This window comes from Phasianus colchicus, chromosome 3, assembly GCF_987193195.1.
Source record: "Phasianus colchicus chromosome 3, bPhaCol1.hap1.1, whole genome shotgun sequence".
NCBI classification, from domain to species: domain Eukaryota; kingdom Metazoa; phylum Chordata; class Aves; order Galliformes; family Phasianidae; genus Phasianus; species Phasianus colchicus.
The window spans coordinates 53,060,880-53,304,672 of record NC_143438.1 but is presented as its reverse complement, the minus strand read 5'-3'; the positions used below and the strand labels follow the sequence as shown (position 1 = coordinate 53,304,672).

The window sequence follows — 243,793 nt, the reverse complement described above, 5'->3', positions numbered from 1 at the left end:
GGAGCTGGGCTTGTTCAGCTTGGAGAAAAGGCAGCTTTGGGATGACCTCATTGCAATCTTCTAGTATTTAAAACTGGATTATAAACAGGAGGGGAATCAACTTTTTACAAGGGTAGACAGTGATAGTACAAGGGAGAATGGTTTCAAGCTCAAGGAGGTAAGGTTTAGGTTGGATGTCAGGGGAAACTTCTTTACAGAGAGAGTGGTGAGGTGCTGGAACAGGCTGCCCAGGGAGGTTGTGGATGCTCCGTCCCTGGAGGTGTTCAAGGCCAAGTTGGATGGGGCCCTGGGCAACTTGGTCTAGCACCATACGTGGAGGTTGATAGCTTTTGCTGTGGCAGGGAGTTGGAACTTGGTGATCCTTGTGATCCCAAGCCATTCTGTGATTCTGTGATTCTATGAAGTGGCTGAGCATTAGCAAGGCCAGACTGTAGCCTGGCAGTGATCTGCCATACTGTCCTGAGTGGAAGTTCTTTTCCCACTAACTGAAGAATTCTTGGTGAGTTTAGCTGGAACCTCCAGACCATGCCGTGATGTAGAACATACTTCCTTAGAATTGCTTCGGAATGGCATTTTGCTTAATTATGAACTAGGCAAGGGGGTGTAAAGCAAACAAAGGCAAAACAGATGCTGCAGGGAGGGATGTCGAGGGGGAGTGAGCCAAGGAATGGAGCCTTATCTCTCTCTTGTGCCAGGCACTTGTGCTCACACGTTTGTTCAGACTGTGACTTAGGAATTCCACTACAACCTGCAAGTCACGATAACTCAGCAACTGGGGTGGAGAATATGATGATAGCTTCTTGGAACCAATTGTAATATCTCCTTCTATTCTAATCGTAATATCAGAACGATCTATGCCTAGTTTCTTGGAATCAATAGTAATATTCTTTCCTATTCTTTCATATGTATAACTTGCCTCTATAAATATCCTTAAACTGTCACTTTGCAGTGTGCAAACTAGGAGAGGCCACCCCCTTTGCACCCAGCGTGTGTGCGCAGCGCTGTAATAAAAATGTATACCTGCTTTATAACTACTTTGTGGTTATAGAGTTTGATTTCCACAAGTCAGCTGCTCTGTGAGTCTTTCTGGAGGGTGTTTCCTTGCTGTCAGCTAAATTTCTGCCTAAATATTTGGTGGTTGCTACCAAGAAGAGTAAGCTGGAGAAATAATGTACAAGACCAAAGCAAGTCTACCCAGGAAGTCATGTCAAAGGCAGCAACTGCCCCAATAGCATACTACCCAGGAATCACTCCATCCCCACCTAATTAGCACCCTATTTCAAGTAGGAGAGGTTCTGAGTGCTTTTTTATTATTTCAAAGTTGTCGTTACCTGTTAAATTGCACCACAGATAGCAGCAATTTTCCCTCCTTCTCCCTTATCCCCCCAAAATCTCTAATGCTTTCCAGCATATTCCCATTTACTGCTCATTTTGCCACATGCATGGAGCCAGCTCACTAATCTCTGCTGTTAATGCACAGAAGCATTAGTCAGACCTCTTAGCATCTGAATCACCCTTACCCTGTGCTCTGTGTGTCTCATTCAGGTGTTTAACACACTCAGCCCAGAGTAGCTCTAGATTAGAGTCATTTTGTAAATGAGTGATTTGTTTTAGTCTTCAGAAAGGAAGGTGAGAGAGGGGAATATTTTTGTTACAGTGTTGCTGCCACGCAGTTTCATGCAGAATTGTGATACCCAGTGTATGAACTCTTTTCTTTCACTTCTTTTTTTTATTATAACTGAAGATTTTTTTAAATAAATGTCTCCTTTATATTTTGATATGAACTTAAGAAAAATGATTATGAGTTGATCTTTCTTCAGAAATAGATGGCACGTGATTAGAACAGATAGAATTTAGGTCTATGTGTGTGCATGTATCTATAAAAATCATAGAATCACAGAATCATGAAGGTTGGAAAAGACCACTGAGATCACGAAGACCAACTGTCAGCCCATCCCCACCGTGCCCACTGGCCACATCCCTCAGTGCCACGTCCTCATGGTTTGTGAACACCTCCAGGGATAGTGACTCCACCTGGGCAGCCTGCCACTGCCTGACCAAATAAGCATGTACCATCTCTTTCTGAATGAAAATCAACACATAATTATTTGATTATGGATAAAAATCACTTGATCACCCTCAGCAAATTTGCAGACGACACCAAGCTGAGTGTTGCAGTTGACATGCTATTGGGAAGCTATCTGGAGTGATCTGGACAGGCTTAAAAGGTGGCCTCATGTCAATCTCATGAAGTTCAACATTACCAAGAGCAAGGTCCTGCATCTGGGTCAGAGCAATTCCAAGAGAGATAGAGGTTAAGTTGAGAATGGCTTGAGAGCAGCCCTGAGGAGAAGGTTTTGGGAGTGTCAGTTGATAAAAGTCTTAGTGTGAGCCAGCAATGTGTGCTTGCAGCCCAGAAGGCCAACCATATCCTGGTTTGCATCAAGAGAAGCATGACCAGCAGGTTGAAGGAGGTGATCCTGCCCCTCTACTTTGCGCTGGTGAGACCCCACCTGGAGTACTGCATCCAGTTCTAGGGCCACCAACACAAGAAGGACATGGAGCTGTTGGAGTGGATCCAGAGGAGGGACACGAAGATGATCAGAGGGCTGGAGCACCTCCACTATGAGGACAGGCTGAGGGAGCTGAGGCTCCTCAACCTAGAGAGGAGAAGGCTGTGGGGAGATCTCACAGTGACCTTCCAGTACGTGAGTGGGGCCTACAGGAAAGCTGGGGAGGGACTTTTTATAAGGGCGGGTAGCAACAGGATAGGGGAACCAATTTTAAACTGGAAAAAGGCAGATTTAGACTAGATGTTAGGAAGAAATTCTTTGTGAGGGGTGAATCCACTGTGAGGGTGGTGAGACACTGGAGCAGATTGCCCAGTGAGGCTGTGGATGTCTCCTCCCTGGAAGCATTCAAGGCCAGGCTGGATGGGGCTGTGAGGTCTGGAGGGAGGTGTCCCTGCCTATAGCAGGGGGTTGGAACTCAGTGATCTTAAAGGGCCCTTCCAACCCAAACTATTCTTTGATTTCATGATTCTATGATCATAGATTAAAAAAAAAATAAATAAAAAAATAAGGGGATATCTTTGGTGAAGTGAGTAACTGGGATGAGTAGTTCAAATCTGTGGATTCTTTTAATTATTTTTTTACTGCTACTTCTACAACATTTGAAATTCACACCAAATGTGAAAGGAGAGGACTATTTTTATAAAACATAATTCTATTTCATTCTATTAAAAAAATATGAAAACCAGCAAGAATGTCTATTTTTTTTTTTTTCTACCTTTGCTTTAAAATGCATATTTTACTGTGTACGATCATTACTTTCATTTTACTTCTTGGCTCAGGTGTGTTGTGCTGTATGTAAAATGAGGTCTGCCAACAACACTGTGTGCAGGAAGAGCATCAGCCTTGTAGCCATGGCAGTTCAAAGACGTGAGAGACAGTTTGCAGGAAAAAGTAACTCACCTCCTTGATTAGAGCAATCGCTTTATTCATTTTTTCCAGCTGTAATAAAACACTCCCTCCCCTACCTTGACTATTTTATATAGGTAAGTGTATCATAATGGCTTCATAAGAGTTAAGCATAACTGCCTGCAGCTATACTTTTAAGTGTTGCAGTTCTCTGCCTCGTTGGTCTCCATGACTTACCACCAGGATATTGAAAGGGTTCTTTTCCTTGTGGGCTGTAATTTTCTAGGTCAAGCAGTGTTTGCAATGAGCACTGGATTCCTCAGACACAGACACGCTCCTGGATTTGGATGGTGCTGCTGAGTGCAATGGCTGGGAAGGCCTGGGACAAGTTTTGAAACAGAAGATTCTCTGCCACCAATTTGTAGTAAATTTGTGCTTCTTATTTCATGCAGCTAAATGTAAGCTGATCAGGAATACAGAAGTCACGGTCAAATAGGTCCGGTGATGCCTTATTTCACATTTAGTTTTGCATAACAGAATCCATGATGAGCTACTAACTGAACTGCTGGATGTTTTCATTATGGCCAATGCTGCATCTTTTTGACTCATCCAGTGGCGTTCACTGGAACCCAAGTCAAGGCAGCTGGTGTCTTTAGCAGTGCTGGGACCTGCATCCTTGCACTTGGTGTGCAAGTCCCAGAGGAGTCTGAAAAAATCCAGGGTTCAAACACCACTGAGATGGCCACGAGAGGGGTATCCAGCTCCCTCTTGTATGCCCAAAGCAAACTGCAGCCACACTCCCACTACTGGACAGGGCATCTGTCAACTGGACGTCAGCTCCTCAGGCAGTGTGGGAACTATGGGGGTAATGCTGTGCTCTGTGCTGGACATATGCAGGTTAAATGGTGGCTAGGTGTTCTACAGCCTTTGAATCCATCTGCCAGACAGAATATCCCACACAGACAATGAACACATAATTTATGCTGTAGTCTTTTACTGTACTTTTCTCAAACAAATGTAAATAAAGGGGAAAATGTTTGAGTCCTACTTACTAGTTGAATATAAGACACAGGCAGCTATGCTTCAGCTATTTGGCGTAGATGTATGGATCATAAAGCAGGAAAGACTATTTCTATCATCTATTTTTTACTTGTATTAAACAGGTTATGGGATTTTCTTGGATTATCTCCTGTATGAACTGGAACATTTCTCTGAGAAAATAAATCAATTTCAACTTCAGAATGTCTAGCAATGAGGAATCCATTACAATCCTCAGTAAGTTGTTCTAATAATTAATTACCTTCTATGTTAAAATGTGTCTGGTTTCAAATTTCACTGGTTCTTGTCAGACTGTTTTCCACTTGAGTGAAGTGACATATATTATCAAATTCCTAGTCCTCTATTCTGTTTCCACAGGAGAGGGAAATTGTGAGTTATAACCAATTCTCCCTTTAACCTTGTCTTTGTTAAGTGAAATAGATTGATCTAGTCAATTTTTCTATAAAACAAACAACCCTGAGTTGTTTCTTTGGATGCATCTGCTTTCCCTTTTTGGGGATGGCACCTACCACAGCCAGGACACCCAGCCATATCAGAGAAATACAGACAGAGGTATATCTGGAAAGGCTTTTTCCCTATAGTTATTCTCTAGGATATATTTCAAGCTCACTTTTTGAAGTGGGAGATAAGGGAAGTTCTCACACAGGATCTGTGCTTTGAGATTTTGAGAGCAGAAAAGAAGTGATGTACTTTGTCTTCAGCACACCACAATTATTTCCTGCAGATTGTCTGTCAACTTGTTCTTTGTCTTCTAGGGTTCTTGCATCTATTGGTAGATTTATAGTATTCATTCTCAAAGGCCTATAGCAAGCAATGCACTAAGAGACCACCTCCTTCATGAATCCAGATTCATTGATAAAAATGATGGCAAAAAGCAAAGTGAAAAATTGGGCCAGACAACATGAACTAACTGTGTGATGGACAAATGTTGGGTCTGGCATATGTTCTTTACAGAGAGAGTGGTGAGGTACTGGAACAGGCTGCCCAGAGAGGTTGTGGATGCCCTGTCCCTGGAGGTGTTCAAGGCCAGATTGGATGGGGCCCTGGGCAGCCTGGTCTAGTATTAAATGGGGGGGTTGGAGGCCTTGCGTGTGGCAGGGGGGTTGGAGATTTGTGATCCTTGATGTCTCTTCCAACCCTGGCCATTCTGTGATTCTGTGATTCTTTTTGTGTTTCCTTTAGTTGATAAACAAGTGAATACATGAAATAGGAAGTCACTAATCTAATGGCAGGTTTCGTTCTGCCAGTGTCAAATACAATGACAGAGTGAGTGGTTAAAGAGCTGGGAATCTCACAGGTTGAAAAGCAAAGCCCAAAATGGCATTTTCCTTCCCAATAGGGACTGGGAATACCATGGCAGTACTTGATTTTTTGGAAGGAGTAAACGCATTTTTTTCCTTTTCTTCTATATTTTTTATTTTCTCCCTTTCCCCTTGAGAAGCACTAAAAGCATTAGAATGGCTTTCTAAGCTCTCCCGTCTATGGCCATTCTCATCTCTAACTCTGATCTCTGGCACGAGCAAGAGTGGTGAAGTTTTGCTTCTGAAGTTTAGCGCATAAAATGATGAGTAAAATTCCCCCACTGAATCATCGTTTCTCTAGCATGTAGTATCTGTATAACAAGTTGGCCAGAATTTCAACACTGCATATGGCTTTTTCACACATGAGCACATTTTTTATTGCATATTTGTTTGAAAGGGGATATCAATTTCAGAAAACAAAGTACACCTCTGGTTTGAAAAATGGCTGTGTGAAGTACAAAGAGCTCCAATTTTACTTTCTTCCATAAAAAACATTATGCAAACTTCAATACGAAAAGCGTGAAAATATACAGAGCTTAACACTGCAAAGTTCAGTATGTGTTCAACAGAGTGTGGACTTTGCTAAGGCAGCATTGTTCTCTACAGGCTAGTGGTGATAAATACAAATATTCACGTGATCCTTCAAATTTCAGGCACGCTGCTGTCATTGTTGAGTTTTTCCACTAGGAAATTGCAGAGCCTTGAAGCATTATCCAGTGAGCTCCTATTCTTTCAACTGGTCTCTCCTTCAGGGAGAGGGAAATCAAACTGATAAGAGAGAATGTCCTGGTTCAGGTGAATCACTCAGTCTTTGGCAACCAGGAAACTTGCCTCAGATCAGCATCCAAGAGATAAGGCATCAGGATCACTTTTGTAAAACCACTTTTGCATTTCTTCTATATCAGAGAGTGACCAGTAAGTGGTTGCAGATAGCAAGTGGAGAAATCTCACTGCTTAGAAAAAGTCTTTCATGATACAACACATGGTTGCAGCTTGTGCTCCTCCTCTCTTTGCTTCTCTTTCCATATACCAGCTCAGAGAGGGGCTGCATCAAAGGGGTCCCCATGGACAGAGAGGTCATGGTGATGCCTGGCTCCTCCATGCCTTAAACCCCACTATCAGATGACTGATTTTGGCCTTTGCTCTATGTACTATGAATAGGGGATTCAGGCAACACACTGGCACGGAGGCCTAAATATACCCGCTTCTTATAACAAATATCTTTTGAGATCTTGGTATAGACAAATGCAGTGATTCTGGCAGATTTGCAGAGATGGTGCACCGAGAAGTGGTGCTGGGCTCAGAACTTGTGTAATTCCTGAGTGCTGATGTCTTTCATACACAGTGCCTCCTCTGCAGTTGGTTGGAAATCAAAGCCACAGCCATTTCCCTGTTGTTGCAAACTATTGCAGATTTTTGTCTCTTGCTGCAGAATTACAGTTTGATGTAGAGTGTTGGGAGAGTCCTGAAATGATGGGGAAATGTGGAGGAGTTTTGTAGCCAGCCCTTGTCTAAATGTTACAGTAGATAGGGCCTGTGAGGAGGTCTCCTCCAGCACTCTGCTCCTGAGCTGAGAGATGTGCACAATGACAGTACCTCCAGCTCCCCATCCTGGGCATCTTCCACAAATATCACCACAAAATCCTCAATCTCCTTAGATTTGTGGCACTGTCCTTCTCCCTGCAGGTGGCAGGGACTTCTCTCGATCAGAGGTCCTCTGGAATGACCCAGGAAGCAGCACCAGAGAGCCTTTACTCCTCCACAACCAGTGTTACATGGGGAGTGCTGGCCACATGTGTGTGGGTTGTGCCTCAGGCTGTAGTACAAGAATACAATGCAATCACTGAGGAGTTTGAGGATGTCATGTTAGGAGGAAGTTAAAATATCTGAGCTTTGGTAGCAGTCACACTCTTACAGCAATCCAGGGCTACTCGGTGTATTCATACCTCTAGTTTTGATGCTGTTTACTATCATTAAACCTGTGCTTTTGTTGGAATTCTCTGTTCCAGGTGTTCTCTTCCCTGAATAACTGCAAGCAGAAGCATAGTTCGTTGGTGCAATGGCTTCTAACAGCTGCTTTGGTCAGCATAGATATGTCAGAGCACACACATGGCAGCAGGCAAACCAACAGGCAAACCAATAACAACAGCTGGGACAACCTTCCAACCCAAATCAAAATCCAAAGAAAACCAATTTTTCTCTCCACAAATTGAGATCTGCACCCCACTTTAATGTTTAATTCCCCAGTTATTGTGAGAATACTCCACAGCAGGGAGTTGGAACTAATGATCCTCAAGGTCTTTTCCAACCTAAGCCATTCCATGGTTCTATTTAAATAATTGCATTGCTTGTGTTTCCTTTTAAAAAAGAAAATTATATATATACATATATATATATATTATAATGATCTTTCTTTTGCTGCTATTGTTCAGATTGGGGTTATATTGAATAAGAGGTACTTGGTATTTTAACAGGAACAAGGGGATCAGCATAAGAAGCATGCAGTAGATAAACAGAGATAAGTCATGTGAGGATAGTCACTACTTACACTCTTCTGTTGTTTAAAGTTGATATTAACAGCATTTGCTTGGTGTATCAGTGATAGTTTTATTTGGGACATTAACATGGCACAAACATGTTACTGTGTCAGAGCTGCCTGTAAGGTTTGTTTCTGAAAGGCTGCATTTTTACAACCATTCTGTGACCCTACACATAGAGCAGAAGATAAGCACAGTGTTTTCATGTAAAGAACATGGGTACCTTGTGTTAGAACCACAGCAGCACAACTTTGGGAAGTACTTTGTGCAGATTTCATCCATGAAGAAACATCAGTTGGGTGAAGGAGCTGAAAACCACAAAGCAGTGAAGGAAGAAGTGACTCTCATTCCTCCTGCTTTGGTCTCCAGCTGATGGTCTCCCTGACATTACGAAGCGGTGTGAGGACCCTGCGCTGCTCACACCGTCATCCATTTCAGAAGCAGAAGTGCAATTTGGATGTTTTATACCAGGGAGGGATTAAAGTTATGTTCTGTCAAATATTTCGGACGGAATAATTCTCTTCATTTTCCTTCCTCTGCAGTTTCCTCCCACTGTAGGAGCAATGTGCCAGCTGGGCAACCACATGTGTTGTGCCTGAACAGCCACTGTTCAACCCGAGAGGGAACTTTAGGGCCAAATTCCCATTATCACATCTTCTTCCACAGCAATAAAGCCAAGAACGCTAACAGAGAGAGGCTGCTGGCATTTTCAGCACCTTCCTATTGGTCCTGGCTTGGTTTTGCCATCATACTGGGTGATATTCCAGGAGCTGATTTACATCAGTGTTGCTCTAGCTGAGTAACATACATCATCTATGGAAGGAAGAGAAAATCCTGAGCAATAAAAAAAGTTCTCAATTCTGTGAGCACACTTTCTCCTTCTGGATGAAAGCAAGCAAAGCTGAACGTGGGGCATCATTATAACATTTCAGAACCTTTGGGTCCCACATAGAAAGTTCAACATCTTTTTTTTTTTCTTTCATTTTTCTCGTATGTGTCATATCTGCTCAGTTTTCCTCTGTTTATCCTTTATTACTAAGGAAATGAGAACATTTGCATGAAAATAAGGGCTCAGATTCTTGTAAGGATGCCTATTGCTGCCCATATTTTCATCCTCTGAAGGGATCAGAGCCTTCTGTGGTGGGAGCCATAATTGCTTCCAACCCAATGAGCTGTGAGGAATAGGAAGCAGGAACTTTTAAACGAAGGCCCTGTTTTCATACAAATATTCATACTAATAAAGTATGTGAAATATGTGAAGTTATGTTTTGCAGAACCACTACTGAAAGCAAAGAAGCTTTGTAGAATAAAGTCAAGTCAGAATTTTTCTAGCAGCAATAAAGGGAAAGGGAGTTTGTATGTTTTCCATAACAGACCCCAAATGTCTCTAAATGAGGCTGTTAAAATGTAAATACGGAATCTATCTCAATATTGTTGTCATCAGCATCATCAGCACCGCTCTATGTGAAAAGATCCCAACCAGAATTACAACATCATTTTTTTGGTATCTTAAAAGAATACAGGAACACATTGTCTCTCTCAACCAAAGATTCAGCAGTCTAGTGTGTTCCTTCAGAACCACAGAATCACAGAATCTAGAGGTTGGAAAAGACCACTGGCATCACCTATTCCATCTGTCAGCCCATCTCCACCATGCCCATTAACCATGTCCCTTGGTGCCAAATCTGCACATTTCTTGAGCACCTCCTGAAACAGTGATTCCCCCACCTCCTTGGTCAGCCTGTGCCACTGCCTCACCACTCTTTCTAAGAAGAAACTTTCCTAATATCCAACTGGAACCTCCTCTGGCAACTTAGGTCCTTACCTTACATTACCTTCCAATCCACCTCCAAGCCATTGCTTTGGTCTACCTCCTCTTAATTTTTCCAAATTTGGGAATCACAGAATGGTTTGTTTTGTAAGAGACCTTTAAACCCACCCATTCTCAGCCCCCTGCCATGAGCAGGGCTGACTCCCACCAGCTCAGCTGCCCAGGGCCCCATCCAGCCTGGCCTTGAGTGCCTTCAGGGATGGGGCACCCACAGCTTCTCCAGGCAGCTGTGCCAGCACCTCACTGCCCTTATGGTAAAGAATTTCTGCCTAACATCTAACCTGAATCTACTATCCTTTCATTTAAAGCCATTACCCCTTGTCCTCTTGCTAACTGCACATGTAAGATGTCGGTCTCCCTCGTGTTTATACGCTCCCTTTAAGGACTGGTAGGCCACAATGAGGTCTGCTTGAAGCCTTTTCTTTTCGCAGCTGAGAAAGCCCAGCTCCCTCAGCCTTTCTGCATGGGGGATGTGCTCCAGCTTCTGAAATAACCAGATAACCAAACAAAACCTACTGAAAAAAAAAAAAAATAGAGATGGACATCAGAATTGGGAATCATACAGAATTAGTAGGAAATGTCTACGTGCAACAACAATGCTTTAATACTTCGGGCTCGGCTTCACCATAGCCGACAGCTCAGACACCTGGAGGCACCCCCTTGCTTGCAGTTTTCACACATCAATACCACCACGTGTCCGCCTCTCTCCTTTCCCATCTTCAGCAGCCGATGCTTCGCATCCGTATCATAAACATGCACAGCCTGCCATGGGGGAGCACTTCCTTTGTTACCGCTACGGAGCCACCCCGCTCCGGGCCGGCGGCGCTGCGCATCCCGGCTTGCGGCGGACACCGGGGCCCGGGATGCGCAGCGCCGCCGGCCCGGAGCGCCGCGACCGGGGTTGGGCTCCGCCGCTCCGCCCGCTCGGCTCCCGGTAGCGGCCGCGCTCCGCCGCCATCCCGGCACGGGACAGCGCCGCCCGTCCCCGCTCCGCCGTCGCCGTCGCCACAGAAACTTTTGTCCCTGCGTCCAATCAGGGAGCGGGGGGGGGAGCGGAGCCCGGTGAGGAGCGGAGCCGCGGAGCGGAGCGGAGCCCGGCGCTGGATGGAGGAGGCGGAGAAATGCGGGAGGAAGAGGAGGGGGGGGTCCTGCTCGGAGCGGCGTGAGCTGAAGCGGTGGCAAAAGGAGTAGGAAAAAAATCACTGCTTTTCATCATCATCATTATTATTATTATTATTATTATTATTATCACCATTATCATCATTTCCTCTTCATTCCCTAAAAAAAAAAAAAAAAAAAAAGAGGGGGGGGTTCTGCTCAACATCCGCATGCAAACTTACTTGCACGCCTGGCAGCCGACTCAGCCCGAAGGGTCCCCCAAAGGCTCTCCTGCACCCGAGGAGTCCTGCGTGCGACAGCCGGCATCACCCCGGCACAGCGCCCGAGAGCCGCCTCCTTCCCTCGCAGCCCTCCTGGGACCGAGCTCGCTCTCCTCTGGTCCAGCGGCCGAGCCCATCTCCCATCTCCTACATCTTTTCGCTTTTTTTTTTTTTTCCTTTTCTTTTTCTTTTTTTTCCCCCTCTCCATCTGCTGCGAGTGAATCAATGGATGAAAAACCTTAAAAGGGCATCGCCAAATTCAATGGGACGGAATATGAAGAAGTGAAATGCTTACGGAGCATTACAATTTTTTTTTTAATTATTATTATGATTTTTTTTTCCATAACAAAAATCTGTACTAAACCCGCGGATCGGATGTAATTAAGCTTAGAAAATAGCAGGTAAGAACTTTCTTTCCTTCCAGCACCTCCATGCCCGGAGCGGGGACAGCAGCGCGCCCAGCCCTGGAATAAAGGGGAGCGAGGAGAGCAGTTTGCCCTTCAGTGCTCCCTCCCTCCTGCGCTGCTCGGGAGGCACAGCCCGGACGGACACAGCCCGCCACAGCCTGCAGGAGGGAGCAGGAGGGAGGGCTTTTTTTTTTTTTTTTTTCTGTTGTTGTTGTGGTTTTTTTTTTTTTCCTTCTTCTTTCCATTTTTCCCCTTCACCTGCGCTATCCAGGATGAACGCGGGCGCAGCGCGGGGCCGAGCGGAGATTTGCTAAGGATGGGATTTTAATTCTTTCTCTCCGGCCGAAGCTCTCTCCGCCGCCGCAGCCGCCGGGATATCCTGCCTCGCTCCGCCGCTGCGCAGCGCGGAGCCCTCCACCCGCCCCGCTCCCCACCGCGCAGAGCCCCCCCCGCCCAGCCCCCGGCCGGCCCCCGCCCCCCCGCCCGGAGCGGCACCACCACAACAAAAAAACCCCGCCGGGGGCCGCCTGCCTGCGCCGGGGCTGTGCCGGCGCCCCATGAGCGCCGGGCGAACAGGTGCCGAGTGACCCGGGCGGCCCCGGCCCGGCTCGGCCCGGCCCGGCTCGGCTCGGGGGTGCCGCGTGCGCGCGGTGCCGGGGGGACGATGGAGAGCGGCGACCGGGACATGTACCGGCAGTTCCAGGACTGGTGCCTCCGGACTTACGGGGACTCGGGCAAAACCAAGACGGTGACCCGTAAAAAATACGAGCGGATCGTCCAGCTGCTGAACGGCTCCGAGTCGAGCTCCACGGATAACGCCAAATTCAAATTCTGGGTCAAATCTAAAGGCTTCCAGCTCGGCGACTCGGACGAGGTCAGTGGTGGTGCTGGAGGAGGGAAGCAAGTGCTGTACGTGCCAGTCAAAACCACGGTTAGTAGAGAATCGTCTTCTTGTTCTATGTCGGCCGCCGCAGCCCGCTCCGGGAGCGGGGGGAGCCGCAGCCACAGTTGGCTCCTTCCTCCCTCTCCCCCGAGTCATCATCACCATGTCGCGCCCGCCTGTCACATCCCCACCGCCGCGCTCTTTGTGGGCCCGAGCGAGCGATCACGCGCGGAACACACCCGCCGGTCCCCGCCGCCGCTCTCGTCGCCGCCGTCGCCCTCCGTCCCCCCCGGCCGCTGCGGAGCGGAGCGGCGGTGGTTCGGGGAGGGCCATTGTCCCGTCGCCCGCCCGGCCATTGTGCCCGGCCTCGGGCACCACCGATGCGCGGGGCAGGCGCCGTGCACGGCTCGGCCGGGGCTTTCCCCGGGATGTCTGTAGCGGCGGGGGGGAGGGAAGGGAAGAGGAGGGGGGGTCGTCGTGTTTTTTTTTTTTTTTTTTTTTAATTTATTGTTAGACCGCAGCCCTCGGAACGGCGAGCAGCGGGAGCGTGCGCCTGGCTGCTTACGGTGCTAGGAGCGGCGGCGGGGAGAGGATGCTCAACAAAGGGAGATGGGGTTCCGCATGACCAAATGGTGTCTCTCGGTGCTCTGGTCGGGATTGCGCGATGCTCGCAGCCACACAGCCTGCGCTCGGCCGCTGCCAGCCCCCGGCGGGATGCGGGGCCGCAGAGCGGGGCGCGGGGCTGACAGCGGGAGAGCTATTATGTTGGCTGGTGGCAGCAGCTACAGATTTTCCTATGTAAGAAGATGGGAACGGTTGGCTACAAGTAGGTTTTGCCTATTGAACTCTCTTAACGTCTCGTTATTCTGACTTCTTACGTTCCGGGTCACGCAAGCTAAGCTTCTTTTGTCTATGTGCGGGGCGGAGGGCGGAGGGGGGGGGCGGCTGCGAAAGGAAACCCGGCAATTAAAAATATCCCTGCCCGGGCACCGGCGTAGCCGAGCACCGTTCGTTCGCCGGTTCGGTGGGAACCCGGCGGCGGTGGGCGGCGCGGCCAACGGGGCTCCGTGGAAGCGTTTTGGGTCTGGCCGTGACGTAGCTGCCGGGGAGGGAAGGAGCCCGGGCATCCCTTGGCAGCATCGCCCGCTGGCTGCGGGGAGGCCGAGGTGGGAGATTCGTCGTCGGGAGTTCATAAATACGAAGATTGAAAGAAAACGGGAAGCACCGGAGGGAGTCTGATCCCTCTCGGTGGCTTCTGTGCGCTGCCGCGTTCTAGGCGTGCCTATGGAGCCGGGCGCTGGGCCATCCCCTTTGGTCTGCCGGGGGATTGGCTGCTAACCTCACCCCCCAGCAGGTGCCACAGACAAAATGTAATTTGCAATGAAATTTGACAACAAGCAGAACGAAAAGTTGTCCACAACCAAAGTCTCAATTTAGGTTGCTATTTTTTAATCTCTTCTGCTTAACAGTAATAACGATTTTGGAGAGTCAGCAAGCAAGATCTTTTATTCCTAAGACCATTCTTTACCACGGAGAGTTAAAGATATAAGCAGTCATATTTTTTAGAGTAAAATTGCACTGACTGCTCTACTAAACAAAAAGGCTATCCTACATTCTACAACACAGAGATAAAAATGAAGGGCTTACCTGGGCTTCTGACACACAAGATTCAGCGATGATCAGCTTGTATATTTTCTCTCACTTTTGCCTGTCCATGGGAGCTTGGAGGTCCCACCTCGCATCCCTTCTTCTATTTTATTTTCAAGTCAAATTCTCATTTTTTTTTCTTCCTTCAGCTATCTTAGTAAGACATTGAGCACCTTGCTGGGCTTACCTTTGTTCATTTGGAGGATCACACCCTCAACACTGAATATTGGTGCATATCCCTATAAATGCATATATGTGTACTGATGTTTGTATGGAAATAACTACCTCAGAATCACAGAATCTTCTGAGTTGGAAGGGGCCCTGAAAGGTCATGTAGCCCAACTCCCCTGCAATGAACAGGAACACATACAGTTTGATTGGTTGCTCAGTGTTTCAGCCTGACTTTGGCTGTCCTCAGGAATGGGGTATCCACAACCTCTCTGGGCAACCTATTCCAGTGCCTCATTATCCTTATTGTAAAAAGCTTCTTCTTTATATCCAATCTAAATCTCTCCTGTTTTAGTTTGAAACCACTTCCCCCTTGTCCTATCACCACAGCTCTTGCTAAAGACTCTGTCCCCTTCCTTCTTATTGCCTCCCTTTAGATACTGAAAGGCTGCTCTCAGGTCTCCCCGGAGCCTTCTCTTCTCCAGGCTGAACAGCCCCAGCCTGTCCTCGTAGGGGAGGTTTTCCATTCCTTGGATTATTTGTGTGGCCCTCCTCTGGATGAGCTCCAACAGATCCTCCTGTACTGCAGACTCCATATCTGAATGCAGTATTCCAGAAGAGGCCTTAGCAGCACAGAGTAGACGGGCAGGATCATCTCCCTCACCCTGCTGGCCATGCTTCCTTTTATAGACATTGATCAGATACCCTCTCGGTCTTCTTTTCTCAAAGCTGACCAGACCCACGTCACTCAGCCTTTCCTTTTTGATGTGGCCCAGGATACAGTTAGCTTTCTGGGCTGTGAGGGCACACTGCTGGGTCATGTCCAGCTTCCCACCTACCAGTACTCCAAGTCCTTTTTGGCAGGGCTGTGCTCCATCCTTACATCCCCCAGCTTGTACGGATACTGGGGGTTGCTACAACCCAGGTGCAAGACTTCACACTTGGATTTGTTGAGCCTGATGATATTCACTTGGGCCCACATCTCAAGCTTGTCTCTGGATGGCATCCCATCCCATAGGCATGCTGAACACACTGCACGGTTGGCATCATCTCCAAACTTGTTGAGGGTGCACTCGATCCCACTGTCAATATAACTGATGAAGATATTAAAGAGTATGGGACCCAGTACTGAGAGACATTTGTCCCCAGTCCCCATTTGGACATGGAGCCATTGACCACCACTCTATGGGTATGATCTCACAACCAGTTCCTCATTCATCAAACAGTCCACATATCATATCCATATCTTTCCAATTCAGAGAGAAAGATGTTAAAGAGGACTGTGTCAAAGGCCTTTCTGAAGTCCAGATAGATGACATCAGTGGCTTTTTCTTTCTCCATTGATGCAGTTACACCATCATAAAAAGCAACAAGGTTGGTCAGACAGTGCCTGCCCTTGGTGAAGCCATGCTGGTTATCCCGTATCACCTCCCTCTCTTCTATGTGCCTTAGCAGAGCTTCTAGGAGGATCTGGTCCATGATCTTCCATAGCACTGAGGTGAGGCTGACAGGTCGGTAGTTCCCAGGCTCATCCTTTCTACACTTCTTAAAAATGAAATTGACATTGCTTTTTTTCCAGGCACCAGGGACTCCATCTGGCTGCCATGACTTTTCAAATATATTTGCAATAGTTAAGTAACCAAGCAGGCATCATAATAAAAGCAAGGAAGGAAAGTTAGCATGACATATCTGTTAGGAATTTCAGAATATTTGCATGTTAATTAAACAAGGACATACAAACCCTTATAGAAAAGAACTTGCATTTAGAAAAAAATCCTCCTTTCTTCTGCTATCCAGGACTAATCCATTGTCCAACATAAGAGACCGCACTCAGCACTCTTATAGAACAGACAGCTCTGAGAAATAAATGTCCTCCTAAAACCATGGAACCAGCGTTAGTGTCCACCCACACAAGGCAGAGGAGGTGTTTATGCAGACCTGTGGTGTAGCAGCTCTTTGTGTGAGGTATGGGCAGTTCAGGGGCAGTGTGTGCCTGGTGCTGGGTGTGCCCAGAGCAGGGCTGCAGCCCCTGTCCCACTGGTACATCTTCCATTGGTGTGCACATGGTGGGAATTTCACGCAGCCAGAAATGACATGTACAGGAGGAAATACGGAATTTTCACTGGACAGTAATTGTTGGTAAGCCTTTAAAGCCCATTCGCTCTTTCCTTTGACTCTTATGAATTATTTAAGAGTTTATCAATTTACGATAATTTAGAGACATCCCTATTGTTATTTTTTTCATACCTATTTTATTGTGTACAGTTGAGTTTGTTCAGAGAGAGCCGCAAACAGAAACAGATCTCCTAACTGTGACTCCCTCCCTCTTCTGTGCATCACTTCATCTCACCATAGGTAAAAGCAATTTCAATTTAATATTAATCACTACTGGCAGCACGAGCATTCCCTCTGCAATAACAGGATGGATGAAATTATGAGTTGGACTCTAAAGTCACAAGATGGTCAAAAACAAGAAAATAATACTGAAATACTTTGCTAGGAATTATTCTCTCCTTGAAGCTTTAAGATTTGCTGCTCAGCTTTGCTGTCAGCCAGAGAGATTTGCTCCTGATGGTGCTGTAATCCACTGCTGCTGGTAATTAGACATCATTACTGCTGCGTTAAAGGGAAAGAGAGAAGGAGAGAGGACAGGCTGGGGCTAATTAACTACTTGATTCTAATGAAAGAAAGAGAGACTGATAGCAACTGGGAGGTTGCACCGGAACAGGCTGGATGTACAACACAGGCTTAATTGAAGCAAGGGTATCTTGTAGCCTCACAGTAGCTGGGGCTTGGTGTACTTGCATATTCAGAGGACATGAGCAGGCTAGGATTTATTCTGCTGTTTCCTCCTCTGGTTGGGAAGGAGCTCAAAATCACAGGCCTGCCTTAAATACCAAGTTTAAGCACGCCAGCAAAGAGAATGGATGACTGATTACGTGTTGGCTTCATCTATTTTCACATTTGGACTCCTCAAAAGCAACAGGAACAAATCAATTTTTGAATGTTCACATCCCTCTGTGGCCTAGGAGATGCACTGTTGGTCACCAAGCAACAACAGCCCCTGCAAAACAGCCATTTTAGGTCTAGAGTGGGACAGCACACAGAGCAGCATTTGTATCTGCAACTTGGCGAACATCTTGCTTTGCTACTTTTCTGATTGCTGCTATTATCATCCTGTATTTTCTTTCATTAGGCCCAGGTTGTGCTTTATGAGAACAGTGAGATGATGCCTGGCCCAGGCACACTGCACACACGTGCTGAGCCAACAAATATGCCAAATGCCTGACAGCTATTGCTATCAGATTTTAATGGGTGGTTCTCCCAACCATAAGGATGTGTGGAATTAATACTACTAGTGTAGCATCTTACCAAACTGTATACATGATTTTTTTGGTTGATTTTTTTTGCGTGTTTTCTGCGTAGGTCTCTACCTAGAATTATACATTGATCTGCAACTGGGAAAAAAAAAAAAAAAAGTAACTTCTCTGTCTCTTGTTTTGCATCTTCCATAGACATAAATATGACTCCTAAGGTTGGTCAGTATTGATGCACAGATAAGTTACAAAATAATGGCCCAACCAGGTTCTAAGCAGAACTTACCTTCAAAATAGAATGGCCTGAAATGATTGAGATACGATTCTGACACAGAACGCAGTGTATTAGCAAACTAGTAGAATATAACCTCAAATGCCAGGTTCAGATTGTTTTTATGTCATTTTTACATTGGAATAACAGGCTTTAACAAAATCCCATGCTTAATGTACAAATTTTGCTGTGTCTTCTTTTATTATTTTCTAGTAATAGGCCATATAGAATGGCCTTTCATTCAGAAACCACATTTTGTTCAGCGGGACCTGGCACCTCTTGGGCTGCCATGAGCAGAACAGTGAGGCCCAACACACACAGGGCTGTGCTACTGAATCTGATTACAGGATTTAGGACTTACAAATTATAGGCCACTCAGGTCTGTGGAACAGGGTGTATCCCAGCCCACCTCATGCTCTGTTAGCGATGAGGGACAGTGATAGGCACATGAGTTTACGGTTCATTTGATTTTACATAAATTAGTTTTCTTATGAACAATATTGTATCAGAAACAGATCACAGTATAAAATAGCTATATGTCAAAATATGGTGCTTTAAATTATCTTCTGTTTTAAAATGTGCTTAGTATTTGGGGGAATTTTATAGCAATCTGAAAATACATAGATTTGCTTTGCTGCATTTCTCTCTGGTATTTTAGCCATCAGTATCAAAAAGAAAGAAAAGGGCTCGTCAAACATACATTGGTAGCTCTGCAGTCTACTTAACTGCTAACACATAACGGACTTAGTGCCACAGAAAGGTGACGCTGAGAGTGAGTTGTGATTTATCCCAAGGTACGTTTCCACGGTAGTTTACAGTCCTATTAAATGCACTTTCTGGGCTCAGCAGCTGTATTCAAGCCCTGCCGCATCCGTCTCATTTTCCTGACAGCCACACTTTCCCTGTTCAGATCTCCAGAGCTCCTCAGTTACCCATGCCTTCCATCCTGCCATTCTCAGGCCTCCCTACGGGCTCTGTGAGGAGAGAGGCTGGTGAATCAGACGGGTAGTGCTGGAAAATGGTCCTAGCAGATGGAACAAAACCGGTTTAGACTTGGCAACTCTTGTTGTAAGCTTTCAGCTCAGTGTTCCCGAATTAAGAGAATAACTCTGTCCTGAAAGTGAAAAACGTTAGAGGCCATATGTAAGATGCTGTCTCCACATGTGTGTGACAGAGAGGCAATGGAAGAGGAGGATTTGAGATTTTGTAGTAACAACGTTGAGCTAGAATTTTCCAAAGAAATATAAGCCAAAGAGAGTCAATTTTTAAAGGAGGAATCTCTTAAAGTGCTCCTTCTGTAATACTAGTAAATACTAGGTAGCAAGTATTGTTTCTGTAGCTACACAGCTATGAGATCAGTAAGAAATGTAAGAAGGCATTCGCTAGTAAGTCACATCTAGGATGAGCAGATATGCACCAGTACAACCAACTGGTAATTTGTCTAATTTTTAAATGGTGATAGTTTGAAAACAAACTATCTAATTTCTGGGGCGTTCACCACTGTTCTTGTTCAATGCTCTAGACAGGAAGGAGATGCAGTTCACGTAGAGAGAGCATTTCCATGAGCAGGGAAGAAGGCCCATGCTGGATAGTGCCTGAGTTAATGATTCAAATTTGATTTTACACTACAGAAATAAATAAAAATTTGCTGTAGTCAAACCCTAAGTTTTGATCTGCTGTTCAAAGGAGGCAACTATCAGCTCTTGGTTTTGGTCTGAACGAAGCTATTTGGATCCTGGTATTTCCCAGCACACATGACACAGCTCTTGAGAGCTTGCTGGTAACAAAGGAACAAAGCAAGCAGGGCAAATGTTGAACAGAGATATAAATGAGCTTGGTGTGGAGAAAGATCATGAGACAGCATGCCAGGAAATGTGGATCCCATTAGATTCTGCAACTTTCCATGTACCACAGAGCACCACAGGAATCATTTATTCTTTGTTGTGTAGGTGACATTGATCAACAAGGTTCCAGAATGAACTTCACAGAACATAAAAGATGCTTTGATCTTGAATATGTCATTTTAGATCTGTCAGAGGCCTCCTTGGCTTTAAAAAACTCAAGGGATGATACTAGCTGGTGCATGGAAGTTGCTGCCCTACAGCAGCAATGAATGGGATTCCTGAAACTTTCTTAAATTACCTTTTTGTTCTGCTTAAGCAGATGAACCTCACAGCCTCACATTTCCAGTAGCAAGGTATTTTTAATGTCTTATGAACATAAAATACCTAGGTAGACAAGAAAGACTTGCTACAAGTTATAGCATTGGACATTTTTCTGGATGCAATGGACTTCCTCAGAGATTATCACTTTAAGCAGTGATAGTTTAGGCAGTTGTCCAGGTTTCTAACTGCTTATTCAATAACTGCAAGCCTCAAAGCCTGACAGTTACTATGTGCATGTGCAGGGATTAAAGCTAGTTGCTGACACTGAATGGTAGGATCTGGACCACTTACTTGCAGTTGTGGATACTCCTCAATTGAAAAGGTTATTGGTAGTGAACTTTTTACATAATAAATCTAATCTATGGAAGCCTTGACCTCAAATAAAGATTTTTTTTTTTTTTTTCCAGAAATATGTATTCTGTAACAGCTTGGAAGGACAGTTTTTACTAAACAATCCACTGGAGCTCAAGACAAAAATCATTCAGCTTTTTTGACTTGAGAAGTAATTAGGTTCCACTAGGAAATGAGAGGTTATATGTCTTTATATTGCCAGTAAGGTCTGCGTGTCTGAAATTTCTGTAAATTTTGTTACTCCTACATTTTTAATACAATGACAGATGGATACTTTAATATTTTGACTGTACTTAAAAAAAAAAAAAAAAGCAACGAGGCCACTTGTACTTAAATAACATATAGCTCTAGCTCACCATACAAGTTTTAAATGAATAAGTGTTGGAATTGTTCTCATTGTTGCCTATGGACTTACACATGGACTACTAGCAATATGCCAAGTGGATTTTGTAGAGAACTTCTGTTTATGGCTGATCCAGAGCTGATGTAGCTGCCATTAAATCATGACCTATCTGTAGGATAAAGCAGAACTGTATTGATACATGAGAAATCAGACTTTTGAATGATGAGTAACCTGAGCTAACAGAAGATGAATAATTATACAACTATTTGGTACATCAAGAGAAGAACAGCTGAAGTATGGCCAGAGGTTTCAGCAGACAGGGAAGACAATCAAACAGGATAAAAAGGTTTCACAAAACTTAATTTTTCTGTGCATATTTTCTCTGTTATGGGTAATGACGAAGTACGTTTTCTGGGCTTACATTTTTCAGATGATGAAACCGAAGAATTACCATAAACAGAGGAATATAGAAAAAGGTGATGGTGAACTGAGATATTAAATTGCAGTAAATCACCAGGACTAATACGAATCATAGAACACTGAAGAACTCAAGAATGAAGTAACCAAAATATTATTAAAATATATTACTTGCCACTAGATGCAGTGATGATAGTGGAGGATAGTCAAAATGTATTGGAAAGAGAAAAAGAGGTGGTGGAAATAACAGACCACTGAACCAATTTTCAACACTAGAAAAACAATCAATAAGAAAATCATTAATACTAGAGCTGTTATGTGTCAATATGAACTGTACCTGGTTGATGCAACTAGTTTAGATTTTGTAAGGTTAATTACATTCCTCTTACCTGTCATATTGAGAGGTAATTTTCAGGTGAAAATTTGGTTCTGTCTTCCTTCTGAAATGAAAACAGTTTGATACTGGCTTTACTAAAGTTAGGTCGAAAATTTGTGACGACAATTTAAAGCCGTTGAAAAGCTGGAAAACCACAGAAAGTAACAGAGCTATACAAATGTAGTTCGATGTGTACACATGCACATACATATATACTAAGAGTGCAGATAAAACCCAGACAAATAAAGAGGTTTCAACACCAAATGGAGATACAAATTAATTAGACTAAGAAAGTTAAGGAAGAGTCAGGAAAGAGAATAGAAATACCGTAACAAAGGACAAAAGAAGAAATTATGGCAGGCAGTTCCCTCCAGACCACTGCCAGGTAATTTACATCTCATGCCACTGTGGTATTGCTTTTTGAAAGCAATGGAAGATTTCACGCTTTTCAATCACATTTAAAATGTACAGATTTATCATAACATCTCAAGGGAAATATTTAGGAATAATTTTGAACAAATCAATGTATGCATATCATAAATAAGTATACTATTAGGAAAAATATAGAGAATCATATGGAAAACTTCTTCTCATTAATTAAATGATATGCCCTTGCCTTTAATAACACACTTAGTGAATCTACCTCAACACTAAAAGGCCAAGACATATGAAAGTTCCAGAGAAGGTAGCTAAGATAATTAAACAAAAGGGGTACTTCCAAATGAAACACATTTGAATTGGCCATACCACAGATGAGCTCTAAGAGAAAATGCACAGTAGAAAACAGATCTGTAAAATGGTAGAGAAAAGTTGAGAGAAATGCTGCAGTGTAAATACTGATGAACAGCAGAAAGAAAATTCAGCAGATGCCCTTTTTAATCCTATTCCATCCTCTGAGACTCATGTGACAAATATGTTAATAGGTAAATTCAAAGTTAGGCCATCATTTCATAACCTTAGTGTTCGGGATGGAAAGTCTGCATTGCATCCCTAGGAGAAACTTTAACTGATGCGGCAAAAGCCTCTTCCAAGGACTTTACAAGAGAGTGATAGTTCTGTGGCTCTTGTAAGGATTCTTTATATCAGTTCAGCTATTCTGGCTGGAGCAGAACAGGACAAGGTGACGTTCCAGCCCTTCCTCCTCTGTTTCCTTGGGAGTGCTGACATGCTGATGGCACTCCACCTGTGTTACCTGGGGGCAGGCAGCAGCTCTCCGTGTGTTTTCCCATAGAGCAATCCAGTCTATTTAGTCAACATGAGGAAAGACTCATAGAATGCGGTGGAAACCCAGCATCTTCCCATGTCCTTCTCCTTTGTGCTGAAATTTTGTATTGCTGGCAGTCTCAAACATCATGCTCTGGCTTCACATTCCATAAATGGATTAGTAAGCTTTTGGTATGTTTTCTTATGTTGGTTGAGGCTAACAGAGGAAAATAATTTGGTCATCAGTGCACAATGCAGTGGGATGTGTTGTATTTTGTTTAAGGATTTATTTGTTTACTTGTTAATTGCTGAGCTCTGAAACATCTTTTACAGAATCCCTTGGAGACTGAGACTAGATGGTTTGTTGGTCAGCTTGACAGTGGCAGTTTCTGTGGCTTGCTGATGTAGGGCTATTAGTAGTCTGGAAAAGGAAGGAGACTGACAAATGTCTGAGCTCCAGTACAGACCTATGTGGATCAGTGTACGAGATTACAGTGATTTATACAGAAAGTTTTCAATTAACCATCTCCATTTTCCAATTTACTTGTGATGAAAAGAAGCATGCTGGTTTCACCTTCACATTTTTGTCCACTTGTGCAAGCATTTTTTGCTGGCTCTTTTTACAACTATTACCAAACTCTTACTAAGGCAGAAAGGAAAAAACAAGAACACACAGGGTTATTAAAGAATTACTTATAAGTATGAGAGAAAAATCATTCATTCAAAGAAATGTAATTTCTGGATGACTTTGCTTTTGACCAGTCTGACCAGCACAAATGGCATATATCTATTTAGAGGAGTCGTCCCACTGCACTTCTCAATAAATGACCTTGGAAAGAAATAAAGAATGTAGCCTATTCTCTTTTCCCTTAATCTACAAGTATTCCCTTTTAAATTTTTTAATGACATCTTTCAATATCATTTATTCTGAGAATTCAGTGAAGCTCCACAGCCATGGTTGCCATAATACTAAAGAATTTAGTTCAGAGTGAGCAAACAGCTCAGCCCTATTTTAATGAATACGTTATTCCAATGCAAGGCATCCATCTAAAGCCTGTAGTTCAGACAGACTCCATTCCAGTTTACTCCTTTTAGTCTGAATCTGGGACTATTCTGCAAGGAGACAGAATAGTTCTGCAGGGATGCATCTGCAAAGAACAGGATTTCTCAAAAAAAAATGTATATTGTAAACTCATTGGACAATAGCATCACTTTTTAAAAAAATCTACACAAATCCTCCACTTAGTTTTACCAGTGTAAAAGGCCTTGTTACTATTGTTTTGGAGTTACTGAGAGATAAGTTTGGCATATGGTAAGCTTTTGGTGAGTTACATTTCTACTGAAGCACATAATAAGTCAATGGAAATTAAGCTAGCTCTAGAAACTAAATAAAGCTGTTTCAAATGAAACTACTCCCTTCCTTTTCAGTTGTCCTTCTAGATAACAAGTTGTAATATTATTTTATTCAAATCAGTTCAGTTTTGGTGAGATACATGGGATACTGAGGAAGCTGTAGAGGTGAAACTATTCTTAAAAGGATATTCCTATTGCATCCTACATTTTCAATTCAAACCAAAAGGGCTGTTTTCAAAACCTGAGCTAAAAAAAGAAAGAAAAAAGCATTTTTAAATAGGAGAAAGCAGGTCAGATTTCTTTAATAATAACACTGTCTTCTCTGCTATTTACATTTGAACATTAATAAGTTCACAGGTTATCGCCTGAATTTTATTTTTTTTAATTTGTTCCTTAATCAATGTTGTCAGAAAAATTTTCAGATATACAAACTTCAAACATTTTTACAGATTTGCATTATTGTGTTTGCTGCTATTTGAAAGCAGGCAGAGGAACAATGCTTGGTATGAAATGTTCTGTGAAAATACTCAAAATGAAACAGTAACTGGCCTGGTAGTAAACTAACAGATCTACAAAAGAGATGAAAAATTGTAGCTTTAGATTGTTAGGAAGAATTAAACTGTTTAAATCTGAGAGCTCCAGTACCAGTTCTGTCATTCTAGCTACAGTGTCCCTGTTCAATGCAGGGGAGTTGGACTAGACGGCCCTCAGAGGTCCCTTCCAACTCTAAGGATTCTATGGTTCTATGATTCTAAATGGTACTGGATAAAATCCCCTTGAGGGACAGGACAAGCAGGAAGCCTGTGGGTTTTTTTGGCACAAAGATGACGCCCCTGCTTTAAAGACACTGTGCAGTTCTTCAGCGATAGCCACTCAGAAAGCACCCACTCGAAGCACTCAGTGCTCTGCGCAGTCCACATCACTTGGCTGGGGCAATGGCTGGGATCTCAGTACAGTACCTTTGAACAAAGTTCTTCCATTTGTAAAGAATAATTTACCTGTAACTGCTAGCCCTCTTTGCCATAAGATACTACAATGCTATAGAACAGTGCTTAACAAATATATAAATATGTTTATGAAACACATAAAATCCCACACAAAGGCTAAATTCCATCAAGGCCAACACCAGTTGTAAAACACTCCTGGAAGCAAACAGCCTCCACTCCTTGGTAAAGTATAAGCTTCTGCAATGCCAGAGCACTGTATGAACAGCTCCCTGCTGCAGAAATCAGCTTGACCTCTGTCCTTTAAACTCCCCATATCCAGTACATAAAAGGCATATATCTCATCCTCTCCTCTTTCCTACTAAACACGCACAACGCATACGCTTATCCTCACTCACAATGTTGAAGTAGTTTGTTTGCTTAGTTTTAAATATTCTCCCATTTCTACAGATTTTTCATTAAAACATGCACTATGGGGAGAATTCAGATCTCTTTCCCTTTTCCATGTTCTTTGAACTATATTTACATTAGAGAAGCTCTACTTCTAATAATACTGAAAGAAAAGCCAGACAAGAGAACAAATGGGGTAAAGTGTTAAAGCAAATAGAGGATAAACAAACTTTCACTTAATAGCTCCCTGTGAGCTCATACTAAGGAAAGTAAGTCAGCTTTGGGAGGGGTGGAGGCTGGGGAAAGTCAGCTCAGCCTGGAAATGCATACTACAAACTTCAAAACAACAATAATAAAGCTAATGAAATAAACCAAGCAAAATAAGGACGGTGCTTCCTGTTGGTTTGGTAATAAGACAACTATTGATTTTCAAAATGAGTATTTATGCAGCTAAGCATACCTGTCGGCCACCAATAAACACAGAATGACTGTAAGATATTAATCATCTAACAATTCAAACTACCTGGAAAATGTGAGGAAGATAAAGCATGATTACTTTTTTATTGTATTTTTCACTGAAATTTCATTTCAGAGGTATTTTGAACAAGTTCTACGTATCTTCCCCAGTATTTATTTCAAATCAGAGCTTATTAGTCAACATTTTGTTTAATGAGTATCACAGCATGATATAGCAGAAAGAAGCTATGCAGAATATTGCTAGACACCAAAAGCTTGTCTTTATACATATATGCAAATCCTGAATATAGGTGCTGGCCATACCTCACAATCTGAATGTGAATATGTTCCCTGCTGTACAACAGCCCCAAAATCTATTTGATGGCTGCAGGACTACACATTTTCTCCGATCCTCATCACTTGCCTTTGCTGTTGCAGATTATTATTTACTAATAGACAGAGATTAGCTTTTTTCCTTATGTTGCCTTTATTTCCAGACCTCGAGGCCTGCAGCTTCTCATTTTGAATTCCAACCCAACGACAGGTGCCAAGCTTCAAATGTATATTATCTATGGGCAGTAGGCTCAGCACATTTGTGTCACATCAGCTGAACTGAGTAGCTCACTGTGCTGGCTGCATTTTAATATTTTTAATCTTTCTTTGGAAGGCAAGCTATTTTGGTGAGCAACCAAATGCAGTCGAAACTGCACACAAGAGGAGATCTACAAATGGGTTTCTAAATGTAGACTTCTGTAAAATTAAAAAACCACCACCAACAACAAAAACAGCCAACAAAAACACAACAAAAACCAAACCTCAAAAACATGTAACTGGAGAACTTATTAGGCCCAATCCGCCCACAGCCATCTGGAGCAATAAGTTATCTATCTTATTTATCTAAACAAAACTTTGGACATGACATGAGCAGAAATGCAGTGAATGAGTTGAGCTGAAATAATTTGTACTGTAATCTTCTCAAATGTGCAAGGCCAAGAGAGCTGATTTTAAGAATTAGTAAATGACATTACCATAATAATGTGAAATAGACCATTTTAGTGGCAAAAACTGTTCCCGCTGAAGTCAATATCAAAATCCCACTGACTGCAGTAGTAGTGGGATCGGTCTGCTAAGTAGCAAACCATGCTTTTAAAAAATCAATACTTCAATTTTACAAGGTAATGTGGATAGCAGTACAGTTGCCTATTCAGAGACACTGTTGCCTCTGGATTTTATCTCTCTGATAATCCGGAGGTGCAGCTCCTCTCATGTGAATCACGGTGAGAAAAGCCGTTCTGAGGCACATCACTGACCCTGGACAGGAGATGCCACTCTCTGTGGCCTTTGGTGGCAGAAACGTCCCATCACAGCCCTTCTTACACATCCGCAATGCACAGAGGCGCCTTGAGATGGACCGGCTTTTCATCTCAAACCAAACCATGAAAAATACTGGCAGCATTTGAATATTTTTTGGCACATCACGTATGGCTGTGAGCTACACGCCACACATCGCAAAACAAAAGACACGCACAGGTTTTAACGGAGACAGACTAGGGAGAAGCCCCGCAGAAAACATCGATGCTCAAAATGGAGGCTCCGGAGCCTCAGGGCAGGCCGTGCCCTGTCATCTTCTGTCTAGTGGTGGCAGAGAGGAGGAGAAACCACGCGCTCCCACCGCGGCCGAGGTGCTGGGGGAAATTCAGGGGAAAGCCTTGAGATTTGGCGCCGGCCAAACGAGGCGCAGCAGGGCTGACTCTGACTCCATCGGACATAATGAGTGCACCGGTTCAGCAACCGGCAGACATTTCCCCCACCCCTCCCCCTGCAGCCATATGGTACAGTAAACAACCACCATTGAGCCCTTTTTTTTTTTTTTTTTTTTTAATTGTTGTAGGGTTTTTTTTTTTTATTACTATTTTTTAAATGATTTTTTCCTCTTCCCCCGTGCGGATGCGCATAGCCGCGGGCGCAGCCGGGCTCCCCGTCAGGCACGGAGGGTCCGGGCGAGGCGGCTTCCCGCTCCACGCTCCACCGGCCGATGGCTGCGCGGCTCCTCCGCCGCCCCGTGACTGGATGCGAGGTCCGGGCTGGCATTGAGGGCACGGGGAGGGGGAGAGGGAGAGGGTGCGGCCGCGCCGCCACCGCCTCCCCCCGCCGGTTCCTATAGTAACAGCGCAATACCTCCGGGACACGCACACACACACACGCGCACACCCGCCCCTCACGCCCACTCGCGGCAAGGGGGGAGCGGGCACGGCCGTTCCCCCCCCCCCCGCCGTTCCCATGGCGACGGGCTGCGGCAGCACCTGTGCGGCCGCCGCAGAGCGGCTCCCGGCCGGCCGCTCCCCCCGCCGGGTCCGCAGCGGGGCCTCCCGCCTTGGCTGGGCGCTGCGCCTCTGGCGGTCGTCGTGCACGGGCGGGAGCGGAGTGACTGAAATTGGAAGGCGAGGGGAAACATTAGTGTGAATATATATTCTCGGAGAGCGGCCCTGCCTGCGCAGGAGGTTATCCCTCCTAGTGCACCCATAGTAACGGGATGTTGGTGGGGATGTGCTGCAACAGCACGCTCTCTGATTCATCAGGGTGCCCACAGCAGGCTTCGGCTGTATTCGTGTGGTGCGTGGGCATCACAGGCAGCCAGAGCCAGCAGTTTGGCCTCAGGAAACCCTTGTTTCTGGAAATAAGCCCCATGTTTCCCAGGCAAATTCTCCACACTGTGACATGCAGCCCCATGTCAGTAGGTGCGGGGCTGCCCAGCATGCAGTTACCAAAGCTTGCTGATGTGCCACGGTTGGTGTGAGTTGAGGTACAGGGAGTGACAAGACATTGTGCTGCTGCTTTTGCCAGAACCCACTGCTCAGGACTGCTCCTGCCCTGTGTGTTCATAGCTAAATTCTAAACATAGCGTTTAGAATTACAGAATATCCTGAGTTGGAAGGGACCCACAAACATCATCGAGTTCGACTCATGGCTCTACGCAGTATCACCCAAATCCGAACCCTATGTCTGTGAACATTGTCCTTCAACTCTGACAGCTCAGGGCCATGCCCACTGCCCTGGGCAGCCTACTCCATGCCCACCGCCCTCTGTCCCTAACCCCCAGTTGCCCCTCCCGTGGCACAGCTCCATGCTGCTCTCTCAGATTCTGTCGCTGTCACAGAGAGCAGAGCTCAGCACTGTACCTGCACTCCCTGTGAGAAGCTGCAGCCGCCATGAGGCCTCTCTTCAGCTTCTTTGCTTTGTGCTCAGCAAACCCAGGGACCTCATACATCCTCCGTTCTAGACTCTTCACGATCTTCATAGTCCTCCTTTGGACATAGCATACTACACAGTTCCACCTATCATTGAGGAGCAATGCTGCTCAACTTATGGCCCTCAAGGTGCTGGATGGGCTGTTCTGGGCAATAAAAATCATCGAGCATTGTTGTGATGGGAAAATGTGATGGCAGCTCTCTGACACACAAATACTCACTTGCTACAGGGGGTTGGAGCTCGATGATCTTTAAGGTCCCTTTCAACCCAAGCCATTCTGTGAATTCTAAGATTCCATAAAGTCAGATCTGCCCTTCTGAAAAAGACTTGTGAGTCTCTTCCTTCATGCAGCTAGGTGAGGCAGCCCTGGTCAGGATGGATGTGCATAGCCCTGGGCACCAGAACTTGTTTATCTTCTAGGGGTAATATACAAAATATATTTTTGATTGGCCTCAATAAATGCTGGATTGTGTGTCTTGGAATACGTCATCAAATCCCCATCAACTGGGGAACTCCCATTGTCTTCAACAGTACACAGATGACACCTAATAGGATAGTAACGCACCTGACCAATAATAGCATCACTGGTGAAAATAACATTGAATTCCTTTGTGAAAAGCTAACCACAAAGCCGTATTTGTATCCTGAAGATGATAGTGTACAAAAGAGCAGGAAGCTCTCTCTTCCTGCGTAGATGCTAAAATAGCTTAAAATTGGGCGTTATCAACAGTTACAATTTCTTTGTGAGTCCCATTTTTTTTTTTTCTTGAAAAATCTCATCTACAATCAAATGCTTGTGTGAATATTCTACTTTTGTATTAAAAAATCAGACAAAAATAATTTAGTAATCCTCCCATCTCTATAGAAGAGACTGTCAGTTGTAGCAATAACTCCCTGTCTATTCCCAACGTCTCTCAAGGACCCCAGGTATTTTATTATCAACTTTTGACTGTTGAGCGTATAACATGCCAGTGGCTACTGTGGTTACAGAGACCAATACTGTTGATTTGTAAGCTGTAAATGGTCAGCAATTGCTGTTTGGGAACTTCCACTTAAAAGTCTGCAGAAGACCCAAGTGGAGTTGATGCCCTGCAGACTTTCAAGGCAGGGCTGAATAAGGCCCTGTGCAACCTGATCTAGCTGTGGTGTTCCTTTTCATTGCAGAGGAATTGGACTCAATGGTCCTCAGAGATCCCTTCCAACTCCAAGGATTTTATGATTCTTTGTCTTGTGTATTTAGAAAATAGGGAACTAAACAACTGTTATTTTTTAATTTATTAAATCACAATATTTTTCAGACCAGTTTCATTAATTTTTAATGGTCCAAATCCAGGTTAAATAATTATTCTTAAAGAAAGACCATCAGTGTGAAAGATAAAAAAATGAAAGATATAAATTCAGTCAAATCCTTTCCACATAATGCCTAGTAAGCTCTTTGAAAAAAATAATAATCAGAAGGTGCTGAAAATAAGAACAACAAAACAAAAGGCTAAAATTTAATTAAATAGAAGGAATGCTGAATGTATCTCAAACTATATAAATCTTAGCTTTGTAGTAGGAGAGTCTCAAAGTTTCAAGTTCTGAGGTTTACAAATCAAATTGTAAAAGCATTATATGGAAAAAGTTGCGTGACTATGCTGCTGCATACTAAAGGCTCTGGAAAATGAGAGCCCTGTGGTAAATAGCTTGTTGAAGGCTGTACTCATGAGGTGCTGTCTTATTGAAAATGAGGGAATTCCTTCTGCTGCAACCCTGGGAGCACAGAAGGATCCAATGTGAAAGCATCATGAATATTTCACTTCTTGGGCTGCATAATTCTAATAGCTTGACTTGTGTAGGACCAAATAAATTGCTGTAGTATCTAGATCATCAGTGGTGCACAAGGATTAATTCACATAATGTTTCAGGTTAAGTTATACATAGTGTAACTTCATCTGAGATGAGATGAACAAAATGGTTCCTTACTCTTTAATAACTCACAAAACCCAATATAGCTGAGGTCACAAAACCAATATCACTGAGGTCTGGAAAGGATGAAGGCAAACAATAGGATGCTAGGCTGGATGCTGTGCCATCTTAATAGTTTTCTTTATTTCAGTGAATATGCAGAGCAGAGGCAGATACATTGAATAGAGAATGCATGGCCGTGACATAGAAGCGGAAACACAGGGAGACAACAAACAAACAAACAAACAAAACAAAAAGAGGAAAAGGAACATCTGAGCAGAAAATTTATCAGGAGAAAATGAAATGAAGTAACACTTTTTGCTTCAGCAGCCAAAATGTGGGGGAATTTCAGGAAGATATTTTTTTAATACCAGAAATCATAATGTATGTTTGTCAAAAAGCCTGATGAGAAAGTGTGTTCCTGACCCTGGGAGAAAGAGTGCAGTGATAGCATTGTGTTGTGAAGTACCTGCAGATGGGAGGTTACTGTAAAAAGTGAGCGAACAAGATTGGAAATGGTAGTAAATAGATAGATGGAATAAAACCCCAGATAGAGAATGAAACCCCATCCCAAACACATTGTACCAGCTGCTGACAGCTACCTCAAGGGTCTGTTTGTTTTTCTCAGGCAATGGCTAGCCAGCCTGCCATGCCAGTAACATATTATTGAATCAAATTGAATTTAATTTCACACACACGCATACATAAAAACAAACATACATATTTACCAGACGTGCAGCTGTGCCTGATGTCTCCCCAGAAAACAAATGCCAGGATACATGCAGAATACCCCCAATGAAAAGTTATGCTGGAAATGATTTGATTTGATGGGAAATTACTGTGTCATTTCCTTTCTAAGACTGTAGCACTCAGAATGTAGTACTGTAATAGGCTATTTGCAAGAACAGAGCATGGATTGTCTACACAGTCTTTTAACATCTTGTAGGTGCCTCATGCTTCTTTGCCCATTGTAGATGCAGGATTTTGAATCTATGGTTTCTCTTGTGGGGGAGAACCAGCCATATCTGTGGTTTGGGTAGCAGGTGTGATTCATCAGGGATGTAACGGCACATTTCTTAGAGCAGATAGGGCTTAAGTGATGTGGATACAGTATATATTCAGTCCACACAGCTGACTCCATCTGTTGGTACAAGTGCTGCAAAACCTTTTAGAATATTTGAAGTTAGTGATTGCTATAAAGGGCAAGGAAATGAGTGCGTACAATGTATTTACAAAGAGAGAGATGTGATGCAAAAATTCATGCTACATTAATGTCCTTGATTTTACTAAAAGATTCATGATACACAAGATCTCCTTTTGCAGTGTGTCTTGGGAAATGTAGTCCAGGAAGAATCAAGCCTGATGGAAGGAGAAGATGAAGCTCTAAGACAAGCGCTTTGCCACTTCGTGTAGGCACAGCAGCATCTCAGAGGATGCATTTTAATATTGAATTACTGCAGAAAGAAACAAAATGTTTCTCTTTCAAATTGCATTCTTGATAGCATTTTGTTTTACAGATTAAAAAATGTTATCATTGATGTTGTCAGCAAGATGAAAATCTTGGCTTTCCTTGTAACATAGACTTGAAGCCAGAAACCCTCAGCTATCTCTAAGGTGGTTGTGAAACTATGATCAGCTTTGTAGAAGCTTTGTATTATCTTTGCTAAGAGGCTAAAACTGATGACAGTGTATCCCTCGTCTCTGCAGACAGAGCAAGATTGTAGAAAGAACTGAACAACCTGGGAGCTTGAGTCATAGTTTATTGAAATCAATAAGATTCTTCAATAGGATTCTGAATTATGTTATTAATCCAAAAGAAAAAAAAAAATCTGGACTCTAACAAGAGAAGCTGTATTTTAGCGGCTACAGGAGCAGAGCAGGGACTGGAAGCTGTAGCAGAGCCCTGAGGAGATCACCTGTTTTTCACTACCACAGAGATGTCCTTGCTGACTCTCTTTATCTGCAGACGTGATCTCATGTGGCAGAGGGACTCTCTCCCTGCGGTGTGTCCTGGGGAGTGTTAGTTTACTGCCTACCTTCCAAGTGAGCATAACTAAGGAGCAGTGGCACAGGAGTCTGCAAACATACTGTAGTGGGCTGTTCCCAGAGATTCATCCAAAGATTCCGTGCTTACCTCTGCTAGTCTGTAAAACAATCTCTCAGAAAAGTCATTTAAAACTTGACTGCACAGACTAGATCATAAGCAATATAAAAAAATTCCTATAAAATCAGGGGTAAGTGACCAGATGATTTTTCTTTCATCTGCATCATCCCCAATGTTGTAGAGTACTACTCATCTCAAGAGATCTCATGGCACATTGCAAGCTAAGCCATGAATTACGACTGGCTCTGGGGTGGATGGTCATATCAATCAGTCAAGCTGTACACAGCGTGTGTACATAATGAGAGGAAGAGAAACATTATTATCATTATTATTATTGAACACATCCGAGTGCTGTATCCCATTATCTTAATACACACAATATTCACAGAGGAGTGAGAAAATGGGCAAGTCACTTAATACCGATGAATTATGGTTTTGCTTCAGTTCGAACGGACTAGTTTAAAGTAAGATTAAGACATAGAGCACCAAATTCTCATGAACCTGATGAATAATATAGCCATTATACTGTATTTAACACGTAATTGAATTCTAATTCTATGTTTCAACTTTTTCTTCCTGTTCTGGTAAACAGCTGAGAAATTTGAAACTTTGGTCTTTTTGTATAAAGAAAGTGCAGCTAAGGATACATTCTTAAAGAAAAAAAAAATGTTAATGTACTGCTGGGTTTGCGTTTTGTTTCACGGAGTGGTACTAATAATTGTGAAGATCCTTATAGTTTGCATATTAACTGCTGCAGATATGAAGGAATAATCAGAGAATTTAATTATACAGAGCAGACTATTTCATCTTTTCTTTCATCAACTGTGCTTTACGTATGCTAACATTAGCATGCAGAGCAATACTGTATGGTAGTAAATTCACAGGCATGTGTAGATTAGGGCAGAGACTTGCAAGCATTTGATTAATAGGTAGTCCTTAACTTGCAAATATTCTGATTTCCTGTCTTTTATCATGCACCACATGTTGGGTAAATCAGGTTGCCTACTTATTCAAAGCACCTATTTTTGAAGTGCTGTTGAGGAAGTAAAGTTTTCCTTCATTATTTGTATGTTTGTTTAATTCTACTAAAAATAGGAAAGGGATGGCTCTCAACATCATCACTGATCAGAACTGGAGTGTACCTACTGTCTTCACTAAAAAATTATGAGGAAAAACCCTACCCTTTCCACACTAATACAGCACTTACAAATCTGAGGTTTTCATTTGCAATTACTGTCATTTTGAATTGCTTGCTGTTCAGGACGTGTTCTAGATAGGAATAAAATTCTTGTAACTGAAGGTCCAACCCCTTTCTACCTTGAATCTGTAGTTCAGACATCTCTGTCATATTCATATGCATATTCAAAGCAAATAAGGGAAATAGTTTAAGCCAACTCTCCCGCTTCTACAGTCAATGATACGAGTGCATATTAGATAAGACTGCAAGACACAAAATTCATGTAGAGGCATATTGTTCAAGTGTAGACTTTCGAAGAAGGGGACTGCTATGAAGTGAAGGCCTGAAGGAAGGGCACAGCAAGCATGAACCCACTGAATTTCATTGCCAGTGGCAGAACAGACACAGCTTTTATTCCCAGCCCTCCAATGAGTGGTGCCTGAGCATGCCTGAGAGAACATGCACACAGTCTCTGTGGAAATTGCTAACCATAAATCTGTTTAAGCCCTGAAAAAAAAAGGGTTTGGAGCACATGAAGAGCTGCAGATAGACTGAAAGAAGAGCAGTGGAGAGAAAAAGAAAAACAGTGGGAAAAACGTGTTTTATCTTACTGCTACCATAGGAAAAACCTCCCATGAACACTGAGTATTCTCACTGTTTTCAGAAGGGCATTAAGTAAGGTGAGAAAGACTTATATTCTTATCCTCATTAAAAACGTGTTGATGAGAGTTTATTTGGAGAAAGTTTCAGTCTACCGGGTCTTCAAATAACTTAAGGATACCCTTTAAGATGGTTGTATCCTCTTAATGCATAATGCTATAGGCCAAAGAGTTTGGTAGGCTTTCATGAAGGTTCATCATTAGCAAGTGCTTTCTATCACACAGTTTCAGTATAGTACTTGATACAGAAGAATGTTCATTAGAAAAAGGATTACTAGAAGGGTTTTTAAAGGATCCCTTTTTCAGTTATCACCACCAATTTTTTCCTTAAATTCTTTTTAGATATCAGTGTAGTAGAAAATTAATTGGCAAGGTGAAATTGCAGGCCAGTGCTGAAAATTTATCCTAAGCAAAGCCTGGCTAATATTGACTTCAGTGTGCAGTAGCAGCACGTTTCTGCTGAATGGTGATATGAACTCTCCATCTGCAGATGTCAGCCTCCTAACGATCCTGCTGGTCAGGGCTGAACATATGGCTGAGTAGTGTTTTTCAAAACTTGCTTCTGCTGGCAGGGATTGGCCTCTTCATGCTGTGGACTTTGTTTACAGATGGGGAAGAGAGGAGGAAGAAGAGGAGAAAAATTGGTGTAAATGATCTGACTGCAGTGGTGCTGCCTTGCAGAAACATCGGGCTTTGCATCTGGTACCTGTTCTTGCCTAGGTAACCCAGGAGAGAAAAGTGCTGTTGTAGGAGTGAAAAAAAATACAGAATTAGGCAAATGTAATTTAATTGAAGATTAAGCCTACAAATGAGTTGTTAAAGAGCCCCATACGAGTCTGTTGAGGTCATTTCATTTTGTAAAATGTGATCTGCACACACATTAACAAATTATTATAGAAAAGGCAATATTCTTTATTTACCAACTAATTTAGTTCAGTGTGCCCTATTGAACACACAAGCCCTCCCTCAGGTCTGACATAAGAGCAGCATATTTTTGGAGTGAAAACTTTTGCAGTTCTTTTAGTGAATTTTCCTGAAGATCTCTGATAGGTACTTGGTTCGTGACATTTGCTGGCTACACTGGCTACACTGAGAATTTACTGTCAGCATCTGACATGCCATTTTCTACTTCTGTTTCAGACCTGATGGAAACATTCTGTATCTGATGTTTTGCCAGAGTTTTCTAGATCCTGTGTCCCTTCATTTGGGAACAGATCCTAATTCTCTCTACAGTTCATATTTCACTTATAGCCTTAGTTCATCAGGGTTGTGATGTGAAGACTGGCTGAGGGAGCTGGGATTGTTCATTCTGGAGAAGAGGAGGCTCAGGGGAGACCCTGTTGCTCTCTAAAACTCCCTGAAAGGAGGTTGTGTTAAGGTGGGAGTTAGCCTCCCTTTCCACATAACTAGCAATAGGACAAGAGGTAATGGCCTCGAGTTGCATCATGGGAGATTCAGGTTGGATATCAGGAAAAATTTCTTCTCTGAAAGAGTGGTGAGGCACTGGAACAGGCTGCCTAAGGAAGTGGTTGAGTCACTGTCCCTGGAGATGGTCAAGAAATGATTAGATATTGTACTAAGGGACGTGGTTTAGTGGGGAAACAGGTGGTAGATAAATGTTTGTACTGAATGATCTTTGAGGTGTTTTTCAACCTTGGTGATTCTATGATTCGATCACTGTGTGTGCAAACAGAAATCTGTGCCATGCACTCAGACCTTTGGATGCAATTTTGTGCTAACCTTACAGATGCGTGACCAAAGGCCTGTAAGCCTGACCAGGTAACATTGCTTGTGAATTACAGCAAGCCCCTTCCTAATCCCTATTCACTACTGCTTGCAGAAATCTAGAGGGACTTCCATTTCAGTTTATCCTCCAGGAAATTCCTGTCTCAGAGATATCACTTTGCTCCCACTCAAGCAGGCAGCTTTCTCCCGGAGTAGGCAGTATACTGGCAACTGAAACAGAGAACCAGCCCCTGGTTAGAGCATGCTTTGTTGCTTTAGAGGCTGCTGCTGTCCCTTTTGGCACTGGGGCTGTGAACAGCTCTCTTTCCTCTGTAGTACCTTGGTTGTGTCAGAACCAAGGCTCCCTGTGTGTGATGTAAAGCCACTAATGATTTCTCATCCATTCCTACCGTAACCTGCCTGTACAGCACCAGTGCAGCTGAAAAGCTGATCCCTGGTGCCTTTACTGATGTTGCTAATGAGGTTACCAATTAATGGCACCTAATGGTCTGTTGTAGCAATGGTTTTGGTGATGGAGACAGCTGTCCTCCGGGAACTGTGCTGAGACCATGAACTCATTTTGTGTAAGCAAGTGAACAGCTGTTGCAGAAACATAGATGGGAGAGATTAGGTCACACACTTCATCCCTTCCACCCCAGGGTTATTCCTTGCAGCTCACAGCAGGTGGAAGCAACTCGAAGGGACAGAAGCCCTTGCTGGAGCTGAGCCCGGAGATCTAGACAGACTAACACCATAACCTACTAACAGTCTTCTGATCCAACCCGTTACCCCGACTTTTCGGAGTATTTCACAAATTACGCAGGCTTTTAAAGTAATTTATTATATGTATGTTTTTGAGCGTTGTCACTGAACAGTGTTGATCTGTGGTGTTGTAACCTGATTACAGTATGTAACTCTTGGCACATGCATAATCACATTATTTATTAAAAAACCTTCCTCTGGGAACACCCTTATATCAGACAATTTAGAGTATGTGGAAGATAATTCAAAAATACACATTTAATTTCACGGGCAGCACTTTGGAGCAATGAGTTCTCACTGTTTATACTTTAGGTTTCTTTGGGCATACAGTAGTTGCATTTCATCAGTCTGAAAAAAGGTGGCATTATAGATCTACATTGCATTCCCCTACAGCTTGAATACCTGTAAAGTATAGCACACTTTAAAATGTAAATGGGCAAGTTTTGAGACATCAAAGGACTGTGAAGAGTTAATATTATTAGTAGATTTACCACTGCTGTTTCCTGAGCTGATGACAATACCAAATACAATAATTAAAAAAAAAAAAAGCAGCAGAAAGAAACACCAAAACATATCAAACAGGACCACTTTAGTATCTGCAGTCATCAATTTTATTATCCTCTGCAGTCAAAACTAATAGAAGAGAATTAGTTGTTTTATTCTGGTAACCTTGTTTGGGACAAACAATTATTGTCATTCTCACAAAAGAGAGATTTATTGTATGTATTTATGTATATTGCTATCCTAATACTTATCTTCACATTCAGTTTTACTTATAATAAAAGAGTAACACGTTATTTTAATGGGATGAATTTTCACACATTTTCATCATGTTTCATGGTGGAACTGAAGTCTTGGCAGTTTTTCTAAGCTTAAAAAATGCCATTTCTTAGGATTCACACAATTATAGAAAATTTTTTTCAAAGTTCCTCATACTTAGATGAATCCTCTAATGAGCCATCAAGAAGAAGTAAATGCATTAAAACTTTGATAATGAATGTGAGACGAAGCAAAAACTTTAGATAAAATTTATCTGTGTTGCACTCCTCGTCTTTGGTTATCCTTAATGTCCTAGCTTAGTGTCCTACCTTGTAGCTTACAAAACAGTGGGTTTGAAATGAGCAAGTGAAATGTACTGAATATTTTCAGAACTTCAGTGAATTAAAAAAAAACAACAAACAAACATTTAAAAGACAAAACTTAGTTATTTCTAATAGAAAACCACCCCACTAGAAAACAGACAGCATCCTTCAGAGAACAGGAATTGAAAGTCTGGTTAACGTTTTCAAAGGAGGAAATAGTTGTCACTTTTCTGTATTAAATAAGGACTTCTGGACATACTATTTGAAAATAAACTAAGATCAGGAATTATTTTCTAGATGCCTTTTTTAAAAAATGAATTCATTGCTGAATTACAGTCTATTCAAATTTATCACACAAAAGTGCAAATTGCAGTCTTCCTTGAGGTGTTGTACGAGCTCTTCCTTTCCATCCAGTTCTAGCTACTTTTTACTAAATATGACACACTTAATGTCTGGGTTCATTGTTTCTGTATTGAATGTATCGACTGCAGATAGTTTTGTTCAAAAAAGCAATCATTTTCTTTCTCTGTGAAATAAAAACAAACCCCAAATCAGTCAAACAAACAAACCTCTTACGCACACAAACAAACAAACAAAAAAAGTGTGAAAGGCACAGTCGCAGTAGGACTGTGCATCTAATGATGAAAACATCACCTGCCATTTCAGCAGGCTAAGCAGGCAGGAATTTGCTGACATAGGAGGGATGTAGAGGGAGGAATATGGCAGTATGGTTTCCGTGTCAGAATATATGATTGTTCAGCATCTTCCTTCCTCCTGCCCTCCTAGTCAAACCAGGGCAGTGTGTGTCCCTGAGCTAGACACATAAGCATCTTCCTCACCAATCTGGGTAATGCTCTTCTCAGTGTGCACATGTGAAAAATGCGACTTGCAATGAAGATGCTATGGCTGCATCTGTATTGGTGTTTTGGTTTGGAAAAGGAAAATGTTCTTCAAACAAAGCTCCTGTCCGCATTCACTTAACTGTGTCCAGTGCCAGGGATCAGTCTAGAGCCAGACTGAAATACGTGTACTGTGAAAGCAGCTCCTGGTTATCAACAGCTTTAGCTCTGCAGCTCTGCTCTTCTTGTGCTGCTCTGCTTGCTCACCTACATATCACCTATAGTGTTTGGTTAGACTAGATCAACAGACTTAACAAATAGTAAAATGTGGCCTGCCTTGTGACCTATTATTCAGAATGGTTATGTGAATGTTTAAAAGTCTAAGAAGAAATAATGAACAAAAAAGTAGAAATAAATTAAAAAAAAAAAAAAGCATCAGCATGCTTAGGAAAAAACAGCATTCAGACCTTAGTTAAGAAGTAGCTCTTGATTAAGGAATGTAACCTGCAGGCTCTGTCTGCTTTGAATTCTCACTGGGGTTTTGCCTGTCCTCCCTCCAGGTTCAGTATGGATTCAACTCAAGGTATCTGTTTGAAAATGCTTCTTGCTTCCCACATCTGTACTTATTTTAATGGGAGATACAAGAGACAGTAGACAGGCCTCATGTTTCATTTCTAAGCCCTTCTCCTGCACTAGCCCTCGTGATGGTAGGTTTGCCTATCCATCCATAACTCTCCTACGACAGATGAAAAATAAAAGTTTCTGCCCTTCTCCAATATGGAAAAGCTTTAAATATTTATCTCAGAGACACTGACCAGTTGTTGTCCTCTTTGTGCCAGAAGACCAAACAGGTTTCTGATGATATCTCTGAAGGTGTCTTATCAGTCTTGAAATCATTCTCAGGATCATACTACTACATTTCATGGAAATAAACCTTTCTTTTGCACCTTGGCAAGCTAGCTTTCACAGTCTATTATCTGTAATTGCTAGAGCTTGATTTAATGGAACTAGTGATTTACACCAGAGGATGACCTCACCTCAAATTACTCAGTAGGACAGTCCTTTTAGGTGGGATCTTTTAGATTTAATTGGCACTCATCACTCATTCTCTTATGGTTTGTTGAAAGATTTTGCTTTGGTGCTTTCCCATCACCTGAACTCGTCCAAGAGACAAAGGGAAAAAGAACTCAGTGTTTATGTGGTCTCTCTTGCTGTTTATTAGGTCTCTGAAAATCTCCCATCAGGGCAATCAGAATCATAGAATCACTCAGGTTGGAAAAGACCTTGAAGATCATCGAATCCAACAGTGACCTAACCATACTACCCTAACTTTTATTCCTACAGCTTTCATAAATCTCTGCTCAGAAGAAAATCCTAAACTCTGTATTGTTTATTTTTAGTTTCTTATCTCAAATTTGCTATTTTACTTCAGTTAATTCTATTTTCAAAGTTAATTCTTTCTATTTTCAAAATTTATTTCCACAGTGAAGTTTGACTTGGTAATGGCACAGCCAAGCTTATTGAGTTACTCCTTGTAAGGTTAGTGCTCTAAAAGTTCCAGAGAAAGAACTTGCCCTGTGAAAATGGTGTATTCTTGCCTTCATGAATCTTTGATTTTTCCTGTCTCCATCTGCTGGCAGAAGATGAGATTAACTGTTCAGATGGTTCATGCAATGGGTATCAGAAACAATACATTTCAAATAATAGATGTCCCTTTTGCTCTTATAGGGAACTTCCATTAGGAACTGGATAGAAATGATCTTTTTATTTTTATGCCACTTAATAATATGTGCCAAACAATAATTGTTTTTGATCTGTTGTAGATTTCTGTGATGCAGACAGTAGAGATTTAGGTATTCAAATGAATGTACTAACAACTTGAGAATTCAAATCAATGTGCCCGTGAAAGTAGATTTGTTCATTTCTACAGTAGCAAGAGATGTTCTTAAATAGTAATCAATCTTCTTAAATTTTCATATTTTTACAGCTACATCTGAGCAAGCAGATAAAGGCAGTAAAAAATAATGGCGTTTTCAATCTGATGATTTACTGTAAAACATTTTAGCAGGCAGGTATATAAGGATTATGTTACACATAAACTATTGGTTCATCCTAACACACCACAAATGTTGCTGGTGTTTGCTACAAAGAAAATGAAACACCAGCATACCATCATGTCAGGAGTTTCTTATGTATAAGCTATCAAGGTGGCTGGGTTACATGCAAAAAATTTTGTAAGGTCATAGAAGGCATTCAGGGTTCAGGGCTTCAGTCAGCAAAAGACTGCTTTCAGTCCAATGAAAATGCGAAAGAGCAAAAAAACGTGATAGTCAGCTGAGATATGATGGCACAAATGTGCTTTATGTTCTCTGTAACCCAAACTGGTATATTCCAGAAAATTGTTATACAAATATTGCAGCAATCAAAGTGGTCTTGTATTTGCATGTGATTTATGTAATGTGACAAAATATTTAGGTTGATTGTTATTTCCATCTTCCCCTAAAGTTTTGTAGATGCTTCTGGCATTGATGTTTTTACAGCAGTGGTTTTTATAGATTTGAGCATTTTTTATAGAACTACCAACCAAGCCTATTCTTTTATTTGCTATTTCCTTCTATCACATTTTTATAGGAATATTTTTCAAACATTGTAAAGATGCTGATAGTTATATTCATGAAGCAAGAGGATGTTTTTGAGTCCTATTTCCCCCAAGAAACTTCAACATGAGATGTAGCAGGTGTTCTCAAGCAAGAAACAGCAAGAACCTTTTTTGGTCAGCTTTAATTTTAAAGACTTGTTTTATTCAGCTAACTGCTAAAATGACTGCTTTCTGGGTTTTATTTATTTATTTGTTTGTTTATTTGTTTATTTATTTGTTTAATAGATCTTTTTTATCTCCTTGCTAGGAGTTTTTTGCATCATTGGCATCTTTTTTTCTCTTTACCCATGCTAGCCCTGCAGGTCCCATCTCAGTGTAGGAGACTGACTTTCTCCTCAGGCATCACTGTTCAAAGGGATGCCCAGCAGTTTTTGAGAGGTGCATAACTGTCAGTAAAATCAGTACCATCCAGAAGTATATTAGAGTATTCTTCGTGTAGATATCTAAACAAAATTGAAAAACTTTAATCTCAGATTGCAAATTCAATTTGTAGGGCTGAAAATGAAAAGAAGCATTTATTTATTTGTATCCTAAGCACATAGGAATAAACATAAATGAGATCTGCAGTGCAAAGAGTAAAATTAAGTAACTTTGCTGTGGTAGAGATTGAAACTGTTCCAGCTTCTGTAAGGATGAATCGTGCTTTGTAGTGATTGTCACACTGTTGACCAGAGAGGAATCTGAGGCAACTGATTTAAAGTAAGGACATACTTCTGTGATAGCTGAAACAAATGGGATGACAGACAACCTAAAAAATTTAAGAATCTAAGTCCAGTTTTTGGAAAGAAACATGCAGTGAAACTTCTATCCCTAAGTCAACACCAAGAGTGGGACTTAGGTTCTTGCCTTGATGAAAAAGATGCCTAAAAATACCCCAGTGATTTATAAATATCTTTCCTGCTCTCCTAGAGCTGTTAGTCTCCTTATAACTTTGAAAATGATCTTTGAACTTCTCAGTTATTGAGTTATCAAGAAGGGCCTCAATTAATATCTGGTCTATCCAAGAGAGGATTTACTCAAACTGTTCCTGACAGATACTTTCCTAACCTGGTCTCAAAATCCTCCTGCGACAGAGATCCCCAAACCTCCCCAGGCAAACTATTACTGTACTTGACTATCCACATCAATAGTGAGCTTTTCCTAATGCGTAATGTAAATCTCCCTTGCTGTGGTTTAAGCCTATTACTTGTCCTGTCCCTTGTGGACATTTCATAGCCTTTCAGACATCTGAATAGCATTATCATGTATTCCCCCATTCGTCTCTTTTTAGACTTAGTTGAGGCTAAAAAATTTCCCCTTAGGCACTGTGAAAATTTTACCCAAAGCCAGCTTATAAAGAAGACCTGCTTTGTTAATGTCTTTATCAAATAGCAATTTCAGGATAAAAGTGTAATGTAATGGCATGTGATAGGAAAGTCTGATACAACTGTGTCCACTTCAGAGACATCATGGTTTAAATGGAGGTCTGGGGTTGTAACATTTGCCCAGATTTTTGCTTGCTGAAATGTCAGTGCTGGGATATCTAAAGTCTTAGTAAATAGCTATCTCATTCTCATTCAGGTTACTTATCTGGTGTATTGCTGTTAGAGCTTATGTCTCTGCAGAGCACTGCCAGATGTACTTAACAGCCTACTCACGGCAATTCAGCACCTTTTTTAACACTGCAGGCTTTCTGAAACAAGGTCTGCCTTATCACCTTATGCAGCACTATGCAGAATGAATCCTGACCAATTCATTGCCCAGGTCCAACCAGATTCATTTACGATGAAATACAAGTATAATTGCTAAGTGATAGTGTTATCTCTCCTGAAGAAGTTTCCACTCCATGTACACCATTTTTTTTTCCTATCACTTCTGACTGACAAGATTTTCAAAGTTTGTATTCATTTTCTGGCATTTCAATTAAAGGGCATGACAAAGAGTTTGTGCAGATTTTACTACCTTGTATTTTTAAAAGTTGCAGTGATACTTACTGCTATAGTCAGCTGAATGAAATGTAACCAGAAAAACACACTCATACCATGCTTACCTCTCTTTGGGTCTCAGAGACCAAAGAAGGAGGGGCAGGGGGACTGACAAAAAAGAACACCGTACACTTATGGCCACCAATGGCAGCAGAAAGAATTTCCATCTTGAGGTTCTTTTTTGAATACTTTCCTAATGTTTGTACGTGTCAGCTTTGCTGATGTGGCATCTCAGGTTTTAAATTAATATTGTTGTAATGGATTTTTCTTTAATTAAAAAAGAGAGCTCCCCCACAGGAAGTTTCCTAAAACAAAACTCATTAGTAATAAGCAGATAAAGTCTTTATCAGTTAATCAACACTATAAACTTCTGACAGTTCTGAGAGTGGCATGAGATAACACTGTCGTCATAATAAGAGCATTTGAAATCATTAGGAATCCCACTGAGCCATTTGGGTGGTGTGAAAATAATGATAGAGGATGGGCCCCCTGCAGAACTCACATGTGAATTCCCCTAAAGATTAAAGCAGCAAAAATCTTGATTTTGTCTTGGCCCCATCGCTAAAACTTTTTTTTTTTTTTTTTTTTTTTTTAAATAATACACAGCAATGAAGAGCAATAAGAAGAAAATTCTTAATGCTGCTCATACCAGAACCTGGCATGATGCCACAAAATTTTTGAGCAGGTGGTTAGTGAAATTTTAAGGACTTTTCAGGGGATGGGAGCATCTCTGCTGTCTCTGAGCTCTTCTTCCCAGCTGATCTCTCTGAGGATTTAATCTTTGGTGGAGACTGTAAATTCCTCACCTTTCCTCCATCCTCAACACAGTCACATCTGCCACTCTTCTTCTTTGCAGGACTATGGAAATCCTCTTAACGCGCATAGGGAGTTCTGCTCCATTCCAGCTTTCTTGAGACAGGGAGCACAGACTGCTGAATGGATGGTAGAAAGCATCTAGCTTTGGGCAGGGGACTTCTTTGAAGAAGGCTCCTGGGAAGAGCAGGGGCATGATGGAAGAGGACAGCACAAGCTTGCATGGCTAGTAGAGTATTAACACCACCTAATCTGATACCATCAGGCACTTGTAGAAAGCTAGCTGTAGAGATACTGATATTTTCTCTGTCATTGCTAGTGATGTGTCAGTGCCCCGTTGCCACCCTGGGGATCCTTTGAAGCCATTGGGATTATTTAGGTTCTTTCTATGAACTTTGTGAAAAATAAAAGTGTGTGGGCTGGAATAAAATGGTGAGGAAAAAAAATAGTAGCTGTCCACATCCAGCAAACTTACTGGAATGGATTACTGGGAAGTTATTAGTGTGGGGGCAGCAACTTGGAATCGTGTGCAATTGTTGTATTTTAATTTCTCATCTTTTGTCTGTATTTGGTCACAATAGCAGTTGCTGTCGTTACATTTGCTTTGTTACAAAAGGTTTTTTTTTTGTTTTTTTTTTTTGTTTTTTTTTTTTTAGTGGCATGACTTACAGCAGCAGTAATGACATTATCAAATGTGTTAGGTTTTGAAGGTTAAGTGACATTGTTGCCTTCTGAGATCTAACTTTAAAAATTGTGATGGATTGCAAGTGAATGGGCCATTCTCATTTTATTTCTCACATACTTACCTTGTATTACAAAACATAGCCTGCTTGATAGCTGCCTGCCCTGGAAAAACAAGAATGCCAGTTCCTGCCTCTTCATTAGAACTGAATCCATAGACAGCTGTGAAAAAAATAACCAACCTCTTATGGATGATCCTATTTAAAGGCATGAATTGAATGGTAGTGATTAATTTCAGAGCCACTGGGGCTTCTCTCTGTTTAGAAGTCTCCAGCTTAGAAACTGTGATAGTGTCTTCACTTTTCTGTCCCTCATTCCAATCTGTCCTCTGAGTAAAAAAAAAACAAACCAAAACAAAAAACAAAAAAAGTCCCTTTCTTTTCCTCATATTGTGGTATGTCTTCCTGTAGTGTATTTTCAAGTAGATTTTCTGGCAGTAAATTGTTTGTAACAACTTCCTTTGTATTCATAATTACAGTCAGCTCTGTCACCTGCAAATTAGAACCCTTTATTAAATACCTTTATGAGATGCTAGGTACAGATTTACTGGGAGGGGAATGAGATGATAAAAGCTCTTGGATTCTTATTAACAGCCACATAATGCCTTTCTGTACCACGTGGTGGGAACTGCTTCTGCTTTTGCATGTTGTTTGTGCATTTGGAGAAACAAGCATGGGTACTTTTTGTATCATTTTTAAAATATTGGAGTGAAAGGTCGCTGTCAAGAGTCTAAATGTCCTGGTCTGGTAAAATGAGCTGATTGCGGGGAATGGTGTCATATAATCTGATCCTTCTGATAATATAGCTTTTTTACATTACTCTTCCTGTCATACACTGAGTGGGTGACCTTCAGTTCCCAATGGCAGGGTTTTTAACTTGCTGTCACAAGAGGAGAATGTGTCCCATGATGATCACCATTTACCTATTTATCCTCTCCTTATTTTTTTTTTTCTTCTCTCTTTTTACTTTCCAGGATGGAGTAGGTGTAGATGAGAAGCTGTCTTTACGGCGGGTAGCCGTAGTAGAAGACTTCTTTGACATTATCTATTCCATGCATGTTGAAACTGGGCCTAATGGAGAACAAATCAGAAAACATGCTGGACAGAAGAGAACATATAAAGCAGTAAGTACAAAAAAACCCAACAAACATCCAACTGAAAGTAAACATTAGTCTCTAAATGCATGAATTGTTTGGATTTAGTCATGTGACATGCAATTTGTGTTTTTGGTTTTTTTTCCCACTTAGATTAGTATTGCAAACTTCAACCTTAAACTTATTTCAGAGGCACTTCAGTAATGCATGCCAAAATGCAATCTGGAAATCAGGAAGGCCAAACTTCCTACTCATTGGATCCATTGACTTCAGTAGTGATGCTCATACTGGTAGAAGAATAGAATTTGTTATTTCTATAATAGCTTGACACTTTCTCTAATAACTATTATTAATTAACAAGTTGTTATTGAACGAAAGAAGTCTGAAAGAAGACTTAAAAGGTATTTAGACAACTTTGCTAAATGGGGTGTTGTATTTCCACATATGAAGTTTCCTTATAATTTATTGCTGCTGACTAAATATTCTTAATGGAGGTTTAGTTTAGATATTGGGAAAAACTTATTTACAGAATGGGTGGTTAAGCACTGGAATAGGCTCCTCAGGGAAGTGGTTGAGTCACCATCCCTGAATGTGTTTAAAAACCATTTGGATGTGGTGCTCAGGGACATGATTTAGCAGAGGGTTGTTAGAGTTAGGGTAGTATGATTAGGTTGTGACTGGACTTGATGATCTTTAAGGTCTTTTCCAACCTGAGGAATTCTAATGATTCTAATGATTCTAACCATTTCTTAATGAAAAGCCAGAAAATGTGTGGGCACTCTAGGTTTCCGACATCTCAAGCTTTAGTTGTAAGAAATACCTGTTTTTCCATTACTATTTTTTCGGGTACATAACAATCTTTACTATGTCTCTCTGAATCCCTTCACATATATTTTATTTATTGGTCATTTCAGACAGTTTGTTGCGGGATAAGCTCTTGGCAATGTTTCTCATAATTTGTTCCTAGCTGTATTGACCTCAACATAGATGTATGAAGGAAGACACCAGTCATCTTGGGTGTGCTTTGTATGGCTTTGAGTGATATTTCAGGATTAACAAACACAAACTGTCTAAATTAATTTTCATCTGTCACCTCAGCCATTTTGATACTTGGTCTTGTGTTTTAGAAAGCATTAGAAAAGTAATATCTTCATTGACCTTTTTCTCTTCTTTTTGTTTTACTTTGCTAGGCTGTTCAAATGTATAGGTCACAACGTTTGTAGAATAAGATACAGGTGTAAGGAAAAAGAAAGAAAAAAAGACTCCAGAACAAACTAATATCAATTCTTGCTATCTGTCCCAAGATAAGAATTAGACTAAATAAATAGGCTTCAAACTCTTCCAGGCTAACTGGGGAAACACATGCTGCTTTACTGGCCCTGTCAATGAAAATGTTCTCACTAAAAATGATACGCAGTAGTGTCAGTCTGTTCCAGAAAGCCACACAGTATCTCCTTGTGTGATGCAGCAGAAGGAAAGAGGTAGTGTCTTGAGTAATAATCTTGTAAAAACGATACCCTAAAAGCTTTATAAATCACACAGAAGTACTTTGGCAGATCTTAATTTTATTAAGTGAATTGGAAACATGATTAATTTAGTCTTGCTTCTTTATTCACAAGTCAAAAGTGAATCATCCTTGACTTCTGTGAATATATATATTATGCATAAGCATTCAGCAAATAGTTTGAGTGAACAATTTTTACAGAGATGGTGCTTCACCTGCTACAATTGCAGCTGATACACCAGAAGGAAGGGTTGCCATCCAGAAGGACCTTGAAAGATGGGCCCTTGTGAACCTAATGAAGTTCAACAAAGCAAAGTGCAAAGTTTTGCACTGGGGTTGAGGTAATCCCAGATATGTATACAAATTGGGAAAATAAATCCTTGAGAGTAGCCTGTCTGGGAAGGAGTTAGGGATCCTGGTTCATGAAAAACTTAAAATAAGCCAGAAGCGTGTACTTGCAGCCTGGAAAGGTCAATGGTATCAGGGCTTTCATCAGAAGAGGGGTGGCCAGCAGGGTGAGGGAAACGAAAGTAGCCCTCTATTCTGCCCTCATGTGGCCCCATCTGCATCCATGTGTGGGGCCAATACAGGAAAGATGTCAAGCTGCTGGAGAGGGTCCAGAGGAGGGCCACGAAGATGATCAGAGGCTTGAACACCTCTCCTATGAAGATAGGGTAAGGGAGCTGGACTTCAGCCTGGAGAAGAGAAGAATGTGAGAAGACCTCATTGCAGCTGTCCAATATTTAAAGGGAGTTTATAAACAGGAAATAAACTTTTTACATGGGTAAATAGTGATACGACAAGGAAATGGATTCAAACTAAAGGAAGGGAGATTTAGGTTAGATGTCAGGGGCAAATTTTTTACTGAGTGGTAAGGTGCTAGAACGTGTTGCCCAGGGAGACTGTGGATGCCCTTTCTCTCAAGGTTTTTAAGGACAGGTTGGATGGGGCCCTGGGCAACCTGATCTAATACTTAATCTATCAGCTAGCAACTCTGCCTGTAGCAGGTGGGTTTGGAACTTATGATCTTTGGAGTCCCTTCCAACCCAAGCCATTCTGTGATTCTATGGTTCTATGTGCTATTTGTTATTCATAATTCCTGGCATGTGATGATCACATTGCTTTTGCTCTCTGACTGGACAACTAGAATGTCTCAACAGAAAAAATGATGGGAAGAAAGCCACAGTTTTGGTAAAAATTGCTAAACTTCTGTAATACATATATCTTTCATACCCAAGTATTTCTAAAAAAAATACATGACACAGATCTAAGGACTGCCATATAGTAATTTTAGTAATTAATTTGCTTATATATGCATGAGTCACTATTTTCAATTGAGAAACTGCTTTATTCAGGACTTTGAATAGTATTCAAGCATGGTTAGAAAGGTAATTAAATTGTTAGAAGTAATTTAATTAACCACTGTTTGCATCTATATGGAGAAACAAATTTGGAATTGGTAGATCCTTTTTCATTTTTGATAGTGCCCCCCCAGTTGCTGGAGTACTCAAAAATATTAGTATTTCTTTCTAAAAATATGTTCAGAACAGCTTACAGACTCAACTACCAATTCTGTAATCTTAAGTGAGTTGTTAATGTCAACTGTATCAATGGTATTTTTGCAACTGATTTCCGTGAAACTTTCTATGGAGGTGCTGCACAGGAAGGTACATAGGATATGGTGCTAGGTAATTTAAAAGAGCAGCATATTGGAAGGGAACTGTTACATTTTCATGGTACAGCAATGTACCAAACTCAAACTTTAAGTTTCCTTGGCACAGTTCCTACAGATTATTTAAGAAAGCATCTGTGCTTCAATATTCAAGATTAGAATAAGTTCCCATTTTATTCTTCTCCATGCACTAATACGTGAGAAGGGAACTGTACAAATTCTATGTCAATGATTTGGTAGAGTAACCTTGAAAATACATATAAAAGAGCGAACTTCCCATTTAACTAGCAGGTTTCATGCTCATGCTTGACTTGTATACAATATAAGATTGATAGGCTATGTTCTTTGCCAGCAAAGCTGTAGGTAGACTTATACTAGTAAAAAAAGGCTTGACTTAAACACGTGAAATGAAACTAAGAGTTGTCATGCCTTTAAATTATATCCAGAGTGTTGCAGTATTGAAATTCATCAGAGTGAAGGGCTACTTAATACAACATTTATAATTTTGATTAGTTCTACAGTTCCCAAGGAAGTTTACAAACAGGAGGGTCTTGAGGGAGGGAGATAATTCCCGCACAAGGCAGAATATGGGACACAAGGTCAGGCTAAGTCATTGGCTCAGCAGGAGAACAGTTGGCTGGGAATGGGAAAGGAGTGTGTTCCTTGGTGCCAAGGACAGCAGTTGTGCCCAAACAAGAGCTTTTTTCCTCCAGATTCTCTAGGAAACCAAGCTCCACAGATGGAGGAGTGATGTGTGGCCTAGAGGAGTTACCTGAGCAGCCAGGAGGAAGGGCAGAGGATCCTCAGAGGGGTGGCTCTGCTTGCACTTTTGTACAGCTCAGCATCCTAGAGGAACTGCTTTGCTTTGAGATAGTGCATTTTTGTCCATGTCCTAAAGGTCTGTTTGGATGTGTGCAGACACTGGGCCCTGAGATATGAGCTGCTGTACTGAACTGGAGACAGGAACACACAGGACAGAAATGTTCAGAAGAATTGGTACAGCTTAATGTGAAAGACATGCAACAAATGCATGACTGGCTTCTCTGTGCCTCTGTGCCTTTGCTGAGATACATATCTTGATTTAAATCAGCTGTATATGAAATTTAAATTCAAGTGTTGAGGAGTATATAGAAGGTGGGAGCAAATGGGAAAAGTTATTGCTTCAGGAACAGTACATTGCAAAAGTCACAAAAAAATCTTTGTAATTTGGTGCTAACTGGGAGAAAAAAAGTTACCTTATTAAATTTTTCAAGAAATTGATATGGCTCTGATGAGTCTGAGGAAGAAAATCTCTGCCTCCTCTCAGGCCCAGCCCTTTGTACAGTTAGGCCAAATCTAGTGGACAAGCCCTGATTTTCAAAATAGATTTTACTTTCCTTAGTTATTCTTTATCTATATCTATATCTATATATGTATTTATGACATTTAAACAATAAACTATGAAGAATAAATGCCTCACTTCTGTGTATTACATCTGGAGAGTTTCCTGTAATTAAGTGTCTACTTGAGAACAGATTGCATAGGTCTTGCAGCCACCTTAAACTCTTGAAATTCCATGTACTTGAATATTTTTACATGTGAATAATGATCTAATGTCTGCCTGTTGAGCCTACATTGCACAGTGCAATGCCTTGAAACACTGCAGCAATGAACCTGAGTTGTAAGCAAAGGTTTCAGGAGAAATGGGTTGGTTAATAAAATTCCCAGCCCATGAATGAAGAAAGAGCAGCAGAATGATGAGCTGGAAGACAAGTAGGCTTGTAAAACTTGTGGGACATATTGATGTGTCAAGGGAAAGTAGCTAGAGGCAAGACTCACCAGAAACATAGTACATAAATATATAATATCTGAGGAAAAACAGGAGTCTATTAGGTATGGGGAATATCTGGAGTCCTGTTCTTCATCCAGTTCTTGCATTAATGGATGTTGTTCTGTCAAACTAAGAAAAATATTCTTCAAATTGTAAAGCACAAAGTGACTTTTTCCCCCTCTTGAACAAAGAATGTGTTTGCAAGTCTCCTCTAAGCACCACACTGAATGTGTTTTCCTTGGGAAGAATTTTTTGACAGGTCACATTATTTCCTTCCACATCATTTCCTTCCAGTACAACTTCCTCTATCAAGTAGAATTAAGAAAGTTTGCAGTCTAGCTGGTCTCCATCCAGGGCAAAACTGTGCTTGGGAAAGAAGAATATGAGGTTTATGCAGGGTCTTAACACACTAACATACTTGTATCTGCACCAGTCCTTTGTGCAAGGTGAAACATCCAAGCCCTGTGCACTTTTATCCTTCTGTCTTGTCTCTGCTTTTTTTTTCTTCCTTTTTTTTTTCTTTTTTTTTTTTTTCAAAGGGCAAGTTTTGAGTGCCCTGGCAGAGAACCAGCTAGCAGATGCTCTGCATTCCCTCCCTCTCAGAAAGATAGTCCTGTTATGTAGGGAGGAAGTGGAGTTGTGAAGGTAAAGTTGTGTATGAGAGAGAAAAACATTTTCCCCAATATATCAGGGTAGAGAGCTCTTGATAAAACTCTCGGCAATAATATATATGCTTTCCTACATCAGCCTTCTATCCTGACCTCTTGCTGAAGTGAGGAAAGGACTTTCCTTGTCTGGCTTGCACTCCTGTCATCAAGAAACCAATTTCTGCCACCTGGTTTGATGGCTGTTGGCCCAGGACAGATTGTCATTCTCCCTACATGTCTCTCTCTCCTCTTTCAATTTTTCTTTGGATCATCTTTCCTTTCCTCATCATCCTTAATTAAAAGCATATACATGCACAACAAAAATTCTCTCATTTCTGACACATCATGTCTTCCAGACTACACATACATTCTCTGTGTTAATTCTTTAGGGGTTAATAGGTTCACTTGCAATATTTCACTCTCTCTCCTCACACTTGTCTTTCCTACTCTGCCATATGTGTCCTAAAATCTGCCTTCAATTTAGTGCTTGTTAATTTTCCAAATAAAAATGGAGCTCTGAAAACTATATCATCACAACACCATGCACTTAAATCATCTGAACACTGGGGAACATGAAGTTCACTTTGCCCATTTTCTCTGCCTGCAGTGATGCAATGGGAAGGTGATCTTGTTCTCATGGATAGTTAGGGCATACTTCACTTAGCTCCAATATGAATCAAATTACATGCTTAGTTAATGGATTAATTCCCTCTTGTAATTCTGCATGGGATCCAATAGATAGCATGTAGACCAATTCCAGATTTAGAAGAGTTTTGTTGCTGGACCATATTTTGAAAGGCTTGATATACATCCTCTGGGGGATACTATGGTCCCCCCACTTGTAGCAAGGTGGGAGTTGGCCTGTTTTCCCAGGTAACTAGCAATAGGACAAGAGGTAATGGCCTTAAACTGTGCTGAGGAGGTTCAGGTTAGGAAAAAATTCTCAGAAAGAGTGGTGAGGTATTGGAACAGGCTGCCCAGGGAGTGGTGGAATCACCATCCCTGGAGATGTTCACGAACCATGTGGATGTGGCGCTGAGGGATGTGGTTAGTGGGCATGGTGGGGATGGCTGATGGTTGTACTAGGGGATCTTATTGGTTTTCCTAACCTTAATGATTCTATGGTTCTTTGTCAAAATCTACTATACTGTAGACTTTTTATGTGCAGTAGATTAAAATTATAAAAATGTTGACTCGTAAGCCACTGATGTCTGTTTTTATTTCCCTCTGTGTTCAGAGTTATAACAAAAATATATGTCAGTTTTCGTGGACTGTAACTTCTGGGGGTAAACTAAATACAATCTTATAGCACTCCTAGCTTAGTGTCTAGTTTCTTCTTCGTGTATTTTTCCCTTTAGTGTAAAAAGCGTTCAACTGTAGTAGCTATATCTAGCACACAACACCTAAACACTGACCTGCTAGAATGTGCTTATTTTCTGGTTTCTCCATGACAAGGAATACATCCTGATACAAGATAAAGCGTTTCTATGAAAGAACAGAAGACATAATAATAAAATCAGCTGTAAGAATAAGGAATCACATAAAGCTACTTTAATGCATCACATTTGAATTTTTTTTTTTTTTTTAATGAAATCCAAGTTATCCAATCCAATCCACCCTCTTTGGGTGCACTCTGGAATATTTCATCAATATGGTTAATCAGATGAATTCTGATGTTTTATCAGTATGATATATCAACACTATTTGTTCTCTGATTGATAGAGGTGTATACATGACCAGTTTCCTGTAAATCATACAAAAAAATATGCGTCAGAAGTGTGTGGATGTAAATCATGTAATATCTCCCAATTCAATTCACTTTTCTGACCTTTTTTTCTTAAAATTTTAACTTTTTTTTTTTTTTTTTTTTTTTTTTTAATGGAATTGAAGAACAACACTGTTCTTTGATTGCAGGGCATCACTAAATGAGTCTGGCTATAGTTTTTGTTAGCTAATGGCCTTGAGAAGAACATTGCCTCCGAAGGCAGTGAGAATTTACTGCATCAGTGAGGACTGAGCCGCTTTCTTTCAGATAGAATAGAGGATAGAAAAACATTTTTTCCTGATGAAGTCAGACCACTAAGGTATTTCTATATAGTTAGTTACAAAGTCTCATTGGCCTACAGGTTTTATTCTGAAATAAATGCAAGCCAAATCCATGACATACATAAACCGAAACTTGAGCACAGGCATTAAGTTTGACTGAGGAGCAAAATACAGGATTTTGTGCTCAACTTTGTGCTGATTTGGTTAGAGAGCTTTTAGGACGCTAGTGGTTCTAAGCCAGCATGGCCAGAGCTAGCAAGCCATTATCTTCATCTCATGAAGTAGAGATGTTCTTCTTCAATGAGAAAAGCAAAAGGGAGTCTGCATTGCTGAGGTGTGAAGGTTGTTTTTTTAAAATCTTTCTGGCACTGAAAATTGAAAAGAGATCTTTGTATATATTCAAGCTGCAAGAATAAAGAAAGTTGTGAGTCTCTTGTGTTACACCAATTTAAACAAGCTGAAATCTTGGCCTGTAAATGATTAATTCAAATTAAAAAGTAAACAGGGGAGGAAGTTGGTGAAAACTGATGTTATTTATGGAAGGGCATCCTTAAAACTGTGTTACAGTGGGAAGTTGGAGACACAAGCATCTGCCATGTGGATAAATTTAGTTATAAAACCTGGTTCCCTTATAGTCAGTGGAGCATACCTATTGAATCTGGGACTTAGCTCACTTGCTTTCTATGGAGAATTTTTGTCTTGTTTGAGCAGAACTGGAATTTTGACAGAGAAGTTTGATTGGAATAAATGGAGCATTCCTATCAAATGCAGGTAACTAATGAATCCATGGGTAAGCTCCATTAATTTCAATACAGTGCTAAATGTGTTAAACGTTGTAAGAGGTTGTTGCATGTGTGCACTTACCAATTTTCTTAATGATAAGTTCTAGCTGATTTTAAGTTCTATCATTTTATATTCCATAGGAACTGTGAGTGAGCAATACTTCTGAATCTAGGAAGGTAAATGAACATTTGTTCAGTGGTATAAAATACAGGAAAATTACCTGAAATAACTTTTTTGGTAGGATTTCCCATTTAAAAAGAGTTTCAGTTACTACCTTCATTTCCAGATAAATTGTTTCAGCCCAGAGAAAATCTGTACCAATTCTCAACACAGAACAAATTTTGCTTGTATAATAATCCCCTTTTCTGCCCCCCCCAAATAAGATTTATGTTATATACAAAACCTGGAAGCAATAAACAGCTCGAACAACAATAGCATGAACAGGATGGTATAATTCACAATCTTATTTTGCAATGCATGATTTCCCATATATTTATAGACAAAGCTGATATCACAACAAGAAGCACTAATATAAACTTCCCTTATTTACTAAATTCATCAGTGGTAGAGTCTTTTAGTCCATGGAGTTTTAGGAAGCATAACTTTCAACATAGACAAGCAGCCAAGAAGGTATGTCTGTGAGATGGAACAAGGTCATTTGCCCTCATCTTAGCATCCTTTTGAGAAATGACATTGAATGAATTGTACAACATTTCATATTTAAGTCTATTTACATACATTTAAAGAAAGTATTTTGTCCTTTTCATCTGCATATTTTCCTACATCTCAGCTCCACCTTTCTGAACTTCCTGTGTAGACTTTGATCAACATAGCCTCTTAATAGGAAATTGAATCCTGCTGCAAGTTTTTCAGTAAAGGTACATAAGTGCAAATCAGGTAACTTTTCTTGACCTGCCACTCAGTCTTCTCAGATGCCTTCTTGAGCTGTGGAGGGGCAAACCAGGCACGGGATTCCAGCTGCTACCTTACTAGCACTGAGAGTTATATTAACTTTTCTTGATCTGTTGGCCATATGTTTAATGTAGTCGATTTTATTTTATCTGTGATCAGAGTATGCTATTGGCTCATTTTCAACTTGGCACCATCTCCTCCAAGTTCTTTTCAGCAAGGCAAAAATGTCTACAAAGATATATATATCCCTGTTGAGGAAGCAGGAAAAATGCAGTCTTTAAAAACAAATACATTCTTCCTCTTCTCTTGTTTATTTATTAATTTATTTTTTAAAAGGAATAATAATAATACATACATAAAATGTTGAGTATGTGGTTAGAAAGAGTGATTATAGCGAAAGAAGGAAACAACCAGAATCTGTTGTTGCAACGTATCTCCAGATGAAGCAGAATCTCTAAATTTGAGTGAATCCTAAATTCTATCACTGGCAATAATTCATTTATCCTGAAATACAAAATCAGAAGCTTTTTGAGAATATCTTCACAAAAAATTGAAATACGAAGTTAGAACTGCAAAGAGAGTGTCATCATCACTCATACACAGGCTTCTATATCTGTCTACATATTGTCACAATTGATAATAATAGAGCACACAAGATAAGCTTTTTTTAATTTATTAGTTATAAACAAAAGGTTACGTTTTTGATTTTTTTGTAAATAGTCCTCCATGGGATGCCATTTATGCATGAATCTTTTTGCTGAAAAGAAATTGTAAAAAAACCTATAAGCAGAAAATGAGGTTCTAGTGATATAAGTGAAATTTTGTCATTAGCCATTAGATGATAAGTAGGCAGATTGGATAGACATTTCTTGAAATCCTACATAGTATGCAGAACATGCTTTCATTGTGCTTCCTGGCAGTATATGAAAATATGCCTTATTTGGAAGCATAATGATCAGTTCTGTTAAATCATGTTCAATCAGCTTATATAATAACACCTATATTTTGTTATTCATTTCAGATTTCAGAGACCTATGCCTTCCTACCGAGAGAAGCGGTGACACGATTTCTAATGAGTTGCTCAGAGTGCCAGAAAAGAATGCATTTAAACCCAGATGGAGCAGATCATAAAGGTAGCTTTAGTGTCAAACAGTGAGATGTAAAGTAATTTTATTTCTAATACCATTTATATTTTCCTAGCTTAAGTGAAGGTTCATAAAAATTTGGTAGACTGGAACAGTTCAGTAAGTCAGATCATCTCATTTACTTAAGCTGGAAAGTGGTGAATCTTCTGCTTTTGCTTAAGGATGGAATGTAATACCATATGCACCCCTGATAGAAAAAATGATTTTATCTGGAGGAAATCGTTTATTTTACTATGGAAATGTTTATATGAAGGCTTAAACATAAGGAATAGATAGGATGTATGTGCTGTAGTCATTTAGGATAGAAGAACTCATCACTTCTCAGGTTTTGAATTTGATTTTCATTTTTCTTTAGGAGATTTCCATCTGCACAGCCTACAAGCAATTGAAAATGCCAAAGTTAGAACTGAATGATATAACTGTCTGACTTTGACTGCAAAGTAGGCTGAAGAAGCCTCCACAACTAACATATAATGCATAATAAATATTTTTGTTACAGATAATGGGAAACCACCAACACTGGTGACCAGTATGATTGATTACAATATGCCAATTACTATGGCCTATATGAAACACATGAAGCTACAGCTACTAAATTCACAGCAAGATGAGGTACAAACTGAAATCTTTTAAGTTTGTTTTTCTTTTCTCATGTATCTTTGATGCTTGTCTTTGTGGTAGCCAAGAAACAGAACTGAAAGTTGATGTTGATGTCATCTTTATAATTTCATTGCTACAATAGTGACGGAAATCAAACCAAGGGTGTGTGGAAGTAATCAGCTTGAGAGAAAATGTCATGACTTAATGCCCTTCCATGGTAATATGCTGTACTGCTTCAAAGAACCTGAAGGTGCCCTTTCACTGACCAGAAAGGATGAGGGGGGCCACTGAGTATAGCCTTAGTGTTATGTTCAGCAGTGACTTTCATTGTCTACTTCTAGAAAGCAATACCATTTACAGTTGAAATGAGTGCCGTGATGCTCTCCAGGTTAGTAGCCAGGATACAATACATTTTGGTGGGAAGCCCCAGCCACATCAGTTCCAATCTTTAAGGCAAAAAGCTTGCCTTATTGATAAAGAAGTGTAGGGTTTTCTCATGAAACTTCAAATAAAATAGAAGGGAAAAAGAAGAAAGTAGGCTGAGAATTTTGTTTCTTTAGGGAGAACTTAAGTCAAATTGCAGTTATTTTATTTCAAAAATAATTTCTGTGATTTATTCCGATTTTTCTCGAATCTTAAGAAGTACTTCGATTGGAAGTCATCCACCAAGTTATTTGTAATAAACTCATTTTGCTACAAATGTGTTCATTTACCATTTGAGCTGCCAAATATTTAGAAGCCCAGCTACGTGCCAGCCAAAAAGCAATCCTACATGCTGTGTCCTTCTGCCTGACTACAAGATTGTTTTTAGTAAAGAAAGTCATCAAAAACAACCTTAGCAGCTGGATTATGTCAGAGACACTGACTGACTCTTTACTTCTGTGGAGTCAGCGAGGTTTTGTAGATATTGGCCACTGGTGGAGATGTATGAATTATTCAACGTCCCATAGACTGGAATCTTTGTTTCACTTTTGCCTATTTTATTTATTTATTTTTATTTTTTAATTTTATTGGGAAGGATGTGGGTAGAGATCCCTTACTGAGTTCTTCACTCACAAATATAGCCTGGTCTTCTTTCCCTCCCATGGAGTCTCCCTTCTGTGTGCTGCCCCTTTATAGGAATCTGACAGCAGGATTCCAAGCAGCAGGAGGTAAGAGGCTTTATCCTTGTAGTAGCCTTAGGGGTTAAAGGACACTTTGGTTTCCCCACTTCCCTTCTTTGACAGTTACTCATCCCACAGTAGGGTCAGGCACTCATGATGGATCAGGGCCATCTGCCACAGTGCCTCTGTAGCCCAAATGTTTTGGTATAGTCCTTCTGGCCCGATGACTGATATTTAAACTGTTTTTTCATCTAGATGAACCAATGACAACGATACAGGATTAGCAGGAAGCAGCATTGCTTGGTATCTCCCTGCTTGACTCAGTTTTGTAGCTCTGATCTCACTGTGTACTGTTTTAATGAAGAGAAAAGTAGTTTTTAATACATTTTAGTCATTTTCCTGGGCACAAAGGAAGTCCTCATGATAATCCTTTATGTCCTTTCTCAAAGCAGTTTTTCTAAGAATTTATTTTTTGCTCCGGACTGTACATTTGTTACACTGAGAAAGAAGTGGCAGTGAAAATATTATGGTGCAAAGCAGAAAGATTTCATGCACTTGAAATTGTGCTTGGGTTTGTAGGAAGGCTCTGTTTCCAAGGTTTCATCAGTCACATCTCTGTTCTTATGGAGGGGGCGGAATTGAGACTAGAGTGAACTTGGATACCACAACGAGCCAGCACAGCAATTAAAAGTCTCCAAATTCCCTCATTCTCAATTCATCATTTTTCATCTGAGGCCATCAACAAAAGGGAAACAGGCTTAATCTAAAAGGAGAATTCATCTATGTGTGGGAATTTACAGAGGTGCTGCAACTGGTACAAAGAGGCCAGTGGCCACCAGTTCTGCTCCCCATGCCTGCCTGTACAAAAAGTTCTACACAGTTCATAGAGTGAGGTGGAGATATTCTACAAACTGCCATAGGCAAACAGGCTGCCTATGTGTGGTGTTGTTTGCAAGTATCAGTTGCCTGACTGGCAGCCCACATATAGAGCCCAACCTCAGAATTAGAAAATGAAAGCCACTGCATGCTGACTCCTGCAGGGACAAATGAGAAATACCACTGTGCTTCAGCAGAGTCACAGTGTTACAGAAGGTCTGGAGAAATTTGTGTCCTGATCTTGCTCTTTGAGAAAGCAGCACACATTTCTGCTAAATCCCAGCACCAGATCACTGTGTATCTTGACCCTGTCTGTCTGGAGCACGAGCCTGGTGGCCACCAGCTTTGCACAGCTCTCATGCTGTTATGTTCCTGGTATTTACTGTGCTGTAGCTGAGGTGTTTCCTTCCCCATCCAGGCAAGGTAAAAAAGTGCCCACAAGAGAAACCCTCACTCTTCCATTCTTTTTTTAAATTAGAAATTTAGAAACAAACTATGCTTGTTTCAATATTTGACATTGTCCTGGAGTGATGGTGCAGAGTAGTATCACCTTGCATATTGTCCCAGTGCCATCCTCTTTCAACAAGAGATGCAGCTGCAGGAAACTTTGCTTCCAAAAATGAGAGAAATGCCCACACAAGCTGGAACCAACACTAAGATCCACAAGATGAACTGATTTAAGGGCCAAGTGCTTAGACAGAAGAAAGCAACTATATTAGCATCTGCAGAAACCAGTTCACAGTAAATGCACAGTAAAAAAAGTTGTTGTAAATGTTGCTATTTTTTTAGGTCACTTCTGATAAGCAACCCAAATAAAAATAGTCAGAGTTCTGCCAGATAGTTTTGTTTTAATTAAACAACAACAACCAAGCAAATAAAAAAACCCCATATAAATTGGAAAAGTATTTTAATCCTCAGGGATTTTTTCTATATGTTCTTTAAATGGCTTTTATTCACAATAGGAGCAATTATTTCAGAAAAGTTGTTACTGAAAATACATTGCCATAGGTTTCTGAATTGCCACTGCAGCTTGCAGAACAAGACTCATGAGAGCTAAATTTTTAATCCGTGAATGGATGCAGTGGGATCAAAATGAGTGAAGTTAAACATACTATATATGTACTATATACATGTTAACCCTGTATATAAACATATGCTGGACTAGGTCTCAAACAGTTTTGTATCTGGGACTTTTCTGATTGAGACTTTTTGCACTCTAGTATCATTCCTAGTAGAGATTTTGTAATTGGACTTGACAGATAAATCACATATTAAAGATGTGTGAGGTAGAATAAATTTAAAGCGATTCCCATGTGATTGCATTACTTAGGTTTTCCACTGACTTTTGAGTCATTTGAGCATGATAAACAGTCTTCAAAATTTTCACGGATGCTTCCTTAAACATAATAGCAGTGTAGGGGTGAAGTTGTATTGAGGGAACCTGGTTGTGGATTCTTCTTAGATCATTTGGAAATGTTTTATTGTAAGTGAAAATCACGGGGTTACCTGCTTTGCCAGGGAAAAGTAGGGAATTCAGGTACAGACTATGGAGAACACTCCTCAACCACGTTTTGAGTAACAAGGACTTTGTGTGGGGTCTCCAGTTACAACCCTATTTTACAAAATGCTATGGAAACAGTTACGAGTGTGGTAATGGAGTGTCGTCATAGTTGATCAAATTGCATTTGTCAGACTAACATATCACATAAGTGCTGCATGTTCTTTGCTCTTATTTATGTGCTCTGCTTGTTTGCTTATGTACACAAGCATTAGCATGAATATATTCCGTGCCAGGGACAAATGAAATGGAGTAAGTGAGCCTCACATACAATTTAAACAGCATCCAGCGTTTTCTGACATGTCTCTGAAACTTTCAAATTGTAGGATGAAAGCTCTATAGAAAGTGATGAGTTTGATATGAGTGACTCTACGAGGATGTCAGCTGTGAACTCTGACCTCAGCTCAAATCTTGAAGAAAGAATGCAAAGTCCTCAGAATCTCCAGGGCCAGCAGGATGGTAAGGCTCTCCTTTCATACAGAAAATGTGCTATTGTCTTGTCTCCTTCCCATTCTGTGCTTTCATTTAGTACCTGCTGTGTCCTTCACTTCATAGTGTGTGTCTCTTAGTTTCATTAGGTAATGTGAACTATATGTTCCCTTTGTCTCAGCATGAAGAGAATTAAGTTGGTTGTTTTTTTCCTTTCCTTTCCTTTTTTTTTCCCCCCAGGTTAATTTATTTGTTGCTTAGGCAACAGGTGAGTGGTTAGACCACTGTATGTTTAGTATTATTTTACTATTTTTATTTACCAAGTGTGATTCTATACAGACATAAAAGGAAATGAAACCGAAACCTTTCCAGGGCAATCCAGAAGGCTGAGAAAGTTGTTTTTGCTGGTTGAAATGGGGAAGAAAGAAGAAGGATATAAGAGAAGTTTGAAAGCTAGGAGCTGGGTGTGTTATTCAGAGAAAAGAATATAAAAGACATGCTCCAACAGGGAAACAGATGTGTAGAAAATAGAACCAACAGCATTATAAATCTGAATATTAATATTTCTAGTTTAGTTGTAACATAAAGCTAATAGTTGGTGAAAGAGACAGAAGTTTTAATTTGTGCAAAAGGTGGATAGAGGTGAGTTTTTTTACTCTTTGATGACTGGGTGGGACTCAAATTTCACTTTGGTTTGGAGTTAACACAGAGCTTGTCCTGTATAGACTGTTACAGTGACTCATCAGTGGCACGGGAGTGAGTAATACCCAAAGTGCAGATCTGTTCTATTGCTATTAAATATAACATACTGATATTCTATACTTGTTATGCCATAATTTCCTAAACATGTACGTCAATTTAGAAGTGCTCACATTTCTCCTGGACAACAAGTATGTGGAATTTGATAGTTAAACTGGATTTTTTCCACTTAAAGCATCATCATCAGTTGTTAGCTTGTAAGTTCTGTAGGTAAGAATGCATGTGTTGCATTGAGGCTGATGGGATCTGGTTATGGGCAGGAACTTCTGCTGTGTCACTTTCTAGACAAAAAAAATATTGAGGAGGATGTTTATGATAATCTCCCGTGCCAGATTTTAACCACAGCCACTTTTTCTCTTGGTGTCTTTAACTTATCACAAAATGTGTGTAAATATATTGACTAAAGGAGCAGTACACTAGGAGTAGGGGAAGATAGTTCACTTTGCTGTTGGAGTCTGACTTAGTACTGCAAAGTTAGAGTTTTCAGAGAGACTTTGGAAACTGTTATGTGTCTGGCTTTGGGTGAAAAACTGTTTTAGAGGTTACTGTTTACATAAATAATGTGTTTCCGTATGAAATATTTCTTAATAGGTAATTGAGTGCGTGTACACATATGTACATGAGGTAGAAATTGTAGTGCAACAACCTATGGAGAAATGCCTGTCACGCATGTCTTAATGCATTCTTCAACAAGAGTCATGAAGTACATCTGATCATAGCAGAACATATGTATGAATGATAAAATGCTGCAAATCTGTCACTTGCCATTTAATACCTGTGGCAAATAAATGCACTGTGATTTGGATCTACAGGTAGCGTGATCGTACAGAATTGCATGAAATCTCTCTGCTTTTTTCCCTTCTTCCCAGATGGCACTTTCTCACCTTCCTAAAGCAATCCTATTTCTTTTGCTGTTTCTTCTGACTAAAACATCTTCTGATAAAGAAATTTGGAATAACATCTCTTCCTGCTATGGTTTTCCTGTCTTAGATGCCACCAAGTTGCAAACCTGAGTGAGGGTAGTTGTAGCAAAACTGTGTTTCAAGATAGGCAAGAAGAAGCTGAAGGAGAAACTGAAAGAAATTGTGGGGAAGGAGAGGAAAAAGGAATGATAGCAGAGGGCAGGAAAAGAAGAAGATTAGAAAAAATCAGTGAATGCTGGAACACAGGGAAGGAAATGGTACTGGAAGGAGGGAAGACAAAGGGGAAAAGTGAATGTCGCATTAGTGTTCTTTTTGCTGTCACAGATTTTACTGTAAAATTTCACAAATGTACACAATTAAGGTGCATGCTCACACAAATTAGGACTTAAGTGCACATGTGTGAGTCTAAAGTGATTCCTCTCCCTTTCCCTCAAGCTATTTTATATCTGTATGAGAGTTTACGTCAGCCACCAGATTCAGTCGGCCTGTAAAGACACCTGGTGTCTGGCTTATCTGAAACATGTTTGCTGCATTCTGGCAGGTGGAAGTTTACTGCTGTGTGTGACTTTCTGTGCATACAAGGCTGGGGATGGTGCCTGTGGAGGAACAGGACAGCACATATCTTTTGCTGCTGCAAGTGTTCTCTCAATGGGGTAATGGTCTGCTAATTGGAATAATATGCAAATAGGAATCACTGCTGCCTGGGTTGGATTAAGGACAGATCATCAGTGGCCAGAGGTTGTGCATGCTGTCACTGTGTGTTTACATGGCCTTTCATCTAAATGGCCTAAGAATATTTTAGGATATCTATCATTCTCTTCCCATAGATTTCAGCTGATTAATGGTATGATATACTCAGATTTGGTGTACTCGAGGGGAATGCATAGTGAGCCTGACCATGCCACTGGGGTTTAAAAGAAGACACCCTCTCCAGTTCAGTTATCAGAGCACAGTAGCACGCTGACGCTATAAACATTAAAGAAAACAAGGTATTTACATACCTTCTTATTGGGGGGCTATACCTGAATCATATTCAATCAGGTATTTGGAAATCTACTGCAGAGCTCATACTAGAAAATTTGATCTCTGATTTTTCAACAATGTTTAGTCCAGTACTCTGTGTTCTCTATTTCTCATGGTTAGGTCATTTTAACCTAAGTAGAATAAAGGCAATTACAAGAGCCACCCACAGTATGGGCTGAAAGTGATAGACTTCTGCATCCAGAAATATCATGGTCAGCAGGAAAACTGCTGAGAAAGAAGATGCAGAAGGGGAAAGCGTGTATTTGCTTGTAACAGATGGGTGTTGCACTAAAAAAGGGTGTAGGTACTGCATAAAAGTCCTAAGCTCTGCAAACATGCCAAAGCTTTGTGAGATTCACTGCATAAAGAATAGTAGATTAAAAGTGAATGAAAAAATTAAAAATAGAGCTAATGTACTTTGCACATAGTAGTGAATCCACAACAATACTATGAAAGAGAATTCCCACTCCAAGTTAGCCTTTGAATGCTTTTAAATAACAAAACCCTGAGTCACACCTGCTAGTGGATGGCTGAAAATAGCATCCTGTGCACCTGCAGGGCTGCTGCAACTGTGGGGGAGGAGTTGGAAAAGAGCTGCTGCTCTTCCCTGGGGAGTTAGAGAAGGAAAGCAGCTCTAATTCGCGATTGGTTTGTTCCCCAGCTGCGAGTAGGGTAGGGCTATCTGGTTACCAGTCCCTGGGATCTGCTTTCCCTAGCAGCCAGCTGGGTAATAGGGCTGAAAATTGCTGAAGTGTGCCTTTCTCTTTTGCACTCACTCCCCTTAGTTGCTCCTATTTTCTTATTCACCTATTCTGGTAGTCTTCTCTTCACTTTGTCTGTTTTCCTATAACACGCTATGTCTCCTTTATCCTAAGTTTTCTTGGGGGTGAGCTCTGCATTCTAGCTGTCTGCAGGCAAAACTCCTGCTTGAGGGATAGCTTTAATTCTGCTTTTTCCTAATAATGCTCTAGAGACTTGGATGCAGCTGGATCAAAACGTTTTTGCTCCTGTTTAAGAGCACAGGCAGCAGACAAGATTTGCCAACTGAATCTGAAATAAAGGAGCTTGTTTTGGTTTTTATTTTTTTATTTTATTAGGAACTCTGTGCTTGAACCTATAAAAATGCTTTTTTGGGTAGAGAACATGTACAACTAGAAGTAATGAGGAGTAGATGTTATGCTTTATGCTATGAGCCATTGAATAGAAATCAGGTATGAGTCTATTTGACTATAACTTAGTGCAAGATGGGGAATCCTCCTATTTGCAATATCTTTCATTCTACCAGGGTGCAGCAAAACATTTTAATGCTTTTGTTTGGATTTGAGTGGAGGGATTCTCTTTAATACAGTTAGTTGAAAATGATACAGTTGTATAAATACATGTAAACATATAGAGCTCCCCCTCACAGACACTGTATGGAGACTGTGCTTGTAGGAGACTGCTATAGTAAAATATGTTATGATTCAGTATTTGACAGGAATTTTACTATAATCTTAGATGTGGAGATTAGTAATAAGCTTTTCCCAGTTGTCAGTGTACAACATATTCCGTAATAGTACTGTAATGTGGTGGACAACTGCATTCAGGTAGTTTGTGGTCATTTGGATCCTGCTGATGCTCTTTCCCCAGCATGTTCACATTGCCAGGCTTTTCACAGTATGTATTTAGGAGATGTTGTTGGTTGGCATTAACCATTTCCTCCACACAAATGGTGTTTGTGACGGATGGAGGTATTTATCATGTAAGTACCTTTTTGTACATCAAAGTTGTAATCTTTAATTAACAGCTTCACCTGAATTAACATTAACTGATTCAGTTGTTAAAACTCTGTGCAGGGTGGAGTTTGCTGGACCCATGCCTACCATTGTTTTCTCTCTGAAATGAGCCCTAGCCAAATTCTGAATTGGCTGTACTGTAGTACTTCTTTCTCTTTTTATTTTTATTCTGCTAAAACCTGGACTCACTGTCTTACAATATTGAGTTTTCTTTTTCCACAATGTGATTTAAGTGAAATGCATGGGATCAAGCATCAAGTGGGTTCAGGCCAAAGTGAAGACAGATTGGTAAAGGAACATACTGAAGTAAATCATCCCTGGTGTTGCCTATGCTTTTGCCACGCTCTTGATGTTGAGTAAAACAAGTAGTAAAAATAAAAACAGCATGCAAGCAGAAGATTCTCAACACTAAACCCATTGCAATATTTTTGCTGCTGATTAAGACATCTCTATGGAAATGCAAATGCTATTTTACATTAAGGAATATTGTCACTAATTTCTGTTGGAGCACTGAAATTCTTTACAAATATGCTTATTGTCTATGAGGACAAATTGCACATGACTTCTGTGATGGCACACAAGATTAACCAAAATGTTTGCAGGATTTAGGTGTCTTTACTTAAAATCTTGACATCTTCAGGCTTCAAAACAAAGCACCTGACACTTCTGTGGTGCCTGGGATGGACTGAAATAACCACACAAAGTCACAAAGCTGTAATAACAATATTGAAAATAAAATAAAGAGCAGCTTACTAGTTCTCCTCCATGCAACTTCCCATACTAATGAAAAGACTTTTAATTTGGAGTTTTTCTGTGGCTTGACTGGCTTTATTTGCAATTTGTAGATCATACTAACACAGCTATAATGCTATAAAAGTTGCCTATTATGCTTGTACTTTATACAAGACATTAGGCTGATTAGCATTTTACCCTAAAGCAAAAGGTAGTTTTTTGCTAAATAGCAGGGGTTTGAGCTGATTAAGAATGGAGGAATTAGCACTGTTATCTTATAAAGAGTATAGAAAAAAGATTTTTTTTTTGCAGACCACTTAAAACTACAATTCAAGTTGGGGCCAGGATAGCTACTGAATTTTGAGTTAAATTCAGACCTTTTGGTTTTGCTCAACCTGGCAAAACTTGCAATGTTTGGGGCAATAACCTCGATATGTACAATTAAGGATGAACCAATAAATACAAGCATACTGAATGAGATCTATGATACCTCACTGTCTCATGGCAGTGGAGAAGAAGAAATGCATACAGTACCATCATGGCAATGCTGGTAATATAGCACTTTCCACACAGTGTTTTGTGATCTTGCTCTAATTTCCCTGGAGAGGAAAGCCCACTGGTACAGACAGGTTTTACCTTTCCCTTACTCTACAAGGCTGAGCAGACACAGCAGAGGCTGAGGGAGGGCAGCAGGTACATCCCACAGATGAGGTCTGAGACACAGTGGCAAGAGGGTATGAGGGAGCTTTTGAACTTAGCAGTCTGTTCTGAGGATAAGCAAAGATCTCTTGTCTCTGCAGCTCTCAATCTGCTACCTCTCCCAAGCACAGGATCTGTTCCTGAATCAACCACGAGATGCAGAGTCACGTATGCATGTTTCTGAATAAATCTTTGGGCTGCACTGAAGTCCTTACCATGCTCTTGACAAAAATACAGATGTTCCTTTAAACAGAGTTAGGTATAATATATTGCTCCATTTTAGAAAATTAATATCATTTTCACCTAAGCAGACTTAAAGTGGACCTGGGAGCTTGGCATACAGTGACACTATTATTTTGCTTCAGTGGAGCTATACCTGGGGTGATCTGGCCCATCAGATTTGCTTTGATGTAATTGGATTTATACTAATACATTTAAGAGAGAAGAAAAAAAAAGAAGTTGAAATGAGAACAGAGAGGCAGGCAATTGTACTGAACGTTTTCCACTAGTGTTTTAAAGGCTTCTTTGGAGATGATACCCTATCAGTGCAAAATGCACAGTGAGTGACACTGTCAGGACTCTCGAGCACTGCTACGATGTCAGGGACATTGTATTATACTGAACCTGTGAAACAGTTTGAAGTGTTGGTGCTTCGGTATTAGAAATTTTAGTTAGGATCATTAAAGATCCTCTGAAGATCCTGCTGGGTGGATTTTTTTTTTCAGCAAATCAAGTATTTTAACATACTAGCTGCTTACTTGGGGCATTTTATGCTTGCACTGTCATCAGAGTACTGATAGAGTAGAATCTTCCTTTGTGTCATTATACAAATCAAATATGTTTTAAGTATTGAGTGACACTGTCTCCATGCAGAACATGCCTTCCTTCCTCTGTGTTACTGTTAAATGAGTGCATGGCTGAGAGCAGAACTCTACTAGGTGGGTGAACAAGCCTAATCAGATTGGGCTCTCAAACTGGGATTTGGGCATGAGCATCTCTCTCACTAATGTGTAGAGCACAGATTACTTTTATAGTTGACTTTTGTTCATTCAAAAAGCTACTGTATATTCATTTTCTGGTTGCAGTGTTGCAGTCATCTTGTGAGTTGTTTGGACTGAATATTTATTTCCTCCTGCATTTCAGTTCTAATTGTGTCTTCTCTTGTGTTTTTATAAGTTGTGTTCTCTCCTTGATGACTTTCTTTTTTCTATCTTATACCGTAATTTGTTTTAGGGACTAAAATATTATTAAGCATGAATTATGCATTTAGCAGACTCTCAGCTACAGTGCGACTGTCGTGTTGCAGTGAACAATCCCATTTCCCGTACCACCCTCCCAGCTGCGCAACTGTCGCTTTCTATTGTGCTTGCCTTGAACAATTGAGTGTGCCTTCTAATGACAATAATTGCCTCAAAATTGTTTGTCATGTTTGGCTTGTTAGCAACAAACTACTAACCGTTGGTTACAATCAAGTTCTCTGCTATTATTCCATAATTACATAAGGGAATACTTTCAGCCAATAATAGCTCAGAAATGAGAATTATCTTTTCAAAAGTAATGCTAAAATGCTTGCAGACCATTCACTCTATTCACAGCCACTCTTTTTACACTAGTCCGGTGTTAAGTGAAGCCTACTCCTGTGTGAAAGGCTAGCCTCACTCCTGTATCCTTTTACATCTTCACAGCAGGTCTACAGGTTGCAGCAGTGGTAGACAGGCCCTCTGTCAATGGAAGTTTCACTTTGACAATATGAGTAACCCACCAGGCTCTCTCTTCCTTATGTGGGTACTGAAGTGGGCCAGTTTGCTGAAGTATACAGCACCTTGTAACTAGGCCTAGCAGGATTTTGGAATATGTTGGTTTGGTTTTGGTTGATTTTCTTTTCTTCTTATCTTACCATTTCTCAGGCTTTTCCCTTCCATTTCTCTGTAACTTCAAAATCAGAGGGGCATTCCAGCATAAGGATTTAATTTAGTTTTCCAGTACAGACATTTTATCCAGTTTATTCTTTTGCATGTACCAGTTGATGTTAGCAGTAGTTATGTTCATAGATGAATTTGATCAGCTTCCTTACAGTATAAATACATATATTTTTTATAATTACATTTAAAATATATTCTAGTCATTTATTTCATTTTTTATTACATTTAATATAGAAAAAATATAATTGAGCTTTTTTTTTTGTTTTAGTAAAAGGAACATACTTTAAGGAAAATTAAATATAGCCATTAATTCCTTACTGTGTTATATTTTAATTAAGCAAGTTCTTAATATATATATTTTTAATCTGAACAGGAAATTCACTGGAGACACCAAGCTGTCTTGCAATTTTTTTTTTAAACGGAAATTTCTTCAAAGTGTTTTTTTTTTTTTTTCCTGATGAAAGTTCAAAATTAGAAGTGATTTGCTAACCAAATGCAAATGCTTCAACTGCAAAAAGAGAGTAATATTTTCTAAGCACTGTAGAGTTTTATAATATTGAACACATAGGAAGTAGTTGTATAAGTTTTCCTGAGATCTGTGGAGCACTGTTTTCAAATAATTGATATAGCATTGCCAAATAGTAACCATTTTCCTTATTCTAAGGTAGGAGGAAATGCTATCTCTGGCACTTCTATACAATAGGATGGAAGAAATACCTAATCTTCCTGAAATCTTTTGGTTAGGCTGAACTTCATTGGTCTTCTCCAAGTATTTATGAACACTAATAGCCTGTGTTTATCATGAAAAAGACAGTGCAGATTGAAATGAGAAAGAAAAATACATGAACAATTAGACAACATCAAGACAGATTAAAATACAAGCAGGCTATTTAACTAGTTCATTTAGCATGTGGTGACTGGCTGACAGCCTGCTGGGAGGCATGTGAGGCTCAGGCTCTCTCTGTGTGCTATCTAGGTCCTGGAGGAACACCCAGAGAGGCAGACAGACATTTTTAGCTACTCAGAGCCACTCAGAGAAGAGCTGTGGAGGAAGACATAATTTATTTACCTTTGTGAATTGTACTCTGAGTGATGTGGAGAAACCAATCTAGAGCCTCAACTTCAAGGATTGGCATTCCCATTAGAATACATTCATATAAAAATAATATAAAGGAAGAATCCAGATTTGTACAGACTTAGCTGCACAGAAAGGAAGATAAATTGATAAATTAGATCAACTCCAAGAAGATTTTCTCCATTTTGCAGAATTGCAGAATTGTAGGGGTTGGAGGAGACGTCTGGAGATGAACTAGTCAGATCCCCTACTGAAGCAGGTCCCCTATGATAGGTTACAGAAGAAAGCATTCAGGCAGATTCTGAATACCTCCAGAGTAGGAGACTCCACAGCCTTTCCAGGCAGCTTGTTTCTGTGCTCTGTCACCCTCTCAATAAAGAAGTTTTTCTTTAGTGTAGCACTCCACACTTGTTCTTGTTGAACCTTATGAGGTTCCTCTCCAGCCTGTCCAGGTCTTGGTGAACAGCAGCACAGCCTTGTGGTGTGGCAGCAACTCCTCCCAGCTTTGTATTATCAGCAAACTTCCCTTCATCCAGGTCACAGATGTAGATGATGAACAAGAACAGAGCCAGTATCAGTCCTTGGGGAACACTGCTAGCTACAGGCAGAAAACAAATAATTGTTCTAGACTTACATCTAGATCATGGTTCTCCAGCAGAAACATTGCCCTGAGATCAGTCTCTATTGCAGATCATAGAGATATTTGCGTCTTTGCATCTTAAATCCTTCCTCAGATCTTTGTTTTCATTTTTTACAAATTTTTACAAGGTCACTTTCTTGTGAAAGGATGGAATCAGTTTAGTGCACATCTAAGAGAGCAAGTGACATCAAACTATGTGTTTTCCTGAATGGGTTTGTTCCCTAAGCAGTAGGTAGAGTTATTTCTGAACTGTCCTGGATCCCTGCTATAAACAAGTGATTAAACTTGTGTAAAAGCAATAATTACTTCTGACTGCAAGGTGGAATTCAAAGCACTATTTTTAGCTTTTCATACTAGCTTTTCACATCACAAGAGACATGGGCATGGATATTTAAGTAAGATTGTAAACAAGGATAAATTATGTGGTTCATTAGCAGCTTTTAAATAAGACAAGAGTAAGGTGTACTTTCGGATAATAATTGATTAGAAAATTTTGTCCTGTGCTTTGAGAAACACTGTGATAAATGATATCAACAGACTAGTTTAAATTCTTAGTAACAATAATTAGTATTACTGGTTTGATGGAAAAAGAAAATGAGAGATACAGAGTGGGAATAGTTCTTTGTTTTTCTTTGCAAAGACTGTAGAGTGATGACATTTCAGTTACACACAGTCACTCTTCCATGAAGAACCAAAATATGAACCATGCTAAAATTTTAATGACTTAATTGGCAAAGACATGCAGTGGTTTGTTATGTTGTAGTGTTTAAGTGTCTCTTGGGTGATGATTCTGAAGGCAGCTGAAGCTGCAGCCTATCAAAGAAAGGGTGAAGAGACAGAACTACAAGATGTCAGAACTCCTGATGTGAATTTCCTGCAGTAGGGAAAATAGGCCCTCTTAAAGAGTAGGTGATGCAAATAGTAAGAGCAGCCAGATGGTCTAGAGAGGCTGAAAGTAAATGTAAACAAGAAAGTGCTATCAAGTTTCTTTTACAACAGACTCCATGTATGTATATAAAGATTAATAAATGTACATGTATGCACATATAGATTTATAAATCTATAAATAATATTTATAGATCTATATCTTCTTCACCAAAAAAAACCCTTTAATTTCTTTCTGTCTTACAGTAACTTGTATTTTTTTCTAAATGCCCCTCCAAGCTAATATGTTCAAGAACCATATTTTCATGAAAAGTTCAAGAGAATTTCAACTTTTACTGATTTGTCTTTAGAAATTGAGTCCTGCATGATCGTGTCCAAAGAATAAGACTTCAGTTAAAGCCTTACTAGTTTGCACAAGTTCTTACTCGACTTTAGTAAGTCGATGTGAGAACTTGCACAAAGGCCAGTGAAGACAAGGTTTCATCTTTTGCGATTTCCTAATAAGTTCCAAGCCTTAAGGAGTTACTGTGGATGCTGAAATTGCCAATGGTTCTTTAATTAAACCATCTGTGTAGTTTATGCAGAGTCGATAAGCTTTAGCTCAGTGAGTTAGCTGGCCTCTATTCGTGCTGCTTTGTCTTCCTTTCTTCTTTTGCTACATTCCTGCAATTCCATACTAGCTGTTATGTGTGCTGTCTAGGAACTGCATCAACTTAAATTCCTGGCTCAGACTATAATACTTGGTACATCTGTAATCACAGACTTGTAGTTGCACATATTGTTGTATCTCCTGCAAATGGGTCCTATTAAAAGCATGAATGTTGTAAAGCCTGATAGCAAGGACAAATATTTTTCTGTACTCTGACTCAGCTGTTCAGCAGTGTGTTTCCATTCATTTCCTGTGAAAAAAAAATTAGAACCTAAGACGATTGCTTACCCAAAGAAATGTGGAAATGGTGGTGGAAAAGGCATATAGTTTGGGTAGTTTTTGAAAAATTAGTTGAAAAGTTCTCCACGCTGATTTAAAAAAGAAAATTCTGTGGTGATTTTTGAACTTAACTCTTTGTTGGCAATCTATCATATTGATTTCAATAGAAGCTTATTTAAATGAAACTTTGCAAAGGAAAGGTTGGACAGTTATTTTTTTCTGAGACATAATTCTTCACCAGCTAGGAAACCATGCATAGTCCTGGCCTTCCAGCCTTTTACAGGCAGTTCAGACACTGCTTTGGCCACACAGAAGAACAATGCTCTATTCAGAGGAGTTCCTGCTGCTTGGATGATTTACTTGGTGGGTAGTGGTAGACCTTTAGTCTCTTCTGTTTCTTGCTTCACCTTCCAGCACTCTACCTGGTTTTGAGTAGTTGGCTTTGATTTCTCTAGGGCTTCTGCTGTTTCTATGATTACCTGTGAGTAAAATAGGATGCTGTGATACGACTTCGGAGGAGAGAACAACAGGGGTTTCCAAATCTTGTCTATGGCCCACCAAACTAGTATTCTGTAATACAAATAAAGCTCATTACTTCTTAGCTGAAGTAGATTGTAGGATCTTGTATACAACATGAGCTGAATAACACCTGAGGTGTATGCCATCTCAGCGAGCTTATGTTTACCTGTTCAACAGAAGTAACAGCAAGCATCTTTAGCTCTTTTCACAATATTCCAGTGGAATTTTGTGGGGAAGAAGCATAAAAAATAAATTTGTATGACTGTCTTATGTTGAAGTAGGTTCCATAGTGAAGCTTGTGTGAAACCTGTATAATTATGTATGAAACCTATTGGGAAACTCTTTCCATCCCTCAAAGTGCTGTCCCAGTACAGGACAGTGCCCATCTAGAGAGCTTCCTCTTGGATCTGTTTCTGGTGGTGCTTTGCACAGCAAGTTAGAAATATCATGGAGAACACAAGGATGATGTGCACTTGAGAAATGGCACTCCTGAGGTTTATCTAGGACAGTTCTTTAGGTTGTTTTGTTCTTAAGTGTGATCATGGGATATTTTGAGTTGAAAGGAACCCACAAGAGATCTGACTCTTGGCTCCACACAGGACCACCCAAAATTCAGACTGTCAGCGTTGGGCCATCCATAACCAGTGCCTTGGAAAGCCTATTTCAGTGCCCAGTGATGATGGTGGTAAAAAAGGCAAAGATTCAAAAATGGTATTTCTGGCTCATTACAAGTGAAAGATTATTTGTTTATTTTTGCTTTTGTGGCTGTCCAAGTGGACAGCTGTTATCATAGCGTTTTGAAAGGTCTTAACATTGAGACTGGGTTAAATAATTTAAAGCTGGTTGTTCTTGTCACAGGGAGATGATTAAGAAATACTTTCTTCCTCCTACCACTTTTCATTTGTCCACCTTCATTTTTGAACACTGTTTTTTTCTGTCATGTAAACATCAAGACAGATAGAGGGAAATGGACTGGGGATTGAAAGGCTTTTTTCAGTAGTGTCAGGATAAAGAACAGGTTTTTTCCATAGCTTTCTGTAGTTATTTGTGAAGAACACCAAGGTTTTTTGTCTCCAAGGTGAGAGTTATGGAGGAAAATAAATAGTTTTCATAACAATCCTTAGCACTCGATCTAGGGAAATTTGAAGTATTTCTCCTCAGTACTGCACTTTTGGCTATTTGCCATCTGTAAGTATGTACTATCAAAATTGTAGTAAAGGATGGGAACTGTTGATTGAAATATCTGTACTTCAGTGAGAACGGATCAATACAGCTAATAAACAGATGAACAACTAATAAAAAAGTAAGCTTTCTTTGTGCTGATTTCTGATTGGGATGCTAAGCATGAGAAGAGAAGGGCATTTTTAGCAGCAAGCAGAAACAATTTTCCATAGAGTTGTATAGAAGACAGAAAGAGAGGTGGTAGTGATTGGGCTGGCAGAGTCATAACTGGTAGTTAGACATCTGACTCCCACAGAGGAAGTGGAAAGAGAGCACTTCTGCAATTTGTGCCTTTGAAAGTGCTGCTCCTGGTGAAGGTTTGCAGATTCTATTCTAGTTATTCCATGAAGGAGCTATTTAAACAAGTATTGCCGGTGTGTGAAAGGAAAATGGCAATACAGGCAAATTTAGATGTCTTTCATCATATTCTCAGTGGGCCTACACTGCTGTAGTGCAAATGAGGTTCTGATCTTGTTTAAAAACAGCTATCATTTTCTGTCTTCAATATTGACTTCTTTGATAGTTGATAGTTGCCATTACATTCTCGTAAGTATGAAAAATGTCTTCTTAACCTCCTTAATTAGTCAGCACATTTTATAAGTCCACTGTGTAGTGTCAGTGAAGAAAACATGCTGAAGTCCACCTGCTATTCCTTCTCATCTTCAAATGGTGGATGTTTGTGATAAATGCTTGCTTGATTTCAGTACAATAAAACCTGTTCTGGAATGCCAGCTAGTCTGTACCATAACAGAAATGGCATGCCATATTATGTTGCCTAAATTCCAAAAGAGATGCTGTCACCTCTTCCACCCACCTTGTACATGTGGAATATCTTTTCAAAGCAATCTGAGGGTGTTTGCCTGTGCATTTAAATTAAAGCTCTGATTCAGTAGTTTTATCGTTCCAGGTAGTAATACTAAAGGAAGTGTTTTCAGCTTGGGAGTGTCTGGGAGAATATTACCATCTTTGTTAAATGTATGCTTCCATAAAACAATTTCCAATAACTCAGAGCATCATTAATCCAGAATGTTTAGAGCTATTAGCAGGGATAGCAAAGCCCAGAAAGGTTCCTTTCCTATCTTCCTGGTTAAATCAGAAGGCCAATGGAGTTGAGGAAATAAAGCAAGGATGGGTCATAGCCAGAAGAATAATGTCCATTGCCTTGAGCTACAGCAAAATCTATCATTTATAACCTGGAGGTGTCAGAAATTGCCAGTTATGTGACTGAAGGTCAGAACATAGCTTGCAGAAATAAAGAACAAAACAAAACTAAAACAAATCTATAGTTAAGAAATAAAAAAAAATAACAAAAACTTTACAACAAAATACTCCGAAGATACAGTTTTATAAATTGAGTTGCCAGTTAGAAGATGCTGGAATTTATTGATGCTTTAAGAAATGTGCTGAGGAACTCTTTTGACTGAGTAAAGAAGAGGATGGACATTACTGTCATATTCCTCCCTTGAGAATGAACAGAGGTGATCAATGTTCTTTGACATCTATAAGCTGTAATGGGAGGGAGCTACAGAGTTTGTGGAAAAAAAATTATACCTTAAGTTAAATCTGCATTACACTTCAGTAATATTTGACTGGCTTTTGGAAGGAGTGGAAGGGTTTTGGCCCTGCAAACTGCAAATAATTTGTATTATTATTATTTTTTCCCTGGATGTTCTCAATAATTCAGCACTAACAATATATATATATTTCCCTTCAACAAATCCACTCTTATGGTACTACTGAAGAGTAGCTTTTAGACTAAGCTAGAAATCTAGATGGTATTTTAAGATCCACCTACATCTTATGAGATAGTCTTTACTACTCTAATTTAGATTCTGTAAACATACAAAATATGAGAATGGGTAGAATATATGGGTTGGCCAAAGGTATCCAAAATAGGAGCCTTTTCTTTCTGCATGCTACAGGTCAGTTCATCCTAAAACATGACAGGCACTTTTAGTGACATGTTCACACAAGAAAGAAGAGGACAGCTGTGAAGATAGGTCAGAAACTTCCTCCGTGGTGAGAGCTCTGCTTGTTGTATGACACGATTACATAAAAGCCATATGGTACCTGTTAGATGCTAGTGTCTTTAAGGAAGGGCTGAGGTCTCACTTTTGCATTTTGGATCATGACCTATTTCTTACATCTATCTAGATCCTGTACCAAAAAAAGAAAAATGTCTATAAGCACAAAACACCAGAGAGTTCCTTTGTTCTTTGCTTGAAGCACAAACACTGATAAACTCTTTGAAGTCCTGGCTAAAAAAAATACCAAATGTTTATGATATTTATGTTTGAACTCAGGTCCCAGGTCTTTATTAGCTTATTTTGGAGTCTCATAGATTGCACATCCACATCTTTCACCCAAATGAGTTCTATATAGTTGAAATGTACCAGTGCACCCTGCAATACAATTAAGAATTTGGTAGCAGAATCAATAGATGGATAGTTTCACTGGTTATTCTGATTCCAGATCTTCAGTCTCTACCAGGTGCTACCTTGGGCTGAAGTCCACTCAGAGTCATTTGAGTACAGAATGCCTTAAACTCGTACCTCTTCACTACTGGCTTTCAAATGTGAGTTGCTGATTCTCTCCCTGTTCTTATTCCATTTCAGGACAAACTCAAAGAAATACATAGCAAAGTTCAAAATTAGTTTCTACTGACTTTGCAACTCTGTTACTAACAGAGATTAAGATGTGATTATCCCACTCAGCGCTTGTCAGACTATACCTGAAGTATTTAATTCTAGGCTCTGCTATTCAAAAAAGACACAGGCATGGTCCAAAGGAAGACCACATAGATGGTCAAAGGGCTGGCAAACCTGCCCTGTGAGAAGGACTGAGGGAGTTGGGTCTTTGCAGCCTGGAAGAAGGCTGAGGAGATATCTCATCACAGTTTTTCAGTACTTGTAGTGTGAAGGAAGCTCTCTTTTCACAAGGAACCACATGGAGAAAACCAGGGGAAAGAGATACAAGCTACACTAAGAGAGGTTTCATTTTGGTATGAAAAAACATTTTTTATAGTGAGAACAATCAGTTACTAGAACAATCTTCCCAGGGATGTGGTGGAGTGCCCATCACTGGAAATTCTCAATATATGATTGAATAGGGGATTAGATAATCGCACCCACACTCCTCCCACCGAAGACTTCAGCTGGTGATCTCTCTTCCAGCCTAAGCTGTTATGTGATTCTATTGGCATTATGCTAAAGTAGATGCACTCTTGTGCTTCGTGCCAATGAGCTCAGTTAAATGTACCACTCCCTTTTGTGCATCTTTCCACTGTTCCGTTTCCAAAGACACAGTAACCTGGAACTTTCAGGATGAGATGAGGGTTGTCCAAGGTTTGGCTCTTTCTAGCTTTTGGCTCTGAAAAAGCTTCAGAGCAGCAGAGTAAGGAACAGGAATTTTAACTGTTTGGATGAAGGTTTATCTTGGAAGGGTGTGTCAAGAATTGTTTGAGCCGCAAGCTCAACTTGCTTAGAGATAGTATTTTTCATGGGTTTGGAAGATCTGGCTAATATACTGACAAAGGAAAATGTTATTTCAATAGAGTTTAAAAATAATAAATGGTGCACTTCCAAGTTATGTTAAGATCCTAAAAAGTGTTCAATATAGGAACAAGGATATTTCTTAAGAGTTCCCAATTTATAGCTGTGTTTACATCTTAGGACTGCAAAGTCTCTTTCTGTTTAAAGTAAAAAATACACATCACTATTTTAGCATGGCTTAATCAGCTTTGCAACGGCAGGTTTTCACTGCTGGCACACAGCATGCGGTTTCTGCAGAGTAAGATTGCTTCCAGTGTTATCCAGGTTGCTCAGCCAAACTTACCATTAACTAGTTTGGCAACACCCTCAGTCAAAGAGTTGATTTGATAATAAACAACCATCATCTTATCTGAACGGAGAACTATTAGACAGTGACTGCCAGTGGATCATATGCTGAACTCTTTGGAAGTATGACTGCCTAGCTGCAAATATTTTAAACACACTCTTTTTGAACTACTCATCCTACAATAATCAGTCAAAAATAGCTTCAATGGATGTGTATTGGAAGTCCTTCCTCAAACCAGAGACTTGACTGTGGCACACACATTTTAGATCATTGTGCTTCCCAGTGTGTGCTCATATCTCTTTGGGCATTTGGACATTTCCACATTTACTTCATTAAAACTATCTGTCTTTGGTCGTGTAGGTCTTAAATTCATTTGTAAAATCCTGTGTTGTGGTTGCACACAAAGATATGTAATGCTTTGTATGGACGTTTTCTATCTACCAATTATGTTGTAAACCTAAATACGTGGTGCAAAATTATGTTTTTCTGATCACTATAGAGTCCATCCAAAGGCATGGATTTCATGCATAGGTAAAACAGATTGTCCTTTAAACAAAAATTTACTTCTTTGATTGTATGTATGATTAACCAGTTATTCACCAGCATATAAAGGAGAACCCACTAAAAATCTGTTGAAACCAATTAACAGTTTTTCCTTAGCAGAATTCTTTTGAATTAGCATTTTTTTAAATATAAACCAACGTTAAGAAAACAAAATTGTATCTATTCTCAATCTGAAATAATCTGGAAGTAGTATGTGGAAACCAACTAAAGCAAAGTCTCTTAAATGGGCACTGAGGTGATGAAAGTTTAAATTTCATACTGCTTTCTGATTAATGCTGCAAGATGCCAAATGTATCTGCTTTGGAAATAAAATCCTTCTGGATTCTCAGAGAGCAGAATATATTTAATGCCATCTAAACAATCAGTAAAGTGCTTGTTAGGCCTAGATATCATCAAAGCCTTTTAACTCATTAGATGACAAGAGCAAGATAGTGAGCTGTCATATAGGCAGACTAAATAAGCAAAATATTAAATTCTGAGTTTTGAGTGTCCCATATTCAGGCACCAAATCACTGAAATTGCATTAAGTTAATGAAGCCTGATTTTTCAAAGGTCATCAAGACCTGTCATTTATTAGTTTCTTTACTAAATCACTGCAAGGAATCCTATGTATTTTACACTTGTTTATAGGCACTGAAGTGTGACAATTATGCCATAAAAAATGAAAGGCAGTTAAAATGGATATTTCACCAAATACCAATTATCTGACTCAACCATCTGTGCTATAGCACATTTTCCTGTCCCACAGTTACTGATCCAGTCTGGGACCTGACCCAAGCCCTCTGAAGACAACTCTGACTTGCCGGTCTGGGTTTCTTCCCACCAGAGAACAAACTGAGGAGGGACAGTGTGTGTGCTGTTAGGACATGTGCCCAGACTGGGGAGAAGGAAAAAATCTTCTGTCTCTTTTGAGACTCTATCTATAAATACCTCTTTCAGAACATTTGGCAAACATTTTTAAGTTAATCTCAGGACATTTTAAAACATCTGCTTCTGACTCAGGTATGAGTTTTGGTGACTAGATTTGAAAAGGTGTTTAGCTGTGTAATTTTAAATTAATTATTAAAGTTAAATTAACTATTAAATTATTAAATTAATCATTAAAACCAGAATTGGGCCTCTAAATATGTATTGAATAACAGTTGTGAATTAAGGTGCTTGTTTTTTTTTTTTCTTCTACTCTAATAAAATTTTACCATGGTTTTGATGGTTAGATTTTTCTGTATTAATTTTTGAAGAAAATATTAAAAAAAAAGTCATGTAATCACCAATTACTGTAATAGCCACTAGAGGTCTACTGATATCAAAATTCTGCCAACATCAATTATTTCTGCAAGTATTAAAAATGCTTCATCCAGAAGAAAATGCTCCTCATTAAGCATTAGTTGTTTGCTTTGTGAGGTGCATAATTTAATTCTCAGAATATTTAACCTCTTTGTATTGTTTTTAGTAGAGCAGCATTTTGCCTAAGTAGGGAAGAGTTGTAATGTAAAATCTACAACTGAAAGGAAAGGTGACTAAAAATCTTCCCAAGTATATTCACCAAGTAAGTATATTATAATCTAATTCACTGGACAGAATACTTCTTAGTGGTTAACCTTACAGCAAACAATGATTTAATGAAATTGCCCTACAATTAATGGCTTTTTATGGCCTTATTGGATTCCATCTGCCTTTGAGGATTTCTATGTCTCTAAAAAAATAAAACAATCTTCAATCCCTCTTTTAAATGGTCTTAGTATGTTACTTTTTAAATTTCTAACAAGAAGTGGGAATTAGATTACTTTATTTCCTGTAGGCCTAGTTATTCATCACAAGAACAGGAAGGCATTTTTTGGAACAAAAAGGCTGATATATTACATTAATGACTTTTCTCCAGAGACTTCCTTGCAGTCAGGTGACAAATACTGCTTCTAAGTCAGAGCAAAACCAAAACAACAAAACAGCAACCAAATGTATTAAGTCATAGTTGTCTGTGATTCATGAGCTCCTTGCCTAGGGTTTGTAGGGAATCGGTCCAGGTTGTGAAATGATACATCTGAGACCTGAATAATGTATAGAATTAAACATGGTTTGTCTGTTCCTGTTCAGCAAAATGATTTTACATCCTCTTTGCTGTGGACTAATCCAGTCACAAAACAGCACCCTGCATGCCTCAACTTGTTAATACACAGATAACATACCTCATTTTTGTCCCTCACTGAAGGATGAGGGATATGACTGTGTGGTGACTTCAATTAACTGTTTAGTGAAAGGCAGGTGGCTGGCAGCTGAAGAAAAGGAAAAGCCTATAAAATCTGCTTTTTCTTAGACTTAATATAATAGAAAAAAATCGGATGGCCACATCTGTCCATCAGTTTTAATGAAGGTATCCACACATTCCTCATACTCTGAATTCTTGATGTAAGAACTGGATGGAGCAAAAGAGATATGGCATGTTAGGACAAAGAAAACACTCTCCAGCCATTATCTGTTCTTATCACTATTGTCCATGCACCACCTCCTGTCTCAGCCAGAAGACATGGTTGAATAAAAGCAATAGATTATTATTTTTACTGCATTATTATTATTATTGCTATTATTATTTCTGTTTCCATAGTCTCTAGGCATTTTTCTGGTGTTAAATTCCCCTTACAGAAATTGTGATGATCAACAGCCCTGAGTATTGTACGAAAGGCCAAATAGCTGGACTGTCTAGTTTTCCCTCCAAGCATCCCATCCCATACTTGAGAGAAATGAATGCTGAAAACTATTAGTGTGAGGGAGAAAAAAAGTACAAGATATGTCACGAGAAGGGACCATTATGTTTTTCATATTTAAGTAACAGAAGATGTAAATTATATGTGTCTAATCGGGCATTGCTTCCAGAGTCTCAATGTAGCAAAACTAATGGAAACAATTTTCTTTTTAACTCTAAAATACAGTGCTTAAATGGACTTATATGGCAGAATTATGGAGCTAGCAAGGCATTCTTTTCCAGATGTTTGAATTCCTGCTCCAGAACTGTTGATTCACCTTTCCAAAGCTTCACGTCTGTTGCTGTTGTTGCTTCTGCAAGTAACAAGTTTGAGGGGAAGAAAGAAAAGGCAAATTATTTTTCCTTCCCTTGGGTAAAATGTGGCAAGTTCCCACTCTCTGCTTTCTTTTCCCTGTGAGGAGGGGATGAGAAATCAAATGACAGTTTATTAGTACTAGCTATGCTCACCCTGTCTCAGGCAGGGACCTCAGCCAGAAATACGTTTCAAGCATTAGGAGTAAATGAGAAGGATATTGTTCACTGCAAGATTGCCATCCATTCCTCAGACTTAAAGACACAGCCAACAGATTTGACTGAATTCACAATGAAAGCATCCTGCGGACTTTAAAAGCTTTTTTCTATTTCATATTTTGTTTCAATTCTCCAGAGAATATGGTTGGCTTTAAGAGAGCATTATGCAGAAATGCTTATTCAAGCAAAACCCAAGGAAACACCTAAATGAAATGCAAAAATTCATTTTGGTAAACAAAGTATTGTTACAAGAATATAAGTATATGTATATATATATGTATAATTTTGTAACAATTTGGAGAATGTGGGACTTCCCATTTGGGCACCTGATACCAGAAGAATGAAAATTATGGATAAATAACAACTTCTGGAGTTCTTTTCACATTTTGTGTGAGAACACAAATGTTGGCAACTTTAAATATTGTATTCATATTAAATGATTTAATTAAATATCATAGACTCAATGAAGTGGATATAGATAACATACTGGAGAAAGCCATCTATGGTGCTGGTTTTATTAACTGAATCATTGTACTGTATATTTTACTTAGGGAAAGGAGGCTATGAATAGAAAGCCCTCAGGCCTGTGACTTAGAGACAGGACCTGGGTTTGTGTGTTGCAAGCTGGGAGAAAGCAAGCCTTGGAAATGGTTTTTCCCCAGGCATTGAGTGCTATACATATAAATATGTATGGCTTTCATACGTTCCATAGATTGAGTGGCTGGAATGCTAAGATGCCTGTATTTGAAGTCTTTAATTCCTATGACAACCTAATGGCAGTAGCTGTCTGCTTGTCCTGAGTGAATGTCCTGCCTGATGTTGTTTGTGTTGTGCTGCAGGATGCTGAAGTGAGGTTGTCTGAGTCTGACTGCCTTCCCCTTGGGAAGCTTAGGAAGAGATGTACTGAATCTCCCATAAGGTTATCCTAATAAACTGTTTTCTACTTAAATAAATGCTGTCTCCTGGGAACTTTTAGAATAATAATCACTGTATGACTGCCATTCTGTTTTCTTACATTGAAAAATCTGAAAACCTTAACTATAGCACCTTTAATACGAAGGCACTGTTAAGATGCATCCCCTTTTGGTGCTTCATAATTTACTGACTGAACAGCATTGGCTTCCTACCTGTTTCTGTCTTTAACTTAAGTTGTATATACCTCATATTTTTTGAGACTGAGCTGTTGTAGGAAGTTTTGTTCTCCTTATAATATGAAAGCTGAGGTCATTTGTGACATGTTTTCTATTTTTTTCTTAGAGGTACGTATTAAAGTGGTGTCCTGGTTTTAGCTGGGCTAAAATTTAATTTCCTTCATAACAGCTGGTGTGATGCTCTGTTTTGGGTTTGGGAGAAAAATAATGTTGATAACACACTGATGTTTTAGCTGTTGATGAGCAGTGCTGCATATATCCAAGGACATTTCAGTTTTTCTTATACTATCCTGACAGTGAGGAGCCAGGGCTGGGAGGGGATAGAACTAACCAAAGGGAAAAGACTAATTGAACTGTCTAGAACCAGGAGATCTGTCCTAAACTGGCCAAAGGGATATTCCACACCATCTGACATCATGTGGAAAAAAAAAACACAGTAAAACTGAGGGAAGCTGGCTGAGGAAGAAGCCACTCCTAGGGGACTAGCTGGGTATCAGTCAGTAGGTGCTGAGCAATTGCACTGTGCATCATTTGTTTTGTATAAACATATATATATATTATTTTAATTACTGTTATTTTTCCCTTCCTTTTCTGTCTTAGTAAACAGTTTTTATCTCAACATGAGTTCTACTTCTTTGTTTCCTTTGATTATCTTCCCCAGTTCACTGGTGTTAAGTGTGTTAAACCATGACAAAAGGGGAGGAAGGAGGTTAAGGCAAGCTACTGTATTCCTGCATGATATATCTTAGCTGGGGAAATATATATGTATCTTAAAAGCCTGTTCTGTGAGTCTAGACCCACTGATGTGAACATTACAGTTTGTATGTGCATAGTAAGTGGGATACATCCTGAATACACCAGATTTATTGTTAATGCACCAAACATTTGCAGTAAGTTCAGTGCACTCTGGAATCACTAAGCTTTTTGCACACTGCTGAAAAACTGATAAATGTATGCATAACAAATTAAGCTAGAAAGCATGAAAGGGATTTTTTTTTTTTTTAAATCTGTGTGCAGAGAGGTCTTCACTACACTCTGTACACATTTTGAATTACTCCTTCTAAGTATGTGGGGTTTGTTATTTGGACGATACTTGGTTTCCAGCAGGCTGGCAATCCAATAAGAAAAATCCAGACAAGTGTCCAAGAATTTTTTGGCTTTGTACAAGCAAAACTGTTCTGGAGAAGTATCTTTATAAAAAGCCCTTGTGTTTGATAGTTTATGGAAGAATAGTGGATTTGAATCTCTTTTGTACATAAACCAATCATACTTTTATGTACTTACGAAAGAATATTAGCTACTAAAACGTAGCAAGGACTTTTAGTAACTCTACTTAGACACTTTAAAAATATTTCATGTAGAATAAAAATTCTTTATCATATTATGTTTCTTGTGCTTCCTTGAACTTTACTGTATTGCTGCACCTTGAAAACTGATGTTAGAGAACAAAAACTGGTACAAGATGCTCTGGACTTAGAGGAGACACAATGAGGAATGACTAGAATGCAAGGCAATGTGGAATGAAGAGACATTAAATAAACTCTTGGACTCTTCTGATCGGAAAAAAGAAAGTCTGAAAAGTGGTATGACAAGGATCTGTACAATTTTAAGTGTTGTATAGAGATATGCATGGTATTCTTCCACACTTTCTCATACTGTCAAAAATTGCAACACTTCATAAGAAGAGGCAGTGAGATAATAAGAATCAAAAGATGTCTTTGGACATAGGATATTAACAAGTTGTGATATTTCTTGTCACAGAATGTTTCAGAAGGCAAAAATATGAACAGTTCGAAAGTGGAGTAAACATGGTCTTTAACCATAGAGCCACTGGTGGTTATTCAATATAGCTTCTGAAAATCTGTACTCAGAGTAGATTCTGAAGTATTGATTGCTGGAAACTTCGAGGATGTACTAGGATAAGGGTTATCATATACTTTACTGTTTATGTGGTTGTTTTCTCGACATCTTCCAGCACTGCATGGAAGATAAGTCTCTAATGCAGGTGATGGAGGAACCAATGAGGAGAGGCGTGCTACTGGAGCTTGTTCGTACAAAAAAGGAAGGACTGAATGGGAATGTGAAGGCTTGGAGAAGCCTTAAATGTAGCAACCATGAGATAGTGGAGTCCAGGATCTTATATGGAAAAAACAAGGAAATAAGAAGGATTGCAACCCTAGACTTCATGAGAGCCAACTTTGACCTCTTCAAGGACCTGCCTGGAAATATCCCGTGGATTAGAGCAGTGGTTGACATTCAAGCACAACTTCTTCTAAATTCAAAATCAGTGTATCACTAAGAATAAGAAATCAGACAAAGGTGCAGTAGACCCATCTGGATGAGCAAGGACTTCATGGATAAACTAAAATGGAAGAAAAAAGTCTACAGAACACGGAAAAGGGGACTGGACATCTGGAAGGAATATAGGAACATTGTTAGGGAGGCAACAAGAAGGCGAAGTCCCACGTGGAATTAAATCTGGTAAGGAGGTCAATTAGAACCAGAAAAGCTTCTTTAAGTATGCCAATAGCAAAAGGAAGACAAGGAAAAATGTGGATTTGCTGTTGAATGAGGTGAGTGCCATGGTAATGGAGAACAGTGAGAAAGGCAAAGTTGCTGAATGTCTTCTTTTTTTCATACTTTGTCATTAACATTGCCCCTTGGGATTCTCAGAACTGGTGAGTAAGAGAGAGACTCTGGGGAAAAGGAAGACACCTCTTCAGTCAAGGAGAATCTGGTCATAAATGATCTTGGCAAACTCAGTGCACACAAATGGGGCCCTATGGAATACACTCACAAGTAGTAAGGAGCTGATGGAAGGGATTGCCAAACCACTCTCCATTGCCTTTGAAGCATCTTGAAGAATGGCAGTAGTGCATGAAGAGTGGAGAAAAGCCAGTGTCACTCCAGTCTTCAAAAAGGAGAGGAAGGATGACCTACAGGGAAACTACAGGCCAGTCACCTTCACCTCTGTCCCTGGGAATGTGATCAAACAACTTACTCTGGATGTCATCTCCAAGCAAGGGGAAGAGAAGGTTAGCCGGAACAGTCAACATGGACTGTTGACTACTACAACCAAGGGTATAGAGTGTTCATGCTTTACTAATCTAGTAGTAGTTTTCACGATGTCATGACTGGCCAGGTAGTTGAGGGGAGAGCAGTGGATGTTGTGTACCTTGACTTCAGTAAGGCTTTTGACACTGTCTTCAAAAACATCTTCATAGGTAAGCTTAAGAAATGCGGGGTTGAAGAGTGGACAGTGGGGTGAATTGAGAACTGGCTGATTGGCAGAACTCAGAGGGTTGTTGATCAGTGGTACAGAGTCTAATTGGAGGCTTTTTAGCTAGCAGTATTTCTCAGATGTCAGTATTGGGACTGATCTTGTTCAACATCTTCAGTGACCTGGATGAAGGGATAGAATACACCTTCAGCAAGTTTGCTGATGATGCGTAGCTGGGAGGAGTGGCTGACACACCAGAAGACTGTGCTGCATTCAGCAAAACCTGGACAGGCCAACGAATTGGACGAAGAGGAGCCTCATGAGGTTCAACAAGAGCAAGAGTTGAGTCCTACACTGGGGGACGAATAACTGCATGCACCAGTACAGGTTAGGGGATGATCTGATGGAGAAGAGATCTGTGGAGAAGGACCTAAGAGTCCTGGTAGACAACAGGTTGGCCATGAGCCAGCAGTGTGCCCTTGTGGCCAGTGGGATCCTGGGATGCGTTTAACACCTTGAAGATCAAGGGAGGTTATCCTCCCTCTCTACTGTGCTCTGGAGAGACTGCTTTTAGAATACTGTGTCCAGTTCTGAGCTCCCCGGTTCAAAGAAGACAGGAATCTCCTAGACGGAGTCCACTGCAGAGTCACAAAGATGGTAAAGTGCTCGGAGCATCTCCTGTATGAAGAAAGACTGAGAGACTTCAGACTGTTCAATTGTAGAAGAGAAAACTGAGAGGGGTTCTGATCAATGTTTGTAAATGTCTAAAGGACAAAAGTCAAGTGGGTGGGGCCAGGCACTTTTCAGTGGTGCCCAGCAATGGGACAAGGGGCAATGCAGGAAGTTCTATCTGAACATAGGGAAAAACTTCTGTACTGTGAGGGTGATGGAGCACTGAACAGGCTGCCTGGAGAGGCTGTAGGGCTTCTCCTCTGGAGATGTTCAAAACTCACCTGGATGCTTTTCTGTATAATCTACTGTAGGGAACCTGGTTTAGCAGGCGGTTCATCTCTGGAGATTCTTTCCAATTCCTACAATTCTGTGATTCTGTGATTCTCTGATCTGCTTTGAATTGGGATACTTAGCAAAATGAATCCTTGCTTGATCCACTGTGATTATTTGTGCTTGCTTTTAGATGTCCAGGTATCACCTGCTTGTCAAACAGTTGATAGGACACACTACATAGCATCATGCAAAGAAAGTCCTGCAGTTAAAAGTGGTAGGAGGATTTACTTCCAGTAACAGAGTAGCAGAGGAGGAATGTGTAGCAAAACAGGAAGACAAGGCAGTGCTCAGTGCATGCTGTATTATGAGCCTGCTGTTTGATTTTCAGCATCCATTATGCTAATTATCATAATAAACCATCATAAAAGTTGATTCTTACCTGAATCTCTGTTTTACCTACCCCTGTTGCCTTATATAGAATTCTTCACCTGATTGTTTTGTAGAAATATGTTCATTTCAACCACCCTCAGTTGTTCAGTTTGTTACTGCTGACAATGTTTTATTTTAAAAAATAGAGGATATAGTATTAGATGCAGAAGTGGTCCCCAAAACAAACAAACAAACAAAAAAACCCAACCAAACCAACTAGATCAGACAGAAATGAAGCACCACTGCAAAATTGCCCTTTCTGGGATGTTAGGAGAAAATGACTAAGCAGCAAAAATATCACACTGGAAGTAACCAGTGTGCACACTGTCCTCTGATGCAGAGGAAGGGATGCAGAAATAGGATCCAGCAGATTTGCATATGTTTCCCAGTCATCTCTGCCTTGGTAAGTCATTTGATTTCCCTTTGTTTCTTTTCCTGTCTGGAGAATGAAGGTGATAATAGTGCTTTAAATCCATCCATTTCCCGTCATGCTTGATTCAGCAGTAGGCTCTGGGCTAGGGACTTCTGACTCTGTACATGTACAAAGCCTGCCTTAGCAATGACCTGACAGCAGTGTGGGCATATAAACGCTAGTGCACTTACATAGGCACTTATATTAAGCAGAAATACTTAAACAAACCAACCAAACAAACAAAAGAAAAGCTACTTGAGCACAGAGAAATACGAAGAGGGAAGTTCTTGGCTCTTCACTTCTGCCCTTTTTTTCTTTATTCCTCTTTTATACTCTGCTGACACACTCTTTCTTCTCCTCAACCTTTCTCAGCTGGCAACAAGGTGGCTTTAAAACAAAAGCTTCATTCTCTTTGATGGTGTGCTTTAAAAGAAAAAGAAAACGCTGAGGGAACCACTGCCTGAACTCAGTGTGCCTTCCAGAATGTGCATGTGTTTTCCCAAGCTGTGTGACGGCTGTTCTGTGGTCCCACTGGCCTGGCCACCTGTGTCACCCTCATGTGCCTCTCCTGTGCTGCAAGGAGTGATGCACTCAGACATGCCTTGGAGGCAGAGCTTGAGGGAGACACGGGTATTCTCAGCAGTTCTGCCAGACGTTTCTACTGCAACCTCAAGCACTTGTGCCAGCTTTGCAAAAGCAAACCAAGAGCACACATCCATCCATCCCACACTGAACCAATACCCTCTAGTACATTCTGTCCCTGAGCATCCACGGCCTTTTAGTGATCTGATTTCAGGAAATGAGGAAAAGAATTGAAAAAAATAAAATAAAAGGGACTTGGTTTTTTCAGTGAAAATCTTTTCCAATTTTAGGACAGGGTAAAATGTTGCCATCCTTATTTTGGTGTATTAAAACCTGAGTGTTGGTGGTTAACAGTCTTTGTGAATCATGTTTCCTGGGGGGAGATGGGGAAGTGATGCACAGATGGGAGCTAATATCCCACACATCTCACCACTTCTCTGTGTGGCTGGGCTAGGCTGCTACCAAGACCAGCCATCAAAGTTAGCCTCACTCATTTTGACTCAGTAAGGGGAATATTAGGCTTGCAATATTTCTGTGTCAGGGCCACCAGCCAATGCACAGAGGACTGGGAAAGAAGTGGCACTTGAATTCCTCAAGATATGGCTATCTCACCCTATTATGCAGTTAGTATAACTTTGCACATTTTTCATTTCTTAAATTAAAAGGTCACAATACTATTAAAGTCACCCATTGGAGCAGAGTTATGCAGAACCCACATAAGCCTCTGCAGACAACTGAGATTCCAGCCCCCTAATCCTGGCCACACACTTCTCATTGAAATCAGTTTTGCACCATGGGAGCCAAGATTTATTTTGTCAGTGCTCAGGTTTTGAGCAGTTGTTTCCTTGTTTGTCCAAATGTCCTATCTTAGGCTGTAAATCTCACTCCACTATCCTTTATAGTGAATGTCATAGCATCTCCTGCTCTGTGCTTTAGATGTGCTCAGAGCCTTGATGCTCCTCTACAATGCTTCTCTTAGATCAGTTTTATGGTTCCATATCCATTCTGTCCCTGTTAGATGTTCCTCAACTTTAATGTCTATTTATGAAAATTAGATTGCAGATGAATAAGCAGCTGAGGTTATGACCCAGGTAATGTTCTCATGTCTGAACTTTTGTTTATTTATTTTTCTTATCTGCAGAACATAAATGATTTACTACAGGATTGGTGTCCTTTGAATAACTTCTTTATTTAATTATTTGAGTCTAATGCCAGGTGAGATACTGAATCATGCTTTTGTGATTCCTGTCTGAGATTTTTACTCTGGAAAATGCTCCTACCAGACCCAAAGAATTGATCTTTATATACCTACCAGTGAAACTGAACAGAGCCTTGGAACCAGATGGAAACTGACAGGATATAAAACTTTCTTCATAATCTTCTGCATGTCCTCTTAATTTGCTCTTGCTTCAGCATCTCATACAAGTCTTCTGTGATGCACCTTGTAAGAAAGTGAAGAACTGGAGCTGGTATTTTGGTACAAATCAGCTATGCTTAAGGGGACTGAGGTCTAACTTTTTGGTTGCTGGATTTATGAAAAATGTCCATCTTACATCTTACACGTTCTTTATCTCCATTTTATTTTCTCTCCCAGTTTTTATTCAAGCAGTCATGGCATTATGGGTAACTTTCTTACAAACATACTTACATATACTGAACCAGAATGAAAATTTGAGTATTCAAGACATTTTCCTTGCTGTAAGGTTCTTGACTATGTTGCTTTGTCAAGCCAGAAAAGGCTGGAACAACTTTCTTGTCAATTTTTATAGCTATGGACTGAAAAGCACATACATTCCTTCACTTTTAATTTTGGTACTCTTGGTCTTACATCAAATATTCATCCATAGATATTAAGAAATAAAGAGCTCAAATGTTGCTGGAACATTAATGTGATATTGCTTTTCTTCTTGTTCCCTCATCTTGATTCCTCTATGTGTCTGTCATAATTAACAGCTTCTGGAGAAATACTGGGAGACAATATGGTATATGTAAAAATTGCTATTTTCTGTGATATTTAAGATAGAAATTCCTTTAAATATTTTCTCCAGGTCTGAATTCATAAAGCTATTCAGAGAGCAGTAAATATAACTTCTAGCCTGGCAAAATAGGGAAATAAGCATTTTTTTTTGGTCTTTCAAAGTTGCTTGTTTATAGAACTTTCAGTCATCTCAATATGTTGTTGGATATTACTTTCAGCTCATTTTTAATGTGGTTTTTTTTTTTTTCCTAAACTGCAACTTAAATTGATAGCTATGAGAAGAAGCTGTAAAATTCCAAAAAGGATCTAATATTATATTAGGAAAAAATCAGACTTCATGCTACATTGAAAGCAGAACTAAATATATTCAAACATTGAAATGCACAGTAGGTCATCCAAAGTCTGTAGTGACATGACTTGGAGTACCAGAAAGGAAATTTGATGCAGCTTCTAAAATTAATTTGGTTTGAAAACATGAGGATTATAAAAAGTATTTATCAATTTATCATACTGACAATAACTACTGCAATTGCATTAAGCTGTAGGAACTTTTTTTTTTTTTTCCTAAGTAATGGAAAAGATGTGCACAGAAGAATGGAGCAGAAGGAAGTTCTAGCGTATTTAGCAGTAATCTTTAAAATGTAGTCAGTATTCTATAATATAATAAATACCATATGAGGCAAAAATTACCTTTATAAAGCTGTGGCCAGTTAGGGTTGTTTTATTTCTTAATTAGTTTTCTATTATTTGATTTTTTTTTTCTTTCAGTTTTTAAACAATAAACACTTGGCCTTTTAATAGCAGAATCACGGAATTGTGAAGGTTGGAAGGAGCCTCTAGCAGTGCTAAAGCTGGTTCCCTCCAGTAGGTTACACAGGTAGGCATCTAGGCAGATGCTAAATGCAACTTTTTAATGATAATACCTAGGTCACATTTGAAATAAACATTTTAAATATCCGTGCCTTGAATTCGCTGTTTGGGAATGTGCAGTTTAATGCTCACACTTATATTTAGGTAGATATAAACAATCTGACCTTCAAAACATCTTGCATTGAGAGGGAAGATAGCAGATGTAAATTTTTTCAGTGTTACAGCCAGTATCCAGGAAACTGCACATGAAAAAATCAGAGGTCTTCACTGGTCACGTTGGTAGAAACAATCTGAAGAACAGATTTATTATGCAGGAGTACATAAAAGTATAATATATAAATACAGTGTACTGAGGAAGAGTTAGGAGCTCAAACGTGTTAAAAGCAAAAGCTATTAGCGTATGAGTCACTGAGCTTGTGGCTGATGTAAGGTACATCTACAATAGAAAGGGGTCAGGGCTGCAAGTTTGAGCACTGGACCCCCTGAAGGCCTTTAACAAGGCTCCTCCTCAAGGCTCTGTAGTTTCCACTAACTGAAAAATCAGACATGGGGAATGTGCATATTTAGCTTTCTCAGTGGGAAGAGATCATCAATGGAAAGTTACTCAGGATCATAAGAAAAATCCTGATTGTAAGGAGTAACTGAAGAATCTCGTGGTACTAGGTAATAGAATGACATAAGAAATCAATCTGTTTTGAATGTAAAGAATAAAGAAGAAATATAACCGTAAGTTCACACTGGCTCTGAACTGGTAGTTACCACCTTGAAATAAAATTGTGGGGGAATAATAAATAGACCTATGAAAACATCAGTTGATTGCTCAGTGATGACTGACAAACAGAATGAGTGGTATGAATTGTTAGCGATAGCTGTAAAGATATGGGTTAAATAGGATCTGTAGATACATATTAGATCAGTTATTGCAGTTGGACAAAAACTTTAAATTACACAAACCTTGATGACGTTGGTGATAGAAGGAAGAGACTGAAGATCTTAATAAAGATGGAGAACAATGGGATCCAACAGCAAAACAATAGAGAAGAAAACAGTGAACAGTAACATCTCCTTTTTCACCACCACCAAAGACAAGCTTTAGGCTACATGAACTTCCTCTGGTCCAACATAGCAATATGTATGTTTCTGTAACATCCTCATGTAAATTTATGTATCTACAGTACCATTCTGCCCTCCTTTTTCAAAAAGAGTGTTGAAGAAAAGGTATAGGGAAAGGTGATTTGGATGGTCAAAAATAAAAAACTGTCTTAATGAGAGAAGGACTATGACACTTTAACCTAGAAAAAGGATAACTTAAGTAGACATAACTGACATGTATAAAGTCTCAAATGGAGAAGATTAAGAAACATCATTAACTTGTCTCTCAGAATACAAAATGTGTGATAGACTTATCAGAGATCATGACCAGAAAAAATAAGATACTTTTTTTGTACATCACAAAAGGAGGTTATATCTGCTAAATGCTTATAGAGTTTCAAAGAATAACTGAAAAAATAATGAAGAGAAAATCCTTGAAAAGCAGTATCTTTAGATTGTTCATTGTATTTCTGCATTTTGCAGATCCAGATCTGATCTGGACACATCATGTCCATGCAGTTTATATTCAGACTTCTCTTGGGAACAAGTCAACCAAGTCCCGCTGAGGATTTGGACATCAGAATGTGATGTCATTACTATGCTTTTACAACTACTCTATGGAGGATTGTAGCATGCCTGTCTCCCCATTTGGTTAATTTGCAGTTGCCATGCAAACGAGGTGGCCTAATTGTGGACAAAGTCTAACCTTTAGCGTCATGGGCACAAGTCAATCTGCTCCAGCTGATCCAAAGGTTAAAGCTCACTACCATGTGTGGTCCACAAAGCTAACAGTGTAGCCAAAATACATTAAGTCATGTTTAGGAAGTATCTGACCTAAAGGTGATGGGAGGATAAACCATGGAGGTATGCTTGCTTCTCACTCTTGGCTCTAGACTCTGGCTGGTATCTGTTCCTATGTCTTTCATGAGGCGATAAGAGCCCCTTGCTGGAAATAATGACTTATATTTTACAGTCAGTGTTATTTTCTATGTGTGTCCTCTTTTTGAATAAGACTATCTATCAGACATAAATATGATGTAATCTTTTATTTTTGGTCTCGCTCATCAAAGTCTGTACTGCCACAAAGTAGCCTGTATAATGGACATTGTTTGAGAATCTTTGAGTTTGGAAGGGGTCTCTGGAGATTGCCTGGTCCAACCCCATGGTCTGTTTAAGAAACATATGAAATTGATTTTTTAGAATACATAGCAATAGGCATTTGAAAGTACATGTTTATCTGTGGTATGCCTCTCTATCACTCCTGATCTGATAAACTAACTTAAAAGACACAGAAAATGAGAACATCCTATTGCATCTTTACTTGTGACCTCGTCTTGCATGTACAATTTCAATGTTGAAATGATTATTTTAATATTAAGTGTTGTCCATGTCTCACAAGGGTAGATTATCCCTTCAGTGACTGCTTTTACATTTGACACTACATTTTCAAAATGCAATGTATTGGCTTAAAAAGACAAAATGATATTATATTTTCTGTAAGTGCAGGCTTTTACTTTTTCTGTATAAATTACCTTGGCTATTTGAATGTAATCACAGTAATTTTTGAATTTTTCAAAATAACCTCTCATGCAATGTGAAATTACTTATAGTAACTTTTGATTCAAACCTGAACCCTGGTTCTGTTAATACCTACTCCTGTTTGTAAACTTTGTGTAATATCAGTGAATTGAGAGGAAACAGAGTAGGAGAAAAACAGTTTAAGTGGTATAGGAAACAGGTCCCAATTGCTCAAATGAACCAGTGTACAGAAGTACAGGAGGAAAATGCTAAATTATATGTTACTTTTCCAAAATAAGATTGTGTTTAAGAACAAATTTGTTACTTTCTCGAAGTACAAAAGCAAAAGTTTTCTTTTTAATTTATGTATTTAAGTGCAATCTGATTATTCGCTTTGCTCATTTAGTTTTGCATTTAGAATATTAGAACTGTTTGCTATCACAAGGTGCTGATACAAATTGCACTGGTGTAAGTTTCTCATCCTTGATTTATCACTGCACTAAAACTGAAAGGCACTCAGTGGTTCATATCAGGAATTCATCAGACAAAGTAACTCAGAATCTGAGTTACCAAGGTGTTTAAAGAGAGAAATGAATATATATGAAATTAGGAGTTTAAAAGTCTCAAATCAAGGATTCTGTAAAGTCATAGGCACTGTAGCTCAGTTTTAGCAAGAGTTACATATCCTTCAACCTTATGCTCAAGGCCAGCATTTAGTTGAATCTCAAATGAATAGTTCTTAAAAAAAAAAAAAAAAAAAAAAAGACTGATGTTCCTTTTCACTCACAGATTCACTCTGTGAATAGCTATGTACAGGAACTATACAATAAAAATTAGAATTAAGTGGTGATTTTACAATTAGGCATAATAATGCAAACTTTCAACTTGTTTTACCAACTTTTGAAGTTGAACCCATTTAGTAGCTTTATTTTCCTTTCTTTTTTTTTGTTTACTTTAAACATGATATCCTCAGACTGCTCATTTATGGCCAAAGATGTGAATTTATGGAGAAACATAGGACAAGATGTATCTTCTGAGTTCCCACATCTTTTCATTAAACTGTGTGTCCTGTTGAGAAGAAAAGTGCTTTCACCACTTATTCCCTCTCAAACAAGAGACTAGATAGAGGACACAAACTTCAGACTCCACCTTCATTAAAAAATGGATTCTGAAAGGTAGAGCAGGAATATGACAGCTGCTGTACCAGCTTACTTCTAGTAAAGACCAAGAGCTACTACCTGTAATTTTGAATGTTGGCAATGTTTTTTTTGCTCCTAGTATGGTACAGGTATGTGTTGTTCCCTAGTCAGAGTAAATTGCTTAAATACATGCCATCACATTTAGTTCTTAATCAAGAACTCGTTACATGAACATTAAGAAATGAATTTTTGCATTCTAAGGGCAATATTTACTGATTTCTACACTTACAGTTTGTGAAACAAAAAAAGAAACAGAACCTCACTTTCATTAACCATAGCAGTAGTTTAGGTATTTTCATTGCATTAATCTTGCTGCTACATGTCCCTTTCACATTGTGAGAAGACAGAATGTGACAGAAAAAATCTGTAACATCATTCAACATCTGATTGCCTGCCCTTTTCCCTCAAAGCCAGTTTGCATGCCTACAAATATCAGTGTTTCCCAGTGGAATTTAAGGGATAAAATATTGTCTATTGAGCTGAAAATTATTTAGCCAAAGATTCTTCAGTATTTGGGAATTCTGGCTGGATGATTTTAAAAGCAAAACCATATGTCGTTTACATGATTTGGAATTTCTCCAGCTGTATAGAACAAGAGGAGAAGAGTGGGAAAAAAAAAAGAAGACAGCTAATACTAATTAGATGATAATAAATACAGGTGCTATAGTGTGTAGTGTAATTCATCTTCATAGCAAGCTGTGGGATGAGTCAGAGACAGCAGATTCTGAGTGATACTATTCTATACATGTGCGTGTATATTCTTGGTACATACTAAGATTCAAATTAACATAAAACTGGAAGGATTGTGTAACACATACTTTTCAGTATTTGAGATGCACAATCTTGTCTAGGTGGGGAAAATAAACTGAATGGTTTTTGTTTGGTTTTGTTTGTGTGTTCCTCACTGCAAATGCAATCAGAGTAGTAGCAGGAAAAGATGGATGATAAGTTCATCTACATTGATCCTGGCCAGAGCTTGTCCATGGGCTCACTTCCAGACTTCCCCATAATTTCCTTTCCTATTCTAGGCAGCAAGGTGCCTTTACAAGAGGGCCCTTCCCTCTCCTACAAAAGCCTTATTCCTGGCTGTACCTGGTCTGCTGAGATCAGATTTAGCTTGGACTGACCTCCCAGCCCTCCTATATGACTTGCTGCACAGGAAAGCTGTTACATGCCTGCCCAGTGTTACCACCCCCACAGCAGGAGACCTGGCTCATATGCAGTCTCTGGTCTTTTTCATGTATTGGAAATCATCATGAGGCTCTGTTTTTTCCACATTTCCAGAGAGAGAAGTGGTTTCAGATGGTGCAGATTTGACTCATCTACAGCTCTTTCAGTGCTGAGTACCAGCAAGCCATTGCTGGTACTGAAGGACTGGTGGTCCTGTTGCCGATGGACGTGTGTGTGATGTGATCCTGCTGTGTGATGGACGTGGCCATGCACATCAGTGTTCAAGAGCGAGAGCACAAAGGGGAAGTGGTTCTGTGCAAAAGGACGATTAAAAGCATGGTTTGAGCCTGGCCTTATGAGCTGCTGCTTCTATAATGGGAAAGCTCCCTAAGACATGCTTGTGTCTGCAATAACAGAAGAAGGCACTGTTGTACTCCTGCCTCCAGGAATTTACCACAATAAGATGTTGTGTGGTGTTGTGAAAAATACGAAGAGAAAACCCCCCTGCATGAAAATTTGATCGAATAATTAAAAATGCATCAATAATTGAAACACAGGGACTACAGAAGCTTTCTGTTGTTGTTCTTGAGAAGAAATGCTTAAAGTGAAGGATCCATACGTGATGCTGGGGCAGCAAATAGCTATTTGCAGGATGGATCACTCAATTTCCTTTGCCTGACAAACAGGACTCCCGGAGCTCATTGTGCTGTGTGTGTGGGAAGCATGGCACTGCAATTTGCTGTTGTCAGCACCCAGCCTTCCCCAGGCTGCAAGCCCTGTGCTCCCAGCACAGCGCTGCGTCGCTTTGTGTGATGGGTGTGCAGAGATGCAGTTATAACATGCTGGGAAACCACTGCTGATGCACGGGGTTTGGCTTACGGCTTCGTTTCTTCATCACAGTGAGACGTTATCATGGACTGAGTGTGGGGTGATGTGTGTGAACAAGCGGTGTTTCACGGCTGCTTATAGAATCAGCGATGTAAAGTAAGCGAGAATGGCAGTTGCATTAAATAACACTCTGATCTCTCAAGCATATTCTTAACTAGTAATCTCCCCGTAGCAAAACACATAGCTAATCAACCTCCTAGCCTGCCAGTGAACTTGCAGGGGAATTAAATCCTGGAGGAAGGAGCCCGTGCCCCCGAGGAAGGCTGAGTGCATGTTTCGCTGTCGTCTCTGCAGCTCATCTCCCTGGTCCCACTGCTAGAACGTGCTCTGTTGCCATGGCAACCCCATCTCCTGCTTCCTACAGGAAAGATTAGCTCGCGCTGTGCACTGGAGAGAATTTAGGGGAAGTCAAGCTAATCCCTGGGTGCACTGCGAGAGAAAGGTTGGACCTCGCCTGAGGGATGCTGTACCCGCACTGATAGAATTGGCCTGCCACAGACACTGGTATTTAAGTTGAAGAGCAGAATTCACAGTAAGTGTCAGATCCTCCAGAGAGGAATATCGGATGAGGTTTTCTAAGTCTCGCTGAAGACTGTCCCATGCCAACAGTGGAATGACAGCAGGAGGCTGTGTGTGGAATACCAACGTGTTCCACCCGGTTAGGTGCTATTTCAAAGACAGATTCAAAGCCTCAATTCCCTGGAACCTAGGTGATAAAATTTTAAAGCATCATGGTGAGACGTGCACATGGAAACCTGGAGCGTGCCTCGTTTGGTGCGCAAAGCTGAGCAAGTGATGATGTGTGTGCCTTACAAATTGCGTGCCTCGGGATTCCGTGTGCCAAAAAATGAGCGGGAAATGTGCTTGGTGTGTGCTGCAATCCCAGCTGCAAACGTGCTGAGCTGCCAGTAGTAAGCGTGAAAATGGACAACTCCTGATTCAGCAGTGTGTTTTCTTCCTATTAAAACCCAAACAGAGAAAACATCAGCTTTTTAAAGATATAGTCACAATCCCAGGTTTTCTTTGAGGAGAGCTCATTTTGCTGTAGCTGAATTGAGGCGTTGTGTGACATGATGCAGCATGTGAAATGTGTGTCTGTTCTATTGCTCGTAGCAGTTAACAGAGGGTGTTGTAGCTGTTTCTGCCAGTTGTTTTAATGCTCTCGTTTTCTTTGCTGTGGTCCTGTATTTCACTTTAACAGATGCTCAGGTCTCCCAGCTTTAAACTAGACAATTTGCAATAAGATTTGAGCTGCTTGTTTTTTTGTTACTGTCAGCTTTTCCTAAAGTTGTTTTTTTTTTTCTTCAGCTCTTTCTATATTCAGCCTATGTATTTTTACAGCATTAGTATGTTTGTTTTCCCTGTTGAGTTTTTAAGTGGAAAAGTAAGTTAAGATTATTTAATATATACAAATACTATCTAATTTAAATTTATTTATGCGTATGTTTTACATGTATAAAGTGTATATGTGTGTGTGTTTCTGCAATACATACCTGCACGCATACATGCAGACAAATGGGTTCTTTGTTTTAACGAGGCCCATTAGTGATTTGTGATAATATAACTAACCTTTTTTCCCTTTAAAGAATAGGTGATTTTTGCATATCTAAAACATTTCTTGTTGCAAAAACCCAATAAACAATGCTTAGTCTACTTAAAGAAACGACACTTTCCATATTTCTCTCTGTTTCTATAGAGTAAAAAGGGAAAGCATCATGGCTGATAGGATGAAAGACCACTGTGTTGTCTTTTCTGAGACCTGGGTCCATGAAAGGGGTTCTGAAGGGATATATATTTTCTCCTATTCCCTCCCAGGGCATCTCAGAACGACTCACACATAAGCCCTAGATTGATTAATATAAGAGCAATCTTCTCTGAAACTTTTTTTTTGTTGTTTATTTTGGCTTGTTTACCAAATAGTAAGAGAACTGTTAATCAAAAAGAATGTCTGTCTTCTGCATAGGTGGTAAAATCAGTAGCCACTGCATCTGTAGAGGACTATAGAAATAAACACAAATGATATGGAAGCTTTATTGCATTTTTCAGGCTAGCCCTTGAATATGTGGTAGACTTATGGGTAGTAGGGAATCTGCACAAGTGCCAAGCAAAGTGGGGATCATGATAAGACAAAATTCATGAAATAAATGTTTTTTATAAGAGAGAACACTGAGAAATTAGCGCTCATTACCCTTCCAGTTAAATTATTGATTAAAAAGTCCCTTCTGCACATGGGGATATTTGCCAGAGAATTCACTGTATGCCTTCACAACTTCTATGAGGCTGTTTTAGTGAGGCCTTTTAACTTAGCTGTTTACGGATCTCTAAAAATTGTATGTGGTTAACTGCAGAAGTTTTTCTACCTTTTGAACAATTTTGTTAAATTAAATTAAGCAAGATGTTGGATATTTTTTATCTCAAAACTGTGCTTTTTTTTTTTTTTTTTTTTTTTTAAATCTAGTGTCTAAATATTGTACGGAATAAGTTGGCTGGTCAAACTTTGTCTCCACTTCTTCTGTCTTCCACAAATCACACAATTTTAGGAAGTTGCTCCAAAGTTTTATTAGGCCTGAATTTTCACTAGGGCTCTTGAATTCCTTTTCTGTATTCTCTAGACAATTTTACTACAAACTGTAAACAGGACTGACTGCATCTGTGAAAGTGCAATAAGGGTCAAAGCCTGCTCTCAGACCCATAACCTGTGCTGCATTCTCTTTCATGAAGAGGATGTGAATACTTCTTGTAACAGTGTGAAGGCAGATCCTTGTAGTAGAGGCAGCTCAGGCTCATGAGTTCAGGCCTCCAAACTTGAGAGAGTTCCTGTATAAACTCTGTGTTTTGATTAAAGAAAATTAATTTTCTATAGTTACAAGAGCAGAGGTAACTCACAATGCTGTACATAAAAAAATAAATCAGAGTTCCTCAACTCCTAAAAATTATAGCAGCAGCATCTTCTACTGAGTTTCTTTAGTTGGATTCTCTTGCTGTGAGGATTCTTGCCCCCCTCATTGCAGGGGTCACTCTGCCCAATCTCTTCTGGGGCCCTGGGCAATCTGATTTAGTACATAACCTAGCAACCGGCAGCCCTGCCTGTGGTGGTGGAGGTTGGACTTCAATGATCCTTGAGGTCCAACCCAAGCCATTCTATGATTCCATTCTATGGTAATTCTTCTTTTTATTCCATTTCTGATCAGTGTTCCTGCTCCCTGCAGGTATTGCTTCTACCTGACCTGCCTCCTCCCTATGCTACAGTGTCATAGCATTCAGGCTGTCTGCTGGCTAGATGTTGGATGGGCAAATGTAATGCTCTCTGATGCATCTTTTCCACTATATAAATAATATGATTTAATGTATACACTGGTTCACCAGATTGATGTTTAGAATTATGACACCAACCTGAAAAATACTGTTAATGATGTATCACTCTCTTTTCTTGAAAGATTTCTCACTATCACCAAAAAGAAAAAAATAATCCAAAAACCTTATTGATAAAGCACAGCCCCTGCCTACAAGCTGAGATCTTCCCCCATTTGGGATTCATGGATAACAATTTGTTCCTCTCTCATTGTGATCCTCATTCAAGGAAAAATAAGCAAGATGTTCATCACTTCTCAGGTGTCACGTTGCACCTTGTAGGAGCTGGCTGTCTGTTAACATCCATAGATAAGATAAAATCACAAACTCTATTCTGTCCCAGCAGGAATCTTGCTGCTGGTATTCTCATTAAATAGTACAGAAATCACAAACTTGTACTATATACAAACTTTTGACTACATTGCATTTTTAAGCACAGTGTATGTGTCTCTCCATCTTGAAGATTTATCCAGCCCATTTTGTTAAGAAAGCAGCAATATATGTATGACAATGTATTTTCTTGGTTGCAAGGCATTTTGTTTCATTATGCTTCTCTGCCTCTTTAATTCCTTCAAAATGTATGTTTCTTGTATTTCCATAAAGGCCATAAATAGCTTGAAGTTATCAGAAGTGTCCCTTAGTTAATGGTGTTCTCAACTGACACAGCAAGTTTAAATCTATTGGGATTTTTTTAACCTTGAAACATAAGCTCAAGTCATATGATTATTGTCCGTGTTTTCCTTTTGGTTAAACAAATCTGCAAGGATCTAAAAATATTCTTTTGAGTTGAGAGTTTGGCTTACTTTGAAACAGTAACAGCCACATGGGAATATTTTGATTAATTTAAACCTCCTTTATCTGTCTTTTCTTTCCAAAGAAAAACTCTGAAGCCAGTAGGTGTGTGTAAATTACATTATTTAATGGACTAAATTATTTCCCAGGCAGTGCACACTGGCTGCTATTGACTTTAGTGAAATTAAGAACATATATATCCAAAGGTAGATTTCAGCCCTCTCTATGGTGTTTTTCTGACTAGTTTTGTACCAGTTAATTAAAAAGTGCTTTCTCAGGGCTGCACTATTGGCTTCATGGTCTGTGTGTAGTGTTTTATATTAGCTGAAGAGCTTGGCAAAACAACGTTAATTTTCAGCAAAGCCACATAGAAAGGGTGAGAAGATTTCCTGGTCAAATTCTGTTTCTACTGTTACATGAGATATTACCTGCTTTATTGACAACAGCCTTTATATTAATGCAGGGGGATTTTTTCTTGTTGTGGCCTTAGTACTGTAGTTACATATGCTACTAATCATGGCAAACTGTACTTTTTAGTCTTCTTCAAAGTTTATTTCATTTGTCAGACTATGACAACAGTGGGCTAAAAGGAGCTTGAGGGACAAACACCACTCTATTGGGCAATACTAAGAGTCATTTTACAATCAAAATATGTAACAGTAGTTTCAATAATATCAAAATTGCAATTGCAGTTGAAATATATACAATGAGAATCCAGGACTTCTCTCATGCTTTGCAACCACCTGGACTTTTGCAAGAGTTACGAGAATCAGTGTGAGCATTACTCATTACACCTTTATTTCTGGCAATATATTAGTTACTGGTGTACTCTGGCATGGACCAATTTCATGGTATGTCTATTGGTGGATAATAAGTCCTTTTGAGTTTGTGTTTCTCCAGTCATTATAGTTGAAATAGTTTTCCGAACCATACTGAGGTGTTTTTTTTAGAAAAATACATCCTCTACTGAGTAAACTAAGATAAGATAGTTGCTTTTGTATTATAGTAAGTTTAGTAAACCATGTTTCATGGCTTATGTGCAATAAAAAAAATGTGTGAGCCAACTCTTTAGGTACAGGTTTGTTTTTCCTGTATTTCAGAAAGTATCCATATATAGTGGGATTTTATCTACACCATAAATTCATTATCATTTGTAGCAGTAGGAATAATTACCATCCCTAATTGGATTAAATTGCTTATTTGCTTCAGGTTTTCATAGCATTATCAAAAATTGCTTTTCTTAAAAATATATTTTGTATGTGTGAGTAGTTGAACTGAATTTAGACATCAGACACCTGAAACACTTGGCTCATGCAAGACTATTTGTGTGGGTTGATGACAACATTAGCAGTAATCTTGTGAGCGTCTGTGATTTGTGAATGCATTCAGCCAGCAGCAAACCAAATGGGATCTGATCAAAATGCTGCTTTGGATATTCAAGTCCAAGTGCAACAATGTCATGCTACTCACTAATGACGTTTTCCATTCTGTTCTTCATTGCCATGTAATCTACTGAAGGTTGTATTTAATGGTTTGTGTTGTGGTTACCACATGATGTAGAAATTGCACTATCAGTACCTGTCCTGTTTGCAAATGTACTGTCAGCGTTACTCTACTTCTTGGTTTTTATCTTAATTTCCTGCAACAGCAGCTGTGTTGTTGAGTTTGACAGCTACATTTAGTATAGGAAACTCCAGACACTGCAGAGTTCATTGCTGAAGTTGGAAAGAAATGCATTTTGTGAAAATAGATTGAAAATCAGATTGTAGCATCTACATAGAAATGACTGCCTTACCTATGATTCTTACCTCATTTCTCAATTGTTTCTTGCTCTTTGTGAGAAATATGTCAAATAACAGCTGTCCCAAGTTTTCTTTAGCAGACTAAGATAATCTCAGCCTGAAAGTTTTTGGACTGAAAGTCAAAAAGCTTCCTCTGGGGCATTTTTCCTACAGTTGACAGATTAAAAACTCTTATCTGAATCAAGCAGTGAAGAAACTGAAAGTTAGGTATTTAGGTATCATTAATAATTACTCCATCCCCATCTATATGGACTTCTCTTTGCTATGATAACAATGTGTACACAACAGTATGTCGTTCCAGGTTCAGCTAATTTTGGGGAAACAGAATCAGAAGTGCTGTGCTTAGCTGTTTGCATGAAGAGGAATGCTAGGAATATCTTTGAAGTATTATAAACTTTTCTGAATAGGAAAATAATAATCTTAGAACGCCTTCTAAATGCTTCTTTGTTGGAGCTACTGTCCAAGGCTCATAAAGAGTGGTGTTCTCTTTTACAGAGGCTGCTCTTTGAGTCTTCCAAAATGTTTTTGTTCTTACTTCAGAGAACCAAAGACGACAACAGTTATTTTTCCTGAAGCTGAAACTTTTTAAAGTGCCTGAATGGACATATACAGTACAATTGGTCATTTTACATCAGTATTTTTCTGTGTGTTGAATTCTGTTATATTCACTCCTTCAGGAGTAATAAACTATGCTTTGACTTGACTGATACGTAATTTTTGGACCAATTTAGCATCTAACTCTGGAGCCTTTTGTTGATTCCAAAATGAGAACAGAACTGGTAACAGTATGAGAAGCTGTCATATCTGGAGGACCTGTAGGTGCCATCAACAACAAACTTGCCAACCCAAATTTGTTTTTCAAGTGCAAGTAATAATTTAGATCAGAGAACTTTTACTATTTACCCTAGATTATATTATTTGATGCATTGGTCATATTATTTCTTCTGATGGCAGTAATTTACAGGTGCAGAAAAGGAAAAAAACAGTTGCTGTTCTGCTAAAGACAACACACTAAGCATTTCATAACGTCCAGTCTCAGTATTATTGTTTGTGTTTTCACTAACACAAAAATAACAGCCCATCCGGATGGTAATAAGTATTGCAAACAGAATTCTATTCATGCTCAAGATTAATACCATGTTTTCCTTTTTACAGCACAAGTAACTTTTCTATTTGATCCAATGATAATAACTCTCCTCCCAGAAATGATAACTTATTCCGTTCTCAAACCCAGCTTCAGATCCATATTGTGCTCCTAAAAATTTATAGCTAAGCTTCAGAATTGGTATATTATTATTATTTAGGAAGGAAAGAAGTTGATTTTGAAGGTGATGATAATAATTGTAAAGCAAAGACCTGGGTTTAGAAGGAACTTCTCAGGAATTCTGTTGTTTTGATGGACATTTATATCTTATTTAAGCAGGAAAAAGTACTGTGGTCAGAATGTTTTATTTGCCAGGAGTACCTTGCCACTCTTCACATACAGATCAGTTGGGCTAGCTCAGCAAACAGTCATTTCTCAAAATTTTATGCTGTTCTTCATCCTTAGATAACCCCTCATTATAATGAGGCCAAGTATTACAGTTGAGTATGGCTTATTGTTTCCCTTTTTAGGGCTTTGAGCTTTAACAACAACCTGTACATAAATAGTTGGAATTGTAGTGAAAAACTTTCTCAAGTTCTGTTTCTACTGGTAATTGTTCCTCGTCAATACTGTAAAGTGCAGAAAAAGCACGTGCCACAAATACTCTGTGGGTGGACTCTCCCATTCCTGAATCTTGCAGTGACATCAGAAATGAATTAGGAGCATGAATCTGCTAGTTCATTCCTTAAGAAGTCTCTCTGGTCTGCAAAGAACTGCAAGACGATTCATGTATTCTCACTGAAGAAAGAGATTCTGTTCGTTCTACTTCCTGGCACTGCTTAGTATTCTATTTTTGAGTCTAGGTCATAGTGATATTTCAGTAAGGACAAACTGACCACCATTAACAAGAAGAAATGTTTTGAAAGTTGCTGAATTAGTATTATGTCCAAGATTTTATAGTAGTGTTTCTGCTGGCATTAGCTGTGAAATGATTGCCTTTATGTAAAGGTTTTCAAGCACAGAAATCTTCAAGTTTTCCCATCTTTCTTTTACACGCATGTTCAAGACATCCTCTCATACTTGTCCTATTCTCTACCAAAGGGCAGTCCACTGTGCTGCAGAGTCCATAGGGAAAAGACATTCAAATTTAGATGCATTGATTAGCGAAGTGGCTTGACAGTTTCAATTTCAAGATCACAACTCTGGTGAGGAATAACTGGATATAGCAGAACTGTCTCTCAGACCCTTTGGGCTTTGTGAACTTTCTGCTCATTGTATCATTGTTATTTGACTTGCTAGAGATCTAGTAAGATCATTCTGTCTTCAGCTACCTGTTATTCTGCTGATTTGTAAATTATGTATGAGGAAATGTTCAGCTGTACTATAAGAACTCTACAAAATGCATTGGCCTGAACACTTTTGCTAAAAATAATTTCTGAAAAATAAAAGAACATGTTTTAATTTTGACAATGAGATTGGAAGTTAATATCTATATGTAGTAGCACGATGCAGTCAGGATTTAAAATTGGAGGCTTTAACAAAGGCAGAAAAAACCTTTCTGTAATATTAACTATATCATGGAAAGTCCACAGTCCTCTGCCTTCTATCATCCAACAGGTGATAAAGATCCCAATAGTAAATGTCACTTTATAGATATTATTTAAAAATCTGCTGTTTTTCAATGGAAATTAAATAATATGATTCAGAATTATACTGTCTTTAGCCATGTTATTTCATAGTTATATTGCAAAAGAAGGCAATAACAGTGCCTTCTAATGAGATTCAATACTACAGAGCAAGAGCAAGTAACAAAGAAGAAAAAATTGGCTCACCCACCTTCTGAAGACCAGTGACACCTCAAGAGAAGTACAATCTCTATCCAGAAAGATAGCACTCCCTGGGATGTTAACCCTTAAATGAGGGGTGAAAAGGGGTAGATCCAGGCTCCACCCCTTCTGGTCACTCTGGTGCATGTCTTGCACCTGAGTTCCCTGGATTAGCCATGCTTTCTCAACTGGTGCTCAACCATGACCTGCTAGTTTCACTGCAGTAGTATAAAAAATATCAGAAATTATAATACTGCATAACTTCTGTACATATCTCAGGGAGTTTTAGCATTCATTACAAGAAAAAGGTTTTTCAGACTGATTAAAGGGATGCCAGGGACTGTTATTTTTTCTTCCTTTTGTTTGGTGCTTATCACTGTAATCAACATGCTGCTGAGACTCCTGATTGACTTTGTCACTTATCTCAATGGCAATATTTTTGCATTCAGGTAAATCTTCCATAACACAGATGAATGTTGTCATCTTTTGCATTACTTGCTGATATTTAGGACAGTGTTTAAACATTATAGATGCTGAATATTTTTAAGTTGTTTTTAACAGATGTAGTGAAAAATAAAATTAAGACAGCATAATTTATATGGAATTCAAAAATGATTGCATTTCAGATGGAGAAAGGCCAATGTTTGTTATCAAGTTTCCTTGCTTGACTGGAATACTGCTTTCACTCAAGCAGTGAGGACACAACTCACTGTGGCTACCCAAGGCATGCTCAGATAGGAAAACAGTAGTGTATGTGGTGTCAGGGACGTCCCTAAACATTTAAAAGTGACAGAATAAAAAGCAAACAATTCAAAAGGAGCATGTAAACTACATCCATCAAATGTGCTTATTTACTCAGGTTTGTAAGAGCAATTTTCCAGTTCAGAATTCTTCATTAAATTTCTAAACTGTAGTTTGTAACCGAATTCTTCACTGCAAAGTTTGGGCCTTAAAGAAGGGTTTGGATTCCGTGCTGCTAAGGCAATATGAAGCTCAAAGCACTCATTTGTGATTGCTTTCTAGGCTACTCTTTCAGCTCTCTCTTGCTTACAAAGAGAGCAATAATGAACCTTAGGTCCTCAACCTTGCTGCCTTTATAGAAGAGCAGGTAAAACTTTGCCTATGGGAACAGAGCAGTCATGCAACCACGTGTCTTGTTTCAACCTTCTTGAATGGAGTCCAGACTGATGACACTGTGAACCCTCTCAAAACACCAAAGCTGGCAAGCTGCATTTTAGACTTTAAAGGGTTTTATTAGAGACACCAGTATTCATGGCATGCAGTCTATAGAGATTTTCCTGACTCCAACTTGATCTTATGTCTTTGCTTTTATCTTCTGGGAGATCCTGATGAAGTAGAAGCTGACACTGCACAAATGCAGTAGATATGAGTGGCAAATGAGATGAGCATAATTCATTTCAGCCTCTTTTAGGTTGCTGCTTAGGAACCAAACTTGACCCTACATTTTACTCCTTTGTCTGTTGCTGGCACCTTGCCACATTCCTTTCGCTGCCAGGCATTGGCTCTAGCAGTTAGCTGGAAAAGCAAAACCCTCTTTCAGGTTGGACAAGAAGGAGGCAAAGGTAAGATCTCTTCGGTTATACAAATACCAAATATTTTGTATTTCTCCTTTACTTAACATGTTTCTGTTTCCCAAATTCCTTTGTTGCAGATATGTTTTGTGCTTGGTTGGAATTTCCCTCAAAAATAAGAGCTGGTCCATCTTGAACCCGATCTGCCTGTGTGCCTCCCAGCCTTCCCTTGTTCCTAGTTTTCTATCAGTAAACAGTTCAAAAGCCTGTAGTCCTGTTTAGGATGGGTGCAAGCCAATACCTTTAGCACAACTCATCCATCTGGCTGAGAACTTTTTCCTGAAATGCTTGTCCAGAAATGGAGATCTATGCCACAGTTGTCAAGGCCAGATGACGTTTCACCTGATAAATAAACAGATTAAAAACTTTTAGAGATTTTCTGGTTTTCTGTATTAAGAACTGCTTGATAGATCTTTTGCCACAAAAGTGACCCAGAGGTTTCTGCAGAGTAAAGAGAAAATAAGGGAATTTTCTCCCTGGATGCAGTGAGGGCTATGTCTTTTGATGTGGAAATGCCAAAGCACAAGTAAAAACTAGATGCATAGTGATAATAAGACAACAGTGGACACAGTTATTTACATGCGCAGTACCCCCCAAATAGCTATTCTGTTCCATCTGCTTGTGCATATTCAGGAATAGTGCTCTGCAGGCAAAGTAAGCCTGCAGTCACCCACAAAACTTATAAATGTGCCCTTCTCAGCACTGCTATGACTGACAGGGCAGCATTACTTTTCTGACAGTTGCTGATGCCGTGGAGTGGCAATTCTTTGTTCTCATTTAATGTTTTAATTGAATACAAGGATCTGCCTGTTTTGTGCCTGCACCAAGAGACATTTATCCATAGACAACCTGTTAATTTCTACTTTTTGTTTGCTTAATAACAAAATAAAATTTACAGGCTGGCTAAAGCTGATACCACTGTGTATGTGCATGTGTATATCAAACCTATGAGTCTTACTGTCCTCTTACTGGCAACAGCCAAAGATTAGTTTTGTAGTTCTCTTTGTTCCTTTTCCTTTATATAAAAAGATGCAGTGCTTGAACACAAAATTTACTCCTGACCATTATTCTACCACTGAAAGCAGCACTGAGGGGTTCAGTGATTGGCATAATGTTGAAACTGATAGAAATTCCAGGTTTTAATTTCAGTGCAGCAAGTTCCATGGCTGAATTCATAGAAGCCAACCACGTCAGGAAACTGATGTGTAGAAGGATTAAAACAATAAATGTTAATGTTATTGATGTTAACTGAGGAGGACAATTAATACATACTTTTGCAAAGAAGCCAGTGCAGTCCCACTGAGAATGGAGGGAATGTTCTTTGCACATCACACTGATGTCCTCTGCAAGGCCTTGCCTGCCTCTTTATACCTGTATGTTGTTTCCTTGCCACAGTACTGACATTTCAGATGAAACACAGTGGTGGTAACTTTTCTGATGAGCACAGAAGTGTGCTTAAGACTTACACAGGTTCAAAGAGTAACTGGATATTTAGAAAAGAAATGTGCTGGGTGTCCGATCACCTCCAGCTCAGAAAGACCTTGAACTGAAATTCACTAAGGGCTGGACAAGCTGGAGGGGGGAGAATTCTCTACATTTGCCTTATTCTCTTCCCCAAACATTTCCTAGTAGCCACTTCTGGAGATAGGATATTGCACAGAATGGATTTTTGATCTAACCAGCTATGTCTATTCTTATGCTTTATGAAATAAGGAATAATAGAGGGTCTGAAATAACCTCTGTACCTCCAGTAATTCTCCTGGTGTTCTTTATCATAATGTGAAAAGAAAAGGAGAAGATGAATAGATTTAGTTGATTTCAACTGGTTTTTAAGTTATGTATTGAACTCATGCTTGAAACATGACTTGTGATACAAATGAAGTATAACCAAATACATAACTGTGACAAATTAATATTAAATGGTCATTGTGAAAAGTGGTGGGAGTGAAATGTGACCTCGCTTTTTTTATTAGTTCTTGGAAAAAAGTCCTTATAATTATTTCATACTACAGAAGATCCTATGAGTCAGCTCTTATACCACCTTTTCTCTGATTCACCATGCTCTTCTCCCCAAATTGCCTGCTACTGGTTGCTATCAGTAGAGGGTTTTTTTTTCAGTAGCTACCATTATGAAAGTTTGTTAGCATGGCTTGGGCTTGTGAAAATACAGAAGGAATGTAATTTACTTACTTTTAAACATTTGCTTATGCAGCATATTATTTTCATCAAAATTGTATTTTAACACAGAAAAAAAATAAAGCATGCATAATGTTGAAGCCAAAGGTTTAAAGGAAGCAGTATGGTAATTCAAAACTGCTTTGGAGTCTGTCACTTTTTGTCTGCAACTGTCTGTTGCAAGTGGTCCTGTTCAAATGAATCAGATTGCTATGGCTGTAAGCTGTTGTTCAGCAAGACCTCAGCTGCTGGTATCCAGCCCAAAGAGATTAAATCAACCTTTGTTATACAGACCTTTGGTAGGCAATCTGTGAAAGTGGGTTTTATGACACTCTGCACTTGCACAGGCAGCAGCTTCAGTCTCACTCTTCCCACTCAACTCATTCATATCCAACCTCCTCCTTTTAGAAAGAACAGTTACCCATCTTACAGTAACTGCAGCTCTCAGAGATGCTCTGTCAACAGGCAGCCCACTCCAAGTGTTCGTTTAACCTGCGTTAAACGAACATGCTACCCTGGAGTCTGCAAGCATCAGTGTATGTCTGGGCTGCATATGTGCCGATATCCCATCTTCATGTCTTACAGCAAAGAAAGCAAAGTGGCTCCAACTATTGCCCTATTCATTTGTTGTGATTAATCAGACTGATTATCATCAGTGATGGTGTTATCTTGTATGATTCTGCTCATATGGTCAAATTTTTCCTAATTTTCCTAAAAGAGCCAAAGTTGCTCTGTTGCAAAGTTCCTATGTTATATCTGCTTTGGCATCTTTGGGTTCTCGCTTGACTTTTTTTGTTAACAAGAAGGACCCTTAGCTTCCTGACCCATCACCACCAAGATATGAGCCTCCAGGTGGCTATGTGGTCATGGGACTCTGTCATGCTACTGCTGTTAGAGCTGAAGGGCAAAACTGTAGATTTCTGACTTGTAAAATATGCAGTAAGTTTCAGGTAATTTTCATACAAATTTCAACTAGAAAAACTAGTTAAGCATGCTCTAAATATTAATTGAATTCTAGCTTGACAAGTAATTTGAGAAAAGGAGACAAATTATTCAGAGATCTACCTTTCTGTGGAAGGGTTTGTTGACTCCCTCCCTGAATTATCTGCAAGGAATATGAGAAGCCTGAGTGATATATAGTATGAAATTGTTTACTAACAATAATGCAAGAGATCCTTTAAGACATCTGGAGAGTTTTTCTCACAAGGAGATAAGCAAGAATCATATTTATATACCTTAGTTCGAGGTTCACAGTAAATCAGTGATACTTTTATCAGTTTTAGATCTAAAATTTGTGCTCTCAGAAAACTAGTGTTTGAGAGACCTGTTATTCAAGTCAAATTTCATGCACACTTCAGCTTGTTTCCCTTTAAGAGAGCCCTTACTGTGAACAGTGTTGAGGATTTGACTTATCTGATCTGAGGACAGTTCTCTCTGAGTGGAAGAACTCCATTTTAACTTGTAAAGAAGAATCTTTACTCCAAGCAAAATGTGCTTTCTGACCCATTCAAAAATACAGATGCTGTTTGTAGGAAAAGGTAATCCTTTAAATTAATACCTGACTTCCTGCTCTAAGTCAGAGTGTCCTTAGACTGTGAACTGTCATGGAAAGCACTTGCATAGTGTGATGTGTAAAATATAGAGGAACTGATTTTTGGCAAAGATTCAGGTCATGTAGTAGATAACTAAAGTGAAGGATGCAACAGTTCTGAGAAACAAAACTATTTAGAATACCTGTTTTTGTGTGTTGGTTGGGCTTTCTTTCCTGCTATTTTTTTCAGTTTGGGCTATGCTCCTTGGTTCAGCAGGATGTCCAATTCAAACAACAAGCTTTTCTTTGGGGGGGGGGGGGGAAGGGGTTATACTCCTTATCTGTGAGGCATATCTGTGTAGGCGTTTCTGAGAAGCAAAATACATACCTATTTTGCAGTCAGATTCTCCCTTTTTAGGCTTATACAACAGAAAATGTAGATATACTTTCATCCTTCCAGCGTGTGGGGTAAGGGTTCAAAGTGACACAGTTCCTAAAGACATGGCTTGCTCTGAGCAAGCAGCATTGTCTGATGAGGCCATCATTCACTATTATGGCTGAAGTCTCTGGACAGCGGTGGCCTGGGGAGAAGATGAAGATGTGAATAACTGGAGGGGAACAGCTGTTTACAAGGGTGAATAGTGATAGGATGAGGGGGAATGGTTTTAAACTAAGACAGGGGAAGTTTAGGTTAGATGTTAGGAAGAAGTTTTTCACACAGAGGGTGGTGACACACTGGAACAGGTTGCCCAAGGAGGTTGTGGATGCCCCATCCCTGGAGGCATTCAAGGCCAGGCTGGATGTGGCTCTGGGCAGCCTGGTCTGGTGGTTGGTGACCCTGCATGTAGAAGGGGGGTTGAAACCAGGTGATCTTTGATGTCCTTTTCAACCCAGGCCATTTATATTCTGTGATTCTATGAACAATTCCCAGTTCCTCTTTTGTGACTGTCCTGGCACACGACATAGGTCAGGAAGCTATCTGCCCCTCTTCTTTCAGCTTGTGGTACACACAGCTGCAGGGTGCTTTCCTGGAGGTCTTCCCATAAACCTCCACAAGTGATGGTTATGGCAAGAGGCATATTGCAAAAACACGCTGTCCTTGCATCAGTGGTGCAACCACTGCCCACACATGAATTAACTGTGGTGAATGCCAGACCCAGGCCAACCCCAGCTGCCGCCATGATGCCAAAGAATCCCTAGGCCTACCATGTTCCTTGCTTACATTTCTCTGCAACCCAGGGGCGTCTGCCTTTGTGGCCCACCTTTAGTGGTGTCCTTCATGAAACAGGAACCTTTTTTTCCTCAAAGCAGTTGCTCACACAGTCTGTGTTTCTGTGCCTCACTGGGTAGCTCTTAAAGTAGCCTTGTTCTTGGCGTGAACAGACCACCCGCCCAGGAATGAGAAATGCATGAAACCTTGTAAATTAGTTACCTTGGTAACATCTGTAAGGAACTACCAGTGCTAAACCAATATTTTTTATTTTTTTATTTTTATCTCTTTTATGGCAATGCGTATTTATTTTTACTTGGCAAAAGTGTGCTTTTTAGTCATTGCAGCCGTTCTCCTGAACATTTTTCCTAACTGACAATCAGGAAAATATTTCTAATGAGCAAGGTTAAATGACTGTAAAAGATGGTATTTGACTTTTTAGTAGAACTGAGATCTACCATCAAGTAACAAAGCATTTGCTCAGCAAAGCCAAAGCCATGCATGTACTGTATTATTGTTTCAAAATAACAAGAATATTTGATGACATTTATTCAGCATAGGTATTTTATAAGAATTTTTTCAATGGTTATCTTTCAGAATAAGCAGGAAAGATCTGTTTAATTTTTTTCTTTCACATTGTTACAGGCACACATGTGCAAGTTTTAGTTGTCTATCATTCATCATACAGGAAAAAAAAACAAACATGAAAGAAAAGGAAGAAAGAATTAAAACCACAGTTAATGATTCCAAGTCCAAAGTAAAAGCCTTACTTTGGACGTTAGCTGTTCCTGGATCTGGCTCTGGACACGCCTCCTTCTTACTCCATCACTCCCATTTAGCCACCTGGCTCCTCTGCACAAGGTTCTCAGCTGCCAGCACACAGTGGCTTCCCAAGAATCAGATTTAGGTGCTGCAGAGGAAGCACTGGCCTCAGCTTTTAGCTGTGCATTTCTGGTAACTGAATTGTTTCTCCCTTTGCTCCCAACCACAGGGAATATCCTGAACTCTTAAAAGGGAGGACCCTCCACCACTTGATGCTGATTGATTTAATTAATTAGAATCTAACTGTCACTTGTTAAACTGATAATCAAGAAGGCAATCATCTAATAACAGTCTAAATACAAATCAGCCCTAGAAAAAGTGTTTCTCTTTTAATTAAACTGGATTTCTTTTTTATATTTCAGAGCTTTTAAAATGAGTAGAAAATATAGCTGTTTTCTTAAAAAAAAAAAAAATCATCTCCCTTTTCAAGTACCATTTTCTAGTTCTGAATTATACAATTGTTTATTTATAAAACTTTATTTAGAATTTTAATCTTTTAAAATTATTATTATTATTAATGTGTTCTTGTTAAGGTCCTGTAAATCATAAATCACATGGAATGGTTAGGGATACATTGTGTTGATCTCAAGATTATGTCATTTCAATCTTCAATTAGCTCCAGGTTTTTAAATAAGAATGTCACAGTGAGATGGTGCCTAGTATGCAAGTTGTATGTATTTAAAAATCTGCTTCTAGAAACAGTGTGTATCTTTTAGTGTATATACATTTATATTTACAAGAGAGGTAATGTAAAAACTGAAACATATCTTGCTTGTTTTTTTTTTTTTTATTGCAGCCATTAAATATAAAGCATTTCGTAAAAGTCAAATCTGCTCCTTAAGTAAAAGCCTTTAAAATGTGATTTTTATTATGTATTTTCATGAAAATAGATTTTTTTTACAGGTTTAGAAACCAAAAAATCTTCATAATGGAAGCCAAGTCTTATATGCTTTGACACAGTGGTGTTGGATGCGCGCAGCAAGCAAAACACTGATGTATGATATCTTGCCTGTGGCTCTTTAAGTACTTAAGTGAATTAGATCATTACCAATTTGTACTGGAATTTTCTTCACTTTTAAAATTCTAATCTGAGGGTCGGAATACTTGTTTTTTACTGTGTTAACTATTGATAGACAACAGTTTGATCAATCGTGTAGCTTGAAGTGTGAATGTTTCTGAGCACATCCTTTAAAGTATGCGTTGTGGTGTCTTTAAGTACCATGTGTATATGAGCATGTTTGTTTCTTTTCAATGGAAAATGATTAGGAGAGCCTGATAGCAGATGTCATATAAAGGTCCATTTCATCTCATGTCTCCAGTTTTGATCTGTGTGAATTCCAGGTGGCTAACTCCTCAGTTTTGATTTCAGCTTCACTGCCTGATAAACATAGACTTGTAGGACCCTGGGCTGGGCTTTGCACCATGAGCTAAATCACATAAATTGCTGTAAGGTTCTTGGTAGAGCAAATAAGCAAATTGAGGTCCAAATTCATCCACTGAAGGAGAAATTGTTTATTAGGTAGCCAAAGGACTGCTTAAGAGTAAACAGTGGCTGAGAAAGTAGAACAGGTGGCAAATCCCAGTGCTGACAAACACAGGATATACAAACAAAGAAGCATGTCAAAATATATTTTAACCAGACTTTTTAGCTGTAAAATATAGGGGCCAACATCACCACATCCCGAGTCCCCAGATGTAACTTCCAGGTTGATAATTTGATCATTTATTAAGTGGTATTTTAAAATGTATTGTAACACAATGAATGAGCAAAATAGATGAGCATGTGAACAAAGCAAAGAGGGGATCTTTTGCTTTAGGAGTCGATTTTCCCAATGTAATCTCTATTGCCAGCAGTGAATGCATCGGATATATTTACATTGTATCTGTGTAAGAGGATGTTTATGAATAAGACATATGCTGCTCTGCACCCTTAAAACCTGAGAATTACATTCTCTCAATACCATGTGCATCTCTGTTAACTTCAGGAATATGCAAGACTGCAGCAATGAACACGATATAAGAATAAATAGATCCATAGACATATGGACAGACAGATGGTTTAAGACAGATTTTGTCACTTTGTCCCTAAAAATCCAGTGTGATGGTTAGCTTTTGTGTACACAGTGACACTAAGGTGTCAGTCCAGATCATTTCCCTTAACTTAGCAATATTTTGTTGATTTACACAAAGTTTTTATATGAATAAGTAGAGGGATGTGCACGCACATTTTGCAGAAATGTACTGGGATTAAGTAACATAAACTTTTTGAACTCTATTTTGAAAAACATTGTGAAAATATAAATTATGTTTGAACTGGACAAAAATGATGATGTGGCATATGACTGAAAATATATATTTTTTAATAGATGATTCAGCCGCAGAGAGTTTTAATGGCAATGAGACCGTGGGACACAGTTCCAATGCTTCAGGGGGAACACACTGCAGGGAGATGGCAGAAACCAACAGTAATGGCAAAACAAATCTGGAGCAGGATGAGCAGCCTCTGAACCTGAGTGACAGTCCCCTCTCTGCTCAGCTGACTTCAGAATACAGACTAGATGATCACAGCAGTAATGGAAAGAACAAATACAAGACTCTCCTAATTTCTGATCTCAAGATGGAACGGGAGGCAAGAGAAAATGGAAGCAAGGTAAGATGCTTCCACGTGCTCCAGATATGAAGTGTGTAGATTAGAAAAGGAAATACTTTGAGAGGCCAAACCAAAGGTTATTCCCAGATAAGTACTTATGCAATGTGCCTAATGTTTGTCACATCATTACTCAAATGCTATATATGGATTTGTATGCTCTGTTACACATATATGATGCATACGTACATTAAGTGTATGCAAGTGTATATGGGTGTACACGTATATATATAGGCATACATAGTGTGTTCACACTTCAACAAAAATCTGTGCAGTTCTCCATCAGACATGAATTTTATCAGTTCGTTTATTGAGAACTGCCTACATTATCTTTTTGAGAGATATAAAAGTATGTTATTTAATAAATAAACATATATATATATACTGGGATACACATCTATATGTATATTTATAGATGACCATCTCATTACATGTATTATGTGTCTATAGAACGAATCCATATAAATGTTAAGTGTGTATGCCCAAACAAATTACTATGTGTGAACCATCAGCATCTGAAAGGAACTGATTGGGTTCCTTCCTGATTGTTTGTGTTATGTGAGCACCTAACCTGAATTGAAACTGACAAATTTGCTTTAAGAAGCTGTAATACCCTAAGGGCTTTTCTTTGTAGCTGCCATTATGTGGGTAAAGAGGAGCAAGAGTGCTTGTATTGTGAATAAAGGCAGATCCTATAGACTAGATAGATGGCTTGATAGATATTCGTCATGAGGGCATGACAAATGTAGGGAGGGTGAAGAAATGGCTTGTATCATAGAAATTATCTGTTGTTCTGCTCTGCTCTTATTGGCAAAAAGTTCTTGATTTTTTAATCTAATAATTCCCAACTGGATTACCTCTTTTACAGCGGCAATAATAAGATGTGAGTACTGGATCCAAATACTATTAATGCTGGTCACTAGCTCTCAGTAGCACACTACAAAATAACCTGACAACATAGGTGTACTTTGAACTCCCTTGTTTTTTGCAGTGCTTTGAAATATGAGTGATGTGAAAAATCACTTTTTTTTAGGCAATCCATGATGGGATTGTACATGACTGATGCCTGGAGAAGAGCAGTTATTTTCATGAAAGTTTTAACTCCTGTCATCATTGCCTGTGGTGTAAAAATAAAAACTTGAAATGTTAATTCAAGTGTCTGGTTTTGATGGGTAAAAAAAAGGGAGACAAAAAAGGAGACTGTTAGTAGTTCTCCTTCTTGGCCAGTCCCATTTAGCAAATCATGTATACCCAAACTTTCTCCATCAAATCTTCATGAAAACTTATTTATCAGCATGGAATGCATTTGTTTCTACAAATTCTAATTTATTGAAAATGTTCTGAATAACTCAAGTCTGGAAGTGGGTATGCACTCCAGTGCTGGATTTATTCAGTACTTTGTCTACTGCACAGTGAGTTCCAAATTGGCATTTATGAATGGTATTTTCATTTGCTCCAGGGCACGTTGTTCCAATGAACCTTCTCTAAGCCAGTCACCCAAGCACTGATAGACACACAGGCTCTTTTGCCTGAGGTGTATTACTGCTTTTGCCATTACTCTTGTACACAAATAAGCTTGGTGAAGGAAGGGAGAAATCTTAATGTGGATCTCATTCACAGCTAAGACAAGAATATAACCTAATATTATTTTCTTTTCAATTTTATTCTGTTTCAATGCAGATACAAAGAAAAAAAAAAGTTATCAGAAAATGTTAAAAATCTCTGTGTAATGAGTTGAGATGACAACCAAAGACAACTCATTCTTTGTTACTCTACAAATTTTAAGAGGTCTGAATCATCCCCCACATTGATATACTCTTTCATCACTCACTGTCATCCTACCCACTCCATACTGCTAACAATATGCAAATTTGCCTCCCCTTTTTGTCCTAGCAAAACTCATGTTGATGGTTATAGTTCATTTAAATATATGATTGATTAAGTACACAGTAAAAATTATTAAATATGGAGTGAAGACTTCAGGAACAGCATACTCCTGGAAAGAAAAAAAAAGTCAGAGGTTTGTAAATTCTAATTGTAGAATAAAATTGTTTTCGTGGCCACATTCTTATTTTACAGATGAATTCTATTCACAACTTTTAAATTTAAAAGTAGTTACAGAACGGTTTTAGAAGTAACAAGAATAATCAGTATGTTAGAACAAAATGGGCTATACAACACCTCAGTGTTTCATCCACATACACATTCACTTATATAAATCATTACTATTCTTTTACCTAGAATGCTAAAGAGTCAGAGAATGTCTTATAAACCTTACACCTGATCAAGAGAAAAGTTACATGAGACATTAGTGATAAAAAGATCTGGTTTCTTAATAGAGGGAAATATATTTTAAATCATTGGGCTAGCATTGCAGGAAGTAATAATTCATGCTTCATCCGTTTTCTACAATGGGCCATTCAGCCTCCAGAAGATGTTACTTGCTGGAGATGGCCAAATCTCTGTGAAACCCACAGGTGAAAGAATGGAGCTGAGAAGATCTGATGGCTGATGTGTTTCTTACCTGCTCTACCTGAATCACCTTTTGGATACTTCATCATAGGTTTTAACTAACTCAAAGTCGCAGTTTCTCTGGTCATCTTGCATTCATTTGGATCTGTCTCTAGGTTTAAATATAACTTATACTGTCACGTCAAAGCTGAATATAGCCAGAATAAAAACCAAAAGGTTACTTGTCTTTAGTTGAAAGTTATCAACACATTATATCTCCTTCACCAAATCACAGACTTTTAACGTGAATTTATTTTCTTATTGGAAACCAGTAGTTTTCTTAAACTATATTGGAGGTATTTGGTTGTACAATGCTATTTTAGAGAAAATTTTCTTCACATGTAATGGTGAGCTCCACCACTTGACAACAGAATTCTGATTGATAATCGTGTACATGCTGTGGATGTATGATCACAGAAAGCATTTGGAGAGAAAATGATAGTGTTTCCATCATATTTTCTTCACGTATCTGGTAGGTAATAGGCAAATGTTTAATGAAAATGCTCACTTTTTTGTTAGATTCCAATTTTTAGAATATCCACCCATTTTAAGCAGTTATATACTTACAGTATGTAGTAAGTTTGCTAGACAGAGGCCTCATTCTGAAAGAGTGAGAGAGTTCTGGATGCCAAAACAGGGACAATTGGCATTTTCTTAAAATCCATGCTCATAGACAAAATAATGAGTGATTATTAAGAAATGTGGATTTTCTGGGAATCAAGTTCGTTTGAAAGGACCGATGCATAATTGGAGATCAGAAAACCACATGAACAAATTTCAACTGAAATTTGCAAACTAGCAGGGCACATTATTGAAAGAACACTCTAATTCTATTTAGTCTTTAAAAATTGATGTTGACAACGCTCCCTAAACAAGAATTACATTTTAGAGGACAGTCTAAAATTTCTCAATGGATCCTCAGTTTCAAGCAGCAAGCATGTGTGGTAACTTTTATGTGGACAGAGCACATTCTGTTTGCCATGGAGAGTTTTGCCAAATTGCAACTTAACCTTAAAATGTGGTCCAAAATTTTTACCATTCACTGAAATTTTTTTAATAAAAGAAACGTGCTTCAGTAGCATTAGATATATACATGTAAGTATGCATGCATGCTTTTATGTATATATATACATGTATGCTTCATATATATAGTTTTATTAAGCTAATATTAGGAAAGTGATCCTCCAGTAAGAACCAGATGTTCTTTCAGATCAGTAGAACTTCCTACAGCCATTTAAGGTCCTACTGAAATCAGTGGAACTTTGTCTAGATCCAAAAATATATACACATGTCTCAACAAAAATGAATCTGTATTATGGAAAACTTATAAAAGTACTCATCTTTAAGTATTCTGCAAATGCAGTTATTTGAATTTAAACAGTTAAGTGAATTTATAAATTATTTCAGATCATTATGGCAGAGTCTCCATAGCAATAAGATTTTTGATTTCTGATTCTTGTGTTAATGCTTTTTCCTACAGTGTACACTGTATTTTGAAAACTCATTATATAACATTATCTCTTACATGGATTATAACAAATAGCTCATCATGTGTATACTGCAAAGGCACCCACCATGTGAAAAACCTTTGTTCTGGGATTTCCCAGATAGAAATACACGCTACTGATCATGAATGCCTAGGAGATACATTAAAGTGAAGTAACAACACACACCATGTGTCCCCTTTGTCCAGATACCTACTAATTGCAGACAGTTGACTCTTCTCTTTTTTTATGCCAGACAAAATTTGTGACAGAAAAATTGGACACCTCCAGACTCTCTGCATGTATGGCAGGCCAAATTAATATGATCTATAATTAGCTTGAGTGTGTAACTGGCTGCATGCAGAAGCACAGAAGATTATTAATTTTTCTCTAAGTCTGAAAAGAAAAGCAATTTTAAAGGAGAGAACAATAAATAACAATTGCTGCACACAGTGACCTTTAGTTATAATACTGCATTCTAATGTAGCCAGTATTATAGTTACAGTGGTCACAACACTTCACAGCTTTCATATAGTTTCTAAAAGGAAGTCCTTTGTTTCTACAACTCCTTTAATGCTAGACTTTTCAAGTGATTTGTAGGCTATTTTTTCCAACTTGATATAAAGAATTGTTATCACAGACTACCACCGGGGGCTGTTTGTCCCCAGGTACTGCAACTTCAAACTGGTATTGTAGTGGATGCACTTACACCGTTGCAGGCTACCTAGTTTTAGGAAAGATCCCAGTCTAAGGAGGTAAGCTTGCAGAAGTTCTGAAAGCCAAAGCATACGTGAGATGTGAAGAGTCATTAGAACTTTCTGCATGCTTCTGTAGGTAAAACTTCTGTCATCTTCAGTAAGCAGTCCACTTGCAGCTTCTTGTAATATCTGTTTTGTTGGGGTTAAGCATTATTGAAGGAAACATACAGAATCAAAGTAATCTGACCTAAAAAAAAAACAAACAACCCAACACAAATATACAGATAGAACTGATGTAATCTGTCAGTACATGATTCCAGCTGGTTTCCAGAAGTGCATGTGAATGTAGTCACAGTTAGATTCCATTTCTGAAGAATAAGGTAGAGTTTCAATGTGTTTCTTACTCATTCCCTCTCTTTTTTTTAAAGTAGCTACATCAGTATAATATGAATTGTCATTTCTAATGTCCTGTAAATGGCATCAAATGTGATGTTGCGTATTTGAGGCACATGGAGTCACTGATTTCCCTGCCTGTATGTTTTCAGGTTTGCCTTAAGAAATGCTCAGAATTTAAGGGATCACACAACTTTTTTTTTCAAAGCAAGTCATGTCCTCAGGAGTTACAGTGCACTTTTGTACAGATCACTAGTGGTTTATTGAGTTTCTTAAGATTTTTATTTTAAAAATCTTTTATTTATTTTAAAAAGTCATGATGAGATGTGAAACAAGTGTGCATGTACCTGAAGAGAGGGGTAAAATGAAAACTGTAAGAGTTTGGCATGTTGAAGAATAGTGTCGGATACACTATTTACCTTTTTCCTCTTTTCCTTCCTCCCTCCTTTCTTCCCTATCCTTTCTTTCTCTCTCCCTCCCTCCCTCCTTCCCTTCCTTTAAGTTTGTGCTGCCAAATGCTCAGATTACAGATTATGAATATGGATTACGAGTTAGTTGAGGTTTGAGAAAAAACTGACAACAACTCATGGTCTTCACAAAACATCTTGCTCGTTTCTCTTGCCTGAAGTTGAATCTCACTGTGTCTGTAAGAAGAGGAAACTGGATTCCTGTTGTATTGTTTTCAGTTATTATATTTTTCTTCAATTCCATAGTCAGATAGAAAGTGTTAAAGCAGTGGCATATTTTACTGATTGCTGTTTTGTTAATGTGTCTTAAGAGTCTGCATACCAGGTGTTTGACAGCTTTGTTTTATGGATTAAGCATCAAGTCCATGGAAGACTCAGAGTGAAATTCTGTTTTCTATTGTAATGACTACCCTATGAGGAGGGAAACAAAGTCTAATGAAAGGTGTAGGCAGGACTTGCTACAATACTAGGTGCTATAACAGATTTTGAGCAGACAACAACAAAAGAGTGGGACAGAATGCAAAGCCATCATGATACACATCCTATGAAGCAGCAAGACATCAGCCCACATTTGCCTGTACCCCTACAAGATTCCAGCCTACTTTCACCATTCCTGACGTAGCACCAAGAAGAGGGGGGTCACTTCTTCCAGCTGGACCTTAATTGTTACCTGATTGTTGCTTTTCATCAAGTCTCAGGAAGTAGTTTGTACTGAAACTCAAATGAAGAAATGAAAACAAAAGTGAACTGAATGTGAAATCCACCTTCCTGCCATCGTGTATAGGTGGTACAAGGCTACAACATCTTTCGGCTTGCATCATGGTGTGTGAAGGCAGGCAAAAATATTCTGCTGAACAATGCACCTTGTTATTTCTCTTGTACTCTTAAGTCTGTGCAAATGTAGCAGACACCAGTGTTTTCCACAGCTGCTTTGGAGGTGCACTGCAATAGAAAGAGACAGATTCCTTTTCATCCATACATGGAGAACAAAAGCTGAATGCAAGGAGTTCTATGGTCTCCTCCTTTTTTCCTACCCACTCATTTACACAAGAATAAGACAGAGTAATCTGTTTTCTCTTTCTCTATCAATTTCTACTTCATACATAGGATCTATGTAGGTTAATCTCATTGTAAAGACACATACCTTTACATTTTGTTTAGAAGAAGTCACTTTATTTATTGTAGGCAGAAGGCATTTTATTTATTGTTAGGAGAAAGGTACAAGGAAGAAAAAAGTTGTGGTTTTTTTTTTTTTTTCCCTCTGCTCTTTGATAGGATAATTGTTATGGGCCACTGAGAAGCTTTCTGGCACTGAAAATTTGATACTATGTTAAGGATCCTTTTCCTTAAAAAATAAGTTAAATTTATAAGACTTTGTCTCTACCAGACTTGAATCTTCTGAATTTGGGGGTTACTCGGAATAAACGGCAGAAGAGAATGATGTTGTAATGAGAAACAACTACAGGTGCATGCAAAAATTAGTGCATTATTTGTCAGGAAATATGAATGCTCTTGGATTCTGTAGCAGTTGCATCCATCAAAGCCCTTTGTTTATACTAACATCAGTTCCATGTCTAATTCCTCCTACTGGAAATACATTTAGTAGCTGGTTTTCACTTTCTGTGAAAACCCTTGAAAATGAAATTGGTTCCCTGCAGGGAATTCATTACATTGATGCAAATCCAGAACAGTCAAGCTGAAGTTGATGATGTTACTTCAGATTTACATATTTGTAACAGAGAATACAATCTGGCTCTGTATGCATATGAAATCGCAGCTAATGTGTAACTGGCATGGAAGAGAATATTTTTTAATGTGATCTGTTGTAAATCTTCTCAGATTTTTTTTTAAAGAAACAAATGCACACTGGTCAAGTAGCAAACAGTTGTGCTGTTGATTCCAGATTGCATGTGTGTTACTCATAGATCCAGCTGTCTGTCTTCATTCACACCCACCTTTGGAGCCACTTGTTCTTCATACTGGAACAGAAGCAGTTATGCCTGGAGGGGATGCAGGATTTTGTCCACCTTGTTTTTAGTGACTGGACATCTGTTCAGCCAAGTGAAAAAGCTATCAAGTGCAGCAGCAATCAATGAGGTAAGGTGTATGAAATTACTACGTTTGTCCCTATGTACAGCCAAGAACTTTTTGTAACTCAATAGCCTGGCAACAACTGTCTGTATCTTTCAGGAAGATTCCTGTTGACTTCAACCTGGGTTTGTTCCTGATAGATATACCTTTAGGACTGGATCTTGTTACAGTGAATAATACCTTCAGTCCCTAACCCTTGCTTTTGTGAGTGTGCTTTTTTTCGTTAGGAAGGAAATTTAATTTATGTTGAAGTCCTACTGGGTCAAATGTTCATAGCAGCTTTTTCCTCTCCTTCCATTATCACAGCTCCTCCACCAACTAGAGGAAGATAGAGAGCAAATCTTCCTCTTGGAAGATTAAATACTATTTGATGGGAAATTGAGTAAGATATAATGAGGCAGCAATAATTGCTACTTGCTGCAACTACATTTATTCTTAATATTATTTAGAGCTGATGAGCTGTCATTTTTTTATTTTTCAGATGACAGAGGTTGAAGAGTTAATCCTCAAAATGGATCTGTGATGAATGGCTTGATAATTGGCCACATTCTACACATATTATTCCTCCATAACTATATTGTTATTTAAGAAATTGATAATCCTGAAACTTTATGCTATCTTTTCTCTTATGATATTGAATTATTTTCTATATACCAACTCTGCTGCTGAGGAAAGAAGTTAAAGGGCTTTTTTGTTCTTCTTTTTTTTTTTTTTTCCTTTAATGACTTTTAAACCAATGTGTTGCTGAGGTTTTAAAATAAATATATTTTTAATTAGTTCTTACAGGATCCCCTTTTCTAATCTTGTTTTTTGTTGAATGAATGCCAGTAGTCAAATGTCTCGCTGCATATGTTTGATACACCTGCAAACATACTGTGCTTTTGTGTGTTTTCCATTTTTCCTCTACAGCTGGGAATAATCAGGCACAATAGAACACTGAATGCTTATTTCAGATCCTCACTTATTCAGGTGACTGGATTTTCAAGGTGATATGAGGGAAGCGAATAGGTTAATTTTTAAGAGAGGAAGGAAGGAGGGACAAGTAAAATTCACCTTTAAAACTATTTAATTATTCTGCTCTCTTTTATCTTTATCTTTGTTGCTTGCCTTTTAACCATCTTCTTGCTGCTTTGGCTTTTTCTGTTAATTATCTTCTATTCTACTCTATTTGCTTCCAAAGACTCCTCAGAAGACCTAGCTGAAATTTTTTGTTTACAAGTAAAATAACAGATGTAAATAATAATATCAATTACCAAAAAAGGGCATTGCAAGGAGTCACCTGAGTTACTGTCTCCCTTTCTCTTGAAATGGCAACCCATCTCATAGAGAGAGGGTCCAGGACAGTGCAGCTCACCAAAGGCAAAATATCCATGAAGTTCTGGTTAATAACCTTCAGCCTTATAAGAAACAGTTGTGTGGCTGAACTGTGACACAGGAAAAATGTGAGGTATACTAGAGATATCGCTGATGCCTCAATCTGTGCAATAACAAATAATTTGCTAGATGAATTACCCAAATGGTTCCTTTCCTTCCCTACAGAAGAGGGAAACAAAACCAACACCTCCAGTAATCCCTAACAGTCTGCTTCAAGTTTTGTTTTTGCTCTGTGTTTCATCAAAAGAATTGCCTTATACTCTAGCTCTAACAGTGACCAATTATGTATGCTTCAAAGATGTACAGAAAAATGCAGTATCTAAAATCATTATTGTGACAGAGAGGGAATGGTAATGTAGGGAAGCAGTAGAAGCTGTGAAATATGTGCTATGTTAATTAAACAAACTCAAAAGTCATTGATCAAATAATCTTTCAAAACACTTGGTAACAAATAAGCCACTGGTTGTTATGAACATTACAGAACAGTGTTCTTGTGTAAGCAGAGAAAAATCCTGGGAACTGGCCTTGAGTTTTGTGTAAAGAAATGTTTATTTTTCCTTGGGTACTGATGACAAAGTATGGAAATGTGAAGTATGAAAATATGCTGCCAAAGATAGAGGTATATAACTTGTATTGAGTTTTCATTCCAACCATAGAAGTGTTATACAACTAATGTGAAACATTATACATCCGTAGAATTTTTACTAACCTGCTGCTTCTTGGAGCTCACAAAACTTCTGTATACTCCAGTTGTTGCTTGGATCTTGGCATAATACAAGTACTTCCCCTACAGATGCTTGTTCTCTTCAGCTGTTTTGGTCACATGCTATCATTCCCAGAATCCCTTTGCATTTATACAGTTTGTTTTCTTAATTTTTCCCACCCCAAGGTTGCCATGAGTCACCCCCTTAATCTTATGGATAAACAATACATGCTGTTCTCTTTCTATTTGCATGTACATTCACAGAAGCATATATACACTTTGATACATGTGTAAATATATTTATTTATATATTCTTTTTTTTTTTCCTGCTGTCTGATGAGAACAATCCTATTCAGTGGCCATGACTGGAAGTTGAAGGCATCATAGGGATGAATCAAGAGCATATGAAGTCTTCACATCTCTTTTTGTTGAGGCATCTGCAACACCACACAGCTAACCTTTGTGTACAGGTGCTCCAGTAGACAAGAATATGTGATGGTCTTTCATGAGCATTTTAATTAAAATGTGAATGCTATCTTGTTGCTTCTGACTCCATTATATATTTGGTGCTTGGGTAGAGCTCATGATGTAGTGTGTTTCCTCTGCTCATGTTTCTCATGGCCTTTGGGAATTGTCTTACTCCATCAGGAAGAGCCTTTGTGGAACTATTCAGAATTTCTACCCTGTACCTGTTGCCCTTGCTCCTGGTCTGGATAAGAAAATATACAAGAAAAGCGAAGAAAGGTGAGTTGATTTCCTTAATGGTTAGCATGAATGGCCCCAGTATGGCACGACCTCAGTCCTATGAATTCCATATCAGCACTCAAAAAGATACATGGATATTCTTTGGGCCTTTTGTATTGAATAAGTGATATTTAAGTTTTTGCCCCCTCTCCTCCCAAATGCATGTGTTTTTGTTCCCTTTGTACAGTTAGTCACAAACTCTTAACAAATATTTTACAGATGGACCCCCGTGGGACCGAACATCTGTCAAAAACTGTACTGAAAAATTGAAATAAAAGTTTTAAACTTCCTGTTTCCCTCAGCGTGTTTGCTTAGAGGGAATAGCTGATTTTAGTGGAAAAGAAGAATCTGGGGCATGTACGACACTCTACACTCTTTTGGCTCAGCCAAGGAATGGAGGAACAGAGAAACAAATGCCAGTATCTTATGGAATATGCTTCTTCCATTAATGATGATTTTCTGACAAAGTATATGCTTGTATGCGATTCATTAGATGCTTTTTAAAATCCACCTCTATACATAATAATACAATTAAATGTCCACTCTGCCTTCAGGAAATACATACAAGTTTATGTAATATTGAAAAAAAGATATTGGAAACTATAGTGGATTTGAACATGTGATATAACACCAAGAAGTTGAAAAATTTGCAATACAAGGAGAGAATTGCATTAATAGAAATAAAGCAAAATGGCAGCTTCTTCACAGATATTCTCACTGGTTCTTACCAATTAATAGGTCATATTGTATTTTACAAGGCAAAGTTTCTAAAAGACTCAGTGGCTGAAACTCACTATTTTTAAAACAGGCTGGAACTGAGATAAGCTGTGTTTACAACTGTAAACAACTTTTCCTATGAAAGTAGGTAACTATTACATAAAATTATTCTGTGTAAAATAGTTGTTCTTTTCATAAACATTTGTTCTACTTAATGTGCAATCTATTTGAAGTGATTGTTGGCTTATAGAAAAGAGTGAAAACTATTTCTGTCTGTTCAGGTGTTACTTGATGATGTCCTGTGGTGCAGATATTCTCTTCTGGGCTTGAAATCCATGAGTCTGTAGAAGTGTCACAAAATTGTAGCGGTTGGAGTCCAACCCCTCTGCTAATGTAGGTTCACTGCAGTAGGTTGCACAGGAAGCTGTCCAGTCAGGTCTTGAAAATCTCTGGAGAATGAGATTGCACGGGTTTCTGGGCAGCCCATTCCAGTGCTCCACCTTGAATGCTTAAAGAGCCAAAATGGCTTTTACTTTCTTAAATGGCTAGTTCCCTGGCATAAACTTATGAAAAACCTGGCCTAGGTGTCTATAACTTGCAGTCCTTAGTAGATCTTAAGCCCTGCATACATATGTGGCTTGGTGTGTAAAACCCTGGATGGGCTATTTATTTTCACGGCAGTAACCATACCAACTGAAGCTAATTCTCACCAGTATAAGAGGTAAGTAGTTCTTAAGAATACTTCTAAGCTGTGTTGAAGTGTTGAGAGCACCTTTTATCTTCCTTATTTTTCTTTCTTTCTTTTTTCCTGTATGAAATTGGCAGGAAGTATGCTGCTCTGATTTTCTTCTTTTCCTGTTAGATTTTTTTAAACCACATTTAAATGCTAACTTTCTAATAACTTATTCTAATGACTAAATTTTCTGTAGCTTATATCTAAGTCTGTATATCTCAAATAACAAAAAAAATGACTTTAGGCTCTGTGAATCTACCATTTCATTGTGAGGCACTTGTATCTCTACTTCAATTGTTTTGCCTGTAAGAGATAGACAGTGTCAGTAGACTTTCGATGAATCTTTTGTTGTCTTTTCCTAGTGAAGAATTATGTTCCTTGACCTTAAACAATGCTGCGGTGTTACTTTTTAGATGTGTCATTTAATGTGTATAATTCATACTTTTACTTCAATTTTTAGGATATACTATTTCTAGTAAGATAATTCAGTGTATAGTAACTTTCTGTAGCAGGAATGAGAAATCTATACCTTAACAGATATTTTAATTGCCAGGGTTTCCTATATCTTAATTCTTTGCATTTATGTAGCAAGTATGTGATTCTTGAAGCATTAATAAGAATAAATCAGCTTAGCACTGGATCGCTCCTGTGAGGCAAGCATATTCCACTGTCTATTGATTAGAAATACAGGCATGAACATACTTTCCGTTTGCAATTCCTGAACATTAATTACAGTACCAGTCCTTATCTCCAGACATTGTTATTCAGTTTCAGTAGAGTTAGAGTCAACTTCAATTGAATAGCAGTTGGAAAGGTTCCTCTGGATTTGTTAGCATAGCCAGAATTAATTTTTTATAGAGTTTAATTTCTTCTTCCACAAACAAGAATGAAAATTTCACTGATTCTCTGGGCAAATATATTCAGCTTTCATCATGAAAACATATGTATGTTTACACAGAGGAAGACATTTTTGGCATTTACATGAATAAACCTTACTTACCTTAAAATTAGAGGTTTCCATTAAAAGTAGTCATATAAGTTCTCTATATACTGTATTTACATAACACAGAAGTTAAAACTTGTGAGAGTTCATCCTTCTTTAAGATGGTAGAATGGGATTCAGTTGCATACACGTGGTCATTTGGTACCTTTGAAGGGATGCTCATCTGATCTGTGCTCAGAATACATTTTTTTGGAAGGATCTGTGCCTCCCATTGGCATTGTGGCATATTTACCATCATCATAAAGTACTTTTATTCCATCCTAAAACAGAAATGGGGCTCTGGGGCCTTTGATGTACTCATCTGATTCCCTTTAAGACTGTCCTGCAGGTCCACACAGGCTTCCCTCTTGACAGTAGTGTGAGTTCAGAGTACTTTGGTACAAACTGCAGTTAGTTCTCTGGCCTTACAGAGTTGGACAGTGTACAGCTACTATTTTGCTGATTGTACCACTGATAATCTAAGTAATTACTTGAGCAAGTAACCAAAACTGAGAGAACTGCATAATAATGAGAGTGTAGGAATGTCAGAATGATTGTCTGAAACTGTATGGCAATGTGATTAGAAAAGTAACTTCTGCTTAAATTAAATTAAATTAAAAAAAAAAAAAGGCAAAATGAACATAACAGTTAAAATCACTGAAGCAGTGGGCTTTAAATCTACTTTTTTAATTTATGTGTGATGTAGGAGTGTACATGTACGTGTGTATACAAGTCTAGAATGTTGTTTGACTTCCTCCTTAAATATTACTTCTTACAATACAATTCTTGCTTTTATGGTATATGTAACTTTCTTGGCTGAATGCTCTCCAGGTTGCTAAATTTATTTCCTTCTTAATAGACTTACTTTTCTTGTATTTCTGGCAAGTGCTTTGACAGTGTGCCTTTATGCACATTTTTGAATTAAAAATTATTTTTCCAGGAGACTATTTTTAAAATTTGCATATTTCAGCCACTACAGAGACATAATTAACGTTGACACCAGCAGATTCTTGCAGCAGTAAACAAACATCATTTATTGGTTTTACGGGCAATGTGTGTACCATTTGCTCTTTCTAGGCAGATGTTAACTGAAACAAGCAATGGAGAAAACACAAAAATTTTCAAAAATTAAGAACTTTTTACTTTAAATACCAAGGATTGTAGAGCACTGAGAACAGTAAACCTCTGCTAGTTCTTCATTATTCCTGCAAATCAGAAGCTGAGTGTGCACTAGCCTCCTCCTTTCCTTCTTCTTTGAAATTGCATTGTCAGCAGACATAAAATTTCCACAGACATGCAGCCACTTTATTCCCTCAGTTCCTCTGACCATCCTCTATAAGTGGCATAAATTACCTTTTATGTTATTACCTTTTTTCTTCAGTGTTGTAGGGACCTTTTCCTCTATCTGTTTTACAGGTTAATCCAAGTCAGTTATGCTGCATAATTACTGACGGAGAGAATTCAGCTTAAAAAGTGGATCCAGTCTGTATGGCAGTCTTCTGTTCATACAGAATTATCCTAACAGATGATCTCATGAATTTCAATCTCTCTTCTTACACTTGTGCCAGAAGCAGAAGCTTCCTGTTGCCTCCGGAAAAATACATGAAGGTAAAACCCAAGAGAGGAGTAAGAAAAGCTGCCCATTCAAAACCAGCTCACAGCCAAAGTCTTACCTTATCACTGCCTTAGTTCAGTGACCTTGTCTTGTCATTGTTCACTTCAGCAAAAAAATATTCAGGAAGACAGCTACCACCAGCTGTCTTGCACCACAAAGATGTTTGTTTACCTCTGTTGTTGGTGGAGAAGTCAGAATCCAAGATACAGGAGAGCAGAAAGAAGGCTTTTAATTTGGGTTCACCAATCCCATCCTAAACAAAACAAAAGAGACTTGTTTTTCTCTCTAATTAGTTAGTTGAAGACGTTGAGGTTTTCAGTGACCAGATCAAGTACAGCACTAACCAAGGCAAAACACTGTGCAAAGTTAAGGCATAAAGTCTATTTCCCAGCTCTAGTTATTTAAAACCTGTACGAGTTCTACAAAAAAATAAGTTAGCAAAGACTTAGTTTTGAGCATATGATCTCATAGTTAGTAGTTTGTCTTCAGAAGTACACTGAATCAATGATTTGCCTGTGGGCATAAGGACTGGCTGATGCTGTGCTTTTTTTTAGGATCAAAAAATAATTAAAAAATGAGAAAAGATACTGTTGATACCTTATTCAAGGAGTGGCACATAGGTTGATCTATTTGTACAGAATAGAAAGAAAAGCAAAGTTAAATAGGCCTCATGTTTACTTCAAAGCTTTTTCTAAAATAGCTTCTAAAATACTGACCTTAGCAGCAATGAATGTAGTTCACAATGGAAAATCATGTCTTGTAGTGCTCCATCTTGAGAGATTTTTAGCTCAATGCTTTACATGTGTCTACATTGCAATGATGCTATATTTTCTTCTTAATTTTAACAAGATAAAAATTAAGGATTATTTGTTTATCTAAGATCAAGTATTTTAGAAAGTGTTTTGTGAGTACTGATAGGGCAAATATTTCCTTGTGGTTAGTTTTCAGTGAGAGTCCCTGTGGAGTGGGTGATGGATAGAACAGAAGGTTCTCTGTGTCTTTGAAGTTTCGCAGTTGGATGATTTTACCCCATCTTCTTCTAAGGTGAGAGCAGACCTGAGAGACTATAGGCATAATTTTTGGAATTCCACTTTTGAGAAAGCATCAAAAAGATGGGTTAGTGTAGAAATAGCTTCCTTCTTCCCTCTGGAGATTGTCTCAAGGATGGCTTGCAGGGAATTCTTTTGCGAATTAAGAAGTCTGAGATAGTAAAATGTGGTGGTCTGGCAAGCAGAGTTCTAAGTTCTTCTCCAGTTTTCTCACACTGACTGTGCTGTTGAGTAGTTTGTGTATCTTCACTGACTTCTGAAAGGCTGAAAAGTAAATGGCAGAAATTTTTGCTTTCAGCTTCTAAACTTGGATTTTTGAGGTTTTAAAGAAATCTTAGGTTGTTCCAAAAGTCATGTGGAGCTTTGATTAAGCGTATCATGCAGAATTTATTAGCAATTAAAAAACTACCGGATGGTCCATTTGACACGGTCTTTTCAGAGCAGAGCCTTGGAAGCAGCATATGAAAGGGGATGTGGCTGTGTGTTTCTTCTTACATTGGTTATCCTCTCATAGGTTTGCTAAATAAAAGTCATTGCTGGGAAAGCTAGTATTTTTTTAAAACATCACCTTATCAAATCACTTTCATGAAAGTTATTTCATGCCTTCAACAGATTTTACTTTTTTTTTGCCTTTAGACAAACTGTGAAGTTAAATTACATTAAATAAATAAATGAAGATTATCTCCCAGCCTTATTCAGCATAATGAACTTCATAATAATGCCACAGAACAGATTCATACTTGTACATATAACCAGAAAAATAATAGTATATGCTCAAAGCACTATGGGGGGGATTAATAAGCACAGGATTCTTCTCTGCATGGATTCCTCCCACACACCATTTTGAAATTTATTCTACCAAAAATTTGCAAGATACTTCTTATGTCTATTCAAAGCATGACTTTGCACAAAAATATGTTTGGATGCAAAATGTTCTGTAGAGATTTTATGCCAGACTGCTTTTGTTTTACTCATGACTCAAGTAAAAAACGCTTTATTTGTTTGTTTGTTTGTTTTGTTTTTATAATCTTGATTTCTAGGAGTTTCATCCACAAAAAAATACCATTTTGCTACCTATATGGGGTTGATTATTCTAACAATGTGAAAAGATCTGTTTCTTGTGGTGCTGATCATTGCCTGGATTTGTTTTCTAAGGAAATGTTTTCAGCTCTGTCTGTCCGTCCCTGCCTTGCCTTTGAAACTACTGACAAATTTCAATCTAATTTGATAAGATGGGTATCTAACAAAGAGAAGTTCCTGCATTTGACTTAAATAGAAAGCTCTAGGCTGCTGCATCCATAAGGGTCTTTCATTTTGAGAGGCAGAAGCTGCTTGGGTAATCGGAATTCTCCTAGCCCTCCACATGCCACAGACTCTGCATGTGAGAAGTGAGAGAGATGTGCAGTGAAATGGAGAAGGCATGCTGGTGGAGGCTTGGGGTTCAAAGGCAACAGGATGTCATGGCGTGAAATGGAGAAGGCATGCTGGTGGAGATGTGGGGGTCTAAGTCAATAGGCTGTCATGTTCCTTCAGTTCTACTTACTGAAGATGAATCTGTTTAATCTAATAATCTAATATATTGGGTATTTCTGTAAAGGAATCGCTGACTGGTTATTAAAGCTATGTCCTATGTTACAGGATTCATAGAGATCATCTATGACTGCCAGAACAACTACAGAATCCCTGTACTTTGTTGCTTTATGGCATTGTTGAAAGAGCTTACTGCATAGAAAAAATCAATAGCTTGAAGACATATTGTTACATTCATTTGAAAATGGTACAGCAGTTGCAAAATTTCTTGACATATTTATAAGAAAAAAAACAATTTCTACATACTTTTATTGCCTGTGTGATGTTACTTTAATACTGGAAAATAAAGCTAATAGCGCCCTATGCCATATGTGAACAGATCCTATTATAGGTATTGCAGGCTCATGGTCTGCCTTACAGAAAGGTAAACTGCTATTTTATAAATTCTAGAGTTGCAAAGCTTGAAGGTGCATATACCTTTAGAAACTGCACTGGCACATGTATATTTTAGGAATCCTATTTGAGGACCATTTTCTGAGTCATAACATTTTCATTTGTAATTTGGAAAATCTGCCTGTAATCCCTGAGCTACGGAATAAACACACTGCAACCTTTCTAGAACCCCTACAAATTCCTTCTGGTGAGCTGAACTGCAGATTTGTTGTGGACTGTGACATTTAGAGACTCTTTGCCCCTGACATCCAGAGCCTGTTTAGATAAACAGCTGAGACACATTCTAGTTGCCCGCCAGGGGGATCTAAAATAAATAAATAAATAAAAAATCAGTAGAAGAAGAGACCAGATGACTTTATTTTCTGTTGTATCCAGTTCTCTTTAAATCCACGCGATTCAGGCAGTACCATCACCCTTAGCCTGCACACTGTTGAATGAGTCAATCATAAGGAAGCAGTAAAGGTCTTTGGATAAAAACTTGATGTTCTCCTGGTATGTAGATCATAGGTTCACAGAATGGCTTGAGTTGGAAGGGAACTTAAAGCCCACCTAGTCCCAGCCTCCTGCCATGTGCAGGGCTGCCCCCTAGCAGCTCAGCTGCCCAGGGCCCCATCCAACTTGGCCCTGAGAATCTCCAGGGATGGGGCACTTCTTTGGGCAGCTGTGTCAGCGCCTCACTGCCCTCTGTCATTTCATCTAAATCTCTCCTCTTTTTGTTTAAAGCCATTCCCCCTTGTCTTATCACTATCAGACTCTAAAAAGTCAGACCCCCTTCTGCTTGTAAGCTTCCCTCAAGTACTGGAAGGCCACAATGAGGTCTCCCCAGAGCCTTCTCTTCTCCAAGCTGAATAACCGTAACTCCCTCAACCTAACTTCATAGGATAGGAGGTCCAGCCCTCTGATCATCTTCACGACCTTGTCTGGACCTGCTCCAGCAGCTCCACATTTTTACTGCCATGCCTCAATCCTGAAAGACAAGCCAGCTTTGGCTATTCAGCTGCTTTTTTCTCCTTCTTCATATAGTCATCTCTGAAACACAGTAGGCAGAACACAGGTCTGTGCAGGAGAGTGTTCAGTAAGCTGCAGGGATGCCTGACCAGGGGGTCGCACCAGCTGTATGTGGCAGGCCAGGCACAGAAAGGAAAGGTTGCCCAGGCAGTGCATGTGCAAAAGAAGTTACCCAGCTTATATTCATTGAATCTTGTTACTCACCAGGGAAAGGGAACTTCACTAAACATGTCTTTAAGTTTCTATGGTTAATCCCTGTCTGCTTACGGGTTTCCTGGTCTGTGGCCTTGTGACAAGACAGAGCAGAATCATTGCCACTTCCAGTGATGGTGACAGGGCTGCTCACAGAAAACACTTCAGTCTCTCACATTCTGTGCATTTGGATCTGAGCTTAGTAAAATGCAATAGATGAGGTCTATGTTTCCCATGCATACTTCAAAAGGATCTCATAGCCTGTCAAGATCACATGTCCACAAATTGAACTCTGTGAAAGAACAGGAGAGGTAGTTCACAGTGTAGGCAGTCGCAGCATAGAAGGGTGCAACTTTCTCAAACTAGACATGGATATTTTTATTTCAAAAGATATTTTTTATTTTGTTGTCCTCTCTGTTGCTTTAATTTCATACATGGAAGCCAAGGACAAAGAAGTAATTATATAACATATAAAAGTAAATCAAAACGGACACCGACTTCAAAGCTTTAGGCCAGCTCAGATCTGGACATGAACTTTCCAACTAGTTCTCTGTACATGATAAATTGGACTAGCGTAGGATCAACTCTCTTTTCCTGAACTGGTGGGGGAACAAAGTTTAAATCATTTGAATGACTCAATCAGGGAAAGAGCACTTTTTCTTCCACATCAGTATGTTTTTTGCTAGAATTGGTTCCTTCAATAGCTTGTTCAGGAACACAGCTGCTGCGGATTTAGGACTGAAAGGTTCTTTGGTTGTTTCTGCTTTTTACTGAATGCTAAGGATACATTGGCCTGGAAGATTAAAGTCTAGAGGTTGCCCTTGTGAGGAGTTTTCCTGTAGTACTCTTATGGTTACTGTCATGTGCTAACTTCAAGTGATAGATTTGACTAACACAATACTTCCTTTGGGGAGCTATGGTAAAGGCTTTTCTTGTTTTCTCTATGCAAGGAAAAGAAAACTACAAGCCATTCACACAGATCAATCTAAAGATTTATTTGCAGCAGATAAGTAGGGAACTAAGCAGTAAATCTATTCCATCTACTTCAGCTTACAGACATCTCAGATGCTCTCCTGCCTGAGAGACTAGCACAAACCTAAAACACCTCCCCCTAGTTCAGAAGCACTCTCTTCCTCTGTCCCTTCTTGATTGATCTCAAGTTCTTAATCTCTCCACCTGGCCCTCTAGCAATAATTAAGGCAATTAAAGCTTCTACCTTCTAAGACTGGTTGTTAACCCAAACCAGCTGACTCACTTCCAGAGATAAGTTCAGTGAAGAAAAAAGGTTGCTGCTTTAAACATATAAATGCAAAAAAGGGAAAAGCAAGAACAAGATAGCCTTTCTTTCTTGTTTCCTCATAATTTTCTGTAATTGGTATCCTATTCTGTTACATACGCAACACAATTCTGTAATATCCTTGCTGTGTTCCCAGCTTTCCCCCAGAGCAATGGATGGGAAAGAAATCATCTGATTACTGAGATCAGGTGTAAATGGCTGCTCAATACTGAACAGATATGAGGTTATTTGCGAGTCATTAATCAGTTGGTTGTGGTGGTTGGTTTTTCATTGTTCAGTTGGGATTTTCCTTTTGTGCGTCTGTCTCCTGGTATGTTACCATTTATGTCTTTTATTCCTCCAGTTTGTACTTCCCAATGTAAGTGGTCAGTCAGGCTCACATGATCAGTAGAGAAAGAACAATAGGGGAGTCTTCTCTCACCCATCCTGGCATGTGACTCTAGTGACTGAGGAACACAATGTGAAGGAGGGAGAGCCTATATTTGTCTAAAATGATTGAGATAGTTGAGTTAGATTTCCCTCCTACGCTGCTTCTACCAGTTGTGTCTTAATCTCCTTCTCAAAGATTTGTATTGCTACAGTGCTCAGACTGAAAAGGAGAAAGGTGAGGAAACATCTGAAGTGCCATTGTGTAGGAATAAAGTAGGAAGGTGAAATCAGTAGAGGAGAGCTTACAGTAAATTTGGAAAAAGCACACCAAGAAAGATTCTTTTTATACCATTGTTAAAGCAATTCCTCTCTTGTCACCAATTTCAGTCCCTCATTATTTCATGCTTCTGCTCTGTGTCTATTCTTTCTCATATGAGTAAGGGTAAAAATAAAATTTGGAAGTGCTGCTCCTCCTCCTACATTGGAAAATGCAGGTCTGCAGCTCAGCATCTAACTATGTGTTTAACACATCCAGCTGCTGTACAGTCTTAGGCAGACTTCATAGGGATCTGCTGAGTTCCTGAACCTCAAAAGCACTTTTTTTGCCAAAGTCTTAGCAAGAGAAGGGCAGAGGCATCCTTCATCTTCATTTCTCTCATTCTACCTAGTAAAAACAAATGCTCTCATCCTTTGCTCCTGCTCTGGTGGTACACAAGCCCTGCAGCGATGACCTATTATTTTCCCTACGTCTGTCTCTGCTGCTACTTTCTAGAAGTTTCTTTTGAAACTGTGTATGTGCCCCTTGTATAGCTTCCATCTTCAGCTTTGATACATGGGGACACGAGAGACAAGACAGCAGAACAAAAGCAAGTATCAAAATAAAATCTTTATCCCCTGTATTACTGATATAATCTGAACACCTGTGAATGTGTTTGCTCCTTAGTACCTTTCCTCTGCAGATAGCAGCTTGGGTATATGCAAGCTTTTTCAATGGTGGAGTAGGAAACAATTATAGTAAAGAGTGAGAGAAAGAAAAAGGAGGTGGAGCAAAGGTGTAGATACACAGTCCTTATATTAAGTATGAGTGTAGTTCTAGTAAGAGCTTAGCCTCAAGGGTCATTGTTCACATATAAACACAATTTCCCAGGGTAGATTCTACAGGATTTGAGAAAATAATCTTAGGTTTCATGTTAGTAATTGAAGAAAAAAATGGGCTATTGAACTCTTTTGGTGTTGTAGCATAGATTCCCAGCAAGAGGGAGTACAGAGATATTTAGGGAGGAAGATGTGAAGGAAATAGCGTGAAAGAAGTGAACTAATGCAAGTGGAGAATGAAGCAACAAGAACTAAAGGCATAAGAGAAAGAAAAGAATGTAATGTTTTAGAAGGAAGCAGCTTGGAACAATTGGTATAAAGTGAATCAAGGGGCATGAAAAGAGGAAGAAAAAAAGAACAGCAATCGTGGCAATCTTCTAGTTCATTCAAGTATTTTGAAAAGGGCCCATGACTAAATCATTGAATTATGTATGATTTCTATTCTCTAGTAATGAAATAGTAACCTTAGGACAATTAAACTACTACTAAGGAAGTTATTTCACTTCTGTATCTCAATTCCTGTTTGTGTTGACAATAACTTCATATCTGAATGAGACTTTAGAGACCGTGTCTGCAGCTGTTGTACATAGCAATTACTTTTGAAATGAAGCAGCAGCCTGTGAAATTTTTCAACAAGGGCTACCACTGTTTACTAAAAGGTTGGCTCCTTGAAGATAGATTGAGTTTGTCAGGGCTTCTGATGCAATTCTGCAAAGAGTTCCTATGCACCTAGCCTGCTGCACCCAAACAAACATGCTTGGTTATAGCCTTCTCTTCTGTCAGAGAGATGAGGATAGGTTGCAAAGACATAAGTGAGAATCTTGAGGCTTGAGTTGTTATGACTGTCCTTGTGACATGCAGATTTATACAGCTTTTCTCCATCTTAGCTATTTCTTAAATTTGACTACATTATAGGTTTCAACTTTCAGTGAGAAGAAATGAATAGTTTAATCTTTTTACAATAGTTAGCAGCTTTTAGCAGCTGGTTGTCTAACAGTTGATCAAAGAATGATGGGTTTTTACTGATAGTCAAAAATGATCGCTCTCTGCCTGTGATGTGAACCTTAGTGGCCATTAAAGTATACTTCAAATGAAAAATATTCTCTAATTCACACATAAATTGTTGATATTTCTTTAAATTATACATATAGCCTGAGAAATTAAGAGTGTGGAATCAGGGTGAAAAAAACTGTAGATGTCCTATTCAGAAGGTCAGTATTTCATCAAAAATTAGAAACAGTGATTTTATGCTTAAACTTTTTGATTGACAAAAGCACAAGATATGGGTCTACCCCTGATTTCATAGATTTGATTGCACCTGCAAAGAGTGCTAATGCTGTCCACTTATAAACTCTCCTTACTTTTTTAATAAGACAGGATTTTTTTTTTCCAGAAAATTGGCTCTTCAGAAGGGGAGTATAATATTTCTAGATCTTCAAAATCTATTAAGTGTTTTATAGGAAGTGTTTAAATCCTTTATTGCGTCCTGGTTTGCAGAAATCCAGAGCTTATGATGGAACTTTCCTATGTGGCAGCCTGTTTCTCAAGTTCACATAAACGTCAGATGCTTTTAAAAATCCAAAATAGCAGTGTATAATGCCAAAAATAATTTAGGTTTTTGAGTCTGTCACCATTTAGCATTGACTTTTTAACAAATGTTATTGCTTTTTTTTTTTTTTTTTGGCTGAAAAACACAGCAGCCACATTGTACAATAAGAGTAGTTATTGCAGGTTATTCAGCTGGGTTTTTTTTTGACTATTTGGTTGAAAATACCTGCCTTCCAACATCCATGACAGGAGTTCTAGAGGTCATTAATAAAACAAGTTTATGAAATAAGAGCAGTGAGAAGCAGGCAAATCTGCTCTGTTAAATCAGCTCTGCCTTTTTTGCCTTGACAAGAGTGGGCTAAGGACATTTGGACACACTTCTGATTATTAAAGAGTTCTGTTCCTCCATAATGTCTGGGTAAGCATCTTTTTGCCAAGCGGGAGCCTTCTTGTGGGTGTTAAGTCAAGTAGGAAGAGACTGCTTATGGATGAATTAGAAAAATATCCCTTTACCTATTGCCTCTCAATACACTTCATTATTCTACTTGTCTGAGAATTCTCAGTTGCCTCTCTAGTTTTACTCTCTCCTTAATTTTTGAGGTTGTTTCTACTGGAGTAGAGGGATACATTTCGATAATGTTGATCAATACAATTGACCTAGGATAGACTATATTTTATCTAAATTGAGAAAATGTACAGAGGAAAATCTGTGTTTCACAGTCTTTAGATAATTGAAAAATAAGAAATAATTTAGTCTTCTATCTCTCCAGATATATCCTGCTGAAATTAAACTGTTTGGATAATTGACAGTTTACAATGTTTGTTGGTGGTAAATATGCCTCTGGTGAAAAGACTGTTAGAGCAAACAGGTAATGTGATACAGACTGGCTAATAACTGAGAAAGAGCAAATAGATCTTAGGAACAGCCAGTATTCTCTCGTTGACTACTTTAAGAAACAATAAGTTTGAGGAAGAGACCATGTCAAAAACAGTTCTGGGAGGAAAAAAATCTATTCATTAGTCCTATTGTAAATAAATGAACAATTGGCTTGTGTAACTGACAATGTTAAGACTCAGCAAACAAAAAATGATCTTTTAATATTTTGGTGTAATACAAGTTTTGTGTAAAAATATCTTATGCAATGTTCTCCAAAATATTCACATGTTAAATAACAGTGTTACAGAGTCAAACATGTAAACCCTAGATTTTTTTTTCCTTTAAAATGCTGTTATCTTCATGCTCCAAACATCAGAATTATGTATGATGATGCCTTTCCATCATTGAGAGTGAAGTTTTATGAAGAAGCTGGAAAAGACAACTGTAATATAATGAGGAATAAAATAGTCAGTCAGATAGAAGTATACAAGTAACATGAGCAAATGTATGATAACATGAAAATGAGGTTAATTGGATCTTGAAATAACTGTGAGATACTGGAATTTTGATTGAGACTTCACTGGCTTTTCTATTATAAGAAAAGAAATGATGGGTAGTAAATTTTCACATACATGATAATATAAAGGTTTAAAGGGAATATGTGAAAAGATATTAACAGTAAAGTCTGGAGGAGATGAAGACATAGATTTTAAGAAGAGCTATGGAAAAAAAATGTCTTACGAAAAATTATAGAGAGCTGGACTTCTATCTATAAAGTCTGAAAGAGAATATTTGGGATAACAACTGAACATTAGTTTTCCACTTCTGCCTCCTAGATTGCTGTTTAAACTAAGGAGAAAAAGATAGGAAAATTTGAATTCATAATGTCATCTCTTTTAATGTTATCTCTTTTAATGCAAAAACAACCCATGTATGCCAGAAATATTTAATGTTTTCTAATGTGTTATTGTTATTTATGCTACAGATTTAATGTTAAAACAACAAGAAAACTCCTGTAGGGAAGTTCTGTGCAGTATGGAAAATTTGGTTTGCGTAAGATGGAAAGTTGAGCTCAAGGAAACTAATGGTTATATCAAATACAGTTCTTAGAGGAAGAAGTAAGATATAAATTCACCCTTAACCTTGACAAATTAACGTATTTTTTATTTAAATATGAAGTAAAATGCACAATTTGTACTCAATCAGTTCACTGGAAATTGGTGTGTCACTTTACGCCAAAACCTTGTCATACATAGAATCTGTTAAAAAGTGTAAAGCAAAATAAGTTACGTTGTAGTTTAGATAATTTCAGAAAAATGTATTGAAAACAACCAAACTAGGTGTCAGTCTTCTCTGAACTCTTTCTGTACCATGGAAATGTTCTCTTTGAAAGTATGTACACACAGATAAAACAAAGGAAAACCCACACATAACTTGCAAGAGTATTTGCTGAAGCTGTAGACTTTTGTGTATTCAGTGGCAGAGTGAGAAGGACAGAGGTGCAGAAAGAGAAGGAAGAAAACATTGGAGGTACAACTGTATATGAGGGATGAGCAGAATGTTATCAGCTTTATATTACAATTTTATTTATTCATGATTTTTTTAAATATATTTAGTAACTCTTAAAGGTATAGAGACAGATTACTGGAAAGGAATCAGATGTAGACAGTAGAGTGTTTTCATCTCTACCTAGCAGCAAATATTCCTTCATGCTTCCTTGCCTTTTCTTGCAGGACAAAAACCTGAGTTAATGCCTGCCAGCTCTTCACATTTCTGTGGTCTAATATAGCAACTGAAAGAATTATATACTTGTATGGGAATTGTTCAATCATGGCCTGAACCATTGATTGATCACCTGAGGCAAGGACTGGGTCAGCCATGGGAGCACAGGTGAAGACAATTCAGCTGTGTGACCAGAAGCTGTGTGGGACTCCTAGACCCCATTATAAGGGCTGACTGCCACGAGGGAAGGATCTCTTTCTGGAGATCTCTCCTTTTTGGTGTTTTCTCCTATGAGCCTAGATCCTTGGATATGGATGGGCATTTCTACTTTGTCTCTTTTCCACTATGATAATCTTTCCAACTATAACACCTGTGAAGTGCTATCCTAACTGCTCTACTCTTCCAACTGTACATTTGTTGAGTGTACAATATTGTAGAATGAAGTGTAAGAAATATAACACAAGTGTAGGAAATGAAGCCTAGCTTTCAAAAAAGCTGCACTAGACTTCCTTCAGAGACCTTTTCCCCTGAGAAGCTGGGTCTTTCACTCCCCTTTGGTACTAAAAATCTTGAAGCCACAATATTCCCCAGTTTGTGGTCATGACAAACAACCAGCATCATAGATGACCTTTTTGAGTAACTGAGTAACATTTTGTCAGTCATTCCTCTGTTGGCTCACTTAAGTAGTTAAGAGTTGCTGAGTCTATTGTTGGGAAAAGTCTCTTGCAAACAACTACACGTGATGTCATTTAGGAGATCATTGCTAATGGCTGTATATCAGCATCTGAGCTTACTAGGCACTGGGCAATATGGTAGACTTTGATTTTTGTTCATTGTTATTTCATAGAAACTAACAACACAACTTTTGTTGGCTATTGTGGATTTTTTGCATTAATATGTATTTCATATAATATAGTATATATTTTTTTTTCCTCACAAATAAGGTGATGTGCTCTTTATACATAAGCATATAGAAATCAATAAATCAGTCAAGCAATAAATGAATCTATTTTCTATAGGCAGGTCTTATATGGAATACATTTGGAGTTTTTGGAAATTATTCTTTGAGAAAGTTTCAGATAAAATGTAGAACTTTCAGAGTAGGCCAAAGAGAAAGTCAAGAGTCTGGAAAATGTGTTTTGGAGAAAGAATGCATTTATTGGGAAAGAAATGGGAAGGGACATTACAAGAATCTGAATTCAAGCATCTGGAAGGTTGCTATAAGGTGGAAAGAGAATGCTATCTTCTCCAGGTATATCTGTTGTCTGTTGCCATATGTAGTAGACAGATGAAGAAGACAGAAGTTTAGTACCATCTACAAATGTTTGATGTGTTACATATATTAGTAAGTATGTATACAATGTAACATGTAGAATGTTTAGAAGATGCATTTCATCTCCATCGCTGGAAGTCTTAAAATAACTTCCGTACAAACAGTGGTCAGGAATGACATTCTGACCTTGTTCTATGGCAGTAAGATGTACTAGTCAACACTGCATTATCTTCTCAGGTTTTTATTGTATTACATGACATTTTCCTTCAGGTTAACCTTGTTAGTGACTTGTCATTTACTGGAAAGATGTTGGTATTTCATGATAAGCTTCTGAAACCAAGTTGTTGGGCAATACATTTTTTTTTTTGTAATGGAGGAGAGTACAATAGGTACTTAGTATTACAACGGAAAGATTGAAAGAATTAACTCAGAACCTTCAGAAAAGGACAAGGTGGTCAAAATATATTTATCAATGTCTCAATATTTTTAAGGCAACCTAATAATTTTTTTTTTTGTATAGGTAATACTCTAGGTCTTGTTTGTTCTCCTTTTACATTTCTATAGCTTTCTTTTTTTAAAACACAGAAATTTCATGCTTTATAGGTTCTGTCCATCTAACACTTCCACTTCAATCTTGCACTGCTATTGAGATGCGTGCTCTCTCTATGTGAGACTCGCACCAACCTGCTAAGCCGAAAGCTTCGTGCTTGTTCTGCTCATGAAGAACTGAAACTGCTTCTACCAGGTTCTTGGCAATACTAGGCAAAATATTTGCAGGTAGACCAATAGTCATATGCACAGGGACAGAAAGAAGAGTTAAACTTGTCTACCTTGTAAAGGAGCTCTCTGACCACCCAGCAACCCTTCCCGGGAAGTAGCCTAGGTTTAAGAGACATTCTCCCTTCAGTGGCTGGCCCTTATGTGAGCTCAGGGTGCCTCTACCCTGAGTCCACCCCTTCTGGTCAATTGGGAGCACAATTGCAAACAATTTGCCTGTGCCAGCCACAGCCCTTCACTAGGTGCTCAATCACCAGTTCAAGCTGTGACCTAACAGTTCTCCTACAGTGCTTTTGGGTGGTGAACTGGAACCAAGAACTTAAAAAGAGTGAATAAATAAATAAGAGTGGGGTTAGCTAGAATTGCTTCTCTAGTCTGTTTCACCCCAGGACTATAAAAATGTATGTATCAAGGGGTGCATAGGAATAAATAAGCATGTTCTTGCCTGGCAAATGCAGGAGCAGCCACTTCAAAAGACAGTGGCAACCTTCAGTAATCAGGCTTCTATGATGTGAGACTTAAAGCTGGAGAATGTGTTAAGAAAAAATCGATTCTCTGCTATCTTACTCCATGTTTATATACATCTGCAACTGCTTAATGGAGTAGCATAAGAGAATGGTTATCAGTTTTTGCACAACTACAGAGTCAAAACAAATGAGGGAACAGCTTCTTCCTTTTCTGCCTAAACATTACTTTGTGTAAAATTATAAAAAATGTAGAAAACGTATTTTGAACTGAGCTTTTGTAATGACAATGTGTTGATTCCCCTGCTAGGAAAAAAGCTTACCTTTTCTCTTTCTTTTTTTTTTTTTTTTTTCTGTTGCGCCATCATCAAATCCCCAGTGAATAATTTTTGTCATGCAATGTTCATAGGGCATGTTATTCGCCACTTTTTATTTACAATGCTAAAACTGTTCTTGAAATAAATATTTGGCAGAAAACATTGGACAAGGCCCTCTGCAATGCTTTCTTTTAAAGACAAAAAACAAAAAAAAACAAAAAAAACCCAACTTTTGCTTTTTTTTTTTTTTAACACACATAGCTAATACATTTTGGTCTGAATTTCTTTCCTTCACAAAAGCAAATTTCAATCCTAGTACATAATTTATGATCTTGGCATCTAGCCCAAACATATGTACATGTTGAAATCAGTTTTGCATCTGTTTAACTTTATGCACGTGAGTAGTCTAATTCAATTTAGTCTGATGAAATGACTTGTATGAAACCAAATGTTTGTGGAACAAGAATTTCAGATAGTAGGGTTCTTCAGGGCAATAGGTTCTGCTTGCTGAAACTATGTGGTTCTTAGCACAGGAAATTGTATTTAGATCATCTAGGATCTCTCTTCAAACTATAGCTGTAGTAAGAAGAGAAATGATGAAGTGCAAAAGAACATTTCTTGCAAGCTAGATTACTTTCTACTTCTTTTTCTTCCTCTTCTGAGAATCTCTTTACCATTAAGTGAAATCAGTCATTCCTTCATAACAAGCTATCAGACTGCTGCTGTTGGCCTTCTGGTAGCCACTGACAAAGTTAAATACAGTTGTTTATATATGCTAGGCATATATAAACATAGGAGATGTTATAATCATCATCTCCTATCTGGATGGAACCATGTTCTTCCTGAAACTTATTATTCAATGAATTCAGCAGCTACTACAAGGAAGTGTTATGAATGGGCAGCAATGTAGATATTCACCATCTTCCTCAACAAAACGTCAGTGTGCCAAATAAGAGAACAGGATTTTTGCTGCTCTGCCAAGTCTCATCTTCCCACACCATCTCATGTCTGCTATCCTGAACCCTGGAATCAGGCAAAAATTTTTTTGCCGTGCAGTTACAGGCTGTAGGAAGACAAGAGGTGGTGCTGAGCTTACTAATTGTTGAAGATATTTGTATCCCAAGGCTGGCTTTTCTGTTTTCTTCTGGTATTTCCTCATTCTTCCTATCGCCATTATCTAGGCAGTGAAGAGACTCTTACGAAAGGGGCTGAGAAAGAGGCTGCAAGATCTGCTGTTAGGTGCATTAGATATTTAAAAGTGGAACTCAAGAGGATTTGTACTGTGATAATGTAGTCTGGGAAGGTTAGATAAGGAAGGCTTGGACAATGGGTGCTGGGAAGGCAAGAAAATGAATGGGAGTGACTGCAAAACTGATGATGTACAGAAGTCAAAGATGAGATGGAAATGAAAACAGGGAAATAAAAAAGTTATGGGAGTAAGAATTTAAAGCAAGAAGTATATGTTAAAGACTAATGCAGTTTTGTTGGCCTTTCCCTTCTACCTCATTACCCAGCTACATTCTATGATTGATGAAAACACCCCTGAAATAAAAAGCGAATTTTTGGAGGCTCGGAATATAGCTCAAAATGTGATTTTATGCATGTGTATTTGAAATAAATTTGTGATTGAGGAATTATGCTCTTGAAGGTTTTTTTGGTGGCATTTAGGCAAAGCATCAAAAAGGGACTCGTGAAATTCAACATGCAGCACCTGATTTAGATTCTCTGAAGCTAATAGAAAACAGTATGCTTTGAAGTGATAGAAAAATATATTGAAATATTAAGGATTAAAATATTATAGAAATAAAATTGAGCTCTGAATTACTTTCTGATGAGTGTGATGGCTTTGTTGAAGATTTTCTGTGATACCTTTGTGTGGCTGGTGTGAAGATTTGGTCCTAAAGTGTTAAGTCATATAAAGCTTATTATTCTTGTTGTCTTTTCATGGTCTTCTGTGGTTTTCATTTTGAAGCATATGCAAAGGAAGCAGGTAACTGAAGTCTTAATATTATGAGGAAAAATGTACAGTATTGACTCTCTTTGTAACTGAAAAATTTTGGTCCTACAACTGGGTAGAACTTTAATGAGATGGTCATCTGATTTATACAGTAAGCTGACTGTTCTGCTGAGGGGAAAATTCTGAACGCTGGTATGTGAAATGGCTGTACTGTATATTTCTCAGCAGAGCATTCATAATGTTGGCAAACCTACACACCTCTGGTTCAGTGTGGGGTTTTGCAAATGAAAACTAGAATATGATCACCTCCACGTCTTGAATATTTTGAACTTATTGCAGCTTTTATATTTCATACCAATTGAATTTATATCAATTTTTTTTCTAGTGAAATCTGCTTTGCTTTAAAATGTGTAACATTTAATCATATGTGGTTTTATGCAATTTTACTGCCCCTTATTTATTCATGGCTAATATACAGAAGTCAGTATTTGTTAGAATCTTCCGTGTGTAACACTTGAGCAGTGCTGTATGGCAAATACCTCATCTTAACTGTAATTACCATGGGCAATCTATTTGGTAATTGATTTACTGAATTTACATCTGGTCACATTTTTTTAAAGCATGGAAATGAATATTATAGTGAAACTTTTGTTCTTAAAAGGATCATGAGCGCATTTTGTTGAACAAAGAATAAAACAAAATCACGGAATTATTTAATGTTTATGAATCGTTTTCGATGAATACACCTTATTTCTATGATCATTTTTTACAAATGTATTTTTTAATTTCTTTTTTTAGTCTCCTGCACATAGCTATTCAAGCTATGACTCTGGCAAGAATGAGAGCGTAGACAGAGGTGCCGAAGATCTGTCTTTGAATCGAGGGGATGAGGATGAGGATGACCATGATGAGCAGGAAGATCCTGAGAAGGTTAATGAGTCAGATGGGGTAGAAGCTGAGCGACTGAAAGCTTTTAATGTAAGTCCTTCTGCACTTCTTGCTTTGCTTACCTTTGCTCTCTCTCTTTACATTATTATTTACATTATTATTTACGGGTAAATTTGACAGTATTAATGGCACATTAATTTGTTTGATCTCTTTCAATTATTATATTAATGCAGATTAAACACTTCCCAAAAGATGACAGACTTACTGTGCTTTGTTTAGAATTTAAAGCAGAGTGCCATCTTTACCAGTGAAGAAAGCAAAGCTTTGTTTTGTGTGTGTGTGTGTGTGTGTGTGTGTGCCTGTGTGTGGATATGTGTACGTGCATGTTCAGTCAGTGTATGGAAAGGGGCTGTAGCTAGTTTATCAGAAGACCATTCCACTGGTCAGCTGTTCTCTATTGCTTTCCCAGTGTATGTAATTATGCATGGAAACACAAACAATTTTCAAACCAAGAAAAGTGAAATTCGCTTCAATAAAATGAAGTAGCAATCACTGCTTATTGTTAATGATGAAACTAAGTGGTGCCTATTTTCATACTCTGTTCTGGTTTATCTCGCAAGTTCTATATCTTCTAGACTATTCTTTTCTTTTTTTTTACTAGCTTCTTTCCACTCCCTAAATAATCCTTTAAAGTACTATTTGCTTAATATTTCTGGCTTCCCATTACAAAGCTATTCCGTGGATAGAAAAAAATGTCTTCCTATCAGTAATCAAGACAGAAAGGTAGGAAGAGAAGAGAGCAGCCCTCCAAACCCGTCTCCTCTGTCTCCCTCTTGCCAACAGATGTTTGTCAGGCTGTTTGTAGATGAAAACTTGGACCGAATGGTCCCAATCTCTAAGCAGCCCAAAGAAAAGATCCAGGCTATCATTGACTCATGCAGGCGACAATTCCCTGAGTATCAAGAGCGTGCCAGAAAGCGCATACGTACTTACCTCAAGTCCTGCAGGCGGATGAAAAGAAGTGGTTTTGAGATGGTGAGTTTTGATTTAAAACCCAGCCCTAGTTTCCATCAAAACCCCATATGTAAATCCATGACACTATTTTGTTTTCATCTTAGTGTCTTTTTTTGTTTGGTGTTTTTTTTTTTTTTTTTTTTTTTTTTTTTTTGTAATACCAAGTCAGAGGTTTCCTTTTCCCTCCTTCATTCTTCCTGAATTTATCCCCTTTCTTCACTGGTTTAAAAATGCAAGACTAGAATTCACAAGATGAATTAATACGGATCCATAGGAAAAGTAAAATAAGGGATAAGGGAGAGAAACCAAATGATGGCTGGTGGTCATCATGATGGCTCATTTCCTACTCAAGGTTACAGTTAGAAATTTTTGCCTGGCAAAGTCTTAGGTAAGACAGGTTTTTCTTTAAAATACTTTTTTTGATCATACTTCTGTGAGCTCTGTAAAAAATATATCGTGCTAGAGAAATGCTATCTCCAAGTTTATTCTATGAGCTATCAGTAGAAGTTACCCCTTTGAATTCTTTCGGTAGATATAAATTGAGTTTATGTTTTGAGCATCACGATGATGCAGTAAGTGTAACTGAACCAAAGACCATGAAAAACATATTACCATACAACTGGCATTGTTTTCAGACATTACTATTTTAGTATCACCCAATCCCCTGAGAATGGGTAAAGAATAACTTTTCTCACCAGTTGACAACTTTTTTTTTGTTTCTAAAAACAATCTTTTGTATTTCCCAAACCCTGCCAGGAAAGGTGCAATAAATTAGGTACGTACACACCTTATGATTGATGTGTCTTAGCTTTCACTCTGGCCATTAGATGACAGTGAAATCACCTCATCTTTACAAATAGATATCATTTAGCAATCAAACATATCATTTTTTATTTTAATGAATCATCTGCAAAACCATTGATTGCATTGAAAATATTATTGGGGATAATTGAATTTTACTGTTTCTCTCTCTCTGTTTTTCTCTTTCCTGCAGTCTCTGCAGAATACTTATGTTCATATGCTATTTTAAGATGTTAGTTGATAGTTTTTTGTAGGGTAAGACCACTGCTGGATATTACAAAGAGCAGAGACAGAAACAAAATTATGTGTTTGTGATTCTAAATGACTGCATTGCTTTATTATTGAAATAGTGGGATAATGCTGTTTCTGAACAATGGAAACACAGATGAAAAGACACAGGTAGAATTAAGGACATCTGTAATGATAAAAGTGCCAAAGATTGGCTGATGGTGTACACGTCAAATCGTATAGATTTCCAGTGTAAAATAAAGAGAACATAAAGTAATTTTTTTATACAGCATGTAGCATCAAATTGCATCTATTTACTCCAGCTGAAAATAATTCAGCAACATCAAGTCCACCTTTCATGATGCCAAATATTGCCAGTGTTAGCAAGCCTCTTCACTGTTCTGATTTATGACCTCATTAATCATTATTCACACTGATGAGGAGTTATGTAAACTGATTCCTTTTTTGTTATCTGAAAGATTTGTGCAACTCCTTTTCAGTATGAATAAGGAATTTACAGTCTGACCCATAAAAAGCTAGGTTGGCCTGACCTTAGTGGTTATATACATTTGCAAAGGTTACTTTCAGATGAATAAAGGTTGTAGGATCAAATTTATACCCTTGAGAGGAAAAGGAGCAGGGATTACCAGGAACATGATTCAAATATGCAATCTTTGTAATTCAGAAATATTCCCTATAGGATTCCATTACATTTCATGATGGGCTTTATTTCTTTCCAAACAAACAAATCACCCACTAAAATATTAAATTTCCTGCCCATGAATGGAAGTGACAAGGCAAGACACTGGTGTTTGTTCCAAAAATTGAGGCGTTCATTAGGCAGAAGGGAAATCTGCAGGTAGGAATATGAGCCAAAGACTATTCAGTGTCTTTGGAGGACTTCCCATTATCTTCCTGAGATAATAAATGATGTTTTATGCTTATGTCTCAAATAATTCTCAAATGAAATACATATCCATTTGGCATTTTAATTATTTTCTAATTTCTAAATTACTATATTAGTACCTCATGATTATAAGCAGCTTTTAAAAGTACTACCATGGACAGAAGCACTTGACTGTATGATTATTTTGAGCCTATTCACCACTTCGACAGTGGAAAGGAATCACTTTGCCTGGATAACAACATTTGTTCAAAACAATCATGAAAGGACATGTCGGTGTTGATTTGAATCAAGTACTACACTCAACTACAGCAAAACAGGATAATGATCTCCTCAGGAGCAGTAGTGCTACCATTGTTACATTAAATAGGATGTCGGATAATAATCTCCACAGGTGGTATCTTTTGCTATAGACATATTAAACACAAGGTTTTCACTTTGTTCAGGGCCAGAATTATATGTTTTGAGCATCTAGTTGTAGGAGAAAGAGAATTAATCTCTTAGGTGATATGTGACAGTTCAGAGTGTGCATGTGGAGTGGTGCAGCTATCTACAGCATCATATTGCAAAGTGAAGCGAAAATGTAAACACTAAGTTTAATTGGTGTAAGTCTGCCTAGTAAAGATGAAAAATCATGCCTGCAGCATGCTTCTGTCAGTTATTTGCCATCTGTAATCCAAACGACACTTCTCACTTCATGCCAGGCCAGTTCTAGCTATGAGGCAAGAAGAAGGTTCAGTCTCTCAAGTGTTCATGTTTCTTAAGTTTCTTAGCATTAATTTTTAAGAGATACTTATATTTATTCTGCTCATACTTATGACAGCTTGGAGTCTGTGGCCTCCAAGGCAGCTTGAATAGCATCTTGTTACAAATAGCCTTTTGAGAAATTGAATATGCTTTCTTTTTTTTTTTTTTTTTTTTTTTTGATTCTTCAGCTTGCTATTGTGCCACTTCCATTTTCATTCTGACACAAGCATATCCCTCAAAAAAGCACTGTAAAGTTTTTCTCAAGAATTGTAAAATCAATTTTCTCCTCAAGTTCTCTCTTGTGTATGGTCTATTGAGAATGTTCCCTCACTAAATTCTGTGATCTTGCTCATAATTTTTATTGAGAAGAAAGTTGGTTTTTTGATCCTGAAATCACTGGCTTTCTGATGAGATCTCTGGGTTCTGCTTCCACTTGTGCTCTGCTGTATCACTTTGTGAACTTCGAGAAGTTCTTGAAGGCTAAAATAAAGATTTTCTTTATTAACTCCCAATAAAAAAAAAAATAAAAATCAATTATCACCTCTCTCTGAAGGACTGATGGTAATGAGAATTCCTTTCTATATAAGAAGTGTTATCTGACCTATATACACTATACAAGAGGTTTTTTTTTCATGGAAATAGTCAGTGACCTATTTCACTAGTTTTAAAAAATGCATACTTCAGAGTTGTCCCTGCCTATGTATCTGTAGGAAAAAATACAAACTAAAAAAAGATAGTAGCTGCTGATGGTATCTACTTACTTAGTCCAGAAAATTTTAATGTTAAAAATGATCAAATGGGATTGAATTATCTTAGTAAACTTATCTTTGTTCTACTGTCTGCTCCATCCCATCTACAAGATCTCACTAGTTGTATTTTGTTTGAAACTGCACCTTACAGTATCATTTGCACAGATGTATTTTTTTCATGTGCATCACAAGACACGATCAAGGTTTTAATAAACTTGTAGTCTCAGAGAGATTCTTTTTATTTTTATTTAAGCTAGAGTAAACCTTTCTTGGTAGACACTGCTGTAATACAAAGAAATGTTATCAAAGAGCGAAATGTCACTACTGTAATATATTGGAAACAAATGGCTAAGTTATAAATGCCTTTCAATGTCTGAAGATGTTTGGATGTGTAAGAGACAAGGAAAGGAGTAATGCCCTCTTCTGCCCTAAAGACGGTTCCTGAGTTACATCCTGTTGTTCTTCCCAGCTTCTTCTATCCTATTGCCAGCATCAACAACAACAACAAAAAAAACAAGCTTGGTGTCTTTTGATTCTTTTGTCTTTTGTTTGTGCCAATTGGCTGTAAGTGGTGTTTCTACAATTTACAACTATGCACGCATGTATCAAGATGTTTTAAATGTATCTATTGAGGTGAAGTTCTTCTGTACTGTAATTGAACAAATTCTGTGGGGACTGTTCTCAGAAGGTGGTATGTTTTCTGAAATCTGCCTCTTTGCAGTGTCTCTGTTAAGTTTTATATTTGTAGAGAGGAAGCTTCTATGACTTAACCAGTTTAGTGTTGAATAGTCCAGCTGTCCTTGCAGTCACTTGACTTTTCTGACCTCCAGGCCTCTATTGTTTGGAAATGTTCCAAGCATTTTCAGAGTATGAAAGCCTGTGTGTTGAGGGTTACGTGCCTAATTTTTATTAAGTAAGGAGATATTAAGAAAAATATCACAAAAACAGTTACATAATGATCTACATATAGTAACAGAATTGTTATTTTATACTGCACCCCAAACTCTTGATCTGTCCCTTTCCTTTTTAAGCACTTCTCTCTTGTGAAACAGTAGTTAGTTTACACAATTCTGATGGGTAAGCTGGTTAAAAAGGGCAAAACTATTCTCTAAAAAAACTCATATAATTAAAAAATTCTAGAAACTGATTTTTTGAAGATTAAAATTCTTCCCCTTTCTGAACAATCCAATGTGTACTGAAGTAATTTTTTAGAAACTATATTCTAATTCTGTTTCAGATATGTTTTGCTTTTTAGTAACTTATGCAGGTCTGAACAATTTTTTGAAAGTGAGTAGCAAAGTTTTCCTGTTTCCAGTAACTTTGAAATATGTGAAGAAGTTAGCTTTGGAAATAGGAAAAAGGCATGATAAAAGGCATGAAAAGGATGAAAACAAAAAAGTGAAAAATACAACCCTATATTAATTGTTCTTTTCTTTTGCGTTCTGTGAGAGAGAAAAAGGCAGAAATGCAACTTTGACATTAGTTTCAGTCTCTTACTGAAAAATTGCAGTAAGTTCCAGTGTAGAATAAAGCCCAGTATTTTATGGGGGAAAAAAAAAAGAAAATAATGTTCAGCTTGATTAGTTTTTCTTGTACTATGACTGACATATTATGACCTCTGCTACAGTGCTACTTGATGAATTGGCTTGTGTGAGTAGCATGAGTATGTGACCCGACTCAAAGCATTCGAACTAGGAAATAATGTTAAATCAGACTCACTTGTTCCTGGTCCTCTGGAGTTTTACTAGCAAACTGTTTTCTGTTGAAGTGCTTAATCCAATCTATTCAGTCCAAATCCATCTCAGAAAGAATAAGCTCTGCCCAGTGATTTCTATGGCTTCCTGTCATTCTGAAATACCAGATATATTTAGGGCAGTCATAATCACTCTTATGTTAGCTGAGTTAAGGTGTTAGAGAAATTAGGTGACTTGAGTTCCCTCAGCACTAATAAATGAAACCCGTAGGTGACACACTCCTGAGCAATTACTCCCAGCTATCTTGAGAGTCATCTTTTGGAGATGAGTGTCTTTTCAAAGATATGAAAAATGAACCTAGATAACTAGGTTAGATAAAATACCAAATCTTTTTGTGGATAAAATCAGATAGATCTTATTCCTGTTGATCACAAAAGATAGTTAAATTTTCTGCTACCCCACTGAAAGTGCTGTCTTGAATAATTGGGCCAGGACATGGCCCTGTATGGAGGTGCAGAGGCAGGGAAGAATTGGTTGAAAAATGTCAGTTGTTTAACATATAGGCCGGAATATGGATATGTTTGGGTAAATGGATCTAGTTAAGTGCTGTCATAATGAATGTGCAGTAGTCAGTATTTTAGTTAAGGTCCTCTAAAGCTGAAAACTTTAAAAAGCTGTGCGATCACTGAATGTTTCAGGAAAAATATTTCTAGTTGTTTTTTGGAATTTCTTAGTAGGTGTTAAAATTGAGTATTTATCACAACTTCACTGCAATCTGAAAGACTGAGTAAAATACATCAAAACCCAGTCTGAAACACAGTACATTCAACAGGCTGCAGTACTGTACTTTACTATATGAATTTAAAAATACTGTAAGGAAAGGATTCAGAATCCTTTTAAGTGTGTAGTGCAGGATAGTTCTGTGCCATACTGTTAACTACATTATACTGACTAAAAAAACTCATTTGGAGATAATGCATGCCCTGCATATTTTGGATGTTTTCTATGAAAAACTGCTAATTAGAGATTGCTTATTTCTATTATATATGTTACAGATTCTAATAGAATGTGTTAGATCATAGTATGTTATTATGAAAGGTTTGTGGCATAATATTTGATTCTGGCAATGAACATAATGCATACACAAACAGCTGACATGCAGGAGGGCAGTAGGGAGACTCATGGTGTGAGGAGCTCAAAATGCTTGATGGTACCTATGGAAAAAACCAGTTACTGACAGTGAGGTATCCTAGGGATTCACCTTTACCTATGGACGCCCAATTGCTTTGGAAAATGTTTTTGTTTTTGAGTAGTAGTTTAAATGTGTTCTCATTCACACATTTATATTAGATGTTAGAGTATCTGTAAACAGAAGAAAGTAACTTGTATATTAATGAGATTGCGACTATCTTATACCACAGGATTCTCCTTTTTGTTGTTGATCTAAAGTACAGGGAAATATTTATGCAGAAATGTTAATTTGTGAAGTCTGGCATATTAGCAGATATGCACGTACCTGTTATCTGACATAATTGGCAGCTCTTTTTTTTTTCAGAACTGAATCAGGCCTGTGTAATATGTGCTAGAATAACTAGACCAAATTCCTTTTGCTTATAAGAAATTACTGGACCTAATAGCAAATATATAGGTAGTAACTTCAGAGGCAAAAGTTCTCCAACTATAGGTAGCAAACAGCAGATCAAAAATTCTTTCAGGTGAACATACTGCTCCTAGTGGTTTAGACTGAAATAGTCCCTCTGTTATATCTGTAATTGGTAGATTTATACCAGAATGTACATTTGAAACATAGCAATTTGTTAGATTCCATATAGAAACAAAAGAATTGTGTGAAACAGCACTGAGCTATGCTGAAGGGAACCTGACAGCCTAAAAAAAGGCTGGCTTGTCTGAGAGTTGCCAGCTTTCTTTTGCAGAATTGAATTACATTGCTTTTGTCACATTTCCCTGTGTCTTTGTGTCTCACCCTCAGACAGGGATGTTGGAAATGGGCAGACCCACAGAGATTGGGATGTTTGAGCATCTCAATGAGAGGATTTTATAGCTGTAATCATGACAGAGATTAAAAAAAAAATAAAAAATCAGAAGTATTGAAGAGGAAGTTAAGCTAAGGCAGAAGGGGCCTCTGAGCTTAGAAGATGCTGCAATGACTTCAGTTTACTTAGAAATTAGAAAAAACATGTATAAGAAGAAAGATTATTTCAAAGCGTTTTTTCCTCTTAGGCAAGGTTTTTTGAAATTGATCTTTTTGACATTTCACAGATACGGCATTTCATGGAACAGAAAATCTTTTTAACAGTTCTTTTATTAGTGACAGTCATCTTCTCAATCAATGCCAGACCAAGGCTCTGACTGAGTTGAGTTTATAGAGCCCAAACCTTAATCAGACTGTTTTTCTGCTGTGCTTTGTTACAGTATTTTACTGCTCGAGTGACTCAACCATGCATTCGTGTTCTCCTGAAGGTTTATTCTAGATAGTTCTTGACATGAGCATATCAACAACTGGCTGTAGTGATGTGTGAGAAATTATGGGTTAACAGATATTTCAAGAGGGAGATGCTCCATTACCCTGGAGACTTCCTCATTTTTCCAGGTATTAACTTTTGAGCAGTGTTTCAATGGTGAATCTACCTGCTACAGTCATTTTTAGAGGAAAGACAGGTGACTGCTTGATTATAATGGTGATTCATTATTTTTAAAATTCTAATAAACCTATTCTCTCCCATAAATAATCTGAGGAACATGAATTCATTTGGCTTTTTGGACAGAGTGTTACTTTTTCAGTTCTTACATTACCTTCTGAATATCTGTTGATGTTTATGCAGTGTTATAGCTCTGAGCTTTAAGTGTAGCTGGAGGAACGAGCCAGATGTTTACACACCATCATTAGCCAATTTGTGTGAAGGTGCTGATTGAGATGCTGTTTCACAGTGTGACAGCTCTGCATGGTCATCTGGACTGTGGCTTGTCCTTCACATCACTGTCACCACTGCTGAAACACACCACCCGTCCCTCACTGTGCTCACATCTACTATTTGGTCTCCATAAACATTCAGTGTTGATTACAGTCCACGTGTACAATTTTTCCCACATGTAGGAATTCAGTGACACACCTGGACTTCATACGCATTTCCATGTCAGACACCATTCTGTCAGACTGCCTCTCTGTTGCCATCTGCCACACAGCAACAACATGTAATGGAATACTGGTGGGAAAGTTCAGGCTTTACTGCCATACCACCAACCTCTGCTTTTGATGTTGTGGGAAAATATAATAAAATAGAAGGCATTACTTTCATAGTTGCTCTTGTATATAACAGTATTCGGGACGTTATCCTAATTTTCTTCATTTCTTTATAGTTCAACTTATCGTTATATATTAACAAAGAATATAACTAGTTTTATTGTCAGCCTCATCTCTGCTGTGGATGTAATTAGGAAAAATACATGTAAATGGTCTTATTGATAAAGGGGAAGAGAAGATCATACTGGAATTCATGACTGAGCTAAAACAGATTTTAGCATTCTTTTGTGTTTAGGTTTTTTTTTTTTTTTTTTTTTTTGTTTGTTTTTTTGTTTTTTTTTTTGTGATTCATTGCACCTTTTACCTAAAGCGTGTAAATTCTATGAAATTAGTAACATGGGATTTTGTTTGTGAATAATGAATATCTAGTTAAACCACAAAACATCTACATAGTTAGAAGGATGACAATATCAAGAGGAAAACAGATTTTTTTAGGAGTCATTTTAATCACATCAGTCATGTTGCAGTAAGGAATGCAAATATTCACATACTACAGATTGAGACTGCTCCAAAATGTTCTGACAATCTGTTCTGTTTTGAGTGATGCCTTAGCCCCATCACTCCGGGTTTTTTGTTTTGTTTTGGGTTTTATGACTATAAAAAGCCAGTACTCGTCTCCGTCACATGCTGTACAGGATAAAAGCCGTTCGGCTTTCTTACCAAGAATCAGACGGCCGGAGTGCTGCTGGAACACAGAGAATATGCCACTGTCTGTGCAAAGTACAGTGTAATGAGGCAGACTGAGCGCACACCGGACAATAGAGCTGTGGGGGGAAAGGGCTTCTCATGGATCTGCCAATCAGCTGCAGCTTTAGCATCTAACTAGTTTCATTTTTCATCTTTGCGAGTTCCATTTCCCTGTTTTGTTGGTATAAACTACATTTCAATGAGCGATCTTCCTGCCTAGGTGACAGCACTGTGAGCTTTGATGAGGACGTCGCGGATCATGCTAGAAATAATTTCTGTGTTTCTTTTTTTCTCTCATAGTCACGACCTATTCCCTCACACCTTACTTCAGCAGTTGCAGAGAGTATCCTGGCTTCCGCCTGTGAGAGTGAAAGCAGAAATGCTGCAAAGAGGATGCGGTTGGATAGACAGCAGGTACTGTGTTCTTCGGGGTCTTCCACATCCGTACTGATCGATGCACTCAGCTCATTTCAACTGACAGTCGTGATGAAGCGTGGTGCAGAAGCTGCACCTCTTTAAAGCAATACACAAGCATGCCTTTGTTTATATGTACATGAGAAGCATGAGGGTGCCTAGCACAATTATAGTGTTCAGCTGGATAAGGCTGCGTATTTGCTTTTTAACAGCTGTAGATTTTGAGGACATAGAGTGCAGTCTGCCTGCTAGAGTTATAAGTAACAGAACACGTAGTATGTGTGTTACATAAATATCAGAAACAGTGCTTGCATACGTGAGTCAGACTGCTTACTGTGAGCATACTCCCTTTCCAATTCTTGTATGCATTTTTAAGTGCAATGTGAAATTCTGTAAGTTTCTGAAAATACCTATTTACTTACAACAGAAAAGTTACTGGGATATACATAAAAAGAAAGCTATCAAATGACTTGGTGAGTGTTCTAATCTCATATCAATGTTTATTTTTTTCATATGCATTTTTTAGGCTTTTATAGTGTGTGATAGGATTTCATTATTTTTAAATTGCTGAGAATTGCTTGTTTTCCTTCGACATTTAAAATTCAAACTCATAACTCGCTTTAGGCTTTGATTATTTGATTGTTCCAAGGATACTGTGGATGTCTAACATTTTTATTGCAAAAACCATTCTAGTCTTTATTTCTTTTCATAACTATCACAAACCCCAGTCCAAGTAATATCTCTGCTCTTTCTGAAATGTGCTTCCATTATGGTAGGTGAACTATTTTTATGGAATGCAGTGCTTGAAAGAAGAATTTCCTTTACACAGTCCATTTATTTCCCCCAGGTCCTGCCCTAGCTGAATAAAGGATTCTTAGTTCTATGCTTAGATTATTGATAACTTAAGATGTGAGAGTTGATAGTGATATGTCCTTTTGTTCTTAATTTTTTTTTTTATATTTTCAATAATGGCATATATTTATATTAAGATTTACAAATCCCATGGAATGTCAAAGTAGTGTAATGTTACGTGTGGCTTACTGCTCATTCAGATTGTGCAGATTTTTTATACTGTCTATTTTCTCTCATTTGTCAGGAACAACAACAACAAAAAAGCTACAGAATCAACTTGCTTGCCCCAAGGAGGCTGAGAAAAGACTTGTGCAAACATCAGCTATTTTCATTGCACTGTCTAGAGACTAACCTGACCTCAATAATCATAAATAGAGTGGCTCAATTCCTCAGTCCATCCAGAGTGAGGCAGAGTTTTCAAGTGATTTAAATCCGACAGTACTCCCCAAGGAGCCAGAGAGCTGCTGAAATAAGCATATTTTAAAAGCTGTAGCCAGAAGTCAGAAAGCTATTAATAGGATTTTTCTTTAATTTGTGATGTTACTGAAAGATTTGGTAACAATTTTTTGAAGGGGTGAGCTGGATCTTTTCTTTCGATTATAGAATTCAATATTTGTAGGCAGAACAGCTCTAAATTGATCATCTTACTTCCAAAAGTGATGTTAAAGTAGCTAAGCATTGTGGTTAGGGCTATCACAAGATACTTTAATATCTAAATATTAAATTTCTATTTACTGATTTAATAATCAGTAAATTAACTCACTTGATGTGGGATGGTGCTATCAAAACTATTCATGACTTTAGGATAAATGTACTGAATATTTATTTTTTCTGGAAAAAAACTATGGGAATGTCTATTGGTAGCTTCATGAAACCTACAGTAAGAAATTTACCCTAGGAGGGTGAAGAATTAGGACAGTAATTAGAGAAATAGAAAACCTTGGTTCTAGCCCCAGTTCCATTGAACTGTAGTTATTTATTCCAACATTAATAAAGTAGATTGAGAGGAAAGTATTCTGGAATATTTCTTAGTGGAATATTTAACACAAAGTACTGTACTCTCATGCTTAGATGGGAAATGAGCCTGTATCTGTAGAAAATGTTTTATAGATAAAAGGACGCTATCCTTCTTTTCTTTTTTTTTTACCTTTTATTTACTTTTATATTTTATTCACCTTTCTTACATATATCCAAAATGAAACATTTTCAATGTTTTTTTTTTTTCTTAAACAGAGTAAGGTTGAGTAAGTTGAGTTCATCTTTCATCTTTTTTTTTACTGTTCTGTAGTTTTGAAAATAAAAACAAATTTAAAAATGAAATCAATTTAAAAAACAAACAAACAAACAAACCAAAAACTAAAAAAGCCAAACAAAAAGAAACTTATCTTCATGTTAGGATGGCTCTGCTTTTCCTTTTTAAATGTATATTCCCAAAGTTAGGCATTAAACAAATGAGGTGGACTCAGGCTTCAGTGGAAATTTGGGAGGAGGAAAAGGGAAATAATCTGTAGATAATGGAAATTACCACTTGATAAATTTTATCAGGAGACTTTCTAACAGGGAACAAATATTAGATGGTTCTGGAAAGTAGATCATTAAAAGGACTTGGTAAGAGCACTCCTCCAGCACTTCCACTCAGATGTGAGTGGAAGCATTGCATTAAAGATGCTTTATGTGCACTGTGCATGCAGCCCAGTGAAGTTTGCCTTTTTTTCTCCAGAGGGGTCAGTCTGCCTCATAGCTAGATGTAATTTGAATCCCATCACCATCTTCTCAGAAGATACAAACATGCATATGCATTTTATGGATAGTTTTCTAAAATATTTTTTCAGAATATGGCAAATGTACTTTTGTAGATACAGTCATAGAATCCTTAGAGTTGGAAGGAACCTTTAAAGGCCACCTTGTCCAGCTCCCCTGCAATGAACAGGACAGCTACAGCTACATGAGGGTGCTCAGAGCCCCATCCAGCCTGACCTTGAGTGTCACCAGGGATGGGGCATTCACCACCTCTCCGGGCACCCTGTTCCAGTGCCTCACCACCAAAAAATGTCTTCTTTATATTCAATCTAAATCTCCCCTCTTCTAGTTTGAAACCATTTCCCTTCGTCATATTACAAAAAAACCCTGCTAAAGAGTCTTTTCTCTTTCTTCTTATAGCCCTTCTATAGATACTGAAAAAAATATATAGAAATATGTAATATATAGATAGAAAACAATGCATATGCATGGAAGTCTTTATAAGGAAACAGTAATTTGACCAATCAAATTCGTTAGCAAACCAGTATGAATACTGGAAGGTCCCAGTCACTCTTTCTTGTGTGCTCATTCTCATGTTCTCACACTTGCTCATTTTCTCTCCCCAGCTCCAGCAATACAGAAAATATCTTTGTATTTATGCTGCTGAGAAGTGCTTGTCTCAGGTGTATTGCCTCTGTCTTGCAGGGTCTGTGCAGTGAATGGTATGTGTTTTGAAGCGGTGTAATGTCACCACTGAATAGAGCCACCTCTACTGGTACATAGGGTTGGTGTCAGTCCCCTGTCACATTCTTTGCCTCATTCAAATAGCTCAAGGACACCTTGCCACTGCAGGGTGATTGGAACCATCGTGTAATGAACATGAGTCTGATATCTAGTCCTGAAATTGAGATGAAATTTCAGCAGCTTCCTGAACTCTCCTTATTTGCTCTTTCCTCTCCTGTGTTTTACCGCTACTTCTCTGACACAAGAGTCTCTTAGCAGGAAGCTCTGAGCATGTTGCATATAAATCCCTACTGTAAGTCTGTGCTTTAGTAAAAAAGCAACTTTCCAAACTAAAATATGGCTTTGCCTATAATGCTAGTGACTTGATAAATAAATACGTCAGTTTTCGCTCAGGAAAAATAACCAGCTTAAAAACCAAAGCAATGGAAACTTGAAGTGCAGAAAATTTCTGCCTGCAAAGCCAAGTTTAAAAATAGGTTCATGCAAGCTGGTCTCACTAGCATTAGTTACTTGTTTTCAAAATTTATTATTTATTTTTTTAATGACCATTTATTTCCTAATTGGAAACAGAGTAATCTTATCTGTAAGGAAACTAGTACCTTTCAGAGGGTAACACTAAAGACATTGTCACTTTCTGAGACTTCTCTGTAAGGAATATAAATGTGTTTACTAGGTCGCAGGAACTTGGAAGGTAGTGCTTTGGCTGTCTGTTTGTGTTAGGTGTTTCTCAAGTACTCTCTTTAGCTTCAGTGCACTTCCATTATCTTGGGCTCTGTTTGTTGGCTGATAATCTAAGTGCCGAGAAGTCCCATATTGGAAATGTTACCTGATTGAAAAGTTCTGTTCTTCCACTTTTTATTTCTGACTAAATTCTGACTAAAATAACTTATTCTACTGCACAAGTTTTGTAGATTTACCTATTTAAATTATATAGGTTTACTGATAGTACTGCACGAGAGTGAAATGCCCACACTCACTGGCCTGGGTTTGTTGATCTTTCTATCACTCACATGAGAAACTGGGTGCAAAGGTAATGAAGAGCTTTTGCGTTGCTCTGCAGGTCACCTTTGTAGAGTCCAGATTCTAAAACAGGATAACTCCAGTCTTGCATTTGTGAGCATTTTCTTCAGAGTTGACCAAAGTGTGGAAACAATAATTAGATAATCCTCTTATTACATGCTTCAAGTCAGTGACAGAAGAGATATTATCTGAATCCTAATGGTTTGTTTTGGTTCTGAGAGATGTCCCTGGACTAATCCTTCAAGATCCTCATTACAGCTCTAGCAATATTCACTATGAACCAGTTACTCTGAAGTGAACCTTAAGGACTAAGATCAACAAGAAAGTCTTGCAAAGCATTAAATAGAGCTGAGGTACAGCCCTTTTACATGCATTCATTACGTACTGTGAACAGGATGACTTCTTTTATTGTGTCTCTCGCTTTGCAGAACCAAATAGTCTTGGTTAGACAAAAAGAGAGTGATTAAATAAATAGGAAATCTGTAAAAGACACCTGGCCGTTGCTGTTCTGGGCAGTAAATGGAGGCTGGGTGCCTCTTTTGTGAGTGGCTGTTACAGGAACCTTAGCTCTGTGGCTCTGCTTCTTGTCAGTCACAGAAACTGAAATATTGCTTCAGGAGCCTAGCCACTGTCAGTCTCAGTTTCTTCTGAAAAGTTACTTCTGTTACTTTTGTGTAGTTTTCATGAATCCTCACCTTAAGACAGTCTCGAGCAGAGCTGGACTGAGTTATGCGTGGAAAGTGGAGGTGGATTAATGTTGTTACCATCCTTTCTGAAACCAGAAAGACCAAGGAAAAAAATTCAAGGGAATGTCTAAAGGAAAATAGTTTATGAACGTTAATTTGTGCATGTTGAGTTAACATCCCTGGATGTGTTTAAAAACCGTTTGGAAGTGGTGCTCAGGGACATGATTTAGCAGAGGGTTGTTAGAGTTAGAGTAGCATGGTTAGGTTGCATTTGGATTTGATGATCTTTAAGGTCTTTTCCAACCTGAGCAATCCTATGATTTTATGTTGGAGCACCTGCTCCTTTATTTATTCTAGTTGAAATCTTCCTTTGGAAAAGCAAATTTAAAAAAAAAAAAACACAAAACCTTCACATATATTTGGACACAAATGTTATTTTTTTTTACAACAGCTGCCTTATGTTTCATTGTTTTCTTCCTTAGAAATAATATTTTGCATGCACTCATATCGCAAAACTTATGGACAAACAGTTTCCTTATACCTGAAGTAAAGTTTTGAACATCAAGACAAAATACGAGCATCTAGGAAGGAGGATAAATAGCAGAAAGTAGAACAACTGAATTATAGAATATTATGTCTCTAGACATAGATAGCCAGATCATTTAAAAAAATTGAGATAGCTTCAGCAGCATCATGGTGATTGGTATTGCATAGGAATCTGGACCCTTAAGAATTCATTATTATGTTTGTAGGTAGAATGGAAGTCACATATGACTGCAAAGCCAGTGGATGGGATTCTATCTCAATTCAATTCACGTTATTCTAGCAGTTTGACCTCCACTTCAGTGAATAGTGTTATGGAAATGCTACCTTAGCATGCAGAGATTTTTGAGTAGCTAAAAGAGTGAGCTACATACACTTCTTTCATCCTTGTGCCCTACGTAATAGGATGTTCAATGTAGGATTCTTTTGTAGTTACACAGCAAATGACAAGTTTAGATAAAAGAGAGGTTAAGCTCAGAGGAAAGTGAAAGTTACCTTACATATCTCCCACCCTAACAAAAGCATTTCTCAGCCAAAACTTGAGGTTTTAAATTAGTAGACTCTCTACAGAGTGCTTGACAGTCAGTATTTTGTAGAATATACATGTTAAGAAAAAGAACTCTTCCTTATCATTTTTAATAATCTGAATTTAAGGAGTACAGCTTAATTTCATTCCAGAGAGTAGCTAAAATCAACAACAGTCAGACAATTTTACAGCCTGACCAAGGTGATGGCCTCATACCTTCACTGCACAGAGAAATCTGGACAATACTTTTCTTGTAAAACACATAATTGGTTTTGTTTGATTTAATTTAGCTATTTGTTATCACTATCTACAAAGCAAATGAGAGGTAATAAAAGGAGACAATTAGGATATGTGTACATCTTCATGGGCACATGGAAGACAATTTCCCTTCCCCCGAACAAACCAATTATATGCAGACTTTCTTTAATTCTTCACATCAGATCGTATTTGGAGATAGCTGTGAGACAACTCTGCAGTTACAACATTACTTTCTTTAACTTTATCTCTGCTTTCATTGTTTCATTCCCTATTCGATATGCCAGAAAAGTTTGCATATCCTCAACATAATATTAAAAGTTTTTTCTTAGTTGGTATGTTAAAAAATATAATATAAAATTAGAATAAGATTAAGATAAATATGTGGAAGATAGTCTGGGGTCCATGGAAGTCGTCAGTTTAATTATAAAAGTTAACTCAGTAAAAGAGTCTTTGATTATTTGAGTTTTTCAAGTTGATAAGAGTAAGTCACTCGGGTGCACTATAATGCTATGAAGTAGTTCTTTATGATGTAGCTGATAACAGATGATAAACACTGAATGCATTCTTTTTTCTTCTCATCAAGAGGGCAGCTATGATATTTTTTTCCCCATGCTGTCATTTGTAGTCAGGCAAATGAAATATCAATAATCATCATGATGGAGTGGAGGATAATATCCAGCCCCCAAGGATGAGATGACTCCAGGTTTACAGTGAGATGTAAATGAATATAAATTTGGAAACAGGCACTGTAGACGTATTCTTATGCCCTATTCCAGGCTAGGGGACAAAGAGAAGGGAAATCTAAGCTTTTCAATGCGTATGAATAGAGTGTTAAGAATATTGCACCATTTCATAATTTTTACAATATTGTTTTTACTGTTAGAGGAGTAAGAGTAGGTTGCTGTTAGGTGTCTGATGAAGCAATTATGGCCCAGACACATATGCTGGAAGCTGACCTGACATTTGCTCTGGATAGTTGTCATAGCAGCAACCTGAATAGAGAAGCTTGATAAAAGTGCCAATTGCAGACTGGATGGAGGTTCTTTGTAAATGTAATACATCTGAATATTAATAAATGCACGCATGCATGGAGATCACCAATACTGTGTTTCCCTCCATTTACATCTAATCCCGAAATGTTTGTTTTTAAAGAAATAGAGGCTTGTAAGGACGTGTTAATGATATACTTCCACACAATATCCGTTGTTGTTTCTCTACCTGTAACAAGGGGGTTGACCTAAAGACTCTTCAAGTATGGTTTATTAACAAAACCCAAAAAACCTAAATGCCTAGCTGTTATAGACCGGGCATAAAAGGAAAGAAGTCATTGGTGGACAAATTACAGATAAATCTAACACTATTTTGGAAGAAACTAATAGAAAATTTGAATTGCAGGGAGGGCATGGACCTCAATTTCAGGAGCACTGTATGTGATGTTCAGCACTGAGGGGGAAAAGATCTCTAAACCTTCATATTTGAGGACAGAATTTGTTTCATCTTTGCCACTAATTCATAGCTTCTTAATCTTGACAGTGAGCAGGTATTTCTTGTATTACAATTCAAACAGTAGGAAAGAAGAAAGGAAGATACTTGTGTCAATGTGTGTACTCCTTCCTGATGAATGGCTACTATGACTTGAAGGAGGAAGGAAGAGACAAAGAGTACAGCTCTTAAATGCTGTATTAATTCTGTTATTCTGTTATTTATACTGCCTGTTTTCATATCTAGGGCAGATTGGACAATATTAGTTATATAAAAGGAGTTATGCAGAAATGTCTCCCTTTTTCCCAATGGAGAGCTGGACACTGCCCTTTGATGCAGAGCTTCTGTGACAGAGAGCTACAAATACAGCAGGCACAAGGAATTGGTCTTATTTCAGGGAGACTGAGTCCTTGCCACAGTTGTTCAGTATGCAGGAAGAGCACACCAGCTCTAATCCTTGTAAGAGGTGGAGGCAGGTGCCCTTCCTCTTGGGTTTCATGGAGCCTAATTTTCTCTAGAGGATGGGAAAGGAAAGATGCTTTACTCATGCTGACAAGAAGTGGCAACAGTGCAGAGGGACACTGCGGTGTATTTCCATAAAACCTAAACAGTTTCACCTCAAAGTCATTTTTGCTTCAGAATGGGAGGCTTATGGAGCCTCAGAAAAGAACAAATGGAAACAGACAATTCACTTAATATAAAGAAGCCAGATAGAAACCGGAATCCTAGAAACTACACAAGGCAAAGTCATTTTACTTTGCAGAGTTCAATGTCTTCTCCTGTATTAATGATAGTTTTATTATTGTATTTATGATAGCTTTATTAATGGTAGTTGATAGTTATTTTGTGTTCAGCCTCCTCCTTGTGATTTGGTATTTAATAGGGCTATGAGTAATTTCCATATCTCAATACCTATCCTATTTTATCTGTGTTCAAAATTATCAGTGAGAAGACTGTACTGTCCTTGGATAACCACATGCCAGTTTGCATTTCAGGCTTTATACATTTCCATCATTTCCCCACCTAATGATAATTTTACTTCTGAGTTGGGCTGTCGTTTGCTTTTGTGATTGCAAATGATATGCTTTAACCACTGAGGCACAAAATGTTATGCAGGCACCATTTAGCTGCATGTGGATTATTGTCAAGAGACCAAATTATGTACCAGTAGTGGGAAACTCAGCTTCCTACCCACAATGCATCAACTATATTGTCAAGGGGAAGAAAATAAGCAGCATGCATTGTAATTTTAAATCCTGCTGCCTTTCAAGTCAGTGGCAAAATTCCTGATTTCAGCAGTGCTGGATAGAGTTGTGCTATTCGCAGATGCAGCTGGAAGGAACTGCTGAGTATCACAGGGCAGCCCCCTCCTGCCGCAGTCATCCCAGCCCGTGTTAAATTTGCAACATGTACTCGAAAGGAATAATGTGCAAGGCATGCAATTGCGAATAATTTCATGCTTTGGATTTACACTGGGGCCTTAAGGTGAGCAGGTAATTTTTCACCTCAACACAGAGATCATTAAACTAGAAAAAGCTTTATTTTTCCAGGCTCTTTGTGCTGAATTTCAGTCTGCTAACATTTTAAACACCCAGAACTGCAATCTTGAATGTGAGGTAAAATTGATGCTAATGTCAGTTTTCTGCTCTGGAGGCTGATAAAGCTGAAGACTCAGGAATGTTTTTTGGACATTAATTTTAAAATAATCTTATCCCCTTCCCTGCTATAGATAGAATGCAAATGAACAGGGACCAAAATAGTTGTCTTCCTGTGTCTTTAATATTTGTCTTCTGTCAACAAGACAGAAGAGGAAAGGCTGATGGAAATATGGATATAACTGTTCTCAGGAGACTCAGGCCTAAAGGCGTAGGTTTTGGCCTTTTGTTTTTCCCATTCTTACGTTGAAAGCCAGGAATAAGAGATATTTAATGATCCCTCCCTTTCACATACAAGAAGATATTAAACATGAAGCTCTTTCTAGTCTGTCAGATGTTTCTAGAATAGAGAAGTATATAAAAATCTGATTTTGTCTCTTTCCCATGTTTAGCTAAGGGCTTCACTTACAGCATGGAGTGGGGATGTAGTTTCTGGGAGTAAATCCCTGCTGTCATACAGAATTTGAGCCAGTTTAATGAAATGTTTTGGCAGCAAATATCTGACAAACTATTCTTAGCTGAAACTGTGAGTCAATTTATAATTCCTTGGTATTTTTGATCCCCACGGAGCTTTAACAAGCACGAATATTTCTGGCACCTCTCTGCATACGAGATGTGTTGCACCTTCAGAGCAGGCTGTTCTGCTGAACACCTTTGTAAACAGAAGGAATTGTATTAGAAATAGTGTTGTCAGCAAGAGCAGGGAGGTGACCATCCCTCTATACTCTGCACTGATGAGGCCACATGTCAAGCACTGTGTTCAGTTTTGGGCCCCTCACTACAAGGACAATGAGGACCTGGAGCGTGTCCAGAGAAGGGTAATGAAGCTGTGAAGGGTCTTACGGGGGGTGTCTGAGATAACCAGTATTGTTCAGTGTGGAGAAGAGGAGGTTCAGGGGAGACTTCAGGGTGCTTGTAGCACGGGTCCCTTGGGAGTCGCTTCTTAATGGTAAAGGGGTCCAGGAAGCCTAGACACTCCTCAAGACGGAAATCTTAAAGGCACAAGAACAGGCTGTCCCTGAGTGCCATAAGGTGAGCCGTAGGGGTAGATGACCAGTGTGGATGAGCTGGGAACTACTGTTGAGACTCGGGGAGAAAAAGAGTGTCTACGTCCTCTGGAAGAAGGGACAGGCTACTTGGGGAGATTACAAGGGAGTAGCTAGGGTATGCAGGGAGGAAGTTAGGAAGGCAAAAGCCCAACTTGAACTCAGATTGGCCACTGCAGTAAAAGACAATAAGAAATCCTTTTATAAATATATCAACGGCAAAAGAAGAACCAAGGATAATTCTCATCCTATACTTGAGGGAATGCGGCCACTGAGGACAAGGAGAAGGCTGAGGTCCTCAATGCCTTCTTTACATCTGCCTTTAATAGCCAGACTAGTTATCCTCCAGGCATTTTATGCCCTGATCTGGAAGTCTGGGATGCTACTCAGAATATACCTCCAGCGATTCAGGTGGAGACAGTCAGAGAGCTCCTCCTCTACCTGCACTGTCACAAGTCCATGGGACTGGATGGCCTACACCCTCAACTGTTGAGGGAGCTGGCGGGGGTGATTGCCGAGCTGCTCTCGGCCATCTATCAGCGCTCCTGGTTAACTGGAGAGGTCCCAGAGGATTGGAGGCATGCTGATGTGACTCCCATCTTCAAGAAGGGCCGTAACGAGGATCCGGGGAACCATAGGCCTGTTAGCCTGACTTCGGTACGGGAAAAGTAATGGAGCAAATCATCTTGGGTGAGATCGCACAGCATGTGCGTGGCATCCAGGCATCAGGCCCAGCCAGCACGGGTTCATGAAAGGTAGGTCGTGCTTGACCAACCTCATCTCCTTCTATGACTGGGTGACCAGACTGGTAGATGAGGGAAAGGCTGTTGATGTAGTCTGCCTAGACTTCAGCAAAGCCTTTGACACGGTCTCTCAGAGCCTTCTTCTGGGGAAACTGGCTGCCCGTGGCCTGGACAGGTACACACTCCTTTGGGTAAAAAACTGGCTAGAGGGCCGTGCTCAACGGGTAGTGGTTAATGGAGTTAAGTCCAGCTGGTGACCTGTTTCAAGTGGTGTCTCCCAGAGGTCGGTACTGGGGCCTATCTTGTTTAATATCTTTATTGATGACCTAGACAAGAGGATCAAGTGTACCCTCAGTAAGTTTGCAAATTACACCAAAGTGGGAGGTGGTGTGGATCTGCCTGATGGTAGGGAAGCCCTTCAGAGAGATTTAGATAAGCTGGATGTCTGGGCTGAGGTGAATGGGATGAGGTTCAACAAGGCCAAGTGCCGGGTCCTGCACTTTGGCCACAACAGCCCAATGCAGCATTATAGGCTTGGGGACGAGTGGCTGGGTGATTGTGAAGAGGAAAGGGAGCTGGGGGTGTTGGTTGATGCTTGGCTGAACATGAGCCAGCAGTGTGCCCAGGTGGCCAAAAGGGCCAGCGCCATCCTGGCCTGCATTAGAAATAGTGTGGCCAGCAGGAGCTGGGAGGTGATCATCCCCCTGTACTCAGCACTGGTGAGGCCACACCTCGAGTATTGTGTTCAGTTTTGGGCCCCTCACTACAGGAAAGACATTGAGCCCTGGAGTGTGTCCAGAGAACAGCAACAAAACTGGTGAGGGGTCTGGAGCACAAGTCTTATGAGGAGCGGCTGAGGGAGCTGGGATTGTTTAGTCTGGAGAAGAGGAGGCTCAGGGGAGACCTCATCACACTCTACAACTCCCTGAAGGGAGGTTGTGGTGAAGAGGGGTTTGGCCTGGGGACCTGGGGAAATGGCCGCAAGTTGCACCAGTTGGATATTAGGGAAAAAATCTTCTCCAAAAGAGTGGTGAGGCACTGGAACAGGCTGCCCAGAGAAGTTGTGGTATCACCATCCCTAGGAGTGTTTAGGGAAAGAGCAGATGTAGTATTTTGGGACATGTTTTAGTGGACAATATTGGTGGTAGGTGGACAATATTGATGGTGGGTGGACAGTTGGACCTGATGATCTTAGGGATCTTTTTGAACCTTAATGATTCTATGAAATCAGTGCGAACTCGCAATGTGCATGTGCAAACCCTTATTTTTCAAGAGAACAGTGATGTGTTTTGGTTAGTAAATTAAGTAGATTTAGAAGATTTTTAACAATCACAAATTACTTTTAAATTCAAAGCATCAGCTGCAAAATATATTCAGTTGTATTTCTCAGAACAAGGCAATTCGTCACACAGGAAGTATATTTGGAAATATATGCACAGACTGCTTCTGTTTGATAGCAAGATCATGTTTGTAATTCAACAACTGGCTTGATGTCCCTAAACTAAATTTAGAAACATATTTTTCTAAGAAAAAAAAGCAAAAAAAAACCCAAAAGCAACTGTGGGAGCAGGAACTGAGTGCATCGCCTGCAATCAGCACCAGCTGCCATAGAGGCTAGGTGCAGGGCAAGGCAGCCAAGTAGGCAGTGGCCATCAGCCCAGGCATTGTGCCAGGCAAATCCTCCCCTGAAATGAGAATATTTGGGGAACAGATTTGTACTGCAGTGCACAAACTTCATGCTTATTACTCATGATATTTCATATTAAGCTTCAGTTTTACTGTCTCCATTAACAAATCAGACTGTGCATCCTCCAAAGCCCAATCAGAGTTCATTTCTTTGTTTTGTCCAGCCACTTACACTGCTATGGTTTAATGGTTATGGAATCAAAAGGCCATACCCCAAACAATCACTTCTTATTTATTGAATCTTCTTTTAAAATACAAAATTGAAATCAAAGGACATGCACCCAGTTTAGTAAAATATTTAGAGTTGGTCTTCTTCACTAGCAAAGCATTTCCCTGCTGTTAAATAGTTTGAGACATGGTGGGGAGGTCTTTTTTGTTGTTTTTTTTTTTAAGATACCTTTTATTTTTAAAAGATTTTTTCTATTTTTTTTTTAACTGTAAAAGTCAAGCTGTACCCGAGGCAGTGTTTAAAAACATGCATTAAATTCATAGAAATGATTTTGTTTTTCACAAACACACAGTCCAGATTTTAAGGCAGGTTTGAAATTGAGTAGTTAGGAATCAAATGTATCAACCACAGGGCAAAACACTTCAAGACATCTGAACCTGTTGCTGAAAACAAGAACCAGTCATTAAATGCGTACAGGAAAGCAACTGTACACTCTCTTATTTTAAAGAAAACTGTTTTTGTAAGGTAGTTATTTATAACTCCCATTGGAATTTACCCATGGCAGAGACACCATACATTAAAAATGGCAATATGCTAGTGGAATCTCCAGGATGTTTTTCCTTTTCAAGGAAGAACACAGAGGCATTTTTAATGGGTGGGTGAAACTTCCACATTGATCTTAAGCACTTCATGTCTAGGGTATCATCTCCTGTATCTAAATGAAAAAGAATTTCATTTGGAGACTAATATACGGTGTTTCCCTCCACTGTGGAAAGTAATACATGCAGTATTAAAATAATGTGCAGGACAAAAGAAAAATAGGAATAAAGCTCAAAAAAGTCCAAACCATGCTTCATAATTTTCCAGTAAAATCTTTTTGAGCAGTTGAATCTCCATACCTCAGATACAACAGGTGTATAGAAAGCTGTTTTGTATCTAGAAAATATCCCTTCAGTGGTTGGGAATTGGATGGGAAACATTAGCTCATGGCCTGAACCAGTGATTGAGCACCTGGTGAAAGGGCATAGCTATCCCTGAGAGCACAGGTGAAAGCATTCACCTGTGTGTCCAGAATCTCACTGAAGGGCTGGCAGCTGTAAGGGAAGTATCTCTGCTTGGTGACTGCTTCCTTTGGAGTTTTTGGTGAGTCCTGATCTTTGGAAAGGGGTAAGCAATTCCTTCTTTGTTACCAGATTGTGACCTCAACCTTTCTTGGGTGATTGGAAAGTGGTTATCATCTCTCCTTTAGGGAGTGATGCCACATGTAATGTACGAGATAAAGAAACCTATAGAGGGAGGTTTAATTATATTGGCTGTGATTATACTATAGTGATCAATCCACAAAGCTGGCACAAGCATTGCTCCACTCCTCCCACACGCTTTCCCCTGCATGCTTTTTAAATATTTGATTCATGAGTTTTGAAAAGTTCTCTAGTGCCAAAGTTCTACTGCACTGAATGGAGTGATATTCATCTATCCCAACTGAACTTGTTGCCCATAATAATAATGATAAAATAGCATACTGGCAAGAGGGAATTGAACTGACATAGTTTCTTGAGAACAGTACACACATCTACGAAAAGCACAGGAAAAAAACCTCATCATTGTGATGATAAAAGCAGAGTTGCCTGAGGCATTGCAAGGCTTGTTCTGAACCAGAGGTGTATGCGGCAACAGAGGAATTTCTCTCACTTTGCATCTTTCTGGTTCAGCAGCAGGTACTGCTACATCTCTATCACCATGCCTCAGTTTCAATAATACGTTGATTCATTCAACAGCACTACCTGAAGGCAAAACTGCTCATGGGATGGGAAATGACAACATTGCTTCCACGCAGTTTATACTGTTTCTGTTTGTTAGAAAGGTCAGGCATTCAGACTCCTTTGTTTGTACTGCCTGTCAATGAGAAGGCAGCAAAAAAGATCCACAACCATCTTCTGCAAGGTGCTAGATGCTGCAGAGAAGCAGGCTTTCAAAGGACAAGGGATATATGCAGAAACATAACAATTGCTTTCCTACTCAGAAGGCTGTGTTTAATTTCCACTGAAGTTTTACATGTGCTTTCTTCAGATTTGCAGTTAATCTCATTGTATCAGGGGCATCCTGGTGCTTCACTTTTGAGGCGGGGCACTTTGCAATTGAAGTCCCCTTAGGAACAGGCTCAGCTAGCCTGCTCCCTTGGTCCCGTGCCTTGAGTTATCTTATGCTGTGCAGGTCTTCAGTCAAAATTTGCCTTTGTGTCTGCCTATCCAAAGAGGAGAAACATCTGTGTGAGGTCTGGACCTTAACAAATCTCTTCTTTATGCTGGTACAGTGGGGATAAAGCAACAGTTCCACCCATCATCTCTCCTCTCATCTTCCTCCATTAAATTGTAGCTTTGAGGACTACTCTGCTCTTTGTGTGGCACCTTTGTTCCTCTGAATTGAAATAGATTGGGCTTTCTCCAAGATAAATGCCGTATATTTTGTGAAGAATACCATGAACTCAGAGGAGTTTTGCCAGGATTCAAAGGCAGTTTACTTTCTCAAGCCAAGTCCAGTAGAAGTTTCTAATCTGGTGCTGGCGATCACTGGACACATTATGTAAAATCTCACTGACGAAGCAATAGCAGTGCATACACTGCAATGCAGTATGCAGCCTTGCACTATGTCCCTTGCTGAGACTTTCAGTTAATACTGTTAGTTGAGAAACCATTAGCAAAGTATATTTTTTCCTACATTAAACCTAGACAAGAGCACAACCATATCCAAGTTTCAGATTCCCTTCTTAATATAACAGGAAATTCTCAAGTATCTTATGAACCAGTCTAACTTCTGCCTAAGACAAGAACAGTAGGAGCGATAAAGGTAATTTGCAGGGCACTTTCCAGGGGAAAGCACATTGGGAATCATCTATTTGAACTTCACTAGAGAAAGTGAGTGTGTCTCAAGCACCACAGAAGATAAAAGCATTCCTCAATTTAAGCAGAGAGAGAACCAATCCTTTAGAAGAACCCAGTGTCTCCTTTCCCCAGTGACTTTGCATCACAGATATATAGACCACAAGCCTAGCTTGTTTGTGTTTCCATGCTCAGCCAGCAGTTCTGGTGACCTCTGGAAGCTCAAGTTGTTCTGATATCACAGTGGATAATGAACTGCATGTAGCTGACAGGCTATGAAAAACAATCCCTCTGCTTTGCTATCACTCCAACAAAAGTGATTCTCTGACAACTCCTTGCAACAATCGTCTGAGTCTCTCTTCTAAAAGTTTTCTGTTCTGTAGAAGAGGTTGCAGGAGTTAAAAAAAAATAACAAAACAAAAAAATCACCAAAAAACCCACACAACTCTGCAATGTGAAAATGCTAACCTTTTATTTAAGGTTAACATACTCATTCCGATCTACAAATAATGTGTCATATCATCAGAAATGCAGGAGTCTAAACTGTGTTTTTCTGTCTTCTCCACAATAGCACCTTTATATTTTGATCTTTTTCCTTGCCAGTCTCATACTTTCATTTCTTGTCAAGCGCTGGCTTTGTCAATTTTGATGCCTGGTGACAGCACTGATTCTGGCAGTTCATTTCAGTGTTAATAACTGCAAAACATAAGGAACCTACTACCTTTATAGTCAGAAACTGAAGTATGGTAGTTTTTCTTTTTTTATTTCTTTTCTTTTTTCTTTCTTGAACTTGTGGCAGCTAACAGTATTTTGGTGGACACTTCAAGACCCCGCACATCTCCACTCATGTTGCAGGGAGTTAGGATTCCTAATTGGACTCTATTATGCTTGATTTAGCTCAAGTAGTCTTTACCAATATTTTCTTGCTATTTGAAAAATTATATTAATCATTTTTTGTCTTTACAGTATGGATCATTAATCATTATAGATATGATAAAATATGAATCAAAATCATTAATAACAACTCTTCTGTCAGAAATGTCTTGCATCTCTTGCATCTTTTTCATTTGATGTTATCCTTTTGACAAAAAATTCCTAAGAATGGGCTTTCTCTTGATTTTTTTTAACGTACCTGCCTTAAATACATAAAAATGATGCTGAGAGGGAGGTCATGAAAAAATAAGATCCAGGTCTGAATAAAGAGGTTAGGAAATGGAAAGCTGTGCAGTCTCCCAGCTGTTCCTTTCAAGAGAAGAAATAGCATGCATGTGTGAGAACAGCAATTAGGATCCTCTTGACTACACAGGCAAGTCCACCCTGAACTGTCAAAATAGTTCCTAATCTAAAGAGTATTTGTCATGAGTCCTTTAAAAATATTTGGAGTTGACTTTGTATTTTAATTTAGTTAGTTTGTTCAAACCTATTTTTAATACTTCTGGGGAGAAAAAAAAAAAAAAAAACAGACCAAAACCAGGAGTCTCTCTCCTGGTTGTGCATAGGCCTCATCCACAATTCACAAAATCACAGACTCGTTTGAGTTGGAAGAGACTCTTAAAGACCATTTAGTCCAACTCTCCTGCAATGAACAGGAACATCTGTGGCCACATCAGGTTGCTCAGAGCCCTGTCAAGCCTGACCTTGAATGTCTCCAAGGAAGAGGCATCCAACATCTCTCTGGGCAACATGTTCCAGTACCTCACCACCCTTACTGTAAAAGATTTTTTTCTTTTGTCCAATGTAAATTTCCTCTCTTCCATTTTGAAACTATTTCCTCCTGTCCTATCGCAACAGACTCTGCTAAAGAATTGTCCCCTTCCTTCTTACAGCCGCCCTTTAGATATTGAAAGGCTGCTTTCAGGTTTCCCTGGAACCATCTCCAGGCTGAACAGCCCCAGCTCTCTCCACCTGTCCTCATAGGAAGGTGTTTCATTCCGTGGATCATTTGTATGGCTCTCCTCTGTGCTCCAACAAGTCCTCATCTCGTCTGTACTGTGAGTTCCACATCTGGATGCATTACTCCAGATGAAGTCACACCAGTGCAGAGTAGAGGGGAAGCATAACCTCCCTCACCCTGCTGACTATGCTTCTTTTGATGCACCCAGGATACACAGCTGGCTTTCTGGGCTGCAAGGGCACACTGGTGGCTCATGTCTAGCTTCTCATCCATGAGTACCTGCAAGTTCTTTTCATCAGGGCTGTGCTCCATCCTTGCATCCCCCAGCTTGTACTGATAGCAGGTATTGCCTCAACCCAGCTGCATGGCCTTATGGTTGGAGTTGTTGAACCTCATGACATTCAACACGGTCTACTGTTTGAGCCTGCCTAGGTGTCTCTGGATGGACCTATTATCCCTCCTGTGTTGACCGCACACAGCGTGGTGTCATCTGCAGACTTCATGATGGTGCACTTCATCCCACTGTTGATGTCATTCATGAAAATATTAAAGCGCACTGGTCCCGGTACTTACTCCTGAGGGACACCGCTTGTCACTAGTCTCCATCTCGACTTTCAGCCGTTCTAGTACTTTATCCTCTGGGATGTTTCTAGTGAAGGATAACTAATTTTAAAGTGGGAGAAATTGGCCCAGAAGTACAGTTAGTTTTTTGAATCCATCTGTCCTGATGACTTCAGACAATGGGCTAGGAGATGCTCAGTGTATGTATTGTCTTAGAAAAAAACAACACCGTGAGCATCCCAAAGGTGGAGAAATATTCAGTGTCTGTCTTGGGAAGTTATTAGAGAATAACTTTGTACCTATGATGAAATACATCTCTGGTGTGTTTTGAATGTTTTTTTAAAACAGACTATAAAGATTCTAGCAAATAAATTTTCAGTTTTCAGCAGTAGATCTGTTGTGAGTAGTTGAAATCTCCGATAGATGTTTATTTTGAATGCCTAACTACAGAGATTGGGAATTTTGTAGGATTTTTTCTTAATAATAGTTTTGAGATATGCAGCATAGCAAACAAAGTCACATGAAACAAGTCTTCTGCACACAAATTGATCAGGAAACCTGTAGAAATGTTCTCATTACAAATACTGAATCTATGCTGACTTCAGCCAAACATCTGGCATTTTCACATTGTGCTAGAAGAGAAATAAGGCTTTCTGGGAAAGGTAATATCATTTAATACATTTGCTTTAGGGAATAAAAGTTCTTCTCCTGGTCTAGGAAAAGATGTCACCTATTTCTACACTCATTTTGCCTCTATGCTTAGATCACAGTTGTAAGAACACCTCTAACACTGTTAAAAGATGTCATTCTTTTAAAGGACTATAAATATTTAGTACTTTGCATTGTCTGATTCTTCTTATTTAAAGAACTATCATAGTTCTCATTCGGATTTCAAATTCAGTGAACTGTGTATGTCTTTAATTTTGTTCAGGACTCCCTGGTCTTGAACAGCTTTTATTTAGTGGATAATAATGCCACTACTAGCCTTAACAACTGGAGAGAAAGGAGATAGAATGTGCAGTGAAAACCACAACTGAAGTGAATCCTCACATCCATCTTTTATGGAAATTCCACTTCCACCATTACTAAGAAGTACATTGCTAAGTGAATCAGTAGCCTTATTGCCATGTTAAAGGAAAATATACTCTCCTGTGATATGCTATAATATTGTTTAGGTTTCTGGGCTTCCAGGATATTGGTCATAAAATTAAAAGGTGGGTCAAAGACAGAAGAATTAATGTTGTGCATTTAAAACCAATAAAAGATGCAGAGTTCAATCAGAACAATGTACGTAATCAAAGCAGTCAATAGTATCATCGCTTATTAAAATTAGCTGACACTTTCTATTATCATACCAGATATGCAGTTGGGTAATAACTTGATGACATTTACTGTTCTGTATGTCTTCCACCTATTGACGTTTTTCAGAGAAAACTTCAGCCACTTTCAAGAATGAGGAAAGGTTTGTCCTTTAGGGATACTTTGATCCTTAAATGTGATTACCATTTCACAATAAATAGGTAAATAATGCTATCTAATATTTACATTGTAATGGTACACTTGGTATCATTTAAGCCAAGGATGTTTTGCTGGATGCCCATGCTTACACAACTGATATTCAGTTGCTAAATTCCCAGAATGTTTGAATTTCAGTGGGTGTAACTAGGAATCTGGTTTCAGTGCAGAAAATAGGAGATGAGCGCTGGAGTTGTGAACCACAGCAAGAGTGAACATGATAAAGGATGAAGAAAGAGTGAAATTGTGAAATGGGATTGGATGAAGCAGAAGTGAAAGAATGAGGATCAGATATGTCTGTATGGTAACTGTTGAGTCACAGCCTGAACCACTGATTGAGCAGCTGGGGAAAGGACCCGGTCAGCCCTGCGAGCACAGATGAAGGCAATTCTCCCATGTGATCAGAAGGGGTGGAGCCAGGTTGCGCCTCTCTTAGATCCTATTTAAGGGCTGATTGCCACTTGGGAAGGATCTCTGATTGGACATCCCTTCTTTGTGGAATTTTTCATGCAAACCTAGATCTTCGGAGATGGGCGAGTGCTTTTCCTTGGTAACTCTGTTCCATTCGTGCTAGCCCCTTTGCTGCTATACTCCTGTATCACCCTTCCATTGTGTTGACTTTTCTGATTGTAACAATGACTAAGGAAAAATAACGTGGGGTGAAAACAGGAGTGACTTTTGTTAAATGTGGAAGCCAGCTTTGCTTTTGCTGAACAGGATAGGATACTGGGGATCTGAGGCTGAAAATAATCCTAGGAGGGAGAGAGAACTTCAGATGGGACCATCGGTGAGTGTTAACAATGGTGAAATGCAAAATAGGAAACGAAAGGACTTGAGTTGCTGGAGCTATTCAGGTATCAGAGAACAAGAGTCTTGTTTGAAAAGGAAAAATTAAAATTTATGGGCAAGAAAACTGAGAAGCAGGATAGAAGGTGAAACTGCAAAAGCAAGGAGGGTGGGATGAGTCAGGCATTCGGAAGGCACAGAATGGAACAAATTTCAAGAGGCAGTGTACAGGATGTATGTTATCATGTCGTGGTGGGAGGTTGGGAAACAGCAGCAATGCCTGGGTTCCCAGAAGGGAGTCTGCCTACAGACCTGGTAATAGGAGCCAGGAATACCATGGCTTCCAACACTGCTGCATGCAATTGCTGATGGCCACTCATAGCCCCTGCAGATTCAGTAGAGTTTTCCTGTGACAGAATTTCACAGTTTCTTTCCATTATTTAAAAAAATAAAAAGTTAAACAAACCAAAAGCCATTGTATATTGTTATGGTTGTAGAACTCAAGCACGTACGTATTAGGTGATGCTAGCTTAAGGTTGGCAGAATCTCACCATCTGAAAAACAGTGATAGAAGTCCCATCCAACAAGAGTATTGTGAGGATTAATTGGGTATATGTTGAAAACTGCTGCACGGTTTTATCAGGGGTTTCTGTTTATTTCACTTTTGAATCAAAAATCACAGAAATAAATTGGTGTGGCCCAGACAGGAAAATATATGAAACAGTATCTAATTTTTTCTAAAGCTCCACTACAAGCTATTAAGGCTAAAAATTATTTTAAAGAACATGGAAGTGTTTCACTTTTTCTAGTGAATATGTTCTTTCCTGTGCTGAAGAAATGGAGGACTGGCTTTCCTATCTGTTTGAAGACTAATCTACATTTGAAGTTTTCTAGCCTCAAAGTCATCTTGTGAGAGCAGTACTTATTGACAGGAACAAAAACTAATCCACACTAAGCAGTTTAATATATTCAAAAATGAAATGTCAGGCAACATGAGGCAAAAAAGTGTTCCTTTGTTTCTCTTTTTTTTCATTGAGTGGGAAAAAATTGCCTTGACATAGGGGCAGTTAAAAGCTGGTATTTGCGGAGCTGTTAATTTGTTGATCTGGTAGACAGTGCCTTTCATGAAAGCAGCAAGTTAAATGCATGTCACCATCTTTGCCATTTTTGGAACATCACAATTTATATACCCGTTGCAGAGGTTTTGCTAGCTTTTTGGTCAGCTGGCATTGTCCATTTGCTTTTTGTGCTTAATGATAACAGTGGAGTAAAAGCCAAGGCAATAGCTATGTTTTGTCTTAAAGAGAGTACGCAGAATTTTTGATGCATATGTATGTGTATAAATGGGATCATAACTCAGAGTGGAATCAATTTGCCAGGGCTTTTTATTTTAATAAGCTGTTTCTTTTATTATTATGGTGGTGGTAAAGGAGATAAGGAACAAAAAGGAACCTTGGTGATGTTAGAATTGTTTCCAGGAAAGACAGACTCCTTAAAAAGATGTCTATACTGTATCTTTACTGGCATTGATGTTGGACACTGGGATGCTGCCAGTTGGATTATTTGTAGCACAGCTGTGACATTCTGTACTAACATCTGTGCTGCTGTAGGAGGTATTTTCCTTTAAACTGTTCCTGAGATGTTCAGACTGTCAGTCAGTCAGAGCAGGGTTTCCTTGGTATACAGGCTATGCAATTGTTCATGAAATCTTTTCTGATTATGTACTTTCCTTAGAAGGTTATTTAATTGCTTACTTGAGAACTACATAAAAATAGTTAGAAAATTATTCGAATTTGAAGGGGAAAAAAAAATCTATTCTCCTGTTATAGACCTAGGTGTAAATGTGAGACAGTGTATATCTCTCTGATGCTCCCTAAGTTGAGGGTCACAAATTCCAGTCTATCAAATGAACAGATAATATGCTTTTTAGCACCTGTATGTACGTAAGAGGTATTTCTGTGATTCCATCAGTTTCCAGGTCATGCTCAAGAGCTAAATTACTTTTCCTCCCAAATGAAATCAGAAGGGAAATATTGTTAGAAAGACTACTTTTTTCTAGTACAAACTTTTGCCTTTAAAGTGAAGAAGATTCCTAAAAATGCTTAAATCTCAGAGGAAAGTACATGTTAGGTGATGCCTAAACCCCTGTAACCCAACTCATGCTTCATAATCCTACAGGTAGGGCTGACCCCTGAGCCTGCTCACAAAACACTTGTCTAAAATCCTACTCTGCTTCTACATTTAGGTATCTTGAGGTGCTGAGCTAAGCACTTAAGCCTAAACTTGAGCACTGAAACAAATGGCACCTTAGTCACTATTTGGGTACTGCTTTTAAATATGTGTGTAATATTTAGAAGAAGGCACCTTTAATTATCTCATGTGCAGAATCAAGAGTACCATGCCCGGCATCCTACTCAACCTATGTCATGGCCCTGGGAGTGTCTTCCCTGACAGGATGTGGTTACCTCCTGAGTTCCCAGCACAGGCCACACCATGTGTCCCACATGGCTGTAACTAGTTTGATACAAAGCCTTTGAATCCCCCTGATGATGTCAGAGCAGCTGATGAGTTTTGTGATAGGGAGGTGCTGAGTCAGGAGTATTGGCAGGGAGCTGTGCTGGAAGCATCCCTGAGTCATGCTCCCTGACTGTTTGCTGTCTCTGTTCTATGAATAGTACGTTTCCACTCAGTGAGTGGCACAACTTCAGCTATGACTCCTCCCACAGCTTTGCTTTTAGTCTGGTTGCTAAGAGATGGAAGCTTTGAGTTCAGGTTCCCCCCCACCAAAGCTATCAAAGACCTCACATCCCAGATTTTGCACCTCTTCACTGTGCATCGCAGCAAGAAGGCAGAGCTCTGGTCTCTTGCCTCTCAGCCATGTGCTCCAACACACAGGCTAGCATGCATCAGCATGCAGCATTGTGCAGCCCTGTGGCCAGGCTCTGTTGTTCTCTTCCATGAGCTCAATGCATCAGCTCTGAAAAAAACTCACTACAGTGTGTTCACAGTGACCAAGAGGGGCTCTGGAGTGCATGTGTATTCAGGAACAGCAAATTTGTGGTACGCAGATAGAAGGGATAAGGAGATGTTCTTCTCATCTGTGGGACAGCACTTCTTGGCTGTACAGGAATTATTCTGGAGTTATTGGTACATTTATTGGTAAAGATGTCAGTTGTGCATATATAGTTAGTTATTTTGGCAGCTTACATGACTTAGCACCCTTCACACTGCTTACTTGATCATGACCTGGTTATTGGTAAATTTGCTGAAGATCCTTTGTAAGTTTTCATGAGCATAAACTGAGGCCTTGAGGGAGTTTATAGCAGAAAAGATCATCTAATTTTAGAAATAAGGATCTCAGCCTTGAGACTGTTAAGGAATTGTATGATTTAAGCTTTGTTGCCAAGATAGAATTTTCCTGTATAACTTGTATTAATTTCTACAAGAAAATATTCATATTATCTCTTATGACAGATACCAGTTTCCTCTGGAGTTAAAAGGTATATGATATTAAGGTTGAATTCTTAGCAAAAAGAAAAAAAAACATGCAATTTTTGCTTGAGTCTGTCATTGTTTAAGAAAATGTAAGGTATAAGACCAATGTGGCCAACTTTAAAAAAAAAAAAAAAAAAAAAGAAAAAGCAGAGCTTAGCTTCAGCTCATATTAGTGCCCAAGAGGTCTCATTCTGATTGTTTATGGAGTTAATTATGTGATGATTCAACATTCTGTATTAAATATTAAAATTTCTGTTAATAATATATGTTCTATCTTGTGAGTCATCTCAATTATAGCCCAATCTCTTTAGCCAATAAATAACTAAAAGACAGGGATATCTTCATCTTGGAAAAGCTGGCGGTGAGACTGACTAATGCAAACAGGAAATCTACTTCAGCCATTTTTTCTTTGACAGAGTCTGGATGCTGTTTGAACTATTTGATTCTTCTATGCTGATATATACATCGATATTTCTTAAAAAAATGTTTAAAAGTTTGTAATTTTTTGTAGTAATCTCAGTAAATTTGGTATTAGCAACCAAACTTTTAATTAAAATTTAATTTTTTAAAATATTATAGCTCCCTAGATCTTTTTGTTTGAACTCACTGAAATGTATTTGTCAGATACTGATGGTTTTCCTTTTGCATCTAATAAAACACAGTCAATCTTAATGGTTTTTTTTCTTCTTTTCACTTGTGTGGCCGCTGTGAGTCTGAGTGGAGGTGTGGGGCTCTCAGCAGTACTTACAGCATCTGAAGGAGAAAAACAGACTTCTGAAACAATCTCCTCTAGGGGAAAGTTGTGGGGCAGTTGTGCTGAATATCGTTGCATATCATGCATCACAGAAGTAAACTGAGAGTGTTAGGGAAATGCATGATGTGCAGTTGCTGCTCAGATGCAAGATTATAAATACTTTCAAATCACGTCTGTAGAATCATCTTTGCCCTTTGATCCTTGTAGGCATGGTCAATATCTGAGCCATCTGCAAATAGAGAAAATGTGACTATATTCAGTTTTTCTACTCCTTCTGTCACTTCTGAGAATGATGCTTCAGGAGAAGTAGTTGGAGCATTTTTCATTGATTTCTTTTATTGAGAAGACAGTTCTCCAACTCGGAGGAGTGATTCCTGTAGTCAGGAAGTAATGGCTTCTTTCCCATACTATTTTTAGACAGAGATGGGTTTTGCAGGTGACAGTGAGCTTTACAGGATGAGAGGATGCCTCTTCCTTTTTAAGAAGCAGTGTGTTTGGCTATTGGATCACAAAGAAATAAAAAGACAGGTTTCCCATAGATCTGAGATTATTTATTTGCTTCTGTTCAGCTGCTGTTCTGTCTATCAGAGACATGTCTGTGCTTGTTTAACATGAATTAAAATTTTGTGAGAGCAAATACATGGGAAGTCTTAACAATGGATGAGACCCTTCTTATGCAAGGTAAAATGAAAAAAAAAAATTCAAAACCTTCCTTGTTTTTTTGCAGGATGAGGCTACACCAGCTGACAAACAGTACAAACAGGAGCCAGCCCAGGTCACTTATTCAACATCAGCTGTTTCCAGCACACAGGAGGTGTTGTACATCAATGGAAATGGGACCTACAGTTACCATAGTTACAGAGGGCTTGGAGGTGGGCTGCTAAATCTCAACGATGCTTCTAGCAGTGGTGAGTTGCCTTATGAAATACGTCTCTGTGTGTATGTGCTCACGTGTGTGTTTCCCCTGCTGTACAGAAAGCTAGTCCAAGGGATTCAGTATCCACGGAGTGTAAGTGGATAATGAGGAGGAATGCAATCCTGCAGATGACTACTGCTAAACAAAATCCTTGTTCTCTGGATGTTACAAGTCTCTTTCAGTTTCAAGGGACTAATTCACAAGTCTTCAGTGAGACTGAACCCAAGCTATGTGGCTGGAGTTTGAAAGCACGAAGCTCTATACTTTATGAAGGAAATGAATTAACATAGATTTCTCACGTGGTTTGTCTGGCTAATTTAATTTACTGTAGGTAAGACTCTGGCATGACAAGTGTTAAGTGAAAAATCCTCAGTCGTTGAGGAGTTTTCCGCTTCAGGTGCACGGGCTAACTTTGGCAAGACAGGAGGTGTTCAGCTACAGCCTCCATTTTTTCAGCATGCTAAGCAATCTTCAGAATGTTATCAAGGCTGCAGCCTGCAGTGTATGTTGTACTGGTGACCTTCAGTCACATCTACTTCATCTCCCTTCTGTGAATGATTTGTGCTACATATTTAAAAGGCTTTTTAAATGCAGTATTTTAGTTCTCAAAATTCTTTCACTTAGTGAATGATGATTACAATTGTTTCCATATGAATGAGAAACACATGCGGTGTTTAATACAGTCTCTAATCAAAAGTTTTCACAGGAGTAAGACTGTGGAGATCTGGGAAAATATACAAGAACTTTAAAACTATTTTACATTATTATATTATGGTCAGAGAATGTTTAAGCAAGTTCCCACTGAAAGCAGTTTGCTCTTTCATTCAAGTATAAGTAGGATTGATCCTACTTACATGGAGCTATCAGAGACTGCACAGCTAACGTTGCCACTTAACTATGGGGAGTTCACTGCGTTCCACTGTGTAGCAATACCAGGATACAGGGATCAGTGGATGCTTATGGGTTGCATGGTGATATATGTCCAAACATTTCTTCTTCTTCTCCTTTTCCTACTTGCCCTGGCAAATTTTGTCTGTATGTTTTGTTTTGGTTTTTTTTTTTTTTTTTTACTTTGGAAGACAAGTAAACCATTGCATCTCTTCCAGTTGACTCTCACAGTTGAAGCATTGTGCAGAGTTGTCCATCTTCTTTGCAGGGATCTCATGGGATCCAGAACTGCACAAACTTACTGTCCATGTGATTGCACTTGAAAACCAGTTGTTAATGCTAATAATGTAGCTGGCTGCAGGTCTGTGTTCCACCTGCCATTTCAAGAAGTTCATTAGGAAAGTTGTGGAGTGGGAATGCCACTAGTTTCTTAGTTTCATTGACACAAAAGCAATCAGTAGTCAAACTGATTATCTCTGGACTACTGAGGACTGCTAGCTCCATTAGCTAGTATCTCTATAGGACAAACTGGGGGATTTGGAGGTCAGTTATTTGGGATTTGATCATCATCTCCTACATGTTCATGGATATTTGGTTTTTCATTCTTGGTTGGGGTTGTAGTTGAGAGTAGTAACAAATTCCCTTTTGACTGATCTCGCATGGTGGCTGTTTTCAATCATTATAAATTTGGGGGAATCTTGTTAATTCCCTCTCTGGAAAATTGAGAGAGTTTGTTGCAAATTGTTTTCAGGACCTAAGTGAATTTTAAGAACACATTTCCTCTTCAGTTCAGAAACCCATCAAATGCTCTCATCACCTTTACAAGTGTTCTCCTAGTGTAAAAATAAATACACATCTGAGTCAGGATACATGTCTAAACAAATACAGTCTGTTTTTGTGTATCTTCTAAACAAGGAAAAAGGAAGAAGTTGTTCAAACCATGAATTTTTAGCTAGCTTTTCCATCTATTTCTGGGCATTTCCACTCAGTTAATAATTTATTTTGATTATTTTCTTCCCTATAGAGTTCATTCCTACACTGATACCATCTTATGGACTTTGCTGTCTGCTCACCCAACTCTTTGGTGGCTTTGGCTCAGGGAACTCTCTGCTGTTGCAATGCTTCCCTCCTCAGTCTGTCCTTCCACAGGGCGCATTACAGATTCATAATTCGCTCCTTACACAACTGTATGGAGTGAGCCTTTATGCAACTGCTATATATGAGCAAGCAGAACACAGGAGCTTGTACAATGACCCTTCCTTTATTGTAGGAGTGAAATAAACACAGCAGGGAAAGGTGTGGACTCCTAAGTCCTTTTTTTTTTTTTTCTCCTCTGCTTTTAACCATCTATGCAAACCAGCTCAGCTTGAAAGCTTCATCTGAACAGCAAGAACTCCACAGATTGTTAGAGCCTCTTTCAGCCTGTACACAGGCTGGAGAGAAACTGTTGACTCTTCTAGATATTCAAGGAGAACTACTTGTTGAGAAGTGTGGCTGTGTGGCTTTCCATGGTTCTTGGTGTTTGTTTGGTGTTGGTTTTTTTTTTTTTTTTTTTTTTTTAAGTTTGATGGAGTTGTTCCTGCTTACAGAGCTGAAAAGAAAAGCTCCAGGAATGATATTAGTGTGAATGAAATTGGCTTGCCAGCCACAGAGGCTTTATCTGGCCCAGCTCCACCATACCTGGAGAGATATCCTGCTTGAGGGCAGGAAACAAACTACTCCATTGGGAGCAAAATATTTAATTGCCACTATCAGTTGTCAGAAACCCACAGAAGTAGGAACATCCCAGATGTCTCTGTCTGATGGATTACCATTTGACCCTGCACATAGCGGGGGGGTTGAAACTAGATGATCATTGTGGTCCTCTTCAACCGAGGCCATTCTATGATGATGATTCTCTCCTGGTGGCTGCCAACTGTCAGGACTGGATCTCCACAGCTATTTTGTTTCCCAAGGCTCATTTTCCCTTAGAGAGTATGTTTCTACTGCCCCTGCTGGGCTTCCTTGAAGTGATCTGGGAACAACTTCTCTGTTGTCAGGTTTTCCAGGCAGAAATGTCAGCCATTTTCAACTGTCTGTAAAAAACAAAACAAAACAAAACAAAAACCCCCTGCATTTCAGTCTAGATGGTAGATTGGCTATGCAAGACTCACCCAAGACATTCCCCTTGTATTATCATATGACAAAGCAGTTCTTCTGTCTCTTTCTCTACACAGATGTGCAGCCAACTTCCACTACAGCCACAACTCAGCACTGCATCCCAGGCTCCACGAACGTCCAGTCTCCTTCCAACTCAGGTAAGTCTTCCTGGAAAGTCCTAATAAATTCACACTCTGACCAGGTCCTGAATCCACACAAGTCTCTTGCAGTCCCCTTTCCCTCAGGCAGGCCTTCACACTCTGGCCAAAATTCCTGTTGCCCAGCAAGTACCCCAGTCACTCTGCTGCCCCATGATGCCTCTACTCTCCAAGCCATTCTCAGCTTTACCTACACGTAAATCAGCCTTCTTAGTCCTTCAAGCTCCTGAAAAGTCTACTATGTCATCCAATCAGCTCAGGCTTCAGGATCTGTATAGTAGTTTTGTAAAATGAGGAGCCATCAATTTATCTCATGCTCAGTCCAAGTTAACATTTGTTGATATTTGTTACTGATAAACAGGGGAATCTGATCTAGTACTTGATCTAGTGGCTGGCAGCCCTGCCTGTGGCAGGAGGGTTAGGACTTAGTGATCCTTGGGCTCCCTTCCAACCCAAGCCATTCTATGAATATTACTGTATGTCTTTTCCATTTTTCCGTACATGCAAACTTGTTTTTCTTGTTTATAAACTTTGCCAAGCTTTAACTACTTGAACTGAAATTTTCCATTCAGAGGTCATCTGTGGGCTGAATATTTTTGAAGTTGTTTCATCAAAAGTAAGTCAGCCATGGGTTATTGGGAAGGTGTGCCAATTTATGTGCTTATGAGGAACCCCAGCACCTTTATGAAATGGCCCACAAACAACACTTGGCAGAGGGAGTTGTCACGGGGATTTTTCTCTGTTCTGAGAAAATGTGCTCAGATTTGGTGAAGCTGTAAAGATTATCATCTGTAAAATCTTGACATTTGAATGTTCGGTAGAGGTTTTTTGGTAATAAAGCGGAAATAAGTAATTAAAAAAGAAAAAAAAAAAAATCAAGAATATCAAGAGTCCAGCCAGTTCTTAAAGTGCTGACTGGGTCACCCACAACATGGCTGGCCATGATGCAGGGAGTGAACAGGCAACCACCCAGTTGCCTTCTCCAGCATGTCTTTACTGCTGTACAGTTTTCTTTGTTCTCAGTGCTATCCTTCTGAAATTGAGTGGAGCTAGAAAGGAAAAGCAATCTCTCTTTATTGCAGAGATGCAGAACAAGACAGATACAGTTAGGAATCTGTGGGGGTGTGCTTAGTTCCATTTCAAAAAGGCAAAATGCAGAGTTGGGAGAAATTGGCATATGTTGTGGCAGGAGTGGGAATTTCCCTATGAAGTACTGTCTGAATTGTGTATTAAGATCATCCTCATATTTCTTCCTCTCCTCTTGAAATTATCAGTCACATGGCATTTGTAAGTATTATCTTGCTCCCACCATAGGAACTGTGATGAAATGTCTGTGAATTAATCGGACAGTATCTTTTCTGCCTTTGTACAAAGTCCAAGAGACAGGCAAGACAAGTGTATACTATGTAACTAATCTCCTGTGATGGATATAAAATGTTACTGGAGTGTCTCATATAATCCTCTCACTGAAAACCAGTGTGTTTGTTGATTGTTGAAAATGCACGATGTTCAGTGGCTGTAGATATTTTTGTGTTTTGACATCTCTATTCTCAGGCAAGAGTTTAAATTATCTAAAAACGTGTTTCCCAGAGGGAAGGGTGTAGGAGGGAGAAAGAAGCTTGAAAGGCCCAATGCATTGGTCCCTGATTTCCCAATCTAAGATCTCTTGACACTTATAAGAATAGTTTATGGCACATCTGTTCTGTTTAGAGGTAGGAGGACAAGAAACATTGACAAATACATAATATTGCAATAAAACAGTCCTGTAATAGTAAATAGATCTGATTTTGGGAAAGTTACATGTTTTGATGGTTTTTCTATTTATTTCTGTGGGAATAGAGGTGAATCCAGTACAATTATTCACTTCTTGCTTGTGGTAGCATTGGACACTACCACTGGTTGGATGATCTTGTAGGTACCTTCCAACCTTGTAATTCTGTGATTCTTCTGAAGCCACTTGTGGGGAAAAAAGTAGGAGAAGTATACGTGCAGTAGAAAAGACACAAGAAACTCTTTGATGAAAGAGGTTCCTTAGCTGCTAATAAAAGTATAGAAGCTTAGATGCTTAAAATCATTCAACTTCTAAAAATGATTTATTATTCTTAATTGTTAGAGATACTGAAAGAGTCAATGACATATTTATTATTCATTTACGGATTTTACTTCAGTAGTAATTATAAGATTTCTGTCTATCCAGCTACAGCATGCAATTCTAAAGGGAGTTTTGCTGGGACAAATACTGATACTGTCTGGGCAATCAGTAATAGTACCTCTATGTCTGAGTTGTATTTTGAAATTTAATATAAATTGCATTGCTAATGAGTAGTGCATGAGGCAATAACCAGCTTCATTTCAGACCTGTGACTTACAGAAAAGCCATTTGCCCACAGTGTATTTAATGGCAGATACTCCCAGCAGCTAACTTGATAAGTGGTTGTCTAACACGTAAAGAGTGGATTTTCAGAGTTCTCCTATTTAGCTTGATGTGATTCCAGCAGGAACTGTCTCACTTCACAGGGGAAATTAGGTCTGTGTAACTGGACTGAGGTGGTAAGTGTACAATATTCCTGTGTTCAAGTGTCAACCAGGTGACCTCTCCAAGGGGCAGAGGGAAAGTATCTTGGAGTCTTCAGAAAGTATACTGCAGAGATTATAAAGGAAAGGATCTGTCTTGTGAGTGTGTTTAACCCACTGCTTAAGAGAACATAGTGCAGCTATAGGAACATGGGCGGTGACAGTAATGAGTTGCACTCATGCACTAAGAAAAATAAATAAAGGTGAAAACTGGATATTTACTTTACAATGTGTGCTTGATCTTCACTTGCACAAACTGCCGTGGACACTGTGGAGCCTATTGACAGTTGCATATAGGATTTTTAATTGTCCTGAAATGCTCTAGGGTGGGAAATAATATCCTAAATCATGCAGTACTACCTTGGAGGACCTTAACACTGCAAAATTTGTTGCAAAAAAATTCAGATTAGGCTTTCCCCTCTATTTAAGGATATGCTCCCCCATTCTTGTGAAGATTGGCAGGTTAATAAGTACTGTTAAGCATGTGAAGGAAGTACTTCTACTTAGGAGAAATAGTGCATAAGCTACTCAACTTTCTCCATATGTAGGCATCTGTAGTGATGGCTTCTGGAGATGGAGGTATATGAAATGTATACTGTAACCAGTTATTTTATGAAGCCTTCAGAATAGCTGTGATCTATTTGCCTGTGTAAAGGAATGTGGTGGAAAAGTATTAAGTTTTAGGTTTTTCAATAGCTAATTTAAACAAAATTACACAGGAAAACCAATACTAGAAGAGTAAGATGCATTTATTCCTTATCCTAGAATCATAGAGTGGCTTGGGTTGGAAGGGATCCCAAGGATCATCAAGTTCCAACCCCCCTGTCACAGGCAGGGCTACCAACCTTCCTTCCAGGTGTGGTACTAGACCAGGTTGCCCAGGGCCCCATCCAGTGTGGCCTTGAACACCTCCAGGGATGGAGCATCCAAAACCTCTCTTGGCAACCTGTTCCAGCACTTCACCACTCTCTCTGTGAAGAACTTCCCCCTGACATCCAATCTAAATCTTCCCTCCTTGAACTTAAAACCATTCCTCCTTATAATCACTGTCTACCCTCGTAAAAAGTTGATTCTCTGCTTGAAGGGCTAGTTATGACTGATAGAACTACAGATAAGCTAAAACACTTTTAGCATAAAGCAGCCTGAACAATCTTTTAATAATCTGTAATATTGCCAGTAAGTGTCTATCATAGCTATTAAAAGATGAATTCAGTGTAATACATCATGAGATGAGTGTCTGAATGAGATATTGTCCCAGATATAAAGCTTGGCTTGTCATTGGCAAGCTTTGGAGGTGAGGCACAGGGGTCACATTGCAAAATTAAAAGAACTGAAGTCCTTATCCTCACATCAAGCATGGCTTCTTTTCCTTCTGTTTCGTTCTCACAGCATGTGTAGCTTCCATTCCTGGGAAAGCAGGGTATATTCACTTACAGAAACCATAGCCAAAAACTCTTTTCTGTATGTCTGGGTTTCTTTGTTTTATTGCCCGGGATACTTTTCTTTGAGGGGAAGAAGGACAGCAGTTACTTGTTGAGAACAAAGCAGAACTTGCCTTGTGAATGAAAAACCTATTTTCCTTCTACTTATAATTAAAAAATAGTTTGAAGTAGCACGGTGAAATTAACTTCTTAATTCTTAACTGCACTTGCACAAAACAATATTGGTGGTTGATAGGTGATTGGACTAGATGATCTTAAAATTCTTTTCCAACCTTAATGAGTCTGTGATTCAAAGACGCCTATTTTGAAGAATTAGAGAGCTGTCTTCATAATCGTTAATTGGGACATCTGGGAACACAGGGCCAGGTCTGCATTTTGACTCTACAGATTTGTACTCACAAGTGTAACTTCTCACATCGTTAATTTGTGAGGAGTCTGATAACATTCTCTTCAACCACTTAAAATCTAGATTACAAAGGAAAAAAGCCCTTCAGTTTCCTTTCACAAAAAAGCCTGAGCTCTGCCACAGCAGCTCCATTCTGCCCTATATTTTGTGTGTGTGTGTGTGTTCTAGGCTATGACATGAATGGGAATCAAGGCAAGAGCATGAAAGTAAAAGTAGGTTTACCTGGAGCACAGTGCCCTCAATATGTCAGTGGTAGCTTTTCCACTGCTGCCTCAATAAATATACAAGTCTTTAATGGCTTCTCACCACTATTCACTCCAGCTGACTTTATGATTAGTATGCCCTTCTCTGTGCTGGTTTAAGGTTTTACTTGGAAGTATCCTCTGTGCTTCTTCCCACTGTGATCGTTTGCCTGTAGCGTATGTTCGCACTGAAACATTTGCTGAGGTCACTGTCCTCTTATTTATCCTTTGTATTCTGGAAGTCATTTAAAGTCAATTCATTTAAGGTAGTGTAAAACTGGATAATATAGTTGTAAGGCTAAGTAGTGTTCGTGCCAGTTACATAGCAGGAACCAGGAAGATCTAAGCGGACCCTTTTGGTTTGAGTAGTTTCTTTTCATAGTCCCATTCTCCTTTCAGTAGAGGGGAGGTTTTCATTAACTTCAGGGAAAATGGAGACATGGCAGTTTCATCATTCCTTGTGATCTCAGCCATACTGTTGCATAAACATAAAAGAAAGAAAACATTCTTGTTTTTGACCGGATTTTCTGCTTCTGGAAATCAGAGCAACTCTTGAGAATAGTGCTTAATCTAGCAAATGTGTTTTTGAATCCTGTGGTTCTGATGAGATTATTTAGGTACATCTCTAGAATATGAATAGGTGTGTTTAGTAATCTAAAGTTGAATATGCTAGATTTTTATAATGATTCCAATCTCTTTAGAGAGAAGTATGTATCCAGTGGGCCAGTGCTGAGAAGGCTTGGGCCCTGATGCAGTTTTTCCAGATGAAACTGAACAGTGACGCTTATCTCATAGGAAAGCACGATGCATTGCTGTGGATAACTTGATCTCAGTTCGCAAAAGATTAATACTGGGTTAGGCTGATTTTCTGCCTGATAAAAGAAGAGATTTGCTACACTGTCAAGTGAATGAATGCTGTTTATCCAGGTTTGCATATAATAAGCTTCCTGATATTTACTTACATAGGTATGGGAGGGATGGAACACCACCCTACAAGAACAGACTGAGAGAGCTGGGGCTGTTCAGCCTGGAGAAAAGAAGGCTCCGGGGCAACCTCATAGAGACCTTTCATTAACTAAAGGGGAGCTATAAGAAGGAAGGGAACAGACTCTTTAGCAGGGTCTGTTGTGACAGGACAAGAGGAAATGGTTTCCAATGAAAACATGGGAGATTTAGTCTGGATATAAGGAAGAAGATTTTTACAATAAGGAGGTGAGGTGTTGGAATGGGTTGCCCAGAGAGGTGGTGGATGCTGCATTCCTGGAGACTTCCAAGGTGAGGCTGGGGGCAACCTGATGTGGCTGTAGGTGTTCCTGTTCATTGTAAGGGAGTTGGACTCAATGTCCTTTAAAGGTCCCTTCCAACTCAAAAGATACTGTGATATGATTCTATGATAGGTATCCTTATATGTTTAAAAAAGACTTGAGTCCGATTCTGCCTGTATAAATCTCCAGGCAGGAAAAAAAACTTTAAATAGTGTTCTGTGGAAAAGACAGACACCTCATCAAAGCACCACATGCCTTAGCTGTTAACTGTGGTCCTGGGAAGTTCCCCAGAAAGCTGGACTTCATGCTAGCAGGTGGCTTTGCTAACTACTGTAATTTGCAGCCTACCCTTGGGTATGCTGTATTCTGCTGTAGCAAACACGTTCTTGAGAGCATTCTTTGAGAACACGTTGGTACAGTGGATAAGCTGCCAGTAGAACATGGTGATTGCTGCAGATTCTCTTGCCAGTGCTCAGACCTTACAGGGTCCCTGCAGTATATTGCCAGCTGTATGCAGCCCACAAGAAATTTACAGTGTGTTTCTACCTATATCAGCCAGATTGTCACCAACCTCAGATCATTCATGACTGGCTATTTAACACATGGCACTGGGGCTATTCAAGTGAATGACCAGTTACCTATGTCAGTAAGAGATTCACAATCTGGCCATGTGCTAATTGAAGCAACGAAAAGTTGTGAAAATAGATATCTAAAGAGTGCTGTGATGATGAATGCAAGTGTGCAGATGGCCTGCCTGCCAGCAGCAGATCCCATCAGTGTCAGGTCAAGCATCTTGCACTGTTGGGATGCCCCAGAGGCTAGGTTCCTTGTGGCAGAGGACTTGTGTCACGTGAGCAGAATTTTAAGGATTCCTGTCATATATGAAAACAAATCTCTGGGGTTCCTGTCAAGGGAATAGTAACTGGACTGTTATTTGTATGTGCTGCTTCTCTCTGGCACTCAACTGAAAGTACAAATCCACAGTTTTGCTGCTGTGGCTTTGTCACTACAAACCTGTGGTGGTGAAATGTCTCTGGCAGCAGGATCTGAGCCTTCTTTTCTTTCCCTTTGTTGCCTGCAGGTCCAACAGATCTCAGTATGAAGAGGCAGTTAGCAAGCAGCTCAGGCTCCTCCAGCAGTACAAGCTCCAGGCCCCAGCTGAGCCCCACTGAAATCAACGCTGTGAGGCAGCTGGTGGCAGGGTACCGGGAATCAGCTGCCTTTTTATTGCGTTCTGCAGATGAACTGGAAAACCTGATTTTGCAGCAGAACTGAGTCATGTGACCTACACACCGGCCTGGTCTTATCTCAGAGTTTCCACTAATGACATTTTGATTTCCCAGAGCACACACTTCAGTTACTGCGCAGTCTTTTAGGAGAGTTAATTACCATGATGCCACACTGTTCTTGATCCATAAAGTGATGTGTTAAGGTGCTTCAAGTGAACTTCGACCTCTGCTATTTCTGAGGTACTTTACTGTGTCCAGCCTATTGCTTTTGTTTTAGTGTGTCAGCATAAATATCGAAACAGTGGCTAGAAATTAACTCGTTCTAACACATGGAGGAAGCAGAAGATGCTGTGGTGTTTTTTTTGAAAAATGGTTCAAGATCCAAGTGCAATATTAGTGGAATGTGACTCATTGGACTTAAAGCTGCAGTATATGGCAAACTGTTGCCAAATGTCCTGTTGCTACAGGGCACAATTGCAATTAAAAGGATCTTGTATTTTAAAAAAATGTAATTTTTATAAAAAGCAAAACAAAAGATTTTTTGTTTTCATTCAAGATTTTTCATTTTTACTTTGGTAAACTTTTTCACTGGTCCTAAAAATGTTTTGAGGAGCTATTGTAAGTCCCCCTTCCTCTCTTGAACCCCTGACTGTGCCCTTTTCCCCAACTTCATATTCTTTCTACAGTGAGTAACTCTTGATGCTGGATAATTCTCCCCTGTGTACTGTAAATTGTCATCTACAGAATACCTTCCAAAGGAAGCATGCATTTCCTGCATTCATACCATTCTCAGCTCCATTCTGTAATATATTGCAGCTTTATTAGCAATTAATAAAATGTTGAGGGTTTTTTAAAAAAAACAACATATCATTAAGAAAACAAAATGAGAAGTTGATTTCTTACAGTGAGCTCATCTAACTCCATGATCACTGCTGCTTTCCTAAACAAGTCCCTCTAGTTGTGATTGGATATAGGTGATGAATGTTAAGAGGTTGCAAGTGACAATCTGAAAATTTGCACTCTTGTGTGTATTTATTATTTTTTCCTTAATTTAAACAAAATTCTTATGGAGGAAGGTCTCTGACACTTCTGGTATGATTTGTATAATGCCCAGGCCTAGCTAAAAACTGTACAAAAATGTAAATGGATGCAGCTGCAACTATACTGAAACTCTTCTCTCCCCTCCTCCCCCCACTCTTCCCAACCCCTCTATTTCTTATTTTATAATATTGATTACACATTAATGGTGTTTTCTTTGTGCACTATGGCAGGTTTATTTTTAAGTATATAGAAAAGGTAATTTAGTTTATGCTTATTGTACTATCTGTTCTGTTGTTTGGCTTTTGTTGAATAACAATTTTCTTGTGCATTCCTAAATTTGCCTTATTTCATGTACAAAATTTTATGTAATTCCATTTTTTGACAATGAGTTTAAGGCATCGGTGATATTTTATATCTACTTGTTACATATAGTTTTCCAAGTAATGACTGTGATTGTGACCAAGTAATGTGCACTTTTTCTTGTAACTGTGGACATTGCTATGCTTTTTTTTCTCTAGTGTTTCTAGAATTACTGTTGCTTACAGTTATGTAAAAGAAAAAGAACTTTTGTGATACTGTTGGTGAATATTAATGTGAAAAAGCCTATGAAATATGAGTATTTTGAAGGTACATAGATACACAAACATCTAAGTTGTGAACTGATGTTCACAGATTTAAATGGGAATTCAAAACCTGAGGGCTGGAATCATTTCCTCTGTTTCGTTTGGGTAAATAAACATATTTCTGTGTTTAACTACATGATTGTGAAACATTATAACATTTAAATTGCTATAGCATTTAAAGTTATAAGAATTATTCTCTTTAGACAGGGAAAACAGACTTACAGTCCAATTCACGCAGACAGCCAAAGCTCATTTCTCAAAATAATTGGGTAAATCCAGTAGGCTTATCTAGCTGGAGCTTTGTTTTAATGAAGAATTTCCTCAATAAGACTAGAAGCATGTGGTCCATAGATCATAAGATCCAAGTCACTAACATTTTATAATATTAAATTGGCTGGAGGCAACACCATTTTGCTACTCCATATTTATTTAAGAAAACAAAAAAAAGTATTGGGTGTCTTTTTAAAAGGCACTTATTCTTGTATGAGAATATTGTTTCAGTTCCTTACTAGCTGCTAACCTGTCGCTTGAGAAATGCATTTACTTCCCGCAGCTACTCACAATGTTTGTGAAAGCCTGTAGCTTGTCTCTGCTATAGAAGTGTGATTCCCTCAGCTTCCGTCTCTCTAGACATTCAAAAGTCTATTAGGTTCTAAGCATCCTTTTCCTCTCTTCCACTTTTATTTAGCTCCAATTTCTTTTGTCCTTTGCTTGTCAGAGGGGAAAAAGCAGGTACCCTGTGGCAGATTGCTATGTTACTGAGCTGAAGGACAATGCTGGCACATGTTTTCCATAAAGAAGGGTGAAAATTACACATAGGTTTCATTAGTCCTGTCTTGTAGGGCCAGTATGCAGCAACCAGCAGCTTTTCCAGAAGGCTATTTCCCAGCCAGGAATGCTTCTCAACTGGACAGCCTCAGTACTTTTTGAGACACTTCACTAAATCCAAATAAGGACAGTAGGCTAGGGAAAGAGATTTATGTCAGGGGCCTACCCTCTGGATCCTCTTTCCAACTGTAATTCCTTCACTTGAAGGAGAAGTAGAAAAGTTGTGGGTCAGCAAATGACCTTCTAGGCCTGCTGCTAGCCTTCCCCTTTTTCTGCTCTACCCCCAACTTATATTAAGCATTCTCCAAGTATGTTTTCTATACCACATCCTCTCCTGGATGCTTTCTCTCAAGTGTTTAGGCCTTCTTCAATTTTAGAGGCAATTTTAGATGCAGCCTCCTTTAAATGTTCACAGAGATACTTAGCTTTCAGCCCAAGTGTTTTATCTGTGCCAAATTCCAGCAGACTTTTTAATTCCAGCAGGAGTTTTTAATCTACAGCTGCTTCTACGTCTGCGTACTGGGTTTATTCATTTCTTCTTTGGATGAATCATAGATTCAGCCATAACTTCCTTTTCTATGAGGGTACTGAAATTCATTCCCATCCTGTGAGGGAGAGACTATAAATTTCAGTCCATTTTTGTGTGTACAAATATAGATCCAAGCATCACAATCAAATTTGCTCTCTTGGATCCAGTACAGCTCTCACAGCCACCTATTGTCTGCTTGCCCTGAACCTCCTAAGGAAGTAATGGCTGAGGTGAAGAACTCCCTCAAGCCACAGACTAAATAAGGTATCCAAAAATAACTTCAGAGTAACCTTTTAGCCACATCTTTTGTAATCAATGCCTGATAACCTCAGTCTAAGTATTGCTATTAAGATAAGGCCAATCCCTTCCAGTACAGGCACATCTCTGAGTATTCCTGCCTAAGTCTACCTTCAGAAAAACATTCTCACTATGTCCAGTGCTGTTACTGTACCAGTGCTTTAAGCTGATGTATGGCTCAGTACACCTTGTCCATGCAGACTGTAGAGACAGCCCCACATCTTTCCAGCTACCCTTGGGTTTCCTGTCCCGCAAAACCCTCAGTCTTCCAGGGAGTTTCTAGAAAAGCAAGGAGAATGTCCTTTAATATCCTTAAATTCCCATCTTATCTTGGTGCCCGGAGTACCAAATCTGACAATGTTGTCAGTGCATTGGGCCTCATTGGTCTTAACTATTCACACTGGGGAGACAAGTTGTTATTCTCTCTTCAAATTCCAGGATGGTTTTTGTTGATGGGGCAGGCAACTGAGCAGCAGCTTTAGAAATAAGCTTAGACTGTGGGAATGGGAAATGCTACCAGCTTAGTAACTTAGTAGATTTGTTTACTGTACTTGACATTGTCAGCTGGGAAACTAGAGACAGAATACATGAAGAAAGATCTGTGGTCAAATTATTTCTTCTAGGTTGACACCTTGCTCCTTGTCAAAGAACACCACTATCTCAGCCATGATGAATATGTCAAGCTCCAGAAAACCAGTGCATGAATAAGCAAGTTGCCTTTCCCTCATGGACAATCTTCTGAATGAGGAAAAAAAGATGAGCACGTTTATGACCATAGTTACAAAAATGATCAGAAAGCAGCTATACTGAAGGAATTGGATATTCTTCCTGTACAGATCTGAGTGCCTGCTGACAACAGTAAGTAGAAGTAATTTTGTTGCTGAAATTCCATTCAAACTTGGAGAAAAATTGTTTTTCTTCAGGTTCCTATCCCTGTGTTAAAAAACTACTGTAAACTTCTTATAATCTTCTCAGTTTGAGATGTTTGTCAGTCATTCATAATGAAGATGTATACTTTCTACATAAAACTGAGCTGACTGGAGACTAGAGTCAGGGCTATCCTTACATCCACTACTGAAAACCAATTACTGGCACATGAAAATGAATTCTGAAATAATGACACAAATCAAGCAACGCCACACAGATGATTACTGAAGTAAGTACCTAAGAAGATGAAATGACTCTATGAGAGAAGATCAATCTTGCACTTAGCCTTGTATCCTGGCTCTAATAATAAATAAAACAGATAAAGATGTGGCAAATATAGCAAATACAGCAATTCAGAAGAATAGATCAGGCACAGAGCAGTGCTTTCAAAATACACATTTATGGCCTTCAACAGTTTAAGGCTGTAGCAGGTAAGTTCCCATCCTGTTACTTGCTCATTACTCCCAGCAGAATGAGGGAGAGAATTCAGAAGTGCAAAAATGAGGAAAAAAAAGTAATGTTAAATAGGTGAAGAATAAAACATAAAAAGAAAAGAGTGACAGAAAGGGAATCACTCAACACATCTGATCAGTGGACTGGTCCCAGAGCGTTGTCTACTTCAGAAAAGCTTCCCCCTAGTTTTAGAGAAATTGAGAATGTCATCTGATAATGACATTACGTGACAAGATCTCTTTGGACGCTATGGGTCAAGAGACCAAGCTGGGACCCTTCCTAGCTTCTAGCCAAGCCTACTTAAAGTGAGAAGGCATAGTGGAAAACAGAAGGCCTGGATGTCATTCAGACACTCTTCAGCAATAGCTAAAATGTTGGTGTGTAACTTACACCACTTCAGCACAGATCCAAAGTAAAATATGGGCTATTGTGAAGAAAGTTGCTCTGTCCCAGCCAAACCCAGTACAAAGGCTCAAAAGTTTCTTGACCCAAAGCAGCACATCTTTGTCATTTGGGATATGGGGGTACTGGCCAACACCAGAAATCAATCGTGCTGTGCACCTTGTAAATATAGTGAGATATCATACTGCTCTAAAAACCACTCTATCTACATGAATACCAGTGAGTGGGAGGAACAAAACATGCACAGAAGACAAACGAGTTTCTTGAGGCTATGCAATCTGTGAATGCCTGAGCCAGGTCCATTGACTCCTTTCCAATATCCTGCCCTAGTAAACAGCACTCCAGATGTGCCAAGTACAGAATGTAAAGTTCACGGATTGGATTCAGTTTTTCTGTTAAACTCCCCTTAGGATGGGATCCTAAGGGTTGGGGAAGGGGGTGCAAAATGATTTCATATTCTAACCCAAATAATCTGTTTAAATCTCTTACATGCTACTGGAGGGAAAAAAAAAAAAAAAAAGAGGAGTAGAGGATAGCTGGAAAGAATGTAAATTTGATATCTGCTTTATGAATAGAGACTTTATCTTACACTACCCAAATCAGTTAATTCATCTGTGATAAAAGATTTTTTTTAATGCTAAGTTTTGCATTCCCTGTTCTAACAATGAATGTCTGGAAACACAATGGAAAGGCATTCTAATTACTGTGACTATATATGTAGTTTGTTTTGTAAGTATACCTTTGCCACGGTAAGCCAAATATAAAATTATGATGTAAGGATAGTTGGGAGAAGGATCCAGTCTACTAATTGTGCATAGATGGGATTGTTCACATTCTCCCTGAGAGGCTGAGCAACCACTGACTCAGCAGAGGGAGAGTCACAGAATCACAGAATTGATTTGGAAGAGATCTCTGGAGAGCATAAAGTACAATCTCCTGCTAAAGCAGATTCCCTACTGTGGGTTGCACAGGAAAGCGTCCAGATGAGCCTTGAATATCTCCTCAGAGTATAATGCATGGAAAGTACAGCAGTAATAGCAGAATAGCACAACCCTAGGCTACAGCAAGTGAGGACAAGACCAAATGCAGCAGCTGTAGACACAGAACCAAAAGAAGAGAAACTGCTTACCTCAAGTAGGCAGGGATCTCTAATCAAATACCCTCACCTCCACTGCCAACCCTTAAATGAGGTCTAGGAAGGGGTGGATCCTGGCTTCACCCTTCCAGTCACTCAGGTGCATTGCATGTACCTGAGCTCCCGCAGGTGGGCCCTGCCTTCCCACCAGGTGCTCAATCACTCCTTCAGGCTGTGATTTAGCACATTTCCGCTACAAGGAGACTCCACCATCATGGAGGAGCCCAGAACTGTACACACTGTACACTCCAGATGTGGCCTCATAAGGGCTGAGTAGAGGGGGAGGATCACCTCCCTCGACTTGCTGGCCATACTATTATTAATGTACCCCAGAATCCCATTGGCCTTCTTGGCCAAAAGGGCATACTGCTGGCTCATGGCCAACCCTCTGTCCACAAGAACAACCACGTCCTTCTCTGCAGATTTCCTCTCCAGAAGGTCAGCCCCTAAACCGTATTGTTACATCCAGTTATTGAAGTTTTCCTAATGCTTCCCTGGAAACTTATATCAGATAAAATGTCTATTTTCCTTCAAGGCTACTGTTTTATTATTGTATGGTTGATAATCAGCTCATAGTGCTGGCTTATTTTTTACACTCAGTCACAATATAGCAAAGCACTTATAGCAGGAAAAGCACAGGGAAAAATAAATAAGAAAAAAAGGAAGGAAGGAAAAGTATTTTTGATATTATTACTTCAAACATCTTCATTTAACTTTTTGAAATTAATTTTATTTGTGGTGACAAATTCAGAGTGCTTTAACTCTGCAGGCTTGACCCATTTATTTCCTCTCATCTTCTGTAGCATGGAGGGAAGGATTTGCTACATGGAGAAATAGCTTCTAGCTGAGAGAAGCTCTTACTGCCCTAGCCAGCAGGCAGCTTTATTGGCATTCATTTGCTGCCCTTGATACTTGAAAATTGCAAGCTACAAGGCAAGCTTCACTTGCAGATCTAGTCCTTAATAACTAGAGGCAGAGGCTAATTTTTAAATGCTTTTTGTTTTTTCCTCTAAGCATTTTCTTTTCAATACAAACATTTATCTATAAAGAAAAAAAGAAAATTATAGATTTAATATGTCTTTAATGTCCAGTGTAAAGCTGAGGTCCATAACTCAGAAAACCTTTAGTATCAGTGCTAAATTACAGAACTGTATGTTCACTCCTTTTTTTCGTTATTGTTAATGGAGTAGGAAGAAACATTGCAGAAAGGATGAAGGGAAATTTATAAAAACAGAGATAAATTGAAAAGGGAGGAGAGAAAGAAAGGGGTGGGGGAGAAAAGTACATTGGAAGAGTAGAGAAGAAACTCTTTAGTCATCCAGGTGAGTGTTAAACAGAGTCCAGATTTTTTCTACTGAGTGGGGACATCTGAAAAGTGGGAGTAAACCCTTTACTTCAGATTAGTGGACCGTGTACTGTCCCTGACAACAGCTTTGCTACCTTATAAAAATTTCACCCATGTAGGTCTTGAAATCATACTTGATTCAAAAACTACCATGTAATTATTGACTAAGATTTAGTGCTTTAAACACCAAATCATTTTGATCCCTGTAGCAACATCATGATCCATTACTCCAATATGCATCACAGTATACTATCAGGATTGTTGTGTTACGCTATAGAAAATCTCTCATTCCTGCTGACCTTTTGTCTATGCACTGATTTTCAAATATTGTGAGTTTGTGGAATATATCCATGAAATGCTATGACTAAGGTATTGTGGACTGTCTGCGGATGTTTCAGTAGTAGTTTAGAAAATCTTCTAGTGGCACAAGTCCCCACATCACTGTGGCTGGGATTTCATACTGATTTTTAGGCCTTGAAAGAGGACTCCATTGTCCAGAAATTGAGAGTGAAACATGATTATTAATTAGGATGCTATACATCCCAGATAGTACTATCTAGATAGTACATTTTTGTGATTCATTTTCATTTCTCTACATCATTTTTGATTAAAAGGAGTCATCTGCCCATCTTGGTCACTGTGAAACGTGGCCTTCTTTTTTCTTCTTAAGGAATAAAGAGAATACCAAGAAGGCTATTGATTTTTTATTAGCCTTCTATTACTCCCCACCAGTAAGAGTATGTTATTGTTACGGTAATACAGAGTGAATTACACAATACAAGGAAATAAATAGGAAGGCAGTAGGTGCCCTGGTAAGAGTTAAGCCCTGACAGGATTCTGCAGATCCAGATCTATTTGTCTTAAGTTGCTTGAGTCATGACTCCTCAACACTCTTTGGGTGAGCACAATTTGTTCTATTTATCACTCTTTTGTTCACTGAATTTCTGTTAGTCAGCTATTATAAATTATTTACAGTTCAAATATTCCAAATCCTGTCCCAAGGCTATAAGTAATAGCTATTGGGGCACTCCTGATTTTGAAAAGAGATGTCACTTGTTGAATAGAGAGCATCTATAAGCTCAGAAAAATCCTTATACAAATGAGAAGCAGCAACCTAAGTCATAAGTTTACCTGATTCAGATTATGTCAAACTCTATAAACACTATAACCGTACAACTAGGTAGAATTCCAGTCATAACTTCAAACAGTAGAACATTAGGAAGATATTCAACTAAAACAATCACATCATTTATGTGAATGAAGCATGGTAGCATTCAGGATAATCTTCTCCGTAACTTTTCCAGGTACAGGGGTTACACTAACAGGTCTGTAGATTCTTGGATCTTCTTTCATGCTTTTTTTTTTTTTTTTGGTAGACAACACTCTACCTTCCAGTTACCAGGGACTTCACTAGACTCTGAAGACCTTTGAAAAACTGCTTGGAGAGCTCCATTTGTAATATCTGCTAACTCTAGGGTACTTTAGGGTGAAACTACTAGACACCGTGAACTTGTAAACATTCAAATGATGGTCCTATATGATTTCTGTGGCCACAAATGTAAAATAACTGCTCCTACAACCATAGTCTTCTAACTCCATGCAGCCCAAGATCTGTCATTAATATTAAAAGTGAAGGCACAAATGACTTGAAATGCCTTCCCCTGCCCCTTTCCTCCTCCTTACTTGTTAGGTGACCACCTTCTTCAGGTATCAGTCTAATGCTTTTCTAGGGCTTCTTTATACTGCTAACCTTCTCTCCTGTTACAACAGTTTTTCCAATGATCACACCTAAACTGGGGGTCCAGTAACAAATACCCTGCTATCAGTTACTCTTCGGCGATGGTAAAAAGCTCTTTAATTACTGAGTGATTTTCCATCAATACAAAAATTAAGATAAACTTTTAGTCTGGGAGCCAGAGACCCCATGTTCCTCCACTGATACAGCTATCTAATCGCACTCGTAGAATTTGCTTACTGAAAGGTAAACTGAGCACAAACACCAACAGGTGGTAAAGTACATTGAAGTGATTTTTTTTTTTTTTTTAAGACAAGCAAGTATGCTGCGTCTATTCTTTGTGAACATTTCACTTTTAATTTATGTGAGAATGTTGCTCTAGAATAGAGAGCACACTACAAATAAATAAAAAGGCAGACTTGCCTAGCATCAAACATCCAGACCTGGTGTAAGAAGCAGAAAGTTTAACACAATGAAATGATGTTACAGGGGATGTAATGACAAAGGAACTAGCACAGTAGAAAAGTGCTACAAAGAAAAAGCACTCACCTGCCTCTGAAGATCTAGGCTTGCAAGAAAAATTCCACAAGGGAGGGATCTCCAACCAGAAATCCTTCCCAAGTGCCAGTCAGCCCTTAAATGAGGTCTAAGAGAGGTGCAGCCAGGCTCCACCTCTTCTGGTCACACAGGTGAATTGCCTTCACCTGTGCTCCCTGGGCTGACCGGGTCCTTTCCCCCAGGTGCTCAATCAGTGGTTCAGGATGTGACTCAATAGTTACCATATGCCTGGGTTTCTACAAGCTGCTAAGCAGTATCAGTTTTGAAAATCTATACCCAGATGAGGATAGCTGCTTTTCTCTGTGTTTGAGAAATACTTGAATAGCAAGGAATGGAATTTAAGGTATTTCCAAGACTGGCCCCTGTCTCTTTTCCCAAAATAAATACAATTGGTGAATTTGAGCTAATGGCCTCAGTCAACTCTTTGTAGAATAGAAGGCACTCATGGGCTCCTGGTGGTTGACACTTCTGTCCTTCCATGATGTCTTCTTAACCTCAGACATTTTTGTTTTCACACTCATGTTTGGCTTCATTATTGTATCTGTAGAGGTTGGGAAAACAAAAAGGAAAGGAATGCATGCTCTGTTTTTTTCCATCGGTTCTGAGGAATCCATTTAATAAGACTCCATTTGTTTTCTTATGCTAAACCTTGAAGAATCTAGAAATTCAGTTGCAAACACAACTGCCTGAAAAACACAGTTGCAGCTTCAAACTGAGGGCTGCAAAAATAATTTAAAATACCCAAAATATATTGCGTGTTATTGTGCTCCTTGTATCTGTTGTAGTTTCCATGGGTATAAATAGGAAGCATTACTTTCAGAGAAACTTATGTTCATTGCTAATATGTTATGCTCCTCTTTTTTTCTTCTCCCACTGAACAGTGACAATTCTGTTTACGTAACATCTCTGGTGTTTTTTTTTTTTTTTTAACCACAATATTTAAGGGCTAGTAGAAATAAAAACAAACAAAACCAACAAACAGAAATGAAACTGAAGGCATTTTAACAAGTGCTCATATAGGTAGCAAGAGATGTAACCAGGAGAAGTCACTAGGCCAGCAATCTGATCAAGCACTGTTATTTTATTCCACTGAAATTTCAACCTGTCTGCACAGGCAAAGGCTTGAAAACTGAACATCCTCTCTGGCATTCCTGCCCCCTGCTCACATGGTTACCTGTGGAAGCTGAGTGCCTGCTGCTCTGCAGGCCTGGTGTGCTGAAAGAGAAGGTAAGCATGAGCTGTGCTGCAATTTGTAGCAGCTTATCTCAATGAATGCAGGTGTGCATCTGCTAAAACTTTTTCCCTGCTTCCTGATCATTTACCCCATTTTGCAAAGTGACATTCACTTGCAGTCCTATCTTGCTATGATGTTCATACATTCATAACTGCAACTCCATTGGGGCACAACAACATTACAGAGTTAACTCAGACACTTCCTTGGCCATCTGAAATATTGCCATTACTTTTAATTAATTTATCACACCAGACAGCTGGTTTCATTTATTTCTTTATTTATTTTGCTGGAAGGATGAACTAAGGATCATCAGGGAAACAGACATAGCTGTAACGTAAGTGTGTTTTGGTGTGTGACAAGAACATCTAAGCAGACTGCTCTCAGATGTAGCAAATGTATCAGGCATTCATCCTGAATCTCTTTCTTCAAATGAGAGGTTATCATGGGATTCTTCAGAGGATGATACTCCTCAGTTACTTACCCACTCCACTGTTAGTGTGCCCCATTGAACAGTAGATACAGCTTCTGGAACAAGGGAAATGGGTATATTGTAAAATTTTTGGGTAGTGACAGAGGTTTTAACCTCTGGTGTACCCAAAACAAGGACTGTAATGTCTAGGTGGTAGCATCTAACAAAATTAACCACCATTTTAACTGCTGACTTGCAGCAATTTAAATAAAATTCCACGGCTGTTAGTGTTTACTTAACCACTTTTATCTACCACGACACTGAATTTTCACAGGTTGCTGTATCATGACACCTACTGGTAGAGATAACCAAAATAAACAGATACAGCTCTTTCTGAATGATGAAATAGATTCTTCCATTTAAACTAAGATTTTTGTCTCTCATTGAAGTGGTGATTGATGTATGTGGAGCCATACATGCAGTCACAGTTTCTGTGACTTAGAAATAGGGTGATGGAAAGGAATGGTGGTGGATCTGACACCACAGTGTTTCTAAAGGGGCAGGTGTGCCTCAGGTAAATGTGTGTCAGGCGTTAGGCAAGTCTTTCACACTCAACCTCCGTGCCTTGGAGTCCCTACAAGGCTTTTTTTTTTTAATTTATTTTAGTTTTAGCTTCATTTGAAGCTATATTTCATTTCTGTTTTGCTGTAGCTAAAAGAGAGCAGAGCAATCGTGTAAAAGAAACAATTCCTGCTTGAAAAGCATAGCTGCTGGTTTACCCCAAGGTTTTGGAAAGCAATAGGACATCACTGAGAAGCAGATGCATTTCACACAGGCTGCCATCAGAAAACTTGACTTTCTTTTTAATCGAAGGGGAATAAAAATTAATGAACAGCCCTGAAGACTCCAGAGATGAACTGAAGGTGAAGACAAGTGGTAGACCTGAGCTTTAAACCCTTTTGTATGGTTATTGTCATCAGGTTTGTTTTTCCTTACAGACCTTCTCACTGTATATCACCTGTCTTTTTGTTGGAGCAAAAATACACTTACAAACAAGGAAGAAGACTTCCATGAATAACGTGCAGGCAGTGTTGAGTTAACTTCAAATGCCATATTTTACTACACCACTTCATCAATGGGTGCAGAATTTTCCAAAATATTTCTTAAGCAAGTAAATTCTTGGCATATTCTCAAAAATAAAGAATCTTTCCATTTCTCAGTGCTAACTCCATTGGACTTTGATCCTTAAAACCATTTCATTCTAACTCAGACCAACACTCCTATTTCTGTTACTACCTTGAAAACCATCTGCTTCACTGATGTGTCTTGTTTCATTACTGAATAGAATTTCCCTATTTGACAGCACTCTGGCAGCAGTTTCATTCCTCAGGATATGGTTTACCAGTGAGCTATTATCTGTGTCTATTCAAGCTTTTGAGATCTGGTCTAGGTTTTCTCCTCTTATTAAATTACCGTAGCAATGTCAGTTATCAAATCGTCATCCCTGTTAAGTCCCTCCACTGTGCATAAATCCATTTTCACACTGCACAAGGCAGAATCAAGCAGCTTTTCCAGCAGTTTACTAGGGGTATTTCTGGCCAGCACTTCAGCAGCATAAATCATCTTATGTCAGATATAAATGGAAGCTTAGGTGTAGGTTTAGGGAGAGGAGAAAAGGATAGCAAGGAGACCATTTGTTGCTATATATCTATATATCTATCTCCTAGCAATAAGGAGCTTGGTAAAAGAGACATTTTCCTATAGTTGTTTCCAAAGCCGTAACTCAGATAGCATGGCTTCCCAACTAGAGAGGTGCCTTTGCTTTAGCCATTTTTGAGAACTCCAATTTGAAATGTCAGAATATTTTTTTACCACACAACCACCCATTTAAAACGTGTGATCACACTTTCAGTTGGATTTCACCTATAGCACTTTTTCAGTGATTGTTTTCGTATTAGCTGGAGAGGTTTCTAAGCAGATGATACACAACTGTTTTGAAGGAAGGAAAGTGCAGATCTAAGTTATGTATTTGAGTCCCTTTTTACTGCAGCCAGATTGCAGGGGACAAAAGAAAAAAGTAAAAATAAAGCTTTTTTCATTATATTTGCTTCTGATGTTACTTTCATCAGCAAATTGCATCTTACCTGAGATAAGACAGTATTAGGATTCTTCTTGTTAGTTGACACTCCCATGATATCTTCACGTGATGTATTTGCCATGCATTACACCCAGCAGATGCTGGGCTAGACAATTTGTCTACTAAATCCTTGCAGAGTCTTTTTCCATTAATTTACACCAGAGAAAACATGCTTTTCCTTTAAAAAAAAAAAAAAAAAAAAAAAAGCTTAATTGGGTAATTACAGCTGCAAGTCATTTACATTGTCATCTTTCCTCCTGGGTAAAGTTACGTGCTTGCTTACTCACACACACAAGGTGCTTAAGAGGGAGCTCCACTCCAAGAATCACAGAACTGCAGGAGTTGGAAAGGACCTCTAGAGATTGCTGAGTCCATCTCTCTGCACAAGCAGGTACCCTACAGCAGGTTGCACAGGTAGGCGTCCAGCTGGCTCTTGACTGCCTCCACAACTTCTCTGGGCAACCTGATCCAGTGCTCCATCACTCTTCCTGCAAAGTTCTTTCACATGTTTTTATGGAACTTCTTAAACTCAAGTTAAGCCATTACTCCTTATCTTCTTGCTACGCAGCACTGAGAAGAGCCTGACCTCATCCATTTGCCTTCCACCTCCCTTTAGATATTTATAAATGTTAATCACATCCTCCCTCATTCTTCTTTTTCCCAGGCTGCACAGATCCCAGCTTTATCATCTTTGTGGCCTACAGCTGGACTTGTAGGAGATTCCATTTTTGAACTGCAGAGCAGCCTTTCAGCTCTTTTGTGGCTATGGGGACACTTCAGTGCCACGACCTCGAGTTGTAGGTTTCGCAAGCTCAGAGGATTGCTGCACATTCAGGGCAAGCAAGTCTGAGGTGAATCATCCACATGCCCACGCGTTGGTCACATCTCTGTGACTGAGCCCAAAAATAGGCTGCCACTTTGGATGTACCAGATGTCCTCTGAGCAAAGAACTTTCTGAGGGCCTAGGACATGGTCATAGATCTTCGTATTAACAGTTACTACTGAAAAAAAAGAAATTAGCTTCATTTACACATCCACATTTAGCTCTATGTAAAGGCTGCAGGCTGTACTTGTGTTTCATTCACCATTCCTCCCTTTCCTTGACAGCATTTTCCCTGCATTAAGGTGGTGACTTCCAGATCCATCCGGTGGCTGCTCTCTTTGTCCCCATTCCTAGAGGTGTGGGCAAGGAAAGGGCCTCCAGGAGGCCCAGCTCACAGTCCCCTGTTCTGCCCAGGCCTGTGCCTCCTGTGACAAAGCAACCAATTTTTCACCTCTGCTCAGGCAATCCAAATCTGAAGCTTATCCCAAGCACACAAAATCTGGCGTTTCTTTTCTTTATGCGCCATTGTGTGTGCAAGAGGAAAGAGTATGGATCAACAGCTGCCTTTAGTCAACACAGTCAATCGGCTTAGGAATGTAATCATCTAAAAAAAGGAAGGGAGGCTAAACTGCTGTCACTTGCTGCTAATAAAAGTTCTGGCATTAAGCATCAGCAGGAGACCAGCTTTGTTCTCTCTGAGGGAGCGCCAGGCTCGTGGTGTGCCTGATGCTGCACAGCTCAGTACGCTAAAGAAGGGCTTTCACAAGGCGGCAGACTTGGAGGAGATGTTGATCAACGTTCTGTTTACACTGCCGTTAACCTGAATGCTCATGCCAGCTCAACCAATGCTACAGCCTGAATAAAGCTATCCTTCCTCTGCCATCTCATTCTGTATTGTTAGGCACAACCCAGCAGTTGCGTTTCTCAGGCCTGAGTATTTTTTCTTTTTTTTCTTTTTCTTTCTTTCTTTTTTTTTTTTTTAAACAGCATCTGGTTGAGTTTGGCACAGTAATTACTGTTGTGTCATAAATTCAGCATAATGGCTGTGCTGCAGGACTGAGCAGACAGGCTGGAGGCAGCAAGAGGTAACAAGCCCCTCCTGAAACAAAGGGAGCTCTGATAAATAGTAATATTAGCCAGGAAAATCATTTAAAAATATTTGCGACAAAGTACAGGCTCAGTTACCTGACAGTTACCACATGTTAACATACTCTTCCCTTTCAATACATTATTTCTCATAATCTTCTAGAATCATAGAATCACCAAGGTTGGAAAAGACCTCCAAGATCACCCAGTCCAACCGTCCACCTACCACCAGTATTTCCCCACTAAACCATTAGTATGGCCTTTAATTAGTATGGTCCCTTAGTATGGCATCTAAATGTTTCTTGAACACCTCCAGGGACAGTGACTCATTTATTTGATCTTATTTTGGTTCATAGATCTGGGGAGGGCTTAGTTGGATTTAACTCTCACTGAGCAAGCACTAGGAAGGATACTAGAGTAACATATATATATGGAACAGCTGAACATTAATTCCTTAATCCAGTCAATGTGCCTAAGGACCGATGTGGAAAATCAACTGCCTTCCAAGAATCCAGTACTTGCTTTGGGTCTTGGCATCCTATCTGAGACCTTTGAGGAGGACAGTCAGCAATGGTTATGCCCATTCAGGGATTCAGACCACTTTATCTAGACATTGAATGATTACCTCCAAAGTACTTCTTTCCTAAGTGTTGCTCATATTCTGAGATGAAGTAGGAAAACCAAGGTTAGGGCAGCCAAACCACAGCAAAAGTTCAGTATCTAAATGCAAGACATGAGAAACTGAAGAAAGCACACCAATATGTCAAATTCTTCTGATTAAACAAGAGCTTTGGTTGGGCTACTGGATACCACTGTTCAGATAAGCTCTTTCTAGGAGGAATCCCACATATAATGAGTATTCTACGTATTTTATAAATTAAGTTAATAGGATAATAATGCTATAGATCTATATTGTGGAAGTGCAGATTACATGGAAACACTTGAATTAGGAAAAAAAGTGGCTGCTTCTGTTCAGAAAGTAAAAAATTATTTTGGCATCTCAGTGCACAAAATAAGACTCATAGACATCATCATTTTGAGTTCATTCTCTTTTTTGTTCTTTTTAGCATTGTCAATAACCTGGGAGCTCAAGATGACAGTTTTTTAGGATTTAGTTAAACATCTGTTTCTCTGTTCCTCTGAATCAAGTCCTGCACTCTCCATTCGGCGCACACAGCACTTGGGACTATTAAAAGCATTTAACAGCAAGCATTTAATGTGAATCAGCATTAAGTGTATCCAAGACGCTGAGATCAGCCCTGGAAAGAAATCTAAAATTGTGGCATTTCAGATAATGTCGGATGGTGATAGCGGGTGACATTGACTTTAATTGTAACACACTGCAGTCTACTACCCTGCATGGCAAGAAACTATTGTTTGTGCACATCAGAAGCCACAGCATGCCTCAGACACCCAGAAGGGCACTGCAAGAGCAGCAGCCAACAGCTCCTCCTCTGAGTTATTCCTGCTCACTCACCTCTGGACAGGTTGACATGCCCAAGGAGAAGGGGAGCAACACCATGCTGGAGTCCATCCCATGAGGGATGTATGGAAGTGCTGATTGGAAAGGACAACAGTGTTGCAGCTTACTGTGAGAGATCTTGGGTTTCCTCACCTGACTAATTCCTCACTAAGTGAGCTGCATAAGCTGAAGCAGTCCAAGGGAAGGTGTTGAGCCCAGAAGTGTAGTACTTAGCCTGACATCCTGGACTGGATGTGACAGCCTGAGTCTGCAGAGCTACTCAAGGAAGAAAAGAAGAGCAGTCTCTAAGCCTGACAGTTATGTGACTCTCTGTACTGTAATACCAGAAACATGTCATAGAAAGATTTAAATAGAAAGTGTTCCATTTAATGGGATTTTGGTCACAGCACTGTGGATTGCTTTAGCAGCATAAAATGCACATTTGAAGCACTGCCCCTCTACCTGAAACTTCTGGCTCATTTTTCTTTGCTAACTCCTTAATGGCAGGCATTTTTTTTTTTTTTTTCAAAGGGAGAAGTGGTCTGCAGCACATTTACCTTTTGATGGCTTAACATATTGCACTGCGGCTGCTGAAGGCAAAATACCAACCATTTCCTCTTCCCTTTATCTGTTTTACATGCTAATTGACGTAACTGAAAGTAAAAGGAATTATGGGAATGTACAATTAATTTCATTGAATGAGAACACTACACTTAATCAATATGGCATTCCTTCTTCAACTGAATCTTTTAAATCTAGCTTGCATTTTACTTCTTCAAACATCTTGCTTTTTCAATCCCTTCTTGCTGTATTGAAGAAGATGAGAATTCATGGTTGAGACATGAGACAGGGACAACACAGGGCATAAAACAGGTGACAGTGTAATGACAAGGAGGAGAGAGAGTGAAAGGAAGGCTGAAGAGAGCAGAAGTTGGTCATCAAACCACTGTTTGCATCATGTCCCCAGTGAAGTGGGAAATTGAGTGATTCATGGAGGAACTGTCCAGTGCTGATCGAGACAACAATGTTTCTTCCACTCAACAGCTTGCTTTCTTTTTTGAGGCAGAAAGCAACCCCATACTGCACTGAGTGGTGCTGCAAGATCAAAATACACCCACCTTAAGTACTGCATCCAGTTCTGGGGCCCACAACACAAGAAGGACATCGAGCTGTTGGAGCGGGTCCAGAGGAGGGCCATGAAGATGATCAAAGAGAGGACTGAGCTAATGTTCACTCCCACTCTTGCAGCCGTCCACCTTCCAGCAGAGCAGAAGGGCCATTCTATGATGGTTATTATACCTATACTGCTAGGTTTAACAGGCAGAAAAAAAATAATAAACCTGTAAACAAGTAAACTTCTCATATGAAGCTTCTTTTTATTTTGAGTTCTTGGTTCCATTTGCAATTCTTGCCACCACATTCTTGAAAACTCTGTTTTTACAAACGTGCTTCCATGCCCCAGCCCTTATCCTTTACTGTGGCCTTCAAAAGTCATAGAACTGTATTGCTAAAAAATTATATACATGCAAAGTCTGCTCCAAAAGTAATGTCTCCTATTATATTATGTTGGCCCACGAAGTCAGAGGCAGATGTTGGTGGTATGGCTGTAGAGGTTGAACCTCCCTAATGATATTCTGCTAGAAGTTATTGCTGTGTGATGGATGGCAGCAGAGGGGCAGTCTGACAGAGCGGTGTCTGACATGGAAGTGCAGTTGAAAGGAAGTTGTTTAACTGAGTACTTCCATGTGGAAAAATTTGCATCCATTGACATTCATTTTGATCCTTGCTGAATGTTTATGGAGACCAAACAGTGGATGTTAGTGATCATAATCCCAACGTTAATGCAGGCATATCACCTTTCACTTTGATTGCTGATAAGCCTACTCTCTTCACATTCATTTGAGGTGTCTCTCCACAAGATATCAACTTAGGATTGCACACCAAAGCTTGCAGTGAGTACCCCATATACTTTCTCATCTCCCCCAGGAGTCCAAGCACCCTGTGGCTGATTCCAGGTCCTCTGGTTAACAGCACTCCTAAAAAGAGGAATTCCCAGAAGCCATGCACAGCTGAGCTGCATGTACTTTGTGTTGGTAACAGTTTTCCAGCTCCTCTTTGTTAACAGCAGAGCATCAGCAGGTGACACGTGCCATGTCCAGCAGCGATGCTGCCTAGGGTCTTTGTAGGCTCAGTTCTGCATCAGTTGAAATCTTTGTACTCTCTTCAGTGGGTGTGATTTTGACCATCAGTAAAGGCACAACTACACTTCAAGGTGCATTTAACGGCTCAAAGGCTTCCTCCTGTCTGTAGTTCATCCCCCAGCAGATCTCACTTGAGACCTCCTCTGATTACTTTTCCTATTCTACTTTAATCTTCTTCCTTATCAACCTCTGTTGCTCTGCTCTTTGACACATCATCTACTTCTGAAGTTTCTCTGTCCTGTTAGTCATATTAGTTTTGTCTTTTATCTCATCACAGCAACTGTATTTTCTTGGCCTTTACACAGGAACTCACCTAGTGGCCTTATTTCAGAATATTACTTTGAACTTTGTTTAAAAAAATAAAAATAGGAATCACAATTCACAGCATTCCTAAAAGTTACTACTCCGTGTGACACAGTTTTTTGTTCCCTGAGGAAGGGCAGCCAGCAAGAGAACCCTGCCATCCCACTGAGTTATTGACTTTTTGTAGGTCAGCTCCTTTTGGTCCATTTTAACCTACACAGTGCCTCAACTTTCAGTTGACATCTTGCCTCTTTGGCAAGAAGAGATTTCTCTGCCTCAGTAAATGGAGAGAGGATATGTTAGAAGGGAATAGTTAGCATGACTTTTCTTGATTTAAACTAAGAAGTGATTAAAAAAATCTCTTTTATTATTATTTTAAGTGAAATTATTGTGGGGCTTTTTGCTGTTGTTGCTCTGTTAAGAGCTGAATGTCATGGGCAAACAGCAGAGCAGTGTTTCTGAAGTGCATATTAACCAACATCCTCACCAGATGAAAGGGAATGTTAAGGAGTGTATGAAGCTTAATGAAATTAACACAGCCAACTTGGAGTTGTGCTGGAGCCAAATGGCTTCGAGTGACGTTTTTGCAAGAGGGGGAGGGAGAAATCCCAAGATGACAGCTGCTGTGCAGAGCAAAGCCTTTCTAAAGAAAGAAATAAATCATTTATGTACAATATTCACTAAAAACTGCAGGGGGCAAGAGACTGCAGGTTTTACTTTCAATAAGGAAGAAAGATGCATTTGCGATGACTGCTCTTTCAAACATTCACCATACATGGAAAGTGAGTCCAGATAAGGCCCATTCCCTTCCTCATGAAAGAACGTGGCTATATTACACCTAGAATGCTCACCTGTTAAGCAATAGCAGGGTTATCTTGCTGCAAAATTAAAGAAATCTAAAACCTTTTTTAAGTTTGTGAATATCTACTGTTCCACTGAACAGTTCAAAATGCATAAGTAGCTGCACTAATGGGCACACCATCCATCTGCCTGAATGTGAGAAAAGGGTCACAGAATGCACACAGATCTTCAGACAGAAGTGGTTCGGTTGGGTCTGCAGGAACTGGGGCACGTTGCAGTGCTGGCACTGATGGTGACCTCATTACTCCATCAAGGTCAACAATTTCTCAACTGCTACCACAATAACATTATGAGCAAGGTTTTTTCTTTTCACAGAAGTGTATCACCAACATTGGAGAAGACCTCCAAGATCATGTAGTACAACTATCCAACTACCACCAGTATTTTCACACTAAATCATGTCCCTCACTACAACATCTAAATGTTTCTTGAATACCTCCAGAACAGTGACTCTATCACCTTCTTTGGCAGCCCATTTCACTCTTTCAGAGAAGAATTTTTTCCTTATATCTAACCTGGAACAACTTTGAGGCCATTCCCTCTAGTTCTATCACTGTTACCTGGCAGAAGAAACTGATACTCACCTTGACACACCCTCCTGTCATGTCTTCATAGAGAGCAATAAGGTCTCTCCTGAGCCTTCTTTTCTCCAGACTGAAGAATTCCAGTTCCCTCAGCCGCTTCTCATAAGGCTTATGTTCCAGACCCCTCAAAGCTTCATTGCTCTTCTCTGAATGTGCTCCAGGGCCTCAATGTCTTTACTGTAGTGAAGAGCTCAAGACTGAATACAGTACTCCAAGTGCAGCCTTCTTGGCTACCTTGGCACACTTCTGGCTCATGTTCAACTGAGCGACAGTCAGCACCCTCAGGTCCACTTCTCCCACACAGTCTTCCAGCCACTCTGCCCCAAGCCTGTAGCATTGCTTGGGGTTTTTGTGGCCAAAGTTCAGAACCCAGCACTTAGTCTTGTTAAACTTCATCCTGGCCTCACTGGTCTCAGCCCAGCTGTCAAGCTGTTTTTCTTTCAAAAAACAAACAAACAAAATATTCAGAACAGCAACCCAATGACAGTCTTAAACTTCATAAAGCAAAACACCCATTTATATTTAAGCACTCAGGAAAAATAAACTCCTAAGTCATGATGCTTAAGGTAAAAGCTTCCTTTTGCTGTGATTAGTGCTGTTATTATTGGTTGCATCACTGCAAGCTAAGGGACCCCATTCTCCTGCCTGGACGTGGATCTGGGCACCCTTCTTTGGGTGTCTCTGCTTGGGCAGGGACTGGACCCAGATGGACCCAGAGGTGCCCACCTCAGCCATCTGTGATTCTATTGATCACCTCAAAGAAGGCACAGCCCTTTTCCTTGAGTTACTCTCTCAGAGTGCAGCTGCAGCAGCATATCTGGTTCTCATACACCAAATGTTAACATCAGTCATCTCACACATTCTCAGAGTTCTATGATTCTTCATAAAATATCTCAAAGGCCTGACTTTTCTCTAGTAGCATCTGTTCTTTCCAGGGGGACATTTCTGATTAACAGTGCTGATTGTACTAATCTCTCTTAAAAGAGCAGAGCAAGTCCATTAAATGGCTTACTTACACACCTGCCTTTCACATACGTGGAGATGAGGAAGCCCATCCCAAACCCATGTTCTCAGTGAAAAAAACAGTCCAGCATTGAAAATTAGGCAGCAGTTGGTGGTCCCATGTTTACTACTTTAAGTCGTTCTCCTGATGCCAGCAAGAGCATCACCACCCAGGGACTGGGCTCTGTGTGCTTAGGAGGGGAGTCTGAAGGAACTGCTATTTTTTCCTCAGACATCCTGGCCCTGCATCTGCTGGAGACAGGGAAATGCAGCCGTATCTTATCTCTCTGAGGGCTTTCTGCAATAGCTGGTGTGCACATGTTGCTGTCAGCTGAGCCCACAAATGGCTTAATGGCAGGTACATAATAGCCCGTTAGTACCGGTTTGCCTGGGATTCTGGCAGGTGTTTGCATGAAATGTTGCCCTGCTTGTCACAGCATACAGGACAGCCAGCACCTGGCAACCTCCTGCCAAACAACACATCCTTTGATTGTGTTGGAGCAGGAGCAGCAGCTGCTGTCAGCCTTGTTAAATAAACAACAGGTTCTGCACCTGCTGGAGCAAAAACCCAACCGTGCAGGTAGCCCAGCCCTCCTGGCAGCAGGCTGTCCCCTGGCTGGGCAGGTTTGCCCCATGCTGCTAAGCCAGGAGATGCGGAGATGTCCCCAGGCAGATTTCTGATTTATGGATGGCTCTTGTCACAGACACACACAACCCACAGACATACAGGCACAATGGTAATGAGAAAAAAATGCTTACGGCACAGCATTCAGTTCCTTGTAGAGCACTTTGATACAGCACAGGAGAGTTGTGAGTCACATCAGAGGAGCCAAAGGCTTGGTACAGGACGAGAATTGGAGCTGTGCAAAAGGCAGCTGTGTGTTAGGTACTGTCAGCAAAGACATACTTTACTGTGTGCCCTGACTTGTAACAGGTGAGGTTCTACTCTCAAAATCATAAGTGATTTTTTTTTTCCAATCCCCTTTCCATCAGGTTTAATTAAATATAGGTGCCCTATTAAATTCTACAATAGATGTTCTTGTTTGATCCACAAACTGATGGAAAGCGGGAGGAGTACTGGGGAGAGGGGCCACTCACCTGCTGCCAGAGCACTTCCCCCTGCTCCCTGACCTTCCTGCCTCCTTGGAGTTACAAGGTCATGGCTGCTCCCAAGTCCTCAGCCAGCAGCAGCTGCCTGAATGTGAAACACAAGTGAGAAAAAGGAATAGATACAAAAGGCCTTGTTAGTCACACATAAGACAAAGGGCAGTGTAAGAAAAGAAACAGTTACAACTAAGGGAGTGGAATTCAAGGTGACTGCTAGGCAAAACAAGAGAAACAACTCAAACAAACGAACAAATAACAGGTGACAGTAGATCAAGATAGTCCATTTAAGAGATGTATGATACTTTCGAAAAACACTGAGAGCTGTGCTAATTGGGCTCTATTCTTGTAATCCACAGAGCAGATTTTCTCCATTTCAATGTTTTCTTGAGAATTAAAAGGCAGAAAATGCTGAGGGGAGCTTTATACAACTTTTAACACACAAATAAAGAGAAGACCATCTGTAGAGTCTTTCAGCTACAAGAGAGAAGAAAGGGAAAAGGTGAAACAGGAGCACTGTGTCTATTTTGAAGTCATAAATCCACCCAGACATACGGATTTATTCACTATGCTTTGGCAGCATTAAATTCTTGATAGAAACAAGTGTTTCTTGCTAATTGTCCACAGGAGCAAGCTGGCACAGCAAATCCTCCTCACACAGTCATAAGGAGCTTCAGGTCTACAAAACCAGTAGTGATTATCAAGAGACTGCTATTTTCATTGAACTCTTTTCCAATAAACTGCCTTCAGCCCAGTTTGCTAACGCAGCTGACAAATGCTGGAAATGCTGTTTTAGCACAAGGTTGAAACGCCTGCATGCTGGCAGAGATCACTTCTTACCTTCTGCCTCACGAATGGTGCCACAAACTCTGCCAAAGCAAAGCCCACGTTTTCAATAGATCTCCTCTAATTACAGGTGTGAGTGACGAAAGTGATCACCCAAGCAGAAGTGCAGGCTTCAGCCTCTCTGGCTCCTAGGGAACTAACGTGGCTGTTTGTGGGACCACGTTGCCTTCTAGTGGCTGGCCCTGCTCCGTCACACAGGGAGGTTTTGGGATGCTCTTCTGCCACGAAGCACAGACACAGCCAGGGTGTGGAATACCCTGGACAGTAGCAGTTCTCTGACAGGAGTGCTCTGTACTCCTTGGGAAGCAAGAAGCTGCTGTCACAAGAAATGTAATCGTGTAGTGCTGCACATTACTGCACATTTCAAGCGTCTTCTTGGGGAAATTTTGAATATGTTTTTAGCTATCCCCAACTTCTAACAAGCCAAAAGAATGGAAGTTTCTTTGGCTTCTGCTGCTGAACAGGCCTGTCCCTCCCTCCACACAAGCACAGAAGGAGAAAGAAAATACAAATCAAGCAGAGTGAAGGAATTTCCCTCCAAACATCGATCAGACAAGACTGACACAGAGAAGCAAAGCAGAACAGGAACTGCAGGAGAGCTCAGGAAAGGGGTCAGCTTGCTGGGACTGTGCTGGGGTGGGCTCTGTCTTAGCTAGAGGAGAAACAACAGGCACTGATAAAGAACAGGACTGGGGTGTGGAAGTGCTCGGGACAGCAGGCACAGGAAGGAGGTGCACAAGTGGGGTGACACAGGGGGCATCACAGGCCGTCCACCCTCCCAGTCTGTAGGAGGAAGAGTCCCCAGGGAAGGCAATTAGTCCAAGCTTCTCTGCGGGGGTGGATCTTGAAACACTTATTTGCTAATGCAAGGAAAGTCATTAAAGAAGAGGAATTAGAAATGACTGCAAGAAAGCAGTGACTAAGCTACATCACTGAAAAAGGGAGACACAGTGGCCAAATATACAGAGTATTTAAAGAAACAGACAGAGAAGACAATGTTTTCCTTTGATGTACAAGACTAAGGCTGGGAAAAAGCAGGGGATGGACACAAAGAGCAGAGGGAGAGGAAACAGAATTACAGCTGAAAATTAGAAGCAGAAGCAAAATCATTAGAGGAACAAAGACTGGATCGTCAGCTCAGAGGGTGAAAGAAAACATGGCAGTGAGTCAAATTTAAGAGGCCTGCTACTGGAGGGCTGTGCCAAACAAGAACAAAATGGCAAGAAGTCTGAAGACAAGATGTTCAGTTGCACAGACTACAGGGAGCATGGGAGGGGAGAAATATAGTAGCCTACAAGGGGGCAATTTTTAAAATTCATTTCCCAGCCCATTCCCTCACATCAGCCAATAGCCTGCTGGTTATCTTCTCAGGAGAAACAAGGTCAGCTCTTCGTGGTTGAGGACTGCTGATTAACACAGCTGTGGAAAAAAAAAGTGTTTAAGTCAAAATGAAGTGTTTTCCAGCAAACCATTATAGGGATGTAGAGACAGCATTACATGAGAAGTCAGATTAGATTCTCTCAGTTCTTCTTCTTGTTTTCATAATCTTTGAATATACTTGTAAAACACATGGCTATGTCATTCCTACCTGTACTACAAAACTTGGTACATGCAGGTACTGCATCTCTAATGTGAAAAAGGAGGAACATATTTGTGAGCAGTAACTGACTTTAGTGCAATTTGCATGAGACAACATGACTGAAATGGGTTAAACACATGAATATATGACACAACATGCAACTCTTTCATCTACCCAGAACTCTGAGTACCAGCTTTTTGGAAACTGCCAGTTTGAAGATAGAATGTCTGTATTCTCATCTTCCTTGAATATCCAAGCAGCAGCATTGGTGGAAACGCATTCTTCTTCTCTAATCTGTTATAGAACCGCTTCCCTCATGCAAAAGGGAACTGCACCTCAGCTTCCCTCATGCAAAATATGAGGGAGTTGATTGTTTATCACTAGCAACTCTAAACCTTTCTTTTGTAATTCAGTCATCAAAACCAAGGAGCTCCTCATACCTGAGGATTTATACATGAAAAATACAGTTTATTATAATCCCTTTTCCAAAGAAATTGCTATCCAGGTAAGCAATGTGCCTTGTTGAATATTCTTCTCTGTCACTCCAGTGCAGGAAAAGATAAATACAAGACTGAATTAAACCTGATAATTGCCAGATTTTTATTTTTATTTTTTTTTACACAGAAGTCCATCAGTCACTTTTTTTTTTCCTGCCTTGTGAGATTCTTACATGATGTCACACTGCATAAGTGCAGAATTGCTTGAAATGCAAAATAGAGCCTTCTGAAATTGTTACCAGTGTATTCAGGTCAACAAATGAGAAGGAAAAAGTGAATGAAAAACACTGTAGAAACTTTGTAATGGTTTTGGTGCTTGAAGGAAGATAAGGCTCAAAGCTTATTAATGATTTATAATGAAATGCCTAGTTAAGTACTGAGAGGGCAACTTCCTGGAAAGAGACAATGCCCCAGACTGTTGTAATCACTGTAGGCCACCTGATGATATAATTCTGCAGGTAATGTCAACATCAGTCCCCATTGGAAGCGGTCAATGCATTTCAAGTGGAGTCACATAAGAAGAAATTGTTTTAACATACAGATAAAACAAGTTAGGCTGTGCTACAAAAGGGAAAGCATTTAGTATAGGATAAATAATCACTACAATAACAGTCCAGTAGCCAGAGTACCACCTCACTCTGAAAACAATAAACTGATTCATAAAGTGGAGAGAACTATCTAACTTTAAAATGCCAATTTCTTCTTCTTCAGGAATGATAAAGATCTCCTCCTGCAATATTTTGATAAGCCTGATAAGGAAAAGGTATTTATGTTTAATAATTCTATTATAGGAGCTTCCAGAAACTCAGCACATGGGTCAAATAAATTACATTCATGAGGCAGATTGAAAGCAAAAAAAGTAAATGGAGTTCTGATTTTAAGTATGCTGGGATTCATTTAGATGAAGTATTTCTAAGGAAGAATTCAAAATTTCCTTAGTATTCTTCATCTTTATCATAGCACATTGAATAAAAATCAAAATGTCTTTTCCTTAAGCTTTCAGAAAAGCTTAATAACCAAGATAGGCAACATGGAACAGTATTAGCATTCATGACTGAGATGTCAGATATTCACACCACCATTCTGCATTTCTAAATTCATTTCTTTAAAGTCAGACAAAAATAAACATGGTTACCCTTATAGCAGCATTCCCAACTACACTACACAGGGCAGGTTTTCATCCTCTTGTGAGTGCAGTTCCCAAGTAGGTAGCTTTGTTTTCCAGTGTATAGATGGGGTTCAGCTTCTATGAAGCCTAGCGTGTCTATAACACTTCATTAATATATTAATTATGCTGGAGAGCATTGGGCTTGTTGAGCCTAGAGGAGAGAATGCTCCAGGAAGACCTCATTGTGGCTTGCCAGTATTGGAAGGGAGCTTATAGACAAGAGGGGGGACAGACTTTTAACATGGTCTGATAGGAATAGGACAAGGGAAAATGATTTTAAATTACCAAGGGCAAAAGAAGGCAATAACAGTGCCTCCAACTGGGATATAAGTACTATGAAACTATAAAAGATAACAAAGAAAAATTATCTCACCCCTTCCAACAACCAGCAACAGCTCAAAAGGAGCACAGTCTCTAAAGAGATGACACTCCCTCAGCTGGTAACCCTTAAATGAGGGTGAGGAAGAGGTGGACCCAGGGTCAATTTCTGGTCACTTAGGTACATGGCTTACACCTGAGCTCCCTGGGTTAGCCATACCTTCTCACCTGGTGCTCAACTGTTGATTCAGGCTGTGATTTAGCAGTTCCCATGCAAACTAAGAGAGGGAAAATTTAGGTTATCTATTAGGAAGAAACTTTTTACACAGAGGATGATGAGGCACTGGCACAGGCTGCCTGGAGAGGCTGTGGGTGCTTGGAGGTGTGGAAGGCCAGGTTGATGGGACCCTAGGCATTCTGATCTAGTGGGTGGCAGCCCTGCCCATGGTAGGTGGTTGGGGCTAGGTGATCTTTGATGTTCCTTCCAATCTAGGCCAGCCTATGATTATTTTTCACATACTGTCACAAAACCAAAAATCATTCTCCTAGTATCATGTGTCTTCAGTCACATCAGTCTGTCTACTTGCAAGCATTTGAAGTTTATCTCAGGAAAATAAACTGCTATCTTAGATTCAGAATAACTGACAGCATGAGGATGACTGATTTCAGATTCCTACAAACCAAGCAACCCTTCTAGGAAGATTCCCACTCTGAACAGGGAGAGCTAATTCATCATTTTGCTTAGTTATAACTCACTCACTATAAATGTGATGTGTTATAAGAACATCATGTTTTTAAAAACCTTGAGGAAATCTTTGGTTGTGCCTACAAGGCATTTTATGTACTGCCATTGCCTCATTCTGCCCATGCCTGGATTTGGCTGGAAACAAACAATCTCTGAATGAAAGCTAGGCAGACATGCTTGCAAATGCTGGACCAAGAATCAGATTCTTTTTTTGCTTTGGGCTGGCAAAATGTTTATATGACCAAGTAGCTTCCAGTGAGGCTACAGCATTAACGACCATAGTTTGTGTCTGCTTGGGGGCTTTTGCAGCCACACTCAGAGGCTGGGGAATGAGAGAAGGAAAATAAAGAGTTGTGTTCATTACAAACAACGGACTTGGTGCCTGCTCTGCAGTCACCTGTCAACAGTTAACCTGTCTGCCATCAATGAGAGTGCAACACCAACTAGTCCTGCTGCTTTGTGTCTTGGGGAGCACGATGCTATAGGACAGCTTTTGGGGTCACATCTCCATCTCAGTGTGCTCCCAGGACAGTCCAGAGGTGCCCCATGACTTTTTCAGAGGTCATAGTTACAAAGCTAGCAACTGGTGGTCAACAGCCTTAATTTTCCCATACCAGCCATAGATTTGGTCTCTTTTACAAATACTGTAATTAAGTTGAAGAGAATGCTTAGTAATCCTGATTAGAATAGCGATCTATTCCTAATTACTACTCAGTCCTAACTGTCTCTTTGGAGTGTGCATCTGATTAGATTAGTTTTAAAGGCAGGAATCAGAGCAACAGCTCGGTACCTCAGCCCTCTGAGGACAGGAAACAAAATGACAGAATGATCCCCTGAAGTCAGAGGAGGTAGCTGTCTGAGACACCTGTGGGACAGTCAGGAGAGTTGGGGAGATCCTGCACTGTGCCTTCCCTTCTGCATGGAAATTCCATAACTGTAACGCTACATCAGAACTATAAAAAAAAAAGTCACTCTGGAGTGTGAGACACCACATGTCAGAAGTGTAACGTGAAACATATGTTCATGTTTTCCCTTTAAGACAGAGTATTTCACATATCATTTTTATATACGTACGTCAGATTACAGATGACTCTATTGTACCAAAATATTGGCAGCTGTTTTCCAACATAGAAGGCTGCCTTCCACATTCAATGAACTCTTCTTGCTTCTAACTGTAAAACATTTGAGCTGCCTCTTGGATATTGATGTTCATTACCTGTATGGTTTGCATAACAGACACTCAAACAGCACGATCAATGATATCAGCTCATATTGACTAGCTATTTCTACCCTGAAATGGGAATGTCAAGCTTCAATTGATTCACATTCACACACTGTGTAAACATAATTTAAAATTAACATGTACAAGATAGAGGAAATACTATTACCTTCTGAAGTAACCCAGGGGATGTATCAGAGCACAAGGCCGCTGTAGTAGACAAAACCAGTCAATAAAACATAAGGTGTAATTTGCTGCCTAAACATCCTATAAACTCCAGAGTCTCAGCAATGGTCTGTTCTTGTTCTGGCTGCACAGCATGAGGACAGGGGGAGAGGGCACAAAGCAGTCGAGGCTGCCCAAGGGGAGTCCACATCCATGTCCACATCTGTGTCCAAGAAGGTTGGATGGACACTCTGGATACCTCTCTCTAATGCTGCTCTACCTCACTCTGAAGAAACAGCCTCTCACCTGCCTTAAGTGCCTGACCAGAAAGCAATTAAGGCACATGGAATTTTCCAACAGAGGAAAAATGTGGTAGGGTACTGCACTCCTGGCTTGTCTAGCAGAAGCAAGGCTTTTTAAACACACTGTATGCCCACAACTCCCATGCTGCCTCCGTGACTTATGGCTCAGCCTTGGCAAGGATTTGATGTTCTCTTGATAACCAGAGCTGAACAAAACACCCAACAGATGATTCTCCTCAACACAAACAATAATTACATGACCATTATAATGCCAGACTGATCAATAAAAATCAAATAGAACCTCAAAGAACAAAGAGTTTGGCTTTTACACACACATATAAAGAGAAAGAAAGGGCTTCTTGCCAAGTTAGGACTAGCCTGCAGTCCTACAGCTCTCCAGCCTCATGAAGAGGTTTCACCAACACTGCACTGGTGACATAGAAGGACCACATTTTATCTACCAGCATAAGATCTCTGTGCCCTACATTTTTATCTGTTGAGGGCTCATCGCTTAGTGTTTTCAAGGGAAAAATAATGAAGCTCAATGATGAAAAGAAAAAGATACCATAGAGAAGCTGCAGTGTAATAGGCAGAAGGGCTAACAAATGACCTAATATTCTTCAAGCTTGGATTTATCCAGCTGCTCACTGTTCTGATTAAATAGGATTAATCCATCAGATGGAAACTGCTTCACTGAGTCAAGAAATAAACTTACCTGTTTCTTAATTTCTCTTTAGTTTTTCTTATTAGAAGATAAAGTTCTATTTCTCCAAATGTAATGTTCGTTCTCAACTATTCATGGATAATTTTGTAAATTAACACATAAACCTACTCCCATTGTGCTCTTTTGCAAAGCTCATGTATCTGATCCTGATATAAGCAGGGAATTACAACAAATCTCAAGACAAACCACAAAAACTCCCAGATTTATCTATCAATGAATATATTTCATACAAGCTACAGAGTTTTTTGGTTTTTTTCCCTATTATTTGACCTTCTGAAATAGGAAGCTACTGCAGTTAGAAGTAGCATTTGATTAATCATAGTATATACATCAATTGTTCCACTTCTGATAGGTGTTTTCATTCCAAGATACGTCCAGTTAAATTCTAATCAGTATGATTCTTTCACCTTGTCAAAAGTGCTATGAAAATAACATTAAAACTGACTGAAACTTTGACAGGAATGTTTTCTCCTACGCACTGCCTGCATACTGGTGCTGTTGTCCCAGGTAGGGCAAAAAGTCGGTTCTTCACATTCAAAGAAAGTATAAACATCTCTGTAGGACTAATATGTTTCATCAAATATTTTTCTTTCCATAGCCATAAAGCTCCCTCCCTGCTTCCCCACCTCCCAGCTTGAAGCACAGCCAAGGGTTCACAGTTACACACTCCTTGTTTCTATCCTCTATATTGATTCAACTCCTCACTGTCCTGTCCCTAAATTCTGGTTGGCAGACGAACTCCCTTTTCCTCTAATATCTCTCTCTGTGTGATCATGCCAGCCACAGACTACAACATTTTCTTCTTCTTTCAGCACAGTAATAGAAAGTTTTCTATATCATCTTTGTCATTTCATTAACGTTGCTCATACCGAGGAGGGTAATGATTTAAAGTCTTGACTTGACTGTGCTGCTATGAAAAAAAGTAGTTACTACCAGACAGTATGCTACAGTATGTTATACATTTTTGGCTAATGTCACCGTGCTTCAGCCAGCATTATGTGTCTCGTATTAGTAAGCATCATTTGTAAAGTACAAACTTCTGCTTAGAAGATCTACTTGTTGTGAATCCATTAAATGTGCAGAACATACAGTCACATTTGTAAAAGCCTCCTTCCAACACTGTGTTTCTTTTTGTACTAAAATACATGAAAATTTTTTCCTATGAAGTCATTCAAGACCTTAATACACATGTAGACAAACAAAGAATATTCTCTGTGGCAGCACTTCCTTCCCACCATTACTGAAACGATCTCCACCAATTACATGCTTCTCTTCTGTTCCATATGGATGAGACTGCATGTCAGCATCTTGTTCCCTGTCAGCTAGCTTCAGCTCTGGGGCAGCTTCATTATTGGAATAAGGACAGAAAATGAAAATACCAAAAGGTACTTCGGATGGAACTGGTGGAATGGATCCTTGAAATAAAAAAAAACAAACCCAAATAGCAAAAGAAAGACTGAAATGTTTGTGACCTAACTTTCCAGATAAGATCTAAATTCATTTTCAAGTAAACAATGTGTTTAGCTACTAAAGAAACAGAGCTAGTAAACAGCAGAGTTGTAACATGACTGATATTTCACCAGATGGCAATATCAGAAATAATTTACAAGATCTTACTGACCAGATAAAATATCAGATTTGGTGGAAGGCTGTTTACTGGATCTGAGAGAGCAGTTTTTCTAATGTGTACATCTGAACATTAGGAGAATTCACTGTTTTTCTCTCTTGAAATCAGTAATCTCAATCTTAACTACCTATGATATGTAAGGATACACACAATTAAAAAAATATCAAAGGAAAGAGTACCAACATATTTATCTATAAATTATATTCATGTTTTTGTAACTAATCAACAATACTAGTTGTGGAAAAAAATAATCTGCAACCTTTCTTGATATTTTTTCCCATCTGTTCAAAAGAAGGCAAAAAAAAAAAAAAAAAAAAAAAAAAAAAAGGAGATGATAGAATTAACAAAATGATGGTATATATACTAAGAGAACATTATTCCTGAAATAGCTGTGTATAGATGTGGTCTCTTAGCAAGAAACGGAGACTTGAGCGACTAACTGCCTTGTTTTGAGGACCAGCCACCAGCCAGTGGTGCATTTCAGCATTTCTGCCATGTGCTCCTTAACACTTTCAGACATCTGTGTGTCCCTTGAGGCTGGGCTCCTCACAAAACAAGGCAGACAGCAGCAGCTCCAGGGAGCAGGTTTCTGCTGGGCAGAGCGGAGTTTGCTGGAGATGAAATTGCTGATATGGGGTCAGCTCTCTGCTAAGCTCATTCCTGACCACCCATTTTCACCTGAAAGCTTACATTGAAACTGTGCTTTGTATAAGATTCTGAAAAAAGTTGATCTAAACTGAAATGTTGAGCCTTTCATAAGAAACGGGTTTGTAAAATTGCAGTCCCAAAATCTTCTTGGTTAAGCGATGTAGGAAAAACAGATGTATCTAAACGTTTTAGGATAAAAATCATCTCAATTTGCCATCTTGGATCACTGAGTACTGCAATCAAGTGCCAAATAGAGATTAATACTTACTTACATTTTAGTGATTTCCTGGTTTCAATAAATCCAACATAACAAAACTGACAGATGCTCTTTTACCTACTCAAGTGATTCATGAAGGGCCTTAAACTGCAATGCTGCAACAAGATATGCCATCTGTGCTGGGGTTTGTTTTTCACAAAAGAAAAAAGGAAAAAAGAACTGACTGGCCACCGAGTGGTGACAGCACACAATTTGCCCAACACAAATTGAGGAGCTGCTGCCTTTACTTACAGAGGTAATACAGTTATTGGTACTGGTTACTGTTCTTTTATCCATTGTCTATTTAGTTATTCCACAGCTGCCAAAAAGAAAGAATCATTGAAATTTAAAGTAGAATCAGGTTTTTTTTTGCGTGTCTCCATTTAAATTTATGTTAATTGGCATGCATTTTTAATGATAACATTAGCAGCGAATAATAAAAAGTCAGCGGGATCTACACATGGATAAATAACAACACACTAATGATAATTACATAAACCTTCTGTGTAGTGACATGTGGGTCAGAAATTGAATTTGCACTCCTAAATTAAATCATCTATCAGGTTCCCACACAATCAGTAATAAATGTCTGATAGGATTTTTTCTCCAGCGTTCAGAGTGTTCCTGTAGTTCAGTTAGTTATTACCTGACAGAAGGTTATATTTCAAGGACAAATCTTGACATCGAATGGTATTAATTATCTAATGATTCAAATTGGATATTAGGAAAAATTTCTCCTCCAAAAGAGTGGTGAGGCAGTGGAACAGGCTGCCCAGGGAGAAGGTGCAGTCACTGTCCTTGGAGGTGTGCAGTAATTGTGGAGACGTGGCACTGAGACACATGAGTTAGTGGGTGTGGTGGGGATGATGGTTGGACTCAGTGATCTTAGTGGTCTTATCCAACCTTCATGATTCTGTGACTCTATGATACTCGATAGGAGTGCTGATTGCAGAAGGCTGACAACATTTCAGTTTCCAAAAAGTGTTCATTTCAAAAGCTTAGAATATGCTATTTCTAATTTATAGATAGGTATTCAGAAAGTCAACTGCCCTTCTGATAAAAATTATTGATTTAAATACACTTGTTTATGGTCACATACTGGCATAACTATCATACTGAAAAGGGAACTTATTTTAAGCATGTACCTTTATCAGTGAATATTTAAAGGCTGAGGGAAGAGTTTCTGATTAGCACGTTATTGAAATCAGGCCAGATAGGGAATGTTTGAAGTCAATGGAAATGTTATTTTCAGAGAAAATGAGCATTTTTACTTTAGTTTAGTTTACTTTTGTTGTAGTAGGATTTGTTCTCTTGTCATTATTGAACAAGCTGACAAAGTATCTGGGAATAATTTTAGAATCCTAAGTGTCTTGTGTTTCCAAACACAAGGACTTGATTCTTCGAACTGAGCATTATTCACAGCATTTGGGTAGCAGAAAGCTGTACAGTATCCTGCAAGGGAGAAGGCAATGAGGTGCCCTGGGCAGCTGGGTCCACTCAGCACTGAAATTGGAAGTTCTTTGAGCATCCCATTGCCCACCAAAACTTCAATACTGAAGGAGAACATGGTGCTTATGTTAAAATTCATGTGAGAAAAAAGAGCAGCTGAAAGGAGAAGGAGACACGTGGGATAACATTCTGGGAGAGATGCATAGAGGAGCCACAGGGAAGGAGATATTGTCGGGGCATGGCAGTGACTCAGGGACACATCTGAGGGACTTGGCCATGAGCAAACCTCATTGGTGGAAGAAAAATAAAAAGAGCAGTAAGAAAAGAGGAGAAGAAACCGTTAGGCACAGGACTTCAATTTCCTTAGCTGCCATAGAATGAATGGAGAGGGACTCCCTGAATGTAAATCCAAAGGAAAAAAAGGGTAATTTGAGGTTAAGATGAGGAGATGAAAAAGAGCAAGGAAATTTGGTTAAGTGTTTATTTTCTTATTTATATTCCTTTCCCACCAATACCTGAATCAGAAAAAGATTTAAATTGGCAGTGCAATAAATTAAGCAAAAGATCCCTCAGTCATGGCTGCTTTTCCCATCACAACTACAATTGTATGGTTGAAATAAAGAAGATCTTATGAAATGTCAAATATGACTTTTAAATTTATGGTGATGGAGGATCCACCACAACTCTTGACACTTCAGGAACTCGTCATCATTTATCAATTTCCTGTCATTGTTAAAAATATAATTTTAAATTTCTCATTTTAGCTTCTGACCACTAGATTTTGTCACACCACCATTGAATAGCATAAGCTATCTGTGTATATCACTTATTTAGCCACTTTCTATTTCAATATTTAGATACCATGAGCTTTCAGAGACTTTTATGTTCATATTTTCTATATTTAAAATCATTCCACAGTTATTTGGTAATTTCTCACCAAGTTTTCATAACTATTAATTAGTTACAGAAACCAGACTCAGTGAGTTTAAGTAGCAGATGCACAAAAGTCAAAGAAAGACACAATATAATCTCTAAATTCCAATTTAAATCTAAACAAGACTGCTTATTGCCAAATAAAGAGTTGCTAATTTGTTAAGTTCAGTCTAGTACGTGTGATGAGTACACATGGAAGAGTAATACATTTTTAATTGAGTTTTTGTACTTGCACATTTTACCTTGGACCAATATGTATTAAACTGACACAGTGGTATTCAGTTTTCATGGAGAAAAAACCAAACTCTTTTTTCCACAGTGCAGGTACACGAACAGTGGTGAAACTGTGATGTTCATGACAGCCAAGTTATATTTTTGAGAGTACAGCGTGATTCTCAGAAAGCATTAAAAAAGTGCAGGGTTAATTATGTATCAAAGTACAATATGCAATTAAAGTTGGGGAAATGTAGTCAGACAAATGTTTCAAAGAAAATGTGAAGAATTAGCATTTTCTTCCCAGAATAATCCATCACTTTTATTTCGTATTAAACGAGCTATATTGAGTATGTCTAGATCATGAATATCATGAAAAGAAATACATAAAATCTAATAATCTAAAAAAACACCTCTCAGCCTTCAGATAATACTTGACAAGGTCAGAATTCCATAAGAATTACTTCAGATTCTGAGAAGTTATTTTTGTCCTGAAATGTTAATTCCAAGTGTCTTGATAAATTAAAGAAGACCCTGTTAGATGATTAGGGTGGACTAGAGAAAAACAGTTGGTTAACAAAATAAAAGGTTGCTTTGCATATTTGCATCTCCACTACAATAACTTGCCCAGCTACCTCTCCCAAGGCGATGAGAAGGCATTAAATTGAGGAAGAAGAGTCCAAGGCCTTTGCCAGCACTTAAACATGGTCTTATCTACTATTAAAATATTGCATTATCCTCTGCAGAGATTCCAGCCCATGCCAAGAAGCACCATTTCAGGAAATTTCTGAGGATGGTTCTCGAGTCAAAACAGTCTGAGCCTAATTCCCTGGCAGCAACCATGCAGGAACCCAGTTTTGGAGCTATGAGACGTGTGCTGGCCTGTTCCAGTTATCCTCAGAGCTCACAAGCATTCCCAAACACAATTAATTTGGTAGTTTAGATAGAGCCAGCGTGGCTTACTGGATAGCAAGAAATGTTGGGCAAGGTCTGCCTCTCTACCGGGATAATGTTTTCTAGCAGAAAAGAGGACTTTGTCTTGTAGATATGCTCTGTAACTAGGATGTAACTTATCCATACAACATACCCAAATGCATATGTAATTAAAGAATAATAGTGAATGGTAGCATCCATGTACTTTGTTACAGTTGATGAACCCTTGTGCTGTGTATCAGAGATGCATTCCCTTTTACTTCAGTGTGAATACTGTGAATCTATGCAGTTTTTAGTGGGAGGATGAAAATAATGTATGCTAATCACTTCAGGGGCATAAGCTAGCAGGCAATTAGATAAAAATAGTTTAAAAATATAAAAAAAAGGCTATAATGTAAAATCAAATACAGTATTAATAAAACTCTATAATTCAGCATAATGAACATACTTCTCTATGCCGTTGATCTTCAGTGTAAGAAAATCCACATCTATGAAACCCATGTCTAATAATAACATCACCAGCAGAAGGGATTTTGTTTGTTTGTTTCGTTTCTGAGACACAAACAGGCATGGTTCACTTTTCTAAATGTGTGATTAGTATTTATTTCCTCTGCAGTCCTGCATCTGCCAAAGTTGAGACTTGTCTTGCTTTCAGAATGATAGAGAATTTATTTGTTTTCTGCAAAAGCCGTTTCTTGGCAAAATGACAGGTGGCATTTCAGCACTGGCCTGATAGTAGCAGTGTAGTAACAGTGTTTGTTATGCTGCATTTTGGTGGGATGTTCAAGTCTGGGGTCTTTCTGTATGCATGTTCAGTTCCAAATGAGTCCCAGTCTAATCTAATAAAAAATCGGGACACAGCTATCTCCTCTGAGTTTCTCTATTTTTTTTTTCTTCTTTGAATATTCAGTTGAATATTGCATGTCTCAAACAACCAGTCCATGCACTGGCAATGCTTTTACAGGAAGTGGCCACAAACTATATGTTAACATAAAAGGAAGTAGTAACCTGTTGCTCCTAGACAAGGGACATCGCTCTTTAAAAAAATAAAATGAACATAACATTGGTCTAAAATCCTAGAGCTGTCCACAGGTACACCTTTACACTTTCAAATGCTGAGGCAAATACCTAAAAGCTTTATAGCCATAGCAAATCAATCAAAAAGTACTAAATTCTGCATAATGTATAGCAAGGAATCAAAGGTAAAGTTGTTTTACACTCACACTTTTCAACAATTTCTAAAATTTATTTGCTCTATTTGTTTCTCTCCTTTGTGCACTGCACAGACATTATGCTCATTTTTACTTTATGGTTTTACCTTATAGTCAGTTTGTTCTCTGATAATCAATACACTTTTTGGTGATTATTTTCAAGACCAGGGGTAGCTTTATGAAAACACGCACTTTGTCAAAGTACTGTTCCCATCATACTACGTCCTTGTGATCTTAATGTCATAGTTCACCTGCTGCATATTATTCTTCTCAAAAATCTGGAAATGAATTTGATCTGTTAATGTATAATATTTAATTATGATTGACTGATATTTTATTATTTATTTTTAAATGTCTTTACGGACTGGAGTGGTCCAGAGAGTTTTCTTGTGTTAGTTCTACAGTTTGACCAAAATTTTGCCATTTTACTGAAGAGAAGGAGTGAGGACAGATAGAACTTTTAATAATGCTTCCCCCTCATGAGCACAAAGAAATATGTCAGGTTGAAATCAGAAAGGCCAACCACAGAGTTTGATTCAATCAGCTAAAGATATTAAGAATAAAAAATATTTCAGTCTTGAAATACATAAGCATTAAGAGGGACATTAAGGTGGCACTTGGTCAGCTATTTAATGGATAGGGAAAGCCATCTCTAAGAGGTTGATTGTAATCAGATAATGAACACAGTTTATATAGAGAGTTCATATATCAGAGACAAAAAAGTAGCATCTCAGCCTTGAGTAGGTTAGAGATTATCTGTATGTTTTAAAAAGTTGTGGGTGTAATGAATTTCATCAGAGGCATTTGAAGGCATGCAGTCAGAGGTCCTCGAGGAATTATCATCCGAAACGTACAAAAATGCACATAAGACTGGGAAGGGAAAGCATAACCACAACGACCAAGATTTCAAAAGAGAGAAATGAAGGAGTGGAGGGAATCAGCATCATCAGCTTGATTTCATTCTCTGGAAAATTGCTAGCAAAAATTAGCATTAATAATTAATAAGCACCCCCAGAGATAAAAAACAGCAGCAGTAAATATGAAATCAAGAACCTGTGTCAAACCAGTCCATCTTCCTTCCACGACAGAGAACAGGGCTGTGGACTGAGAAGCAGCAGACTGTCATATCTCAATTTCAGTAAAGCTTTTAGCACTACTTCCAGGACATCTTTATCAGTAATCTGATTAAAACAAACAAACAAACAAATTGTTAGTTAATAAAAATCGGTGGAAAATCATTCTCACAGAGTCATAATGGCAACCACACTGGAGTTAGTTCTGGTGTGGCTCCAGTTCCTTCCAGCATTTTCCTTTATGAGATGGATGATAGAGCAGCAAGTTCCCAGCAGGAGAATGGGCTTCATGACCTCCTGAACATGAATTATCCTATGATACTATGCTCCTTCTGACTTTGCAGACAATACGTCTGTTTGTTCGCGAATGAGATCAGACTTGAAGATGATCTGGATAAATTCAAGTTATGATTTAAAAGCTTAGGATAGTACAGAGTGGTGATAAATATTTTACACTTAGAAACTGCTGTTCAAATATAGGGTGGGGAAGATGTAAGTAGAAGCAGCTTTACTGGGAAGCATGCAGGACTTATTGGGATCAACCCAGGTCCCCATCAACTAGGATGTGGACAAACTAAGCACACTGATCTGGGACACAGAGCACAAACTCAGCCTACATTTTAGCATGCAAAACGCTCCTACCACTCTGTTCAGCTTTGGTGCGATAAGGCACTCACTCTTGGGAAATGAACAGCAAAGAGGATTTGAACTAACTGGAGAGAGTCCACAGAAGATGAATGAAAAAGATAAAAAGGTTGGAAAACATGACCTATAAAGAAAGGCTGAATATTAGGATTGTTTAGCTTAAACAATGGAAAACTGAAAGAGGCAAATTAACAGCCTAACTATCTAATAGACAGCTGGGAAGAGTAAAGGAAAAAGTTATTTTCAATGTCTGTGAAGCATAGATAAGACTGAAGGTACTTAAACTGTAGCAAGAAAGATTTGGGTTAAATATTAGGATAAGCTTTCTAATTGTAAGAACACTGAAGCACTGAAACAAATTGTCTCTGTGACTGAGGCCCTCAGGAGTTAGCTGGGGACACCACAGCCAGCAAGAATTTCAGCTTGTTGGAGGACAGAAGGGACAAGCTGGCCTTCAGATTTCTGGTAATCCCGTTTCAGTGATTCTGTAATACACAAATAAAATCACCCTTCTTTCTGTAGCATCAGAAAACACACAAATATTTGATCCTTATTCAAACATTCATGTCCCTGTTCCCAGTAATCCTCCTTTGGTAGATTTTAGATACAATCAGCTTTTTCTCCATCTCACTTCAGCAACAATCATTGGATGCAGAGAGAACAGCCTGTTGTGGCTGACGCCTCACACAACTTTCTCTCACTATTCCTCCAAAGGGTCATTTCATTTTCTGCCCAAGTCTCCATAAATCCTTCCCAATTAAATATTCAAGTACCATTGGCCTTGGTGGACAGATCAGTCCTCTTTACCGTCACCTGCACACTTCATATTATTTCTCCAAAATACAAAGGATGCAGAATGGAGAAGGTCTGTATCTCGCGCTCAGTAATACTCCATATAGTCCCTTGAATCACGAGTATCTTCATTGCCTTTCATTTAATTTTAAAGGGATAAAAAAGACAAATGCATATATTCCCCCCCCTAGGCTTCACTGTGTTCTAGATAGCATGAAATACTTAACAGAAGAAATACGTGACAGCAAATGTATTTCTAGACTACTTTTTGAACTGTCTTACACAACTAAGAACATAAATCTGACTTATTCAGCAGTGTCAGGGACTTCTGGAAACAAGGAACTAAAGTAAGGCCCTGAGATTGCTGGTTTATGAAGCTAAAACAAAGATATTTATTTTGAAAAAAGCACTGAGCATGCAGTAACTTCTTAATTTTCTAACCAGAAACTATAAAATTCCATCAGCCATTAATAAGAACTTAGTTGTCAATGTTTTATAATGTCAGGTTTCATAATATCAGCCGGTTGCACATCTGTTTTTCCTTAAATACGTAAATTTCTCTCTCAACTTAGAGCTACAAAAGATGTTTTTAATATTCACAATTCTGCACAGATGTTGAAAAGTTAAAACAACAGGAAGGATAACTTCCAAATGCATCACTGAACTTTTGCTCACTTGCTGTGTGCTGACCCGCGCTTATTCTCAGCAGCAGGCTATCTTGGTTGGCTGTGCTCTCCTGGTGCTCTGAGGACATTTATTTGGATTTGTCGAGCTGTAAATACTCACTTCTGGACAGAATCCAGGACAAATGGTCTATACTGGATGCTACAGGCCAGCTGCTGCTCATGGACATCAAGAAACAGGAAGCTTGGACTTATTCCTCAGTAACCTAAAGGAAGGCAAGGAACGTGTATTAGGATTATTATATTTTTGCAGGTAATTTTTACCTTTATTCTATTCCCCAAGGACTCTGCAGCATGCATAAGTAAACAAGAGGATGGTTCATATAATTTTTTCACCATCCCCCAGATCTGCCCCTTGAAATGCCAGAAAGGAACCCATTTGTTGCTGAGGTTCTGTGTGATGGATGCTGGGCTGAGACTTCATTAGAAAGGGGCATGAAAAGATATTTTCAGGGTGAATCTGAGCAGCTACCAAAGACTCAGAAACAAATATCTGTTCACAGCAAAGCCACATATTTGCTTAGTAAAATATCTCCTTCATATACATATCAGTGGGCATTTATTTACTCAATGCAGCAAGATTTCATTTTTATGTAAGTAGGTTATCTACTTGCTTTCCAGTATATTTTTCTACTGTGTGGGATCCCAAACTGTCCTCTCTGCCACTGGTACATGCATAGGATGCTCAGAGGCACTGGAAGAAGAGAAACAGGACTATGAAGGTTGACCTATGCTCTGAGAGCCCACAACTAACAACACGGAACAAAAAGGCTTTGGAAAGGTGTCTTGTACATCATAACTTATACAGGGTGCCACTAGTTTCCAAAAAGCACAATCCAGGCATTTTTCCCCATGGTCACGTGAATCAATTCCTGGCTTCCTCACTACTTGTGAACCAGCAGACACCTCCCAGTGGCGTGAAATTTCCCTGTTAAAAAGTCAATGGCTGTCATTTCAGTGAGATGCAAGAAACTCCTCTCATCAGTGCCTGCTATATGTTTGGAGAGTACCAGGTGTCTAAATTAGTTCAGCAAATGTTGCTTTCTTTCTTTTTCTAGCCCTTTCTTTTTCTAGTTTCCTTAGAATCAGCCATACTAATAACACACTCTACCTCCACAAGCAGGTGTCAGTGCTTCCCAATGCCCATGACTTCATTCACGTCTCTTATGGTGTAAAGCTGTTTCCAATGCTAGTACATGAAGGCATTGCTCTTTGGTGTTGTTCAGCTGTTAGCTGTGATCTGACATGGGCCAGGTCTGATAGCAGCACCCCCTCTGTACACCCAGCAGTAATAAAACCTTCCCAGCTTTTTGTGATGTGCTGCAAAATGCCCAGTGCTGCCTGGCTGTCTCCCTTCATCTGTGAGCAGCAAAGCAAAGAGCAGGAAAATAAAGTGCCTTGGCTCTGGCCTGGGGAAGAATTACTTACAGTGTATCAGTACTTCACTTTCATAGACGGCAGCACTTGGACGGAGCTTGCAAAGGCAGGTGCCAAAGCTCCCACGTGCAGGAAAAGGAAAGGCTGATGTGAGCTTCGGGGCATTGCTTTGCTTTGCTGAGCGAAGTCCCAGGGGTGGGACGGGGAAAGAGGGCCTGTTTGCACTACAGCTCTACGCTGAAGAAAGAAATAGAAAACCTATGTATTCATGGCTGATATTCCTGTGCTGAGGGACAGGAAAACTGGAGAATGACACCTTTTATTATTTTTATCTTTTCCTAAGAGCTATCAGCGAGCTTTCTCCTGACGCCATCTGCTGGCTGAACTGATGTGGTATGGCTGGGTTGACCTAAGGAGAGCACCTGTAACAGAAAAGAACCACAGGGCTTAACCTGCTGTTACTCATCAGCTCCTCAGCAAACACCACAGAAAAGCCAAATACAGGTGTTGTAGGATAAAAGAAAATGTTCAGAAATACCTGGCAGAGTTTAAAAAGTAAAAAGAAGAAAAAGTAAATATTTAACTACAGCAGATTTGAGAAGTTGATTTGTATTCAACTTGCTCAGATGAAAACATGTAAAAAGAAATCAGGTTGAAAAGTTGTTGCTGTCAGAAGCAGATCTAGTCCCTGACTCTGCACAGCTTGACACAAAGGCAAATATCTAAGCGGAATTAAAGGAGTTGAATTCTTTGAGTGGCAGCCCCAGGTGAAGGAGGTTGCCATGTGGGCATTGGATATTTAAATGGAAAAAAAAAAGTGGGTGGCAATGTCTTCATTCTGCATTTGCACAAATTTTGTCAGAAGGGGCTGCTGATTCCTACAGCAAGATAGACATTCGCTACCAGAATTTAAACAATAATGATAGGAGGCAGCACAAAAGGTGATTGGCCCAAGCATTTCTGTGAAGGCATAGGAAAATGTTATTTATCACTTATAATCTAACACTTTCACCTTAACCGCCAGTGTTCAAAGCTGTTTTTGTGGGGTAAAATGTTGAAAACTATAAATTTATCTATGAGTATATAACCCTAACGCTACATAGGGTTAGAGTTCTATATACATACATATATATGTTAGGTTATATAGTAGGGTTATATATACTCATATATATAGATAGATAGAGTTAAAGGCCTGTAGTGCCTGAAAGGGGACCAGCCCAAACTATACCTGTAGGGTTATATATACACATACATATAGATATATACTTATGCAATAACTACCCAATTTCTCTATTTCTACTACAGAATAACATGCCAGACTTCAAAGAATAACTGCTTTGAGAGGTACAGTTCGGGCTGATCCTCTTATAGGCATTACAGGCCTTAAACTTCTTCTGCCACGTGGATGAGCAATAACAGAGGTGCACATCTGAATGCAGAATTGCTAGAACCATTCTGGATGGGGTTGCAGATGGAGGGGAAACACTCAGATATACCAGCATTAACCCTCCAAAGAATGATAATTACTTTCATCCATGAATTGTTCTACTTACAACAACTTAATACACAACACCTAGTTTATTTTACTTTTGTATTTTGTAATGCTTGAGTTACATCAGATGCTGTTCAGATTAATTCTTACATCACTGTCACTTACAGATCCTTTCCAGAGGACCGACTGGTTTCTCTCACATTTCTCTTTCACTGACTTATGTACATACAATGGATGTGCACAAGCAGGATCTCCTGCCTAAGGCACTGAATGGAAAATAAATAAACAAATGGCAAATGTTATTTTATCTCTTTATTTTTTTTTTCCAGAATAGTTTAATATTGAAGCTCAAGTTGTTATTTTCAAGGGACAGAAAAGGGGAAAAGGAAAGGGAGAAGAGAGAAGGTATGAAGACAAATTATTTTATTTAATTTATGGTTTTGTGAGCGGTCACTTTTGGAGGCAACAAAATGTTTTCTTAAAAAACAAAATGAAACAAAAAACAAAACCAGCACCATTAAAGAAAGCACGATCCCTGAATTCTAAACAAAACACTGTCTTGAAACAAAAAAACTGCCAAGATGCTTGTTTCCCCTAGCCAGGTTGGGCTGGGTAACACAGCGACGCATAACAGCATTGAACTGTAGCAATCCTGCTGAATTCAACTACACCTCCTTCGGAAGATTCAGAGAACCATTTTCCGACCTTGTCCCGTGGGAATAATATTTTCTTTGGTAGAGGACTGAAGGAGTGTATTTACATCACTGAATGTGGATAGAAAAAATATCTACGCACGGCGCACGGTAGGGATCTCCCCAATAAATCTGTATTTCTCATGCATGTGGAGTATGAGTGGATTTCACATTGCTGTTATACTGTAGGAGTAATACTGCCCTATGAAGGCATAGAATGGCTAATGTCAAACAGATGTAAACATTCAGAATACTGACAAAAAAAAAAAACAAACAAAAAACAAACAAAAAAAACCCATACATACAAAAAACCCTGTACTGAAAATGTGGATTGTGTTAAGTTTCCATAAAGCAGAAAAAATATTTTACAGCAGTACAAGAGAATGATGGCAACAAAGTAAAGCACTTTTCTTGTAACATTCATGAACAGTACAAATACAACAAAGTTATCCTACGGACTAAATTATTCTTTAACTATCAAATATAGTACAAAGCGAAATATTATGTGCTATAAAAGAAGCAGCTCCTTAAATTAGACTAAAAAAAATGCTTTTTGTTGTTGTTGTTGGTTTTACAGTGACAAAGCATGATGACCGAAGACAAGAGGATTTCATAGACTCAGAAACACTTGGCTACACGGGTCCATGACAGAGCCACCGAATGTCCCGCAGAGCCCAGAGGACGCCCGGCCGTGCTGTGCCAGGAGGCTGGGGAATCATTCAGTGCTCAGAGCAGGGCCCCTCACGTGCATCATCTACAATGATCCCTTTCGGTGGCATTTCTCAGCTCGTGCTTATCCCGGTACTTCACCACACCTTGGAGAAACTGCTCAACCAGAGGCTACAATAACTATTCTGAAATTGTGCGTGTGTTCATAAGGGGAAGGGGGTGCAGCATAAGGTAATTTTACTTCAGAAATTGCATTATAAAGCACCATATGCACCAGCTTAAAAGCTGGGCAAGGAATTGCAGGGCCCTGAAAAACCATCTGCACGTTCCATAGCTTACCCTGACAACATGCACCGCCCTCAAGAAGAAAGTCTATAGTACAGAGAATACACCTTTTCCTTTATGGCTCAACCTTGGTTTTTGTCTTTTAAACATTGTTTCATGTACTAGACCTCAGCAGGTAAATAAAAAGCAAACAGGGAGCACCCAGTTTACCATTTCCTTTTTTTTTTTTTTTTTTTTCCATTTTTTTCTTTTTTATGTTATTTCAAAGGGAATTTCTGCTTGGAAAACTAGTTCAGAACAGGAACACGCAAACACACACACTGCAAATGCCCTAATGTTATCTGCATAACTCGCAGGTATGCAATTAACAAAAACAAAGAGGGAGGAAAGAAAAAAGGAGTGTTTCTCCCTTTCACCCAAAAGTGCTGCTTCAGGGGTAGGAGTGGGGGTTAGGAGAGGGAAACAAATTTGGAGATTTACAAAAAAAAGAAGTAAATAATATGTGCTGGACATTGGAACACGTATGTACACGCAAACACAGAGCAGTGTGTTCTCAAGCAATTCTTTCACCACTTTTCAGTGCATAAACTATTAACACCCAATGGTGCAAACTGCACAGTCATTAGAAAACAGAATGACAGTTGGGCCTGAAGCCCAAATGAAAAGGAGTCATTCAAAATTAACTTCTAAAGGTGATTGTGTTCTGCTTTAGGACCATAGGTCACTCTTCCCCAAGCATTTGTGTGATATGAGAATCAAAGAAAGATTTTCAATCCTACTAAGATTCAGTGGGGTTCCCATATCACTGCAGTTGCTTTTGAATATTTCAATAACCTAAAACTATTTTCTGTAACAACACTTCACAACTGTTGTTAACTGATTGGTCAAATTTATTCCTGGTGCAATTTCAGTGACTCGTGAATGAAAGAAATGGAACTGCACTATGGAAGAGTTTGGTCAGTGGTGTAATATAACATAGCACCATTTAGTCTAATGCCACTTTAAATAACATTTTATCATGACCTCACACATGCAAGTTGCAATCCTGATACAAAAATGTCAATCTGACATGAATGAGTTACCTACCACATTAGTCACACTCTTATCCTTTGAACAAAGTAAAACTATTTTTGTGGCCGGAATTTATTTCTGTATGATGCCAGTCGATACAAGAAGTATTTCAAGATGCAAGTACAAACAAATATTGACTTATGTGCTGTGGACAGGAAAACCTGAGCTAGAAATAAGGATTCCCAGCAGGCTTATATAAACACAGGTTATAAGAAGTCTAAGACTGGTCGCTCTCTTCATTTTAAATAGAAGCATCCTACCTATACCAAGTATAAATACAATGCAATACAATTCCAATACAAAGGCTCCTCAAATATGAACTTGATATGCATGAACTGACTACACTCATGCTCACCCATGAGTATTTTCCAGTCGCTATTTTTCCAGCAGCATACCACTGAGTGCAAATTTTCATACGGCTACTTCTAGGTTTTTGCTTGGCTGGCGTCTTTTCTTACCAGGAGACCTGAAAGTGCTGAGAAGCCATTTCTTAACTCTCATTTCATATTAAGGAGCACTTTTGTATAGAAAAAATATATTATTGTATCAGCAACAAATTTGTTAGTGTAATTATAAATGGCCTTTGTATCACACAGTGTCAAAAATAATATTGATATGTTGCTAATTACAATAAAAGAGAACATCAAGGTGCACCATAGAGCTTCCTATGACAGGAATGTATGTTGTAGATATTCCAGCTCAATGTTAAGACAACAAATGGCATTTATCATGTTTGTGAAAATGGTCCCACAAGGAAATAAATGTGATTCCTCCATTCAGTAGGACCTCACCAATACAGCGTCAGGGAGACCAGTTACAGCTTATTAGTAAGTGTGCAAACAAAGATTGTATTAAAAAAGTACTGTGTAAAATGTAGTATACTTTTTGTTTCCTAAAATCATTAGTTTCCTAAATTCATTCACATTAATATTAATTCACAACATTTCAGAATGCCACAGTAACTGCAGCATTATATACTTAAGTAATGCTGAGATCTAAACAGTATTACACCTGATGCACTCTTATTACACTCTTATTACATTGCTCTGAGAACTGTGAAAAGAAAACCAGTTTTCTTGAGCAGATTGGAAGGCTTTTGGATTAATGAGGTTCTACTGTAATGGTAAAAATAACATTTTTCTCTGATGCTCACATTTGGGCAGACCCAATCATGTATTAACAGATGGATGATTTGCACTCTACATTCTGTATTCTTGAAGTGGGAGTAAAAAAAAACCACAGAATTTTCATCTCCCCAGCAACTGCCCGTGCTTTATCCCTTTATAATATTTTCCTTTTAGGTGTATAGGGCCCCCAGATTATTGTTTTTCTTCTCTGCTGTAATGGTGGCTCACACATATGGAATGCAACTATAGTCCTAAATTTAAATACAGTACTGGATAAATACTGAAGATCACTTTAAAGATGCAGTATCCCTTTAAAAAATGCCTTTTTGCTTTCAAATTTCTAAAATGTAGAGTAAGAGGTCTACATTCCTTTCAGGAAAAAAAAAAAAAAAAAAAAAAGTAGTGCTTAAGAATGACTTTAAGTGACAAAATTCAGATGTTATTTTGAGTAGCTCACATAAAAGGAAAAATAACAGATAATCTAATATTTAATCAATACACAATTAGAATCTTTCCTTATTAATTCATCATAAGGATGCATCGATTTTAGGCCACAGAAAGGCTAAAATATCCAGAACTATTACATACATCTGACCCTATATATATTTGGGGCTGACGAACC

The 243,793-nt window shown here is 39.1% G+C and overlaps 2 protein-coding genes and 2 long non-coding RNA genes across 17 annotated transcripts in view; 2 read left to right on the top strand and 2 right to left on the bottom strand.

Annotated features, from left to right (window-relative positions):
* Positions 1 to 11,310: 11,310 nt before the first annotated feature.
* On the top strand, positions 11,311 to 197,331 carry NOL4 (nucleolar protein 4). Of its 6 annotated transcripts, none has more exons than XM_090137541.1 (12): positions 11,311 to 11,334; positions 46,912 to 47,061; positions 57,427 to 57,538; positions 58,050 to 58,162; positions 62,014 to 62,146; positions 116,892 to 117,175; positions 148,411 to 148,590; positions 149,344 to 149,535; positions 158,947 to 159,060; positions 184,822 to 185,002; positions 188,115 to 188,195; positions 195,206 to 197,329. In XM_090137541.1, the coding sequence occupies exons 2-12, from the start codon at positions 46,990 to 46,992 to the stop codon at positions 195,397 to 195,399; spliced, it is 1,656 nt and encodes a 551-aa protein (XP_089993667.1). In that variant the 5' UTR covers positions 11,311 to 11,334; positions 46,912 to 46,989; the 3' UTR covers positions 195,400 to 197,329. The 6 variants fall into 6 exon arrangements, with proteins under 6 accessions (XP_089993667.1, XP_089993665.1, XP_089993664.1 ...); XM_090137539.1 differs by lacking the exon at positions 11,311 to 11,334 and adding an exon at positions 12,502 to 12,807 and having other exon boundaries at positions 195,206 to 197,331; XM_090137538.1 differs by lacking the exon at positions 11,311 to 11,334 and adding an exon at positions 12,502 to 12,864 and having other exon boundaries at positions 195,206 to 197,330.
* A 2,104-nt stretch (positions 197,332 to 199,435) lies between these two features.
* LOC149918583 (uncharacterized) lies at positions 199,436 to 212,031 on the top strand. The gene is made up of 3 exons (XR_016465581.1): positions 199,436 to 199,529; positions 206,341 to 206,453; positions 211,983 to 212,031. It is a non-coding gene; the product is annotated as an uncharacterized LOC149918583 (long non-coding RNA).
* A 918-nt stretch (positions 212,032 to 212,949) lies between these two features.
* On the bottom strand, positions 212,950 to 218,191 carry LOC149918582 (uncharacterized). Its single transcript, XR_016465580.1, has 3 exons — positions 218,088 to 218,191; positions 216,327 to 216,763; positions 212,950 to 213,681 (listed from the first exon to the last, which is right to left on the bottom strand). It is a non-coding gene; the product is annotated as an uncharacterized LOC149918582 (long non-coding RNA).
* A 23,016-nt stretch (positions 218,192 to 241,207) lies between these two features.
* The window catches only part of ASXL3 (ASXL transcriptional regulator 3), a 128,253-nt gene continuing 125,667 nt past the window's right edge, over positions 241,208 to 243,793 (bottom strand). For 6 of the 9 annotated variants that reach the window (XM_090137514.1, XM_090137515.1, XM_090137516.1 and 3 more), the window contains one exon: positions 241,209 to 243,793. This exon is cut by the window's right edge and continues 4,549 nt beyond it. The gene's annotated coding sequence lies outside the window, so the exon portion shown is untranslated. The other 3 variants (XM_090137513.1, XM_090137519.1, XM_031612904.2) reach the window with 1 other exon arrangement.

Bases quoted from the DNA above. Each gene is read 5' to 3' on its own strand.
- NOL4 (XM_090137538.1), top strand. From the start codon at position 12,598: ATGGAGAGCGGCGACCGGGACATGTACCGGCAGTTCCAGGACTGGTGC. The intron at 149,536-158,946 runs GTGAGTTTTGAT...TTTCTCTCATAG, and splicing joins AAAGAAGTGGTTTTGAGATG to TCACGACCTATTCCCTCACA. The intron at 159,061-184,821 runs GTACTGTGTTCT...GTTTTTTTGCAG, and splicing joins TGCGGTTGGATAGACAGCAG to GATGAGGCTACACCAGCTGA.